The sequence below is a fragment of the Phalacrocorax aristotelis genome, chromosome 4, assembly GCF_949628215.1.
Source record: "Phalacrocorax aristotelis chromosome 4, bGulAri2.1, whole genome shotgun sequence".
Taxonomy (NCBI): Eukaryota; Metazoa; Chordata; class Aves; order Suliformes; family Phalacrocoracidae; genus Phalacrocorax; species Phalacrocorax aristotelis.
Genome location: NC_134279.1, coordinates 109,613 through 385,004, shown reverse-complemented (window position 1 = coordinate 385,004; position 275,392 = coordinate 109,613). Strand labels below are relative to the sequence as shown.

The 275,392-nt window shown below is 45.4% G+C and overlaps 3 protein-coding genes across 4 annotated transcripts; all 3 read left to right on the top strand.

Annotated features, from left to right (window-relative positions):
• The first annotated feature begins 22,008 nt into the window (after window positions 1-22,008).
• PRDM8 (PR/SET domain 8) lies at window positions 22,009-33,544 on the top strand. 2 transcript variants are annotated; one of them, XM_075089909.1, is made up of 5 exons: window positions 22,009-22,310; window positions 23,771-23,923; window positions 30,596-30,816; window positions 31,004-31,235; window positions 31,471-33,544. In XM_075089909.1, the coding sequence occupies exons 3-5, from the start codon at window positions 30,598-30,600 to the stop codon at window positions 32,883-32,885; spliced, it is 1,866 nt and encodes a 621-aa protein (XP_074946010.1). In that variant the 5' UTR covers window positions 22,009-22,310; window positions 23,771-23,923; window positions 30,596-30,597; the 3' UTR covers window positions 32,886-33,544. The 2 variants fall into 2 exon arrangements, with proteins under 2 accessions (XP_074946010.1, XP_074946008.1); XM_075089907.1 differs by lacking the exons at window positions 22,009-22,310; window positions 23,771-23,923 and adding an exon at window positions 28,836-29,022.
• Window positions 33,545-42,351: 8,807 nt separating this feature from the next.
• FGF5 (fibroblast growth factor 5) lies at window positions 42,352-51,809 on the top strand. Its single transcript, XM_075092416.1, has 3 exons — window positions 42,352-42,634; window positions 45,264-45,367; window positions 49,971-51,809. Exons 1-3 carry the CDS (start codon window positions 42,352-42,354, stop codon window positions 50,313-50,315), a joined length of 732 nt encoding a protein of 243 aa, XP_074948517.1. The 3' UTR covers window positions 50,316-51,809.
• A 3,946-nt stretch (window positions 51,810-55,755) lies between these two features.
• CFAP299 (cilia and flagella associated protein 299) lies at window positions 55,756-274,136 on the top strand. The gene is made up of 6 exons (XM_075089906.1): window positions 55,756-55,908; window positions 57,480-57,586; window positions 128,104-128,194; window positions 240,557-240,699; window positions 267,195-267,324; window positions 269,699-274,136. The coding sequence occupies exons 1-6, from the start codon at window positions 55,816-55,818 to the stop codon at window positions 269,792-269,794; spliced, it is 660 nt and encodes a 219-aa protein (XP_074946007.1). The 5' UTR covers window positions 55,756-55,815; the 3' UTR covers window positions 269,795-274,136.
• The last annotated feature ends 1,256 nt before the right edge of the window (window positions 274,137-275,392 follow it).

The following is a 275,392-nucleotide window of genomic DNA, read 5'->3' as shown; positions in this document are numbered from 1 at the left end:
CTGGCATACTGCTCAGGAGAGTCCAGACAGCTTGAGCACCATCGAGAGGTGAGAAAAACACATGGCGGGGGGCAGGGGGCTGATATTTGTTGTCTGCACTGAGCCTCCATCTCTCAGGCAGCATCTTTCTTGTTTGTTCATGAAAAAATACAAGAAGGATCCCGTGTTAGTCACACCAGCGGTAAGCTGGCAAAGTTGGTATCTTTAACATCCATCTTCTCCTTGTCACATCTAACAGACAGGTTTCCCATGCTGAATTGCTCGTTGGAACGACAGGACTCCATACAGAACTATCAAGTATTTTCTTGTTAAATTGGGTCACAACGCAGTCCTACCGCTGTGAGATCAAACAAATTATTTCTTTTTTCCCTGCTGCAGACTTTTGAACATCCTTAGTCTTTAAACAAGTACTATTTCTTATAGAAAGAACGACCTGAGGGTTGCAGATTGCTGTCAGCATTCCCCGTGTGCAGTCGTGTGTCATAGATTAGGCCCTGAACAAATTTAATGTTTAATACCTGCTGGGGTTCCAATATATTTTTTTTCCTTTCTATATCATTTCATTTTGCTCTCGGTGCAAATAAAACAGTCAGACAAAGTGGCTCTGTCGGAAAGTTAGAATGGGAGGACTGAAAAGAGCTCTACAAAATGAAGTATGTGAAATAAATACGCAGAGTTACATGCGGCTAGAATTCAGTCCTAGCCTACGCCATAACTGCGCGTCTTAGTCTACCAGCGATTGAAAGTTTTATCTGCACAAACACGACAGAACTGTTTTGTAACTGAGACGATGACCTAACAAGGATCATGTGGTTCTCAGAGGCCATGTAGGTGAATCAGACCCATCAACTGCTCCAAAAAGGATCTTAAGCCTCTTCCTGCTGCAAGAGGAGCTGGGAAAGTCGTAGTCAAAGGCGGCCTGCTGGAGATCTTTCATTTCATGCCATTTCCTGACGTCTTTGGATAATTTCCTGCGGGCACAGGGCTCTGACCTAACAAGTCCATGTCAGAATGCCTTCTCCATGCTGACCCGAATGCAAAGCCAAGCTTCAGTATGATGCAAGTTGGAAATTTCACAAAAGTCCACAGACCAACAGTGATTTACGTTGGCCAAGGATCTGGCTCATGAAGTTCATAATGTCTTTGAGCTAGCAAGGCTAACGGGGAAGTAAGCGGTATTTTATGGTCCCCATGGATGCACGAAACACAGAAGATTAAGGACTGAGCAGCCTGTGCTTTGCCAAAGACCCAACAAAAGCGAAGGCTGATAATCCGTTACACCTCAGAAACGCTGTGCAGTGCCGACCTCTCCCTCCCTCCGCAGAGGCGTGCGATACGGCAGAGCAGGCTTTCTGAGGGTTTCCAAAACACACTGTGCTTCAGCTTTCAGGGCTGCACGAGTCAGCCCCGAGCCCTAGGAGCGCTTGCCTCGCCTGGGAGTACATGTCATGCTATCCAGCTGTTGGAAATTTTACTCCAAGCGCGTGTGACCGACTGTGTTTGGAACGGGCTACCCCTGCCAGCTGGGGATCTGTGGCAGCCAGCGTTTGCTCTTTTCTTGTTTCCAAGTGTGTGAATTCCTTTTTTAACCTGTGGTTTCTGCTGAAGTAGCAGATAAATTGTGCCTGTTTTGCCGGGGTGGTTGGATGAGAGGGGGATAGGCACGGAGATACCGGGCAGTAGCTCGTGGCTATTGACACAGGCTTGGCATCATTTGCACAAGGGCCCAGGGGCCTCCTTTCCCGCTTCTCAGAACTCATTAGATGGTGCTGAGTAAAACGTGGGCTGCAGTGCCCAGCCCCAGCAGGACGGGTGTTTCCCACTATGTACACACAGTCAGAGGAAGCACAGCACAGGGAAGTGTGGCTGCCCTGACAACTGTTTGTATACAAACCGTCAAAAAAACAGATGTGTGGAGCTGAGCGGGTCACTGCTGCAGGATGTTCCCTACATTAGACCCTCGTGCTGCTCCCTCCAGTGCCTGTCAAGATACTTGCTTACACCCAAGGAGCTGGATGGGGTGTCAGTAGCTTGCCAGCACAGCAAAAAAGACCATGTTGCAGCAGAAGGAGGGGACTTCTCATGCTCCTGCCTGTATCGAGGGACCAAGGCCAGCTGCAGATCTCTGCCCCAGTGCCGGGCGAGTCTCCTGCTGGCTCTGGGTATCTGTTCCACGTCCGTAGTAGCATCAGCTTCCCCTCACTTACTGTCCTGTCGGTCTTGAGTGGAGCTCACTCGCACAAGGACCGCCTTTACCCTGGCTTCTCGCACCACAGTATTCGCTGGCGGCTAGGACAGCAGGGAAAACAGAGGGACTTGGGAGAAACCGTCCTCGGGTGCTCTTGGTACTTATAATAAGGCTGACAGCATTTGGAGAGGCCATGTAAAAGAAGCGTCTCCCAAAACATGGGTGTATCTAAAAGTTCTTGAAGTACCTAAGCACAACTGGCTCCTTTCAGACTTTTCCTCCTCCTCAGAAATTATAGTCTTGTTTCGTTTCTGTCCACTGTTCATTCTGGGGAAAAAAAGGTGGGTCTGGCACTATTTATCCCCACACCGCAGAAGATACTGCAGCGCTGAGTCCATGCTCCTGCCACTGCAGGACCCTCAGGTCACGCACATTCTGGCTTTGGATGACCAATCTATGGTCAAGGAAACCTCAGGCAAATACATTCAATCTTTATATCCCCACCCGTCTCTCAGCTGCACAATGTTTCTCAGCTTCGGGACGTGGCCAGCTCGAACCTGGCGGATTACGAGATCCATCACAAGATGTGAGACACTGCTGTATTTATGGGCTTGGATGAGTGAATAGAGAACAACCACTCAGGTGGTGGGTTTTTTTGGTTTTGGGGTTTCTCACCTGATACTAAGGACTCATATTTTAGCTGTGACAGATTCATGAGGCAGAAAAAAGAGTATTTGTACTTCTGAGGATCCTTCTGCATATAGCAAATACAGGCAATGAAAGGAAGGTGTAAGCTGTTCTAGAGCGGGGAAATCTGTGGTCACTTGAAACAAAACTCTTAAATACAGCTTAAAAATAAGCCAGCAACGGAAGCAGAAGTTTTCACATGGAAGATTGATGCGCAGATGAGCTTAAGTTTACTGCCAAGATTTACTGCAGAGAAAGTAGTAAACAGTGCAGTTTATCACATGTCTGGGATTATACAACTCCCTTCTTTTTCTTCAGCACCTGCAGATGATTTCCCCACAGATTGTCCCTTAAGATCCACCCACTCTCACCTTCTTTTTGGCCCAGGCTGGTTAGGAAGACTTTAGGCGAACTGCGTGTGTGCCAAACCGAACTCAGCATGTTTCAGAAGTAAGTAGCCGGAATGAAAAGTTGACCTGCGACTTCAGTGTAACCTGGCTGTAAGCCTGGCCCTGCCCTTGGATACTTGTTAATGCTGCAGCAGAAAGCTGGGGCTTGGTGGTGGGAAATACTTCATTGCTGTGGTGAGGTGACCTTGGCGGGAGGAGGAAGGACCACTCTGCTTAACCAAAGTCAAACAGTGGGTCAGCAACCGCATGGGCTGCCTTTTCTATAGGCTACAAAGGGTTGGTGGGTCTTTGTCGCTCGTTAAGTTCAATTCTGGTCTAGGATTCCTCTGTACAACAACTGTGAGACAGACTGCTTTCCACAAGACGCTCAACGATCGCCAAACTTCTGTCTGGGAAAAATTAAACTTGTGTGTGTGGTTGCAGTTCTGATTAATTAAATATACTTTCTGATTAAGGTTTGGCTTTGTTGTTCTGCCACAAGCTACAGGAGCGGAGTGAAACGGGAGAGCTGAAGGCACCCTGGTCCTTTTCACAGCTCCAGCGATGCCTGCTGTGAGTACAGCATGCTGCCTGCCTGCTCCAAAGCAATGGCTGCTGGTAACGTGGTGGCAGGCACCGGCCGGCGCTTTGAGGCACTCTGAGCTGTATGAACCAAAGGACAGGGGTGATGCTGATATGAACCCTTGAGCCGTTCCAGCTTAAGATCGGATTTGACTCAAGGCAGCTCACAGGAAAATATTTTCCTTCTCTCGTCACAGGATATAAACAACACGTGGAAGCCTCATGCTTTGCAAAAGGAAAGGGAAACCAGAGAGACTCCAGGAGTTATAGAATATGCAGTAGTTGTCCAGGAGCTGCCTCCTGGAGGATTAGCGACACAAATCCTTTTTGCCCTTTACAAATGTAGCCTCGTGGTCTGTGCTCATTCTGTAAATTAGTGTATAAAGGAATGAATAGAAAGGATAGCATTAAGTAACACAGGAACTGTCGTGTTAGCGTGGCGTTGCATGTATCATCCAGATGGTAAGTATCTGTGTCGACAAATCTGAGAATTATGCAAGCTCAGAATTCCTGAATAACCATTCCTTTCCAACATCATTAAACAGTTTGCAATGCCCACTGAAAGTATACTTGAAACCACAGGAAACTCCCTCTCAACTCCGAAAACTGGGAAACCTAAATATTAGCAATATGTTGCAGGAGAGAAGTGATAAATGTGAGAATGCAGAGTGATGTCACCAATATGTGCACATTGGACCATGAGTTGCCCAGACGAGCCAGGGACGATAATTGGTGCTCATTCCTGGTCTCGGCAAAGGTAGAAAAGACTCCATTATCTTTTGGCGTGATTATCGCTGGCTGATTCCCTGCACGGGGCACCGAGCTGTTTGTTTCCACTTTGTCAGAGCTGTTTGTTTCCACTACGCTCAGATGAGCAGAAGGAATGAAAACAAATAAGGAAAGAGGGACTGTCCTGGTGCAAACCATCACAGAATAAAAATAAATCCATCTTGGCCCAGGAGAGTTTTAAAACAAAAAAAAAAAGCACAATAGAAAACATTGAACTGCAGCTCTGCCCCGGGAGCCGCTGCTGACTCAGAGCAGCACTGAGGGATGGCTTAGGCCGGGATTTTAGCACAACTCTAGAGTTGTAGTGACCCTTTTTGGTCTTCCCAGGAAACAACGGCCCAGCTAGAGGAGGCGGAGGAATGAAGTAGGCAGGAACTCTCCCTGAAGAACAGTGCATCCCATAAAAAGGCCACTAATTTCTGAGTAGTATATGAAAAAAAAAGCACGAGGTGGTATTAAGCAGGCCATGATCCTACAGGCAGCCGGTTTGCAACAGTTTTATCATTGATTCTAGGGGAAAAGGATCAAACCCCTTCTATGGTGCACCCAAAGAGAAATGTAACTTTTGTTCTATTCAGGGTTATACTCGTCAAAAAGTGACTGATGTTTATCTACCCAACCTGAGCTCTCTGGGGCTGGGAAGGGGAAAGAAAACATGATGCTGTGAAGTCAGATTTGTCTTCCTAGGCCTGGGAGAGAAAGAAGAAAGAACAACGGGGAGGATAAATGACAAAACTACTGCTTATACTGCTGTTTGGGGGAAATTATGTCAATATTGATGCAAAGACAGCTCTGCAGGGCTGCAGCAGGACTCCCCCTGACAGTGTGCACGAGCCACTGTTGGATCAACAGCCTGAAAAGCAGATGTGCCAATTTCCTGTATTTGATGATGATGGGTCCTAATTACACCAGAGCTGTGGCAATGTCCTTTCTTATGTATGACTCTTAATTTTGTTTCATGAAGTCATCTGTGCAACGTTCTTCCGGCATGCGATCGTGGTCGAGTGACAGTCACCGAGAGCTTTGTGCTTAGCAACAGCAGCAGGCAGCGCCTGAAACCTGTGAGCCTTTTTTGCGCCGGGGGGTCTGGGCACCGCCAGACAGCGTGCAGACTGCACACAGCTCCCATTCGCCATCGGCATCGTAGTCATGGTAGAGTGTGAAATTCATTGCCGTACGAGCCGTATATGCTGCTGAACTCCTGCGTATCTCCTTAAAAATGTGGTTCGGCAGTGTAAGCTTTTGCCAGACCTACAGGCAGGGACACACCGCACTTGCAGCCGGTACCTGCGGCTCCGTGTTGGGATACAGCACGCCGAAACACCTAGCCTATGCTCTGACCAAACATAACTCATTTACAGTCTGACCAAAAGCCCCCTGTGACCGGGGTCTGTTCCTTGCTTTATTTACCTCCTGTAGGTTACAGCGCCCAGTGACAGGGGAGGCATCTGCTGGGGGGACAGTTCAGCAGGGAAGTGGGAGCTCGGCAGGGACTAACACTTTCGCTGTTAGTTTGGCGAGGTGGGGGAGATTTTCCACTGTGTTTTTTGACCAGGTGAGATTTCCTTGGCAGCACTGATGGTGGTGCACTTTTTTTAACAGCTTTGCATTGTTCCCCTGCCTTTCTTGGAGGGCGGTCTCAATCTTTTCCAAGTTTCTTGCCAGTTTATTTGGATTTTTTTCTTTCTCCTTTTTTCCCATCCACAATTTGTGGCATTCCCCCATTTGGAGTTTGCTAGTGGAGTCTTCCTTTAACTTATTTATTTAGATATGGGCTTTTATAAGTTTTGGAGAGGCTTTTTGGGGGGTTGGGTGCAGCTTTTTTCTTGCGTGACATTTTGAGGTAGTGTCTTGCTTCTTTAGCAATATTTTTATTATTATTTTCTCTTCCCTTCCTCCCCCAAGCAGCTCTTTGTGGGATTTGGTCATTCATCTTTTCGCACGAGTTCTGCTTTCTGCAGGTCGGCGTCACTGCTCTGGGTTGCTGCTGGGACCACCTGCAGCCAACAGCAGCTGTTAGGTGTTCCCTGATTGTGGGTCTGTGGTTATAAAGGCTGAACCTGAGGGCTTCTTTTCTTTTTGCTGGGTAGCAGGTGGGAGCCGTGTTGTTGCTGCTGCTGGTGAGAGGGAGTCATACTCCCAGAGCTCAGCACAGAGAGAATTTGGAGATTTGCAGAGCAGGGAAAGGTAGAAATACTGCTTCCAGATCAGGACTGTGTACTGGGGCCATATGGGGGCTTTGTGGCTAGCTGGCACCTGGCTGTCCCTGCTGCTGGAGGGGCTCCCACAGCCCTGATGAAGACACACTGCTGGCACGGTTGGGCTGTGGTCTGGCCTGCAGGAGCCCTGTGGACAGAAAAGGTGGGGGAGGTAGGGATGGGGCTTTGTAGCACCAGGAGGAGCAGAGAAGGAGATGCCAGATGTTTTGTGGAGACCTGCCTGCAGGTAAGAACCAGGGCACATGGGAGGAGGGAGGGCTGGAGGTGGTGCTGCCATGAGAGGTGCATGGAGGCTCCAACGTTGGGCAGGTTGGCAGCATTTGAGACACATTGCAGCTGCGGAAGGGCTTTTCCACTGTTTTCTGGTTTTAATGGCCACTACCCTGATAGCAAGGGAGGGAGAAGTGCTGAGAGTGAGGTTCTGGGTGCTGAGGATGCCGGGCAGGGTGGTGTCCCCTAGAGAGTCCTCAGGAGAAATGAAACAGCTCAAATGGATGCTCGCCTTAAAGCCTCTGAGCAGATCCTCGTGGCACACCAAGAGTGGGAGAAGCAGAGCCTCCCCATGCCTCTGTTGCTCCAGGATGCTGTGTGCGCACTTGAGAGGTGGAGGGAGTGCTGCAGTGGATGGACACGGGCTCTCCAGGAGAGGGACGGGGGGAGGAAGGGGAGCGGGATTGCCCTCCACACGCAGGAGCAGTTGTGAGGTGCAGAGTTACTGGGGGACTGGCTGGCTGTGTGCCTGAGGGTGGGATGGGGGACAGCACAGCGCTGGGCGGTGGCGCCAGGATGCAGGGCAACCTTGTCACCACAAAGCCAGCTGAGCCCTGGGGCAGGGCAACCCAGAGAAATGCAACCTACACCCTGGAGGAGTTTTAAGATCTGGCTATTTAAAGCCTTGAGCTTTGGTCTGGACTTGGCATTTACCTTGCTTTGAGCAGAAGCTTGGACTGAAGTATTTTCCAACCTGAGTGACCAGGGAGTTTATTTCTTTGGCTTAAAAATATGATGTTCTTTAGACATGCAGACCTTGAAGTTGGCTGCGCTGTTGTCTTCTGCTGCCTTGCGTAACTTCAGGTCACTGAAAACTTTTCAACCAAAAGGCAAATGCCGCTCAAACTTTCTAGAGGACGTGCTTTGTGAAATCCCAGTTTACTTTGTAAATTTGAGTTTTCTACTACAGTCAGTCTTGTGCTGTCTGCTGTCAGAGTCTGCTAGGCAGGAAGGGCGCTTGTGGGAGCGTTTGCCAGCTGAGTCACGGCTGTGCCAGGCTATTTACCAGCCATCCTGTGCTGGTAACTCTGACGTGGGCTAGTCTTACTTGCCCTATAATTGTGTGAGCAGTTCTCCCAGCTGCCTGGATGATAAGTATTTTTTTTGTGTATTGATGTGAACGCAATGGCTGTCAGGGTTTAACTCCAGCCAGAAACCAAGCACCGCATAGCTGCTTGCTCACCCTCTATGCCCCCAAAACCTTGTGGCTTGAGGGACGAACAGGTTAATAATTGAAATGAAATACAGCAGTAGTAGTAATAATACTAATAAATTGCAATGAGAAGAAAAACAATGGGGGGGGGGGAGGGGGGGAGAGGAACAAAACCCAGCAAATAAGTGTTGCAACTGCACACCACCCCCAAACAATACCCAGCCATTCCTGCTGCCCCCAGCCAACTCCCCCCCATTTATGTACTGGGCATGATGTCACATGGTGTGGAATATCCCTTTGGTCAGTTGGGGTCAGCTCTCCTGGCTGTGCCCCCTCCCAGCTTCTCATGCACCCGGCAGAGCATGGGGAGCTGGTAAGTCCTTGATTTAATGTAAGCACTATTTAGCAACTACCAACCACCATTGTGTTGTCAATATTATTCTCATACTAAACCCAAAACACAGCACTACACTAGCTGCTAGGAAGAAAAGTAACTCTATCCCAGCCAAAACTAGGACACTGGCCTTCAGACAGGAGCGAGAGTGAGTTGTGATACATCTTAACTGACTGGTATTTAAATTTGCATGACCCTGGATTACCCTTTCCTCAGTTTCTCAGCACTGGAGAAGTTGTTCAACTTGTACTACATAGCGAGCTGCACTGATGTCCTGTTTTCCATAATTCAGGATATAATCCTTTTGTTCTTCCTGCGCTTGGACAGTTATACTAGGGGTGGAGCAGTGTTGTCAGGGATTACAGGTTTTGTTTCAAGCAGTGGTGTTGGCAGAGCAGTGAATACATTTATCTACCATGTTCAGGAAGGGTAGTGTCTCTTGACCCAGAGATGAGGAGGAGGAGCAGCACCTTTGCAAGGGTTTGACAGTTTTGGTGCCTTGGAGATCATAACTATGTTAACTGAGGCTGGTGCGGAATGCACGTCTGTGGATCTACTTCTCGGTACGTAGAAGGTGGCGTACTTAGTGTTGCGGTGTAACCCCAGCGGGTATCTAAGTCCCACACAGCTGCTCCCTCGCTGCCCTGCAGTGGGGTGAGGGAGAGAATCAGAAGAGTAAAAATGAGAAAACTCGTGGATTCAGATAAAGATAGTTGAATAGATAAAGCAAAAGCTGCACATGCAGGCAGAGCAAAACAGGGAATTCATTCACTGCTTCCCATGGGCAGGCAGGTGTTCAGCCATCCCCAGGAAAGCAGGGCTCCGTCACGCCTAATGGTAACTTGGGAAGAAAAAATGGTGTAACTCTGCATGTCCCCTCTTCTTCCCCCCAGCTTTATATGCTGAGTATGATGTCATATGGTGTGGGACATCCCTGGGGTCAGTTGGGGTCAGCTGTCCTGTCTGCGTCCCCTCCTGGCTCCTTTTGCACCCCCAGCCCCCTCACTGGTGGGTTGAGGAGCAGCGAAGGCCGTGGCTTTGTGCAAGTGCTGCTCAGCAGTAACGAAAACATCCCTGGGTTATCAATACTCTTCTCAGCACAAATCCAAAACACCGGCCCATGCTAGCTACTATGGCCAAACCCAGCACAGTTAGAAATGGTTTTGGGAAGCATTTGCAGTTGCCATACAGTAATAGTCACAGGAGAAGAACTAGGTTGCTGAACTGTTATCACGATGTGGCAGTATCTTAGTATTTATGTTGAAGTCTTGAGGTCTGTTGGCTGAAAAAAAAGGCATTATAAAGGCAAAGGTGTTATTCAGCAGTGGTAAAAAAGAAGTGAATTAGCTCATGGTACCCTCTCAGTCTGCCTCTCCACTGTTTTTGGAATTATAGGGCTGACCTTGTGGTTAAGGCTCAAAAGCTGATTGCTGAGGAAGGCGTGATAGTGTGAAACCCACCACTATTTCCTGCATGATACCTAGCAGGTGTCCAATTCCTTGATTTTCAGCTTTCTGCCTGTGAGGGAACGACTTGGTTTCTGCTATCCTTTGCCGTCTGGGATGTTTAGAAAACAGTGCCCTGATCTCTCTAGGTTTTTCTGTAGCACCAGTAGCAGTGTGTCCCTCGCTTGTAGGGGATGGACATTTTGCTTATACCTGTGTTTCCTTGGTGATGTCCTGCACACAATTCCTGTGTGCATTTTGTCTTCTGCAGAACTCTGCAGCATCTCAGCACAAGCATCTCTTCTCAGACTCCAGTGGGCACCTGCCCAAGTCGCCCTCCGACAGCAGAGAAAGCAGGCTTGCGTGCAGTCAGCCAGCACCAGTGGAGGCTTGTGCTCATTGTACCTATTGGCGCGTCCCCTGGCGAGGTTGAGAAGCGCTCCTCAGTTTCTGCATGGAAACAGCATTTTTCCTCTTTGTTACAAGACTGTCATAGCAAAAGATAACTGTTGTGAAGCTCATTCAGAGTGGGAGGTGCTTCAGTCCCTGCGGAGGATGTGCAAATAAGATAAGGTTTAATTGACCAGCTAACTCATTTCCTGAGTCAGGGCGTGATGAGTCAGTGCGTGTTCACCTGGTCAACTCATGGACACCTCACCTAGATGTAAGCAAAGATGCCTTGCGGCACAGACCAGCTAGGGTGCATGTGTCCCTTAGCAGTCCCCTGCTGGTGCTGCCCCACCTCCCTCTGCTCAGTAGCATCTACTTGTTCTATTTGTGTGTTTAGGCTTTCATGCTCCTGAGCTGGTAGGAACCATTGGAACCAGCTGCACCTCAGAGAGCAAGTCAGAGTCATCGTGGGATTGGAAAGGTACTTGGTGCATACAGAGCAAAAGAAATGGGAGATGCTGTCACCTGGGGCAAGAGCAGGCAGATGTTTCAGCTGAACAGGGTTCATCTGGGACCAGTCTACTGCTCTGTATTTAGAGTCGTCCCCTTGCTTTTTCCAGTTGTGCCGTTAGAAATACAGTTTTTACAGGAACTCATTCTCACTTAGATTTGTTCCAGGATTGTGTCTCCCTTCCAGGAATGCACTGCAGTTTCTGTGCATGTTTTTGGCATCTTGTTATCTGCCTAGGACTCAACTACTTGCTAAGGCTGAAGCTATGTTAAAAGATGATCCGTTCTCCGGAGTTCGGCTGGGAGAGGTGAATCATGTGCACCCTTGTGTATGCAGTGGGGACGGAAGTGTGGCTTAAAGGCATCATCTTGTTGAACTTGACTTGTCTGAGATGGTAAACATCCAGTGAGTTAGTCTTTCTGGGTGATGGAGATGATGGAGATGCAGTTCACCTGACAAAATGTAGGTGTCTGCTTTTGGATGGGTTGAATTGCTTCTGCAGACAGTAGTGCCTAAGATGCAGAGCTAGTGTTCAGATGTCAGCAGAAGAGAGATCTGTGCTCAGTGGGATGACTGCTGCTTGCAGAACTCAATCAGCTTGCCATTGGTCCCCACAGCCACAAAACCAGACCCTATGTCCCGCTGCAGCTTTCCTGTCTGCAAAGTGGCTCCACTGAGTGTCCAGGAGCCCTACTGTACCGGGAGTAGCACAGTGATGGAAATAGTTACTGCTGTGTTTGCTATGTACAGCATATTTCAACCCAGTACGTCAGAAGTTGCTTTGCAGGCACAAAGTGGAAGGCTGGCCATCAACAGGAGCTGCAAGGAAAGCGCAGCTACTCTGAGTCTGAAATGTGGAAATCGCTTATCAGCTCTGCACATCGTTATTGGCAGGAAGTAAGGAATAACCCCCATAAAACATGTCCTATAAATCAAACCCTACCCGTCTCTACTCTCATCAGCCATGTGACAGGAACCATGATGAACAGCAGTGAAAGACCCAGCTGAGTCATCAGCAGGGAGTCATCACCTTGCTGTCTACCTCATGGAAAATTATTTGTACACCCTGTAAAAAAAAAAAAAAATCTCAGCCTTCTTCCATCCTTGTTTTCCTGAGATGGGGTGGCTGAGCACATAGTACTCCCTTTTCTAGACAGAGCAAGTGAGAGCAATGCAGGATGTGACTCTGGATGTGCACGTTAGGAGCTAGTTTTAGTGAGGAAGTTGAGGTGGGGCTGCTGCTGTTCTACAGGTTGTCTCATGAATTAAGAGGAACATGGACCTGAGACATCTGAGTCGTCTAGAGATTGCCAGCCAGGGTAGGCATGCATTTGCAGGGCTGTACGATCACAGCTGTGAAACTAGTCCCTTATAGCCAAGGCAGCAAACCTTGCTTGTTAATATGAACTTTTCCAGTTCTGCTAATACCAAAGTCTCTCTGTGTGGGTCATTGGGGGGGAAAAAAGGTGTGTGTCCTGGCAGCATGAGGGAATTAAGTCAGTTCGGCATCCCGAGTACTTAGGGAAATCACCCAAACTAGCCTTAATTTTTAACATGAGGTCAACATAAAAATAATGCTAAGTTTCTCTGAGGCCTTGTCTTACGCTTTTTTCCACTGTCCTACCACCTTACAGAAATGCATGACATCTCTTTGCTGCTGTGCATCAAGAGAAAGCCCCCCATCTTTACGATTTTGAGTGTGCAAAGCAGGCGGGATGAAATCGTTGCCTCCTCTTCTTAAAGTTCCCGGGTTTCCTTGAATAAGGGCGGGGGGGGGAGCTTCTCACCTTTTGTGCTGTGGGACTTGAGAGCATTCAGCATCTTGTAGGAAATGTTTCGTGTCTTGTTGGATGAAACGATTTGTTACTGAATGTAGCTCATCAATGCAGAATGCTGTGATATAATTTAGAAGCTCATTAGAGATCATAATCACAGTGACAGATGTTGGTGAGAAGTAGGAACCAACAAAGAGAAAAATAGGAAGCTGTTTGTCAGAAGGAGGTTGGTTACAAAAATGTTTTGGGATAAGATGTTCTGAAGTATCTAAGGATTTTGATTATGATTTGGAAGCTTATATCTAGGTTTCTTAGTGCATAAATGGCTTGGAAAATATAACTGGAGCACTCTAATATGAAGGGCCTTTTCAAGAAATTACTCTCATAACAGGGGCATAATTTCAAATTTTGTCTGCTAAAATACGTTTGTCGGGCATGGTTTTCTCTTAAACATGTTATCCATAACATAGTAACTTTGTGTGTTGAATGCAGCAGGGGTGGGACCTCTGCTGCGAGGTGGGAGAGCTGTGCTTGTGTGAGGGAGAAATTGGAGCAACTTGATTGCGCACTTAGCTTCAGCGTAGGTTGGTGGCACACATTCTTAACAGCAGAACTATTAATGACTGCCAAAATGATGTTACTTGGCCGCTTACGGGAGTAAGCTTAAAATCATTACAAGACAGATTTGGAGATGTACGCTCTTCCTTTGTATTACCCACTTCCTTTTGGTTGCATCATCAAGATTGAGACAGATTTCACAGAAACACATCCTTGCCTGTGCAGGATTTGGCTCTCGGTTGGTTACTACACCTCTCCCTCAAGCAGCAGATGACTGTGTTAGGGCAGATATCTTGAGGCAGGATACGTCACGCACAGCTGGAGGGAGAAGGAAGAGCAGCACTATTGTAGTGTGAACAGCTATACGGAAGTGTCAAAACCAGCATGAAGCCCTTCAGTCCATTGTAATGCCATGCACAGTGGTGGTAGTGACTGAGCAGACAGAATAAAACCATCAGCTTTTCACCAAGTGTCTAACTCCTCTGCTAACTGACCTGTGCAAATAGCTCTGAAATGGCCACTGAAATAATCTGGTTTTGCTTAGGCTGTTTGAGCATCCTCTGAAGGCTGGTCCCACCTCGCCCTTGCACACAAGTGCAGCACCCTGCTTCCTCTGCAGCTCCACCAGCTGCAGCTGCCTGGGGTGTGGGTGGCCTCCAAGGGAAACCCAGCTGATCCTGCACAAGAGTAACTTGGATTTGAAAGCCAAGATGAGAGGCTGCTCAGGGACAGAGCCGTTGCCTGTAGGAAGACTGTGGGTGACAGAGCTGGGAGTGCTTTGGTTGGCGCTGGAGGTGTGATCCCTGGTCTTCACTGCTCTCAGGTGCTTTCTGTGCCGTGCACTTGGGGAGTGCAGAGACTGACTGTAAAATGACCCGGGGCTGTTGGCCAGGCTTGGGAAGTAAAGCTGTAGGGTTTCCATAATGGAAGTAGGTTAACAAAACCATTGTTAGACTGTCCTGGCATGTGGGCTCGCTGGGATGTGAAGTCACCTGATGAAAACATTGCCCAATAACAATTTCCTTGCAGAAAATGAGCTTTCTCTTGCTGGATTGCTGTTCTTCTGAGGTTTTCCATCTGCTTTACAAACAATATCTGACTGAGCCTAGCAACACTTCTGTGAGAACAGCATCTCTAGTGACAGTTTCCAGCTGTCTAGCAGACAAGAGCACCCAGGTGCCATGGTAAACCAGGGAGTGAATAATAACCATTCCCATTTTATGGAGGGAGGGATGCTGTTGCAAGACAGAAAGGGGCCACCTAGTTGGACTGTTTGACAGCTGAACATCCCTATGTAGGCACCAAAGATGTGAGCAGGCAGTGTGTTATAAGATCATATAGGCAAATAGAAGAGAATAAATGCAGAGAGTTCAATTAACTTAACCTTTGGAAATGTGAGCTAAGTGGTTCTGGCCACTTGCTCCTAATGATCCTTAAGCTTCTCTGTTTTGAAAAGTTAGCAGAGCCTCATAAACAGGAGAGTCCTCCAGGAGCAGGCTCAGGGCTCAGTGTGGCATTTCCAGCTCTGCAACCTCGTGCTGGCTGTCCCAGCTCTTGATAGCCATGCCTTCGCCTTCTGGGAGGGCAAGAGAGGTTGCAATGTGCCACGGGGTGCTGAACGCAGTCAGAGCCTTGAGCTGATACTGTGGCACAGATGATCTCCATAAACTGTGATGACATTAATCTAATGTATGCATTCTCCTACAAATGTGAATACCAACAAATACAAATTCTATGCAAATAAGGCGTTCACGCAGTATGTGCAAATGGCTGAACATCTGAGGACTCAAATATTATATCAGAAGTTTTTCACATACATGCCTGTTCCAAAATTTGCTGTTACAGAGCCCTTCTGTGTTCCCATGGGAACTCTCAGGTAAGGGAGAGAGATGTGCCAGCTGCTCCCCTTCAGCTAAAAGGAGCACCTGAAGCAGAGGCCATCTCCTTGCTGGATTCCTCCTCCTTCCCCAAGCCTGCAGCTCCCGCAGGTGCCTGGCTGCTCAGAAGGACTTGCACCAGCCTCTGTGGCACCCCTCAGTGGGGAGAAAGGTGGATGTTAAGCGTTCCTCAGAAAGGGAAGCGGTACCCTCTGCCAACTGGCAAAGAGCAAGTGCTGGCACTAGCTGCAGAAGGGAAATCACTCGCTCATTCTGCAGGAGCACGTATGGGGAATCCCTCCCTCAGTCCTTATACAGCTCTCCCAGCCGTGCTCACCGCAGCCCGGGCAGCCAAAGGGGTGTGGGTGGCAAAGCTTGTTCTGACATTGCCTCTGAGAAGTAAGGAAGTCTTACCTTTCTTTTTGTGAAAGGGAGAAGGAAGCGGAGGACAGCTCTGCGGTTTGCCAGAGACAGCAGGAAGGGAGGGAGGGTGTGAATGCCGTTCCCCTGTGCTCCCATGCAGTGCCATGGGGAATTTGGTCTGCAGCAGGAAAAGAAAAAGGTAGGAATAAGTGTGAAGCGTGCAAAAACCTTAAGTGTGAAAATGGGATGCAGAGTCCTTTAGTTTTTTTTTTCTTAGCTGTGGGTGAGAGGTCAAGGGTCTAAGGGGGTTTCAAAATTCAGCTGGATCTTGTAAAAGGGAAGTATGCTGGATTCAGCAGGGTTCATAGGAGCCTCCCTTAAAAACAAGTGAGCTTTTGTGGTGGTGATAAGAGGGCAGATGAGAGCTCTGAATCGCCCTCTGGAGGTGTCCGTCTTGCCATCGGCTGTGGGGTGCTTACCTGGCTCAAGAAATAGGGTGCCTGTGGAGAAAGGGAGTACCTGCCATCTTCGTCATTAGCAGTGTTTTGGGTTTCCTCTGATCTAGAGCTCACAGCTGCGATAAAGCAAACAATGCAGATGTGCCAGCAACTAAGTGAAACACCTTCCAGCTTTGCCCTCACTCTCCCTTCCAAGCCCTCAACTGTTCAGACAGTTTCAAGTGAGGAACCCTTCTGCAACTTTTGTGCTTAAAGAAAAAAATAGTCTGATAGGGCAGCAGCAAGCTCTGTGGGACGAGATCACATTGACTCTTAACGTAAGCAAGCAACTATTACATCTATAGCCCCCCTTAATAAAACATAAAGCCTCTGCCAGCGGGTTAAGAGTTAGGGCCAGCAACCCATTGGGATGCTGATAAATCTTCATTCTTAGCCCATTAAATCACCAGCCTGCTCATTCAAGGAGGATCTCACAGAAGGTAATACAGGACTGACCTTTGCTCTGCCATAAATGCCAGTGTACGTGAACCAGTTCATTCACCATGCTCTTTTTTTTTGGCTCCCTTCCCTTCATGTCGTTTGTCTTACCATGTGGCTTCGCGGTTAGTGCAACGTCTTATCAGGCGGTGGCACGGTGCGAGTCGCCCGGCATGTTGCTTCCTTCCGTGCGGCAGCTTGGCAGTGCCCCTGCCTCACAGCGTAGCCCCTTCAGCTTGTTCGGATGGGTTTTTCAGGGTTGCCTGTAGCTTTAGCTTTTTTACTACGTTGGACTGTTGGTTTTCTCCTCTCCTCATAATGTTCTTATCTTTCAAAATATTCTGTAATTCCTGCATTGTTGATTTTTGCTGCAGTAAGGGGGAAATGTGGCGCTTTTGATAGACAGATTGTATGTTTGTCCTTTTAATTTTGGCTTCTTAGGAGCTTTTTGCCACTTTTCACTTTATAATCGTCTCTTTTTCTAATCCATGCACTTTTAGTGCTCAAAGCCAAAATGTCTTATGATGACCTTTAGTCACCTGCTGGCTAGAACAGGATAGAAAAACCAGCTTGTGGTTTAAGGGTATGTGAAAGTAAGAGAGCATACAGGCTAATTTTAAGTTTTTTTTCTGAAATAGAATAGGAAAAAAGAGTGTTCTGAGGTGAGAGACTTGGCTGCACAGAGAGCTTAACTGCTTAGGCACCCAGACTATTTGCAATTCAGGGTAACATACTGGGGACTTGAGGAGATTTTGAGTAAAGAGGATGTTTGTTATATGCATAGGAAGGAAGTGGAGGAGACTGTGGTGGGCATGGGGCCCCAGTGAGGGAGGTTGTGCTTGCTGAAATGGGGTGCTATAGTTCAAGACTGGCAAAGAAAGGAAACGCAGTCCTTGATCTCTTGGGAGAAAGGCATCCATGCGTCTTGGGTAACCTTGTCATGTTTAGAGATGGTGGAAATTTTTCAAGGACTTGCATAGTGACAATATTTCACTGAAAAGGTGTGCAGGGGAGTCATTGTCGTCTTGTTAGGTTTTAACAACGTAAGTAACAAAAGTGATGACTGACAAGGTAAGTGCCTCTCAGAGGCATTGCTGTTTTTTCCCCTCCTCTAATTCCCCAGGCAACTCGAGGTTTGCTGGTGTTGCCCAGAGCCGCAGGGGTGCCGAGCGCTGGCCGTGACAGTGATTTACAACAGCCTTGCTTCAGATGAGGCAGGAGTGAGTCGCAGAACAACTTGCTGATGTTTTTGATCACTCCCATAATTTCATTCTCCATGTACACTGATAAACCGAAAGACAGAGGCAACTGTGGCCACAGGGAATTTTAAAACATTTGTTGTGAATACTGAGGCTGAATGTTAAATAGCAACATATAGAAATGCATCATAGCAAAATCTCAGGTGAAGATGACAGGCTCTCTGCAGATGAGGCGCACCTCGAAGTGGTGCTGCCAGAGATCGTTAATGGGAATCAGGTCTTGATTCCTGTTTACCTGCCTGTGCTGGCTCTGGAAGGAGTGCTCCTGCTGTCGTTGTTGGGGCCTGAACCACCTTTACTGATGCAGGAATGCTCTGTGTGAGTGTTACGACGGACTCTCTGCGAGTTAAGCTCACCCAAACGGGAGAGAGACCATGCACCCCTGTGCTGCCCTATCACTGGTGCTCTGACTTCTCAGGCTGCTGCACAAACGATGCTAGCGTCGCTGCTGCTGGCCCTTTGGGGAAGAAAGCCAAGGCCGCGGAGCTTCTCCTTTGTTCCTCGGCCAGTGATGGAGCCCCGGCTTGCTGGGACCGATCCCAGCCCAGGTCAGAGTTTGGCAGCTGCCATCTACCTTTGACCACGTGTCTGAAATCATCTATTTCTTTCACAACTATTGTTTCCTAGAGAGTATTCCCAGGGGATTAGTCAGCCTACTCGCTTGGCATTTGCCCGTGAGCGGGGCCAACCAACTGGTTTTCCCTGGGAGGTTATTCCTGGCTGAGCAGACTTCACTCTGCACAACTGATCTTGTTAAATGCGGTTTCCATTCTTGCTTTCATTCCGCTAGTTACAACGGGCATTCTCAGACTGCTGAAATAATGTCTGTCTTTGTTCTGATATGAGATCTTTGTGTAGATACGCAGTCCCCTGCAAAAGTGCATCCTTTAAAATAGATAAAACGCCTTTTCTAAATTGCCATTTAAATTCCTTTTAATAGAAAGGATGGAGGAATCATACATAGAAGAAAAAATTCTTTTAAAATGAGAACTGAAGCAAATATAGTTTAGTAGTATACCAGTTACAGAATGAACAGCATATTGTATGTGCTGTGTTAGAGGTATGTTATGAATAACAAAAGCACTGGAGCATTTACATATTTGTTTTCAGAAATCCTGGCAGTTGGATTTCACCATTCTGTGCCTCTTTGCCAGAATCACTAAACAGTGGTACATATGGCTTCTGAAGTACCATATGCCATAGAAAACGTTAGCTGATGTCTATACTGATGCGACACACTATAGTCTTTATTTAGATTTTTTTGCAGTTTTGAACAAAGAATATTAGATCATGCAAAACATTGTGCAAGCAGTATGTAGTAGTACATACAGTAAAACATGATACATTGCACCCGAAGAAAAGCAAACTAAAAAAAGGGGAAGGAACGGTAGTCTTGTGAATTGGAGTGTGCACGTGCCAAGAAATGTATCAAACGGCATGACATGGTTTTGTACGGCTGAGGCAGGAGATTTTTGTGGTGCTTAAAGCAAAGAGTTAGGAGACAGAGCTCCGTGGACGTACAGATTTTGGATCAAGTCCCAGTTCTAAGAGACATTCCCTGTTCCAAAAAGTACTTAGGCTAAAATGTAAGTACATGCTTAAAATCATTTGAGAGTGAAGGAAACACGTGCATGAGTGCTTTTCTGCACAGAGCCCTCATTGTAGGAGCCACAATAACTCTGTGCTCTCCCACATAGCTGTCTGAAAATAGTGGCAATGAAGACAATTGTAATGAGTCATGTGAGAAACACTTTAAAAATAAAATTAAATATGGTTTCAAATGCAATGACCACCCACTCCAACCTGGAATTAAAATAGAAAATCAGGTGTGCTTTTTCGACAATAATTCTTTAAAAAATACCTCTTTCCCCCCTTCATCTTGACAGCCCTAATGATTACTGCATTCGCATAGCTGATGTCAATGGAAAGGGCAAAGCCCGAGGGGACCCTGATGCTGGTGCTGTATCGGTGCAGGAGCAGCTGAAGGAGAGTGTGTCCTTGGGGGGAAGGAGAGCAAGGCCATGCTCCCCACCACCACCACTCCGTGTCGGAGCAGTGCCCCGCTCTCCCCTTCCCCTCTCTTCTGACTCCTCTGCATGGCCACCGCTGCCCCGACAACACTTAATAGGCTTAACTTTAAGCACCACGCTAGATCAAATGGGATTAGTCACATAGTTAAGTGAAGGTATAATGTTTGAAGATGGGGGGAGACGCATCATGTCTCTGCCTCTCGGTTCGGTTTGGTTCCAGCTCTTAAAACGCACCCAATTCCAGTGCCTGAGGATGGTATGTGACAGGATTCACACAGCCCGTGCCAAGAGTACGTTGGTGTGATACAGCGTGTGTTAAACCACGGAAAGTAGGAAACTGGGGAAATAGAATTTGCAGGCACTAAGTTGGTTGAGGCTGACCCACTAAGCAGAACAGAGACAAACCCAGTGCATAAACAGAAGGTGGACACAGCTCAACCCCAAGCACAGCCGGAGCAGAGCGACTTCCTGGGGAGGTGGGAGCAGAAGGCTAAAAGGACAAGGGTGTACAACTGAGCCCGCACCGCAGATGGCCGGGCAGGGGAAATTGGGGAAGCCGCGACCACGGGCTATGGGAAGAGTCGTCCTGTAAGCCTTGGGCAGAGCGCCCATGGAGTTAGGGGTCGGCACCACCGTGGTGCAGCATGCTAGCCTGGTGAGGGAAGCAGGGGCGCAGGGCTGTTGGGGGACTGTGGAAAGGTGTACATGCAGATTTAATAGCTCAGGTAATTGCAGAGAGGCCAACACTGGGGGGAAAAGCCTGCAGTTCCTTGATTGGCTGACAGAAGTACAGAAGGTGCTGTGAGCTACCGGTGGTCTTTCACAGCATGAGCAAAAGCAGTGGAAGATTTAAGATACTGAGGCTGTCATAGAAATTAATCTGTGAGGCAAGTACTGTGTGCTCTTGTGTGTAGGTAGTGCTTTACACATTTTATGAACCACTACTTAAATGAATGGATGTAAACAGAAATAGAAGTAGGAGTGGAAGCAGAAGGAAGGATGGCAGAGGGATGAGGGAAGCTTTCATTGAGCACCTATTTGAGGATGCTTCTTGCGTTCACTGAAAACCAAATAGTGGCTCCAATTCAAACCTCCGTTAGGTGGTTGTGATTTTATGAAAGTAATGAGATTAACATTTCTACATCCATCTCATCCCAAGGTGTTTTAATTCCTTTGTAGGAACACGGACCTTTGCAGGACCTCTGAGTGGAGGGAAATGGAGCCTCTCTTCCAGAGAAAGATGGCAGCTGCAGTGTTGAGCAGGTGCTCCTTCCCTCCATTTCTGGTCTCCACATCACTCAGAGGAGAGCGTGGCGAGTGCCCAGCCTGCCCCAATTAGGCAGCTGCCCTTTCCAGGCTGTGAACCAAAATGTCAAAACCAGCACTGAGCCCGCTAAGTCACCGGCAGGGAGGTTGTCCAGATTGCAGCGCATAGACCTCCAGAGAGGAAGGACAACCTGAGTCGGGCTGACTGGCGAGCAGGTCAGTGCAGCTCGTTCGCCTGTGCAGGCAACAGCAGGTCGTGGCTGGGTTGAGAGGCTTGGTGCACCCAGGCAGTGGAGAAGTGGGTGCTGCAGACCTGACCTGCCTCCCCTTTCATGGGGTTTAGAAGAGCTCACGCACAGGAAATATGCTTCAAAATTGCTTGGATTGATTTCCTCCCAGTCCCCTGCAAGAGGGGGGAAAAAAAAGTAAGAAAGCCTCTGCACAACTTGGTTACAGTGGCATTTCAAAGCCCACCTTGGCTCCTTCACTGTTTGATTTCAAAACCATGCTCATGGGTGCCATGAGGTGTGATGCTAACCCATTTGCAGGCCGGAGTTGCTTTCCAGGCTGTCCTGACATGCAGTCTCCCTTGCTGAAGATGATGTGTATCCTTTATGACCACAAACAGGTGATTTGCTGGATTAGTCTCAATACCTTCCTTTTCAAAAAGCATCCACCGCTGTCTGCCCTGTGGTTTGGAAAGGGGTTAACGCTTTCCCTTCCTAAACCTCGACTTGCCAGTGCATGTCCTGTGTGCTGCAATTATTAAATGACACTTCACAACTTCATCTCTTCTTCCGCTACATCTGCTTGCTGTTCCCGTGTGCAACCTCACTCACATCCCAAACATCTAAATGCATTGTTTCCTCTGTTTCTCCTGCCAGCATGGAAAGAAGCCATCCTTGAAGCAGGATTGCCTTTGAGCTGGCAGCAGACGAGTGATTGGCATTGGGCATTACTGCTGAGACTCTGGCAGGCCGTTTAGCAGAGAACCTTGGCTAATGAATGTCATCCACACCTAGCAGATGTGCCACTAGCTGCCATGCCAGATTTTTGACATAATACAATGCTGCTGGACACAACAGTGCTTGGGAAAAGCCATGGTGTAACTTGTGCCTTCAACACAGCTTTCAGCCTCACTCACAGTTCTGCAAGAGAGAAACGAAACCTGCGCAAGGGAGGGTGATGTATCTATCGGTGCGTCCCGCTCCTCGCCCGTGTTTTTAGTCGGTGCGTAAATGATTTTTGTGCTGGCTTTCCTCAGGTGCCAGAGGACCTTTAAAAAAAAAAAAACCAACCCACTCCACCCCTTTTCCCCGTGCTTTGAGGGCCGGCTTCAGCTGGTCCCCGCAGCCCCCCGGCTCCGCGCTGTGCCCGGGGCTGGACCGGGCGCGGCTGCCGGGGGTGGGGGCGGGCAGGGGAGGGGAGGCGCGGTTCCCCACATCACCCCCAGCCCCCGAGAGCCGGGCCTGCTGCAGGAAGGGGCCTGGGGCGTAAATCTCGCCGCCGGCAACATCTTTGGCTTCGTCTTTCCTCTCCTGCCCTCCATCGGAGGGAAGGTAGCATTTACCCTGCACAACAGCTACCCTTGCGGGCCGCTCATGGCCGCCCCCGAACTCCTCGGAGGTCCCCCCGCCCAAAGCCCCCTCCCATACACGGCAGCGCCGGGGGAGCGGTCCCCGACGCGGCAGGACGGGACCGCCTCCCCGCGCCGCCTCTGCATCCTAATCCCGGGAGTAATCCCGAGCAGCGGCATTAGAGTGGGCAGCCGCTAATCCCGCACCGGCCGTGCGGGGGGCCTCGTGCGTGTCCCCGCGGTGGGGGGGGTCCCCACGCACGGCCGGGGGGCGAGGCCGTGGAGGTTTTCGAGCAAACACTTGCTCTTACGGCATCAGATAACTCGGTCTTAAACCCTCCAATTACCCGGCGGTGCGTGCGGGAGAGGAGGAGGGAGAGGGGCGCAGGACGGGACGGGGGGGCCCTGCTGCACCGGGGTTTCTGCCTTCCCCCTCCAGCGATCCGGTCACCCTCCTGCTGCCCCCTCCCCGCTTCTGCGGCTTCATTCAGGACCGTCTTCCACACACACACCCCTTTATCTATAACCTGCACCGTCGCTTTTATTTCTGTGGCCAAGGAAGCGGTGCAGAGGGGGGAGCGACGAGCTCCCCGCCCCGGAGGAGAGGTATCCTCAAAACACGCCTCTGGGTCCCCCCTTGCGGGGCGCTTGCCGCGGCTGGACCCGGTGTCCCGGGGCCGCCGCCGGCACCCAGTGACTCTGGGGCCGTGTCTTTCAGACACGTTTAGCTCCGAGGTGGGGGGGGTGTTCCCTCTCAGCCGGCTGAAAGTCAAGTTCAGCGCGGCTGGGCTGGCTGGGATGCTTCCAGGGAGGGACGCCGGGGGGTCGATACCGGGGGTATGGTATCAAAATACGAAACACTCGGATTGCGTGAGATCAGGCGCCGATGCACGAGCGTAACACGCATCACTTTGCCGCTTTTCCCGGTTTTTTTTTCCTCGGCCTCTTTATCTTTCAATTGGAAACCAATTAAAGGTTTCTATAAATCTGTTAGCATCCCTTTTACGTGGGGCCCTCTGATGCCTGCTGTATTGCCCTTTAGATGCCTCTTCCTTTTTTTGTTTTACAATTGTTGTATCAATATAATGCTTCCTTTCTTTCTCTGTCTCTATAGATACAGATATACAAGGCAAACTAAAGGTTTCAACTGCTATTCAGTGCCTCCTCATTTGTCCCGGAGCTGTAACAGTGGTGCCCTTTCTCTTCTGGCTGCTTTTCCCTGCTTCTGGAGCAGCAGTTATGGGAGAAGCAGATGGCTACTGATTGGGTGAGCTTTGTGGCTTTAATACTGAATACTTTATGGAAAAGGACTTTATCATGCTTGGTTGGTCAGAGGAACAACGGGATGAGATTTATGACTAGAGAAAATAAATCTTTTTAAGTTTCAGGCTCCTTCACACACCCCACGTCAAGTCGCTGTAGCAGAACTGGAGCTAAAATCCTCCGCATCTTTCTTTTTTTCCTCTCTCTCCCCCTCCCTCCCCCTCTGTCTGTCTGTCCTTTCACTGCTCTCCCCACCCCCTCTCCACCAGGGTTTACCAAACCTCTGCAAACTTCAGGGACTGTCGCTCACTGGAGCAGCGGAGGCCTTCACAGCCCCATCGGCTGCGTGGGGAAAGAAAGGACCATTCCCACATGCAGATCATCTGCCTGACGGGAATATGCTGGGCAGCCAGCTCCTGCCAAGGCTTGTCCACGTGCAGCCCAGAAAGAGGCCACCTGGGGTCCCGGTAGGGAGGTTTGAATGACACCCTCATAAACCCAACAACACCACGGTTGTGGTCCAGCAGAGAGATGCCCAGATGGGGCTGCCCACTGCTTGCTGCAGAGCCCAGATCTCTGGAAGGAGAGGGAGCCCAGCACTGCCAGACTCCAGTGCCCCCCACGCTGGGCAGCCCCCGGGCCGGGGCTTGTGGGACCATTTCTCCAGGGAGCAGCCCTCCACACTGGCTCTTAGCCGCCCCCACGGAGGCTTTGCACTTGCCACCAGCCACAGTGTGTTAGCCATTGAGTCTCGGCTTCCCCACAGTCTCACACGCTGGAGGATGACCAAGAGCTGTGCCGTGGGGTGTGCTCCAGCCTCAGCCCCAGTGGGAGGCTGGGGTTGGCGCACAGGGGTGGAAAGGCCCAATGGCATGAGGAGGCAGAGGCAGATTTCACTCTTCCTGGGGTTCCCCCATTTTGTTTCTCTCTCCCATCCCGTGTAGCCCATAACATTCTCCATCCAGGTGTTAAACACTTTAAGAAAGCTAAAGCTAGGTGAAAGCTTCCCAGATTTTAAACCTTGGTGATATTACCACGTCACGTTAGGAGGAGAAATAGAAAGCTGTTGTTGAGAAAAATAATTTTGAGATAAACAATCAGAAGTGATTTGGGGCTATACATTAACCGTTTAACCAACCCCCCGTATTACATTCAGTAGTCTGTTTTCTGCAGTTATAAAAATTTTCTGTGACGCTTTGGTGAATATACAAATTGATATTTCTAACTAGTTTCTGCATCTGCTTGGAAAGAAGTACGGAGCAGATCAAGCACCATCAGGTTGAAGCTGAAGAAATAGCTGAGGTGCTTATGGCACCTGAGTTGTGAGCAAATGGTAGGGAAGGAATGCGGAGTCCTGCTGTGGCTGCCTGAGGCTGCTGGGGGAGCAGAAGTGTTTGCTCCTTCTTGGGGTGAACCACAGCCAAAGCCGGCGTCTGGCAAAAAGGGCTTTACATTTGTGTAGCGTGGCAGTGACTTGACCTGGAAGCCCCAGGTTCTGCTGCAAACATCAGAGAGAGGCTGCCGAAGGGTCATGGGAAATAGGAAGGGATGGGGACCACAGGCTTGTTTGGTAGCTGAGCTGGAAAAGAGATAGGCACTGCTGGTGTGCCTGGGCCCTGGTGAGGGCCTGGTGGTGGGGAAGTGTCGGGGCTGGCTGTGGGGCTTGAGGAGTCCCAGAAGGACCCATGCGCCTGCTTGGAAGGATTACCGGTGGGTAACCCTTCCCCATGCCGCTGTTTTCTGGTCTGCAGCATGGCAGTGATGCTGTGGACACCCTGGTACAGGACCTCCTGAGGACAGGTGCCATCCACAAGCCTGGTAACAGTTAAATGCAGAAAGGATGATTTGTCATTCAGCTGAGGCCCCGATTTATTTCCACTACAGAGGCCTAGCTGCTGTGTTTGTCTCAGGGGAAGGGAACCATTCTGCCTGCGTTTCTGCAGGCACCAGGAGAGCTTGTGGATCCACATCTTGTTTTGAATCACTTTTCTGTTCCACCTTGTGTGCTCCCCCCCAAGGACCACAGGCCTGCCTTGCCTCTGACAGCAGTGGGCAGACAGGGGAGCAAGGCAGCTTTGGGCCATTCCTTCATCTCTCCACCCCTCCTCCTCGCAGTCCCCTGGCACCACCTGAATGATTGTGGCTGTGCTTGTGTGCTTCTGCGAACTTGCGTATTTTCTCAGTGATTTTTATTTCACGGGTGACTTTATAGCAGAGTCACCTGTGAGCTGACTTTTGGCTGTGTATGTGTCTCCTCAGAGGAGTAACCACGCATTCGTAGGCCTGGTGCCTGTCACAGCTTTGAGGCTGCATTTTGCAGGGGATGCAGGAGTGTTTCTGAGCACAGGTTGTGCAGCCTCACCTGCCCCCTTGGCAGGGAGGAAAAAGAAGGCCCCTCCAGCACAGCCAGGAGGATGCCCTGACATCCTCAGAGAGACAGAGCCTCCATCCTGTGCGGCCATGTCCATGGCAGCTCATCATGGGCAGAAACCTGGACCTTCCCTTTGAGATGTTAAGGGATATTGGTGATCGACCATCACCACGCCACCAGCCCCTTGACCCCCGCAGCAGCCCTATCCCCCCAGCCGGGGAGCTGCAGAGCCTGTGCCGCCCCCCCGGGCCTGGACGGCCGCCAGCCCCTGCGTGTCTATGGGGCTCCGGTTTACCTGCCCGGCTGCCTCCGAGCCCAAGTCCTGCTCCTGCCCCGGCAGCTGCTGGAGACTCCCCTTTCCGGGGAGCCGGTTGTCGGTGGCCCCCCCGTACCGGGCCGGTGCCGTCGGGGGGGCGTCGGTGCTGCGGGGCTGGGGCTGGAGCAGCGGGGAGGCGGCCTTGGGCGGCTGGCTGCCGGGGGCTCCGAGGGAAGGCGGCGGGAGCGCCTCAGCCCGGGTCGCTCTTGGCGCTCCACGGGAGGTTTTCTGGAAGAATAAACGTATGTGGCATGCCTATAGTTAAGGAGGTATTTCGTAGGTGCCTTGCGGAGGTGGCAGGCAGCGTGTGCAAGGCACCGCGGGGGTGGCGGTGCAGCTGCGGGGCGCCCCGAGACCCCGCCAGGCTGCGGCCGGGGCTGGCGACCGGGGAGCTGCTCCCTCCCCGGGCAGGGCCCCCTTCACCCCGGATCGGGCCCCGGAGCACCCTCACCTTCCCGCCTCCTCCCCCCCGCCACTACCCGCAAGATCCTGGTGCGGATGTTCGCTGGGCCCGGGAAAGCGGCTGCTTCCCAAAGCTGCGGACTTCGCTGCGTACTCCTCTTTTCAGGGCGGGCTTCCCCGTGCCGCAGGCACCGGCACCGGGCTCTGCCAGCGAGCCGGGCTCGGCTGCCTTTGCTGTGGGCGCTCCCCGGCCGTGGCGCTCGGAAGCATGAACTTAAAACCAAAGAGTCCGCGTACATAAAAGTGGTGTTCTGCGACGCTGAGGCGACGCCGTTGCCTGGGATTCACTTTTACGGTAGCATCCGAGGCTGAATAAATGCTCATAAATGCCGCTACGGTCCTTTTTAGTATCGGGAATTTCGGTGGCTGAGATAATGCCGAAGCAATTTCGAGATACTTTATGTACCGTGGTGTCCCTTAAAATTCTCGCGAATAAAAATAACGCGTAGGTTTTCTTTCCCCCCTACTAACGACAGTCATTCGGACAATTTATATCACACAGCGAGAGCTGCGGCATTTAAAGAAAAAAAAAAAAACGAGAAAGAAAAAAAAAAAAAAGAAAACAGGAAAAGGGGCAAACCCCCCCCCCTTTGAAGCAGGAATTGAGATCCAATTTTTTACAGACTCCCATATTTTTAATGTTATGACAATCTCCGTTTTAGGAGACGCTGTGTTTTGTCGAATTAATAAGATAAATGTTGAAAGCATATTATGTGCAGCCTTTAATCCTAATGCAAGGAAAATCGTAATTATGTAGAGGATAAGTGAATTCGAAAGCCAAATAGCAGCCCACTCTCTGATTGCAAACAACACTCCGTTCGCCTCTAGAAAACGCTTTGTCTCTTCTTTTGTTTAGTTTAGGGGGTTTTAAATTTTATTTGTCTTCGTTTTTTTTTTTTTAACCTGTTTTGTATCCGAAATTACGGCGATAAGGGAGGAACCGGTAAACACTTTCCCGTGCGGTAAAACGCTTATTTTGGCACAGAACGTCCGCGAATGCTTTCGCTTACCAAATCCGCGCGCGTGTCCGCAAAAAAAGGGGCCCCGCGTGTGCGTGGGTGCGAGCCGGGCGCTGCCCCCGCGCCCCGGGAGAGGCGGGGGCCGCGGCGTGGGGGGCGACCCGACCCGACGCGGCGGCCGCCCTCTCCGCTCCAGACCGTGGGGGGACACCGGCCCGGGGCAGGCTCCGGCGGGGAGTCCCGGGGCTGCCCGCTGCCGCTCTCCGGCCGCACGTCGGGCATCCGCCGGGTGCCCTCCCCGCTCCGAAGGGCCGGGTGTGCGGTCCCCCTCCGCGCGGGCATCCCTGCCCGCCTTCATCCCGGTGGGGAGGGGCGAGGTGGGGGTTTATTCGTGTGCCTGAGGGCTCCCCCCTGCCCGGCAGGTGAGAGGGCAGAGCGGGAAGGCGGCCGCCGGTATCCCGGCGCCGGGCGGGGCAGCCGCTGGGCCCCCCCCGGCCCCCCGCCCGGCCCCCCGCCCAGCACCCCGTGCCAGGCCGGCCCGGAGCGGCGGCCCCCTTACCCCGCACACTGCTACCGACGGGCTGGGGGGTGCGCCCCGTCCTGCCCCGGCCTCCTCCCCCCCCGCAGGTGTCCGGTGGCGGCGGGGCCAGGTGAAGAGCGGGCGGGTGGGCAGGCAGCGAGCGGGCAGCCCCTGAAGGGGTTAAAGGGAGGGGACGTGGGCTGTCACGCGTCATTGGGCAGATTATGTGCAGCAAACAAAAAGTGTGTGTCTGTGTGCCAGTCACTCACTGCATCGGGTCCATCTGCACCGCTCGCCTCGCCGGCCGCCTCCCCGCCTCGCCCGCCCGCTCCCCGCCGCCGCCCGCGCCCCGGCCCCGGCCCGCCGCCTCCCCGGCCATGGAGCGGCTCTGATACAATAGCGCCGGGGGCAGCGCAGGCAGCAGCCCGTCTTTGTGCCACTTGACGGGGCGAGGATTACGTTCCCACTCTCCCCGGTGAGTACCCGCGGCGGGGCCCCGCCATTCCCCCGCGCCGCCGGGCCCGGCGCCCGGCCGGGGGGAGCCTGGCCGCGCCTCGCTCCGCCGCGCCGGCGGGGTAGCCCCGGAGCAGGGAACAATGCCGGGAGGTGGCCGTGCCGGCGCCCGGCCCTGCTCGGGATGCGGTGCCCGGCGGCTCCGGCTGCGGGAGCGGCCCCGGCGCCGCCCGGCCCGGACAAAGGGCGACGAGGGGAAGGCAGCGCTGCGGGGCCGGGGGGGACCCGGGTAGACGCGGGGCCGTGGGGGGCTGTGCGGGGCCCGGCGAGGGCGGGTGGAAAGTTTGGCGGGGGCCGCTCGCCGCCGTTTGTTTCGTTTGGCGAAATAATCCCTTCGGGGAAGGGATGCGCCGGGCAGCACCGTAACGGGGAGGGCGGTGGAGAGGCAGCGAAAGCGCCCTCCCCCCAGCCCCCGTTCCCGGGCGGGGCCCGGGACCCCCCGCCGCCCACGCCGCCGCTCCGGGGGGCGAAGTTCCTGGGGGCGCGGGGGACCCGGTTGTCTCCCGAAAACGGGGGGGTGGGGGGGGGGGAAAGGCGGCTCGCGGGGCCGTGCCCGGTGCGACCGGCTTCGGGTGTCAATAGGCGCACCGCGAGAAACACGGATTTATTCCCGAGCGAACCCCAAATGAATGATTTCGATGCCAGATGGGGTGGGGGGAAGGTAGCCGAACACTAATCGGGTCGGAAAGGGCAAGGGCGCCCGCAGCCCTGCGCGCAGCATCCTCCGGCCTCAGCACGGCGCAGCGCGGCGGGAGGCGCGGGCAGACCGGCGGCCGCTGTCCCGCACCCTGCCCTCACCCTGCCCGCACCCTGCCTGCTGCCAGCCTCGCCTCCGCCTGCATCCGTCCCCAAGTACAGCACGGGAGCCGCGGCTCACGCTCCTCCATAAATAAGCGTGTCGAGGTAAAAATAATTACCTCTGCTTGCTGCTTTTAATTAAAGTCTCGGAGGGAAAGTGCTGGATTATGGTAATGAGCAGACATACGTTCCCTCTTGTCGAGCGGAGCGGGAGGTGAGCTGACATGCAATCAGCGACAATGACAAGCCACTTGAAACCCATTCGCTCTGCTCCTCTGTCACAGCCCGGGAACCGGCCCGGCTCCTCTCTCGCCTGGTCCCGCAGCCCGGCGCAGGGACCGGCCGCTCCGCTCTGTGCTTCGGCCGGAGGCCCGCAGACGGCGGCCCCGTTTTTGGCCGGCTCCTGCCCGTGAGCGGGTCTGGCCGCGGGTTCCCCCCCGCGCCTGCCCGGCTGCTGCCCGGAGCCGGCTCCCGTCGCGCTCGCAGCCGGGCTCGCTGATAAATAAATCATCGCGACAGCTTCCCCGCACCTCGCCTCCCGGTCGCCAAGCTCATCGCCGTCTTTAATTTTATTTTTTCCACGCCGGTGAAAGCGCTCGCCTGCCTCTCTTTTTCCTATTTTTTTCTTTCAATTTTTATTTATATTTTTTTACATTTTTTTTCCTCCCCGGCGTGTCGCGGCCGCACCTCCGCGCCGCGCTGTAACGGCTCTACTCTGCCCCTCTCTCTGCCCGCAGGCATGGAGGACGCCGGGGTCCAGAGGGGAATATGGGACGGGGACGCCAAGACGGTCCAGCAGTGCTTGACTGACATTTTCACCAGCGTTTACACCACCTGCGACATTCCAGAAAATGCCATTTTCGGCCCCTGCGTCCTGAGCCACACGTCCCTGTACGACAGTATCGCCTTCATCGCTCTCAAGTCCACCGACAAGCGCACCGTCCCCTACATATTCCGGGTAAGAGCCGCTCGCCCCGACGGCCGGTGCCCGAGCGCCGCCCCGCCGCGGAGCGCAGCCCCGCCGGGCCGCCCGCCAGGGACCCCCGCCGCCGCGATGCTTGCCCCCGCCGCCCGCCCGGCCCCATCCCGTCGGTCGGTCGGTGCGTCCGGCTGTCCGTGCGCGTTTATTAAAGCAGGGTTTGCAGGTGGACACGTCTGCGGCCAACGGCTCGTCGGAGGGGCTGATGTGGCTGCGGCTGGTGCAGTCGGCGCGGGAGCGGGAGGAGCAGAATCTGGAGGCCTACATCAAGAGCGGGCAGCTCTTCTACCGCTCCCTGCGCCGCATCGCCAAGGACGAGGAGCTGCTGGTGTGGTACGGCAAGGAGCTCACGGAGCTGCTGCTGCTCAGCCCCGCCCGGGCCCCCGCCCGCAGCAACGGTGGGTGACACGCGCGGCCGCCCCGCGCCCCTTTCCCACGGCCCCGGGTGACCAGGGGCCGCCGTGGCGGGCTGGGGAGGGGGTAGGCTGGGCGGGGTGACGGGGGTGCGGTGGCCGGCGGCGGGACACCCCGCCCCGTCCCTAATCCCCGGGGGAAGCGTCGTTGCCGGCCCCAGCTGACGGTGCACCCCCGTCCCCGTGTGACCCATCCCGCCCGTGGGGTGCCCGGCCGCAGGCTCGCCGCCCTTCGCCTGCCCCGAGTGTAGCCAGCGCTTCCAGTTCGAGCTGCCATTCGCCGCCCACCTTCGGTTCCGCTGCCCCAAGAGGCTGCACGGCCCGGACACCGGCCCCGCCGCCGAGGCCCCCGGCGGCAAGGACGGCGCCGGCAAGGAGCAGGAGACCGGCAAGTACTGCAAGCCCGGCGGGCCGCTCCACCATCCCTTCCCCGGGGCCGACGGCGGCAGCGCCGCCGCCAGCACCAAGCCCTCCACGGACTTCCACAACCTGGCGCGGGAGCTGGAAAACTCCCGCGGCGGCCACGGCGGGTCCCCGGGGCGGCCGGCGCCCCCCGAGGGCGTCCCCGAGGCGTCGGCCGGGAAGGCCAAGCGGCGGTATCCCGACGAGGAGGAGCGGGGCCCCGGCGGGGCGGCTCGGGGCCGCTTTCCGGCAGAGCGGCCGGGGCTGCCCTCGGCGCCCAAGGAGGAGCCGGTGTGCGCTCCGCAGCAGCAGTACCGGGCGGCCGGCTCCTACTGCGGCCTGGAGGAGGGCGGCCGCCTCTTCGCGCCGCCAAGCCCGGAGACGGGAGAGGCCAAGCGCAGCGCCTTCGTGGAGGTGAAAAAGGCGGCCCGCGGCCCCGAGCCCGACGGCGGCGGCCCCGAGGAGGGCCCGGAGCGCGCCTCCCCCGGCGCCCCGGGAGCGGGCGGAGGGGAGCCGGGGCTGTGCCCCCGCGGCGGCCCCGGGGGTCCGCTGGCCGCCCGCCTGGAGGGGGGCAGCCCGGCGCGGGGCAGCGCCTTCACCACCGTCCCGCAGCTGGGGGGTGGCCCCGGCGGCGGCCCCGGCGGCGGGGCGGAGGAGCGGAAGAGCGCCTTCTCGCAGCCCGCCCGCTCCTTCCCGCACGTCCCGCCACTGGTGCTGGGCCAGAAGCTGGGCGGGCTGGGCGAGCCCTGCCCCGACGGCGCTGCCGCCCCCGCCCGCCTCTACGCCGCCGAGGCGCTGGCAGTCAAGCTGCCGGGCGGCGGGGAGGCGGCGGGCGGCGGCGGCGGTGGCGGTGGGGGCGGCGGCGGCGGTGGGGGGCTTCCCAAGCAGAGCCCCTTCCTCTACGCCACCGCCTTCTGGCCCAAGAGCTCGGCGGCGGCGGCGGTGGCGGCGGCGGCGGGGCCGCTGCAGCTGCAGCTGCCGTCGGCGCTGACGCTGCTGCCGCCGTCGTTCACCTCGCTGTGCCTGCCGGCCCAGAACTGGTGCGCCAAGTGCAACGCGTCCTTCCGCATGACCTCGGACCTGGTCTACCACATGCGCTCCCACCACAAGAAGGAGTACGCGCTGGAGCCCCTCGTCAAGCGGCGCCGCGAGGAGAAGCTCAAGTGCCCCATCTGCAACGAGTCCTTCCGCGAGCGCCACCACCTCTCCCGCCACATGACCTCTCACAACTAGCGGGACACCCCCCCACCACACGCCTCGCACCCCAGGGACCCCCCCGCCCATGGCAGCGGCCGCCCGCCGCTTTCTTTCCTTTCCTTTCGATGCACGCATTTTCACTTTCCGGGGAGGGGCGGGGAGGGCAGCAGGGGAGAAGAGGAGAAGAAGAAAAGAGAAGGAGGAAGAAGAAAAAAAAAAAAAACGAATAAAAGCACCGGGAAAAAAAGCAGAAAAAAAGCGCAAATGACTTAAAAATACATTTTTTAAAATGTCATATATTGCAACATATTGATGCATTTGTCATACGTTTCTACTTAAATTATTAAGCACTTATGGTTTAGATGTAATAATAATTATATGTCAGGGTAAATTTTTATTTTAGATATAAAGCTAAAGGCGGGGAGGAGCGCGGCGGGGCCGGCGGGGGCGGCGGGCCGGGGGTCCTGCATGCACCGGGCGCCTCCCGCCCGCCCGGCCCCCGCCGCCCGCGTCCCTTTTACTACAGAGTGTCACTTGGTGCCCGTGAAATGGAGTCTCGATAGTTCCGTGTTACCTTTCCTTTTCGGTTTGGGTTCTTTTTTTCCCTCCCCCGCTCTCGAAAAGGTTTATTAAACTTTATAGTTTATCTGGGTATGTTGGATGCTTTGACAATAAATGACTTTATTTTCTTCAAAGCACCTGGACGTTAATCGATGGCGGGGGGGACGGGGGGAGCGGGGCGGCCCACGGCTGCGGGCCGGGACGGGGAAGGGGACAGGGCGGGGAAGGGGACAGGGAGAGACCTCCCCTGCCGCTCCCCTCTGCTGTCCTTCTCTTCCGCCTTCCTTCGGCCTCTCTTACCTCCGTCCGTCCTTCCGTCTGTTCATTCCGGCTTTCGCCCTGCGTTTTATTGACCTTTTATTTCCCTCTCTTTCTTTCCTTCTGTCCTTCCCTTCCTTTTTGTGTTTTTGGTTTCGTTTCATTTCTTTCTTTTTGCCTTTCTGTCTTTCCTTGTCTTTCTTTTTGCCTTTCAGTTCTTGCTTTCTTTTTTCTTTCTTTTTTTGTCTCTTCCTCTCTTTTCTCAGTCTATTTTTCCCTTTTCCTTTTCCTTTTCTTCCTCAGCCCCTCTGCTTCATGCCACTTCACCCCTGCCAGGAGCCTTTCTTGCCCCCCGCCGTCACCAGGGCTTCACGTAGTCCCCACCTTGCAGCGTGGGGGGAGCACGGGCCCTGACTGTGAGCAGAGCCCCCGGGGGTTGCACAGGGCCTGGAGTGACAGGGCCCAGAGGAGCCCCCAGCCCCGGCTGTCCTGGGGCAGGGAGTGCTTGTAGGGGGTGGGGGTGGGTCCCGTCTGCCCCGGTGATGGGGCCACAGCCATGGACACAGGGGAGGGCTCAGGAAGGGGGGAGGCTCTCTGGGCACAGGGGGACACAGGGACGGAATGGGACAGTCTAGCCCTACAGGCACCACCTGCAGCAGCTGCATTTTGTGTCAGACCCGTGTATTTCTGGGTGCAAGGGAGAGCGCTAGCCGACGCAGCAGCTTGGTGACATATTGAAAGCCCATTTCCATGCCCAGGCTGATGTAACTGTTGTGAGCATTGCATGGACAAGGCTATGTGCGACTTGGTGGGTTGCCGGCAGGGAAAATACCCAAAAGCAGGGTGTGTGCAAGGCAGGAGCCCAAGCTGGAGCCTGGGAGCCCCACAGCTTTGTGCAAATGGAGTGCAGGGTTTTGGAGATTGCCATGAAGTACCCGGATCTGCTGCAAAGCTTTTACAGCTCCGGGGGAAGTTGCCTGGAGCTTCAAATAGGACACACTTAAGAACTCTGCATACTTTGAGCCTTCTTGCCTGTTCCTGAGAGGAGCTGAAACTGATAACCAGCACTGGCCCTCCCATACCTCAGAAAGGCACAGGTGGGTCCCTGGTATGAAACTGGTGTTAAGCGTCTGGAAGGTTTTGGCCCCGTACAATCTATTTTCCATCCTGACTACTCTCCCCCCACACTCGTAGGCTGTTCTGGAATCACTTCCCACCAGCATCCCTCTGGTGCTGTTCTCTCCATCAGCGCACTTGCCCTTGAAAGCCAAAAGCTTCCCGGCCCCGGGACTGTACGAATAACCCCCAAACCACTCAACATGCTAAAACGGTACCTCCTCACTGCCCTTCACTGCTGTCAGGAGCACGCGTGGCTCCACCTGTCTGCGATTAATTGCGGGGGCGAGGCCCTAATTGCTCCCCAGGAGTTTTCCTCAAAAGCAGTAGCACAGGCGCAGCTCGTCGTTTAAGGAGGGTGTGTGGGGTGTCCTGGGTGGCTGTGGTGCGGCGGTGGGTGCTTTGCCCGTGGGCGGGCAGGGGCTGCCGGGGGCGGGCGGGCACCGCCATCTAGCGGGGCCGCCGCCGGCCCGAGCAATGCGGGGGATGCTCGGCTGCCTCGCTGGGTTTGTGCTTGGGGGTGCGCCGTGCTCCGGGCTCCTCTCGGGGCAGCGCTGCTTTCCCAGCAGCCCTGGGAGTGCGCTCAGGGCTCAGCACCTTCCTGGTAGAGGAAGTAAAAATTATGCTTTCCGTGACTCTGTGTGCTTGCTTTGGTTTTTGGGTTCTGGTGCTGCTGGCCACCTGCTGCTTAATTTGCTTTGGTCTCTAGGTCTTGCTCGTTGGTGAGTACTGCAGGAGCTGGCTCACAGCTGTGGGGACTCAGGCACCTCGGCACATACACCATGTCTCAAATGCGGTCCAAGTACTTTTTAGCCTCTCACAGCCAAGTGGTTGTGTGTGCTTCTGCAGTGGGCTGGGGCCCTGTCCTGCTCTGGCACTGCCCTGCAGCGCCCTGGACTTCCACCCTTTCATTTCAACCCTGTCTGTAGGCACAGTGCTAAGCACCAGGGCTTTGCCTGTGGGGTCTGCCTGGGTAAGGGGTGCCTGCCTGCAGAGTGAGTCCCTTAAAATTACTGCCTCGCAAAGCACGTATGGTGCAGCAGGCACCCTCTGCCGTTACTGGTATGCAAAGCTCCCACTGTTCCTCTATGTAAGTACCAAAAACGTACAGGACTTCCAGGCAGAAAATTTATTCTTAGATGTTAGACTTCATTTTGGCAAAATCTACCCAGACTTTGGCCAGAACTTTTTGGCCAGGGTCAGAAGGGATGAGTAAACCCCAACTGATGCTAGGTGCTCAAGCAGGTCATCTCATAGTAAGGGCAGGCAGGGCCCTTGGTCCTGTACGGTTGGGTATCCTATGAAGGAGGATGACGAGAGTTTCCCTTGGGCTATTGGGGCTCAGGACATGGCCATAGCAGGTCCTTCACTCTGAAGAGCTGTGCTGGCTTTCTTCAGGATGGATGTGAGTGCCACCGCCCAAGCAGTGCTCTTTTGTGAATTAACAGTACTGCTGTAGGTGAAGTAGGAAGGAAAGCTTTTTTTTTTTTTCCTGTAAATGTCTTTCTCTGTCTGTGGGCTGACACTGTGCCGCAGCTCTGTGTGGCAGCGAGTGTGAGTAGCCGCTGCTGCCTGTGGCAGGGCAGAGGCTAGCCGGGCTGCAGCACCAGCTGCCTTTCCCCAGCACAGGCTCCTCTCCCAGCATCGCGCAGCCCAGGAAAGGCAGTGCTGAGGCACGACTCGGGCATTTTTTTGGGAGAGAGCTGCCCCTGCAAGCACATGCCGGAGCACACAGCTGCATCTGCCTCTGAAACCCATCCCATGAGGTGCATCTTCAACATGCTGCAGAGGAGCGGGGTGCCTTGGGAGTGAAGAAGGGCAGCCTTCAGCCTCAGCCTGTCCCAGCCCCAGTGCTGCCAGGGGAGCCCCTTGACTGATCCTCGCAGAGCTCAAGGTAAGGCTGCTCCATCTGTGGCCAGGCCTCACCGCAAATAATAATTCCAACAGATGCTGATATTAATGCTGTTACCGGGGCGCAGTGGGCAGGCTTGCACCCGCGGTAATGACTGTTTGAAAGCAGATCTGAACTGCATTTATTATAGTGCATGTTAGTGATATGCATGGGCAAAACTGTCATTTGGGTTTTTTTTTGTTGTTGTTGTTTTTAATACAACAAGCAGTGGGCCAGGCAGCTGGGCAGCAGACCTGCAGCTCGTGAATCCCCAGGATGAAGCCAAGAGCAGCTGCCTGCCTTGGGGCCTGATCCTGCCCCCACTGAAACCAGTGGGAGCTTTGCGTCCGGCTCCATGTGGTAGCAGGTTCAGCTGTGGATTAGCACCTGTGCAGTCAGACACAGGCAACGGAACTCCCCAGCTGCACAGACGCAGGCTGAACAGGGCTGCTTTCACCCAGGTTTTTTTTTGCCTGGACAAAGGTGTGAGAGTGAGGCGTTTGTGGGATTCAGCGCCCCACCCCCCACCCCCACCCCAGCTGCCCGCAATCATCCCCCGGGCTCACAGTGAGTACTCAGTGCAGTGCCTGCACGCTGCATCACAGCCTGCGGAAGTTGCCCAAAAATCTCTCAGCTAAGCATGAAGATGCAAAGCTGCTTGCTGGCATGATGGAGGGATAGAAGTCTGCTGCCGGGTTGGTAACGCTATTTGCTGCAGCTGCTCCTGATTAGGCTGGGCTCCTCTTTGCAAGGTGTGTATTGCTAGCTAACCTGTAACTGGGCCAGTTGTTAAAAAAAAACAGCTATTAGGATTTCATTGTAATACCCAACTCTTAAAGATGAGGTATTCAGCTGTAGACATCTAAGAAAATACTAAAATAGTTTACTTGCTTTGAAAATAATACAAACTATACAGTATTTATTCTCTACTTCGGAGCCAAAATTTAAAACAAATGTATTTTGCTTTTTTGCAAAATGTATGGGTGAACTTTCTGTCAAATATGATGCTGTTCTACAAAACTCTGGCAAATATTAGGCTTGTTTTAGATTTTTTTTTTTTGAGATAGGTTCTTTTTCACTTGTCAATATTTCCTTTTTTCCTTACCTATTTTCATGTGCAAAAGCTGGGTGTTGTGCCCATGAAGGTTTAAGCACGAACAGGTTGCTTTCTCTGCCCTGTCCCATGGGCAGGAGGAGGGTGGCCAGCAGCAGCATCGGGGCACTGTGGGCAGGCTGAGGCTGGTCTCTCACTGCAGCGTGGGCACAGCCATTTGGGAGCGCAGCACAGCCCTTGTCTGTAGCGATGGCTTCAGAGCTTCGTTTACCCTGGGAATGAGTTGCAGCCCTGGGCAGGGACAGCCTGCAGGGTTCTGGGAGGCCTTGCTGTGCATCAGAGATGCTGGCTGTGTGTGGACATGCACTGACGTGCAAACACACCCGCGCTGCCAGCGCAGTTCCCCTGTCCATACCAGCTGCCTGTCAGAAAACCCTCTGCATTGCTTCGGGGAGGGCTGTGGGTTTGCCTTCTTTTAAGGGGGTCTCCACTGGTGTCAGGGGTGACTGCACGTGCCTCGGGATGCGCCAGTGTTTTCTGTGTTGATGGTAAGACTGGGTAAGCTCTTGAGCTGCTCAAGGTAGTGTGTGAAGGCTGTGGCACACTGGGGACCAGCCTGTGCCGACCACATATTGCATGCAGTGGAAGGTCTATCTTCCAGTCACACTGTTTATGCTGCATTTTGTCTTGATAGACCAAACTAATCCATTAGGGCAGCAGCTGTTTGTCATCGTCCCGCAAGCATGCTGCCAGCCCTTGCCGGCAGAAATGCAGCGGGGGTGGCAGATAGTCCGTGGGGATCTGCTGCTGTGCCCAGGTGCTGCAGGGGAAGCTGTGCTCAGGCTCTTCTTAAGTGAAGCATCTTGTGGCCCTGGGTCAGCCTGCAGCCACAGCCTCTCAGGGCCAGCTGTGTGCCAGGTGGGTGTTTTCCAGTGGTGAGGCAGCTTCTGAGTGACCACAGTGGCCTTTGTGCCCACGGGGAAGGAGTGCGTGTCATCCAGGAACACCTGGGTTTCCCACAGCACCTGGGTGATCTTAGTCAAATGAAACTGTCTTAATGCATGTCCTCCTAGTAACAAATTCAGCTTTCAGCTCTGCACGGAGCTGCTCCGGCTCACATCTTCCCCCAGGAGCAGGGACACCTCCCCAAAGGATGTGCAGTGCTGTCCTCACAGAGTGACACCCCCCCCCCCCCCCCATCATGCTGCAGGTGAGTCTTCTTCAGGCCACATGTCCTTATTGCAAAGGCTTTTCTGCAAGGTCTGGGGGTGGGGTGTTCCCCCAGGGAGCAGCTGGCTGCAGGGCATTCAGTGCCTGCCCGAGCACAGGAACACTGTGCCGCTCAGCAGTCTCTGGAGAGGTTGAATCCAGCATGCTATTGCTCTGCTAATACTGTGCAATATACCTTCCTATGAGTGTAAAAACAAGTGATGTTGAAAGCCTGGCATGCTTTCCCTGTGAGGCCGTCTGGTAGGGTGCTGCTGTAGCCTGGCACGGCTTGGCTCGGGGCTGTCATACCCATACACGTCCATCCCGTGGGAACCAGGGGTGGTCCTATAAACACAGGGCTGGCAGAGTGTGCAGCAGCTCAGATACGGCCAGGGCTACAGCTTCACACACAAGCTCCCTGAACAGAGCTTCGCTGGCTTGTCTTATGCCTTGTCACATTTTACTTAGCATATTTTTAAGGGGCAATTAAATAGCACCGGGCTCATGTTTGGAGGAGGGAGCATTCCTGCTGTGCAAAGCATGGCCCTATGTTATGCAGCAGATCAAACAGGCTCAGGAGAGTCCTTCTCCTCTTCAGACAAGAAATCTTACACTTGAAACCCAACTTACCCTCTCCGTTTGCTAAAAGTTTTCTCTGTAACCAAGCCTTGAATAATTTAAGTAACATAACATCAGCAGTAGACTTCAGAAGCTGCTGGTGTGTATGTAAGGGTTGCTGCTGCCAAAGGCAATTACACTGGATTATTCCAGGAAGTTGACTGTTACATCTACTTATTTAGATTTAAGCCTCATCTTTTTTTCTTTTACTGAGTTACGCTACATCGGCACTTGGACTATTTGAAATCAGTGTGTTGTTTTAATGAATAGATTCAAATGAAAGCAACCAGGGCAATATCATTTATGCTGAAAGGGCCGCTTGGGAGTTTTCTTTCTTAGGGTTTCACCGTGAGGATGAAAATATGCCACGTGCCATAAGGTCAATATCTTGAGTGAGTAATTTCTCGGCAAGCGTAGCTGGCTGGGTTATGGGCCTGATGGGGGCACGGGAGTCCCCAGAGGATGACGATGGCATTCTGCATATGTGCAGGAGCCCCCATCTCAGGCAGGACCCCACCTCTCAGGCAGGGTGTTTGTCCTATCTGTCAGCAGGGCATGCAGCAGATGAGACCCAGAAGGCCTTGGCTGTCTCACAGTGCCCCCAGAAAGGGTCATGGACGTGCGTCACAGTGGGGTTGGCACTGGCAGCAGGTCTAGAGGAACAGCTTTGCCAAGCCCACCCAGCCCCGGTCACCTTCCTGGTACCCTTTCCAACAGCCTCACATCATGGGCATTTGGGTTTGCAGGGATTTCTTCACTGGGGGGAGGGGGAAATTGGTCCAGAAGCATGTGTGAGCAAGAGGATGACTGGCAGCCAGGGCGGCACCAGAAAAGCTGGTGGAATCTATGGAGATGGATACTAGGGTGAAAATTTGGGTGGCTGGGCTGCTGGCGAGCCTCTGGGCATGGCAGCTTTGGGTAGGCATCTCCCCCTGGGCTTGCACGTGCCTCCTTCCCACTCCTGGGCTGCTGCTGTGCCCAGTCACCCTCATGATGAAGACTTTACACGTTTTTACATTCACCTTAATTTACAGTGGCAGAAATGGTTTATGGTTTCCTCAACCTGGATGGAGAACAGAGATTTCCCGGGGGCTGGTCCTTTGGCAACTGCAGCCTTTAAAGCAAGATGCAAAGGAGAAATCCTCCTCAAGCAAGGTGGCTGTGCCTCCATATGTGCCTTGCCTGTTCTTATATATATAGTCCATTACAAATATCACAGAAAAGGTTCATAACCCCTTTAGGACCTTCTCTTGCCTGTGGATCTGGATTTAGAGTCAGTGCATGCATTTAAGTAAATAAACAAGATGAGGTGGGTAAGTGGAAGATTTCACCAGGCCAACCACTACAGCTGTAAGAAGTAAACAAGCTTTTGAGTGCCCTGACCCTCCTTCAGGTATGTGTATATAGGGCTATCTATATATAGACATTTATATATAAATGTGTGTGCATATATTTCTGTGTGTGTATATATATATGTGCTGATAAAGAGTTTGAAATTGCAGTAATGTTGTTGTGAGATCATTTCTGTTCACACCAGACTGTGCCAGGTGTCAGTCAGGCTGGATATGGCCCCTTAAGTGCGTGTCCCTCCCTGCGCCCCTGACTTTCAGCTTCCTCTGGAGGCGAAGGTCACCCTCCTGCGTGCCACCCGCTCTGCCTCCTTCCTGCTGAACCTGATCCCTGGGCGCCTAGCCCGGCTGAGCCCCCTGGCCAGAGCTGACCCTGGTGATGGCTGCAGAGTGTTTTCTTGGTAGCGTTTAGGGGGAAAACACAGGTGAGCAAGGAGCAGTAAGGGCATGTAGGTGCAGAATTTGGGCTGTGTGCTGGGCAGGGAGAGTTTGGCTGATGCTGCTTTTTGTAGAGGTGAGGTTTTCACAGTGGCTTTGGGAGATGTGTAGGGAGCCTTGAGCAGCCCCAGGAGCCAAGAAAGTGCAGAATGTGCTTGCTGCTGTACCGGGGTGATGGATGGGCTGACACCGCAGGGTATCCTTCTGCACCACGGTGCTGTGTGGCAGTTGTCTTTGTAATTGGGAAGAAATACGACCTCCGGTGCTGGCGGGGCAGCAGGCACGTGTCAGGGCTACTGTGTGGCAGCGGGAGGCTGTGGGACAGCCATCCCCCTGCCCAGGAACCGTGGTGGATATTGCGCACAGACAAGGGCCAGAGCTTCCGCACACCTCAAGATGCTGTCAGGGGATTTGTGGGGGTGGTGGCACTGGCAACCCCCTGCTGAGCTCCAGGGACTGACCTCTGGGGCCAAGCATGCCATGGCCACCCCATGCAGGAGGCCAAGAGGTTTTCTTGCTAGGGGTGCTGCCTCCAGCCCTAAATTTGCTCCCATGCCCCTTGCCCGGGGCTGAGGCTGGGCTGGCTGTGCAGCTGCCGGCTGTCATCCCCCCGCACCCCCGGCCTGGGGGGCTGCAACCCAATCCCTTCCCCTTCCCGAGGGTTCCGCCGGCCCCACCGAGCCCCGTTGCCCGGCCATGGGTGAAGCCGCTGACAAGGTATTTCTCGGCGGTAACCCGAGGCGCAGCCCCAGCGCCTCCGTCTCGGCGGGGCGGACAAGTTAATTCCCCAGATTTATGCGCCCCCCGAGCCCCAGCATCTGCTGCGGAGGGCGGCGCAGGCGGTGCGGTGCGGGGGGTGCTCGGCGCTGCCGGGGCCGGGCACAGGTGCGGGGCCGCCGCCCGCTTATAAATATCCCGGTGGCGGTGGGGAGGGGCGTCCCGGTCCCCCCCGCCGGGGCTCCGCGGCGGAGCGGGATGCGGCGCGGCGCCCTCCCTCCCGCCGGCAGCATGAGCCCGTTCTTTCTCCTCCTCCTCCTCCTCGCCCTGCCCGCCCGCGCCCGGCGGGAGCAGGTGCCCGGCGGGGCGCAGCCTGGACCGGCGGGCCGCAACGCCCCCGTGCCTTCCTCCTCCTCCTCCTCCTCCGTTGCGGCGGCGGCGGGGCCGAGCCGCTTCCCGCGGAGCCGCCCGGGGCGGCGGCGGGGCCGGCTGTACTGCCGGGTGGGCATCGGCTTCCACCTCCAGCTGCACCCCGACGGCCGGGTGGACGGAGCCCACGACGCGAGCCCGCTCAGTGAGTGCCCGGGGGGTCGTGGGGGGGCCGGGCAGCGTCTGGTCGTGCCCCAGCGTAGGGGCAGCGGGGCATCCCCGCGGGGCGGCCCCGGGGCTGCGACACCCCGGACCCTGGGGGTGGCTGCGCTGCGGTGGTGGAGTCCCTCGCTCCCTGCAGCCTTCACCTGGGGCGAGCTGCAGCCCAGGTGACCTCGGGAAAGGTGAATCTGGGGTCTGCCGGGACCGGGGGGTGCTGGGGGTGCTGTGCCCAGCGGGCTCGGTGGGACGCTGCCCCGGGGAGTGGAGCAAGCTCAGCCCTGCTCACTTGGGGAAGTGCTACCCCATGGGGTTTGCCCGTCTTGAGGAAGCGGGAGCGTGGGGCTGGATGTGAAGGCGCGAGGTTTGTGTTCCCACCACAGCACCTTGCTGTGGTATCTGGGGGGAGGATGCTGCACCGGCCTCTCCCTCATGCCCCTTTTCTGTCCTTTCCCCGTGCAACTTTTCCATCCTTCCCTTTGCATTCTAATTCTTACAGAACAGCAATAGGATACATTCAGTTTAAAAATAGGACTAAGGCTGACGTTCTCCTGAGAGAAAGCTGTGCTAACTCATGGCTTATCCTTTGGGTTGGAGTTGCCGTGATATCCTGTTAGAGGGAATGGAATGGCAGGCAGGGATGAAAAATCACTTAAAGAGCCTGAGGGCTTGGGTCTGAGATGACCCTGGCAGCACGAGTGGCTGCAGCTGTTCAGCGTGCTCATGGAGCAATGGCCACATCTGGCCCGGACCAAATAACTTGGGCCCTGCTCTGTGCTGTGGCCCTGCGAAGCAGAGCAGCCCATGGGCAGGCATGCTGGGAGGCCAGAAACCCTACCTGGGTTTTTGAGGAGTTCTGCAGGTGCGTGGCCAGGAGGGGATTAGGGGCTCCAAAGGGGGTGGATAGGAAAATGGGGCATCCATGCCTGGGCTGTTTTGGGAGGTGTGAGTTTGGAGAGGCTGCCTGCGCCGTGCCCTTGCAGACCCTGTCGCACAGGGGCATAGCTGAGGGGCTCTTCCTCATGAGATGTGTGCAGCCTTTGATGCCACAGCTATCTCACAGGGACTTGGATTATGTGAAGGTCCTTCCTCTTTAATCTGAGACTCTCTCCCTGGAGAGGTGACAGTGGCACCAGCTTTGCACTTCAGAGTGGAGCCATCCCCAGCGGGGGCACGTGGTGGCAGTGGGGCAGGGGGCAAGCCAGTGTGTTGCCCCGAGGAGCCGCCCCCTGTGGGCAAGTAGTCTGCTTTTGTCAGAGAAATCCCAGCTTTGGCCCCTGGGAAACTGGCCTTAATCCTGGGCACCCTAATAACCAGAAGTATGTCTCCCAGCTAGCGCGGCCACCCACCCTGCCCCGCAAAGGCCAGCAGGTTTTGGGGTGCCCTCGAGGACAGGGAGTGTGCTGCAGAGGGTACGTGCCTTGTTGCAGTTGGGCTGCATAACCCGATGTCTCTTGACAGTCGCTACCATTGGGGCATGTAGGGTGAGAAGGGGCAGCCCCCCAGGGTGCTCCCCAGGCCCTCAGTGCCAGGACACGGGTGCCTCAGGGAGTTGCGCTTCCTCCTTAAAATAAACATGGGAAGTGGTGATCTGATCCCTCTGCCTCAGGGATTTAACAGTGGCTTCATGTTTGCTCTTGGCATGTTAATCCACGTGGCCCTTCGCTGGGGCTGGTTGAGATGCTCTCATGGGCTCTCTTCACGGGATCTGGGGCCACCAAGACCCCCACCTCGGCCACCAAGTCCCAGCAGGGCCGGTCCAGGGCTGCAGCTGGGGGCAGCAATGTTTTTTTCTCAGGGTGGGAAGGGCATGTTGAGGACGTGTTGCCTACCCCAGCTCCCCCCAGCTGGCGGGGGCATCGGTCGGGCGCCTGACCCCTGCTGCCACCCTTCCTCTGCCCAGGGGAACACTGTGCTGTGTGGGAAAGCAAAACGTGTTGGTGCTGTTCCTGAGCGATGCTTGGAGGTCAAAGCTCTTTGGTAAGATGAGTTACAGGTCGCACACACCCTGCTGGGGTTCAGAGCCCCTTCCTGCTCAGAAAATATCAATTTGAGGGGGAAACGGCTTGTTTTCTCATGGCTGGGATGTGTAGCGCCCTGCTCCCCAAGTCCTGCTGTGAGGAGAGGCCTAAGAAACTATTATTGTTATTATTGTAAGAAACTTTTAGGCCCAACTGGTGTGTGTGCCACCTGTATTTCCAGAGTGCGGTGTGTATGGGAGGAGGATGGGCGAGGCTGATCTCAACAGGCTGGCTGTAGATACAAGGGGCTTTTCCCACCCTTGAGAGGGATTCCCCAGGGGTCAACTTGCTCTGTCGCAGCTGAGTGAGTCAGAAATTGTCCTCTAAAAGGCAGCTTTTTTTTTTAAAACAAACAAACCAAAAAGCAAAACCACCACCCCATAGCCATCCCGGATTCAATGCAGGTCTCTCAGCAGGGTGGAGGGACGAGCAGGAGCGCTGCAGGGATCCAGGCAGCCGAGGAGCAGGGTTGCTGTGTGGAGTGGAAATGCAAACCTATGAGACTGATTTTTTTTTCTTCTTTTTTCTTCTTTCTCTCTTTGTCACACGATGTGAAAAGAACTGTGATTTATTTTGGGATTTCTGTCATCCTAGGTATTTTGGAAATATTTGCTGTGTCTCAGGGGATTGTAGGAATACGAGGAGTTTTCAGCAACAAATTTTTAGCGATGTCAAAAAAAGGAAAACTCCATGCAAGTGTAAGTAAACCCCCGCTTATCAGTGTGTATTGTTTATTAAAGGCCTTGTGACACCTTCATGTGCACGCAGCAGCGATGCTCCCGGGCAGGGCCCCAGCGTGCCGAGCCCCTTTGGCTGCCGGAAGGGCTCCGCGTTGAGTGCCATTGGCACTGCACAGACTGATAGTGGACAGGTGGAGCCAAAAACGCTGAAGCCTATATCCCTACTTAACGCTTTTAGCCAAGAAAAGTCCTTTTGTTTTTTTTTTTGCAGTTGGGTATTTGCATCAAAAGGACTTGTTCTTTGAGCATTGCCGGTTTATTTTTAGCAACTTGTGCAGCAGATCGCGCAGACGGTTTTAGCCAAATGTCTCCTGGAGAGCGGCACGCGTGGTGCCGGGAGCCCGCCTGCGCCTGTGCACGCATAGGGAAGGGGCTGCAGCCTCGGAGGCTTGGCTGGGTTCGCCCGTGGGGGAGAGATGTACTTCGGTGAGAGCATGCAGCTGCATGCAGGGTTTCGGGCAGGTGAGGTCGAGCCCGTGCAGGAGCATTGCAGCTAGAGTGGAAAAAATCCCAGTAACTCTTGTTTCTGCAGGCTGTTTTCCTGAAGGTTGGGCTTTCTACAGGTCTAAGTGTGCTTTTTCCAGGTTTTTTGCATTACACAAATCGTATAAGTTGATTTAACCTATTTTTTTTCAACTTCAAGGTGCTTCTTCCTAATTTTTTCCTGCTAGTTCTACAGATCATTTAAACAAACAAAACTAACTACTGTGGTCACGGGAAGGCTGTCATCTTTTAAGGGTGTGTATAAATGCAACACCCAGAGAGGGCATTTTTAAGGCAGCATCTTGGATGACCTGTCACCCAAGCTTGTTCCCAGGGAGTCTGTTCAGGGCTGATTTCCTGGAAGAGGGAAAAGCCAATGGCCTGCCCCGCAGTTATGAGCCAAACCTCACGGTCACAAAGTGGGTGTTACTGATGTGCTTATGCTGCCCAAGCCCACAGACTGCCTTCAAGTGAGATTTATGAACTAGCCTCTCTCTCCCTTGAGTCTTACTGGAGTGTTGCTCCTGGAACCTAATGATGCTTAAAGGGTGAGCACATGGTTGATTATCTTAGGAGAGTAAGGGCCGAAACAGCATCTAGGGGAAAGGGGGAATGGCTATGTGGAGGAAAATATGAGGGAAGGAGGTGGTGCAGGAAACGGGCAGAGCAGGAGGAGAGCAGTGGAAAGGTAAAGCATGGAGAGGAGAGGGAAGCAGGCGAACCGTGATCCCCGGACCCTCCAGAGCTTCTCCTCCCTCGCAGTGTACAATGGGCCTCTTATTTGAGTTGAAGCCTTGATTTATGCCCTGGCGCAGGCAGAAATTAAATCAAACCTCTTTGGTGTATGGTTAATTGTCGGCACACAAAGGGCACTGCCGGAGAGGATGTCAATTAGGCGGGTCAGAGCGGGGGGTGAGGACACACGATGCCCCACTCGGATGAAAGCCGCGAATTTGTAGAAACTTGACCCAAATGTCTAAAGATTGCTGGGCTAAATAATGCCAATAATGTAAACCCGGCATCTGTTGTTCTTTCCTGCCTTGGCAGGATAAAGTTATTTCATGGCCTAATGAATTTTGAGCAGTACAAAGCGCGTCCTGCGCCCGTCACTCAGGGCAGCGCTTTGATATGGGAGTCATGCCGGTGACTTTGTGCTGAACTGCAGATAAAAGTCATTCCTGTAGGGATTCAGGCTCCTTCAAAACCGGTTCTCAGGGCCCAGCTTTATCCCAGCTCGGTGCTTTACAGCAGCCCTCCTTCCTTTTTTTTTTTTTTTTTTTTTTTGTGATGGCAACTTAATTAAATTACCAAGCAGTTCATTTGTAGAGGCACCGGTTTCAGAAAATGACAGTAATCCTGGCAATTATCAGTTGCGCGCACAGATGGCTTTTTCCTTGTCGTTAAATTCTCAGTCCCCTCTTTGTACATTTTTAGCATGGAACGGGCAGGAGGGGGTTTGGTGTCAGTCTCGACAGGGGCCATCACGAACCCCAGAGGAGAGACTTGCCTGCAGAGGGCTCAGGTAATTTTCCTTTCTCAGGAGTTGTTCAAAGCTGACCAAAAGCTGCGGTCCTTACTGGGGCAAATCTCTGTTATGCTGGATTTTGAAATTTAATTGACTTTAGGATTGTTATTCATGATTGTCTTTGGAGCTGCTGCAGAGCAAATCTGATGGCCAGCCGGCACGCCATGAATGTGTGCCGCCCGTCCTATGCTGGGAAAAATGCCTTTTCCCCAGCTGAAACGGTGTGGTTGCAGAGCTGAGAGGCTGGGACGTGGGGAAGCCTGTCAGAGTGATGGCGCAGCAGCAGCTGATGTGCTTCCCGGGGCGGTTTCCCATCTGGGGCTGAAGGCTTCCTTCTGTGCGCGCTGGCTGCGGGTCTTCTCCTTCCCCACACCACTGTGGGAAGCAGCCCAAGGCATCCCGCCCTGTCGAGGGCTGGGGGCCCCCCACACTTCCCCAAACCCCACTTTGGAGAGGATGCTACTCTGACGTTAAGGGAGCAGTTCCCCTAAACCCACTTTAAGCAGGAACTTTTCCTGTGATGCTCCAGACGGCAGCTGAGCGGCCCTCTTACTGCCATCTCCCTTTGCGAAGTGGTATTGCCCCAGAAATGCTGGGCCAGATTGGAAATGCTGATTTCATAGAACCATAGAATGTTGTGAGTTGGAAGGGACCCACAAGGACCATCGAGCCCAGCTCCCGTCCCTGCACAAGACAGCCCAAAATTCACACCGTGTCTCTGAGGGCCTTGTCCAAGTGCTTCTGGAACATCGCCAGGATGGTGCCGTGATGCCTCCCTGGGGAGCCTGTGCCAGGGCTCCACCACCCTCTGGGGGAAGGACCTTCTCCTAATGCCCAGCCTAACCCTCCCCTGGCACATCTGCCTGCCATTCCCTTGGGTTTGGCTTAGCTATGAGCAAAGCAGCAGCACGCTGACCTGTCTGTATGGGGGTATGTGTGAGCTGGGGCACAAGCATCTGCTCTATTCACAGCAGCGCTTGCAACACCCACTGGAGCCAATTTCAATATCGGATCCTCAGCCATGGCCAGCTTTGATGCCTGGGGCAGGGCAACCCACTTCATCTCCTACTCCAAAAAAGTCTGCTCTTGCCAAATGCCCGAATGCCATGGGGAAAGGCAAGGCATGTTTCAGGGTCCCGGCAGGGTCTCCTCTGTGTTCAGCACCCTTTCAGGCATGCATCGGCGCCTCGGTCAATCCTAAAACCTCCCTGTGCAAAGGCTGATGTGGGTGTGCCTTGCCCGAGCACCGCTGTCCTTGTCCAGGCTTCAGAGTGCCCAAGCCTTACCTTGGGAAGATGAACACTCGTGCATGGGTAATGCAGCATTGAGGATGTATGGAAGATGGAGAGCAAAAATGAGTCATCAAGGTGATGTTTCTTTCAAGCAAAGAGCAAGAGGAGACTTAATTCAAAGTGGTATGACAGAAAAAATGCATTGCAGGTTGGCGACTCTGTCACTTATATTATAGGGCTCAACTCCTCTGGTTAAATTAGGAGTTTAAAAATAATCCCAGCTAGCTGGGCCTTCTGCGTGGTTATGAAACACTGCTTGGGGGTTTTGTCTTGTTCTCCACTGCTGGGGGTTTTGAAGCTAAAAAGCTCCACACCCCTTTCACGTCAGTAGTTTTGAAGTGCCATTTTGCAGTCAGGCTGCGGTGCCCCACACACCACTGGACAAGCTATCAGGGCACCAGGTACCGTGCCTGTGGTCAGATTAAAGCATGGCAAAGGATTTCAGAAGGGTGGCTGGAGGCTGCAGCTAGATGTACCCACAGCCCTGGGGCATAGCTGGGTTGTTACGGCTCTATTTTTGTATTTCTGCGTGCTTTTGTTTTCCTCCCCCTCCTTGACAAGAAGGAGCTGTTATGGGGAGCATTCATCCTGAGCCTGACCTCTTGGGCAATGTGAAGCCTTTCCTCTTGGCTGTCTGGGAGCCAGTGTGGCCACCCTGTTTATAAAAGGCGATGCTCTTGGGCTGCAACTAATTTCTTCAGGTTATCAAGGGACAAAACACCCTGAATTCATTTAATAGGAAGAAGACAAAAAAAGATCCGATACAACCAAAGCCATGTTCAGTGAAGCAATGAAAATCTGCATGCAAATTGCCTTTCCATATTATTAAGTGGTGATTCACTGTCCACGCGAGGGGTGTGAGGGTGGGAACGGAGATGAAGTGGGGGCTCAACCCCAGGGTCCTCAGGCAGGCTGCAGCAACGGGGGTTAGGGAGCCATGTCCTCTCTCCTGTCAGCAGGAAGGGCAGGAGGAGGGCTGGGGCGGGAGGGAAGGAAAGGTGCTGCTGGGGCAGATCAAGCCCATTTTTTCCAAGAAAGTCCAAAACTGGGTGGCAAGCAGCTACTGAAAGTATCTGTGCTGGGGTTTTCCAAATTTCTGGGTGTCCAGTGGCCTCAGAGTGGGTTTCCCAGGTGCCCTGTATTGCTGCTTGCCTCTTTGGACCTGGTTTTGGGATGCTTAAAAACTCAGTAAGTGTCATGGGGCAGGGGAATGGGTAAAACCAGCCCTTTGCTAACGGTGCCCCTGGCTTTGTCCCCGCAGGCCCGGTTCACGGCAGACTGCCAGTTTCGGGAGCGCTTCCAGGAGAACAGCTACAACACCTACGCCTCGGCCATCCACCGCAGCCCACGCTCGGGCCGCCAGTGGTACGTGGCGCTCAACAAGCGGGGCAAAGCCAAGCGGGGCTGCAGCCCCCGCGCCCGGCCCCAGCACGTCTCCACGCACTTCCTTCCCCGCTTCCGCCAGCCGCAGGCCCCCGAGCTCGCCTTCACTGTCACCCTCCCCGAAAAGAAGCCCCCGCCACCACCAAAACCAAAGGTTGCCCCATCCCCACCTCGGAAAAACCCTGGCCCTGTCAAGTACCGGCTGAAGTTTCGCTTCGGGTAGCACGGCATGGTGGGGATGCCGGGGCAGGAGAGACCGGGCGCCTGGACAGCTTTTGGGGGTGACGCCACAGGAGACCTGTGTCCCCCTTCCCTGGACGGATGTGGGGAGGCTCCGGGGAGCTGTGTTGGGCTTGGGGTCTTCACCCAACAATCCGGACAGCATCTTTGGTGGCATGCGCTGGAGCGACATAACTTGGACTTTCCAAAGAGTATTCCTGTGGTGAGCAGGAAACACTTGATGGACCTCGGGTTAATTTTCTGTTGTTGAAAGAAGTGGAAAGGTACTTCTATGGCGAACGTATTTTCTTACCTTATTTTCACTAGTGACTCTTTTGACAATCATTTTCATACAAGAGATATGTTCAGAGCCAATCTATTATGTTGGTTTTTTTCCTTTTATTTTTTGTTTTTTTAATTCCTTTTTGCTGCACTTTTTTCCTCCAACTGTACCTCAGACACCGTGTATCCAGGTCTGCCCTTTCACCATCTCTTAAAAACTAGCTCCTCCCTTCTACTTTTGAACAACGAGACCGCGCCAAACAAATTCATTCACCTTACCTGTGGTGCAAGGGGGTCTTAAAACTCTTTGTTGGCAATAATGTAAATATATATATGTATTTTTTAAGGGTTGCTGGCTTGGGGAGGGTGGCTGTTTGCAGCCCTGTTCCTGGTGGTCTCTCCCGTTCTTCTCTGGACAGCTGGAGGAGCGAGTCTCCTCCTGCCCATCTAAGTATGTCTTCAATGTCTGTGTTGTTTAAAATACCTCTGCCCCGGCCCCGTGGCATTCCTGCTTGCACGGGGAGGGACCCACGCTGAGACCACTCCCTGTGGGGTGGCCAGGGGGAGCCCCTCTGCACCCCTGCTCCCCCAGGACAGGGATGCCTTTGGCCCCTGGGTGCCTATCGGTTTCTTCCAACAGTTTGCGCTGCTGATTTATTTTATCATTCACACAACACTTCCAGAGGGAGGGGAAAGGGTTTTATTTTATAGCAAGCATGGCAACGTGGCAATAAATGCCGTTACAGCTACCCGTACCTTTGGAAGTGGTTCTTTCCTGCCCAGGTTGCCCAATGACCCTGGCTGTTGAGCTGTTTCTCCATTGTGGTGTTATCTGTGGAGTAATTGTGTGTATGGAGTCTTAATTGGCATTTAGCTATGTTGCGTACGTACAGAAAAATGGTAGCATTGAACCTCACCAGTTAAGCCTTAAAAGGAGCCCAGGTGGGCTCGTGTTAGCAAAACCCCTCCCAAGCTCAGCCCTGCTAGTTTCGAGCAGCAATAATGAGGGCAGGCGGCACCGCCGACCCTTTTCTCCAAATCTGATTGCGGTACAAATGGCTATTTCTGTTAAAGTCGTGGTTCTTCGCCCGTCATGCTTCTGGGCAGGCCCTGGCCAGATGCATCCGCTCCGCGTGGCAGGAAATGCTTTTGCAGAAGGGCGTGCGTTCCACGTGCGGGGATGGATGGGGATGCCGGAATAAAATATAGTTGTGCTTCATTTTATAACCTGGTTATGTAATCTCTTGCCTGTCTGCTGTCTGTGTGTTTTTTTTCTTTTCTTCCCCTGAAAGAAAAAAAAAATGACCGTTGCAAAGTTAGCCACTACACATGCTTTTCTCGGAGGGTTGGGCCAGTGTGGTATCGACGACAGGGTGGAGTGGAGCAGAATCGGTGCACGTGCTTCCTTTGTATACCGTGCCCCGCATACTGTGTGCCGAGACAATCCTCCTGATGGCTCCTCTGGGGCAGTTGTTTGGGCCTGAGTCGCAGCAGGGGAGCGCAAGCCAAACACAGGTACGTTGCGCACCCCAGCCATTTCCAGCGAAACAGCCTCACTGTGAATTTACAGAATTCACATAATGCTGCCTATCTGTTGTTCAGCAGCCAGGCACAATTAGCTGTAATTAATGCTCAGTGAAGCATGGGGCCACATAAATGAACTAAGTGAATGAAAACATTTGCAGGAGCCCCGTAGGACAAGGGTGCCATCCCCAGCCTCAACCTGGGGTGGGTGCCTGGAGCTCCCCCGGCAGGTAGGAAAGGAGTGGATGTGCTGGTCCCTTGCTGCCACTGCTTTCCTTCAGAGGGAAAAGGTATTTTTTTAATTCTAATTTAAGGAAAATTCTCATCAGTAACTAGCCTGTATGACAAAAAAAAATTTTGATCTGTGTGTTTGTGGGCAAAAACTGATGCCAAACTGAGCTGCGATGGCAGCATCCAGTCTTTGCCATAGCAACTACCAGGAAGCGCAGCTTGCTCTGTTGCGGTTGCCGGGAGGGACGGGAGTGCGGGTGGCCACAGTTCGAGCACGTCACCCTTGGGACCCACCCAAGGAAGGAGGGGTGCTGCCAGCGGTCGGGTTCCCCCTTGAGCCAGCCCTCCCGCAGCCCCCGTGCTCACATGGGATGAGCACCACCGTCACCCTGTGCTTGTTGGTTTGGGTGAACCACTGCTCCCACCGAGGAGAAAAGGAGCATTTATCGCATTTCAGAGCTGTCAGGTAAAATTTGGCTGAGGAAGCTGCCCGGTTGTCTCCTCCCTCTGGGGGCTGGTGAAACCTGTGCTCTCCTGCCCGGGGTGGGTGAGGATTTGGGCGAGCTAAGGGGGTGCAGGTGCTTTTCTCCCTCGCACCCCATTTCCCAAGGGGCATGGGGGTGCTGCGCTGCATGTCACCCGCTGTTGCTGAAGCCCTGATGTTTTACTTGGGGTTTCATCAGGAAGCAGGAGCAGCCCCACAGCATGCAGCTAAGGGGTGCTAGCAGGTGTGGGAAGCTGCAGGGGGAGGCTGGTGATTTAATATGAGAGTGATTATTAAGATGCAGTCACCCTATTGCAGTGAAGAGGTCTGTGCCACAGCAGACAGCAGCCCGCTAAGGCCTCAGCAGAGAGCGTAATGCAAGTTAACCTAAGTGGCGTGGACTGACAAACCTTCCTTTCCTGCCACTCTTCTGGAAGGGAATTAACAGGTTTGCTTATCAAGAGGAGACTGAAGGTGTTTAAAAAATGGGTAAATATCCCTGTTTAAATTTAAAAATGGTCTGAGAGACTTTTAAGGCATAAAGGTAACTTTTTCAGCGTGATACATTTCTTGCATTTCAAAAGTGGTTTTGCTGTTGGCTTGCTTTTATTTACAGCTGTTGATTGCATTGTTGACTGAACCTTTCTGGCTAGTGCTTCCTCAAGCACAGAGGAGGTCATGTTGCTGCCCGAGCGGGATGAGAAGCCCAAAACATGCAGCAGAAGCCCAGAGCCTCCCGTGGTCCTGCTCCAAAGGCAAGGGGGAGCCTCCTCTGCCCTTCAGCCGGTGGGGATTTACTGGGAGAAAAGACACGAGACCAAAACACTTCTCTTCCTCTTCCCTGCTCATTGGCAGCACTTGGTCTCCCATGGTGGTGGCAGTCCCGCTCCTGCGGAATCAATGGGAGCAAGAATAAGCTCAGTATGGTGACTTGAGGGAGGGAAAATGGCAGTGACAGTCCAGGAAAAGAAGAAAGGCTCCGGCTCCTGCTTTGCAGCTCCAACTGTGACACGAACTATCCTGCCAGCTGCTTCTGTTTCATCCCAGTGGATGTATTGTCTTGGCTTCAACAGCAACAGCAGTAATTGTTGGACTTTTATAGAGATTTTTGTACTTTTTTTTGGATAAAAGCTCTTCATGTTGCCTTTAAATCTTATTGCACACAGAAGAAAAAACTTCCGGGGAAACCAAGGGCAAGGGGGCTTTCCTACGCATCTTTTTGGGGTGGCTGCTGAGGGCAGCGGGGCATGCCGGGGAAGGGGTTCTGCTTTTGGGGACCATGGGGAGGTCTGGCTGCTGGAAGCAAGCAGGGAGGAGGGTTGTGCATGAGCCGGCAGGCTGGCCTTTCATGAGGGACCAGCGGGCTCTCGGGCAATTTCAATCATGAAGCAGGGCTGGTACAAGCCTGGCAGTGTGTGACATCAGGGAGCCAGGATGTATAGAAGGTAGCATGGATAAGTGCAGCTAACCATCTTAGGACACCAGCACGATGCCTCCAAGCTCTTTGTCAGCAAGGCTAAAAATGGCACGATTGCACAATGCGGACCGATAACTTCAATTCGCCCTTTCTTTCCCTCCCATTTGCTTTCTGAGTCATCTTTTCCTGCAGGCTTTGCAGATATAAAAAGTGTCAGATGTTGATTAGGCGCAGTACTGCATGGGGAGAGACACAGCGCCTCTGGAAGCTCAGCTCAAAGCACAACGTTAGCAAGCGTTGGAACAAACGTGAAGTCTCCTGGGAGCTCCTGACTTCCTTTTTGCTCTGCAGAGCTGGCGTTCCACCCCAGCCGTCTCGCTTTGCCGCGAGCTTTGCCCCTGCAGGCCGGGCCGGTGGCCACCATGGCCTGCACTGTCGGTGTGTTCCCCTGCACGGGAGCAACTCCACTCTGAACTTACCGCCATATGGGGGAAACATTGGCTTAAACCCTACGCCGTTTGGGACGTTGGGGGCTGGCATAGGGTTTCATTTTATGATTTGTGGGTTTTTTTCTTTCCCTTCTACCATGTGGTGCTGGGTGAGGAAGCTGGAGACGAAACAAAGGGGATTCCTGAACTCCTTACCAAACAACTGCTGCCTTCAAAGGAGGTCCAGGTCCATGTGGAGCTGAGAAAGGGGCCACATGGAGCCTGGCAGAGCACACTGAGCTGCCAGCTGTGGCCCAGCTCCTTGGGTTTGGGTGTATTTGTTAAAAATCAGAAATTAAAAAACCTGCCCACATTCTCCTTCTCCCGATTGCATCTTGTTTTTAACCCCTACAGACATCCCTGCAGAGGCGTATCATTTTCCAAATCTCCAGAGATATTTGCTTAGGTCCTACACTCCCGCACTGCAGCATGTTGCAGTGCAGGACCCTTCGGCACAGCCCATTGACGTGGGCACAGGAGCTGCCGGGGCGTTGGCTCCAGATGCGCCGTGCTGTCCCCTGCCTTCCCACAGAGCCCCCGTTACGCTTTCATTTCCACTTCTCCCAAGTAGGACGGCCAAAAACTGGGCAATCACGTCTTAAAAAATCAGTGTGTGGGGTGCAGCGTGCTGGGCCTGTGGCGGTTTCCAGCAGAGGCTGCGGGCGTTCGTGTTAACGGGTCGGCGGTAAAACGGGGGTGCAGGGTAAGTTGTTTTCCCCCCTGGGGTTGCTTTTGCAGTCGCGGTGGCTGGGGCCCTGTCCCCTGCGGCCCGGCGCAGCAGGGGCTGCGGCAGGCGCTCCCCCTCACGCCCAGCAGCAGGTGCCCCGACTGCGCCGCCCTGATGAGCGCCCCCCGAAACAACCCCGAGAGCAACCCACGCCCCGCGGAGCAAAGAAGCGGGCAGCGTCCCTGCCCGCGCCGGGGAGTACGGGGCTGCGGCGCGCCGCCCTCGCTCGGCGGGTGCTCGTGGGGGCCGCGGCGCGTGCCCTGATTGGGCGGGACGGGGCGGCACGTGCCGCCGCAGCCGTTGGGCCGTCGCTCGCGCCACCGCCCCGCCGTTACCACAGCGGAGGGCGGGATGGCGGCGGGGGGCCTCCCGCCGCTGCCGACCCGCACTTACGAGGAGTACCTGGAGTGCCAGGTGACGGCGCGGGACCTGCGGTACCTGGAGGTCAGTGGGGGGCGGGACACCGGCCCGCTGCGCCCCAGGAAGCCCCCTCAGCTGGAAAGCCCCCGCTGAGGGCCTCCGGGCCGTGCGCCGGGAGAGGCCTGAGCCGCTCCCGCGGGGAGCTCCGCGCGGCTGCGGGTGTCCGCGGGCTGTCGTCAGCCAAGCCCGCGTCCGCCGGGGACGGAGCGGCCGCTCTCCCCGCGCAAGCTTTCCCCGCCCGAGGAGGTGTCGCGCGTGTCGCGGACGGGCAGGCCAGGCAGAGGTCAGTCAGCAGCGGGGCCGGGCCGGGCCATGCGTGACGTGTTTGGGTCGTGGTCGGCCGCGGGGCTAGCCGAAAGATGGGGCTGCTCGCCCGCAAGCTTCCGAGTGCGGGTCTGGGCCAGGAAGCCTTTCGTCTGAGCTGCTGTTTGTTTTGTAGCGTTCGCTGTCCGTCTGTCTGGGGGTGTGGGGTGAGATGAAGACAGTGGGGCTGGCTTTGATGTGCAAAGGCAGCTTCAAGCTAGTGCTGGCCCGCTTCTTAACCAAAACTGGCAAGGTTATCTTGTCCAGGGCTTACGAAGCACAATTTTTAGGCTGAATCATTCCAAGGGATGCGCCTGGTCGAAAATGTCGTATCACAGATACTCGAAGGGTGCTGACTGCTGAAACGTTAATCTCTAAAAATGATCGCGCCCATTGCTTGGAGGAAAACACTTTGAGGAAGGTTGCAAAAGGTGTTCTGTGTCACGATTAGAAGGCAGGTGGGATTGCTTACGAGATTGCTCTCAGAAAGCAGCTACTTCTCCCCGTTTGGCTTTAAGAGACTGAGTTATGCAGCCGGGGAAGAGCTGGCCGAGCTGCCTGGCTCGGGTGGAAGCGGCAGGGGTACGGCCTGGGGTGCTTTGCCTGCCAGGGCTTATCAGGTGTCCCGGCTTCAGCTGGAGGAAATATCTCATCCCCAGCTCCGCTGCTTCCTGCCCCAGTACTCTGTTCGGCAGCGCGACTCTCCTGCGGGGATGTTAAGTCTGAACTCGGGAACTGGTCCCAGCGGGAGGCATAAAAAGAGGACCAGACGTCCTTTCCCCGGGCGTAGCTGTGGCGCAGGTAGAGGCAGGTGGGCAAGGAACTGCAGGGCTGAAACGGCAGCCTAGGCTGTCGTGGGGACGGCAGGGGCCCCGGTACCACCGAGCCCCCCGAGACCACCTCCGGGGCGGTGCTGGGAGCTTCTCCACCGCGGCCGCGCTCGGGCGTCCGTGTTGGGCCAGGTCAGGGCAGAGCCCGTCGGAGCCTGCAGCCCCCGGCTGCCGAGCGGTGCGGTGCGCAGGTTCCCTTCCTGGGGCGCCTCTGGTCGCTGAGCACCGGAGGTGCCGCCGCGGCCGGCGGCGCGGGGGAGGGGTGGTGGGGCGCTGCCCCGGCGGCGGGGCGAGGAGGGGGGGGTGTGGGTTGCCCCGGCGGCGGGCTGCCGGAGCGCGGCCGGGCCGGGGCAGCCGCGGGGGCGAACCGGCGCCTCCAGGTGGTGTCCTCAGCCGGTGGCGGGGGGGCACGTTCCCGGTGTGCCGGCGGTAACCGGCGCCCTTTCCCTTCCGTTCCCGCAGAGCGAGGCGGTGGGGCGGCAGCTGGTGGAGCTGGGCTTCTGCGGCTCCGGAGACGTGCTGCGGCGAGAGGAGTTCGAGGCCCGGGCGGCGGCGGCGCCCCCCCCGAAGTAAGTGTCTGCCTGCCCGAGACACTCCGCGCCCGGCACCCGCTGCCTTCGGGAACGGGGACGGCGCCTGCACGGCGGCCTGGCAGCTTCCGCCCGTTTCCTCCGGTTGTAGTTGTTGTAACACCAGCTACCGGCCCCTGAAAGCTGCGTTCTGGCTGGCGGGGCGGCTTCGTGGATTCGGGGTGTGCGTGCTCTTCCTTCTTGTCACCCTTTCCCTAGGCTCAAATGCCGGCGTAAGAGAACTGAGGCAACGATGTTTCTTAGGGGGAAGATGTGCTTGAGACACCTAAACGCTGCTACTTGGCTACAAAATAATGTACTTCAATACCTGGATCATCCTTTCAAAGCTGTAGCCAAGAAACGCGTATTTTCTAACACTCCAGACTTCTGGGGCTGATGGTTACAAGACGGGTAACACACTCATGGAAAGGGGCAGTGTATGAGAAGGGAAAATATTTTTCCTTTGTTGGTTAGTTGTTAGGCTTCGAGGAGCGACTTTACTGAGTAATGTAGTCTAGAGTTCTTTTCCTGCCAACAGCAGCAGCTAAGCTTGTCTTGGTTCTTTGCAAGTGTTTTTTTCCCCTGGGTTAGGGACTGGGATTGCTGTGGGAGTGCTCCCCTCACATAGGGTAGCTGGAGCAAATCATGCAAAGGTCTAAGCGAGCTAGTGCTTGGGAAGAGATTTAAATAGCTCAGACTGGTTGAGGGGCTCTTTGGATACTGTTATAATCTATCTGCTCCTTCATTAGTGGACCATTTTACTTCTGTTTCCAAACGCCTTTGCAGGAAAAGCCGATTCACTCTGTGCAAGTCCCTGACAAGTTCAAGCAGTGTATATGTTGTTTGGTTTTTTTTTTTTTTAGGGTTTTGACTTTTGCTGTCTCACTCTTGTTACAGCGCATGTATAGCTATGGCATGGACTTGCCATAAAAACTCATATTGCACTGAGAACTCAGTGCTTTGCAATCCAGCTTTATATCGTACCTTGTGGCTGGTTCCCCCTACCTTCTTATTTTTGCACCTTCTCCGCTCTGTTAAACTGGCCTACAAATCTTAAAATGTTTTGATGTTAACTTCTCTGTTTTCTTCCTTTCTTTGCCTCTTGAGAAAAATAAATGAACAACCCCTGTAAATAGTTAACTTTTTTTTTTGCTGCTTTACTGCAAGAAGCTAAACGCCATTATTACAATACTTATTTTGTCAGCATGCTTGGTGATTAGAAGAGCCACTGAGCAGTCTTACTCTCTTGTGGTGCGTTTCCCTTTCCGTGCTATAGTGAAATTGTCATTGGATAATTTCAAAGCATGTATCGAATGCCTGTCATACTACATGTGGGCCGAGAACACGTGTGCTGTGTAGTTAAGCTATTGCCATACTTGGTGTATGATCCTGTATCAAACTTTCATTCCAGGCATAAGGTGACTTTTCTTTAAATTAAAAGAATTAACTGTTCATGTCACTATATGGAGAAATTAATTTTGCAAAACCAAAGTCATAATTATTTGAATAAAGACAAAAAGGATTGATTTTTTTCATACACGTTTAGACTTCTAACTTTCTGTGACTCATGCCCAGGTGTACTCTGCAGCCAGATAAAGCTGATGGCGGCAGTGCTGGTGTCATCAGGAGAGAAGGAACTGAACTCAAATGGCTGACCAGTTGGTCTTGTAATGTTCTCGTAAAGTATGTTTCTAAACCACTGATCATTTTCAATTACTCTTCGGGTGGTCCCGTGTGCAGAGATGAGTGAAAATGAGCTAAAGCCAGAGCTCTCAGTGCAGTGGTGTCTCTTCCTTGATGTCCTGAGTGCATGTTCTGTCCTACTGTCCATTTTTGTTCAGTTATTCTTTGGTTAGTTCCTCATTAGATTGTAGGTAGAGATGTCAGGAATGACTCACAGTGTTAAGTGACTTATTTTAACCATGTTTGGTTGAGCAGATTATCCAGAAGTCTGTGTCAGGAGTTGGTGTTGTCAGGGGTTCTGAAGCATCTGCTTGCAAAAATATATTTCTGGCTTGCTTGTGAGCAGAAACAAATTTCCTGGAGTTGGACTTGGCGGCACAGGTCTCAGAAATTCAGACTGCCCAATGGTTTTTGCATACGAGAACAAACCCTTTAGGCAGGTGTCTCTTTCTGCTTTGATGCTCCCCTCCACCCCCACCTACTGCCAGGGCTCTCCTGTCCCTTACAAAAGGGTTGACAGGGCTATTTCCCATCCACTATCATTTCCTCCATCAAAGAAAAACAATGTGAGTCTTTTAAGGTAAAACGTGGGAGATGCATATGGTGAGGGATTATTTGGATCAAAACACAGAGGAGTTAGCTGGTAAGTGACTTCTTGTGTTCTCTCTCGGAAACAAACTTGTGTTTAATGGTTTTGGAAATATATGCAAGTGGCTGGTACTCATAGCGATGGGCTCCCACAGCCGGAGTGCCTCCTGTGTACCGTACTGATGTAAACTCACTGGGCCCTAAGGAACTGTGTACACCACTGGCATTGCACAACAATGGCTTCAAGCTACAGGTGCTAAAAAGTACTAAAATAAGTCAACAGCCAAAATACATATTGCCTCTGCTGCTTTTTGGCTCCATGGTGTGCCACTGCATATTATGCGTAGCTGCTGTGTTCGCTGTAGGCTTCCATAATTCCCATTTTACTTTTAAGGTTCACCTGTCGGTGGTCAGAAACACTTAATTTACGCAGGCTGTGTTAGTTGGCAACGTTTTTGTGCCACACCTTCTACTGCTGCAGCTGTATTGCAGAACAATCATGGAAACCTGTAATTTATTGGAAATGTTAAGCCTTATGTGAAGATCAGTTAGCAGGAGATGTCCTCTTAGCTGCAACAGAATACTTCCAAGCGTCATTCGTTTGGAGTAGCAACAAATCAGCAAGACAGAAGTCAGTAGATGAGGTAGAGCAGTAGTAAAAGTGAATGCAAACAAGGTGGACATTCTTAGGATGCTTCTCTCTTCTTTCAGTTGTTGCTTAAATGTAATGGTCAGGGTTTGCTCAAGAACTAAGTTGTCTTCACGTGTGGGAAGGCTTATCTTGACTAATATTTGAAAAATTAGCTTCGGAGTAACTATGTATTACATCATATCTCGAAGCTGCTTCTGGTAAGAAGGGCCTATATTTTCCCTCGAATGTCTAGAATGGTAGTGTGGTTTTCCTCTGAATCCTTATGTCCACCTTCCGAATGCCTCTTGCTCAGTTAAATAGCATTATCACTAAAGGCATGCAGTTGGTAGGACTTGCTTAACAAATGGTAAAAGTAAGTTGAGTACATGTTGCAGAACACGGATTTGGGTCGGCTGGAGGCAGTGCATTTATTTCCTTTTTTGGACTCTTTGTGAAGCAGTCTTAAACTTTTCTGGTCTCAGCGTCACATCTGAAGTCTAGTGAAAAATGGTAGGGGAAAGCAAGTAGAAGAAAGACTAGTTCCTTTAAAACACATTGTGCTTATCCACAAAAAACGGGCACCATCAGAGGGGTGGGTTTTGGCTTTTTCTGGTAAGAACAGAGGAGGGGGACAATAAGAAACAGTGAACCACAGACACTGAGGGGCAGATAGAAACACAACATGCCACCTGTTCCTTGTGGCGGCCAAGTATGTGTGTTTCTTTGGGATCTGAAATGAAGGGGCTTGAGCCCAGGGTTGTGTTTTGTTTTTTAACACAGGCAAATTGCAAGTAAAGATTTTTTCTTTATTATTAGGCCATCTCTAAATGAGTGCAAGATCGTTTATTGTTTCTGTTGTCCGGAGTGACAGAGCGGGAAAAATCTCATGTTTCTCAAAAGTGTCCTGTAACTTGCATAGCATTGAAGTTTAAGACCACCTGTGTTTTTTCAGCCAACCATGCACAGAATAAATTAAACTCTGGTTGACGTGAGGACAGGAAACAACTTACTGTCAGATGTCTCAACTGGAAATACAGAATTGCCTTATGATGCTTTAAGCTCCTCTTGTGATAAAACAATCTGAGGCAGCAGCAGTTTGTAACTGCTTTGTATTTCAAAGTGTGGACCTGGGCTGTGTGGACTTCCTGACATCTATTTGGCACCTATACCCGCGTTTCACTGTGGGATTGTTGTGGTGTCCACTCACAAGGGAACTGCACTGCTCTGACATGGGTTGGAAGTGACTTTGGAACGGCACGTGAGTATTCGCTCCCCCTAAGATTTAGTACTAAGCAACACCAATAAAACTGCAAATCACTTCCATTTCAACTTTTGCTCTGCTGATGTCCACATCGAACAGGTTTCTTTGGTACTGCCCCGGTCATTGGTATGGTTTCTGTATCTGTGGGTTGTCTCTGACCCTGTGCAGGCAGACTTGCTGTAATTCTGATATAGATGATATGATATATGGAATGATAAAATTGCGAAAGCCTGCAGTTGAAGGACCAGTGACTGAAATGGGGAGAATGTTTAGGACAGGGATCTTGTATCTCTCTGTGCTTCAGGATTTTGGTGTCTTACCTGGTGTAACCAGGAGAGGCCTCCCTCTGCTTAAGATTCACAGCCCTTGAGCTCTCATCTGACTGCTTAGTGGTAGGAGTAGACTATGATAAGGGGGGAGTGGAAAAAAAGCCCAAACAAGAGGACAGGAACCATCCTTGTCACGGCTTTCCTCTGGTGGAAAGGCTGCTGCCTCCATTTAGATTATCAGGGCTTATCACTCGTGCAGGTGTTAAAAATACTGCGTAGCTTCTTCTATGCTAGAATATTTACTGGCATGTCCTGGGAAATGCAAGAATAACGTCCAGCTACATGCTGCTCTGAAATGGAGTGCTGGATCTTTGTCCTCTGAAATGGGTCCATTTAATGTGTAAAATACCCTTGGTGGTATTGTTTCATTGGTGGGTTTTTTTTTTTTTTCCTCAGAGGAGTGTGAGAGTGACTAGTTAGCCCATCAGTCAGGATGCCTGCCTGAGCAGGGGAGGGTGTCCTTGATTCCAGCATGAATCCCAGGGTTGCTTTTCTGTGGCTTAATATACCAGCGCTGGCCTTTGGAACATGGACAGGAACCCAGAAAGATTTCCTGTGTGTAAATGGGAGTGGGAGTTGAACAGCAGATGGCAGAGCTGGGCTTTGCTCCTGCGTGGTAGAAAACCTGGATTTAAGTTTCATCGGCCTGAGGAAGGAATGAAATCCTGGTGCCAGCCATCCTTGAAGTGTGTGTTAAGCCATGGGACAGAAGTTACCATCTTCTCTTATATCTTTTGCATAATGTGATTCAGAGATACCTTCCAGTCTGGTCCTTTATCAGAGAAAGCAGCGAATGAAGCAGAAGGGGGAGCTAGTTTCATTTCTGCAAACTCTAGGCTCAGGACAGTTGCAGAGCAGTTTGCTTTCAAATGTTCTGTGACTGTCCTACCAAACACAGTTACCTTTAACCTGTCTGTCTTTGGCACCTGATCCCTTTTTGCTACTCCTTTGATCCTTGACGCAGGAGGTGTGGTCTCAGAAACACCTCTCTCTGCTGAGAGTGGTTTTATGTGTACAAATGTTTCTCATAGAAAAGCAATTGGATTTAAATAAAATGTATTCCTTTTACAAACCATGTGGAAAACAGGTATTTTGGTACATGGGTCAAGAGTGGGTTTTTGGCTGCCCTCTCTCTTTAACATGTTCTTAAGGAAGCTGCTAAAATGAAGCATTAAAGGTTAGGGAGGGAATGTTGCTTTTCTTTTTTTTTTTTTTTAAGAATTGCTTTGGATTTTGGTATTGCAAGTGATCCCACTGAAATATAATGGAAGGAGTTAAACTTCAGGACTCTGCACTTAACGGTAGCCTCATTGTTTTAATGTATTTCAGTGACTGGAGATTCAGGAAATGCCAAATTCCAGAGCAATTATATGTCTATAATGTTAAGTGCAATGTCTTCAAAACTAAATGACTGGTTAGGGCTTTTTACATGTGTATGCATATGGTCTAAAGGCTTTTCTCCTGTACAGAAAGAAAAAAAAGGAATCTGCCAAAAGCAGGCCTTCATGCAATATCTAGGATTTGAATTTGCAGTTTGATTCTTCCTTCAAGTCTTCTCTGGGTCTTGTGCTAGAGCAGCTCTGTACCCAGCATGCACCTCACGGACTATGCTGTGACTGCAGGGGAGACTCTAAGCAGTTAAATGACAACCTATGGACTGAAATTTCTTGGAGAGTACTTGCTTTGTACGAATCAAGTTGTGGCTGAGTGTTACTTGGGTACTCCTTCAGAGGGAGGATGCAGTAAGGGATCAATCTGTTAACCCTTGAAGGAGCGTCGGAAGTGACCTTCTCTGAATGTACCCAAGGACCTTAGAGAAAAGTGGCATGGCTTTAGTCGTTGCCTTTCCCATTTTAGCTCACAAATTAATTTCAACTTTGGCCTGGACTATACCTTCACGGAGTAGAGAAGGGGAGAGGTACAGTCTGTACTAGCTAGTGCGTCAAACTGCTTCACAGGAAGGATGTGGGGAGTGCGTGATGCTCTCCATTTGCTGGGTGGGCCAGTGTCTTACAGCCAAGGATGGATTGAGGGATAGCCGTTTTAAACACTTCAGGCTTTTTAGGTAGCATTAAAAATACGGAGTGAACCTACTCATTCCTAGGCTGAAATGCTGAAAGGCATTGAAGGTAGCTGGGTGCCTGGTTTGCAGTCAATTAACCAGCTGACTTCCTCCATGGCTTTGAAGAGTCAAGTCCCTGTGGATGTGGTAGAGCGCTCCTGGTTTTGTCCCCTGCCAAATCTCCCCCCGAGCTCTCATAGAGTTTGTTTTTCTGTGATGTTATGGAAAAAGTATGGTTAACTATATTTCACGTCAATGCGCCTCTGCAGTCTTAGCACTTGCTGCGACTAGAGGCCAAACAGCTTCCGTCATGTGTCTGACAGTCTGCTTTTTGGCTTAACCAGAATGAGTGAGAATTGGAGAATGTGCAAGAAAATCCATGGCAGGAATATCTTAGAGCTTTTCTTCCCCCCCCCCTTTTTTTTTTTTTTAATAAGCCCATAATATACAGATAACAATTAGATTGATATCAATGTTGGAAGGCTTCTCTGAGCTAAATTTTTTTGAAGCTTGCTCATGTGTCGGTAATTCAGGATTGGGTGAAAGAGCAAACTGGAACAGCCTTAAGAATGTTTCGTGGTGGCCCTTGTGGCCCAGCAAAATAGCTTTTTGGACGTCTTCCTGTTGTCTTGGTGTTTCTCTCCTCCTCCTCTACGCCCTCCCTGGGAGTCTTTAAAACCAGTACCTTAGTGGGAAGGGGAGGATGACCCGTTCCTGACCCTAAACTGAACACCAGGGTTGAGACCAGGTTTTTCCTATCCCTGAATTTTCATTGCTGGTTCTATTGTTGAAATAGCAGCATGTTTTTCTCAACCATTCAGTGTGAAGTGGTGGTTTCTCAGACTAATGAAGGAAGGATTAAAATGCAACCCCCCTCTTGTTGGAAGACTGATTGTTTGACAGTCATTTGCTGATGATAGAGAGATCTGGTATTTCTTTCTGATTCTGTCATGATTTGCGTCTCCTGAGATGCAGATATAGGAAGGAGCTGGCTTGACACTCGCTTCTTATCCGCAAAGCAATATTTTGCAGAAAATACTAGGAGACTAATTAGTTGGTTAAGTTTTAGAGTTGTACTAGTTGTTAGCGTCAGCACTAGGTGCTGATAATCCTGGAGTCATGCCCTTCTGATACTTAAAAATTCTCTGCGTTTCCTATTACATCTTGCCACCTACGTCTGTCTCTCCGTTAGCGTTTTAGCACGCTCTTAGCAACTCAGCCTTTCTTCAGGAAAACAAAACCTCTTTCACTTACCTCCAGTCTTTGCTTTTGCGCTAAGAGCAATTCTAAGTCTGTAAGTGGTCATGTAACCTAAATGCCACCTTTTCCTTTTCTTATATGTTTTGGTAAGGAAAGAAATAATTGCTGATGCTTTATGGGACTGTCCTTATTTTGTTTTAATGAGCCCCAGGTTGAGTGGGATAGGGTAGGTATCCATAAGCTCCTTAAGAATTCCACAGACATAAGCAGACACTTAAATTAGCTCCAGTCATTTTTTCTGGGTTTTACCCAAACTTGTGATGGCTACGTACTCAAATGTAAAAGACACAGAAGGCAATCTGAGACTGCAGAGATCAGTTTAGCGACCAGTTACTTTGTGCTTCCCCTTGTGTCTCTAACACCATAGGAAGTCTCTGTGCCAAGTGGTGTCTTAAGTGTAAGCCTCTTGAACAGATAAAGCAATAACTTCCTTTCTAGAGCGTGGGCCTAGGAGACAGTTGGGTCATCATGAGCAAGAAAACGATGGATTATTCTTTCCCACAACAGACCTCTCCTGGTTGTGTACGATGTGTCAGGTCAGATGCCTTGAGAAATGTGCATGAAACTTCCTAAACCTTACAGGGAAACAAAAACACCTACCTGGATATGTTTGGCTGAAGATATAACATTAAGGTGTACATACTAACACTTGGTGCCTGAGTACTAAAAGTTTTGGGTTGAGTAGGGCCTTTGGTGCTTCAGAAGTCGGCCGGCAAGGCTCAGGGAAGCCTTGATGGCTGCAGGTGAGGACAGTGTTTTCTGTTTCAGTTGTCTAGTCCAGAATTGGGCAAACTGGAAGAACAAGAGTTTTCCATCTTTCTGTCCATCACTGAGCAGAATTTTAAGATGGTGCTGTAATAAGCTCTTTATTTTGTGGTTTAGTTTTTCCTGTGTTTTTAATATAAGTGGTACAATGAGGAACAAGTTGATAGGTCACATGATTTCCAACTGGTAATTCATAGAAATAAGTGTATATACATGCTTTCCAGCGAATGAAAATATAATGTGGGAAGAGTAAGTAAGGATTTCCAGCCTTGCCTATGCAGGCTGTGACATAGGCTTCTGTCATGGTTTCAGCTGGGATAGAGTTAATTTTCTTCACTCTAGCTGGTATAGTGCTGTGCTTTGAAATTAGCATGGAAAAAAAAACCTGTTGAGATAACACACAGATGTTTAGGCTGTTGCTGGGTAGCGCTTATACTAGTCAAGGACATGTCCAGCCTCCCATGCTCTGCTGGGTGCACAAGAAGCTGGGAGGGGAGGGGGCACAGCTAAGAGAGTGGATTCAAACTGACCAAAGGGATATTCCATATCATGTAACGTCATGCCCAGTATGCTACCTGGGAGGGGCTGGCCGGGGGAGGGAGGGAGCTATCGCGGCTCGGGGACGGGCAGCGTCGGTCGGCGGGTGGTGAGCGGTTGTATCGTTTGTGTTTCTGCGGTTTTTTTTCCCCTGTTTTCCCTTTCCTTCCTTTTCCCTTTTATTATATTAACATTATTGTCACTATTATCATAACCATTTATCATCATCATTTTATTGTAATCATTAAACTGTGCTTATCTCAACCCACAAGTTCTTTTGCTCGTCTGATTCTCTTCCCCATCCTATAGAGGTGGGGGGGGGGTGAGCGAGCAGCTGCGTGGTGTTCAGTTGCCAGCTGAGGCTGAACCACGACAGATTCTGAAAAAGCTATGTTGCTGAACAAATACCTAATACAAATCTCGAGTGGTGTATATTTGTATCTGGGGACCATTCATTTCACTGTATGTGAAGGTTGTCCCCCAAGTAGCATACAAACCCAAGCATTTTTTGGTAATTCCGAGTGTTATGTCCTTAATGTTCTTAATACAATCTTAAATATTTTTTGAAGAGGTCCAGGTGTGTTTGGATAGCTTTCAACTCTAGCCAGTGAAGTTGTTACACTAGCAGAATTGTTTTTTCACCTGTAAGTGTGTTGCAATAATCAACATTCTTTACTTAAGATGATGATGACCTATTTATTCTTAGTTTTTTTCTTTATAAATTGTGGATAGTTTGGGAAAAACACTCGGAATAGGTGAATGAAATGTGTTTAAGTAGGTGCTGAAAAGTGTTTCCTTTCTAGAGGGATGGTTTGTTATTTTGCTAGTAATCTTCAAGCCAATGAAACAGGAGTCAGGCAAATGGATTTGCCCGTGGATTCCTACAGTTCATAATCTGCTGCTTCAGATAGCTTTTGGACAAGATAGATATTCTAAAAAGTGCAAACTCTAGCTAAGAGGAGCTAAATACCTAGAGAAGAAAAATGGTTTAAAAAGAATTTGATACCTGTTTCCTTTTGGTAGAACTTTGCCTAAGGCAGGGAGGCTCCAACGTCTGCACCTTATTCCAGCTTCTCCTGCTGATGTGCCATACGAACATGCATCTTCAAAGCGCCGAAATTCGGTTGTTCTGTAGTAAATGAAAAACAAAGCAGCTTTCCTCCTCTGAAGTATATCAGGGTTTGCAATCTCTTGCAAAACAGTAGTTCTGAGGTAAAATATTTCTCTGCACCAAAGTAAATTAAGAACCGCAGGCCCACACTAAGGAATACACAGAACTTTCTGCCTGGCCACCTCCAACGCAGTGGAGAGCGAGTTGTGAAAAAGGTCTTGTCAGGAGCTCTGTTGTGGTAAGGAAGCAGCTTTCACAAATACATGTACAGAAGCTAAATGTCTGCCAAGGCTGTTTGCTTAAATGTTTCAATGTCTGGCTGTCTTGGCTGCGCAACCCCCACATTGCTTTGGAGTGCCAATCTGCTTAAGGATAGCAGGAACCTCAGTGTTTCATGCTGAGAGCTTTTGATGCATGAAGTTCGATGCTATGTCTGCATACTCCTTGTGTGGGAGCCGGCACCCGTTTGTGGCACATTCTTGTGAAGTTATGGTAGCCAGCATCACTCGGTTGGTACTGAGCAGATGTAGCACTCGGGATGAACAGTGCTTCCTCACCTGAGAGCTCAAGTCTGTTGGTTAGTGCTGCCTACTGGAAGAGGAATTACATCACATTTTTGTCTTCCACACATAGAAACATCTTTTAATGTAGCGTTGGAAATACTTGCAACATAGTTTTCTAGTTCATCTTCTAGTATCTGGTTCTGCTCCAAGACATTCTGGTGCATTTCTTAAACTGTGTGTGTGTGAGTGGTGTGCTAACAAGGCCAAATTTTTCTATGGCTTACACCCTTGTAGAGAATTGCAAAACTGGTGGGAACAGCACGAGCTGTCAGCTTGGACTGGCTTTTGTGCGGAAGATGTGCGCATGAAATTATACAGTAACATCAAAATGGAGACAATTTGTGCTGGTCTCTGTAGGAACTTGAGACGCGTTGTGCTCCGCAAATACACCCTATTTTCGCATAGTATTGTTCTCTACGCTCCAACTGAAGTACCTGAATCATCACAGATTTCAGTGTGTTAATTTCTAAAAGGCAAATGATAAAAATTGGCTGCATATCCAAGATTCAGCTGTATGCAAGCTTCTCTAAGCAAGCATCAGGTTTGGCACCAGCATGTGGATTCATATCTTTAACCTTAGTAAAAGAATAAGGATGCTATGATGAACGGTTTTAAAAAGAAACCCAAAACTTACTGTTAAAGCTGTTTGGAATAAAAACAAACAAGAGCAGCGCAACTAGGGTATGTGTGCGAAACCATTGAATTGTGGTAGACAAGAGCTGGTAGTAGGTGATTTAGGAGCTCTATTGATCTTGATCTTTGTGTGGTTTTCCACACAGAAGGGTGTGAAGAGGATCTCTCTTTAATGCTTCAGTGGCTAGATTTTCTCTTCCCTTTTAAACTGCACTGTAGAGATTCTCCGTAATGCTCTTGCAGGGTATTAGATGCTGTTCACTAACATTCATATCATCTCATGCTGAATGGTGGTAGGGGCCATCAGCTTCCTCCAGAGTCAGGGGAGAGGGCTCGGCAGCAGGGTGTTTGTTACAGCTGGGTTCTTCCTCCTCACACATTCCCGTGTCCCAGCTGAATTCTGCCTAGTCATGTTGCTTTCAATTGTCTTGTCACTACTGTTGTTCTTCTCTTTGGATCCTGGCAAGGATTGTATTATGAAGATAGTTCCTGTCTGATGTTGTATTAAAAACTTGGGATTTTACTATGTCCTTGTCAATGAAGACAGGAGGTAACTGAAGGATATACGTCTTTGGGATTTAGGGAGTAAATTCAGCATTTCCAAACACTTGACATTTTCCTTTGAATCATGTCACAAAAGATTGCTATAGAAAATCTGTGTTCCCTGCTACCTTTTTTTCCTAAAGATAGGAACCTGGCTGTAGCATTATGCTGTCATTCCCTGCTAGCAAGACAAATTCCAAAACCTTTTTAGCCTATTTCTTCTGTGTTCAGAATATTTTTTTAGTGATGGTATTTGCAGGCTAAAGTCGTACTTTTTTTTTGGAATTGCAGTTCAGTTTAGTAACTGGAGAGCAATGAGGTGTGAATGTCCACATTTCCTCAGGGTAATAAATATGTAGATAGCAGAGTTGCACATTCTTTGGACTCTTAAGGATGTGGTACTACCCAGTGACCAGTGAGTTCTTTGTTTTACGTTGGCTTTGAAATAACAATCTGAAACTTGTATGAAAACAATTAAAACAGGACTGACTTGCAAGTAGTTGCTACAGCCCAGACTGTGTATCATAATCTACAGATCTCACTCCTGAATGATAATAGCCAGTTTCAAGCTTATTTTATCTGTGCAGGTAGGTTTTTTTTTTTCACTGTAGACATCTGTATATATTTTTCTGCATCGATTGTCCTTTGGCCTTTTATTACCCAGTCACAAAGCTTCACGAGGTCATTCTGTAACTTGTTGTTAGGGTGTTGGACTCATCCCTACCCTGAATCATTTCCAATCATCATCATGCTTTCTCTCCTAGTTGCTCTTCCCTTCTCCCAAGGTTTAAGAGCACACTACCAGCCAGTACTCTACTGCAGTCCCTTTGTCCGCAAAATAGAAAATAGAGGGTAGAAGTAAATGATGAAGTTCTGCAACATTTATCCTAGAAAATGCTTTTCAGTATGCTTTCCATGTGATGTGGAGTCAGGGACACTAGCAAGAAGTCTTTCCTGTGGTTCAGTGTTTGCATGCTCTGATTTCTGTTGTATGTAGGTAACATGGAAGATTTTTCCTTCTTTCTCTTAGTTCTTGATGGTATTTCTTAGCGAGTGCTAGATGATCACACGAGCTCTATGTATAATGACTATGGGAGGCGCTATGCAAAAGTCAGAGCGATATAGTCATATTATGGCTAACTTCCATGAAAGCCTATTCATGGATCTCACCTTTTCCTGTTGGGAAAAGCCATCATCTATTGCTGTTTAAGATTGCTTCTCATGGAGAGTTATGTCAGTCTGTGTATATATCACTATATGCTGTCCACTGTCCATGAGCAGTAATGTGAGTTTTGCTTTCTACTTGGAATTCTCTTATGTTGCTCCTGTTCTGTGATCGAAACAGATGTGTTTTGAAATGTTTGCCTGAGGGAACTAGTCAGTGACTAGCTAGGTGGAGGAGATCTTGGTTTTTTTTTTAATTTCCTGCTCTCCCCCGCCAACCTAAAATTTAGATTTGAGTCCCACAGACTACAACATGAACAGACGACATGCAGCGCTGGCTGTCTTTCCCAGTGATCTGGGACCCAACAGTTGACACATTGCTGTTATTAAAGAAATATTTAATTTTAAACAGCAGGAGCATTGTTGTGGCAATGTTGGTTAATATCCATGTACATTCTCGGTCCAGGAAGTTTATATTTTATGCCATCTAGTCAAGCATTTCAGGAGCTTGCTGGGTATATGTCTTTGTATTACATGCCACGAGAAGGCTTTTGAGTGTTTCTACAAGAACAGTTAATTTGTAATGTAACATCAGCCTTAGAAATGAGTACTTATGCATTTACATGCCTTTACTCTCCAGCAGGTGTCAGAAGAATTTGCTTTGTAATTGGCCTTTTTGCCAAGGAGAAGTCTGCTGCTCCAGTTACCTGCAGTAACTTACCTTTGGAATGCACTGAGAAGCAAGAAGTTACACGAGCCTGTAACATTGTAGTAGTTCGATGTTTCAGAGGAAGGCTGATACAACTAAAAGAGACTGGCCAAAAGCAAAGGTGAAGACCATGTCTTCTATTAGTATGTGTAAAAAGAGTAAGCCTACAGAACAGTACACCTTGAATAAGAAATTAAACTAGTAACTTTCAGTGCCATCTGATGCTTTTTCATTCATGTTTCAGTACAGAATACAATGGGAAAGATGTGTTCTTTTTCTGGCAGTGAAATACGGGCAATGGTATTGAAAAAAGTGCTGGAAACAAGTGATAAATATTTTGATAATGTTTGATTAAATTGATAAAAGCAGTATCGGGAATTCCAATCCATGTACTCCCTGGAGTCCAAGAGTAGGCAGTAATGAAGTGACTAAATTTATGGCATTCATCATTAAAACCTGCTCCTATCTTGCCTCCGTGGAGGAATAGTAAACGCTGTGGCTTTTAGAAATGCTTAAAGGGAGAGGCAGAGAATTGTAGATCAGTGAGTGTTTCCATAGGAATGTGTTTAATTGGTCACAGAATAAATAATAAAACACCTGGAAAACCATGATAATGTGGTTCTGGCAAAGGACAAGTTGGATTTCCTTAATCTCTTGCCACTCTTCAAACACATTGCTAAGAGGGAAAGAAGAGAAACGGTCTGACACGATGCGCTTAAACTTTCTGAACGTCTTTGACAATATTTCTCCCTGGGGTTAGTAAAGCAAAGAGACTGCCTTGGTATGCATTAAACCAGCTTAAAAACCCCAGGGTGTAAGAATCTTTAATCTTGGTGGAAGAGATCCTTCCTCAGATCAATCTTATGTATGTCTATTAACTCCTGTGAAGGTTAAAATGCTCCTGAGGAACTTAGCTAGGCTACATGGATTGGGACTACAGTGACTGGTGAAATTCAGTGCTGAAAAATGCCAAGTTGCAGGCAGCAGGAGAAGTATTTCTCAAGTCTTGAAAGGAAAAGGAGGAGGCTAGAAATGTTAAAGGTAATGTTAATTGCCATACGTGTCCTTCGGCCCTTGCCCGAGGAGCAAGTTTTCACTAGATCTACTGGGTGGTGCCATCAACTCTATTGTGTGAGGTACACATATTATTTACAGGCTTAAGTTCCTTAATATGTCTTCCAGGCATGGACTGAACTTAATGAATGATGTGATGTTGCCGTGGAAATGACAAGAGTAAAAAGACATCATTTGGGAGAGTGTTGATGCTCTTAAGATAACGTTTTCCTGTATTATAGAGTAACATGATTCGACATTTGTTCCATGCCCTTAAAAGGAGTAAGTTCTGGATGATTGATTAAAAATAATGATAGTAACAATAAAAAGTTACAGCCTTTGTTGGTCAAGTGACTACCCTGTGTCAAAGTTAACCTTAAAGGTTCTAGAGTGTAGTTTGATCTAAAGAGTGTGTGCAGAACAGCATTAAGCCTTCTGTTTGAAGGGAAGGGTGTCTCTAGTAGCTAACTTATAGTTGTTGTAGGAGATGTATATGAAAAGATTGGATCAAGTCTGGAAGTAAAGAAAGCAATAGTCATGTGCATGCTGGCCCAGAAAATAAGTAGAGAAACCCAGTAACTGTAAGGGCAAGAGCAATGGTGAAAATGAAGAACTTGGTTGGACTTATTTAATATTAAATTTTGTGATCCCTCTTAGCATGTTGGGCTGATCGCTCGTCAGTGTTACTGATGGAGGGGTCCTCACCATTATGTGGCCTTGCATCATATCCAGAGTGAACTGAACCAAGGGATGAACAGGCCTTCCACTTGCTGTGATGAAGTATTATGCATTATAGCTATCTAGTGAAACCTTAAAATTGGAGAAGTTTCCCATTTTCTGATGAATGCTATGTTGTGATTTATTTTTAGCAGCTATTTCTCCACCACCATTAGAATTATCAGGAGATTTCTGTTGGGAGCTCCCGTCCCTCCCAGTTCAGTGCTGATAAAGCAGGCTGCTAGTTTGCAAGTACCTTTTTATCTTTTTTTGTTCCTCTTTTCTCTCCAAGTTGCTATTGCGCTGTAGAAGTAGTTAAGCAAGTTGCTTCTGAGAAAGGCCTTCTTGAGCATCTTTCATCATGATTGCCTGAGAAATTGAGTTGGGAATGAATGCATTTGCTTTGACTTGACACCTGGATTATGTGGTTTTCTCTCTGCCAATTTTTATCTCTTCCTATTTTGTCTGCTGTTTCCCGAAGTATTTGCTTTCATCTCTGCCAGTATTTGTTGTTCTTCTTCACTTATGTGCTCATTTTTAACGTGCTTTCCTAGTTGTTAATTTGGTTTTGCTTCTTCTGAAGTCCCTAATGGAGGAAATAAGGTACACTATAAATCCAAGAGCTTTTTTCTTAGTAATTTTTACCTGGTGACTTGTGTTTTGGCAACACTGTAAGGGAGTGGATGGCAATGGCTCATTTTCATATCTGTCCCCATGGATGGGGGTAGAAGCACATGCCTGTGAACATGCCTCTCTGCTTACCAGACTTTGTAATAAGTGGCATCCGTGGGTCAAGAATTGGTGTCTAGGTAGATTGTTCTGATTAAAAATCTTGGATTTTTGCATTTATGACTCACAATATTGAAGGAAAAGCCTTTTCAAGGATTGTTGTAGGCTTAGGAGTGACATTACATTTAGCAATTACATTACAGTGGAGGACGATATGAGATGTGGGGACCTTACTGGAGTTGTGTTCCACTTGGCACTGTAATAGTTGAAGAGGGCGCCGATTCTTGTAAAATTCAGCTGCTCTTCATGGCATTCTAGTCTCATGAGTGTTAAGAGTATCTTTCACTTGGATGTTTCGATCTTTATTTTTTGTTATTGCATATGTAAATTTTTGTGAGGATCCATTTGCACATTAACAACCTGTACCTGTTCACCACATAGCTGCAGGAAAGCAAGAGGAGCGCAGTGAGTTTCATTTTACACTCTGATTTGCACGTTAACTGGACAGAAGAGCAGTATGTAAAGGTTCTCATTTTGTGGCACTGAAAGAGTGAAATGGGGTGGAGGGATTTTACTCTTTAGTGAGTATCTTCTGCACAGGCTGTGAGCAATAGCATTTCCTATTGCTGTGTGGAGCTAGTGCTAGATCTGCTGCAATCCCAAGGCCCTATTCCTGTCAGCAAAGTTGTCAAACCATGACAAAATCGGCTGTACTGTTCCTTGGGGTGCACTGGGGTTTCCCAAGTCAACCAAGAAACTGACAGGATGTGTGGAGCTTGGGACCTTGCTTATATATGGCCAGATGCTAAAGAGCGTTCTTTGGTCCTTCTATACTTTATTTTCAGTGAAGGCCTTTAGTGCACACTCACATTCCCTTAAATTCAGTCCATGTACTTGGTGTTGATAGGAAAGAGGTGTTTGGCAGAAATGGGGTGGTGTTTTAGAAGAAATGCCTTTAAAGCCTGCGCATCGTTTTCCCCTTGACACGTTCTTTCAGGTTGCGTGTCTGGTGCAGTGGCACAGGCTGTCTCCCTGAATGTACAGAGAAGCAGGACTGAAATTTCTCCTTGTCACTAGTGTGTATCTTATTTTTGTTTTCCCTTTAGCTTCTACATTGAACTGTGAATCATTTTGGCCTACACAATAGTATCATATTACAATGCGGCAAGAGTTTTTAAACCACCCCAACTCCCTTCCCTTTGCAAAGGCTCATGAAAAAATGTCTTATTATTATGTTAGCCATTTAAGAAAAATGATAGCTGCTATCAAGCTGCTTTTCTCCACTTAGTCACTATAACAAAATTCTGTGAATTGTAGTACTGCTCCCCCGGCTGTTCGTGCTTAATTGGTGACACCCTTTTACAAACAGCTCAGGAGCAAAGGAAATATCTCTAAACAGCGTAATATGTAACACGGCAATGTGTGATTAAAATTCACTACATTATCTCTCTTGGTATTTTATTGCTGCAGGTGCATAACAGCCACTGATCACACACATGCTACAGGCAGCATTGCAATTAATTGAAGCTATTCTATTTATACACCTGCATTCACAAAACATCCTGCATGTAAATAGAAGATTTCAGAGAAAAGAATCAAGGAAAAAGCTCTGACTGAGCCGACATCATTGTAAATTAATCACTTGCTTAGGGGAAATATTGCAGAAGGCTACAAGCAGTTCTTTAAACAACTTGATTTTCACCCCAAGGCTGCAGGTGTTCAAGGCATTTTGAAGGATGTTTACAGATAAACTTCCACAGCAGCAGAGGCTGATTCAGCTCTTACTGAACTCAGGGGGCTGTTCCGATTGTAGTGATCAGGCAATTCTTCGAAATGAAGAGAGAGCACAGGTATTGCATGTGGCATTACTGTTGATGGGTTAGCAAATCTTGCTGTCAGGCACGAGAAGATTCTCCTGTCACCTCCGTGGTGGAGATGCACTAGAGCCACAGCAATACCCTGCGTGCAGGAGAGACTAGTCATACTCCTGGTGAGCGTGGTTGGATATCATGTTGGTGCTGAGGCGCCGAAGTTGCTGAAGGCTGCTTGCCTGGCCAGACTTTTCCAGGGTGTGTTAGAGGGAAATGTGGTGAGTCACACTTCGCTGTTTGTCAGGAGCAAGCAGTGCGGCGTACAGTTGCACTCTGCTACGTGCACTTGTTCGCGGAGATGGCATTGGCTGTGTTTACCCGGTCTGAACACTCTGCTCTTTTTAGGGCTGTGATGTGTGGGTTTGGGCAAGAGCTGTATTGTGCCCTCACTAACTTCCCTCGTGCATTCCAAGGAAAGGGTGTTTTGTCGTGTTTCCAAGAACGACTCCAACAGCTGTAGACATTCTAATTTTTTTTTCCTGGAAAGGTTAAAGATGTGGTGAGAGAACATGGATAATTAATGGGATTTGAGGTAACTTGCTGCATTTGTGTCAGATGTGTAACTGGTGTAACGGGTGGGTTTCTAGAAGAAAACATTTCATATGGTTTCTGTAGTCAGAGTGAGATACTGTATGTGTACCACATTACAGATAAGACTTCAACCCTGTAAGTACTTCCACAGACTTAAGAGTCAATGAAGTGCTTAAATTAAGCATGTGTCTGAGAAGTAGCAGCACTGCATGCTGAGTGTCTGTGTTTAGAGAGAAGGTCTCGTCTCAGTGATACAAGATAGATGACAGTATAGCCGCCACATTTTGCACTGATAGCCGCAAAAATCTACAACTGCTGTTCTTGGAAGACTGGTAGTTCGTGGCTTAAACAGTTTCATTTGTGAGGGCCGTCATGATGTGGTGATATCCACAGTCAGGCAAGTGCCTGTGAGTGGGTTAGATCGAGGAAGGGCCATAGGTGACATGAGCAGGCCTTTGGCAGATGCTGTTTGCGAGAGCCACCGAGAGACATTCATTAGCTTCTGTGCAAAGGAGGAAGACAGTGTGACTAGCCATGTGGCATTTGCTTAAAACTTCAAACATTCGTTATGTTTCCTCATGTGACTTTGAGTAGGTTTCATAACTACAATGTTCTGGAGTCGAAAACAATAGTGGATCTGTGTGTGGGAAATTTAAGGTAGCTAAGCGATAGATTACGCTACTTCTGCTTAGTGTGTACGTGATTGAAGGTTCTGGTCAGCTATTTTAATATAAAATTATTTTTAAGCAACATTTGGAATAACTCCTTGGTGGTGTCTTAAAATGTTGCTGATCTTCTGTGTAAAACCTATCCTGAAAGTGATACTGTGTGTTCCGCCTCCTTAATACAGTGTTCTCTGTATCACAGAATGTAGACTTGATTCATTTTCCAGAGAAACTAGAAAATAACTAATTTGAATTACAGAAACATGTTTCAGATAGTTGAGGTTTTTTTTAAAGAAAAAAAACCCAAACCCAACTAAAACCCAGGCTTGTTATCTGTGAGCTTTATTGGTTTTGCTTTATATTTGAGCCTCCCCTTAAAATAATGGTTTTGAAGCCTTCTAGAAACAGTGTTGAGTAGATTTTGCACTCTTTTAGTAAGATCTTCAGGCCACATTTTTTGATTGCTGTGTTAATATAATGCCAGAAATGGAGTTAATTGCAGGTACAAGGTGACAGCAGTCCATGTATCTGTTTTTCATCCTTGGGCACAAAGTTACTCTTTCTGGACAGACAATGCACCTCAAACCAGGAGGCTTGTTTGAAACTTTACGTTGTAGTTCATAAACATACACAGTGGTTAAACAATTTGTCTTGTGATTGCACTACAGAAAGAAATAAAGAAGGTTAATACAGTATTTGCTTTGAAGATAGACTGTTCAAAGGTATTGGTGTGACAGTTCTTATGGATGACTCTTGAGGAGCACGTAACTCTGGAGTACTGTAGTGCAGGACTTAATAAAGCAGTATCTGAGAAACAGTGACCGATTTCATTTGGAGTACTTCTAACCATAGAGCTGTATAACTAAGTTACCTGTGTTGCTCAGGGCTGCCGCCTCCTTCTAGTGGAACAAAACTATCTTGTTCAAGTTTTTGCCGTATTAACCAACTCACTGTGGCTGCAGAAGGATCCTTTCTGTCGTGGTCCACACTTCTGGAGCGGTGCACCAGGGGAAGAGTTCATGTTCATCTTGAATCTGAGTTGAGTGGGAAATGGAAGTTTCCATTTGTGTACTATGGGAGCCCTAAGATTTAAAAGCAGTTTAATGCTTAATGAGGCAGAAACTTTGTGAGACTTATGAAAAAAGGCTTTGAAAATCGTACAGGCAGTGACTGATGTGTATCAATGGGAATTTTTCAGTTGTGTTCAGAACTTTTCAGAACTCCCTCTTACCTGTCTTTTCACAAAATGGCTTGTGGATGTACAAGCTTGGAGTTCTCAACTGTCTTACCTCCAAACGTGTAGCCCTTGCTCATCCATGTACGTTATGAGGCAGAGGAGTCAGTTGTAAAAGGAATCACGAGACTGTATGTTAGTGCAGGATGGCCCTACAGCTTCCAAGACCGAAGGCCAATGTCCCATGACATTGGCATGTGACCAAGCTATCTGAAGTGCGGGTGTTTGTGCAAAGATAGGATATGCTGCACCTTGTCTGTGCAGGCATAATGCTGCGTTGTGGAAAGGACCTTGTATTCTGCTTCAGAGGGGTGTATGGACAGGTTGTTGCACACTGGCAGCTTGGTTTGTGTGTTGCTGGTGTTCTAGTTCAGAGCCAAAACAGACGGATTGAGTGTGCAGGTTTATAGGCATGACCTATTATGACAAAGACAGGCATGTCAGAGGGTTAAAGGATTTCCAGTTCCACGGCCCAAAACCATTCCTGATGTGCTAGAATATGACCTAAACCTTAAAAGATTTGTATTTTATCCTTAGCCTGAAAAATATTCCTGTGCTGTACTTGACTTGTTCCCTTGCACCTGCATTTCACTGTGGAAAATATTTATTTTAGTGAGAAAATGTTGTCATGACTAATGTACTGAAAAGCAGAACAGTTTTTTTATAAAATGTGCCTTGAGACTGTGAGTTCAAGCCAAAATCTTGATGTGTTATAATGCAATACCACTGCAACAGGAAAACGGCATTAGGTGCAAAGTCCTGAAGAGCTGTGGAAAACGGGAGGTAGGAGGTGAATAAGAGTAAGGATAAGCACTGATTTAAACTGTGATGGGAATCAATGCAGGAACAAATATTTCTCATTACAACTTCCCAAAATAAGACCTGTAAAATCTTAGCTCTCTCTTCAGTGGATTCTATTTAGTTAGCATTTGGTTTTCATGATTACATAAATATTGAGTAAAACAATTAACTACACTGTTTCCTGCTTTTGGGACGTGATGGATTTTTGAATGCTTATGTATCTATATTGTTCTGTTTGATCCACTGCAAGCTGGTTTTTTTTTTTTCTTGTTTTTTTTCAAATGACTCCCGCATTAGGTGCCACTAGAAGGACGTGATTCTTCACAAGGGATCTTCTCAGGAATTTATCTGAAGGAGTATCAAGCTAAGCCACCAAAATTACTATTTTCTACCCTAAAAAGCTTTCCCTCGAGGACTGTCAATACATGTATTTATTTTAATCATGTAGCCAGATGTACTAAGATCTTTATTTTAAAAGAAAACACTTGTAGTAGATTTCTGCCAAGTATGTTTCACATCTCCTTCAGTGTGATAGCTGTGGGGTTTTTGTCGTTCAGTGACTTGAGACAGTCTGTAGACAGGACTGTGTTCTTGTATTGCAAGTGACTTGTTCTTGCAGGTGGATTTGCAATTAGAAAAGTCTAGTGTGACACTTGTAAAAACTAATCTTTCCTAAAACCTTTTTTAATACATAAAGGGGTATGCATAAATTTCTAAGAACTTAAGATTACTGAGGAGAAATTCTGTCATATGTTCTTAGAGGTATATTTTTCTAAACCACAGAATTTAAAATTATGTTCTTACAAAGTATTAATGGAATTATATTTTGAATTACTCTTCAGGGTATGTCATGCTAGTGTTTTCCATAGTTTTCCTCCTTTGAGGAAGACAGCTCCATCTGTTGGATAGAAAGGAAGTATCCCTGTTGTAATTTAAAAATTATGATGTAAATAAGCACACGAACCAGTTGAATTTCACAAATAGGTCTAAAAAGAAAGAGCTAGTAGAAATCATCTTGAAATACTTTACTTTGAATTTCTACACTGAAAATACCACTTAGATGTTTGCTTCGGCACATACTTGGTTGAGGGTTGAACAGGAACAGCTGTATCAAACTGTGCAGGGAGAAGAAAACAACAAAAAAAACCCCACCTGTTTTTAGCTTTTCTGAAGTACGTATTGCGCCTGAACTGAGAACTGAAGCTTTCGGTCTGCATGGGACAGGAGGAAAGACTGAAATGTGTGAAGTGGGTCATCTCACTGAGACCATCTCACTTGGGTTCCAGGCTTCGCATTGGCCGTCTCATCATTTCCAGGTGGTTACTAAAATCTGGTATGGTGCTCTTGAAGGAATGCCAGTGAAGATGGTACAGCAATACTGGAGATGCAGAGTAAGAAAGAAGTGGTCAAGGAATAATATCCTGAAGAAACTAACAAGTCCAGCTGGGAACACCTGGAGGAAGCAGAGATGTGAACTTGATTTGTTCATGACGGGAAGTGAGGTAGAACACAAACACCAAGCAGCTATTTTGACTATTGCAGGAACTGAAGCACTTTACTTGTTTCAAGTGTGGAATTAAGTGAGAAAGACCAAGTTGATTACCAGAAGGGGTAATGAATGATAAATTTTGAGTCCTGGAAAGTGCAAAGCATTTGAAAAACACCAACTTGGTTAAGAATGGGGAGCATGAGAAGCTGTTGAACAAATTCTGCAGAAAGAAATCTGTCCAGTTGTGTCAAACCAAATGTTTATCTAGGCCTCTGGATCCTTAATGAAAGAGGAGACTTTAATTAGGAATGAAATCTCCAACTTCAGGCTTTGGAAAGATCATTGGTAGACCCTTTTTTTAACTAAAGAAGGGGAAAAAGGAGACCTAGCCAAGGTGCAGGATAAATCAGAGCACGTGACAAATGCTGGTGGAGAAACGAGACAGTCTTGTAGTCTGTTTGGCTAGCAAACTTCTGGACCGTGGGGACATGTGGTCTGCACATCTACGCTTGGAAAAGAGAGTAATAGATGTCCTTTCTAGAACTAAATTGAAACAAGCAGCAAAATCTGTTACTCCTGTAGCTTTTGAAGCAAGCAGTATGAAACTATTTCCATGAAGATCTCTAGCAACTGGAATATACAGGAAGTGACCTACAAATGATTTATGTTGGTCTTCAAATAACACAGACACCAGAGGAAAATAACTCAGGATTGTGAAACTTGGCAACTTGGAGGTTGTTGGGCAGTTATAGAAACTTAAGATAATGATTCAAAGTTGGCCTGGATCTATTCTAGATATGCTGAAAAGATGTGCTTCTAGACTTGGGGTGGTTGTCTTCTGTCTTGAAATAACAGCATTAGCGAATACCACTGTGGGAAAATTGCTCCTTATGTGTGAAATCAGTATTTGCTAGTGTCATGGTTCTAGCTGGGATAGAGTTAGTTTTCTTCACTGTAGCTGGTGCAGTGCTGTCTTTTGGACTTAGTATGAAAATAATATTAATAGCACACTGATGGTTTAGTGGTTGCTTGGTAGTGCTTATGCTAGCCAAGGACTTCTCCAGCCTCCCATGCTCTGCCGGCTTCACAAGAAGCTGGGGGCAGAGGGGGCACAGCCAGAACAGCTGACCCCACCTGGCCAGTGGGATATTCCGTCCCATATGACGACATGCCCAGTATATGAACTGGAGGGAGTTGGCCGGGGGGCAGTGACTGCGGCTGGGGGACCGGTGGTGTTGGTCGGTAGGTAGTGAGCAGTTGCAGTACTTTGTTATTTGGGTTTTTTTAATCTTCCTGAGGTTTCACCTGTCTCTTTCTCTCTCGTTATTTTCCTTTTCATTTTATTATTATTATTACTACTACTATTTTAGTTATTAAACTGTTCTTATCTCAGCCCATGGGTTTTCTTACTTTGGCCCTTCCGATTCTCTCCCCCATCCCACAGGGGTGGGGGGAGTGAGTGAGCGGCTGTGCTGTGCTTAGTTGCCAACTGGGACTAAATCACGACAGCTAGCAGTAGCACGCAGAGCTGTGGGTAGAACTTGGAATCTTTAGCAATAGTATTGGCGTTTTTTTAATTGAGTACAGTGAATCAAGTGTCCGATATCTGCAGTCCTGTGCTGTTACAGAAAACAATTCCAGAAATCGCTAGTGGCACACATCAAGACTCCTGGCCCCTGAATTACACCTCGAAGGGGTTGAGTTGTTTAATAGGAAGCTTCATTATGATTGTGTGTGAAATAGGTATAGCTTATTGCCATGAGTGGCATGAAAGCAAACAAAAAGATGGGGACAGGACAGGTAAAGCTTTTTGTAATAGGAAGACAGTTCACATGTGCAATAACAAAAGAAGACTGCAGGAGGCAGTTGTTTGTCAGGAAGTTGGTAGTTTGTCAGTGGAGGTGATCACTGAAGATGCAAAAGGGTTGTGGGCAAAATAGTGTCCAGCACTTTATATCCCCCCCCCCCTTTTTTTTTTTCTTCCAAAATTAAGGGGAAAAAGAGAGGGTTTCCAGCTTCTAAGATTAGACGCTTGTGGAAGAGTTTGTGCAAGGGTTCAGATGTACGACGTAGAGACTAAAGCACAGGAGATTGTGTAGGTGTCTAAGATAAATTTTCTTCAATTAGGCAGTATTGATAATGTATCCAAGAGGCTTCAGTGCTTGGAAGTTACTTTCTGCGTGCGTGTGTGTGCGTGTGTGTGCGTGTGTGTGCGTGTGTGTGCGTGTGTGTGCGTGTGTGTGCGTGTGCGTGTGCGTGTGCGTGCGTGTGTGTGCGTGTGCGTGCGTGTGCGTGTGCGTGCGTGTGCGTGCGTGTGTGTGTGTGTGTGACACTTGTCAAAAGAGATCTATTCAGGGACTGGACTGCCTCTTCAGGCTCGAGGACTTGACGTTTGAAAATACAGGATTAAATTCGACTCCTAAGGGACTACTTCCTTTAAAAGCAACAAAAGTTTGAATTGAATCATGCTTCTGACTCCTCTAACTAAAAACAGTAACCTAAATGAATTATCTCCTCCTGCCCTTCCAATAAATGTCACAGTAAAGTTACTTTTAAAAAAAAAACCAACCATATTTTTTTATTACAATGCATGGAAAGAGAGTGTATTGTTCATCCATTACCATAACCTTTCCAGAGGTTGTGTTCTGCACCTTCGTTTTCAAATTCTTTTTGAAAGTCCTGCAGAATTTGAAAGAGGCTGCACTTCTGCCTGCGTGTGTTTCTAGGGGTAAGGTAATAAAGTGGCTAACTTTATGCATCTTTGCTTAAAACGAATTTTGGTGGAAGTCCATAGATGTAGTAGCTTCTTTTCTTCTGCTTGAGGACATCTTAGGGAATATACCTGAATAAATAATCTTGTCACAAGATTAGACACAGGAGGTACATGGTACCTTGAAAAGCAGGAGTCTTCAGGGGGACACAGGGAAAGGAAGTACGTGCAGAATTTCTGTAGTGATGAGTTAAATATTTGAACACTAAAAGAAATTCACATATATGGAAAAGATGCTGATTTTCTCAGGTTTACAAATGAATCTATGGGTTAAAAGCTAAAGTGTAAAATAGGAAACTAGGACTAAGCATGTGGTCCCTTACAGCAGGAAGGTACCAGTTCATTTTGTGGCAAGAAATGCAATAATACTCGATTAAAACCTCCCAGGTCTCCAGGTTTCTTTGTGGTTTTGTTTTTATATTTTGTTCATAATTATATTGGTGTAATATGCGAGCTGAGAAACATAGCTTTCAAAAATGTAACTGGAGAACAATTGGGTAACATCTACATACTTTTAATCTTTAAATTTGAAAGCTTCTAATGGAAGGAAGCAGGATTTTTCTGTTAAACAAAAAAAAAAAGGGATTTGAGCCTTATAACCAAAAAATCAAACTTGACCAAGGTTAAAAGGTGCTGTCAGCTATGCCTATGCAATGTGTAACATCAAGTCTTACTTTTGCAGCGATTGCTCAAAACTGTTGTGGATATGAGGCGAAGGCTGTGTGTACATTATCTAATGCCAGAGTATGGCAATTATAAAAAATAAGTAACAATTACTTGGGGTGGGGTGAGACTCTAAAGTATAGTTTGGAAGGGAACTGATCCTTATTGGGCGGTAAGATGGTTTACATTAATCTGTCAGAATCACTCTTCAGTGGGAGCTGAGTGAGCTGGTATTAGAGAGAACAAAAAGTGTGGATCAGCTGGGGCTGTTGGGTGGCAGAATGAGCTCCCTGCTCCCCTTGCATCTCAAGCTCTGTGGGCCATGCAGGTGGACACAGAGCACTACCTTGGAAGAGATCGCAGAGACAAGTCTTGACAGAAGAAAAAAATAGAGAATACGGCTTGGATGTGGTTGGTCTTGATATTAATATGCAAAAGCAAGTATGCAAGAATACGAAGATTCCAGGCCTGAATCAGGAAGATAAAAATTAAACGAAAAAGTTTATTCACGACAAAAATAGAGCAGGGGAAAAAAGATAAGCTTAGCAGAACAGCAAAACAGCAAAAAGGGTGATGGGCACATATATCTATCTTTATTTATCTCTCTGCTTCAGTCCTGTACCAAAGACAAATGTATTTTCAAATGCTGGTTTTCTTAAGGATAATTGCACTTCAAGTCCAGTTCATAGATTCTGTAGGATTAAATTCTGCGAGCCAGAGTCGTTAACAATTCTGTATGGAACTACAAGGAATAACCTTTCTCCTCTTGTACTGGTATAACAAAGATATTTTTCTGAAGAAAATACTTGAAAAACCACCTACTCCAGCCAAAACGATGACTACAAATGGATTTGCCTCTTAGAGACCAAGGAAGTACACAAGAAAATTTTTTGTTTCTCAGGGAGACATCCAGCCTAGGCAGACTAAATAGAAAATCCCTTCAACACCACAGCAGAAAGCCTTGACAGAAACAAAGGCTCTACTGCTTTTCCGCTTTTTCTAAATTTATCAAACCTACTCCAACACACTTCCTTTGCTTTGTCTTTCTTTGCCCTTCCAGATTCAGCTGTTATGCTGCTTCAGCTGGTACAACACTTGGTTATGTCTCCTCTTTTTCCTTTGTGTCGTCGTGTGTCTGTTCTTCCCCCCCCCCCCCCCAGTTTTGCAGGCAAAGGGTAAATAGTAGAGGCACTTTGTTGTTGAAGTTGCTGCTGTTAATGTTCGTTCTTATTTCTATTGTTGTAACTTTCTGGGTTTTTCACCTTTTCTTTCCTACCGTCAGTTCAACGGGTTGATTGTTACCTGTTTTTAAGGGGTTGACCCAGCACTGCTCTATTGAATCAGTCTCCATTTAGGTAACTACTTCAGCGTTGTTGTTCTTCCATCCTGAAGTAGTAGCATTAAGAATAAGGTCCATTATCCCTTAAGAAGCTTATACAACACAGGAGGAGATGGATTCAAATTGTCTGTTAGTCTTTGTCTTAAATATATAACAATATTGAAGTTAGGTCCAGCTTTTCTCTCTCTTCTTGGTATTACCTCTTATGATGTTTCTTCTACCTATTACACTTTTTAATCGCTGCTAGATGAAAGAATTAATGAATCAAAACATTCACCCTCCCTGTCCAAAATTTATGCAGGTGGCCACTCTGCTGCATCTTGTAGGGCTGACCCTAGAGGAGCAAGGGACAGTGGGAATGGAGTTAACGGTGTGTCACTTCAACCTTGTAGATGGGCTTTCCTGGGGACTTAAACCTTAGCCGTGCAATTCTCTCAAACCTCTAACTTAGCATGTATTTTCAGGCTTTAGCGATCATATGCATAAACACGCACACCTCTTGCACAGATATAGTAGGTTCGTGTCACTCAATTTGCTTGCAATATAAAAGCAGCTGAAATCGACTGTAATCTGGCTGGAATTGGGTTCTTTTTTGTGTGCTTTTCTACTTAATAGTGTTGCTCGCAATGATTTTTTTTTTTTTTAGTATCAGTTGTGTGTAATAAAGCCTGGAGTTCCTTTGACATCTTTGTCTATTAATGGAATAGGGTTTATAGGTTTGTAACCTAATGAAAGCTCTGTTCAAATACTAAGGTAACCACAGTAGTCCACTGCTTGTAACTCTGGATGCAAAGGGAGAAATAAAATAACTGCTCAAAGTGCAGGAGTAGTAAACAGACCACCTTTTTCCTTCTTCCTTTCCTTTTAGTTAAATCCATTCAGAAAGAGGTCAGTGGAACTTAGGTTGTTTTTGTGGTTCAGGACTTCATTTGAATCCAGGCAGGGATGTCTGTCACAGGAAAGGGAGGCTCAAGGTTGACACTTTGGAGACAGTAAGCAACCCCACAGCCCAGGTTTTCCCAGGTTTTATTTCTGATGTTTGGATCACTTTTTTTTTTCTGGATTTGTGACCTGTTTTTTAAAGCTAATAGCGGTGCAAGCTTTTGCCTACATAGGTTTATCTTCTAATAGAAAGAAACAGGGCTTGGCAGTAGCTGTCAGCTACAGCCTATTTCAGCTGTATTTACTTATTGAATAGCACCACATTGGCCTAAGGTCCGATCCTTATCCTTGGAGATCCAAGAGAAGTATTCACCCCTTTTACCAACAAGGTGGGCAGGCCTGCTGCTTGGAGAGCATGTTCTTCATCAGGGCTTGCAAAGCTGTAGCCAGCACTTGGTGTAGGGGGAGAGCTGCACATAGCAAGCTGCCATGACCCCCAAAACTTCAGTCCAATAACATAGATTTTACACCTGCTGAAGGTCTGCAGTACGTTGGAGTAAGAACCGTAAACCGTAATCTGTGCACACAACCTAGTAATAAAATTCACAGCTGCTCATTGATGTTCTAATTGGTTAAGGTGTGTAGAATCTGCCCCACAGGTTCTTGGAAGTTACAAGTGTAAGGTCTGTCTGTATGTATTTAAAGTAGGCCTTTTTTCTCTCTTGACTGTACCTTTTGCCTCCTCTCCTATTCATGAACACTCAAAAACTTAAATACAGTACATGAACAAACTGCTACGACAATAAAAGATCGTTAAATGATTTGTATTGAATCTATTTAAAAACAGGGCTCTTTATCAGGGTTTCCCCATGCTCCCTTAGTCTCCCTGCTTCTAGCTGCATGTAGGAAGCACAGTCGACTACCTTAAATTAGCTGCAAGGGAGTAGAGCGTGGTCTGCTCCTTCCTGTGACTCCTGTGTTTACCTGGAACCCTTGGCAGAGCGTGACCTTGCAGCCGTCCTTCACACAGGCTACTTGGTTTGCTTTCAGCCATTGCAAGGAATGCTTTTCCCACATGTTCACTAGCAAGCACAGTTAAACTAGCGATTTAGGGGTTTTTGGTTTGGAAAATAATGTAAATTAACTTTCTGAATACTCACTTATAGGGCATGTTTGGTACAACTGTCTCTTGAATTCATGACCTGGAATCGGTTATGCCTTGGGACAAGCGTTTAATTTTTTTTTTCTTTTCAAATGGGACTTTCTGTTACAATAAGGCACTGAAAGAGATATAGATGGGTCAAATCTTCTTCCTTATCAGTAAAAAAAAGTGGAATAAAGAAAAAATAACTGAAACTGGGGACTGCAGTGGACAAGCTGCTCTGAGTTGCTGCCCTCCTTGCTTTCGTGTGTTTTGGGGGGTACTGGTTTCATCACAGGAGTAGGATGGCTTGGGGTTTTCAGACCCGGTAGGCTGTAAGGCTCTGAGAAGGGAAGCTGTACTTCCTTGCTTGTGGACTTGCTCTGAAGAATGTAGCTACCGTTGCCACTCCGCAGGCTCCTTTACTTCACAGAAAGGGGAATTGGAAGGCATGGGTCAAAAGTCCCTGTTTCTCCAACATGGATGAGGCATTCCAACCTGACAGATTTAGAGTGAGAACATCAAGAAAGAAACTACCTTTAGGTAAAACAAGTAGCGGTCATATCTATCCCCGGCTTCTATAGCCTATGGTTTTATTTTACTATTTGTACTATTTTGGGGTCCGTTTCCTTTGGCATTCTAAAGTCTTTGGAGATGGCACATGTCTTTGATTTTTGACTTGGCTGTCAGGCTGTGATGTTTTAATATTTTTAGTCCCTGGTTTTGCGTTGCTGCCACATTGAGCTTGATAGATAAGACAAACCATACAAAAATTACTTTGTATACCTATTCGGTGAGCTGCATAGCTTTTTCATTTCACTTGGTCACCAGCAGAGTAGGGGTTTAAGACTTCAACAATCTGCGTTCTTCCGTCACAAATACAGTGCTACGAACGAGCTTCAGTATGCTTAGATGGCACTGGTTTGCTGTTGCTGCAGGGTGTTGTGTGAGTAGACAGTCAGACAGATGTTCAGGAGCCTGGATCTCTACAGATGTTTTGGCAGAACGGATCAGAATTGAAGTGCGCAGCTCATCATTGCAGAACCTAGCAGTGCTTCTTGTAGAACTAGGCCCTCCACTGGCCTCCTTTGAAGGTCAGCAGGATGCACACCACTGAACTGAGCAAACTGGGAAGGGCCACAGGCAGTGGTGGGCAGCCTGTAAGCAGAAGCCCATGTGGGCTGTGGGTCCTTGCCAGCCATCTGTCAGTGGTCATTTCCAGGTTCTTTCCTATTGCAGCTCCAGCCAGCTGTGCCAGTCCATTTGTATTTATGGTCTACCCGCAGATGGAAAGCAGCTGCGTTTTTTCTAACTATTGTCCCTTAGGGACAAGCTTGCAGGCAAAACAAACACACAGAGAATGGGTGTGCATTATATTTTCCCCCTGTTCTCTCTTAGATTTCTACATTTCTCTTACTCTTGAGAGAAGCAAACTATTTCTTTATCAACCTGCAGTTTAATTGGATTTTAGATGGACTTGCATGTGGGTGTCCTTGGTCAACCCACAGCTGGGTCCTGCTGTGGTGTCACAAAGAGCTCCAGTGGACTGGTAATACTGAGAATGATTCCCACCCCCTAAACACGTGTGCTGAGCTGGTAAGCAGGTGGTGAGCCTGCACCAAACTGAAGCGGGAGCTACTTAACTTGTTATTGCTGAACAATGCCAGGCGCACGCCCATGTGTGAACGCAGTCAGCCAAAGGCATAATTACATTCTGTGGTGTCCACCAAACGTAGCTCTTGTGGCTACAGAAAGTCCGGACAGGAATACAAAACCGTTGTCCCAGCTGTCCTGTGGTTACATAGAATGAGCTGTTGTAGATCCAGTTCTTTGCGCTTGAGTAGTTTCCAAAAATAGTGCAAACATCCTTTCTGAGGGCACAGATGGTGGTGTTGTGGCTATATGCACAGTTGCACTGTATCAGTTGCAGAGGAGTGGTATAGGTATGTAGCTATATATCTAGGATGTAGAGGTATGAGCCTTTGTCACATGTAAAGTCAACACTATACAGATACTTTTAAGCTTAAAATTACCTGCATCTTTTTTGAAGAAGTGTTTGCAAATTCCTATTACTTGATTTTTTTTTTCTGTACAGTAAGATCCTGATAATAGCAGATGTGACGGTTCAGTAAGCAGTCCTTTTTTCTGCAGTAAGTGAACACTTTTGTTACTTTTAACTGTCCACATTGTCTCTTGAAGTCTGCTTGTATATTTTCATTGCTGTTGTCACTAACTTTTTCCTCATGTGACCTTGACACAGCTTTCAGGAAAGAATCCTGGAACTAGTTTGAAGTTTCTGGAGTGAAATGATGACCTTGATTTTCACTGGGGTTGGATTTCACATGATGATGTGAACTTCACATTCACCTCAGGTGAATCCTGTTTTGTTTACTCCCCATACACAAGGCTGTGAGTTGAGACATTTTAGGCGACTGTTGAAGAAAAGCCCACTAAGCCAAACAAACCCAGAAGTGACAGAGGTGGAGTGGTGTTGTGGGGTCCTGTGCCGAAGAGAAGGTCTTCCAGTAATCTTGAGAGAAGCTGACTACAAGAAAGCTGGTTCCCACTGCTATTGGGGTAAACTAGGGCACTGATACAAAATGGTAACACCCTTGGCAATGCATGGAACAGTAGCCCAGTGTAGAGGTCTGTTTATGCAGTTTGTGTGTCTTAGGCCATAGTTAAGAAGGGTAGCGAGGTGCACGGAAGTGTAAGAAATACCTGAATCTAAGAAATGACTAGGTTTCCTTACTCCTGAGTTGGGCAACTCTCTTGTGTATGGGACATTCTGTGGAGCTCTGAATCTCCTTATATAATTCGCCTGTATAAATGATTTTCTAATGATGTACATGTGAAATAAGATAGTATGGCTGAAGAACAGGTCCCACATTACTTTACATCTAATGTGTAAGGGCAACAATGAAAAAACAAGGGAAAAATGATAGTTACTGCCAATTGCATAAGAGCTTTTCTGTCAATTCACTTTTTATGAAATCATGTGAAAAATGAAAATGATGTTGTTATGGGGATTTTTTGCTGTTTCAGTGACATTATCACAGAAAAAATTCAGAATTTAAAAAAATTAAGTTCTTGCCACAGCACTTCAGTTAAAGGCAGGCTGAAGTGGATCCAGTATTGTCTGCAGCTGAGATTGGCACCTAATGAGGCTCTTGACGTTGCATGAACTGCGAATTAAACTTTGCTATGAATGGTAGTTCCTAAACTTTGCTATGAATGGTGGTGTTAGGGTTTTAAATGCACGTTGTGTTACCACAGCCTTAAGGTTCTTCCAGTCTTCACTGGCTGTTTATACTTTGAGAGCTGCAAATATGAAAAGACTTTTTAAATCTCATCAACCTCTAGCTTAGTCAAGGTCAAAGGTTCATCTCAGGGCATTTGAAGTTAGATCTCTGTAGCTTTTCTCTTTGGTATCTATTTTTAGAGAATGAATGTGTATGTGAGTGTGTTTTTAAAAAAATACCTGAAGCGTAGATATACTGGCGTTATTGCCAAAAAAAAAAAGTGCTGCACTCTGAATAATATATTAAAAAAAAAAGAAAAACCAAACCAAAAACCAACCCCAAACCAAAAGAACAAAAAAACCCCGGCTGTACTTCTATCAATCAATTATAAAGGATTATTTTAAAAATTGTCGTGATTTTACTTACACCAACTTTTAACACAAGGCCTCATACATTTGATGATTCTTTGAGTGTGCATTAGTGATTTAAGGAACCTTTTGATCTCTAGCGAAAACATTACTCTGCACTTCAGCGTACTAAATTGCTTAAGCTGCTGTTTCATTGTCTGCCTCTTTTTCTACCAATATAAAAACCTTTTGGCCAGACTGGACTTGATGTTTTTCTTAAATGCTAGATGGTAACTGTAAGAGCATCGTTTGCACTTACGGTGTTAGATGAGACCTGGCTTATTACAGTACCGCAAATTATGGTAACCTGACAGGTATAAAATCCCTTCTATGGATCAAGACGTTTTGTTCCACTGAGCAATTTCCTCTCCAGCACCAGGTATTAGCTCCTGTTGCATTTTTGAAGTGCTTATTTGCCGTTTGCAGTAGCATCCTTTTTGTAGGAGCAGATTGCAGAATTGACCCATTTTGTTTTTTCAAACATACTCAGATGAAATTGAGAGAGTACCAAATGCACGTAAAACATGGAAACAATAATGTGTTTAGGTAACTCTTAATACAATCTTAGCTTGGCTTCAGGAAGAATTCTTGTTTGTTATTGTATGATGTGGTTACATAAAGGGGAGCTCCTCTTGGAACATGTCTGGAACATTCACCCAAGGGTGCAAAAAGTACTAAAAGATTCATTGCCCTTAGGCATGTGTAATGTGGAAGACAGCCACCTGGGAGTTCACAAATTAAATTCCTGGATTATCTTCTATCATAGGAAAGGAAGTGTTTGGTGTTTGAATAGCATATTGCAACACATTAGCCCCAAGTTTTGCTCTGGAGATAATTGTGTGGGGCACCAGAATTCTGTAATGCTTCTCAGATTGTTTTAATTGTTCTGTTTGAAGCTCAAGTAACTTACACTGTACAGCGAACAACTGAAGAAAATATAAACATCTAGTAGCTTCTGTTTGTTCAGATACCTGGTTCGCTTTGTTAACCCTTTTTCTGAACTGTTGGTTTTTTCCCACTGTTTTAGCTGCCTTGGAGCTGGTTCTTGCCTCTGTTTCTTGGACGGAGATGGCCTGTCATGGTTGCTTCTGATAGCAATTTTAATCAGACACATTTGGTGAATTTGGGCCAAGTGTGGTTTCTGTAGCTTTTGTTGTCCTAGGGCAGTAAGAAGTGACTGCCCATCTGCAATGCCTTGTTATGGCGGTCGCTCTAAAAATGGTTCTCAGCTTATCATGGCAAACTGGTTAAGCCTGATAACTCCAAGTTCCTGCTAAGTGAATTTTTACATCATGTTTGTATCAAAGCTGGGCTAGATGCTGTATTAAAATTTAGCACAAGTTGGTAGCTGCTTTGAAGAGCTCAGAGTTGAGCAGGTGAGGCCAAGCGAGGGATGTGAAGGCTGTCCGAAGTTCTGTGGCTGGGTGTGTGGCTTGTGGATTTTTTTGGTGTGGGTTTTTTGATTATTCCCCCTCCGCCTTGTCTGAGCCTGACAACCCTCTTTTACTTTTTTATTCTTTACTTTCTGGAGCTATGGCCATCACTGTTCACAGGCAGTCATGCAGAGGTTTCGGTGCAACTGAGTTTAGAACATTTTAGGCTCTTAGGCGTGGGTGGCTGGATTTGCAGATGGGTAGACCTGCGCTGAAGCTGACTACACCAGGTACCTCAGCTGAGGTGCGATCTACAGATTTCACTTAGATCCTCTGCCGGTAGATTTTTTTTTTTTCCTGGCTTGCGTTGGAAATTGGAAACACAACTTCAGTTGAGAGACACAAAATCTGTATGCCTGTGCCACGCTGAGCAGATTTCCTTTGGAGTAAGACTAGTCCAGAATTGTTTTATTGATGCAGGATAATACTAAATGTGTGCAAGTTCAATGGCAACATATATTAAAACCTACCAGCGTAGTTAAAAGATCCTGCTAAGGTGACTATCGGGAACAGTGGTGGAGAAGTGATGCAATGCGAAAGCCAAGCTAGTCAAAGAAGGATGAAATTATAAATGCAGACATGAGGTGTTTTCCTCTGAGACTGCATGTTGTGAAGAGAAGGACAGAGTGGGTGTTCAAAGGGAGCTTTTATGATTATTTTCATTTGCAGTCAAAAGCTCTACAGAGACCCCAGGAACATCAGCTTCCTGAGAAGCTTATGCAAAAAGGCCCAGGGCTGGGTATTTTGCTTGGGACTTGCAAAAGCCTAAACTTGAATTTCATTTAAAATATAATGGATGGCACCAAAGGAATATTTCAGATTGTGTTCTGGAGTTTGTTGTAGGCCATCAGTTGGAAAACAAAGACCAACACACTTCCTGATGCATATTAATGTAAATCAAAAAGTGAAAACTGTGGCACTGTAGCTGTTTGTTTTAAATAATCAGAAAACTATGATTCATCATAGAGCAACAGGCAGGTAGTATCAGAAGCATTGTTTTGAGTCTTGCATATTTATGGGAAAATACATAGAGGTTTTATAAGCAAGGATATCTGGTAAGAGGCATGAGCCCAGGATTTTTATCTCCAGCACCTCTAAGAGTTAAGTAATATAACAAATTAACTGTATTTGTGAAATGGAAGCAGTTGCATCTGCTTTGGAGAGTGTTTCAAGATTTCCTGTAGGTTGGGGTTTTTTTATATCAAGATATACACACACACACATATATGTATGTATATAACTTTTTCCCCTTCTGTATTCCCAGTATTACCTGGGATTGTTTGCTTTTATGATTGCCTTGGTTTCTGTGGCAGAAATCCATACATTAACATTAAGCAAACCACAAAAATTCCTATAATTACATCTTCGAAGATGACATCTTTTCTCTTTTGAAAAATTGACCAATATGTAGTTGGATGTCGTTAGCTTTAAAGCCTTTCAGCCACAATCAAGAAGTACATAAAAACTGGTGTAAGATGCAAACTGGTAAGTGGGTGCAAGGTGCAATAAGTGGATTGTGCTCAAACTTTGGCAGGGTTTTAGAGCACAGGGTGTACCATGAAATGCAACTGCGAGGAGGGCATAAGATCAGATGGGTCATTGGTCTGCAGCTCTTGCTTTATGATGTGCATGCTTGTTGAAAGAAAAGAATATGGACGATATTGTAATGCAGTACAAGTTGATGGTATCGTCATCGGGAACCCTTGGAAGATGTTGCCGGTTACAATTACATTTAGGACGATCTGCGTGAGAAGAGCGAATGACATGCAAGCAAAACTACCTGAACACTGTTCTACCCCTTGACTTAAAGATTTCATAATTTAATAATTTAATTTAATTTCATCGTTTTCTTCTAGCAGCTGCATTTTCTTTATAAGAAAGCTTTTGAAAATGTTAATAAGAATCACAGAAATAGTGTAGTCCTTATTAAGTACAAATTAATAAGATGGAGCCATAAAGAAAAAAGTAGTGAGGTGCAGTCTTGAGATCTGGGGCATTGATCCCTTTTCATTTGTATTCCTTAGGCAAAAATGATTGAAGGAAACATGTGGAAGATGCTCTTTGCAAGGCAGAGGGCAGACATTAGCGAGATGTGTCTGGGGGAGGACGGGGATTTTGAGTTTTATTTGGGGTTAGAATTGATCATAAAATGCATTTGTGACTCTCCTGGCTACTGACTTGGGAATTCCTTGCTACACTTGGAGTGTTTGATGCTTACTCTTGAAGGAGTGAATAGGTACCGATGTGTGCACATCACTTGAATGCCAGGCCCTAAGCTTATGAAGGCAGAAATTTGCCAGCAGGTGTCCTATCCTGCTCTCACATCCCTGCCCTCGGTCATCTGTGTTAGTAAAAAGGAGATGATACAAATACAAATACAAAGTATTCTGGTTGTGCATGATGTCACTTTGTCAACTGTAAGAGACCAGTGTGATGCAAACTTACTGGTGAAATTCTGAGTCTGTGAGCACTACTATAGCTTATACAAACCTATGACTACTGTGCGGGTTTGGTTTTTTTTGGGCTTGTTTTTTGGGGTGGTGGGTGGTGTGTTTTCGGTTTTTCTTATGTTTTGGTTGTTTTCGGTTGTGTTTTTTCCTCTCAGAGTTGGCCACAGGCATCAGAAGTATCTTCCATTTGTCCTTGTGCAAATGACAGGGCCAGCACAAGATTTGACCATCAAAGAAGGTGAAGGACTCTCCTTCAGTGAGGTCACTTTTGCTTCCTGTTACTGACTAGTCTGCGAAGGGTCAGTGTCTGTCTGTCTGCTGTTGGCTCTCACCTCCTGTTGAAATTGAATGCCTTGCCTGGTAATGTCAGATACGCAATTTTCTTAGTCATAATGTTCAGTCTTCTTCCCTTTTCCTTCTTAGGGAACTGTTGAATAATTTCTTCTTTTAGCTTATCCCTAGAATGTCCCTTCCTAATTTCTCAGTTAAGTTGCATGGTGCATGTAGCTAGCTGGCTGTGGGAAGAGACAAGTTACTGATCGTGCTACTTGAAAAGATGAGAATATAAAATATTTTTTCGGAAGATTTCACAGTAATAATAACAAAGTGATGGTTGAGCATTCCTTAAGCATTTATATTGTATTTATTAGGAGACAAAGATTAAATATTTGAATGTCAGGAGGTTTGCACTTGTACTTCATAGCCAGGTGGCTTGGATTTGAATTCTTGTGGTGGCAAATCTCCAAAATGGGATAGATACAGTATACTGTGTGTAACTACAGCCGCTCAGTGTTGCAGTGTAACCCCCAAATGGCTTCCGTTAATCAGAGATTTGACTCTTTCTGTCACAGATGCTTAAAGGTAACGTAAAAATACTAAATTTTTATTCACATTGTAACATTTGCTTTTAATAGGTGTCAGCTCTGATAAAAAGCCACAGTTCCTCTCTACCAAGAAGTCTTACTTCATGACCACAACACCTGATACCTTGTTTAAAGCATTAGTGTTATTGGGTTTGGCCTGATTTTTCAAAGCAGGCTGAGCATACAAGACAATTTTTGTATAAAGCTAAGTTAAGATGTTCCACATGCTTTTTTCAAGTTCAGTTTTAATGGCAGAATGATACCTTCAAAGGTACGTATTGCGCTATACTTGCGTTCTTAGGGAATAACTTGATCTTCCAGGGTGAGAAGGACCATTAAACATAGGAACAGTTAACAGGATGATGAGGTTATTTTAATTATAGACAGCATCTTGGGGGTTGGACTATCTACGCGCTCTACGGCTTTCACACTGTTTTCCCGGTGCAACTGGTATAAGATTCCATCCATGCAGCACTCACGTACGTGGAACATGACGTTTAGTCCATTGATGAAGGCACCAGCACGTAACAAGGCACCTGTAGGTGCCCAGAGTGCCAGTCGGCATCCTTGCACGCAGGCAAAAACCAAAACCGAGCGCTCTCGGCAGACTCCCTCTTCGTGGGCCAGGCCTGGGGGTTCCTCTGAGTGCTCTTTCTGAATCTACTGTTCTGGGAGACGTATCCATGAGACGCAAATAAGATGGAAGCAGAGATAACATGCAGTGAGACGAAGGGTCAAAGCGCCAAACAAGCCATGTTATCATTAGTCTTGTGTTACCCCCCACCCTACCGCCCAATGGTTTAATCTGATGTGAGCAGATGACTGGATCTGCTTTCATCTCTCCCTGATTCTGAATTGAGCCATCTAAGTAAACATCATCTTAAGTTTTGCAAGAAACCTTTGAGTGTTTCCAAGTGACAGTGGTTTGGATTTCAATTTTTACCCTTGCACACTTAGGAAAACTCCTCGCTCGACTACTGGTGCCCTATTTGTGAGGTTTTTCCCCACCTACTGTTCACATTGCTCCATGTGACTGCCTTTCCTTCATGCCTTTGCTAAAGGAATCTTACTTTTTTAATAGCAGTCTGCTTTGTTGTGATGTAGTGCCATGAGGAGGGTGTATTCATTTAGCTTTCAAGTGTTCAGTTAGCACTTACAGTTGAAAAGTTACTTTTAAAAAGTGAAAAAAATAACACTCCATGCAGTGTTACTTGGCCTTTTAAACTTTTCCCCATTCTTTTACTAGGGGGAAATAATTAGGTTTTAAAAAAACAAAGAGAGAAAAGAAATTGAGGGAAATATGGGCCTTTTGCCAGTCTTTCTGCATGGAAGAAGGAGTCCCACTGAAAATGTATATTAAGAAAGATTTCTTTCTTTTTTTCATGAAATGTTTCAGCTTGGTTTCTAAACAAAACAGTGACAAAATAAACAGGTTTACTTTCATGTAGAATTCCGGTCCGTAAACTTGTTGTTTTGATAATTAGACTTGAAACATTATTTCTTTCTGCCTGGTCCTACAGAGAAGTCTGCAGGTCACTCTAGCAGAATAAAGCACAACTGATCTAAAGACAAGCCGTAAGACTGAGGGATGTTTGGACCCTGGGTTTTCAACATGTCCCTTTTCTTGCGTTAGGAATATATTTTGCCTTTTCAGTGATTCAGCAAGTTGCTTTTTAAAGTTTTTAGTTGCATTCAGAGCCTGGAGGGTACTAGTATTTTCAAGGCTGACAAACATAAATTTGGATTCACACCTGCCTGAGTACAAATAATAATTCTTATTCACTCATCAGCCTGAGTAATTTGTCATTTAATAGCAATGCAGTTGTGTAGTAATAGTCTTTCTCACAAGGTGCTTCAGTTATTGTTGTACCAAATGCGGTATGAATGTAACACTGATGTCTAGGTAACGGAATGACATTTTCATCAAGGCTGGAGAAACGGAATCTCTCTATACTTGATAAGTTCAGGAATTCTTTTCTCTGCTGGTAAAAAATGCTCTGTCAGCTGTCTGCTGTCTTCTTGCATTTGAACCCTGTCCTTCATAGAAGAAATCTGAGTTTTTTTCTATGGGAAAATGTCAGTTTACCTTGTAAAAAAACATAGCTAAATATACTGCGTTAAAACAGCTGTCTCTGTGTCTCAGTTCATAAATTGAAGGGACATGAGCGGCTTTGGTGGGATGTTGTGCTGTACTGTTGAAACTCTGTTGGCTTTGTCTGGCTTCAGCTGCTAGCTTTTGGTTTTGGCTAGGTTGTTCCCTGCTGAATTAATGAGCTTGGTAATATCCGGTATTTTCTCCACATGAAGATATTTATAATGCTGTCACCTCTTCATCTTTCTGATAAGCGATTCCAACCATACCCATTTACCAGGCTTTGAAGTACATCTTTGAGGCATATGCTTCCTCGTTTGGCAGTGCAGTGAAATGTTCTTGACCATCACTAACTTGTGGGTTTATATCGAGGGAGGAAGCACGGAGGGTATTGGGGTCCTTCAGCACTCCTCCAGTACTCACCAGCATCATGTAATTAACATCGAGTTCCTGTGCTCTTTCATGTGCTTGTAGAGGTCTGCTTACCCCCCTAAGTTCAGATGTTCTCCACAAGATGTGGAATGAAAGGTGATATATACAATAATATCTGTCCGTTGTAATGGTGAGTGATTCTCTGTCGTATCATGGTGTTATATTCTTGTCTCCAGTTGTGGTCTCTATCAGTCTTCCTCCCTGTCTAAAATCTGAATGAAGCGGCATTTACAGTATGTTTAGCAAGTTGGGTTCTAGCAGAAAGGATGCTTTTGCTCAGAAGATGCTGCCAGCACAGTCTCCCCCGCTGTAAGTCAGGTTCCTTAAGTCAGGCTTATTCCCTGCCTAAGTACCTCAGTGAGGACAGTGGTGACCTGACAAGATACCTACATATGGTTGCACAGGAACACGGAAGAGAGTGCTTTTTTCCCTTTCACAAGTGGTAGGCTTTTCTTTTTCTCTGCAGTGATGTGCTTGGCTGCTATGGACTTATATTTGTGCCACAAAAAACATTTGTTTTACTGTCTTTTTTTCCACAGCTCTCATTAATATCTCATTGCATTGTATTACATGAAGCATTTATAATTAAGGAATAACCTTAGTTTTCTCTAGGTCCTCTCAGTGGGTGTTGATTTTATTCTGTTCGTATTTACAAGAAATAGCTAAAGTCTTCCTTTTCAGTGCAGACTGCATTATATTTGACCATTTTCATTGGTGTCGGGTAGTATGACTGAGGAAGGATACGAACAACGTAAAAAGCCATGAGACAAAGTCTGATAAAGAATGAGAAATGAAAAAAGCCAAGATTAATGTGTTTATTGCATCATAAGGCCAGATGTGGAATACCTGACCGTGACAGTAATCCTGGCTGATGTGTGCCCACTGAACAGGTATACGGGGCAGAGTCAGTGTGCAGGTCAGACCATCCAGCTTGAGTATATTCTGTTTTTAACTGTTCGTTAAAGGAAGAATGTGTGGAAGTGTTTAAAGAAGCCTTAATTCTGGCTTAGTGTCTACCCAATTAGTGCTATATCTGCCCTAAAGTAGTTGGAATAAATGGATGTCTGATTGTAAAAAGAAGGTATTAATGACTTGAGTAAGAGAAATATCTCTGTGGATAAGTGGAATGCCTTCAGTTTGTTAGCATAGCCTGTAATTTTGTTGGAAAGTGCTGTCACTGCAACGGCAAATTCTGTTCTTCTGGAAACTGTTTAGTTTTTGTGGTATCTGGCAGCATCTTCAATATGAGCCTTCAGTTGTATTTGATGGAAATAGAACCGAGTTCCATCTGTTTAACACGTGCTTTTTACCGAAATTGGGGCACACATGCAAGTTTATTTCCGATGTTCATAAATAATATACCAGCAAAACCCACAGTATCAAGGCAGACTCTTCTAGAATGGATTTTAACATCTTAACCACAGGAAGCAATTGAGCCCCCTCCTTACCCCCCTTTATTTTGCCCCGCCAAGCCGCCCGCATGCTCATTGTGGTGCATTAGGATTTTGAGCTCCATTTTAAAGCCTTCTTCAATTTTCCTGAAAAACCAAATGAAAATGGATCACGGTGACTTTAAAGAAAACAGGAAAATTGCTAATGATACTGCAGCTGTCCAATTCTGTTTACAGTACACATGGGAGTATTGAAAATGGTCTGCTGAAGAAATGTAGATGCTTAGCCCACAGAAATATGGAAGGCAGAAGTAAAAGGCTTGGAACAGCAGCGGACTTAAGTAGAGCGCTAGCAGATTTGGCCCCATCAGGGTAACGCAGCTTCAACATGCATCAGTGGCTTCAGAGGAACCTGGCCTCCGAGATCTCCTGGCATACTCCTGCTGATCTCCGTGCCAGGGAACATGCCAACTGCCTCTCTGTGGCTCTCCGCTGGAGGATTGCATCTCCCGCCTATTCTCAGGTTTTCTGGGCCCTCTGCTCTCCTTGGACTGCCTGCTTTGTACAAACCCCTCAGTCTTGAGGAAAATCTGACTGCCTCTGGAACATGAAGGATCTGTGGCGCATGTTTCAAGTAAATGCTCCCAAGAGTTAAAAAAGCATAGAGTAAGTGGTTCATAGCAGTTGTAGAAAAATTTTAGCACCCCATATAGCAATCATCATTGAAGCTTAAGTAAATAAAATCAGCCCCTTTTTTATTCGGTGTCTTTCTTTGTTGGGCCTGGAATGGCCTCTTTAATCAAGTTGTTCAGGTAGGCAGAAGGCAGAACTCAAGTTTGTTACTGGTACGGAAATAACAGGCATTAACTTCCACAGTGGTTTTCTGTTGTTTTCAGTGGCTGTCTTAGTTATTGTGTACTCATATTGTGTAATAATAATAATAATTCTAGGAAATGCTTCTAACGTGAGGCTGGTGGAAAAAGCGTGTTTTGTACAAACTAAAACGGGCCTGCACCCAGTTTGTGACAAAGAAAGTGCCACTTCACCTGCAAGCTCCTTGCTGTCAAAGGGATGCTCAGAACTTCCCAGGGCTCCAGCAGTTTTGCATAATTCACACGCTTTGAAGAAATGGAATTTTTTCTTATCATACAAGTATTTGGATTGCTCTGTGAAGCAAATAGGCAGTATTTTGCCAATGTTTTCATGCTGGGTGATAAGTAGTTGTGTAATATAGCAAGTTCCCACCACCATGTCTGCTAATTGATTAGTCCCTGCCTGGATCCTGGATTTGAGCTGCTGCTCTAGGCAGGTTGAAATTTCTGGGAGGTTTGTGTCATATCTCACAGCCTCATGTCTCTTAAATGCTCCAGGATGTCTAAAATGGCATTGTATGCCTGCGTTTAGATAGCATCAAATTTCAAACTGTGAAACGTTAAGTCTAGCGCAGCAAAGCAGGCCAAGACTGTGGAGTCTGCCAGAGCTTTTGTGGTTACGAGAAGTCTCATGTGTGAGGTATTCACATGTTGCCATCATGAGTATCGGGGTAATATAGAAACACCGAGGTGAAAGATGAGTAGTTTGTGTTTCCAGGGAAGAACGGAGGTGCTGTTAAACCCCGAATACAGACTTTGAAAACATGTTTTTTTTTCTGTGACGTAGTTCTCATTGTAAAATGATTCCTAAACCTTGGTTTTGATTTGTCATGCTGTACCCTTTATTTAGTAAAATGGGTTACTGAATTTGTGCGTGTGGGTATTCAGCATTATGATCTTGGAGTCTATAGTTAAATGACCCAAGATCAGCTTTGGAGTCCTTCCTTGCTAAAGGAACCAAGGCTTGCAAAGCCATGGAGCTTTACTAGTCAAAACATGAAACTGACTGTCAGCTGGACAGAATCTAGAATGATTAATTTTATTTATTTATGATAAAATTAGATCTCTCTCGGTAATCATTCGATGCACTCAAAAGGAATGTCACATTATAACCATATGGGCTAAAGTATATATGCACAAATACTCTGATAGAGGCACTAATAAATTTTTTATTAATACAAATATTGAGATAGTAAATTTTTAGCTGTCAGCAATTGCAGAGTAAGTTGGATCAGAAACATCTATTTCATTGTGCCAAAGAGTCGGGTGAATGATATCACAAAGCAGCTGGCCTGTGCTTTATGCCAAAGCTATTCGTTAACCTTTAACTTGAAAAAATAGAGGGGAGGACGGGGGCGGAATGTTGAGGTTTATCTTTGTGGCTGATTTACCATTGAACTTGTTGCATAAAATTTCTGTGAAAGCCAGAATCAAGTCCTTAAGGGGAGTTAAGGGGAAGTAGAGGCATCTTCTGGGAACTGTGAATTATTTCGTCAAATTTAAACTTGCATAATCTGAAGGCATTCAGGCAGTCACAGGTTACATGTTTTATATGTCTTCGGACTATCAGCATCTTTCTACTAGGTGGTCCCCTCCAGCAAATTAAAATAGAGTTCCCCAAATTAAAAGGTTTGTTGGGAATTCCTTTGGCTGCAGTGGGCTGAAATATGAGGAAGCCGATACGCTTGGCTCCTTCATTGCTGTCTGTGGAGAACTTGTAAAAAATTTACACTGTTTTCTTACATTTTTTTGGAAAACAAGCTGACAAAATTGGTTTCACAATGTGTGGAGAAAAATGTGAACCAGGATCTTGTTGTTGTCAATAACATCATTCTTTAAATGATAACTTCATTTTTTAAATGAAGTAAAGCTTCTGTGGAGCTTAACGTTGGAGAATTTCATCACATCTGGCAGAGAATTACCTGTAAGATGAGGTTCGCTTATTCAGTCCCCATTTTCAAGAGAGAATGGTAAGTTTTTATGAGTTATTGTTAGGACTTGAGGTCCTTATTTAACGTTTTAATCCCTAGCTGCTCTGGGCCTTTACAGAAGTTTTGTGCAGTATAATAAGTCTCTCACTTTCTGGGAGGGTGTTTGCTTTGCTAAGTCCCTTAATGTTTTTTTGGATGCTGACTTAAAATTATTTCCTTCCGCTCTTGTAATTCTTGGTGATTAATGCAATTCCTCCAGTTGTACCAGCTGTGTCCATTCACACGCATCCAGCTCGTGCTTTGGGCCTGGGTTAGAGCCACATAACAATTAGCAAGCCCGGACTGCTTGTGAGTGGCGTGTAGTGGTTGAACCTGATTCTTGGCCTATGTTTGAAGGGGTGGGAGGAGACAAAAGGCAACTCGGTAGTGTGTTGAGCCCCGAGTCCCAAAGCCATTTTAAGGGCACTGTATTTCACCATAGTATTGCTTGGGAGGCTGCCGCATTATCCTTGCTTGGTTTGTAAGCATCGTTCCTCAACGGTACTGAGCCTCTTGGTGACGATGTAGTCCTATTCTCCTTTCTTTGAGGCAGTGACTTGGTTGTTTAATTTGGAGGAAACATTTCTTGAAGAAGGGCCTTTGCCAGTCCTTATTCAGTTCGGTTTTTTCTCCCTGGTTCCTTATGTTTGCTCTGTGAAGGTGATTAACTGTAGCTTTCAGTAGCCAACACCCTTGAAGCTACCACCCCTGTTTTTTGCAGATTTTATTTAATTGCTCACTTTTTGAACTGGTGATGATAGACTTCTACAAGAACAGAGTTTTCTGATCCCACGCTGCTGTCTGTCGGGGGTTGCTGATGGTTGGTATTATCTAAGTCCTGATCCTTTTTAGCAGTAGGGAAATGGAGAGAGGATTTTGTCATCTCCCGTGTGCTGCTCAAAGGTGAGAACAGCTGCTTACACAGAGAGCAACTGCTTCCTGAGGGAGGAGTGCTAGGGAGGGGACTGCATGCAAATGGCTGCTGCTTGGTGTGCCGCCGCAACTCCAACTTGTTTTGGACTCTTCAGCCAGTTCATTGAGTAAGATGGCTCTTAGTTCATAAGGTTCCTGCTCTGGAATTTTCTTCATAGTTTCGGCTCAGAGAAATGTTGGTGGAAAAGATACATTCATTGATACCCTCAGAATGTGTCCAGTGCCAAAGCTTTATTGTGTTTGCCTTTTTTCCCCCGTCTGTAACTTTTACAGGCACTGGACCCTAGCTGACGCTCTTTTTTCCATATGCCTGGGATTCACAGATCCCTGCAGTCGGAGCCTGACTAAAGATGTTGCAGCAGTGATCATAATTAGTTCCGTTTGTGGTAGGAAGGGACGCAACTCAGCTGATAGAAGCAATGATTGTGTCTGTAGCTAATGTAATACAGAAGCTTCAGAGCCTTTCCTCTCATACCTGGGGTCTGCTTTTATTTTTAGCTTCTCTGACAGCTTTATTGGACTCGTCAGCCTTGACTTTTTAGCCCCATGACTACACGTAAGACATAGCTGTGTGTGATGGTAAGACCTCTGGGAAAATGGCAGTAAGAGGGTAAATGGAAACAGTGGGAAATGCCCTTTGGAGTTTGGTGCTTCTTCAGCTGCTGAGAAATAGGATGGTCTCTGTGAATTTGCTACTGTATGGTACAGATCAAGGAAGTTTAATAAAAGTTCAGTTCAGTCTAAGTGGTAGATGACAGTATGCTATGTAAAGCATATTATAAGTAACCATTATTGATATGCTTCTGAGCATTTTATCTGAGTGACCAGGATATGTAAGGAATCTATTTTAATCTGGAAATAAAGCACAAGTCTTTAACAAGGATCATTGACCTTTCAGTGGCTTAATATTGTATGCGCAGTTAACTCTCATAATTTAAATTAAGCCTGGGTGTCTCACTGATACATGAACTTTCAGTAAACCAACATATTTTATTTAGTAGTAATTTTTTATTACCCATGCTGAGGAGGATGTTCTATTTGTTATGAAAAGGGTAGGTCTTGTTCAGAAATCTCTGAAGGTAATAATTGGGTTCATGAAGTCTGTACCACATCTCTGGTCACCAGTTGGGTGCAGGTGAAGAGGATTGCCCCTGAATAGGCCTCATGGTTTAGAGATGAATCTCACCTGCTGTTAGAGGATCAGGTGAGGTCAGGGATCAGAGCAGGAAGTCACTTGTTTTTCTTTCTGCTGTGTTCAAGGCTGCTGTGGTAATTTCTTCCGTAAGTTTTAGATAAAAGTTCTGCTTGTGGGCTTGTGTTTTAATCTTACAGTATCGTTAGTTTGGAATGTGGCAATTTCAGGGATATGTTACCAGAAATATTTGTAGTTGATGCTGTCTTGTCTGTCATCTTGTTGTATCATTAGAGATAGGGATTTTTTTTGTTGTTGTTGATTTTTCTTTTTAATCCATGGTGGCACAAATTACTTAGGCCCAGCCTAAATAAGACTTCCAATGTAGTTTCAGTGATAGCTGTTGTTGGATTTCCCGGAGCTGGTTTGTTTGATTTTGGTTTTGTGTGATAAACAGTTGAAAATTATGTTTTCCCAGAATTTTTCAACAAAATCCTTAACATAACTGTTAGCTTGCTTATACTGCTAGGAATGTTGTTGCTTAAGCTCCCTTAGTACCTGAGCATTCCCAGGTTTTAAATATGACAACGGTTTTAAAAACATATTTTAGGGGACAGTCAGTAAACTATTCACTAGTAAGGCTGTGACAACTCTGCAAGGCAAATGGCTGAAATGGTAATGAGGAATGGAATTAGAGGGTATGGAGAAGTGCGGTGTACTGGGGAACAGCAAGCACGGTGTTTGTGTGGGGAAATGCTGCCTCACGAGTGTGTCAGTTATTTAAAGAAAACGGCAACTGTGTAAATTAAGGTGATTGGTCTGATGTAGTATCTATATAGTGTTTTTCAAAAAGTGGGGAACAAAAACTGTTTCTATTTACTAGCTGAAGCTATACATGAATTTTCGCCCTCAGAGCTGTTGAGTTCTGTTGACATACTGAATGAAGATACTGGGGGGAAGAGGATTTCTGGCTTGTGTTGTGCTTTTGGTTTTTTTTTTTTTACTCCTGCTCAGAATTTTAAAATGTTTCGAGTACTGAAAACATGAGAGATGTTAAATTCAGTGCTTATTAATCTGAGAACTCTATTTTTTATCCTATTTTTTAGGAAAGGTTTTCAGTTGTGTGCAGAGTGTTGCAAATGGTTTTATGCAGAAAGCATTGTGTAAAAAGCAGTGAATAGTGAGCACTTGCAGGGGGATTAAGGTTGTTCAGCCAGGGTGAGTAAATCTGGTCCAGAAACACTGCTTTTTGGTCAAGTGAGCAAAATAGAAAATGAATTATGCTCTTCCCCACCAAAGCTGTGTGCTGCCCTGTGGTCCATTATGGCATTTCTAGTGGCGCTGTTTCACTTTAGGGAAACAGTTAATTTAGTACGCACTTTAATCCAAATACTTTGAGCTGCGTTTCTGATAGTAGTTTCTTAATGGTTTTCAGGCTTTCTGTTTTATACATCTCATTACATGAAACTTCAGAATGTGAGGCAGAGCAAAATTCTGGCTTTTTTACTGTAAATGTAGTTCAGCCAGAACTCGGTCTTCACCACCTCTAGAAGTTGTCCCAAAACCATCGTGCGTGTCTTGGCACAGTTTGATACAACTGGCAGTCTCTAAGGCAGTTAACGGAGCTGTTGCGCGGGATGAAGTGTTTTTCACCTTGAGGTGCAGTGAGGTGTTTGCGAGTTAGCGTGGAGGCCACTGGTAGACCCTTTTGCATTGCATCTGTCTGTGCTGGAGTTGCCACATATTGCAATTCGGGTTGAAAATTTCCTTGTATTGGTTCTGGTTCCTGCAGTCCGTTTCAGACTTATTCCTGGCCTAAGTTTTACATGAGGAACCTGAACAATTGTTAACTGGAGGGAATGGGTGTAATGCAAGGCCCTTCTCATGTAGCTAGGGAACACTGTGTTAAACAGGCTCTGTTTACCTCACCAGGGAGAAGTGGGGAGGGCTCCTTCACCGATATGAAGTTTGAGATTATCATTAGAAGCAGCCAAATATTGCAAGTCAGTGCATGTGCTATGGGGGAAGGCAAACAGCAGGAGAAGAAAGAAGCTAATTCGGACTTGATATTGCTCATCTGCATATGTCTAGTGTCTTTAGTCACTGAGCAAATGCTAATCCAAAATTTATCACTTGCCAGTCTGTAGGAAGCAAACAGTTTCTCGGTAATGATGACGACTTGTTGGGTTTAGCATTCAGTGGCTATATTACTATCAAGCCCCTCTTCTTTTGCTATTAAATTGTAAGACAGCTGCTGAAAACCATAGCAATGGGTAGGAGTGGGGGGAGTCCTCTCCCTGACCAAATACATGGGTCTGCATAATCTAGGCATGTTTCAAACTCTTCTTCAACTACAGATATGTAAAGGCTGTGTGGACATGCATTGCACAGCAGTGATACCTCTCTGCCTCTCCCTTTTTTGGTGCAGCTTTTTAATATTTGAGCATTTGTCAGTTGGTCTTAAATTGCAGGGATTTAAAGGGCTTCGGCCTGGAATTCTCTTTCAGAAGCTTATGATAGGACATCTCATAGTATCTTTCGTGCCATACACCTCAAAGTAATAATTATCTGAGTGTCGAATACTGTACAAAGCAATTATTTTGATAGCGTTTCCCCTGCCTTGGAACCCTGTCAGCTTTTGTTTTGTTTTAAATAAGCAAGAGCCCAACCCAGAAAAGCTTTTGTCCTTCTCACTAACTGCTCTCATGAAAACAGCTGTATCCCTTCAAATCAGACATGCCCAAAAGTTAATATCGAGGGGAAAAAGCATATACAGCTACCAATGTTGTTTGCGTTGCTGCTGAAAAGAAGGCACACGTTAGAAAGGGTTAGGCATAACTAAATACTCTAGGCAGTCAATACAACACAATAAAACACTGAATGTATAAAAATATTAGGAGCCCTTGGGAAATATTATTATTCATTTCTGTTTATTTGTATTTGTAAAGTTTGATTTATGTATCTAATGATGCTGTACAGTTCAAGAGTTCTTACTCTTATAATGCTGCTTCTAATCGTGCAAGGTATAACCCACGTGATGAAAAGAAAAGAAAAATGGCGGGGAGGGGGAATTAAATGCACAGAAACTCCTGTACTGAAACACATAACACTTAAAACCAGTCCTTTCTGTGGTGTAAGCACCTAGAAGACTGAGTCTGAAAGCTAGAGATGGGCTACAGAAACGTGAACTCAGATATTCTCACTTGTTCACATTTGGCCTCAGGGCGATATTAAAATCCAAACTTACACCTAGCTTATAATTTATTAGACAAATTTTAAAAATTTTGGAAGGTCCTGGAGTTCACGGGGGTTTCATTCTAGTTCGGATTTCAAGCCATCTTCTGTTGTAAAGTAACCAAACTGTACATGCTACAACTGGCAGATTTTTTAAAAATTTTCTTCAAAATATTTTGAGTGCTCTACAGCTGTTTTGCTGATATTAACATCTGCAACAGTACTTTTCTAAGGAATGTAATTAATATTATTCCGCACAGAATTAGATGTCCCTCCAATTATTTATGACGTGATGAAATGTTTTCTGAACCAGTACTCACACTCAGGGGTCAAGGTTCAAAACTAGAATTATGTTAGTAACTCCAGTTGCAATGCAGACTCTGTAGTCATGCCCTTCTAGCTGTGTAGCATGTTTTATAAATAAAATACTTGCAATTCTCTTTGGCCTTACCTCTCATATAAGTAAATAAATTAATGGATATGACCTTGCAACATCAGTTGTGGTATTAATTTTTTTAAACAAGAATGATTTCACCATTAAATACATCTTTTCTCTCTTTTGTTGATATTTTCCAGATTTTCATTTACTTCTTACTATAGACTCAAACTTACTTTAAAATACATGGAGGAAAAAGCAGCACATGACTAAAGCACTTATGCACTTATGAAGAGCAAATAAGAGGATTATTTCAAAAGCTCTTCAAAGGAAAATCTTAACTGAATTACTTGGAAGCTTCAAAAATCATTAATCTTTTCTTCATAATTAATGCCATAATGAAAGGAAGCAAAATGAATGGATTTCGATACAGTTTTCAAAAGCAGTTTAGGAAGTACAAACTGCACACAATTTTATCAGCAAGATGTAAGAAATTACTTCTTTGCCTTCAAATTCCATCTTTTATTTAGGTGATTTTTGTGGACAGTTCTTCAACTTAAAAGGGAATGAGAGTTTCTAAGATATGTTGAGATCTAGCGTGAAACTTTCTAGCTCAAACCACCAGTAAAATAACAAGCTGATGTCTATGTTTTCACTTTGTTTTTCTCAGGTATAAAAAATGAACTAATGCTGTTCTCATCTCTGGAAGTTGCAGGGCAGATGACATTTCCTGCTTCAGATGTTATGGCGTATCGGACTGTTAGTTTGCACGTATTTGATAAAGTAATGGGCAGGATTCCACCCTCTTTTCAACAGGTAATCCAGTTGAAGAACAGGTAATTCAGCTAAGCCTGTAGTTCCTAACCCCAAATATAACTTCCATCTACTGTTTTTTTTGGCTAACACAGTTAAACTCTCCGTTTAAAAATCCCTGCCTATGCACATCCAAAGTGCCCAGATGCCGTGAGGAGACATCGGTGTACACCTCGTGCTACAGAACTCCCATGAGTGCAGGAGTTGCATCGTGTTAGGAGCACTCTGTCATGCTTTGCAGGGATTGGCGAGGCTGTGGGAGCCTCCTTGGTTCCTCCTCTAGTTCTGTCGCAGTGGAAACCTGTCTGTCTTTTTCAACCAGCCCTTTGAAAAGCTCATAGAAATTACATGGATGGACAGTGGCTACATTTGGATTGGTATGGGCTCCCAGAGCATGAATTTCCCTGATTTCATCATAAAATTGTGCAACTCCCAGAGTCAGGTTAGGTTTTGAAAGAAAGAGTAACCCAAGGGTAAAACAAAGCAGAACAATGCCTGTCTGGGCAATGCTTATCGGTTTGTTTTCTGCTTAAATATTTTAACATCATTATGATTCTTGTAAATGGATTCAGGAAGGCTGAAGAACTGTAAACAGGAACCATATGCTTCAAACCCTTAACTTCTAACTTTTTTCCCCCCCTTCTTAAACATGCTGCAGATTTTCTAAGTTACAGAGCCCTTCTCATTACTATTTAGCAATTCCGAACTATGGTCATGGTAAGATGGATGAGGTATGAGGCAAGATTTACTTCTTGGCAAAAAATCAGTTTCTTGGATTAACCAATTGCCAGTGAGCTTGTTTGGGGATATGTATGGAAGCTGAGCACTGTGCTACCTTTCATCAAACATAATAAAACTACTATTTTATACTCGCAAGCACACATATTAGCAGCATGTAGACTCCTAATAATAGAAGTTGAGTTTAATGTAGTCTTTTTTTATTGTTTAGGATGTTGCTCCACACCCACAACTGTTGTCAGCTGTGTAGCTCTACTGAAGGTAATGAAGCTTTACTGAGATGTGTGACATGTCTATGTGTGTGTTTGAGTGGGAAATGTGGTTCACTCGTTGTGTGTGGTTAGGACTAAAAGCATTTTAATAATTTTAAATCGCAACATGGGTGTTTTCTATTATCGACATAGTTACTGTATCTTGAGTTAAACAAACTCAAGTGCCAAAGGTTGAGGAGTTGATTATCCTAGGATAAATATATTACCGTATTTAAGAGAACACTGGTAGTTTATTTAAAAGATTATAGTAACGCTTTCCATCTTCCTCTGTTAGCTACTAAAAATTTCCCTCAGTATGTGCGGACACGTTTTCAAAATGTCTTCATCTGTATTTCCTCAAACACGGCCATTGCAATGTTTACCTTGTCTTCCTACCTTATCAGTTCAGCTAATATATTTATTTTCATACCGTTAAATCCATTTTTTTCCCATGGAGCAAAACCCCCCAGTCTTTCTTCACTCTGAAAACCTAAATTCAACACAGGATTCAATGGCTTTTGTATATCAAGAAAGCTACCTTCCATAGGCTCTCATACGGATAAGACACCCGCTTATTCATTATCTTTGACAGGTCAGTTGGTTGTATGAAGCTTTAGTGCAATGATTGTGACTTGGTCTAACTTCAGTATGCTTTTCAGGTAATGAGATTATCTTTAGGGAACGTAGCGGAGTTAACGGAAAGAAGTCATTTTGTAGCTCGTCAGAAGAGAAAATACAAAGCCTTATTTCACTGTAAGCAAAGCATCCTCTGGCAATCAGAGGAAACTCTTTTCTGCAATAGCTAAGTAACTATAATTGGGCAAAAACTTACTCTCTTAAATACACACACAGAAATACTTTCTTCAGTCGATTTGTTCCAAAATCTTTTTTTTTTGTACCTTGGAATTCAGATCTAAAAAAAAAAAAGATTAAGAAAAAACCTCAAGCTGCTCTGAATTCCCTTGTAATGATAGGTATCCTGCTTGGAAATCCACTCTCGAGCCTTGCAGTGTATGGCATTTGCTTTGGCAGCAGTCTCAAAGCTTTTGGAAATTTCTGGAACATTTTGGGCAGCCGCTGTGAGCCTCGAGTAGTGGTGGTAATTATATCAAGTCATAGCTTGCAATTTTCAATTCCTTCAAAGTCCACTCCCCCAGCAGAAAAGCAGGGAGCTTTTTCCTTTTCTCTTCTTTCCTTTCTTGTGTGTTTTTTTTTTTTTTTTTTCCCTTTAGCTGTTAACTGATACACTGCTTAAAAAAATCTCTTGTTGCTCAGAGCCCTAAAATGTGAATGTATTATGGAATTATTTGTATACGGGGCCAGGATTCAGCCAACTATCTGAAATAATCTATTTTGCTGGTAAGGTGTTAAGTCCATGTGCTGAGGGCGACTGCACTTTTCCCACTTGGCAGATGGCAAATAGCTGTAATGTTCTCTCTCAAAAGTCTCAGGCACATACCCCACCCTTCGTAGTGGTCCCAAGAAATTTCTAGACTAACTCCAGATGCTTTGCTTGCCACCACCTGACTACCATAACTTATCTATGTCAGCGTGTCCACTGGCCTTATAAGAAGTTTGGGTAGGCCAGTATTCATCAAATAAACTGTTGTCCTTGAAAGTATCCAAATAGGGAGCCAAGGCTTTCAGACCCCGTTGGGACTCCCCGAGCAGCTTTGGCATTTTGAGGTGGTGCCATTGTAGCTCATTAGAGAGGTTAGAGTGTGTTTTGGGGACATGGGACCTCTTGGCAAGGGGTATGGATCCTTCTGCTTTGATCTAGCTCAGCTGCATTTTCGCAACCCAAACTTGTGTTAGCATCGTTGTGCCTCTCTTTGTATTCTGTTTGGCCCAGTCTCTCTTGGGTTATCTCTGTGCTAAGCAATCGAGCGGTGCCAAAGCCCGCCCGCTGGCACAGAAATATGGTCATCCTGTAGTGAAAATGTTGGGCTGGTCCTTGACACTGGTACTTTGGTCCTTGGGCCAAAAGACCTGTCAGTTGCAGTTCTGGAGTTAGGCTGATCCTGGAACAAGTCCCGGTAGGCAGCTTGGATGCAGCAACCCACTCATTAAAGCCCTGTGGATTCAGTGCTCGTGTGTGTTTCTCCACCAGTTGACTATTGCAACTATTTTGTTTTCTACTATGCGTATCACCTGTTGGTCTTTTTTTCCCTTTTTTGTCTCCCCTCCCACCTCTGGGTGAGAACTCTGGACAAGGTCCTGGGGCCTGTTCTGCTGGTGCCCCAACATGCTGCTATCGGGCTCTTTATGTTGTGTTTTTGGCTTGCTGATTTGAGCAGCCTTCTTCACAGCTTGTTACAGTGCTTGAGCCTATTTCAGCTGTGTGTCGTTCTGGGTCACAACTTTTATATTTAAACCTCTTGATGACTAGGCCGTTGCACTTCCCATCTGCCTTAGGGACTTGGAATGAAAATGTGATGCCTTTTTTAAAAATCTGAAACCTTGTCTTTTCCAAGAGGACAAAAAACCCCAAATCCAGACGTGGGGAAGAAGAGAAAGAAGCTAGGAGTGGCTCCAGCCCTTTCATATGTTGTCAGCAGTCTCTTAGTTTGCTTATATAGACAAGGCTACTGATGTCCGGAAGCAGACTCGGTGAACACTTCTGCTTTGTATGTGGAAGAGATAGTCCCTAGAGACTGTATTTTATTGCTAAGCTATTAGCAAATATGTTGGTTACTGACCCAAATAATAAAAGATAAGATTTTCTTTTTCTGTCACTTTGGTGGAGAACCAGTTTCCAAATAGCAAATTATTTTGATGTGGTACAAAGGAGATTTGGTGCCTTCTGACCATTTTCAGTATGTAAGACAGATTTCTTGCAGTGTTGATGGATTAGAGAAATAAGACCACAGAAGCACAGCATTTCAGTGCTCGAGTCCAGATATTACCCAGTAATCTGTGCAAACCCCATCCTAAATACCCATTTTGTGAAATAATGAGGATTGGCCTGCTTGGAAGATATTAGCAGCTGTATGTTACCTTTTGGCTATGCTAGCTAGGTTGTGTGGAACTTGGCTTTGAGAAACTGTGGAGATGGATGTGTTGAATGCAGTCTTGTGAACAGGCGTGGTAACCTAAACTCTTCAAAAGAATGACCAATTTTTTTTTTCTATCGCTTGGGCCATGGGTTTTGATTTTTATAAGGTGGATGCTCAGCACTTGTTTCCTTTCAAGTGACCCTGATTTCCAACAGCTCGAGTTAACTATCTGTAGTTGCTTCAAGAAATACATGCTGCTATGTTGTCTGCTGTAGCTTTAAATCCAAGCATGTTGCCAAAAGATAACTAGATTTGTTGTTTTGAAGTGCAATGTTATTTAGGTTTTTAAAGTCAGCTTATGTAATGAGTAATGTTCGTTCACAGCTCACCTGCCTGCTGCATAGCAGACTTGGTACATGAAAACATCTTCTTGTGCACAGGGATTTCCATTTTCTCAATTGCTGTTATCAGAAACATCTCTGTGCTGGCCCAGGGGGACTTCCTGCAATTGGGTCTTTGAGTCATAGTTGAGTTGCAGGGAGCTGAAACAAAGGCTAGATTATCCAAAGCAAAATAATGTATTTTGCTCTAGGCGTGTAGGCTGCTGATGGCTGCTGTGTTAGTGAGATTTCTCCTCTCGCTTCTGTCTTACTTCCTATTGTTAGGTCAGAAATGAAGGGTGTGAAAAGTGCCCCCTTGTTCCTGTAGCCTCTGAGAGTGTTCATTTTTAATCTTTGCTTGAGGAATAGCTTGGACATTTGGAAAGAATGTGCAAAATTAGCTTATTAATTGGCTGTGACAGTTTCTGTGGTCATTTTTCTTGGAGGCAATAAGTCTCTGAAAGGATAATGAAATAAAATCGGTTTAAAGCTTGCATAAAAAGTTTATATAGATCTTTCATAATAAAAATAATAGTACAGCATAATACTGGGGAAAAAATAGTGGCATATTTTAATGGTTACGAAGGGAGGTAGTAAAAATAGCAAAAGTACTATCAATTAGATAAGAGCCTGTAGTCTCATTGCAAATCCCACTGGATTTAAAGAAACGGAACTTTAGCCCAAGTAAATAATAATTGTATCAGTTATCGTTTTAGAAAATTGGAATGGAATATCTTACTTTCAGACTTTTTTTCAGTCTCTCTCTAATGGTATACTTGTTAAGACTTCACAAATAATGGACTGTGTCAGTGTAATCCAGGGAAAGTATGCTGTAGTGCCTTCTGTCCCTGGAACATACAGGGTTTGCTTGCTTTTACTTGCCTCCCTTTATGCAGGTCCATTTAAAGGTATTATTTCTGTTATTGTTTATTTTCACTTCTGTAAATTGCATTTGCTAGAGAGAGATACCTATAGTGAGGTAATAAGTCTGAATATTTTCATAGGACTTGTTTTCGTTTAATTAACATGAGTATCAGCATTTCAAAATGAAACTGTGTTCTTTTTACTCAAAGGCAAATTCTAACCCAGCTGCTGACTCCACTCCAAAATGGACGCCCCGTGCCCCATCTCTGTCAAGATAACTTTACTCCCAAGAAAAGCACAGGCCAATTCATATAGACACATAATCTTTGAAAATCCTGAGCAAAACATGATGTAAGTTCATTACGTAGGGGGGATTTATTTGATAGATGATGGTATCCACTTCTGTCTGTTATCTTGGGGATGTGATCGTGGGGATGTGGCTCGGGAGGGGAAGAGCATGTACAAGCACTGCAGAACATTATTTCAAACTATAAATTCCTGTGCGAGGTCCAAGCACGCGAGGTTCACCATAGGGGCAGTGTCTTCCTTCCCCGGAGGGTTTGCAAGTGCTGCTGGTGGTTGTGGGGAGGGGGCTGTGCTGCTGCAGACAAGGTGCCCACTGACCTGTCTTCTCCCAGAACACTTTGCTGCCTCTCTGTGGAAATGCAGAAGGGTGCCCTAGAACAAGAGAGCTGGTGAAGCACCAGGTATGCTTGGTGCACAGGTGACTTCCTTACATAATCTTTTAGGCTTCTTGATACTATCTCGGTTGTCCTTTCTTAGTGCTTACGGTTTCAGTGGCTTTAACAGAGCCCCATCAGTGTTTGCAGAGAGCTGAAAACAAATTCTGTCAAGCTTTGTTATTGCTTCAGGCATCTCGGTTTGAAATCTTGCAGAAGCCATGGAAGAACAGGGTGGTAGCTTTGTACGGTAGGTCAGGGTGGAGGCAGGCCCTCGGGGACACGCAGAGGGGTGAGTTACAGCTAGAGGAGATCCCCAAACTGCTTTCATGTTGGACAGACATACACAGAAGGTGCTTGGTGTTATCACTTACTGACGTAAGAGTGCTGATAAAAATGTAAGCATAATGCAATCTTAAAAGCATTTTTTTCCTAAGAGTGTCTCTGGAAAAATTCATGTTGTAAATAATAAAGCCTTCAGTGGGCCGGTTCCAGCATCGCCCTTGCTCATTCGTTAAAATCTGTATAAGAAATGGAGAATGCTTTGTAAAGGAAAAGGGTTTCCATCTATGGCATGTGGTTAAGGTTGAGCGAGGCACTAAGATAAATGCAGGAGTCGGTGGGTAATCCTGCGTTACACAGAAGGATGAGGAACATGAGGCACAGCGCAGATGTTGCTCGTTCTGTCTGGCCTCAAACCTATGACACTCGCGGTGCAGGTGACTGCATCTCTCAAAGTCAGGAGTCAGAGTGGTTTCAACCTTGTCTGGTGTCTCCTCTCCTGAGCAGTTCCCCTGGGGTTTTTTAATCTCCTTTGATGACCTGGAAGGTCTGTCTTTTTTATCAGCTAGTAAGTCCTTTTAAAAATTCATTATGGTAGCGTAGAACAGAATAAACTTCTTTATCTGTAAAGAAACACACCTGTGCCTTTCTTCACCCAGCTTCAAGTCAGTCGGTTAGGTGTTTTTCAGGGGAACAACTAGACGAATGCTTGCAAACAAACACACCATTCTTTAGGGAACAACTTTCTTGCCTTGGCATCGCCGTGGTCTGAGCTTGACTCTGAAATTGGGCAGCTGCATTTCACCCCGTTGGTAATGCGTGTTGCACTAGTGATAACCTCTATGGGTGTTAAATATCTGTGGTTAAATACCACTGTATGTTGCGTGCATTGCTGTCACTTGGCGTTAATTACACTCTCACCCTCATGCTTACGCTGCGATCCTATATATGTGTTAGGACAAGAGAGGCTTTGGTATTGTCTGGCAACTTAATTTTGGCTAACCAAGGTGGTTTGAGTAATTTCCCATCATTTCCTGCTGGTTGTGTGGCCCGTAGAGCACAGGCAGCCAGTGGCATGCGCTGTTTTCAGCATAGGTTGTGTGCCAAGGTTAGATGACAGCAGAGAGCTTCTCATTTGTTGGAGCCACCCAGCCTTTGCTGGCTGTGACCCGCTGCCTGCTGTGGAGCAGCTGGGCACCCCTCCATGTGGGCTGTGGGAAGCCCAGGGCAGGTGGCTGGCTGGAGACTCTGGGCACGTGTGGGAGGCTGCCGTGGGGCAGCGTCCTAGTCAGCCACCACCATGGCTGCCCGCTGGAGCCCCAGCGGCCACCAGCTAGCCTCCGGTGGAGGTGACAGAGCCTTGATGCCCCAGAGGAAAGGACGATGTGCAGGTTGTTACAGCTAATGTGCATGCTTTTTGAGAAGTATTGCAAGGAAGCTGTGATTGGGAGCCCTTGGCACAGTAATACCCGAAACGGCTTTCTCTGTTTGGCCAGTATTGGCAATAGTCTGTATAAGAAAGGCCAAAGAGCGAAACAGCGAAGGTGTTTAAGTGTTGCCTATAAAACATAGAGTAGAGGTTGCTAGGAAATGTTGTGTAGCACCTGTCTGCAAAGGATTTAGTTTAAGCCAGCTCTGTCAGTTCCTCATGCTGAGGGTTAAAATACCTCTAAAAGTATTCCTGTCTGAAGTGAGGAGGAAAAGGAGGGAATCAAGATCTGTTGTTATTACCAATTTGCATTTTTCATTGGGTTTTCCCTACCATAAACATGATGATACACTATCCCTTCCCAAGTCCCACACCTAAAATACATAGTAATTGCAGTTTCGTGGAGTATTTTTTTTTGGCAGAAACATTGAAAAACTGTGTTCTATTATATGAAGAAGGACAGAAGACAAGAAAGGGATGGCTTCCAGCTCTCCTGACAAAATTCATAACAAATTTGCTGCTTCATTTAACATCAAATTGACAAACCCTTAGCTGCTGGTGAGGGAGTTTCTGTGCATCAAGGACCTTAGCTGGACTTGAACAAGTGACTTAGACTGAGTCTAGAAACTGTTTGCTTTTCTTGGCAAATAAGAACTGAGGAGGAGGGTGGAAGCTTCTTGAAAAGGTAATTTTTTTTGGTAGGTTCCCCCCGCCCCCGTACACAGCAGTGTTCCACTACTGTGTTTATTTTTTATCCCATGTGTTAGTGGTTTATTTTTTCTTAATAGTACCAATAACAAAATATCAATTCACCAGTAAATCTGTGGAAGGGTATGTATAATATTAATTAGTGCTGACAGCTTAAATCTTCTCCACTGAAATGATTATCAAAGCTGGTCATCTTGACAAAAGCATCAGTGAGCTCCTGGGAAGTAAAATTGTTCAGAGCAATGGAAGTTTGATTCTGCAAGAAAATAAGGTCCTGTGGAATGCTCACAACACTTGGTTGATGCTCAGCCTGGTCTTGTTTTGGAGACACTTGCTGATGTTAGTGAAGGTTTCCTGAAGTTTGGGCTAAAGCCCATTTATTTCTTGCTCTCCACAGAGACCTTATCATCTCCTTCTCCATTGCTAGACTTCAAGAAATCTGATAATCATGGGATTTGTGGGCAGAGACTTGCACATAGGTTAAAGTTGAGGCAACATATTAGTAATTGAGAGGTAAGAATTCCTCCAGAGACAAAATGTGTATTTAATGAAGCTCAAAGGAAAACAAACATCTAAAGGAATGTCAGCTACTAGGAAAAGGAGCACAACTTTTACAATCAAGCATATCTCCCAAAATGCAAGAAGAAAGTTCCTCTTGACGCTGTGAACCATACTAGAAAATGTGTAAAGCCTTGATACTGCAAACCATACCGTACATAGCTTAGTTTAACGTCTGAGTTGGATGTGTTTGTTGTTTGACAGTAGGCCTGCTGGGTTTGGACCTTGCTTCTTTTATCACATGTCAAGTATCTGGGTGCGCAGTAGCAGCTGTAACAAATGCTACGTTTTCAGTAATATCCAATGTTTTTGTTGTTCTCAGCTGTGAGACCATGTCTAACCATTGTGTTGTCATGAATTCTTTGTAACTATTGTTTGAGCTGGAAAAGCCCTTCACCTGCCCTACTGTAACTCAAGTTGAGCAATCCCACATGCCTGTTTACCACATAATAGGGCTTTAGGACTTAATAGGAATATTAAATACAGGGACAAACACAGGTGCATAACTTCTGGCTTCCTTCTCATTTGCATAATAGCAGCAAAGTAATTGAAGTGGAGAAGGGTCAGGCAGCCAGGCATGAAGAAGATAAGAGCACCTCATTTACGTGTGCTGCCTTAAATCTTTTTGCTTTAAGACTTTTTTTTTTCCCCTCAGAAAAAATTGGACATCTAAAATGGAGCATTTGTGAGGTGGAGCATGCAGGTGTATGCTGGCTCTCCCTGTTTCACTTGAACCTGCGTTTGCAAAGTATTTGTCTGTCATCCACTGCTCCAGCCTTACTCCCAGCAGTAGACTCTGGTTTTATCAGTCATATTGAGGAAACTGGGAGCAGCCTGTGGCCATTGCTCATGTTTCTCAACTCCTCCTCCTCCCTCCTGCAATGTCCTCCTTACTGTAACATCTCTTTGTCTAAAGCTGCTATTTTTTGGTAAGAAAACGAAGGGAGAAGGGGAGCGACAAGGAGCCTTCAACCTGTGTTACATTAGAGCACTGGCTGGGACTGGGGGAAGCTGATTGAACCTGCAAGGCTATTCACATCTATTCAAAAGTGGCAAATACAGAATATCTTATTTAGTCTATGGGAAAAGCTAGGAGTGATAATTTAGTTCTGGGTTACTAGAGTAGGCATGGAGAATGGGTCCAGTGAAAGAGCATAAATCAGATGAGAGTCGTGTCTGATGTTTGGGTAATGGTAATGGGATGGTAGTCAGCAGCACATGTTGGACAGACACTGGGGCTGGGTGTGGAGTGAAAGCAGTTTATTTAAAGATTATTCCTCTGTTGTTGCTTCATCCAAAAGCAGATTTTTGATTTGGTGGTTATAGCAAATTCTGTGTTGTACTGGAAATAGAGATTTTCTGACTTTGAACCGTGCTGTTGCACCTGATAGTAAAATGTTGATATATTCTCATGAAATCAGTTTTAAAAGCCATCTCTTCTGGGCAAATGGCTAGCAAATCTTGACTGCTATGACCCTGATCCATCTGTGCACTTAAGCAACTGTTTTTCCCACACCTGGAAGCATCCCAGGAGATTCCCTGTCCTGTGGAAGCACCGTCATCAAAGAAAGTAAGTGGTGTGCATGAGCCAGGAGGTGAGGGAATTTGGTGACTGTCGCTTGGGTGCTGCGTGGCTCCTGCAGAGTGGCAGTAGCTCTTCATAGCTCACTTTCTCACTTTCCCCAGTCAGAAATGAAGGGTTGGACTGGGTACAGCGTAGAAAGGGTTAAGAAGTGGATGTTTTTCAGAGTTGGAAGTAAAAGTTGAGTTGAAGAACTGCAACTTTGGGGCACAGTTTTCACAGTTCGGTAGTTAAATCATAGTGTTACCTTGTCTAGACGGTGAACTATGACAGCAGCACAAGGGAAAATCTCTGAATGTCCTCCATTCGTTGTTTTAAACAGGCTGTTTTAAACAGGTGTGTGTATTCTAGGGCCTTACCCTGAGCTGATAAAGGAACGTTTAAATTTTTTTTCTTAAAGTTTGTGAATACTGGATGAGTGACAGGACCATGTTACTGGTTGCTCAGACCATCTGAAACATTGGTGCCAGTGTTTTGTCAGGTGTGGGCTTCTCAACATAAGCTAAATCTGCAATAGCACTGGACAGTGTTCGAGAAGTGCATGAGCAACTCACATGTGGGTTGTTGTTTTTTTTCTTTTTTAAATTATTCCATGGAGTTTCAAATACCATGTAGTAAATGTAGTTGCTGCAGATCCTTGTTCATTTTACTAAATGCTGCAAGGTATGGTATTAAGGTCCTTAGGCAGGTGTTCCCTGTAAGTTCAGTTATGTAACCAGCAATCAGAAGTTTTATAGCAGGTTTTATAAATGCCCCAAAATGTCCAAATAGTTGAAAGTTCAATCTCTTTCTGTATAATTCCGAATAGGATTCCTTGATGTCAGGAACGGTTCTTTTTTAACACACGCACTCGTGCCATAAAACCATTTCTAAAATGAAGTTCCACAAGTAACAGAAGAGTCCATACTGTGCATGTCAATGTCAGTATGCCCTGAGCTGCTCATATCAAGGCCTTGGGGTTAGGAAGCTCAGTGGGAGCTTTGCAGAGGGCTTTTATGGGAGTACATTTAGGATGCAGAGACTTCTCAAACTGTGAGAAGGGCTTTGTGAAACGGGGCACAGTCACACTGGATCCAGTTCTGCCCATGGATACACTCCCTTCTCTTGAGGTCAGCATTAAGCTCCTCTCTTACTGTGCCCTTACAGCCAGAGCTTGGTTTTTGCTGTAATTGAGAAGTTTTGACACTATTTTAGAGATTGACTCTTCTACAATACACAAGGTCATCAACAGAGACACACAGATTTTAAGTTTGTATGTATTTTAGTCTTAGCCATGCCTTCTCGTATAGGTGGTCTGCTCTGGTCATGCTACACATCTTATGTAATAAAATCGCAAACTGATGGACAGAGGCTCTTCATACAAATGCTGATGCCTAGTGCCTTTTGATGCTGTGATTTTAGGTTCAAAGAAATTTAAATAACTGTCTTTCCTTGCATCATTGTCTTTGTAAAATATAAGAAAGATCACGTGATGGTTTTAGCTTTTGGTGTTGCTTATAGAAGCTCCATTTAACTCAATAGGCCAAATAGGGTAGTAGGATCAGCAGGCTTTATTTTACAACGCTGAACCAAAAAAAAAAAGTGTGGGTTGGTGTTTTGTGTCTTTTTAAATCTAGACCTCCTGTTTAAGCAGCCCCCCATCATGTTTATTTATAAATGAAGTGCTTTCCCTTTTATCTCTAGTTAGACATTTGTGTGTGCAGTAATCCAAATCCAGCTTGTGGTTTCAGCTGATGTTTTAGGTGCCTTTTTTTTGCCTTACCACTCAAATACGGTGGAAATACTGCTGGAGAGTAGAGGACTGGACTCTGAGGGTTAGACTTGGAAAGCTTATTGTACATCACTGGGGGGTTTCTTGTTTTGTTTGTAGAAGGTTTTTTTTCTTCCCTTCCTTTTTTTAGATTTTTCTTCTTTTTTAAATGGAGACAAACTTGTAGATGGAAACTTGTAGGTGGATTGAGGTAATAATGATTTAAAGGATTATGGTTCTTACTATCCGGTGTCATTGCAGTTTGAAGGCATTCTGTGTATTGTTTCAATAAAATTACAAGAAGATGGCACGATGCAGTAAAAATCAGCCATACATATCTCCTTGCATATCGGTCTTGGCAATGCTGATATACTGCCTTCATTCTTCCTTTATATTGCCCTGGCTGTGTGTGGTAGGTCAGCCAGAGACTGCTTTCTTACTTTGCTAATCTTTACTAGGATTTTGATGGATGTTGGCTACCCTTGCATAAGTTTGGGTTTTGGGGTTTTTTTTTTGAACCTCGCATCCTGTTTGAGGCGAGTTAGTTGAAAGGGGCAAGGGGGCAAGTATGCTTGCAGTGTTAGGTCTGTTGGAAAGGAAGGAGGGCCTAAGAACATGAATTAACAGGTCTCGAGAGCCGGTCTGATACTTCCACAAGGCAGCCTGCAGAACCACACCAAGGTTTGAATGTAATATTCTACTGTGGAGGCGGTGCGCTTTGTCATCCTTGCAGAGGCGGCTTGCTAATGAGAAGTGGTTTGACCAAGCTTACAATTCATGTGACTGAACATGAACGAATAAGTATCTGTCCCCATTACTGCAGCGCCTGAGATCTTCCCAAGGCCTTTTAAAGTGTTGTGCCTTAGTGGAGCCCCAGGCAGCCGTACTGTGTCTGGCCGTATTGAGCTGGAGAAGGAGAGTCAGCCCCGCTTTTCCGACTGGAAACTAAGGCGCGAGAAAATGGAGCAAGGTGCCAAGCTTGCACCATGTATTTGTGAGAGAGCGAGGTGAGGAACTTGGATCTTTCCAGTCCCAGCCTTACGCCCTGGTCTCTGAGGTATAATTTTGTACTGTAGTCTCTCACTCCTTTTTAAAGCATGCATACCTCACGTAGAGAAAACAAGTACACATCTGATGTCTTGGAACATTGCTCAAGTAATAGTCCTGCCTCAGGACACAGTGCTCTAAGTGCATGGCACTGGGAGGTTGAAACTTGAAATGTTTTAAAATAAAAATTACATGTCTCGAGATGAGGGAGAAACTTTGGGACTGAGTTCTTAAGCCTGTCTCCCTGCTAATCCTGGGGCAGGTGTTTGCAAAACACAGCTGCTTTGCAGAAGTTAGGCGAGAATGCGCATTCCAGTCTGGCTTTCTGCTGAACTGGAACATGGAGTGTACTTTTGAAAGAATAACAGTGTCTCTGTTAGATGTTCTGCCCATTATCTCAGTTTGATAAAAAGCATTCTTCAGGTCAACAGGGCTCTCTAAAAGTTAAACTACGTTGTTCTGTTTCCAACTGTGACTCCAGTGCTCTCAGGAAAAGCCCACATGGTAGAAGATGTAGGAAAATAAAATAAATGAAGCCCTAGGGAACCATAACAAAATGGGGGGGGGGGCGCCGAGAAGCAGTGTAGCCTGTCAAAATAAGAATCAAGGAGTCCTAACCCAAGTTCAAAAAGAGCTTTCCTTCTTTCTGCTTCACTAACACCTGTCAGTGAAGACCAAAAAAGTATGCTGCAAGCAAAAGGTGCCTGAACTGGGCAGGTGAGAAGGGTGTGTGGGCTGGTGGAAGATGCTAGCAGCTCTTGGAAAGAGGAGAGCAGCTTGCGAGGACAGTGTGGAAATGTACAGTTTCATAAGTGAAACTTTGAGTGTTATAAAGTAAGAATTGTATTTACCGAATTAAAAATGGCAGCCAGCAATTAGTGTTAACGTCACTAGGAGTTTCTGTACCCAAACAAGTTCCTCTAGAGAAGTATCCCTTCTAATTTTGCTAAATTATAATACTACTTTTCATTATTGTTTCCATTGAAGGACGCTGTAGCGAGGAGTGTTACTCATTGTTGATGCTTCCTCTTTTGTATGTGCAGGAAAAGAGTGTTTTCAGAAGGGGAGAAATTAATATAGGAATTAATATTTAACCCAAGTAGTTACTGAGGATTTGCCACCAGGGTGGTGACAATAACAGTGTGTGTGAAAAGGCATTCTGTGTTATCTTTGGATAGGTTGCTTGATCTTTGCCTGTCTGTTTCCTGTTTGAAAAATAAGAACAGTAACCTTCTCCTGTATGTTGCTTCTTCCACCAGGCTGTTCTGTGTCTGGGAGTTTGGTTTCAAAGCTCACCACGACAGGAGGGTTGTACAGCACCTACCACAGTAAGATCCTGCTCTCGCTGTGAGCCTCCACCCATGTGGTGCAGACGGAAACTGAAAATATCATCAGTCCGAAATGTGCAGTGAGGAGGTGACTGTAGTTAACATTAGAGTGCCTTGTAAAGAGAGAGTGCTGCCTCACAAATGGGGCTTTCACTCTAAAGCATCCTTCAGTAACTACGCTGAGGCGTGAAATGAATGGTAGGAGTAGTTAGGGGCAGCGTGTGAACGTTAGTTACATGCGTGATGCTGGAGATGCCGAAGTCTATGCTAATAATGAAATATTTTCTGTTCTTCTCTTCAAGGACTCTAGTAACCTGCAAGCATGTTTTCTATACTAGTATGTAATTTGTAATCCTCTAGCTTTGTGAAGAACCTAATACAGATTTAAGAAGTAACTTTTTTTTTTTAAATAAAATTCATTTAAACAGCAGTTTTTAGGTCATGGCAAGTCAAGTAACCCTCATTAGAGAGTAGTAGTGTTCAATGGGTGCTAGAGAATTCCTCGCCACTCATTGTGCTCAGAATTCCCTCATCTTGCCTAGCCAGAAGCTGGAACAAACATTTTTGTGGCCTTCATGAATTCCTAACTAGTCACACCCCAAAATTTTGGCCTGTTTATGTGTGCGGGAACTTCTGCAGATTGGAATGCCTTGATTTTTTTTTTTTCTCTTTCTCAGCCTTCGTTGTGATGGTAAACTAGAGTGCAGGAAACCAATTTGGTGCACTCTTTTGTCTCCAGAAGCTTGCAATTCTTCACGTACGGTTTATTAAAGTCAAGCTGATTTTTAAACCAGTTCAGTGCCATTATAGGCCTGCAGAAGCTTGTAATTCCTTGTGGACAGTTCAAGTCAGGCCAGTCACTAACTGATCATGCTGGGTACTGAAACGAGCCTGGTTTAAACCAGTCTTAAGAATATTCATGTGACCTTTTGTACTGTTTTAACTACCTTAGTTGAAAATCTCCCTTGAGGTAAAGGAGTGCGCGTTTCCTGCGTGGGCAAGCCCCAAGGGGAAGGACAGATCTCTGAGATGCTCTAGTGAGATAGGGGATGCACATCCTGAGAGGCAAAGAAGTGAAAAAGACCAAGACTCGAAGAAATAATCTACACTTTCATGAAGAAAATGAAGGAATAAATCTTTACCACTTAAAAAAAGTGGGGAAGGTCTGCCAAATAGCTCTTTGTCATTACCTCGGAAAATGCTTGTTTGGGTACTGGGCCATGCTTCCAGATCCTGGAGTTTTAGAATTCAGGCTTTAAGTGTTAAGCTCTTCATTCTCTCTAACACTCGTTTCCTAATTTTATAAAGTTTTACCTCAGAATGACCTGAGCCTATTTCTGCTTTCTTCATGATTCAAATATAACAGTGATACCTTCTGTTGTTCTTTATCCGGGAATAGCGTATATATAATAATAGTGTGTATTTGAAATGGGATTTCAAAGGGGTTAAGAGTCTGATACAGAGGACATGTCTCATGTTTTGTTTCTGCACTCACTGGTCCCATGGCTTTTTTTTTTTAAATACTTTTAGGCTATTAGGGACATTGTTGTGAGGGTAGAATGATGTTGATATATTTCTAAAAACATTTCTCTAAGTGAACAAATGTTTAATACGTTTCTCAGATATGACTCAAGAATAATTTCTCTTGATTTATTGCTTTTTTCCTTCTCCCCTTCCTGGGTGTCATCTTTCCCACCCCCCTCGTCATTACAAAAAAGCAGCCAGTTAGTGCTAAGCTCTGCTCCAAGTGATCTTGCTTCTCTGTCACTTCAACCATGATGTGTTGCATTCCTGATGTTTTATTTAGTCATGGTATTGTTGATGGTTTTTCTCATGGGCCATGGGAGAATGAATTTATTTTAGTCTGATCCAGACCTTTTGGTTTTTTCCCATTTCGTAGATGTTGAAGCATATTCTACAGAGCAAGGGGGGATTTGACACTGACAGTAGTGTATAGAAAATACATATGTATCAGATCATGCCTTTCCTTATCTTGCATCTTTCAGAAGTTAGACTTGCTGAATTAGACCCCAAGTAGTGAACACAGTACATCAGGCACAACAATGCCCTTTTGGAATTATCTCAAGGATTGTGAGAAGTTGCTGCCTTACACCTGTGATGCATTGGCGATGTTTTAGTTTGGTGTTTTAACACTCCATGATTTTTAACCTAGGCAGGGCCACCCAGTAATAACTCGTATTTTTCAGAGACAGTGCAGCTTGATTTTTGGGCACGGCTCAGTGGGTTCTAATGCTGAAGTAGTGATATTTACTCAAAAAAAAGTTTTATACATCTTTGTGTTCTGCAAGTGGGGCAGTGATTATTTGCTGGTGATTGGCGAGGAAGACAAGGTTGTTAAGGAAAGGTGAAGTCTCGTATTGGAACCCAAGATTTAAGTGGATAAAGGTGCGTAGTCTTTCAGGTGCCAACACCCTTCTTCTGGTTCAAAATAGCAGCCACAAACTTCAAGTGAAGTTGGCTAGCGCAGTTGTTAAACATGGATTTGTTAGTGATTCAGTATTAACCTCTGCCAGAAGAAGGAAGACTCTGAGAATCTAGAGTTCGTAACAGGACAGGAGAAGGAAAATTTTATACTCAATTAGATGTAGAAGACGGATAAGAAATGAATTGAGGTGTTTTAATCCATATGTTAGTCTTTCCTTCATTTTTCTTATTTTTATGGTGCAGCAGATGCACTTCTGAAACAGCTTCGAACTAATGTACTTCTGGATAACAGCTGGTAAAGTGGCCAGAGATTGACCTGATAGCTCTGCATCAGAGTTTTGAAGCTTAGATACAGGCTTTTCACTCAGTTTAAGGACATTAGTATGCACGTCTGTATTAAAAATTTAGAAAAGGGAATTTTTCAGGTTTTGTGGTACTCTTTTATTGGAAACTTGATAATGCGTGCACTTGGTAGAAATACCTTTTTCTGATCCTCTATTGCGTCTACTTGGATTGACAAATGCCACTGCTTTTTAGTGAAATATTCCCATTGAGATAGCTGTGGGACATAATAATCCCTCTCCTTTCAGGTAGATCTGTGGTGAACTCGAAGGCTCTAGTTTGCCTTGGATTGCCTGAGAGAGCGCTTTTCGGTCAGCGTTCACTTCTTTAGACTTGAAAAGGAGAAAAGTTCCCACTGAAGCCACTTAACGTGGGGCTTAAGAAGTCTCGGCTTACTTCTCAGGTGTGTGAAGTACACTGGAGTCAGTGCAATGACCCCTGCAGAAGGAGAAGGTCTTTAGGTTAGGTTAAGAGACTTGTAGAAACCATTTTTAAGAATCTCATTTATGTTGAAGGGTTTTGTGGTTTAACGACAGCTGCCAACTAAGCCCCATACAGCCCCTTGCTCGCTCCCTGCCCCGGTGGGGTGGGGGAGAGAATCGGAAGAGTGAAAGTGAGGAAACTCCTGGGTTGAGATAAAGACAGTTTAACATGTAAAGCAAAATCTCTGTGCACAAGCAGAGTAAAACAGGGAATTCCCTCACTTCTTCCCAGGGGCAGGCAGGTGTTCAGCCGTCCCCAGGAAAGCAGGGCTACATCATATGTAAGGGTGACTTGGGAAGGCAAATGCCATCACTGTGAATGTGTGTTCATCCCCATCCCCCATCCCCCCACCCTGTTCCCCCTTTTTCCCCCAGCTTTATATGGTGAGTGTGATGTCACGCGGTGTGTGACATCCTTGGGGTCAGCTGGGGTCACTGTCCCGGCCTGTTCCCTCCTGGCTCCTTTTGCACCCCCAGCCCCCTCGCTGGGGGGTTGAGGAGCAGCGAAGGCCGTGGCTCTGTGCAAACCCTGCTCAGCAGTAATGAAAACATCCCTGCGTTATCAATGCTCTTCTCAGCACAAATCCAAAACACCGGCCCATGCTAGCTACTATGGAGAAAATTTACTCTATCCCAGACAAACCCAGCACAAAGGATTTGTTCAGTGTTTTTGTTCATCTGATGCGTGTTTTCTATTGTCAATGACTCTGAATTCTAGGGCACGAGGTTCAAAGGCTAACAAGTAACTTCTAGCATATGGTATTCTTTCTTGTGATAGCTTTTTTTTTTTGCCGGTTTTTGTGGAACAAAATTGGTTTTTCTTTTCATAGTTTGTACTTAAGGATACATAAACTTTATTGACCCTACCGCACCAAACAGTCCAGGTATGTACTAGTTCATTTGATAAGTTGCTGGCTGAGAATAAAGTATTAGGTCCGTTTAAGTTTATATTGGTACACTGTGAAAACTTGCTATTCTTATGCAAACATGACTTTGGCTGTAATTCTGGAGACATAAAGTAAGTGCTTAGATTACTCTGGATATATAATTGAAAAATGTGTGTTAGTGCAAGTCACCTTCTGATTAGCTATTATTATATCATACATGTGTGGTATTCATGTTTTTTGAAGAGTGGTTTAGGGCTTTGTAAAAGCAGAACAGACAATAGACAAATTAGCTACAACAGGGTGAGGACTGTCTGTGTATATTTACAGCACACTTAACCCAACGATGAACCCAGAGTCTTTGGCAATAATAAATAGTAATAATAGTCCTGTTTTTTTCTTCCTAGGTCACTAGCAAGTGTACGAAAAGAACTAAAAGATAACTTTTTGCAGGCCCTGGCAGACAGAGAGGAAGCCAATCGCACTGGAAACATTTCTGTGAGTATTTGTGAGATCACATTTCCCTTAACAGCTTTCAAAAGAATCTGAATAGGAAACCAAGGTACGTTTCAGGAATCATTGAGGTGGAATGTTTGAAAAAGATTATTTGATTTAGGAGAGATTTCTTGAAACATTGAAGTTTGTTGATGGTGGGTTTGTTTGCTTGGGGTTGTTTTTTTTGTTGTTGTGGGTTTCCTTTGTTTTTTTTTAAATAAGCAAAGCGTATGAAAACACTGCTCAAAAGTCTACAAAAGGTAAGTGATGAGCTGAAGGATACAAGAAGAAAATAATCCAGTGAAGTGTAGTTTGATTTCCTAAGAAGTTGTAGAATCCTGCCGTGCAAATTTCATTCCCGTGTGTGCCTCAAATAGAGGAACGTGCAGCCTGATTGTTGGGAGAATCACTTTGAAACTCATTACCACTGGTGCTGTTGGAGTTCCCCTGCTGAGTTTTGGTGGGGTGCTGGGTATATTGGGCCTAACACAGGCCCGCCTTACAAATATGGCCATGGACCTCCTGACTCAGCCAGCTCGCATACACTAGCAAAGCTGTCTGTGTGCTGTGCTTGCCGGTGCTTTACTTGACCGGGATAATGATGGCAGAGGCCACTTGGGAATATGTCCTGCTTTGCCTGTCACTCCCCCATGTTTGCGTAGGTATGCTCGGGGGACAGTGTTGCTGAAGTTCAGATTGCCACTTGTAAATGTAGCTAGATCAATATCCTTCAATTTAGAGGGTGGAGGGTCCTATATTCTTGGCTTTTTAATAGCTTTAGTTTTGCGCAATGAAGGGTTTGTACCCACATGCTGTACAGAGAAGGAGGTTTTGAGTTTCCTGATTTAAGTCAATCTGCTTCCATTTAAACTTCATAACGCAACGGAAAATGAGCCCAGAATTGTCATCCTAGTCTTATTGCCGTGTTTAGGGAGAACGGTGCGGGAGCCTGATTTCTGTCTGTTAGATCGCTTCTCATGTCAAAGAAAAATAATAGAAGAGACTGCAAAGGCAGTGCTGGGTGTTCTGGAAGTCAGAAGTGATCATGATCTTATTTCCTGCTTCTGCTTGCTTAGGAAGTTGAGCAGGCATGTACTAATGATATATTTGCTTTCTTTGTAGTCTCCTAATGGAAGTAAAAGCATAACATTCCTCCCTTCTGGAATTCTAGGGTTGATATTCATTCTTTTATGGCTAGCTAATTAATCTCTAAAATTTGCAGAGAAAATGCTGCCTGAAGTGTGGTTCCACAACATATGTGGAACGATGTTGTGGTGGTTTAGCCTTGAAAATGGAATCACTCTGGGGCTTCTACCATGTATTTACCATAATGTTAAAAAGAAGAAAACCCAATTGCTAATGGTAGCACCTTACTCTTGTAGTTCACTACTTCTAGCTGTGGTCTTCAGAGCATCCTAAAAAGGAAATGTAATGTCTTCATTTTACAGAGCGGGGCAGAACCCTTTCAGTGCAGGAAAGGTCCGTCACTTCATACTAACAGGTATTCCTGACTTCATGTAAAGGCAGCAGGGGTTAGGCCAGCACTTCGGACTAGCTGAGACCTCCCTACAGACTGATTTGGGTCCCCTCGCTGTGCTGACAGGGTACTGTGTGGATCTAGGGGTGGGAAGTGAAACATGCTTTTCTGTTACCACAGAGTGCCTAGGGAGGGCACTGGAAAGAGCTGAGGTCAGTGATAGGCTTCTCAGTCTTCTGGACAGGGTGCAGTAGCACTCACTGGGATCCAGTGCAGTCTGGGAACTCAGGGAAACTTCTGCTAGAGATTCCCCTCCCTGGGTGAAACTCAACCCTCAGTAACCCGGACAGAAAGAGGTACAATAGCTTCATATGCCTAATATTTATTTTTTTTTAAAATATATTTTACTCATTTGGTTTACTAAACCAAAAGAGTTATGAGGGGCTTTTTTTTTGTTTCCTTTTTTCTGATGCTCTGAAGCATGTCTTTATATGTTGGAGCTGGTTTATTTCCCCTCTTTGTTCTTGCGCTGTTCATCCTTATACTGCTGTGGCCGAGGATATTGAAACGAGAAGGCGGGAGCCACCACAGCTGTGTTAAGCAGAGCTTGGATTTGGAAAGCACTGTAAGGTTTTAGCACTCTGCCTGGCAAGTTAAATGCGGGGCTCTAAAAAATGAAGGTAGATAAATTATGGGATAGCCTTTAAAATTAAAGTAAAAAATAAGTAGTAAGCTTTCTATCAAAATAAAGACAGCTGTTCTTAGTTCCCTGGCCTTCTGCAGTGATATAATTTCTAGGCCCCCAAAACAGCCTCTGGTTATGTATCAAAGGTTTTTGGAACCGTGAGTATTATTACAAGCTATTCAGTAGATACCTAGATAAAATGAAGTGTATCAAGTGTGCAATTTCAGCATCAACTCTGACTCTCCTGCAGTTAGCTAGTTTAGAGGAGACCCCATAATGTTTCCGTAATACATTTCAGTGTGGGAATGCATTTCAAACAGTGATTCAGAACATAAACCTGTTGGCGGCAATCATAGATCTACACAAAAGACACATTTGGTTTTTCACTATTGTGTACCTGATGAACCAGCAGAGACAAGGTATTCCCTTATGAAACCGTGTTTGTTCATTTGTTTTTATCTTGATAGTGCCGCCTGTATTATTACTAGGGCTCTAGACAATCCTGTACGGTTTTTTAGAGATTGCACTTGGGCTCCAAGACCACGTACACTGGCTGTTGAGAAAAGCAGCCTACCTAAAGAATCCACTGCCTATTTGGAAAGCTAAAACTCCTGCCAAGCAATGCTTACATTGCAGGATCCTGTCTGTTCTCAGGAAGTGAGATACCTACATGGTTTCTGTGCTTCTCTGTCCAGTATGTGGTATCTAGAACCTGCTCATTCTTTTGAGGTGAAGGCAGTGCAAGCCGTGGGACTGGCTTCCAAGTCGTACAAGTTAGACTAATAACAATGGGAGACGCAGCAGGGAGTCGTCATGTGACTTACCATCCTCATTTGAATGGGACCGTGTGACAAAAGCAAGTCGGGTCTCTCTGAGCCAACGGGCAATTTAATTAAATCCTTGGGATTCCTTACAAAACACTGGTCAATGTAAGACTAGCTTTTCTTAGTCCGTCCAGGTAAGGCTGAGTAAGGCTTTGTCGTCTACCTCAAAAATGACTGCGCACACATGACAACATTCTTGGGATGAGATTCAGGATTACTGCAGAAATGGGAGATGAAAAAGCAAGGGATCTAAAAAACTTCTCAGGAGCTGAGTGAGTGTGATCTTGACAAAGCTTTTTGTAATACTTGCTTTGCTGTAGCATTATCTGCAGCAAGGCTCAGCCTGTTATTTAAGGGTGAGCAGAACTACTTCTGTGTGACACAGTGCTAGGAGATGTACTGAACAGTGCCAGAGCTCTCACCTGTTGTTGCTGGTGGGAGCTCTGCTGGTGTGTCTGGAGCCTTAGAAAACTACTTCTGCCAGAGGATGATTTCTCTGTTTGTCTTTTCTGGATATACAGCCAGCCTATGCTATTTGTACAAGCCTACCCCCACCCCCAACAACAAAACCCCAGAAGGCCAAATAAAAAGCCACCACTCAACACCAAAACCCACAAAACCAGAACAACACCAACCAAACAAAAAAACAACAAAAAACCCTAACCCAACAAAAGCAACAAAAAAATAGGGTGAAATATCTCCTTTTTCTCTCACAGAGAGCAGGAGGGAGAGGATTTAAAAAATCCAGTCTCGAAAACTGCACTTTACTGGAAAAAAACACAAAATCTCTCAGCTGTGATGGGTGACACTGTGTGCCTTGACTAGCTGAGGTTCCTATTTCCTCTCTGTTTCATATTGGCTTTTGCAGGTCATCCATATGTCAAGTTCATCTGGGAGGTTAATCCTCTAAAATGAGCCTGCATTACCAAAGTGTTGCACTATTTGCTTATTAACCAGTTCCATGCAAAAACTGGACCCAGAAAAGGTTCTGAGAAATAAGGTGCCTGAGGCAGAAGAGTGTTTTAAAAAATGAGCGGGGGCTGCACTGAAAAGTAACAAGGGGCTGCTGGTGGATTTCGGCAGTACTGGTGAATTCTCTATGTTCTCATAAATAAGAATTCACCTGAAATCCAATGCAGGTCTTAGGATCAGATGAACTCAGCAGGCAGACAGGTCTTGACTTCTTTACACAGGTGTATGTTTACCCTGTCTAGCCCTCACCTATACTCTGGTATGCATTAAATATTACTTGTTTATTCAAGGTGATAAAAGACTCCATGGATATCATAGTTTGTATTTACAAAAGCCTTAGGAGATTTTGCAATACTCAGGTGCTCCTTATTGTGTTCCAGAGCAAATGTCTCGGGTACCGTGTGAATATCTTGGGGCTGATCATTTGGAAGAGGTTTGGGATGATGGGGCAGAGAGGAAGACTACAGCTACACTGGTGTATCTGAAGGCATAGGTACCCTGCAAGCTTGGATTTGGATTTCAGGGCAGTTGGAACCAAGTTAGAGTTATGTTCTTGCGGGCATCAGTGCCAGCATCGAAAGTGCTCAGGCACTTCCAGTACTTAGGTGGAATCTGTTGATGGACATTAAGGACATTAGCAAGCTAAGGATTCATCCTTCCTCCCCCGTTCCACTGACTGGGGGGTGCAGAAAGAAGGTTTCTACACACACCAGCACCCCCCCCCCCCCCCCCCCCCCCAAAAAAAAAAAAAACAACAAACCAAAACCGAACAAACCAAACCAAAAAACCAACAAAACCAACAAAACAAAAAACAAAGCAACCAACCCCCAGAAAAACCCAACCCAATGTTCCTGTTCTCAGTTGTGTGACAGCTGCAACCAGGAGATCAGATGAAATTCATACCTAGTAACAGGCAACTTGTTCAGCTTTTTCTGCACTGAGTATTGGCTGTGAACGGAGCTAGATGGCAGGGCCTCTCTGGCTTTGAAATGTGTATTATTGAAGCTGTATAGACGCAGTGGTTACAGCTTGTTCCTTTAGAGCCATACAAAGCAAGCACTGTCGCTGACTTAGAAAAACTTGGTCATTAGGCACGTTCTAATATACCTGTTTCCTCTGTTAGAAACTCGATGAAGTGTAAGATTGCACTGTATATGACTAAAAATATTGTGCTGACATGATCTTTTTTCCCTTTACTGTTTCCCAACATCTATGAAGGGTTACCGCTCAAGAAAAAGAGGGTATTATAGACATGTTTATTTCCGTTTTAACTCAGCCTATGTTTGCCTGTTTAATAAATTGCTATGGCAATTGTATGAGTCATGCAGGTGATCATAACTTAATTTCAAACAAATCACTTTTGTCCTTGAAATAGAAAATATATCAAATTTCCTGTCATCGAAAAGAGTGTAGCATGAAAGAAATGAGGCTGTGTTTCCTGGATGTAGATGTGATGGATTTATTTCATCTCTTGAAGGCTCAGTTTGCGTTTTTCCCCGATAAAATGGGCTAGGGATGTGTGGAAATCGTGTTACTTGTTGGGACTTCTTATGCGTATGACAAATGGAACCTTTGTTCCTTATACTTTATCTCCAGAAATCGGAGGCGTGATAGTCTGCTACTATTAGTGTACTATATGATGATGCATGTCTGGCAACATGTGTAACAGAGTATAAAAGCACTTGCAAAGCTTGGAAATGGGGCCGTTGGATCCAGAGTCCCGTGAACCTTAAAAAACAGGAGCTGGCTGTACATTTATGGTGTAGTTATGTTTGTTATTTCACTTGTAGGATCATGAAGTGTTGGCAACAGAAAGGGCATGAGAAAGCGAGCAAAGAACATTACTTCAAATGTTATACAGCACACTAAGGGAGCTCTTAAGTTCAGTATGAATTTTTTCTTAGTGTTTATCAGATCTGTTCTGGAGAAATATATCTTAAAAAGGACCAGTTAAATTTTTTCCCCCAAGATTCTGCCTCGCTAAGTTGTAGGTGCAGCATCATGAAAAAGTTTCTAGTTTAATTGTAATACGTGGATTGCAGATTATTTTAAATGCCTTAAAATTGCATGATTGGATGTAGTGTGTGTTTTCTGTTGGAGGGCTGCAAAACTGATACTCCCATAGAAAAGCACATGGAAAAGAGAAGAAATATAGAGCATCTGTCATTTCTTCCTCCTTTTCTGTAATTTACCAAAAGTGAAGCAAAAGTTAGGAAAGCTAAGTATATTTTATAAAGTACGTGAATTAGATTATTTTAGTGACGTAACAGCTATGAATAACTGCAGATTACTTGTGCACATGGTCATGTTTCAGATGAGCTGACAGCAAGGCACGTGGCATAGTATTTGAATGGTTTTAGTTGTCATCAGAAGACCTCAAAGTTCACTTAGGATTCCGATCAAAATACGTAATTTTATTAACTTCTATTAATTCAAGACCAATTAAGGTCCCTTTTAAAGACCTTGTAGTTGGTTTTATTTGTCTCAGCAGCAGTTTTCGGTTCTTCGAAAAGACAGCTCAAGAGGGACTGATGAGCGATTGCATACATGTATGTGAGGCTGGGTCTATATTAGCATTTGAGTTGGGGTGAGGAGAGTAGCTCTCTTACACACAGCCAGCCCGGTAAAGAACACTGATCTGAGTGGGGATGTAGGGTAGCATTGCAAATGCAACTGTAGATACATACAGCAAATGAACGTTGCAGCTGAGCTTATTGTATTTGTGACAGTAGGACGTGTTAAACGCTAGCTAATGGAAAACTTCCTTTGTGGCCTATCAGCTTGAAGAAATAAAACTCTCAACAGGAAGAGAACTCCTTGAAGTGGGTAATGCTTCGCTGAATCATCAAAGAGCGTCGCTAAAAAACAGACAAACAGGTGATCACAGCCTAGAAATGAATTAAACCAAACGTACTATTATGTTTTCCTAAAGTAGCCGTAGTTGGCCAATTCAGAAGTCTGATTCTCAATGTCAGGGTACGAGGCTGAATATAATTTAACCACCCATATAAGAAACAGTTGAAAAGACTTCCTTTTGTTTTCCAAGCGTGTCAGAGTTGTGTGCATAAGTTGTTGATGGGGACGAGTTTGTCGTGTGTTCGTTCACATTCTTATCCCTCCTTTTTTTAAATTCACAATTCGAGAGGAATGTAAATATAAGTGACTATATAAATGCTTTAGCTAGAAAATATATGTTTTTTGAGACACCACATACTGGGGTTAAATCACTGGCTGAAATACATGGTGGGGGAAAGGAAGAGCTAAATGTCTTTCCTGCTAATGGAAGAACTCTGTTTTTCAGTCTTGAAGCACACTCCTGTGGGACTCACACTTTCCAAAGTGATTGAAAAGGGTTATTGATAAGTTTTGGGACAGGGCCTTCCCTCTAGCAAAGACATCAAGAATTGGAGGGTTCAGGTAGTGTTGTAGGATTTTGTTGTTAGACGTTCTCTAGGCGCATGGAAAAAAAAGCCGGAGTCTCTGATGTATTGTGTTGGCCGACTCCAGATGGGGACTGTCTGTAATTTCCTCTTCCCACGGGAAAGGCAGTTGAGTCACCATTTTATCCTTTCCAGGAAAAGCAGCAGAACTTGGAGGTAGCACTTTCCTGAGGGATGCCTTGTAGGGTCTCTCTTCTCCGACTGACTCATTTCTTGGATGTGTTTTATTTATTCCCTGGAGTTTATTTTGCTTTTGGGGAGATTCTGATTGGACACCAGAGGGAAATTTTTCACAGTGAGGACAGTCACCATTGGAATAATCTCCCCAGGGAAGTGGTTGACTCAGCCACGTTGGACACATTCAAGAGCCGTCTGGACAGGGTGCTGGGCCATCTTGTCTAGACTGCTCTTCTTAGAGAGGTTGAACTAGATGATCCCTGAGGTCCCCTCCAACCTGGGATTCTGTGATTCTCTGATTCTGAACACTCAAGTGGCTGTCTAGTGATTCAAATGTGCAATAAGCACTCCATGGTGGTCCCAGGATCTACAGAGTCACAGCATGGCAGGGGTTGGAAGGGACCTCTGGAGATCATCCTGTCCAACCCCCTGCTTGAGCAGGCACACCCAGAGCAGGGGCACAGGGCTGCGTCCAGGCAGGGTGTGAATGTCTCCAGGGAAAAGGGCCTCCACAGCCTCCCTGGGCAAACTGAATTTGCTTTCTGGTGTAGCCCTTTGCTTCATAAGTATTCTGAAAAAATTGCTGTGTTTCAAGTTAGATAATAGCAGTTTGGAAACTTTAACTCAGATCATAAAAGGGCAAGTTTACCTTAAGGATGTGTGTTTGTTTTCTGGGATATTTTTCTGTGGGATCCTTGTAGAAAGCAGAGAACATCTACTAGCTGGCTCTCACCACATCTGCCTTGCAGTGCGTTGCCTACTTGGATAGGGAGGTTGAGGTCACGCCCTTGCAGAAGTCAGCGGCTATTTTGATGTTCTTGAGCTGACTGGAGCCAGGACCCCTACCTCCTTGTATGTGTACTGCTAAGTTCCAGTCCTCCTTGAGACAGCACTATACTATGGGGTGGGGGGAAAAATTCTTCAGTGTGAATGAGCTCCTCCTGTATTGAACTGGAATCTGAATTTCATCTTTAGTTTGCTCATGTTCTCAGCAGTTGCTCTTTGCAGGTGTAGATGTAAGCCAAGTGGGCATTACAGAAGTTAAAATGGGTCACACAACAGATCCCAACTGGAAGGTGGTACATGTAACTCAGGAGATATTTTCCTATCGCTCCTGGGCACGCACGAAATGAACCTTAATGAATGCCTTTGTGAAACACGTTGTCAGTTCTCATTAAATAAGTAATAATGAGATGTAACCGGGAAACCTGTTTTGTGAAATAGTGTGCAAATGTTTTAAGAGCCTTTCAGTGTTTGTTCATAGGCATCATATTTCAGATGTTATATGTTTTATGTTAGCTTAAAAAAATAAGCACTGGGGTGAAAAGATATCTGGGTAAGCTCAGTGAAATATGATCGTACTGATAGCAAAATGGCAATATTTTAAAAAAAACCAACCAACAATTTTATTTTTTCTTTTCGGTCACTGAGTTTTTCAAAATCGTTACGCCTACAGGTATTTATCAGCATTTTCAGCTCTTGAACCTTTACAATAGGAGCATTTCTCTTTCTCTAGCTATAGAAAGCAAAACCCAACCATCTGGCTGCCTAATGTTACCAAACACAATGACTTTCACGTTATAAATTATTGCCTCTAAAGGAAGCAACAGAAAAAGGCGGAAAGAGCTGATGCATGAAAGCTTTTAGTGCAAATGAATGAAATAAACAGCTATTCTGTCAACAGATCATTTAATTGGCTCAAATTAACTAATGGTCTGATAAGTAAGACTCGGTGAAAGCCAGCTGTAAGAAGAGACATTCAAAGCATTACTGAAGGATGCATAAGACGACAGCTGGAATGAGAACTAATGGACTTTAAGGGGGTTCTGTGTGTTACGCACAATATTCCTAAATATTTCCCTTCTTAGTGTTTGAGTGATGTTCTAGGCCGCCTTGCCTGTTAATATGAGCAACTTCATAGCTGTACTTTCTACGTGCTTGTGGGCTGTTGGATGTAACTGAGAACAGAGTTTGTTACGAGGGAAAACTGTTGGTTTTTGACAAAGTGATTTGCTGTGACGAATGTTTACTGAGAGAGCCACCTGATACTGTGACATAGAATCAACAAGTCATCAGATGGTCATACAGATTCTTGCCAAGTACCCAGTGACCTCCTAATTCAAACCATTACAGAACTAATCGATACAGCATATGCTTTCATTATGATATATACGTTATGACTTGGACAGTAATACATGACGCTAGTACATGCATGAAGTACACTTACAGGTCACTTCTTGTAGACCTAGAAAACAACTAACGTCAACCACGTGCATCAGTTGAAACCTTCCGTGAGTGACAAAGACAATATACGTTGGTTTTATGTCGCAGGAACTTGTAATGTGGTGACACCGCAACACATGGGAGATGTTCCCTTTCATGTGGAAGTTGCATTGATGCAGTTGAAATAGAACATGTTGTAAATAATATGCTGTACTTATTCGAGAACTCGCTTTGAATATGAGAGCGCTACATTGTACGGTAGCTGACCTTTCTACTACTTTCTACTGAAATCTCGGTACAGAGAGGGTTCCTGGCAGAGGGTGTTCTAGTGTGGCAGAGCTACTTTTCTAGCAGATATGCTAACTCTGAAGGTTTTGCAACCCCTGAATAACTTGTAAGGAGCATTTTCTAGCTAGCTGGCTGTCTTTGAAGAGCTTGGGACTGTCGCTGTGCTTGTTTGGTTCCAGCCGCTCTTCTCTCTGAAGGAGGCTCTTGCCCCTGGGGTTGCTCTGAGGGTTGACTCACAAGGTCAGGGAATGTGCATTAGGACAAAAGCCAGTCATGGTGGGGCCGTGGCATGGGCGGTTTTTGATGTGGAGTGTCGGGGGTGAAGCGTAGATAGGTGTTTCGTGACATCTACGTTCTGTGTGTGTTTTTCCTGAAACTGAAAGCTCATATTAAAGCAAGCAGTTCAGAAAATTCTTTCCAGCAGGGAGGGTGCTCCTCTGTGAAAGTTAAATGCTTTCTCTTCAATAATTTTGGAGAGTACCAAATACATATGTCAGAGCAAAAAAAGCAAGGCTGAGAAAGAGATTAGTGTGTTGGGGTATTTTAAAAGTTTATATTAATTCATGTTTGTTTTGCAACAAATTTTGAGTTTCTTGTAGATAAATAGTGCTAGATTGGTGTGTTAGATGTAAGTATGTCAAAAGTGGTTAAGTTAGAAGTTTCATTGCAGCTATTTGAAAATTAATTATACTGCAGTTCTCGCTAGACAGCAGAGCCTGCTTGTTCACTACTATGTAAGTTCCGAACAGCTCCCCCGGGGGGCGAAAAAAGTGTGTGTGTGTGTGTGTGTGTGTAGGATAGTTTTCACATCTCCAATCTGGTGTCTTTATCTGGGAAGCAATTTTTACTGTGAACAGCAAAATCCTAGAACCACATAGTGTAATGAGCTGTCTGGGAGACAAGTATTAGAAAAGTAATCATTTGTGCTTCAAGTTCTAAAGGAAGCTAATCTAAATTTCATCAAATAATGCTTGTAAATATCTGCCCATTTGTACTTAAAATAGCATTGCAGAATGCAAACAGAAGGTCTTTTTAGCAGGTATTGCACAGTTAGAAGAGATCATAATGGCTCTTGACCAGCATCCTGTAAGTAAGGAGAAGGGTTGCTTTTTTCCCTTTAAGAGACAGAGTAACCTAAGTTCATGCCATAAGCCCTTTGCAGCAGTGCTGGCAATGAACTTGTCTTCAGACATTTTGATCGTGGGATCACTGTGTTTCTGCAGTGCTCGAGTAATGGCTTTTGACAGCATATGAGAAACTGTCCTCTACTTTGCTTCCATAAAACTTGTAGACTAATTCTTAAATAGATGTAGGCCTCTCATGCTTAATTAATTTATTATATTCTGTTTTTATGATGTTCAGTCAGCACTGTTGTTCTAATAACCTTTTTCGGTTTGGCCGTCCTGGACCATAAACTGCAACGTACAAAAACAAACACTTGAGAGTGAGGTCTGCCGTACTGAAATTATTCTAAGCGTATTTGTTGGCGTATGTACTCCTAACAGCTATGTAAGTGTCCCACAAATGCCAAATAAAACAATATGAGAGAAAACAGATTGTTAACCTAAAATCCACCAAAATACCAAAGGTTAAACAGTCATCACCCCTCCTCCTTGGCTTGAAAATAAGTCAAAGGAGAGAACCAGATATCAGATCCTTTTCATTAAGTTGGCTGTTTTTCTTGCATGGTATATGAACATTCTTTGATGTTTAAGTTAACTATTTTTCACATCACTGCAAACTGAAGGGTCACACTTCGCACTGTGAAAATACTGTGAGAATTTACTTCTCTGGAAAATGTATGTTAGTGTTTAATGAATATCAGCTTGTGGGCTCATAAACATTTGAGCACTTACAGGGCCTTCGATCCAGTCATTGCAGAAAGGGGTGTTCCAGAAACTTTACTGTTGATGACCTTGGTTTAGTCTATCACATCTTTGTATTTTGTAAACAGAAATTGTATTTTAGTGCTTCCCGTAATACTTACATTCTTAAAATCAAGGATCAGCTGCTCATTTGTGTTCTGTAATCACCTATGCAAGGCGACAACTGGCTGTTAACTCAAGTTCTCTAACGTGAGAATGGGCTTTCTCCAGAAGGCTGAAAAACCGGCCTGGAAGCTGGGTCGCACAAATGTCTCCAGCAAAGATTCTTGCTGTGGTAATCTACAGCAGTGAGGTGCTATCTGCAATGTAATATTACAGCAGTAGATGATCAAATAAACAACTGCAGTCAAATACCACCATCTCAACTAATGGAGATAATGGTTCTGTTATTCAGGAATACAAAAAATAGTTCCATAGGTCAAAGTGGTTTTGCTGTTGAAGTGGAGCTCGAAGGAGTCATTCTTGCTTTTATCCCATGTCAAAGCAGTGACAGCCTGATGTTATGAAACTTCTACCTTTCCTCTAGAAAGCTGTTTCCCTGCCCTGCCCCCCCTTGCCCCCCCCCCCCTTTTTTTTTTTTAAATTTTTCCTAATCAGTCCCTGGGTGCTTTGACTGATGGTCATGATGGTCATGACATGCTCCAGCCCTTGGGCTTTGTCTGGTAGGGAAGGAAGAAGACACAGCTTGTATTGGGTAGCCTTTCTGCTTTCCCCTCTCCCGCCCTTGCATGTTACTATTACCTGATACACTGTTTTTTTCCTTCCTCCAGGTTCTCCCCTTGGTCCTTTTCTCCCCTCTTTCGCTAACCCAGGCTGCCTTCCGTTCCAGAGTGGAAACCCGCCCACCTATGTTTGATTTCTGCCCTCCCCTTCAAATTGGGCATTGACTTTGCTGTGTAACTGTGTAACACCTGTTGTGGCAGGGCCTTGGCAGGAGCTGGCTGTCACTGCTAAATAACAATAGTCAATGACATTCAGAGGCTGTGTTTGTGGACAGTTGAATTGTGGTGCTGTAGGAGCTGGTTGTGAAACTGCTGCTGACCACAGCGGGATCTGGGTTAGGCTTGTTAGAATCTGGTAAACTAAAAGGAGTTTTTTAGTAATAGTTACTGCTGCCGATGTGAGGGGGCACGCTGTTGCTGTGGAGTTCTCTAGAAGGACATGCCCCTGCTAGAGTTTATAAATGCCCCAATGTGTTCTAGGAGCCATCCAGAGGCAGGTGAAAACAATTTTGATCAGGTCGTGTCAGAGCACATTGTAAATCAGTGTGACTCCCTAGCCAAATGGAAAACCGCATGAACCACATGAGTCAGCTCCCCTGAGACACAAATGTTATTTCTGTCCAATTTTTTTTTCATCCCCGTTCATCAGTTTGAGGCTTTCATCTCCTATTTAAGCAATGGCCTTTCAAGCAGGGGTGAAATTACACCTGTCGGTAATGCATGCTCTTGGTACTCCATCATTCTGTCCTTTTTACAAAAGGAATTACCTGGAGGTATGTCCTGCCATGCAAACAGCCAACACTCTCACTTTCCAGTCAAGTTCAATGTCTTCCTTTTTGTTATCCATGGTAAAAATAAGAGACGTGACCCATATTGGAAGAGCAGGCAGGAGTGATGCATGCATACCTGTGTGATTTGGTGCACAGTAATATCTTATCCCTCTGCCAGTGCTCAGACATAAAGACTAAATTTTGCATCTGACGTGCGGTCAGATGTGGGTTTAGGCACAAACAAGGTTACAGCATTCCTGTCAGTCCCAGACTGCCCTTTGCTTGTTTTCTGCCTCTATAGAACTCTTAAGTGTTGTCCTTTTAAAGAGTGTGGAATAGAGACACTTAGATGTTTAGTCCTTTTATTTTCTCCTCTTTTTTCTTCCCCCTTTTTCCCCCCCTTTTCCATACATTGCACTGATTGTCTAGGAGCACTTCTGAGAAGGATCTGGCCTAACATTTTAAGGGCAACTAGTCCAACTTCCCTGCAACGAGCAGGGACATCTTCTATAACATTTCTTAAAATCTTTCTGAACTGTTCTTTCTTCATGTGCGTGATAACGAGATAGATGAATTCCAGCGCTTGAGGTGGGAGTTGTTAATTTCCCCTTCACATCTGGTTTGCAAGAATGTTGAATTGCCTCTCTTTGCGATACCAAACATGCTTCTGGACTGGACGTGTACGTTGTCTGCGTGGTCATGTAGCCGAACTATGTCCTTGGCAGTATGTGGCTGTTGCATCTGCTGCTGTTCAGCCATGTGCTAGGTGGGTCTGTCTCTCACCCGCAGGTCACGATGGAGAGGCCACCGAAAACACTAGGAGGAACAGTCACCTTTTTTTGACTGCAGTCTCTGTGTTACAGTGTTTGTTCAGATTTGTTTCAAGTTGAGCTGAAATGTTAGGCAGGTTTTGCTTCATAAAGAATATAGAGGTAGCCATAAAGTAAAATCTAGCTTTCCACAAGGAGTCAGCAGGTATTGCACTGACTTCTCAGGTAGTCACTGAAACTGAGATGGATTCCTGAGGACTTAAGAATGCACGGAAGATGGGGCCATGGTTTGTGTATAAGAGGACATAAGACAAAACCCAGAAAAGCTTCAAAAGCATTAGAAAAATAAATTTTAAAAGTCTAATAGATAACACATTACGTCAGGGACTGCAAATTGAACTGAGCAAGAGACCTCAGGTGTTGCAAGACGAAATCCACCACAAAAAAGGCTAATTGACATGAGAAAATTGGGATCTCTATTATTTCTCTCAACTGCAATACCAGCTGAGAATTTGCCCCTTGGCATGGTTGGTCTTTTCCTTAGGTGTACTTGGATAGCCTTGTGGTACCAGTAACCTCACACAAACAGGTGCACCTGAGCGGCTCTTGTTTTGTTAACACAGAGAACAAAGTTAATGCTTTACCAGGTGCAGTTCACACCTGTGCTGGGAGTGAGGAAGATGGTCAAGGTTCAGAGGGGAGCAGTGGGAGGGCAGCAGTCTGAGAGCTGGGCTGTGGCCAGATGGACCTGCTTTGGGCTGGCTGCTTGCCTCCCCTCTCTGTCACCTGCCAGCCTGTGGGAGCACAGGTGCCCGGACACTTCAGCGAGTCCTGTTTAGCCCCACTCTAAGTCTGAAATCTAACACTCAGCAGTACAGGGACTGATCAAGTCAAGCCCCTGTTGCTGGGAAGGTGCAAAATGTCTCAGTTGGCACTGATGCGTTTAAAGTACTAGGCCTATTCTGAAATGTTTGCTGTAATAAACCGAGCTGCCAAGGTAGAAAGGAGAACACAGGAAACCTGATGTAAATTTACAGGTGTCCATAGGCGTACCTATCAGATATCCTGCTGTATCACTGTTTAGCAGAGTCACGTTACATGGCTTTTAAGTTGGTTTACAAACCAGGCGTGCATGAGGAGAGTTTAACTAAATCTGCAGGCCTGGCAAGTAGATTTTCTAATCTCCATTTCAGGAAGTTTGTGGTAATGTGTATTTATAAGGTGTTTTCTGAAAGAATATGTAGCACCCATACTCCAGAATGGAAGTAAATGCTGTGTTATTGTTGCATTGTGGAAAGCAAATCAGCTGGGAGATCGAGCACTGGCACTCCTAAATTAAAAAGGAAACATACCCCGTAGCTCTGAGGCAAACCAAAAGCTTGACGTCATAATCACTGCTTCAGTTATCTTGTAGGGATGCATTTGTTCCTTTCTCCATAAATTAGTACGCCTGATGACCTACGTTATCTTACTTGTAACAGTGTCTGCTAATAAACACTTTTGTAAGTGGCTGACCGAAAGACAGTAACATCAGAGCGTTTTCAATACTCTTTTCAGTTCAGTAGCAAAATAAATTAGTAAAAAAGGAAAAGGTACCTTGTGAAAATACTAATTTCCCCCTGAAATCTGTAGGCAAGCTTCAGTGCAGACGTAGCAGAGAACACATAAATAGGCACATTGCCTTTACCTCAAGGCTATGCTGGTGTCAGCTGGGTCTGCAGTCATGTACTCCTGAAGGACTGGCTGACAGGTTTTTTGGTGTGTGTACAATCATAGTTTTCTGGGTTGGTTAGAAACCTTTTTTTTTCCTTGCCAGTTTTAGCAGAGTGCTCGTAATTACAGGGACTGCAGAGGACTCTTGCTTCCCTGTGTGTGAGGTCTGTGTTGGGAAAATATGTAATCCATGTGACTTAATAACTGTACATTGATTTTTGTAGGGAAGAGGGTGACAGAATGGAGAAAACAGTTAATAGATTACGTACGGATTAAGAAGCCCTTTCTTCTTAAACAGGAGAACCTCTTCCTTCTGCCCCCAGCCCTCTCCTTGATTTCCCCCTCCCCCTTTCATATTGTATCTGGATAGGGCTCAGGCCTTGGTCTCCTCATGAGTGGATATGAAGCTGTGTTAAAAATGTCTGGTGAAGAGACTGTTGTGTCATCAGAAAGCACCTCCGGGATGCTTTCTTCCATGTGTCCATCTCACCTTCTCTTTACTTGCCTGCTGAGTGTGGAAGTCGTCTGAGACGAGGAGTGCCTCTTGGCTCTGCTCATACATGCGCAAAACAGTTACTCATGGAAGGCTGGGGATGCACCACAAATCAAAATACTTTGTATTTAGCTACGTTTTCCTATGGTCAGCACAATTCCTTAGAAAAGGGCAGTGGTGGAGAAACAGTGAGCCAAGTTTTAAATTCACCAATGGTCTTGGCAACTTTCAGCAGTCTTGCATCTTGCCGTATTATCTAATGGGTCTCATTTCCTCCTGTGTTACACTTCCCCGTGAAGGCTCTGACTTGCCTCAACAGTCACCGGTCTTGTGGTTTCCAGGCTAGTGACTGCTTTGGTTTTTGCTTTTCACTTTATTTATCTCTCAATCATATCTGTAGCATTTCAGTATGTTTCAAGACGCTACTTCTCTTTCTGAAAGTTCGTCTATTTTCCTTCAGAGAATTTTTGAAGTCATAGAAGTATGGTGCATAACACCTGTTCTCAAATAGAGTGTTATAACACTTGGCATTTATTGAAGTTAGAATTTTAAACCATAGCTTCTGCTTAATTTTGTGGAGAAAAATGCTGTTGGACCTACCTGTAAATAGCTTAGCGGAGGGGATTTTGAATTTTGCTAGAACAACTTCTCTGTTGAAGTAGCTTCTCTATTTAGTCTCTGCTAAATTGCAGTAGTGTGTATTACTGTTCAAACTAATTACAAAAACGGTGAAAAATGAAATTGAGATCAAAACAGTCTTTGTCACGCTTCTCTGCCACAGCTGAATGGGGAACCATCATGGTGCTGTTACCGGAGCAAGTGAAATTCTGGTCACTGAAGAGATTTCTTTGGATATGCAGCCTGTTATGGGGCCGGTATTTGTTGGATTTAACCCCAAGACACTTTCTCAGTGTTGGCGCTAGTAGAAATATCGAGCTGAATAAAGGGTTGGCTGAGATGAAATTTTTTTCTTAAGATTTCAGTTGTTTAGAAATCTTATCTCCCTCCTTTTTTTCTTGCCTGCTTTTTCTCCCATTTTCTTTGTCTCTTTTGTAAATATTTAAGTCTTTTTTTTTTTTTTTTTTTTGTGGCAATTGCTGAAGCCAAGAGCCTCCATCATGTCTGCTGTTGCTTTGCCAGTGAGCTTGTGCTGAGTCAGCACACCCCAAGGCATCTCCAATCCAAGCAGGCTCACCGATGGTGCTGTTTCTGGCAGGGCAGCTCAGCTCCTGGCAGGGCGTCGGATGCAGATGCAACAATTACAGAGCTAAAAAACAAGGACTAGTTCTCTTGAATTGTTTGGTAGGAAGTTAAACGCTGTATCACCAGGCTCGGGAAGTGTGACTTGGAGGAAGAAGGACATACTAGTCCTGACCTGCTTTACATCAGCTTGCTTTTGGCTGCATTGTTGTGTCTTTTAAGAGTTGTCTTAAAATGCACCGTTTGCACGAAAATGGGTTCCGTAAGTAGAAGAAAATGAGCAGCAGTGCCTCCTATGAATTTACGTAACCATTAGATCCACTAATTTCAGGCTGTCTGCTGAAAGTAAGTTCAAGAAAATGCTCAGGCGTTCTGTTGCCTGGTCTATGCGACTCCACTCCTGTTTAAAATCATCGATCGAGTATTAGACAGCTCTTGTCGGCAAGAGCTAATGAAGTGATGACTCTGAAGTACCTAAGAATTTTGGTAGTAGAGGGAGATTTGTCAGGAGCTGTTCAAACATCTCCTGCACTATGTGTGGAATACGTTGGCAGGTAGGGGCAAACACGGTTCAGGCAGAGCATGCAAGATTCCAGATTACTGTAGGGCAAACCCCATTTCTTACAGTCTCTCCTGCAAAGAGCAGCACCGTTTTCAGCTGCTTTACATCAGCCACAAGTTCTTACTCTCTGTTTTTGTTTTCTGTTGCATTTCTCATCTCAAATGCAAGAAGCTGATCCATGGGGTGCATTTAAAGTAACTGATTTGCTGAGTTAGCTAATGTGTCTGAATGAAGAAGGTGAAGTTTATGTTACGAAAATGTGCTACAATCCTTTCTTGTTCTCTCATGAGGGTTGCCCTTAAAGAACATTGGTCACTTTGAGAAATAGTTTGCAAACTTAGTATGACTTGCTAATAATAATAAACAGCATGGGAAGGTCTGCTATGTTTTTAAGACTGCATACCATATTTAAGCAAAATAAAATGGTCGTCTTGTTGCTTTTTGACCAGTACCTATTGTGTAAGTGTTTTCTATTAGCAGAAGAAAGTAGAATACAAGATATAAACATTTATAAAATAAACCTTATAACTCAAAGACCTAGGGGTAGGATTACTGGGATCGCTAGTGGATGCAAAAGAAACTTTCCATCTTTATCAGAATGATGGCCTGGCTTCTATCGCACAGAACATGACAGGAAAAAGTTCCCCTTCCTTTGATTTAACTCTGAGGGATGTTGGCTTTTTCTTACATTTTTCCTTCAGAAGTGATCCATTAATTTCAGAGCGATGAAGCTTGTTTTTTTGTGGAAGATACTGATGCACAAAGGAGAAAGGATGAAACCTGAATACACAAAAAGAGTACTGGAAATTCTATGAACAGTAACATTTATCAAAGCATGCTGAATGTCTCTGGTTTTATTTGAACAAAGCTTTTGCATGTTTAACTTGAAGCACAAGTTCAGCAGAGCACCTAGAAGGATGCTTAACTTAAGCACGTGCAGATCTTGGTTTGCATCTGGCTCTGTATGTGTGCTTAAAGATAGGCATGTGCACGACCATCACGCTGATTTGTAGGTAGGTGATGCATATATATCAAAGTTTTATCCTGTCCCGGTCTCTGGCTGGCAGTGGTGCTTATCTCCAAGATCACCTGTGCTGTCCCTTGGTCAAAGAGGACCCAGAAAGTGGTACGATGATAACTCACTGCCTCCTAGTTCCTGATGGCTGAAACATCGTAAAAGAGAAATGGAATGGAGTATGAGAAGTGTTCTAGTACTTAAATAGAAAGAGAATGGATTTGTTCTGGTTGGACAAAGTCAAGTCTGCAGCGGGTTCCTGCCCATGTGGTGGGATTGTCATTGGGAATTATAGTGAGCATGGCTCTTATTAGCGAGGATTATGTAGGACGGTTAATTTCTGTGATGCGTTGGTTGCTGTTCTCGGGTCCCTTCAGTTGATCCAACTTAGTTTCATTTAAATTCTCCCTTTTCTTCTGTAGTCTTCAGCATAGTCTTGAAAAAAATTGAAACATTTTATCTTTCTGTGTCATAAGTTGTGCTTGTCAGGTATGGCGCTTGTCAGGCCACACCTGGAGTACTGGTCCCCGCTATACAAAAACCATGTGGACAGGCTGGAAGGGGCCCAGAGAAGGGCCACCAAGAGATGATCCAAGGACTGGGAAGCTGGCATACGAGGACAGGCTGGGAGAACTGGGTTTGTTCAGCCTTGAGGAAAGGAGGCTCAGAGGGGATCTCATCCCCATGTACCAGTACTTAAGGGCAGCTACAAAGAAGATGGAGACTCCCTTTTTACACGGAGTCACGTGGAGAGGACAAGGGGGGATGGACACAAGTTGCTCTTGGGGAGATTCCGATTGGACATGAGAGGGAAATTTTTCACAGTGAGGACAGTCACCGTTGGAATAATCTCCCCAGGGAAGGGGTTGACTCAGCCACATTGGACACCTTCAGGAGTCGTCTGGACAGGGTGCTGGGCCGTCTTGTCTAGACTGGGCTCTTCCTAGAGAGGTTGAACTAGATGATCCCTGAGGTCCCCTCCAACCTGGGGTTCTGTGATAAGTTGTTTCTTATTCTCTCTTTAAAAGATGAGCGCGCTCTCTCTCTCTCTCACTCTCTCTCTCTTCTCTTCCCCCCCCCCCCCCCCCCTTATTTTTTTTGAAATGGAGATGTCATTGATACTCTGATTAATTTCCCCTTCCTGAAGACTGATGCTGAGGACAGAACAAATGAACAGTATCACAGGCTTTTGAGTTTAGTATATGGGGAGATATTATCAGGCATATCGATTGTTTCCTTCCTACATTTCCTTTCTCTGTAATTAAGAGCAAGTTTCTGTTTGTGGAATAATTCTTTATGTTCCTTGGAACAATCACTGACTCGAAATCTGAATGCTAGGTAAACTAAGGAGGGACTTAATTGTAACAGGGAACAAAGATGTTCTTTTGGGTGTTATTAATACTTTCCTTAGTAAATAGGAAACTGTATATCCATTGGTTACAGAAGTGTAGGCTCAGGTTTTGGCCTAGCTCACGAACTTGCCCAGAGGAGTAAAGGGGGGAATATGCCTCTCGTGGGCCATTCAGATTAGATGTAACATGGAATAAGAACATAGGACGTGGCTTCACGCTGTCTCTCCTGTGTCTTGAAGAGGGCCACAAGGGGACTCTTGCCTGGGCTTCCTGAGCCAGTGTGTCAGCACTTGTGGCATGGCCCCATGCACGGGGAGCAGCAGTTGGAGGAGAAAGGACGTACTGGGTTGGGCAGTGGTGTGGATGAAGAGGACGTAGTTTCTGCAGGACAGCTGGATGTTAGCAGAAGTTGGTTGAGACAAATCAGGTTGCTCTGTAGTTGAGGGAGAGGGCAGGTAGATGTAGAGGAATGAAGTTACGTTTGTGTGAGAAATGCAGGAAACAGGTGCAATGTCTGAAGAATTGCAGGTCGTTTCATTTTTGGTAAGGGAGTTTGGCTTCTCTTCTAGCTTGCTTCTGTGATGAAGCCGCTTTTCTGAGTTGAAAGTGAGGGTTTTGATATCGGTACGGTTGTGGTGCCGCAGGTTCTGTACAGCACTGGGACATGTCAAAATAGATGTATTTTAAGGGTGAAAAAACCCCATAGTCTTGCATAAATAATGATGAATGAAAGCGATCTCATGCTCTCCAAGATAGAAATGCCATAGTAGACATCAGGAGAATAAGAATGAACTCTTACCTGCTTTTTATTTCACCTAATCAAACTGGAAATGTTAAAAAGTCATTGTCAGCAGCTGGTAATGGATACAGTGTAATGTACAGTAACAAGCGGAATTGATAGATAAGCATTTTCTTTTCTCGGCCTTGGAAAGCAATGGTTGTCAGTGCCTCTCCGTTTCCTGGACGCACCGCACAATGGATGTGTTTGTCTCTGGCTTGTAGATCCAGAATGTTCAGCACTGAGCAGAACTTGCTCAGCAGAGGTAATAATCTGGTCTGCCATGCAGCTGAAAGATCAAGTTTAAAGTAGGATTTCAGAAGGATTCCCAGCACTATTGTGTTTCAGCCTCATGATGAGACTTACACTGCCCAGCCATTTGCTGTTGATGTGAGCACTGAAGGCAGGAGGGGAGGTTGATGTGCACTTACTTAAATCTTGTAAGTTGCCTTTGAAAACAAAGAGAGTGTGTATTTGCCTTTCAGGTGACCTAAAACTAAATGTCACATAACTAAAGATCTGATCCTTCATATTCTCCCCCCTACCCCCCGCCTTTTCTTTGTCAAAGTTTCATCCTAAAGCTGACGTCTGTGGTGAACTTGAATTAATCTTCAGTTCTAATTGCTACAGGCTGCAAGGATGTCTTTAGAAAACAGGCTTAATAGAGCATCTTGGGCACTGCTGTTTTTTCTTGAGATATGTTTTTCACCTTATCCCTTACCAAAATTTGCATTTCTATTCTTAAAGGTATGAAGGAAAGCCTCAGTTTAGGTCTGACCTGTATTACATTGGGTGATGGGAGTTTTGTAACTGACTGAGGTGGGAGAAGTCCCTTTGCGAAGGAAGCTTCACGGCACTAACCCTAAATGCAACGCACGTGGAAACAGCTTCATCACGCTGAGTGTTTGCTTTGCAGTGGACAGTGGAGCCTTGTCTGCATCGACAGCCAGCACATCTGAGCTGTGCTGCCCACTAGAGATGACTGACCAGGCAGGCACAGGCTGGAGGGCAGGGGCTTCCCACGCTGCAAAGTGCTGGGAGCCTGCAGTGGCGCTTGCCTGGCAGTTCCTCATGTCCATCACAGGGCCTCGGGAACGTTCCTGGTTTTGCTGCTGGCTGGAACGGAGCAGGAATGCATTTCTTGATTCAGTGCCCGGATAGAGGTTTTCGTTACAACATCTTGGGTGAAAGAAGGGGATGTAGCAGATTTTATACCTTGATTCAGGTGCTTTTCAAGTCAATTAAGTCAACTGGAATATTTTCCTTATTTTAATGTAACCTTAGCATGTATTTCAGCCGTGGTGTTGAAATCAAGCTCTTGGGGTTCTGGTGGTGAGGTGAAGCTGGAACTAGTTAAGTTGCCCTGGAGGTGCCCTGGGGCCTTAGAACACATCCAATGTATTGGGAGGAGAGAAGCGAGCATCTTTGTGTCTGGGAATTGCCATGACTTAATATCTTGTTCTGATGAATGACAGAAGGGTGATGAAGAAGACAGAACTTCACATTCTAGTTCTTGTTCTGAGTAGGAGCTTCACTGTCAGTAAAGTTCTTGTGCAGAAATAGCCATATCCAGAGCAGACAACTTTTTCAGAAGGACTTTTATGAGTAACATTACTTGAAAAAGTGACATCAGAGCAGGGAACAGACTTGAGATTTAAAGAAAGGTACTGTTTCATGGGTAGTGACAAGAAATTTTTCCAACCCCAAAGATGTGCACAGAGAAGCTTTTTGAACTAGAAAGTAAAGAAACTGTCAAAAAAAGGCAGAAAAATAATTTAAAAAACCCAAACAAAAAACAGGAAAAAACTAAACAATAAAGGAAAAAACTAGCACCAGCAGGAAAGAGAGTTTGGGAAGATGTCCGTGTATTTCATTATCCTGAAGGGTACAGGAAGCTGCCAGGATTGTTGGAGCTTCAGTTGATTAGGTTGTACTTGAAAGTTAATAGTAGCCTTGCATATGAGAACAGAAAAGGAGGCCAAGAAGCCTTTCAGCAGGGTTGTACACAAAGGGCCTTTGAAGAGATCCAGAGATTGTGCAAGAGAGGCACAGGACAGGAAGGGCATTGAAAGGCGTTACTGTCTTGTGGTCATACGTGGTCTGAGTCCCTCTGCCACAGCCTTGTTTTACATCTTTCGGCAAGTGGAGTTGCAATCAGATGCTTTTGGAAAATCACATCCTCAGTCTGCCTGTTTCCCTGTTGATAAGGCAGAGGTAGGGTATTTCCCACTGCAAAGGGAAACATACTGAAAATTGCTAAGCTTTCATACACAAAGTGTAACGGGTACAATGCAGTGGAAAAGTATGTGTGGCAGGTAGAAATAAATTACTGCATCCAGGTCTTTCAGGTCTTTCTTCTGAGGCATGACAATATCGATTCTAATAAATTACTAACTGAAAGGGGATGTGTGCAGTCCATACTTGTCACTGAGAAACAGAAGTCTTGCCTGCTTCTTGCTTTTTATTCTGCTTTAGCTTGAACGGCTGCAGCCACCTTCCCCTGTGCAGGCCTTTTTTTCCCTGGCAAGTTTGTGCTCTTAGTTCCATCAGAGCCTGCGTAGGTTTAGACATGTTTGCTAGTATGTTGTCCGAGCTGAATCCCTTCTGCCATGTTGTCTCTTTCCCCACAGTCGGCTCTGGGCAGTGCCACGTAGCACACCAGGCTGTCTCTGAGCAAGGTGGCATGCCTGGAGCGGCTCAGCATGCCGCTGCATCAGGCAGAGCTGCGAGGGCTGGTGCTGAGACCAGAGCATGTCGTGGTGCCGATGCCCTGCTGGGGAGAGAAGCCTGGTTTGAAGGTCGTGCTAACTGGGGAGCGTTTGAATGGCTTTGCACTGAAGGGTACAGATTTCCTGACAGCGTCGCGCAGGTTCGAGGAGTACCTGCTGTTAGAGAGAGAAGAGGCACCTGAATTACCAAGAGCATAAACAACAGTTATAAAAGTCTCATCTTCTCTTTCTTCAGAACTGTGCGTTGATCTGAAGCGCATGGGAACAGCAGACAGACTGCATGAAATATTATGAGCTGAAAACTAAAAATGGATGTCCGCATTAAAAATACGATGTCTAGGAAGAAGAGGATCTGTAAGAAAGATGAGAGGGCCAAGCAGTTACAGTTTCTAGGGTAAAGCCAGGCAGGCTATCAGTTAGAGATAAAATTACCTTTGGAAGTAGAAATGTGGTGTGGTAGTAATGGAGCTGTGACAAGAGGGGGCAGGAATGCTCCACAGCGTTCAAGGTTGAGGTTTGCTTAATGCAGGGAAGTGGAAAAACCATCAGCCAGAGAGAAGGGGAGACGATGCAGTGTGTGAAAAACAGCGTTGCAGGACTTGTGCTGACATTAACTTGGGATATTTGTATAGCAGACATGATTTAAATGCACTATGTTCTTTCCATCAGGCTTGTGACAACCCTAAGTATCCCTGTCTCCTGCAAATGCATCTTTCTGTGGCTGGAGACTGGAGATAAACTGAGTTTTTCAGAAGTTCGGAACTGTATGTTTTTAGTGTATTCTCTGCTCTTTTGTGGATTGTGGAAGAGCTGCTAGCATTTGCAGCAGCTGATATTTAAGGAAAAATTAAACTTGCTTTAAAAGGTTGTCTGGCATCCTTGGACTGCATTGTATGGTTTATTTTGATTATTCACTTAATCCTGTCAGAGTGATCTTGTAGCTTAGTCTACTTATTAAAAAAAAAAAAGGGGGGGGTGGGGGAATGTAGAATTTAAAAAACGATGACACCATATTGTAGCCCACTGTCATGCATCATTAAATGTGTTCAGGTTAAGATTATGGTTTTTTCTATTAACTTAGAGTACAGATTTTACCAGGCTTTAAGACTTTATTCATATGAAGTTTGCATAACTGAGTGCAATTAATGGAATGGAAAATGTCCCAGTAGCAAAATAACAGGCCACAGTATTTATTTCAGCTTGCATTTTATGTATGTTTTATCTATGATTATGTATGTTTCACTGTATCGAGTGTGACCTAATAGGTATTGGAAGTGCAGTATTCCCACTGAAGTTTTTAGGATTACTTAATAGCGATTGTTTATGTGCAATTAAAACGCACCCAAAACTCCTCCATTTTTTCCTATTCCTGTACTGTTTACATATGTTTGAGAGCTATACTCGCCCGAGCTGGGTGGACTTTCTGCCCATGTCTGGGTTATTCCTGAGGAGCACTTCATGGTGAGTTTGTAGGCTGTGTTGAACTATTCCTACATCTTTCCATTCTTAGGTTTGGTATTTAGGAAAAAACAAAAACAAAAACCAAACCACCAAACAATCAAAAAAACTGCAACAAACCCCAAACTTGAAATGACAGATTTAAAAATCCAGCAATCAAATTGCATTTTAGCAGTAAATTATCAGTGTTTTAAATACAATACACAAGCTTTCATGTATTGGGTAGCTCTCTATTTCTTACTTGAATTATTCTTTCTTTTTTGTCTTCTAATCCAGAATTGAGCAAAATATCACCTATCTAGAAACTCAGCTTGTTAACCATGTCTTTAACCGTTGTGGTGTAGGAGCATTCATAGGCAGAAAAAATTCTTTGGAATAGGGATTTACTAAAAATACAGTATTTATGAAATGGAAATAATTCTACGTTCTTAATATTGAAAGCTTAATCAATACAAGTTTCAGCAATAGAGTAACCTGGTTATCAACTTCAATGCAGACAACAGTCTGCTGCTGTTAGTCAGACAAAGCAAGCCGGACTTTGTGTGGTCTTATTTCCAGCAGCATGGTCACGGATTTGATCTTAAGGATGAATCGTTCAGCGTCTTTAAGGATTCAATCCCAAGACCCTTAAAAATTGAGTTAGTTGGCAGCTTCTTTTCCTGCCCAAGTAGCCCTGTCCAAGAGCCAGGTATTGGAGTAAAATCCTTTACTATTGACTGATGATGATCCTGATGAGAGAGGTAATGGAACAATTGCTCATTAACTGAGTTGATCCCTCCTTGACTCTATTCCTCTTGAGCTCAGCTAGGAAGAAAGCCACAAGATAGGAGACGAATCAGGAAACCTGAAAGGTATGGAAAGATTCCTTCGAAGCACACCTGATGGTGGCCTGTGTGTGGTGGGTAACTTACTGTGGGCTTCAGTCACACACATAGCTTTGAGATCATTCCTGGCATAACCTGTGGAACTTGCTGAACTTGCTTATGTGTGAGTTGATTCGTTGTCTTACACTGCATTTGTTGGGTTCAAGTAACTATTTTTCATAGTTTTACCCCATGAAAATTTGTTTGGTAAACCTGTCCTGATAAAAGTAATCCTCTCCTGCAAAGTGAGGAAGACTTTCTAGAAATCATATGGAACGTAAGTTAATTGAAATGGAAGATTTCTAGTGCCAAACCACAACTGCTTTCTTAGTGTCTGTAGTCTTGCTTTAAACTGATGCAAATACATGTGTTCTACATCTGTACTGGAGAGTTTAGCCCTGACATTCCTTCATCCCAAGCAATATTTGTGAAAGAAAAAAGAGAGGATTGGATATGCTTCATACAGATGGGATATTTAGTCAGCTTGGAAATGCTTCCACCGTAGTTTCAGTACTCAGTAACTATTCCTGACCACCTGTGTTCAATTTAAATTGATAACTAGTTGTGACTTATTCTACTGTCACATCAGTTAATTACTCTAGGTCTACTGTGGAGAACAAGCTGGAGGGAGAAGATACTAGGAACCACAGAGAGCAGTAATTGTGCAGCCCCTTATCCTTGCCTTTGAAAAGCCCTGCACTTAGTCCAGTCACAGGACTGACATTCGTGATCAGTGCTTGCCTTCAGGTGCCTCCCCCTGAGGGCTTTCCCCTTGAGTTTGCTCAAAGGAGATTTCCATAACATATTCTGTGCTTCCTGGCAACTGGTCCTCTTCTCTTTAACAACAGGGACTGCTAAACATGGTAAACATGTCGGGAACGGACTCTTGCTTTCAGTGATCAGCAGTAGTGAAATGATGCGATTGCAAACAAGCAACTTCTGCTTTCCATGCAGAATTGTGGCAGTTGTAGGATATATGTTGTTGTTGTTCAACTGGAACTTGCAGGCAGTCAATATAAAAACATTGGTTATCATACAACTCTGAACTAGTGTTGACAACTAGAGTTATCAAAATAAGGTTGGGTAAAAGTTAATTTTATCTTTTGACACAGGAAATGAGATGGATCTGTTCATAAGATTTCTTGGGTTGCTCATGTTTCATCTTAATGGCCGATTGCCCTTCTTTTGGCTCTGTACGTAGCCGAAACCTAGCAGCTATAAATATGAATAGTAGCTGTTGCCAAAGTTAAACGGTATTGACTTGGGTTTTAAGGAAAGACTATTAAGCAGTGTCCCTTGAATTACGTTACACTTGTTCCTTGACCCTGTATGCCCTGTTCCCTTCTTCTCTATCCAGTGTGTATAAACCTAGCACCCAGCGCAGACTGAAGTCAAATACTTGGCAGAGACGCTGCTTGGTCAAGTATTTAGCGCTAGTGTTGGGCAACCACACTTCAGGAGTGTTGCCCGTGGCAATCGCCACCTAGTTCAGGTCATGTGTTGCAAAACGTTGAAGACTTAATCTCAATACCTCAGGTAACAGAAACTATAAACCCAACGTGATGTTCCAGGCAGATCAGCCCGTTCCATTGCATGGAAAAGCAAGTCAGAGCTGGATGCCGCATGGATCAAAACACAGGTCAGGAGCATTAGCATTAGGGTTCAAAATGCACCCTTGGGTGCTAAGACTTGCTTGTTGCATTTAGCAAATATTTCTGACGTATCAGGCTTGGTGGCTGCCTTTTCCCAGGAAAAACCTTGGAAGCTGCCAACAGAAGGGAGAATAAGCTGACATACTTAGAGGAGCAGTTTCAAATTCCAGTTCTGAAATAATTTGTACAAGTTGCCAGGTTTTGCTTTAATTTTTTTCTTTTTTTTTTTTTTAAACACATCACAGGCATAGACATTACTGTCACACCAAAATTCACAGAGTATATTTATAGCAACTGTTGTCTAAGATGGGGACCAAATCGGGTAAGAATAGAAGAACAGCCAGTGAAATGACAAATTGCCTTTCACTACAGATCCTAAATATCAGCAGGTTAAGTAAATCACAGTTAGAAGATTATGAGCTCCTCCTTCACCGCAAACATCCCAAATGGCTGCAATCAAGAAGTAATTTGAGAAGGCAGATGCTGTTCTGCATTGCTCCCTGCAAGGGTGTATAGCCTCAAACCTGGGTGGCGAGAATGTAGGCAAGTGATGACCGCGTGCTTTTTTTAGGAAAACAAATCCAAATGTTTTGGTCAAATGTGAAGAGGAGGTAACATGAAACCTTTAATGCTCTTTCTTTTTTTTTCTTAATAAATAAACCCCAAACCCTAGCCTAGGCTTACCTGGGGTCGCAAAGATATATTAGTGATGCCGTAAAGCCGCAAAGTGGCTTTTGTAAGGGAAAGACTTTACAGTAGCGCTGTGACTATATAAAATGAAAACAAACGGTCTAGACCAGTCTCGACTGTCTGTGAATTATTTTTTGGGCACCGAATGCAGGAGAAAGTTTGTCTCGCAACTGAACCTGCATCAGTTGTCTGACTAATGCCTAGCTATTTATTTGAGGTGGTCGGGTGTCCGTGTGTTCTGTGTTGTTAAGGATATGCTGTGAATGCTCTGTGGTTTTGTGTTTTTTCTTTCTGTTCATACGGTAGCGTTTAAGTATCAGCAAAATACAAGTACTGATCTGCCTCTGATGCAAAAACAAAACCCTCTGAAGAGCTCAAAATCTGTGCTAGGTATCTTAGACCTGAGGTGCCAGTTGCTTGTGTATGTTCTTGTAGGATGCATCCCCAAGGACCTGGGTGCTTTTTCTATATTTTGCAACAGCTATTCAACCGTAGCATCACTATGTGTGAAAGCAATAGGGAAACTTTATTTTAGAAGGGTACTTCTAATACTGTGAAGCAAAGCTGTCCGAGGAGGAAGAAATGCCAGAATTAACATCAGTTTCTGTCCATCTTAAACTCCTTGTTACGTACGATCCGTGGTCTCTTTCTTCCTTGCATCTTTACATGAACGTGTGCTCCAGTCTTGGGAATTGGAGCTCCTCTCCATCCTTGTTGGGTTCATGCGTATGCTTTCACTGTGTAACTTGGAGGTTGTAGAGTTCAGGAGCAGCCATTATTAACTGGGCTTTGCATGGGAGGGTGTATTTTCATGTAGTTTTCTCATGCTGTTTTAACCACAATGGTGTAAAGATGTAGGCGCAGCGAGATGCACTGTCCTTTATTAGACTGAACGATGTATTTAGCATAAGCAAGAAGCTTTCAGGAACACAAACTGTTCTCTTTCCTTCTGCTGTTTCACGGGATATTCGTTATCCAGTTTGCCCTGTAACAAATTCCAGAGCGGCTTTGCTGGTACGACCAAGTGAGGGTGGTAAAGGAGCAGGCCGTGGTGTTTGACGCTGTCTGAGCACTGCGCCGCGGTGCTCCCAGGCTTCCTCTGGCTTCTGGGACCAGACACTGACACGCTCTGAGCAATGTCCTAGGCTCTCCTCCGTGCCAGCTTTCCAGTGGCTGCGAATAATGTCAGAGGGCCTCGTGAACGGCCGAGTCTAGAGAGTCTGCTTGTATTGCCTGTATCTGTTCCCCTGCAGAGAGGGTGGCTGTTATGGAAGGAAGTCTATATAATTGTTAAAAGAACAAGCGCTGTGTGAGGAAATGATATCAGTGGGTTGGAATGGATTGTGTATGCAGGCCGGGAGATCTTATACTTATTAGCTTAAAACAATAATATTTACTTTATAACAACTTCTAGAGCTCCTTCCTGAGGCTGCAGAGGTGGAGAGCAGGAGCAGCCTGGAGCAAATAAAGAGGAAAATGAGCTATAAAGTTATCTGCCCAGGAATTTACTGTAGGAAGGAGAGAAATTTAGGAAAAGACCCTCTGAGCCCCTATGTGTGTTCTATATATTGGATCGTGCGCTTTCTCCAGTGTGGGGTGTGCTAGTTCTCAGTGAGCTATGTATGGAGATGCCTGTGCCGGCCTGGGCTCGTAGACCATGAAGACTGAGGCAGGTAAAATACAGCACCGAAGAGCAGCTGAAGCGGGAACAATGAAGGAAGCTGGGAGGGGACGAAGTTAACACAATGTAAATGCATAACTCCACATTCTTGGGAGAGTTTTGCTGAAACACTGACTTTTAAAGAAAATATTTGGGGATCGTTATTACAGGAAATAAATTTCATGGTGTTTTTAAGTTGTATCTATAAAAAGCTAGAAAGGATACTGAGTAGACAGTACGGGTCTGGTGAGCGGGCCCTGCAGCTGCGTTGGCTTCACAAATGTTTTGCATGTGCTGTTGTTAAAGAGCAAAGGAGAAGGGAAGGGGGGAAAAAATCAGACACAAAAACCTTTAGTTCCCTCATCTTCCAAACCATGAGAATTTTGCCTCTTTTTTGTGTAATAATTGTATCAATTATGGTTTGCATTTTTCCATTAAATGTTTGAAATAATTAGTGAAGACTTCAAGTCCAAGAAGCAGCTGTTAGGAAAATCAGGCATAAAAAGAGTCCAGCAATATTGGCAAAGTGAAATTGCAATTATGTAAATTCCAGCTACTGGATTTCTAAGCATGGGAGCCCAGGAGAACAGAACTGGAAAGCTCTCAATTACATTGGAGAAAAATACTTGTTTGCATTATAAGGTAAGGCCATGCTTGTCAATTTGCTCGTGAGCGTGCAAATTGGGTCATGGACGTGTTCACTTGCCTCTTCTATTTTGGTGTGGAAGTCGAGTGGCTGGAAGTTCCTATCTTTAATGATTTCCTCTTGTCTGTTCTAACAAACAGCTGCACAAAGTTGTCCAACACCATTTAGAGTATTTACTGGCCAGTGTTCAGCTGAGATGAAAAGGGAGACACTTAATCTAATCTTCTTGGATGTCGTGGTGTTTGCACTTGAAAGTTTTCTTTCAGGCAGTCTTTGAGCCAGTGCAGAACAAATTAATGTTATGGTTTGACACTGACTGACCTTTTGAGAAGGATTATTGCTAGGGAACTCTTAAGGCATGTTTTAAAGAGCTGTTTGCCGTAGACTACAGTAAGTAGGAAAAAAAATCGTTATTCAGAATGGCATTTAAGTATCAATCTGAGCAGTATCTGAGGAAACTCACTCCTGTGAATTAAGTGCTGAGCTGCTTCAACTTGTAGTTAAACAGTGGTTTAGACCAGACCTAGATTCAAAGTTTTTAAGTTAGGTGAATTTTGGTAACTCAAGCCTGCATCAAGGCATGAAGGAAGCTCAGATGTGAGTGGATGTGAGTTCACAACTCAGCGTGGGTGCACAAGTCTAGCTTGTGTCAGCTGGAGACATTCAGGTTCCTGAAAGTTGTTACGACACAGTTCTTTTTAATCTGCTCAATTACGTTCCGCTTGGAGCGGTCACTGCAAGGTCTTCAGAAAGGCAAGGAGGTGTCTCTGTGCTTGAAATGTACTTTCACAGCTCTCTTTTTGAGAAACAGAGTTGGTCTTTAGGGAAATGTGTCCGGTAGTAGCCTACAGCAGCTTATTGAAAGATAGGAGAAATGTATGAAAATGAACTATTGACAGGACTAAGATTGCTTTAATGGTCAACTAAATGTATAAAAATATACTATGATGCAATCCTGTACATTATTACCCCAATGTTTTGTGCTATACTGAATGAAAAATAGCCTTTAGTAAAGCGTGTTTTCAGTGAAGGTCATTTTCTTATGGACCAACTAGTTTTTGAGTGATATTTAAAGGACTGCAGAAGGCTTGAGCTGTGCGGTACCCAGAGGCAGTAATGGGAGTGTCAGGGTGCTGGTGACGGGTGAATCACCTGAAGAAGCTTCCAAGTTCTTGGATCTGCTGACAGTTGTGAGTGAATATGGCTGAACGTTATCAAGCCAAGTATTGTTTGTATACAAGAGCAGTTATGAAATCAACAGTTTTAACCTCAGCTGGTGAAAGTCCACTGTTTTCATGAGCACCAGTATGCAAGGTTAGGGATGAAATCTAGAGACAGTAGAATAGTAATTGTGTTGGCTCACGTGGTACGCTGGGGAGAGTCAGAAATAGAAACTGTCTCCTGTACACCAAGATACATGCTTCAACAGTAAAACGATTTGTTTTCCACTATCCAAATCACCAAGCTCTGTCTTCAGAGAGATATCTAGAACAGAAACTTTTTATTTGAAATCCTGCTCACACAGCAGACAACTTATGTGCAACAAATCAAGATAGAAATTGCTGGTTCATAACTCTCGATTCAGCCATATGCTGCAAGCGGTGGTCTTGACATATGCACTTTTCCCTAGAGATTAAATTTAGTTCATCAAACTTAGGTTAAATATGAAGGATCTGAGGTAAAATTCCAGAGCTCCATCCATTAGCCACTGAGCCCATAGCGTCCGCTTTAAAAAAACGCAATGGGAAATGTGACCCAATGCTTGGGAATTGAACTAGTGCCAGTTGCGCTGCATTCATTATGTCATACCACACACATCTGATAAGGGAAGACATAATGCTGTTGGATAAGTTCTTGTATACAAGAACTCTACAGGTCATAGATAGCGAGCTGTTTTTTATTTAATAACTGAGGTATGCAGGTGCTAATTTGAACCATATGTACATGAGGCCAAAGCCAAAGTTTGTTACACCACAGAGAAATGATGGCCTAGCATTTCTGTGGGGCTGGAAGGAAGCTAGTTTTAGATTAATTTTTATTTACTGACGTATTTAGGCAGCCATGTGTTATATTGCTTGAATTATTTATCTCAGTTTTGCTCTATTTCCTTCATCAGTCAGAAGCCCTTTTGATACTATTTCACTTGAGAAAACATTTCTGGGAGAGGTAGAATTGGTACTGAAGTAACAGCAGGTTGTTTGGCTGAACCAGATCCTGCTCCCCCTTGAGTCTATGGCATTTGCCTTGCGTGTCTCATCCTTGAGGTGAGGGATACAATGTAGAGAGGCTCTCACACAGGGTGCCCGTGTGTGGACTGAGATGGTCCTGACTGCTGCTCTTAGTCCCTTCAGTGACAGAGGAGTTGCTGAGCTGTGGTGCGGTGCAGGCATGAGCTGGGGAGTTAGTGCAAAGCAGGTGGTGCTACATTACGGATATACCTTTTGTGTACTTTGAATTTAATTTTACATGGAGAGAGCTACCTGATCTGAAATGTAGCTCCTTTATGAACAGCACTATCATAGTACCTGATTAGGGGATTTATATATATATATATATAAAGAGTTTTCTCTTGCCTCCCTTTTCCTCCTCTTCAGACAGCAGGAAATAAACCTTGACTATTTGTGTGACTTGCTGTATTTCAGGTGAATGCATGCAATAGAAGGCTGCATCAGAAAGCTGCACATAGCTTTTGGTCCATAAGGGTGGTCAGTCCAGGGAGTGCATTCCAGGTTCGCTGAGACCAACTTCCACACATTGAAGTTACGCCACGCTCAGGGTTGTATTTCTTACCAGTGCTGTAACATAAAATGGCATCGAATGATCCATTACCTCTGGTGAACCTGGGCAACATGGACATCAGAGCTTCAAAGGTGTGAGGCCTGGCGTCGTGATAACAATTGTGCCAGAGGAGCAGATGAGGTTGCAGGCGTCACAATTAAAATGCTTCTCGGTGGCCTGTGAGGGAGGCCTTACGCAGCTTGGGATTTTTGTTTTGAGTCAGGTTTATGTTTTATTGTGTTTGGCCAATTCCATCCTTCCCTGGTGCAATGGGAGGATTGAAGTGTTCAGCCTGCAGTTTGATTATTGGCAGAAATTCTGGAGCCAGACTTCAACATGACTGTTCTGAACAATGTTTTCACACATGGAGTCTCAGTGGACAGTGTTATTGTTTGACTTAATGACAGGTTAAGAGGTTTTTCATATTCATGAGTTAAAACCCCAGTAAGAGGTTTTTGTACTCTTTAACAAATGTTAATCTATCAAAATCAATAGAGTGCTTGGCTTGTCCTGGGTTTGTGCTCATCTTTTCTTTTTCTTCTACTTCATAATATTCATGCATTCTAGGAACTTTTTTCTGCTGTTGCTGCATAGCATAATAGCAAGAACAACACTAATGGTTGCACAAAACTTTGTAGATCTCTTCTGAGTGCTCATTTGTGAGTCTCTTATGGGGCTTGGAATCAATAAAAATAGCAAGGTTGCTTTCCAAAATGGGCCTGAATTGACCAAATCAGCAGAGTTACAGCAGTTAATACAGTTTGGAACTGAGCTGCTGTTAGTGTGTTTAGCAAAATCATAGATGTATGTAAAGGGCTTGTTTAAAATAGTTGTGGTTTTACTGTATGGTATGAAAATCAGTTTCACTAGGAGATAGCAGTAGCCTTACTGTAATAATATAAAAATAAGCAACTTGGAGCTAAACCGTTGCCATGCAAAATAGGCTTGCAGAAATGCGTAGCCAGAGTGAAATGTATCCTTCAAAATATGCACTGGGCGAATTCAACCTAAAGTGTATGTGAGCGGATCTGAAGGCAGTGTATTATATAAAAAATTAATGAACCTAGTAGTTGAAAGGAAAAAAAAAAAAGGCCGGGGGAGAAGTACCACACGGGTATTTTGTCTGAAATAAATAGTTACTTCTAATACAAAATGAATACCACAGTATGAATTACTATATCGGTGATTACGTGGATGGGAAAGCTCTTCTGCTTTTATTTTTTAAAAGTTGATTAAGTTTCTACCATATTCGTATGCCAGTTTTCAGCATAAGTACAATTTTCACCTGTGTGAATGCACTTTACCTGTCTCTGCTCCAAGCTCATTTTTACCTTCTAGAGGTTGTTTTATTGTCTGTCTGAGCTCTGAGTCACTCGCTGTGCAGTGTCTCGCTTCCTTTCTGAGTTTGGGATCGCAGACCATAATTTGTAGCTGATCTAACAGCACACCTGTGTTCAAGCCTTTAATTTCCGGGTTGTCTTGCTCAGGCTGTGCCTGGATGGGTCATGTTCCATGATTTCTTCTCGCTCTCTTTCCTCTCTTTCTGTCTCTGACTCTTCCTCCTCCAACATATTTCCCCCCCCCGCCCCATTAAAGGCAGAGGCAGCTGCTGTGGTTCTGGTGATATTGTAGCTATCAAGTGAGAATCCATTCTGCTTTCCTGCCTGTTAGTCCTTTGTTTGCCTTGCGTGCTACGCTTCTACCAGCTCTCCCGTAATAACTACAGGATTGCCATCTCGGGTTGTCCCCTCATCCCTCTGCAGAGGCACAGTTGGGTCTTCTGTCAGGACCAGAAACTGTCATTCCTGCAGAACTGATGCTGAGTATACTTTTTTTGCATAAGAATAGGCGAAAGAAGCATTGAAATCCCAGTTAATGTATTACCCAAGAGGTGGTTTTTAATCATTTTCCAGAGATGTGCCAGTCACCAGCAGGTAGATATAAGACCATGAGCTTGAAATGCAAGTTGTGTTCTCCTGTGATTTTTTGGAATCAGACTTTCTGCCAAGTCACCTAAAATTACGAGAAGGCTAAGGAAAGTAGTGAAGGTTATTCTGCTAAGAGTAGTTTGCCCTTCTTGTTTTCTTTTGGTGAAGATGATACACTTTATAGAAGCTGTCATTTCCGTAGGCAAAAGGAAGTATTTTTAATAGGGTGGGATCTCTAGTTTTCTGTCAAAGAAGCTCAGTGTGATTACTGAAAGAACTAAAAGCTGAATGATGAGGTGAGAGCTGGCAATGCAAGTGCTTTTAATTTACTCTAATTGTTAACTTATACATAGGTCAATGAACTTAATGAAGACAGAATATGTGTTCGACTCAACGTTAGTTGCTCTGATTCAAACCATCAATGGGAAGGTATTTTAGTTTTGTGATTTACCTCTCCTCATATATCCAGATGTAGAGAAAGCACCTTCCACATGGGCCAATAGTGCTATGAAGCTATAATGTCAAGTCTTCAAATTCTGCCAGATCTATTGCTTTCTTCATCCGTATATTTTTCCTCCTAAACACACTAGAGTCAAAAGAAACAAAGTCTAAACCTATGTAGTCGGTAAGGGAAACTTTTACCAAACAGCGTTATTAAAATGTCTGTATCTTGCATTCGTATCAAACAACTCTACTCATTTTTCCCAGTGTCAGTTTGATTTACAGTTTCTTCTCTTTCAAAATCTACTTTATTGTGGGCTTTTTTAGTGGAGTTTATCTTGAAGAATGCTCTCAGGTGCATATACGCATTTGGGGTCTGAACAATGATTTGATAATGAATGTATTTCACATACAGTTGACCATTCAGTCTTAAATGAGAAAGAGAGAGGGTTATGTTTCAGTCTCGTTTCTGTTGGGTTTTTTGACCACTACAGAATTGGAGTTTGGGCCTCTCTTTCTTCTTACCCAATGAAAAAAAGCAATTGAATCGAGTGCTTTGTGTTCTCAAGAGAGGTTTTATTTTATTAGAAGGAATTAATTCAAATTGGTCAAAATGCAAGTGTATTCTGAAACTTGCTGTATCGGTTCCCTGTTACCTCTGATTTTTTGTTTTAATCTTTTAGGCAAGGACGTACTGTATTTGATGGCTTAATTCAGGTTCCAGCAGGAACACCATAGGTGTAATTTTCCGAACCTTTGTTGTGTCTGAGGAACACCTCAGGAATGTTTGTCACAGAATGCTACCTCGCAAGCCCCGTGCTGATGTTACTCTCCCATGTTAGAGTTCATGATCTAAACTGATAGTGAAGTAAAATTAGAAAACTTCCTGATGGAAGAGAAATATTGATTCCTTGACAAATTCCTTATAGTGCATTTGAGCAGTATAAGGGCTTTTCTTCAAATGCCCTTAATTCTAACAGCCATCAAGATGAGGCAGGAGAAAGCTTAAGTTTTCTTAAAAACTTCCAGCTGGGAACATGTGTTCCTAGTACTGAGGCCTCTCAGCTTTGACAAAGGAACACACAGTTTATCTGATAGCTTTTCTAGAAGCTCCGTCTCAAAAACAGGATCACAGTGTCCTGCTCTGTCTGATCCTGCTGCAATTTTCCTTCACATTAGGATAGATGGATGTGCCTCAACTCCACTGTTAGTCAGAAATGCAACAGATCTGTTGCTGAGAGGTGAAAGGCAGGATCACATAGACAAACAGGAAAATGCCTTTTATGACTACTTTTACATAGATTTTATGCCAGTGTTTCTTTAACTTTTTTCTTCAGGATGCCACTTGACTTGATTTTAATGTAGTCCAGGACCATACGTTTAGGACCCTGTTCAAGAAACAGCTGTGTTCAAAATTATGCTGCTTTGCTTTTATTTCATGTATTCTAACTTTACCTTGAAACTTTTTAGGCTTTGCCCTGGTTCTAAGCAAGCTCCCGGAGTCCCTTGCTGACCTTTGGGGAGCCTCTGACTGCAAACCCTTCTCCCTAGCAGCAGAAGGCTGGGAGAGCCAGGGACCAACACTTGCTCTTCTCTAACAGCAGCTATCCTCAAATGTACAGTTTACCAAGATGCCTTACTGTGTGCAAACTGTGTTTATAAGACAACTCCAAACTGTTGCCAAAATACCAGTGCATGTTATGAAAACATGGCAGATACTTTGTATATGGCATTTGTTTTTAAATCTAAAGGGTGGGACAGTCCCATCTATGCAAAAACCTTCTATGGCACTCCACAGAGAGATATGAAGGAACCCAGTCCTTTTCCAGCCGAGCCACTGGGATGGCTTCATTAGGTGGTACATCAGCAGGGGGTGAAACTGGAACCATGTAGCTTGCCTCCATATTGTCTTTACAAACAAATCGCACTGATCCTTTCCTCCCAGGTACTGTCATCAAAGGCCATTCAAATTTGCAAGCATGTGTATATGGTGGGCTTATAGTTCTCTTTTCACATGGCTACTCAGAAGAATGACAGTTTTAATAAACAGATATGTCTGTTGCTGTAGTGTTCTCTGAATTAAGTGTAGTGATCTCGATCTGATCCCTAGTTAACAAGTTACTCAAGACAAAGCGTTAGACTCTGAGAGTTTACATTAGTTGCTGTCTCTGTCATGTCCTCAGCAATTTTTGAGGGGACCCTCCCCAAAACAACAACCAAAAAGCCCCCAGTGCCTCACCATACTTAAAGGCATATTAATTTTATTTTTGTTGAAGTTTATGGCAAAGAACTGATGAAAAAGCAAACGTTAAGGGATTGTGTCTATTCACGTCTCCAAGCTCAAACTTGGGGAAAAAAAACTGTAAGGAAAACAGCTTCCTGTTGTACTTTCTGTGGAGACAACACAACCAGAGTTTGGAAAGGAAAAACTAGAGATGGGCCTCCATTTAAAGGAAAAAAAAAAAAAAAAAACGAACCAAAAAACCAAACCCCAACAAAAAAACCCACACCATAAACCCCGGAGGTCTGCAGAAGTGAGCTGAAATGTCTGGGGTAAATACATAGCAGAACGAAGATATGCACAACTTACTACCTCACTCGAGCGTTTCTAGAAAAACAGATGTTGGCCAAGTAGCACTTCGTCCAAAAGATCTCGGCTCAGGGTGTTGATGCGTTGCTTCTGCGTTCCCCCAGAGCTGGTTGGTGGATCTGTGCTTTCAGCTGCCTTGTCAGCCTTACTGTTAAACTCAAATGGGCCGAATCATTCCACAGTCTTGAGAAGCAGTTTTCTGTTTTGCAGATCTCCTGCATGTTACAAAACACAAACCCTACAAAGCAATAACTAAGAGAGTTTAAGAAAATGTCTTTGGCTGGTTGGTTGTTTTTTTCTCCTTTCCCCAGGACTACTTGTTCACTTCCAAAATACTGATGCATCGTCCAAGTAGGGATAGCATCCTTCCCTGCCATCACGTTGCTTTCTGAGGGAAGTGTGCTTACTCATTCAGGAGCCGAGTTTGGTGCTGCGCTTAGTTGGGGAGGATGCGCAGGGAATCGCAGGATCGGCTCTTCTTTTGCTTCCTGTTTGCCTTCTGTTGTAGGAAGTAAAGCCAGAGTTGGAACGACCTCTTTTCATGAAGAGAAGAAAAAGGAGACGCCTCTCTCAGCTGGATCTTTATGCACTGTACTTCAGGCACACAGCTGGAAAAGATGTGGTATAAAGGATGAGACTGTTCTCTGTTCTTGGAGGGCAGAAGGAGGGTGGATAGTTAACTAGTATTCATTACAGTTGAAAATGGGTAAATACTTATTCAGTTGTAGTCTTTGAGGAGTCTGTTCTGACTAAAAGCTAGCTTGGGATGCCTTTGGCCTGAATTTCTCCCTCTGCTGAAAGAGAAGTTGATGGCAGAAAATAATTTTATCGGGTTTTTTTTTTCTCCTTTGATCCTCAAACTTCTGAGGATCACAGGCATTTGCTTCTAACCCTTTAAATGAACCAGAAAAGGCTCCCAGTTCAACTTTCCTTTTTCACTTGGAAGAAATGCTCTCTGATCTTTTCTTCACCTGAGGCTGTCTCGCCATCCTATCCTTAGCAGGATTGTGAATAGCTGAGATGTAGATATTTCTTTGCTTTGTGTGGTTGGACTGAAGAAGCGATTGAAGTGACCTCTCAGTTAGGACATGTGTGTGCCTCCAGAAGAGAAACGGAGCACAAAATATGCAACTCCCCTTTTTCACTCTGTAAGTAGTGAATGTCTCCAAGTAATGAATGTCTTAGGTTGACAAAGAGTCTTTTCTGCTCATCTTAAAGATGTTCACTGCGGCCGAGCATGTTATGTAGGGTCTTGTGAGTAGAGATCTTGAAAGCAGGTGACAAATATTGACCAGGAAGTCGAAGATACCTGCTGAGGCAGAGGTGTACACTGGTGCTGGTGGGGGATGCTGTGACAGGAGGGGGACAACTGTCCTGCGGAGAAGAGAGTCAGAAGGAGAGAAGAATGTGTAGAGAAGCACCTGGCTCCTGTGGGAAAAGCTGTGACCCGAAGGAGTCGGGTGTCACCAGCAGCCTATCAGAGTTATGGTTAACTGAATCCTTAAGAAAAGTGCTAATCTGCCAGATGGCATCCAAAACTCTCAGGGTCAGGAAATGGCAGTGACAATATTTACTGTCAGTATCAGTCTTGGCTAGTTTTAGATGCATAGCTGTGAAAGTAGAAGAATCCTGGCATTGCAGAACAGTTGGCGTGCTCTGAGTAGGTTCCGATTCGCTCACTGCAGGGCTGCAGAAGGTGGGAGCCCTTTACTGTCTACCTTTAACGTACACTGTTTACCCAGTTCATATCTCCTTTTTCTGTGAGTTACACAGGTTCTGGTTGGTACCTGGCTCGGGCGGTTTCTCTGAACAATCTGTTACTGCCTTTTCAATGCCACAACGGGTCTGGTGCGAGGGGTACGTGAAGGTCATGACATAGGCGGAAAGAGCAGAAGTGCCACACTTGTGGAAACCAGTGATGGCCAGTTTCCGAGACCGGGAACCAAAGTGGAAGCACCCGGAGAGTCACTGTCTCCCACCCCCAGGTGGGCATGGGTGGCAATACCCAGACTTGTCTTGCATTCACCTCATCTCTCTCCGTGCTCTTGGAATATGCCACGTGTAGTACAACAGCTTAGCTGCATCCGGCGTATGTCTCTGATCTATTGACGGAAAAACTGCCTAAGATTACTGAATATAATTTTTCTCTGAAAATTATCAGTGATGATTCAGTTTACGTATTCTTTATGAAACAACCACTGTGGTGTTTGGGAACCACAGGTCCTTTAGGTATTTTCTTTTCAAAACGCTGGGACAAGAATGTTATTCAACACGTGGATGAGGTTTAAATAACCTCATAGCACTGTAAACTGCAGTCATTTGGCCATGTCAGGAATGGAAGAATGATCAGTTACTTAGAGGTAGCATCAGGGGTGTGTGTGTGGTGAGGCCTCTGTGCGTTAATCTTATGTTTAGACTAATTTTCAGATGTAGGGTATTATTGAGGCTGAGGTGTCTGCCCTGGTTTCTGTTGTTCGTGATGAGAAATATATTTCCATAAATTACTAGAATTCTAACTCCCACGTGTTCTAGTGGTGTTTCATATTGGGCATAAATTCTCAGATCTTAAACAAGAATAGTAATCAATGACACAAGCTACAGTCACTGACTCTGCTTGGATGCACCCGGTCCCCCTATGCTCTAATAGTGCAGCTGGATCACATAGACAAAAGTAGTACACATAAATTGCCTTTTATTACTAGCTTGTCGTGTTTATTTTCACGTGAAAAAGTTAGGACTGCTGAAATAAGTACCTGGGGGAGAAAAAGCCTTTCTCCTTTGGGTCCATGTATTATTCCCCACATCCCAGTTAGACTCTGCAGCACCATAAAACTTTTCCATTTCGAATAGCTGCTCAAGGTCTGCGCTGGGCGGCCCCAAGCGACAATAATTTTGCTTCTGGCTGTCACTTGATATTGAAAATACAGTGAGCTTACAGTGGAGCTGGGGAAGTCACACATGGAGCGCATTCTTTGGAATCTTCTTTGTTTTATCCTTTCAGAACAACCCACAAAGATTTGTATTATTGCACCTGAATAAATACTGCTCTGCACTTCACTCATTGAGGTCAGTGCACGTGGCTTGCAAGGGGGGCATTCTTCGGCTCTTTCCCTGCTGCTCTTGTGGAATAACAGGAGCCTTGGCACCCGTGCCATCTGACCAAATGTCACAAAGTGCATGTTCTTGATACTTATCCTGAAAGGCCAGCTGCTGGCCACCAGGAGTATTTTTATGCAGCAATATTTTTCTAGCGAGCAGGAACAGCGTTCAGCTACGCAGTTCAGTTACAACTACAGCGTAGTTTTAGCAGCGTAGATGTGCCAAATTCTCTAAATATTTTCATTTCATTGTAATGCATAATAACAGGTGTACAGCGTAGTTGCCAGTTCCTGCTTGCTGGCTGGGAGAGTGAAGTGTTCTTCGCAAAACAAGAATGGTATTTAATTGATATTTAAAGATAGAAATGGCTAATAGCAAGCGCACAAGCTTCGCCTCCTAACAGTTATAGTGCGGTTGCTGTCATTTCCGTGTGGCCGCTACATATATGAAAATGCCTTCCTTGGAAGTTATTCTCAGATGCCTGGAATGATAAGAAATATGTTGTTTCAGAAATATACTTTCCATATCATTCCTAATGTTTTGCCTACAGGTCTATTTTTTAAAAGATTTCCCCCCCCCCCATTCTTCAGTAACTGCTAATATTTGGGTGAAAAACTCTCCTTGTGCAGTTCCACCATGGCTGCTCTGCAAATATGTTCTTTAATTTAGAAGTCTGAGCAGATACGAAAGCCAGATTTCCATGGTCTTGGCTGCAGAGCCTTTTGGGGCTTACATGATTTGACTACTGCTGAGCTGAAGTCTGATTTAAGAGCCAAACTGTTCTTTTCTACATTGTTCTCATGGAGACCAGACATTTGTACTAGGCAGGATATATTGCCAAAATATGAAATTGTTCCTCCTGCACACTGGTATTACGGAAGAAGACTGAAAATTTCTGCCTTCAGCCAGGTCAAATGCTTGCACGTAGGCAGTAAGAGGTTACTGTAAACGTGTTCTCAGACCTGTACGTTACTGTCTGTAGGTTCAGTCTAGCAGAGGAATCTATGGTAGCTACAAGCAGAAGGGGAGGCATCGTCCCTCACCTCAGGTCTGTCCGGTTCCTCTGAGACAAACCGATTTCTTGAGGCATGTCTGTGGGATAAAAACATCCTGCATAATGCTCCTTCAAAGGAACAGTATGGTTTTCCTTGGGCACCTGCTGCACAGTGCCAAGGGCTGGAAATGGCCTCCTGCGCCTTAACAAGCCTGTAGCTAAGTGGCAATATCAGTTCGTCTGGGCTTCTTCTTAAATGACTGCACAAAGTCCGGTCCCAGAGAACCTAAACTTAAACTCTGACCGCTTCTCACAGGGTGATCACAGGGCATACGTGTTAGGACTTTTCCTTACCGCCTGCATGTCTTCCTGGTTCTGCCTCACTCTTGTGATGCAGCGTTTGGGTTTGTTTAAGAATTGATGAACATCATAAGTTGGTTTTATTTATTTGTTTGTTTAAGACTTGTTGAGTATCACAAGCTTAATAGGCATAAGCAAAGTCCCAGAGGGTTTCATGTTCACCAAGTAAAGAGCAGAGAGCTTGTTAACATGGAAAAATTTGTTCAGCAGAGCTCAGAATTCTGGCAAACAGATTGCTGCAGCCCAGCAGCAGAATGATTTATCTTCCTGCATTGATCGTCAACGGCAAGACTTGGTACGTGCAGCCCCGTTGTTTTCAGTGATGATCTCACTAATGTGGAACCTCTTACGGAGAGCCATGTAGCCTACAAATCTGGACTAGCAATCGTGACTGCTTATACACAATGAAGACCTTTTATAGTACCAGATGAAGCTGTTACACTGCAAGGTACAGGAGACTGTTCCCATACTGTGGGACAGATGTTGAATTTGTGAGCCCAGGGTGAGCTCTCACTGAAGTTACTGCTGCTTTTGCTGGAGGGGAGAAATCATTTTGGTCCTGCGTTTCTTTGTGAGAGTTGTCTTTGAAGCCTGTTTCTTTCTGGGATGCTTTAGGTTAGCTCCTTTAGCCCCACGCTAGAAGTAGAATTGATCTTCAAGGACAGCAGACTTTTCCCAGTCTCTTTTGATCAGCAGCTCTTTCAAGCTGCCTCACAGTCTAGATAAAAGTTACATGTTACCTCACTATTAGCACAGGTTAAACCCACTAGCACAGGCGTAGCTGCCTGTCTGATCTGTGCATTCACTATTGGGGGTGGACGTAGCTGTTGGGCAGTGCTGCTGGGCAGCTGGATGTTACCGACAGCTTCTGAGAATGATTTCCAGCCAGGAAAACTGCACACATTGTTTTGGAGTTCAGGTTGTATGCACATTCCTCTCAGCCACATATCAGGAAATCAGGTTAAAATCTGCAGATACACATAAAACTGGAAGCTGTTGCCCAGAAGCTATGCAGCTTTATATTCTCTGAGGGTATGGTCCCCTTATCCTGTTATCTGCCAAGATCTGAGCTTCAGATTACATTTTTTTTAGCCTGAAGACATTGCTGGTTTACGCTTTGGAGCAGTATGAACATGCGAGTTACCTCGATTAGTGGTGCAGTTTAAACAGTTTTCAGCAATTCTTTCTCTCGAGGGAGAATCCATTATTTCTCTCTTGCATGCTCTGCAGTGTTTGTATTTGGGGGAGTATTTGGGGACTTTATGCTCAGTTTCTGAGGGCTCTTTCAGGTTTCCTGAATAATCCCTTTTATATGCAGCATTTCAGAATGACTGTACTGGGAGCTGCAGCCAGGGTTGGCTTCTAAGCGGTCTTAAACAGACGCCTGTAAAATAGATGTGGTCAGCATTGCTGTCTCCAGCAGGTGGGTAGCACTGAGATAAGTGATGTGACTTCTCTAAGGCTAAAGCGCAATTTATTATCCTGGCTTCTAACCTGCACGTGTCTCAGAACAGACGCAGAGCTCCACTCCTGCAGGTGAGAATAGCCTGTCAATATTGCCAGAACATCTGAAGAAATGCTTGGAGAAAATGTGGCTGATCCATCTTGGAGGTCAGGGAAGTCTGGCAAAGGGGTTAATTGCTTTGAATATCCTGCAGGCGTATCTAGGGACTTTGTACTTGGCTTTGGTATTTCTTTAACAAAACAAGGGGGACTTTACCTTTAATAGCTAGGGATAATTCTTTTGTTTACATAGCATAGTATTTCATCAAATGCTAAATTCCTTAAAATAAAAAAGTAAAAACTACAGGTTTAAAAGGTGCTTATGCCGGAATTCCTAGCTGAGGGGGAGCGAGAAGGGAGATTAATTTTTAGCAGGATGGCTGCCATCAGCTGTAAATTAAAGAAGGGCTTGGACTGTTTGGTCTTGTCACTTGCTTAGGAACCCAGAGAGGCAGTGAGTTCTTCCAGAGGGTCTGAAATGCTCTCTATCTGCAGGGTAGCCTCGCTGAGGGGGCACCATGCTGTGAGCTCCGTGAGGTCATTCACTCCACTGTCCAACGTGTATCCCTGTCTTGTAGCCCTTGGGATTTCTCATCCAGCAGGTTACCGCTTCGTGTCATGGTCTGGCGTGAAGGGAAAGGAAGAAAGGCTCATCTAGCATTAGCAACACTTAGTTCCCCTGGAAGCAGAAGGAGCGTGTTGCGCAGAGCCCCGAGTGTTATGTGGTGGTTCGCTGAGCTCCCCTTTCCTTTGTCCACCTGCTTTTGGCAGCGCACAGACCCACATGCACGGTACTGTTGGCTCGCCTCAGCGAGAGCAATCAGGGTGTTATAGTGAGTGGCCGAAGGTCAGATAATATGAAGCTTACTGAAAGGAATGATGCGCCACACTTAGCGTCACCTCTGAACAGTTCTTGTGGATTTTTCTCATTACAGCCCAAAGGGGAGGGGAGAAAACTTGCTGTATAGTGGCTAACATGTCTGTATACTTGGAGGAAACTTCCCCCGGGTGTGAATTTGGGTGCAGGTTGTGAACTAGACTTGTTGGTTCTGGCGTGCCCATCTGAATATGTAGCGTGCTTCTGCTGGCTGCCGGTTTTTCAGCTTTATTTAGTTTTCGAGAGGTTTAAGTGGCAGGATTCATAGGTGTGCAGATGGAAGCTTACCATTTACCTTCAATTACTGACAAGTTTCCTGTTGCAATCCTTTCTGTCAAAGTAGTATATAAACTGCTGCTGCAAGAATTAAGTGGTATCAGATCGAATGATACTTACTGTGCGAAACACACGATTCAAACAATTGCTACAAGAAATTGCAAACTAAACTGTGTTTATACATCATGCATAGATAACTCCATACCAAAAAAAGGAAAGACAAAAAGCACAAAATACACAGATCATGTTCCAATCCACAATCTCAAATCAAATGTAACTTTTTGTAATCGAGTAATTATCCCTAGTGAGTTTGCAGCCGTGAAGCCTGCTGTGGTTTTGAACATCTGGCAGCTCTGTAGGCTTCAGGGTGACAGCAGGAAGAGCAGAGAGTTGGAGGGTGGGAATGTGAGGCTGGGAGGGCAGACAGGATGTGTTTAGAGCTTGAGATGTAAAAGCTCAGATTTGCTTTTCCTGTTCGGCCACAGATATCACCTATTATCTTGGGTGAATCACTTAAAGCTTAGTAGATTCCTCTTTATGATTTGCCATAGGTGTCAGGGAGCAGCAGGAGTTAAGAGCATCTCTGCCAAGGCAGGGAGCCTGGAGCTGAGGGTGGCAGCGCAGCAGGCAGGGGATAGACCTCACCGGCTGGGCACTCCCACAATGCCTAAGCAAAAACAGCAGAGCAGGTCTGGTGACAATAACCAGGGTCAGCCACAACCCTGTGGTCACCAGAGCAGCTTGCAGGGACGAGGCAGGTTAGAGGTTCAAGTCAGAAGGTCAGTAGGGTGCGTGGCCAAGCACCGTGCAAATCCAACATAGCCTGGGCCAGGGCATGGCCTGAACTTGTGGGTCTCTTGGGCAGAGGGTGCGTGGGGGGGAGCCAGGCATCTCCGTTCAGGGTGATGAGGGTCTGTGGGTACCCTGACACTGGGCTCTTGGCTCACAAAGGTGGCTGTGTTCTGGGGATTTTCTGTTTTCATGTTAGTTTGGTTTCTACTACAATTTTTTTGGTCAGAGTTCGGTGTAGAGTTCTTTGTTTTGAACTGTGTCAGTGCTTAGTCTCCCAGCAGGCGAACAGGTTCAGCAACGTGAATGAAATAACAAGGAGAAACAGTCCTCGTTGGTGGGGTTCCCAGGAAGGGGTGCAAAGGAGGGAGCCTCCAAAGGAGGAACACCCTGTCAGGGCTCTGTAAGCAGGAGGGAGATGCCGTGGCCGAGATGGGCCACAGGTACTTGCAGAGCATGTCCAAGCACTCGGCTGCTGAAGTCTGTGATATGGAGCTGTGAAACTCAGCAGTCTTCCATCCTTACTGAAGGAGGTGATCTTTGTGGGAGTAAACGTAAATTCACCTTTTGATCGAGACAGCACGAGAACTCAGGTTCTACATGTGTTGGCAGCACGTGCTGGGGAACCTGTGATGGAGCTGGCTGCAGGCTCAATGTCAGCTGTGTCCCTGTGCCCAGGGCAAGTGCTCCGGATTCACAAGAGCCATAGCAAGTCAGGGAACAATTTGTAGTTTTTCAGATGCATTCCATCAATGGTGCCTCAGGTGGCACCAGGGGACATTTAGATTGATGTTAGGAAAAACTTCTTTACTGAAAGGGTTGTCAAGCACTGGAGCAGGCTGCCTGGGGAAGTGGTTGAGTCACTGTCCCTGGAGGCTCTTGAAAGACATGTAGACAGGGTGCTTACAGGGACATGGGTTAGCGGTGGACTTGGCAGTGCTAGGTTAGAGGTCGGACTTAATGATCTTAAAGGTCTTTCCCAACCTAATGATTCTATGATTCCATATGTATAGAAACGTGGGTATTGAGCGCATGTTCTTGAGAGGGAACCAATATTTAGAACTATTAGTAGATATGTGATTTATTACTTGTTCCTGTGTGCATGTATGTGTCTGTCCTGTACATAAAACCCCCCTGAAGGTTTGCTGAGAGAACTTTTCTTTCCCCTTGGTTACAATGGAGCACGTTTATTCAGTGGCCTGTGCTTTGTCTTGGACTTTGGCCCTGTTTCAAAGTCTTTGCATCAGTGTGCTCTGCAGATTCTTTTCACTTGACATACTTGAGCTGTGGCTTTCCCTGTGTGTTCATACAGGTAAAATTCTCCCTCTAATTCATGTATCGTGCGTCCGTCCTCCAGCATCCTTTCCCCCGCACCGACGTTCAGTGACAGATCTGTGCAAGAGCCTGTCGGCTTGCATCTGCCCTTATATCCCGCCTTCCTCTGGTGATGGACACTGGTGAGACTTTTTTTGACTTTCAGGATCATCACACCTCCAGTCATGTCAAATAAACTTTACCAAGTTTCTGATAGGTGCCACCTTTCTGACATCTCTTGGTTCCTTACGAAGTGCAATGACTTCTGTTGGTTAGGACCTCTCCATAGACACTGTTACAATACAAAGACCTAATGGGAGGCGAATTTTCGCTCTCTGATATATCTAATAACAGATGTATAAAAACTTAAGACGTTGGCCCGAAAGGGGGCCAAATGGACACAAACATGCTATGTTTCCACCTGACTGTTCCCTGTACTCACACAGGACTAGTCTGCATTTCTTTGACTGACGGTCAGTGGCTTCAGTACTAATTTAACCGTATACCTTATCCACGTGTTCGTAAGCTTCAGCGTTGGCTCTTGATCTAGGACAGAAAAGCAACCCATCCCTCAAGCCAGCAGTAATGCCCAGTCTTTGTCTAGAAGGAGCAATGTAAATATTGCAGCCCACAGACCACGTGGTTTAAAGTACACAGGAGCTTTCCCAGAGAGCTGCGGTTCCTGTGTTGCTCGTGCCTTTTGCAGAAAGGTTTTCTATGATCCCACAGGCCGTGTTGAACTTCCCCTTGAGATGTCGTCAGAGCATGCCTGGTATTGCCATTCCCAGCTGATAGCTGTGTGAATTTCTGTTTTGCATCATCATGAATCTAAAACTCACTTAGAATAAAAGGCACTAATGTTACTTGCCCTACTGGTGAGCAGCTTCCCTGGCACAGCAGATGCTCTTTTCTCCTCCTGAGACGCCTTGTTTTTATTTGAATTAATGTGAAAGCACTTGATACTGCTAAACCGTCTTCACCAAAAAAAAGTTTTTATTTTGAGTGAGTTCTGGTGTAGCTGTATTTTTACCCCTGATCTGCCTGTAGACTGCAAAAAGGCTGCAAAACCCTGACCCTCAAGCAGGTGTCCTGCGGTGAGCCAGGGCAGAGAGGGAATGAGAGGCCAGGTCTGACAATCAATGACATGATGTGCTTTGAAGATTGGTTTTTAGCATCAGCATTACCGAGTGAAGAGAGTATCGTGTTGAAATGCACTGTATGGGAGATGTTTTGTTAGAGGCATCTGCCAGTGTTGATTTAAAAGCATGTCTAGGGAAAACTTGCCAGAAAATGTGCACTTCCCAAAAGCAGCAAGGGCAGCTGAACAGAAAACAAGGACAGCTGTGTCAGGTTCGCTTCTGGAACCAAAGACCAAGAGCAAAAAGTGACTGCTGTCACTGAAATCAGATGTGCATAGTAAGAAAAACAGTAGTTTCTTGAGACTGAAGGTGCCCCTGATCAACATTTCTAGAACTTCAGCCTGAAGAATTGATTTGGCTTGAAAATTGCTACACTTAAAGCAAATTATATGTCTTAAAATGCTTGTGTTATTTTAGAGTTACAGACTGTTAAAAATAATCACCCAACTTTCAAACGTTGACTTTGATGTAATGCTGCTTTGTCTCTCCTTATCTAAAGACAAGGGCTTGTTATTCTGAGTTTGCATCCTTAAAAGCTTGCAAATCTGCTGTCTATTTTAAGAAGAACCTGCTGAAGTTGATGAGAGTTGCATATTTATTTCTTGTGTATATGTGAGCTTCAGCTCTGCTGTCACTGATCGCAATAATTCAGCGATCCATCTTGATCCTATTAATGCCAATTGAAGATCGGGTTTCTATGTTGATCTTTTTTTCTTTTAACCAGAAATAGGGCTAGGAAATTTTTGGAAATTGCTTTTAGTTGGCTGGATGTGCTTTGGAAAGAATGTTGCTGCGCTTTGGAGAAGCAGAGCTTTTCCTTTAGCCCCAGCCGTTACAGACCCTAGTGTTTGGGTCAGGGAGATCTCAGCATCAGTCTCCTGTGTATAAATGTGCATTGCGTTATGATCGTGCCTTCTCTGTTGATGGTGGCAGACGTTGATCACTATAGAGGAAACGCTACCTGGTGTTTACAAGTCTCCGTGCGACCAGCATGTGCTCTGAACGCGTTGGAAATACCCTCGGTCTCCCCTGGTGTCCTTGGGCGTTACACTGCGGGTGTTACGAGGCACTGATCTTTTGAACTAGGCACCTTGATGGCTGCATTAAAAATGGAGGACCTGGGGTTGCATCTGAAGTCCCTGTCTAGGTCAGTTCCCAGGTACATGTAGCCTCTGCTTCGGGGTGTGGCCCCAGCGCTCCCCAGCCCATCTCCACAGTTTGTAACGGGGAGGCATGGGTGGGAGAGCAGGCATGCTGTGCTCAGCCCGGGGCCCTGAGCTGCACTGTCTGGGCACAGAACAGTAGGATTCCCAGTGTCCGCCCCTCTGCTCTGTCAGTCAGGCTGGACACGGTCAGACTCGGTGAGATGGTGCAGGAGGTGGTGGCGGCATAGGGAACGGGAATGTACTTCCCAGCGCATTCCTGCATGCACGTAGCAGGTGTTGCCAGCCCTCCTGGGTCTGCCAGGTGCAGGACGAGATCTTCGCAGAGCCTGCAGCCAGGAAACTCAGTGCCGCTGGGAGCTGGTGGATGAGCGAGCGTGTGGCGGTTTCGCTGGTGAGGACGTGACTCAACAGGGGAGAGACTGTCCTGGAGCTCAATCCCAGGGCAGCCTGGCAGGTCAGATGCTGCAGCCTCTGCCGGCTTGATTCCCCGTGCAGCTGGAGATGGATATTTCCCTGCAGAAACCAAGAGATTTAGTGGGCAGCCAATGTGTCCCAGCTTCAGCAAGGCAGCTGCCCTGGAAGCGCTCTTGGGCTGTTTGACTCTGCCACAGGTCAGCCCGTCTTACCACTGTGTGTTTGTGTCTGATCCAGAGGGGCACCTGGTGGCCAAGTGATTTCCCCCTGGTCCTTTTCTCAGTTTTTTGGTCGTCGTTCTTGGGCTCAAGAAGAATTTCAACAGCTAAGAACTTCAAAGGACTTAAAAATAGCAGTATGCCTGTAAATCCAAGGCTACTTAAAATTACCACACAAATATTATTTTCCTTTTATCACCCTTGGGCACAGCGATGCACAGAAAGCTCAACTGATTGCACAGCCTGAAGTCGATGAAAAAGATGAGAATATAAACAGTCTGCTGCCTGTTAGATAACACTGTAATTGGACAGGAGTACTGGTCAGTGGAAAAGAAGCTCCGGAGTCTATCCTCAAAAAAAAAAAAAAAAAAAAGCCACTTTTCATTAAACAAAAATTACACAGCCTGTCATACCTTCTGCACATTTCTAATGGTAAATAAGCTCGTTGGTGCATGGGTGCAGATAGTGTTTCCATACAAGTGGAAGCAGTATGGCCTAGCAGATAGGATATTTGGCTGGGAATCAGGAGACCAAGGTTTTGTTACGGACTTGTTTGCTGAGCTGCTTGGTGATTTTTTTTAAATTTTTTTTTTGGGGGGAGGGGGGAATGTCGCTTCACAGGTTTGTGCTTCTGCTCCCCCTCTACCCTTCGTCTGTCTTATTGATGTAGTTAGTAAGTTCCTTGGGGGAAAAAACATCTCTTGGGATGTATTTTTGCATCCCCACACACAATATGCCTCAAATAACATAGATGCTGCTTTCAGTACCACCTATTCAGAATGGTTTGGTTTTTAAAAAGTTGCCACTTGCCAAAAACTATTGCAGAATGGTTCCCAGGATAGTTCAGGTATTCTTGCCTAATAACCACAATGTCTGTAGAAATTGGTAATTTTGGAAGCGAACTCTTCTATTTAGGCTGTACATCTGAAAGCCCTGGATCCCTGAGCAGCTTCGCTGGGAGCATGGTGGGAGGGAGAACCCCTGGAGCTCCCCATTAGCATCGCTCAGTAGTAATCGGCTTGTTCACATGGGAGAATATCTAATGAGGAGTGCAGCTACGTCCTCCTCCTTTTCTCCCCGTTCCCCACAGCATCACATCGCTGCCGCTGCCAGCCCTGAAGCTGTCATTTGAATGTACTCTCTGTCACCGCACTGGGGGATTTCTAATCTGTTTAGAGGAATAAGACGAGGTACTTAGCTCTTGAAGCTGTGTGAGCTGTGTCTTCTGTCAGCTTCAGGAGAAGGAACCTTGCTGCCGGTCATAAAATGCCAAGTGGTATGCTATTACTTGTGGGCCTGTTTGATCAGCACAGAGTTAAGCCAGGAAACAGGAGATTTGCTGATATGGCTTTCTTGTGTCCACAAAAAACAATCTGGTTAATGGAGTGAATAATTGTTAGCAGAAACCTCTTATTTGTAGCGGTGTTGGTGGGCTCGAAAGCCTCTGTAATTCCAGTATATGCTGCCTCTCTCCCGCCTTCTTTTTGGCTAGGCTGTGTTTTGGTGGGGCGTACGTGTTAAGTCCTGCGGTGTTCCCCATGCACCGAGCCTGGGCTGCAGCTTTTACAAGTCCATGATATACAGTCACAGTCAAGGGCCTACTTGTCTGTAGGATACTGCTCTAATCAGAGTGTTTAAGCAGGGCCGTAAGTTAGTGTGCCTGATACCTGCTGTCGTGGGGGAGAAAATCTCTTCCCCTCTTTGTGTATGACCGCAATCTGTTTCCTTAAAGATGGACTGTTCTGCAGCTGGAACGTAGTCACACAGAGCTGGACTGAGATGTGCTGTGATAGAAGTGCATCTAAGCAGATGGGAAAGGGAGATAAGGATGGAAATGGTTGTCTGTCTTCCTTACTCCTTATCATGCTCAGAACAAACAGCTTGCCTCCAGGAGAAGCACCATCGTGCGTAACTCATGAACTGTTTCTTTTTACTACATCTATCATTTTCCTAGCCTAAGTCTTATTCTATCTTGCTAGCCCTTTTAATCTTTTCCAGATTTTTCAGTCTAAGAGATAGATTCTCTTCTCAGTCTCTTCTCCAAACTGCTCTGGGTTGCCAGTCAGAGCCGTCCATCTTCACAAGGGGAAATCGTGCTTCCTTGTGCTTGTGTCGAGAGTCTGCAATTGTGAGTCCTCCCTCCAACATTAGAAACCCTTTTTTCCTGTATCGGCCGCTGCCTTCTTGGTTGCTTCAGATAGCCCTTGCAAGGCAGGGCTAGGTTCATTTGGGGTTTGGATGTGTTCCTGACCACCAGCAGTGAGTCTATGTAAGCTGGGAACCTGTAGCAGAGCACAGCCTGAGCACTGTAGTAGAGCTGGAGATGCTTTAGCTTTCTTTTGCCTTGCTATGGTTCTTGGCATGTTTACGTAGCAAATGTGAAGTGGAGATTTGGTGACTGACACCGTAGCGTTCCTTCTTTGCTGAGCAGATGTCCACGGCTCCCAGAACAACTGGGCTGAAGCACCAGAGAATATGGCCAGTGAGGCTTAATCAAGTGCAGGGAGTGGTTATTGCTGCCAAGTGCCATTCATTTTCAGATAGCGGTTTACCTGTGGTTTTGGTAGTGTTCTGTACATAAACCAAAAGATCATTTGTATTTATTCTGTTGCAGTTACAAGTGCAAGTAACCAGTTTCCTCACTATGTTCTCTTTCAGCTTTGTCTTATGAAAAATTAAATGTAAAGTTTAGCCTCTTAGAGAAAATGTTTACCCAGGCTCCCGCGGCTGAGCGTGGAGCTTTCCCGGGAACCTGCCCCAGGGCTGTGACTGCTGGGTACAGGGCACTTGTGGCTTCTTGAAAAATCCAGCCTCAGGTGATGTATATGCCCAAGATGGCATGCTTGGTGTGTCACTGCACTGGGATCCCCCTCCCCGTGCCAGGTGTCGATTCAGAAAGTATTGTATGTTTAATAACAATGTAAACTAATTGAAATGATCCCAGGCAGAGAATCTCTGTAGGTTGTTACACCAACTCAGAGCCAGCTGTGACATTTGATTACTTCTACTGAAGTCTTTTATCTTCAGCTTTCCTCAGATTCCAATGCTTTGCATTCTGGGGGGGTGGGTGGGAAGGGAAATTAATTGGAAACAGGATATATCAAGAATTTAACAGTTTGACAACCCAAAGACTTCATACTTTTTCAAAACACCATATTTGCAAATACATAGAAGGCTTTTGCAGATGTTTTTCTTCCCTTTAATTTATAATTGAAAAAAATGTTTTCATCTAGCCCATATAATTGGCATGCATTAATTCTATGCCTCAACTACTCTGCAAGGTAGGCCTCAACTACTCTGCAGGTCAAGGTGTAGGTTTATTGCTTCACATCCCAGCATATCGCTGTACATGTGGCAGTGGGACAGATTGAGATGGATGGGCATAGATTTTCAGGAGAGGGCTCCCTGAAGTTTTAGCCCACGGTTGAAATTGCAGGTGGGAATTTCAGCAAGCAAATGTCAGTCAAACTACAGGTTTGTATTATAAAGATGGACAGGTACTCGGTTCTGCATCTGGAATTAATTTTCTATATGGAAAATTGCACCGGCAGAAGAGGAACCCAGTTCTCCCCTGACCCACTGTGCTGCAAGCTTTAGGAGTTTAATAAAATGAGTGACAAGTCTTTGAAAAGTTGCTGGGCCCCCACTGGAAATTACACTCTTTCAGAGCTCTTAATTTTTTTACCTCCCCTCTCCACTGAGAGCTGTCGTGGAACAAGCATTGTTTTGCACTGTGATACATTCTTTTTTTGGGGGGTGGGGGTGGTGCCGGGGTGATTTCCTCTGCCCTCGCTCTGGTTGACAACTTAAAATGTTTTCCTGGCAGCTGATTTACTTTTAGTAGAATTTATGGCTGGGGCAGCAGGGGCCCTAACTTTTTCTTGCTCTTCCTCCAGTTTCTACCTGTTTGTTTGCTGACATCCACAACTAAAAATCTCAGATTTGCTTTGCCCCTTCACCTCCCACCCCAGAAAGTTCCTGTGAATCACTCTGTTCAGTTAGAAAAATGAAATGCTCAAAGATTTTTTTTTTTGTTCACATGATATTTTGATGCAGGCTTGAAAAACTTGGAAACCTGCAGAATCAAAATTATTTCCAAAAATGCCCGTTTGCTTCTATCCTGTTTGTTTCAGAAATGTCCCCTCGGATCAGGAACTGACAGCGATTCCCACTCTGCAAAGGCACCGAAGCAGAGGAAAGGCGGTCCAACAGAAATAAGACTTAGAAAGCTAGCTGAGGAGAGGGGGGCATCTCAGAAGGGTGCTGTGGGGCCTGCTCCTACTGTCTCTCTGCCTCATGTGTTTCCAGCCTTTTGGCTGTCACAGAATTTTTTGGCAGCCATTTGAATCAAGTAATAACAATCCCTCCTTCACTAGTGTGTTATCAGAGAAAAGAACCAGGGATCTGTATCGCTTGGGAGAGGTGCTTCAAGCTGCCTTTTATGCAGTGCCGGCTTTTTAGGGGTGCCTCATTTTGAGGTGGCCCCTTCAGAGCTTGCAGCTCAGTAGCGCCCATCTCCGCAGCTCGCCCTGGCGTGGAGCAGCTGTGTGTGTTCCTGGCACTTGAAAGTCAGTCAACCGGGGTACCAAACAGGCAATGCTTTTGCAAAAGGATAGTCGTGTTTCTCCAGCAGCTGCCTCTTCTCTGAAAGAGCTTCTAGGTTTTGTTTGGGTGGTGTTTTGTTTTTTGTTGTGTTGTTGCATTGTTGGATGACTACATTAATGTCTTTGAAATAATTTTCAAACGTCACAAAAACCCCATGATTTGGGGGCAGGTCTGTATCTCCCTCCAGTACTGTCTGTAACTTATTTCCTTCTAATTGTTTGTTTCTAAAGACTCGTCTTGCCTCCTGTGTGCAACGGCGTTCAGGACCGATGTAGCCACTAATGAGCAGAGTTAGGTAACTTGGTGCTACGGTTGGATACGAATCAAACATTCCTGAAATGGCGAAAGCAGCGTGCCTCTTCCCAAGCCTCTAATTATCGGGGAAAAGTAATTGTCGGTTACTAAAATGTTTTAGTGGATTGCTACCTCGGTGTTTTATGCGGTGTTTTCTAAAGGCATCGAACCTTGCTGGAGACTTTAATTAATCTTGGACTAATGCTGTTACGACCATGTTTGTTGTCACATACCCATGGAAATTGAGGTCGATGACTTTCTCTTCAGAATAATTGTTCTTCACTAATCGGTGTTGACAGCTACTTGCAGGCAGTAAATGTTAGACTTCTCTATATAATTAACTAATTACCGTTTTCTAATTGCTTAAGTTCATAGACTCAGAACATAAAAATATTAGAAATTCCTGCCTGGCTTTATAAACAGTCTCAGTAGGACAGCATTTTATAATCGAATGAGGAGGGTAGTAATGCTATCTGTTTCTCTGGTTTTAGGAAAAGCCTTGTAGATAAAACTGTGTGGTTTCTTTCAGCTCTTAGACATGTTGCTTGGCCCCCCCCCGCTCAGTGATCCACTCCCTCAGTGTTTATGAGGCAGGCTTGGAGTCAGAGGGTGTATTTTTAGGGAACAGGTGACAAAAAACGGTAGTGTGGGAACAGATGAGTATGTGGGCAAATTGTCTGGGATCTCTCTCCAGTGGGAGGACCAATCTAAAAAAAAAACCAAAAGGTGTTCCTGTAGAGCAAACTCCCTGCCTTGGCATCCCATACTGCCACTGGGCATCAGTAAATCTGCTTGTTTTTGTGACAACGGGAAGGGAATAATTTCAGTTGTGATGGATAGAAAAAGGACTGGCCTGTGAGAGCTATAGTTGACGCTTACGCCTGGCTGAAAGGCACCAAAAACTGGGTAGACAGGTATAGGGAGTGTTGAGATACTTGTGAATAATTGTGATCCATGCTGACCTACTCAGTCATAAAAAAGGAAACAAGAAATGGATGATGAGATGCTTCTGTTGGTTAAAATAGGCGCACTTTGTTTTGAAAGCATTCAATGGCACTAGGAAATGCAGTGACCTCCAAATAACACTGCTGCACGTGCACCTACTGAAGAGTGTGCGCTTGTGCCTGTACCATCAAGCGTAGAGGTTAGTGTGCTGCATAAATAGATACGTGTTAGAAACTAACTTGAAAGCAGATCAGTTTCAAAACATAATGATCTTTCTCACTGAAAATTTGAGACAGTTTCCCCAGTGATTTTGTATGACACTGTTTTAACTCTAAAAAGATGTGTATGTAGGGACATTAAGCCATCTGATAGAACAGCGACCTCCCAGCCACAAAGCGTTACCGCTAGGCAAGGTGCAGCCTTTATATCTGTGGAGTGAAATACTTCAAAAATTAGGCTTGAGGTAGGAACTTAAGGGCGGTGCAGAAGTGCTACTACGGAAAGTAAGGTGTGTGAGGAGCCTAACTGAGTCCAGAGGTCAAGGAGAAACAGAGTTCCTGAAGCACTCTAAAAAGAGCGAATCTGCTTGTTATAGTTCAGAGGAAGAAACTCAGGGTCCCATCTGTTTCATGTCATAACTAAAGTAAGTTTTAAATAGCATTTATTTGTAATTCTCCAAAGGCATTATGGAGAAAATTATTTGGAAAATATTCCGTATCTTGGATCTCCAGCTGAACTGTTAACTAAATTACATTTGCAAGACCAACTTCTGCTTTTAATCCCAGCTATCCATTCAAAACGGGTGAAATTGCACAGAGCAAAGATTGGTTTCTTTATTTTTGTTGCTGGTGATGATTGAAATAGGCCCAGTTTGATATTCAGATCCCACTAGACACACACAGGGTTGGCAGTTAGGAAATGTGTTATACAAGTGCCCACTGAAAAACGGAAGACATTGCATGTGAGAGAAAGAATTCACTTCAAAGTTGCAAGAACTGTTGCTGTATGATAAAGGATTTGCTTTTATTATTAAGTTTATTTTCATTGGACAAATCGTTAACAGGCAGGGATTTAGCAGAAGACAAGTGTGATCCTTTCTGCAGTACTTATATTAGCAGATAAATATTTGGAAGATTTGTATTCCTGATTTTTTTTTTTTTTTTAATTTAAAGAGCAGTATAGGAGAGATTATCCTCATTAAACTGGAGGGATGCTTTGTGTTTAGAATTCAGTCGTGTTTCTCTTGAAGCTGGAACAAAAATACAAATGCAAAGGAACTCCACAAATAATCAGATTGCAACTTTATCAAATTACCAGTTGTACCAGTTTCCAAGCACATAATCATGAAGCGTATTTAAAAATGACTCTCAAATGCTTATCTGCATGTATCACATGTTCTGTCTTTCTGGCTTCCAGTGTCATATGCCGCTAGCAAGTTGGATAGACTGACTATCCCCTGCAAGCATATAGCCCTTTGGCTGTATCCCCGTTAGGCTCTAGAACTTGAGATCAGGACTTCATGCAAACAACACCGCCTAGCTATTTGGCAGGAATACCAAGTGCCACAACCACATCTGTCAAGGCTTTTATTGAAATATATTTGTTAAATGCGAAGAATAAGTATTTATGTTCTAATAGCATAAACGGGGCAGAGTGAATAGGAGGCTCGTTGTTACGATATCCGTATGTGCCGTTGGCAAAGACAAGGCCCTGGCTCCTGGGCTGAGAGTCTCTCTTCTGGTGAGAAGGTTGAGAGTCCTGTTGCCACTGCTCTCAGTTCAGCTATCGGGAGGCATATTTGTCACCGTTGCGCGCCAGCAATGGAGCTGGGGGGAACAGCTTGCAGACGTGAGGCCTCGTGCTGGTAACAGGACTGATCGCACCAGTCACCTTGGTCTTCATCTTGGCCGAGACCTCGGGGTGGTATCTGCAAACTGCGTAATGGGAATGAAAACTAGTTTGTGAGTGTAAGTGGATTTTCCATCTCTTCTGGAGAAATTTTTAGGTGCTCAGAAGCAAAACCGTTGAAAAGTAGTGCCTCGGACACCACGGGTCTAAGTTTCTGAATTGTGTAACGGCGTAAAATAGTGGTAGTATAGGGCTGATTGACACTCGTAGATAAGAGCGATGGGAGCAGTATTGCATTTGGGTGGCATGGTGCAGGACCACTGTAAATAACCCTGAGCTCTGCAACCCACAAACAGGTACAGTTTTGTTCACCGTAACACCAGCTCCTTGCACGCGCTGCTCTGAGCCTGAATAGATATATTGCCTCCAGAGAAGGACAGAGCCATCACGCTTGCTGTACACAGAGCAGCAGTTTTATTGTGAGGCCTCTGTGCTCGCTGTGGGGGGGTTTATTCCCCCCAGCTTCAGGCAGAAAGCCTGCGTGTGGAAGCACATTCCTTCACACAGTACATTTTGGAGCGAGTATGTAGCAGGCTAAGCACGTGTTCCCAGTCACCAGATGTGGAGATCTAGTACCTACTGTGCTTCAGCAGCCAATTACTCAAGCCAATAATATTTTTGCTTCTGAAATTAACCACTTTATGAATTACACAAAAGGAAATGATCAGTGTTGACAGCTGATTCTTTTAAATAGAGTGTAATCAAAAACATCATTAAAAATATGCCTGGAGTTCACCATTCCACAGTGCTGACTCTCATCAAGTTTTTAAATGCTATTAGCAATAGCATATCTTTCCTAAGATTCATAATTTTCCAGGTATTGCCCTGTCTTACTCAATAAATCTCAATTTCTCCTCCTCAGAAATAATTATGATTCCTGGGCACTGCACCAAAATTTGCAGATGTTTTGAAGATGTCTCGATCAGCCGAGATTAGGACATGAGTGTTTTAAACTGCATTCTATAGATCTGGCATACTTGATACTTGACTGTTAACTGTTTAGACAGTCCAGTACAAGGAAGCACAAATTACTGCCTGTTAATGAACAACTCTGTTTCAGTGGTGACTGGGTGGGGGTGGGGAAGGGGGGGATCAATGTCGATCTCTTCAGAGAAATCTGTGCATTGCTGCTGGAGGCCGAACGTAAAAGAGGTATTATTTACCTCTGTTTTTAGACATCTCTGGTTTTAGCTTTATGGTGATGAGAATTTTTCCTTTGTGGAAGTGAAAAGAAGTTTTTTAAAGCTTTGGTAAGGGTGACCCAGCTCACTTTGATATTAACCTTGCTTTTTCTGTGTTTACTTGCTACCTGAGAAGATTACTAGAGCCGATGTACATGCTTCTGAGGCTGTTGTTTAGTCAGTCCCTTGCCGTGCTTTTCAGTTGCAAAGATGTACTGCACGTGCTACCCTTGCCTTCAACTTTTTCAGAGCTTTCCTCAAGCTTTCATTTTCCTTGAGGATGGTGTGGATGTAATTGAAGTAATAGTATTGGCACTGTTTGAAGGAGTCTGTGGAAATGAACTCTGCATCATCTTTTTGAGAGCTCCTTCCCCTCTCTCTGTCTTTAAATGTTTACTCTCAGCATTTGTCAAGTCATTTTTTTATTTGTTTGGCTTTCCATAAAGCCTACTGACGGCAAAGAGTCTGTTTTTCCTCAAGAATACAGAAAAATCAGTCCCTTTCTCAACAAAACCTTGCAAGCGTAGAAAAGGTCTATAAACTGGATGAACGCTGGAAGATGGGGAGTGCCTGGAAAGTTGGAAGGCATCGCCAGCCCGGCATTAGCAGCATCAAAGTAGCTTCCACTTTTTGAAACATTGTAAGCACAGCAAAATATTGAGTTTTGTAAGGGGATATGGGAGAACAGAGGGAGTTTCTCCCAGGGATGAGGAAGAGCTCAGGGGAAACATGGCGGGCTCCCAGGCAGGGATAGAGGCACAAAGGGATGACTGGCTGAGGCTTAGTTCTACTCCTACAAGTAATGTGGACCTCGTTGGCTTGCCCGCTCGTTTGTCTGAGTTTAAGCGCAGATACCTAGGAAGAACAGACAGAATTATGGATGTCCTTGAGACACTTCATTCAGACCCACTTGCTTAGGGCTCTGCCTGCTTGCGCCTTGCAAACCTCCAAGGACGGAGACTGCACAAAGTTTTTGGGCTGCTTCTTCCAGTGCTTGGCCAGCTGGTGAAATACAGTGAATTGCAACCACTGGCCCACAAGTGTTCTACAAAAAATGTTGAGAGGTGCATAAAGTTTTATTAGTGGGTCTGTAGTTGATGCTGAACATCGACTTCTGAGTTACCTTATTTAGAAAAAAAAAGAGAAGGGTGGTGGAGAGAGAAACTTGAGCATAAAAGAAAATACGAGAGAGGTTTAACAGTAAAACTCTAAGGTGCAGGTCTTGCATGCAGACTAGTTATTAAGCTTTTGGGGTTGTGTATTGTCAGGTACACCTATTGGATATTTAAAAGACCTTTACCTTTGTTATGCACTACGTTAAGTAAAACCTATAGAATAAGGGGCAGAAAGAGGTGATGGGTTTCCTGTAAGAACCATTCACAGCAAAAATGTCTGGCCTTAAAGATGTAAGGCCGTGAGAATAATAACCCAAGAGGAGCACAGACCAGCAGTGCTGCCACAGAGGCTTGGGAAAAGCCACCGCAGCAGTGCAGGGGAGAGGCTGCAGTGCTGCAAGTGGGAGGCTCTGGCCGTGACCCAGGTTAAGGCGCACCAGAGGTGGTGCAGCGTGTCTTCCCACCACGTGTGTCCGGAGGGGATCTGGCTTTGTCTTCTCCGCGTGTTGAGGACACAACATAGCCAATGGCATAGAGATGCCTGAGCTTCTGCCACCCAAGTGGGTGTATCCACCATGTGCAGTGCCATACACACAGAAATACTAGTGGGGCTCTGGGAGCAGTAAGACAGTGTTGCTGCTGCAGAAGGGTATTGCTGTACCCAGGATAACAGCTCTGTCCGTGGACGTCCAAGTGCCGCTGTTGCAAGACAGCCATCCGTATCGGGTTCTGGAGCAGGTTCAGTGCATTCAGACCATGCTCTCTTGCACAGTGTAGATGTGCTGTAGGGATATGGCTGTTGTATACTTTTCCAGCATCTGCAGTTTTGTTTTAAGTCACTTGTAATGATGTACGTACATACAGACCTCTCCCTCTCCCTTTGTTAAATTTCTCTTTAATATAAACATCTTGCAAAAACATTGATCCTCATCCTTCCCACACTTGTAGTGGGCTAAATTAGGGGGCAGCTGGCCTGAAATGAAGAGCTTTAAGACCAGTATTGAATATGTACCTACTAACTGACTAACCTAGGACAAGTCTCCTGCTGCTGGGGTGTTACCAACAGGGAAGGCCCGCGCAAACCCATCGGCCTGCAGACCTTGCCACCGAGGTCCCGTTACCTTCGGCAGAGCGGGTCGGTGCCAAGCGCTTCTGGAAATATCATCCTTGACCCAGTGCTTTGGCTGGGCCCGCTTTGTCCTTGCCTGTGGAACTTGTACTGGTGACCAGTGGCAGTCAGCTCCCTGGAAACTACACGTGATGGTTTTCTGCTTAAAGCTGGGCCATATTGTGTTTTACAATGTTTGGCAGTAATAATATGATTAATCACGCTCAACATGAAAAATGCCTTCCCTTACATAAAACAACCTGTATGAGGTTAACTGTAAAATATTCATTGCAGCCTGCAGAACAGTTCTCTAACTTCATAATTTCTTTCTCTTTTTATCTTAGTTGGATCTAATTTTGACTTTACAATCTGCCAGCCTTTCCCCACAACTGTTTGCTCTTTAAAGAGATGCACCCATTTTTATATGTGTGGAAAAATACCTGAGTTACTTTACTCATGAAAGTCAATGTTTGTTGTAGCCCTCGGTTTAATAATTAAACTGTTTACTGTTCAGTACTTTAAGTAATATTTAATAGCTCTGGTTGTTAAAGCTTATATCACACAGTGAAATGCAGGTAGGGCAAGTGATTAAATGAACATGACTAATATAAATTCTTAAAAATGTAAACAAAGAAAAAGTAAACATAAACTGAATGTTCAATGGCACTTGAATATGCCCCAGGGCATGAAGACGTGTATAAGACTTACACAAGGGTGGCTTGTAAAAAATGTCTTTCAAACTCCAGTGATCCCAGTTCAGTAACCTGTGTAGCATTGCTAAACTCGAAGGCCTTCAGGCTTGAGGTTTTTTCTGATTAGTCTTTGTTTGAGTTGAAATGTTCAGTACTGGCTTTTCCAGATGCCAGCTCCCTTCTTCTGCTCTACCTCATCCTCCCATTCTTTTTAAGCTGCTGTGATAAAACCAATAGTCACTGGATCTGCAATAAGGGATTGGTGATAGGTCATTACACGATATTTTTAGGTTCCTTTGCCTGGTGATTCAAAAGATACAACTAAGCATAATAATTTTTTTTTTTTTTTGATGTAGCATTTCTGGTGCTTTTTTTTCCCTTTGGTGGTTGTTTTGGGGTTTGTTTTTTGGTGGGTTTTTTTTTTTGTTCTTGGTTGGGGTTTTTTTGTATTTTGTTCTTTTTGGGTTGTTTTTTTTTTAGTGCTGTCAACCAAATTTTTGTTTGTGAGCCAACATACTTGTGGGTGATGTGCATGCTAGTGCAATTGATAACATCCAGTTGATTTCACTTTATTGTTACACTTCTAAATCTCCCATTTGCAAACATCTTGCTATATTTATCATAAAGAAGTTCCACGTCGTTTGTAGTTCTCGTAACGTACTCATTAAAAATGCTTTGATTATCCAGAAATGTCCATGTGTCAGCCCGTTACAGCCCTGTGTGTGTCTGTGGTGTGTGGCGCACAGACGCTCAGAGCAGGAAGTTGTGAAGCAGGCGTATTTGTTTGGAAAAGGGCCAAAAGAGGCAGAAGACTTGAAGGAAATTATTCAGTTTGAGGATTTTTCCATATAAATGTTAATGCTTCTTTGAAGAACTGCCATAGGTGCTCAGAGGACTTGGTTAAAGAACAAGGCATTTCAGCTGTACCGCCCTTAAGAGAAGCGGTACATCTCCTGCCATTTATTCCCTTGGAGCCATAAACCAAGCAGTTCTTCCTCACGGATTCAGGTAGATGATGATTGCCAGGCCGTTTGCTGGCAGTTAAATGGCAGTGTCGAGAGCTGAAATGGTTGCACTTGGTCCCTGGGATGTTCTGTTGATGTTTTAAGAGGACTTAACATCGCAGTTGTCGTGAGCACTTTATTTGTGAATCTGTGTTACAGTTCTTTATACGGAAAATTTTGGGTTTGGTTTCTTTTGTGGAATTTTTTTTGTTGAGTTGTTTTTATGATTTCAAAAATTCAAATCCTTGCAGGGAAATACGCAAGTATAAAAATGTCAGAAGGGAAGATAGGAAGGGAGGTATCACTGGTGGGACTTGTCTCACAAACATTGCATCAAAGGAAGGTTGTGATGCACTCAGATATAGAAAGGCGAGATAATGTCTATCGCACGCAAATAATCAGGGCCGCAGGTGAAATAATTTGAGACTCTCGAATTATTTGTAGTTGACGAGGAGGGAAAAAAAGTTACGATAATTATTGTTATTCAGTATCTGCATGGCTTTTCTTGGCATTTCCTTCTTTTTTTTGCCTTTGTTTGTCAGCTTCTGGATGATACCATGCATCTTCCCAGGTGGCACTTCTCAGGGGCCTGAGGCAGCAAGGGCTGGTGCTCACTGAAGGCTGGGGAGCAGCCTGGAGGGCAGGGGCTTTAGCAGCTAGGGCCTGGCCTGGCTTTGGGCTGCTTATCCTCCTGTCCTTGCCCATCCAGCGTCTCTGCCTAAGCTGACTGCTTCAGCCAGTGAGTGATGGTGGTCCCCACACAGCCTATGTGAGGAGAAGAGCTTCCTCCGATTTCCAGCCTCCATCCACCCAGAGACTGGTCCTTGCCCCCCAGGATGCATGCTGGCGTGGGATCTGATTTTGGACTGTCATGCGTTACACAGGCTTGCCGGGTGGGAATAGGGCCAAGCCTTCCCACTGGAAAGGTGGCAAAGCAGACACTTTTTTATCAAGTTCTTATCATCTGTGTAAGTTTTATATTATCAATACTTCATTAGATTCTGCAATAGCAAACAAGAAAGTGCTTGGAGAAAAGTGCTTATCACCTTGTGTGTTGTGTTGTGTTGTAGCAACTGATTTGCCTACCACAATGAGAACTAAGCAGCACTTTGTGTCCCATAAAGTTTATGGTTTGATACGAATGTTTGTGTTAGATATTGCACTTCAAAATCATTGAAAAGTGTGTCTGGGAGAGTTTATCTAGTTTCTTTTCCAAAACGTTCTTGCGTTTTTCGGATGGAGGTTGCCAAGACTTCTCGTTGTAGAGAAATTGCTTTAACTGGAAGCTGTATCCTCACGAAAATCTGATGATGGCAACACTTCCTAAAGCGAGGACCCCGGTCCATGTGGGGAAAGTGGCTGGGGGGTGTCAGGAGGAAAGTTTGTTCCTCCACCAGCCTTGGGATCTCGTGCAGCGCTCAACACAAAGCTTGACTTCCCTGGCTTTCATGCATATTTAATTAAATTCTCAACAGTTACACCAGAGGATGGATGCTGTTGATTGAATGCAGCTGAGCAGGATACAGTGAAGCTCGGTGAGGCCGTGGAAGAGAAGTGCCAGACCATGTGCTACCATAACCTCAGTAATTTCTTTCCAATGGATAAGGTACAAGGATAGGTAGTGACCTGCAGCGTCAGTTTTATCGCTGTCTGATCACTCGTTAGATGGCTTTTGATGATAAAACAAAGAAGTGCTTTGTATAAGTGATAGAGCTACTCGATGAAGTGGTGAAATATTTACTTAGCTGCAAGCTGTGGACTGCGTTGTAAATTAATAGGTCCTTCCTATGTAAGATTATTGCTTGTCGTGAGCAGTGAAGTAGATAATAGCTTGTAATAACATAATAGGACAGTAAGCAAGTTGTTTTGTCTATCACACAAAGAGAAGCATTTAACCTTGCTTTTACTGTTACTTTGAGTGACAGGAGCATTGCTACTTGGATGATTATTTTAAATGCAGTCTCAGAGTACAGCTTTGTCTCAGAGGGCTGAGGTCCACCTGTGGCACGATATGGCATGTTTTCACTGCGATTGCTTTGAGAATGAGAGAAGACCTGAGCTATATTAAACAGCTTTTCAAGACTATCTGCAGAATATTGCCATAATTGTGATCAGCTTCTGCAGGACAAAGCTTTGAGACGGGTTTTTTGAAAATAGGATCGCAGCTGCTTTCTTGACACAGAGCTCTTTGTCCGTGAAGAGAGACCATAGTCACAGAATCACAGAATCCCAGGATGGTGGGGGTTGGAAGGGCCCTCTGGAGATCATCCCGTCCCACCCCCTGCTTGAGCAGGCACACCCAGAGCAGGGGGCACAGGACCGCGTCCAGGCGGCGTGTGAATGTCTCCAGGGTGTGAATGTCTCTGACCCCACAGCCTCTCTGGGCAGCCTGTGCCCCTGCTCTGGCGCCCTCAGTCTCCTCAATCACTATAGCCTACTGAAAAAAAAATTGACAACACATTTTGCTGTGCATAAATGCCACTTGTTGGAGCCAAACCGATTTACAGAAGCACTCAGATATTCAAACCAGTAAGTTGACACAGAGCAGCTCAGAGCAGCCCAGCCCCAGGTAGGCTCACCTGTAGAGTCACGGTTTCCTCCCAGTCCAGCCCCAGTGGTAACCAGAGCTGCTATTGCCTCAGACTTGCTTGCATTTCAGATTTGGGGTTATAAACCAAGTGACAATCAACTCTGACCTGTCTGTTTGCAGCCTTGCCTCAGTCCCACACACTCTCATTACCTGTCATGTCGTGGCACTTTCAACATGTCCAAAGGTCTCCCCGTCACCCTGCGGTGCTGTAAAGGAAACAACCGGGGAAGCTCAGGATGCCTTCTAGCAGCAAGCTGCTTTCTTGACAACCTTGTTGACTGTACACGTGAAGGGAATGGGCTTGAGGGGAACCAGGAGCTGCCTGCTCTGACTTGTGGGGCTGAGCTTTCGCGTGGCAGCCTTCAGAAAGTGCTTTTGTGCCTTTCGAGGCAGGTTTAGATGTGGAAGGCATGTTTTCCATCAGGTTTCTGTTCAGCAGCTGCATCTGTAATGTTTGCTTCTCCCTTCTGCACAGTCCTGTCTCTTTCTCCTTTAGCAGCTGCTACTTTGTCTGGAAAGCACTGATGGAATAATTTACTGACACATCCTTAATATTTTAAGTTACTCTGGGGTATAAATTTGATCTGTGAGTTCTTCAGATCTTATTACAGCCTCTCCACGTGTGTATTACGAAGTAAACAAGTACCACAAGTGTAGCAAGGTTTCTTATTTGTGGAGGAAAAGAAATCGGTGTTTTGAGATGTAAATTTACAGGTCAAAGGTTATGAATCAATGTCTTCAGGAAAAACAAAAACCTACTGTGTCAGAAAAATGGCTGGCTAGTCCAGTGTGGCAGATTGTGTACTGTTTGGTCCAATTACCTTGAAACCTAGAGGCCACCTTTCCATTATGGGCAGCATTACAGAATATATATCTTGAACAAATGGTGAATGTGTAACATGTGCTTATATACATAGGAAAAACTATTTGCTGTAACAGATTTTAAGACAGCTATCAAGTATGTTCCATGTGTGTAATTTATACCAGAAAGTTATTTTTTAACTTGATGTAATGAATGGATAAAATCAGAAGTCAATAATAATGTGTTTTAAGATATTATTAAAACAATTAAAATTCAAAGTTGATGTGAAAAATAATTTCTGAATAAATAAAGAGATGGTTGGGGTTCAGGTTTGAAATCCCTAAGGCAAAAAAAGGGTTTAGATATCATTAATGAGCTTACATTGCGGTGAAAGCAAATGCTGAAGGCATGCCTAAACAGTATTGCTTTTCTTCAGTCGAAAAAAATCTGAATGATCATAATAAACACGCTGTCATAATTCATTTACTCAGTTGTTTGCTCCTGCACCAGGTAGATAACTTCAATTAAACATCATCTTGCAATGTCATATAACAATAGCATATCAAGGAGCTATCGCTCAGAGGATCTTTGTCTGTGAGAGCCCGTGTTTCTGAGAGGGTGGATTTGAAATACTAATGTGACATGGCGTGATGAGTTTTTGCATAACGTTGTGCATATTTGGCATTTCTGAGGTGCCTGACGTGGTTCCTAGGTGACGTAATGGACATTTAGGAACATTTGAGGATGTTGAAGTGATCAAGAAAGTAGAAGATACTTCCAAAATTAGACTTCCAGTGCTTGGCAGCTCGCTCACAACCTGTATAAACTTGCAGTGGTGAAAAGCTTCAGTTTAATTAAAGTTCCACCCTGCTCAATTATGACTCAAGGACGTCAGCCAGTTCAGTAAATATGCTAGTATGGAACCAAAGCTTCCAGTAAGTCAATGGGAGTTTGCCTGATTAAGCAGTTAAGATCAGTCCCGTACTAGAACTGTCATGTTTCTTTACAACTAGTGGATTTTTATATTTTTTTTTTTTTAAACACAAGCATGACAGATAGAACTGTTTCAGGATCATGTAGATTAATTCAAATATGAGACACTTAGAATGCCGATAAACAGAAAAACAAGGGAAGACAAACTTGCATACGTTCACTTGAAGGCTTGTTCGAGGCTTATTTCAGCTGTGAGACAAAAAAATTCTGGGAGTTACACACCGTTCAGCTGCATGGAAGAAATAAACAGAACTCAAACCGAGTCTAGAATCATGTAGAATAACATTTGCTTAAGTGTTTCCAGGTGGATCAGACTCTCTGGCTTCTCCTAGGGAAAATCATGCCTCATAAACCCTTCAGTTAATAGAATTGTAGATAATGTTGACACAGAACGAGGAATTTATTTTGATTTTTCGGCGCTATTTTTTAAAGTTGCATGGCATAATGTTCAGGAAAATAGACATATGATCAGAAGCCAAGGTTTTTTTATTGAAAATGAGGTGAGTGTGCTGCTGGTTACAGAGCAAGCAGAAGGGCACACTACCTCCAGCACGATGTTTTCAAATCCAGAGAGATGAACAACCCTCTTAGGAAGAAGGTTGATTTTTCAGAGCTGTTGTGTATAAGAGGACAAGCTGACTTGATGGCAAATGTCAGTATTGCTCTTTGAGTCTTTTTCTTTGATTCCCTTGCAGTTAAATGGGAGCAAGACCTCAAGGCCGAGCATTCGGTGTTTTTGGAGGAACCGTGGATGGTGTTGCACTTAGAAGCCTCCCTGTGTTATTTGAGGTTGTGAAAAGGAGGGAGTTAGTCTGCCAAGCGTTTTTGCTGAATGATATTTTAGATTGGATATCAGGAAAAATGTCCTTACTGCAAGAGTGTTCAGGCACTGGCCCAGGCTGCCCACAGAGGTGGTGGAGTCGCCATCCCTGGGGGTATTTAAAACACGTGCAGACGTGGCACTTCAGGGCATGGTTTAGGAAACACGGTGATGTTGGGTTGACGGTTGGACTTGATGATCCTAGAGTTCTTTTCCAACCTTAATGATTCTGTGATACCAAGGTAATTGAGAGATTAATTAATAACTTGAGGGTGGGTAACCACATGCTGTGCTAGACTGGGGAGAACCAGGGTCCCGTGCCATGGCCTTCGAAGTCTTGTTCGTCTCCTTGTATCTGAGCCAAGGGGGAGTACATGCAGTCAATCCCAGTCTTTCAGATGAGGAATCAGTTCTTCACTATTTCTTTTTTTCTTCAACTTCGTGGGCTGTCTTTTGTGTATGAAGGAGTACCGAAATTGCTGTGTGTTTTCTGAGTAGCGTCTCAGGATTTTCAGGTGATTGCTTGGATTTTTGTGAAACAGGTGGTACACAAACCAACAAACCGGCACAGATCCTCTTGCTTCTTAGAGGTGTGTTTGAGATTCCTTAAACTTTGTCAGCCTCTAGCAACAAGAGTCAGAGTAATTTTTTGGGGGGTACATTGCTTGGGGTTTCTTAAGCTGTGAAAGTTACGGTACATGTCTTTTTCTTGGGCAGAAATCTGCTCGCTGCAGAGAGGATAAGCACAGGAGATGTGAACTTTTCATAGAGATCTGATGAAATCAGCTCATTTTGTATCTGGTGTAAGGACTTACTTAGTTCCTGGGTGGAAAAAGGTATTTCACTAGAGAACTTTGTCATGTTGTGGGCAGTGAAACCAGGATGCGAGACATTGTGGGTCTGAGCATCAAAACAGGACGAAGTTATTCCACCTTGTGTAGGCAACAGAATCTCTGGCTCCTTCATTAACTCCGTGATGAGTTCTTTTTGCAGGGATAGCTGCCTCAAGAGCCACGTGTTATTTGACCAGTTATTACAGTAGCTGTATTCTGTAGTTCCGTTGCTGTCCTCTTGGTCCCCGGCTGTTTTAAGGTGCTGTCTCCGAGTTAAGTTGTATGCAGGTGTTGATGCACCTGGCTTACTCAGAGCTCGGGTAGACGGAGTGTACTGCTTGCCCTCTGAACATGCCCTTTGTATTGTTTAGTGTCATTTAGTTACTGGTACAACATTCGGCTGCAGACTGATCAGTATTGGCGTCACCAGTCAAATTGCATTAACGACACACACTGATTGTGTTATTGGGATTCGTAAGCTGTGAATTAGTTGGATTCTACCTGTGGCTTTGTGCACTTGGCATCCAGCCACAATTAGTAGGCGTCAGAAAGGGAGCACCTGTCCCGTAAGATTAAAAAAACCTTAGTAAACATTAATTATATTCTTTGTTTTCTGCATTCTGTGGGTTTGGAACTGTTACGCCTAATACAGCTGACTTGCTGCTTCGCCTGTGATTTGTTTGGTCATGTTAAATAGCTGAGGCTCCTCTGTGAATGACATTGGCAAGAGGTTGCGGTTTCATCACTCAGTGGAGCCAAGTGGTGCTAGCACGGTACCAGTAGGTTGGAGAAAACACCAGAGGATGTCTAAACAATAGCTCTGCTAAGGCTAATTCTTCAGATAGCCTGATGATAGCTGCCTTGGGTGTGCTGACAGCGCAGAGTTGTGTACCAGCTATGTAAGAAACGCCAAACAGTGATCAAGCCAATAAAATGCTCCTTTGATCATGCTGGCAATATAAAAGACAGAGCAGACTGTCGACACCACCATTTGAAAAACAAAGCCTTAGACGTGCCAGAATGACGGTGCTTGTCAAGACTGGCTTATCCTAAACGTCGTGTTTTGCGAAAACGATCATGAGCGCTCTGTACCTACAAAGGACACGCACAATTAACCTACAAGGTGTCACGACATCTCAGCAAAGCAACTGATACGCACTTAGCATAGTTTCATTATAGTTTTCATCACTGGTGCCTTGGTGACTCTGTGTGTTTTATGGTTTTGAGGTAGACAGCTTTGTGCTGTGAAGTATACAGAGTATAGTTTGCTTTCTTGATGAAGATTTTGGTACTAGGCACTTCGTTTCCTGGGATGACCCCCTACTGCCTCTTTATTCTCACTTACGCTTTGTTTCCCCCTCTTTGCAAGGGAAAAAAAGACAGTGGCTTTGTGTTATTTTTATACTTCCTTTGTATTTAAAAGAAAAAATGTGGTAACAACTTATTTACTTCAGTCACGTTTCACTGACTGGAGCACCAGTCTCTGTTTTATCAACCCACTCAAGAAAGTGCCTGTTTCCCTTCTGGCTTGCAAATGAGCTGTGCTGTGATTCTGCGTGGCAAACGGGCTCTTTCTGTGCTTCTGAGAAATGCTGAACCTGTGCTGCATTTATGTCAAAAGTCTGCCTGTGTCACAGGCCAAGTTCTGGTTTTCTATGCAGGGAGGTGTGAGGGCGGGTTGTATATTCCTTCCCTGTACCTCTTATGTGCCCTCTGAAAAGTTGTCTTGACTCTTGGAATATCTGTCTGCGATCTCCCCTGTACGGCTACGCCCTCTCAAATGCTAGCAAACGTACCAAACTGAAATGTGGGGAGCAGGAAGCTAAAAGGGAACTGATCCATTGAAATCGATCAGAGAGTTCTTACGAAAAGTAAAAAGAAAGATCAAAGTATTTACTGACTATTAATTTCAAACTGTGTAAGGAACACCCCTGCAGTGGCAGAACGTCTCTCCAGTAGGCTACTTTTTAGACGGATCTCATGGGATTGACGTGCTTTTCGTGCTCCTGTTGAAAAGCATGAACTCCTTCAACTTATCGTGCAAGCTGGTTTCATAGGGCATGTTCCTTCTGATTTCACAAAACACAAAGTTTAAAATGTTTTCTTTGCTTTATCCTTGGGGAGGGGGGGAAGTTACATTAATGTTCCGGTGGTTTTTTTTGTGTCATATTAATTGATTGTGTTGCCAAAGAGGAAAAATGCTGTAGTTGAGCATAGTGAAAGCAGCGAAGAATTGAGCTGGGGGCAGGGGCTGGGGAGAAGGGGAGAAGTCTTTTCAACTCCTGCAAAAGGCTTGTTATTTAGCTTATTCGTTTCAACCTTTCACCTTCCAGGATAAGTGAATAACGTAAAATGCCAGTTGATTTGGGTGGGAAGTGGGAAGCCGCTATAATCCGATTAACCAGAGTAGTGGATGCCTCTTTGTCAGTGTGAAACCAACTCCAACACATGCTCAGCTGTTACTCTTTCACAATGAGTAGTACAGTTGTCACTCCTAGTCTCACGCCAGCAAAAACATCCACTGGGTTCACTTTACCACCAAATATTTTTACACTTCTGCACTAATAAATATAAACTACCCTGGCTGGAACAGACATGTGCAGTCCCACCACCACTTGCGTTGCGTCAGAGACAGAAGTTGAGCTATGCCGCAGCCCTGATCAGCGCATCGGCTCAGCAGTGGTGCTTCCGGCTGTAATGGAAGAGCTCCTTCTCTGGTATTGATTTTTACCCATGAAAATAGGAACGAGCCGAGGGAAAATAATATAAAATGACCCCTTAAAATTGTACATTGTTGACAGTCGATACTGACTTCTCCTAAAGGAGCCTGGAAGTATTTTTTTTCTAGTTGGCTGCTGTGACAGGCATGTCCACGCACATGCGGAGCGCAGGACGTGGTAGAGGTGCAGGCTCTGCTCACGCACAATGCATTGGCCCTGCCTTAAGAGTCTGCCACGTTCTGTGGCTTACGGGGCAACGTGGCAGATGTGTATTTTTGTTTACAATTGCGTTTTATTCTCCAACATGTAAAAGCATGTAACAATTAATGCAATCAACGGCAGAGAAGCAGGTGATCATGTCTTCTGTGGAGCACGTAGGGATAACTCATTAGGTAGCACCCAGAATCTTACAATACTGTACCTGCAGTGCCTTTGCATGCAGTTAGTGCTCCTCTGTGCACCATAGAGATAACAGCTGAGATAGGGCAGCTGGCTAGAGAAGGATTACGCGACTGGTGAGGTGCTTGTTGTACTGTGCCTTGGCCTGATGCTCCGATGTCTTGACATAGGCAGGAACGTTGTTCAGCTGAAGGGTTGCTACAGCGGTGAGTTCTTGTTCAGAAGGACCTGCCTTTGAGGCTTCATCTGAACGCTCTTTAAGAACATGCATTTTAGTACTGAAAATATACTTGTTTTCAACACTGTAGAAGGCTTACACAGCTGAACTCTCCAATATTTACGTTTGACGTCAATGGGAACATTGCCTGAGTGTGGGATTAGAACCACCGTGTTGTTTTCTGCTCCAAGCGTCAGTGAGAAGTTGTGTCCACACCCGCCGACCCTCCATGGTCTCACGCAGGCCTGATGCCGTGGCTGCCGTATTGCCATTACAGCAGCATTTGATAAGCTCTGCTGCAAAACAAAGTCTCTTTCATGTGTTCTCATGACAGTACCTTTTTTTTAGGTAAAGGCTGTTTCTGCTGACATGGAACAAGTGCCTGAATGTTAGGGCAGTGTCACAGGTTGGGTTTCTTCTGTTTACGGTCAGTACTGCTGGTGTCTTATTTCCTGTTTGTATTATTACGGCACCCCGTCAAGGGCCGGGCCTCTAGAGAGCTGTGTGTTGTAAAAACATGGGTTTGTGCGGCCGAGAGGAAGAAACCGTGCTAAAACCAAGCAGGGCTGTTAATGCACTAGGCTGAATAAAATAGCTGACAGGCTTACTTTTTAAGACAAGCAGGATAGAAGTGTCTGAGGGATTGATGAGGGGAGAGGAGCTGAGTGGAAGAGGGAGGATGCTGAGGCCAAGCTGAGTGTCCACAGGTAATTCCAGAAAAGCACCTGAAGAGTGAATGAAACCTGCTTTCACTACTAGTCTTCTGGTGCTCTGAGAATTGCTGACGCAGTCCTCTGTTATGACTCCATCACCGTAATCTTGGGTAGTACTGAAAAGATAATGTAGTATTCACCAAAGCAGCATTTCAGAGGAGCTTGTGTGTTCCTTCAGAACTGATCAGTACAGTCGTTAGGTCGTTTTGTTCTTAATGTCCTAGCTTGTAAAAGCACTGAGCTCCCTCTCCAGTATTTTGTGTCAGAAAATGACACAGTGGGTAAAAGGATTAGGCATGGTCATCTGGGTTATATTCTCTTCTCCTGATCTGGAAAATGAGACATTAATAACCTGTCTCTGTCTTTGGTGAGTTTTTACCAGGGTGATATTAACAGTAAAGAAGTTAAGGAATAGAAGTTGTCAGGGTCTCTGATGACAGGATAAACAAAGGTTTCCACAATAGCTCATTTCCAGAAAAGTGCAGGGGGTTCAAGGACATACGAAATTCAGATGCTGGGGTTTTTTTTTCTTTTGTTGCTTAACCAAGTGATTGATAGATAAAAATGTGGGCATCGTCTTATTCTGTGCCGTTAGAAGACATACTGGACCAAAATAGGATTAAAAATATGGTCTTGATGTCTGCTTCAATCCTCTCACCGCAGGATGGCTGGCTTCATCCATTAGTTTCTGACAGCATACTACAATTTTCTGCTGCTCTCGTGGTGAGCTGCTGAAGGTGATTTTCTCAGTGGTATGACTTGAAATCACTGCACTTAACCAGTGGATTTCTGCCAGTTTGTAGCTATTTCAGTTTAACAGCTATTCACCTGCAACTGCTGTTATCTGTGAAATGGCACGAGCTATATTTATCTTCTCAGTTGTTCGTACGAGATTTTAAAAAACATATGTGTATAAGAGGTCTTTTCAATACACCACTGTGCTACAAACAATAGGGAATAACTGTTCCTCCTCAGACAAGGGGAAATATGTTGTCTTCAATGGAGTAATGGTAATGGACGTGCAGGCTGCTGTAAGGAGATTAGACTAAGTTACTCTGTAGTTTTGGTTTACTTAAAAGCAGTACATTTTACTTCTGTAACACATCTTGTAGGACTTTCCTCTTTGGAGGGGGGGGGTTGGGAAATCTTCTTTCTGTTTAAATCTGACTACTGTAATTGTAGCTTAATCCGGTGCTGTGATTAGCATGATTCTATTTCTCCAACACACAGATGTTCTGGAAATTTGCATTTTGTTGACATCAATATTTAATTTTATTTTCTTAAAGCTCAATTGAATTTTGTTAAAGAATTATATAAACACGAACACGTGTGTAACTAAGCTGCGTTCCCCCCTACAACCTCTTGGAATTCAGTCCTTCGCTTCTGGGTGGTCACTATACTTACTGGGTGTTTTTTATACAGTGGGGTATATAGTGAGAGCTGCCTTATATCAATGAGAATACAATGGAATACTGTTTACAATTAAGACATTTGATCTGTCTTACTGCAATTGTCCATCTCTTCCTGTGGTCAGCAGAAGAAAATTGGTCTTTTGTTAGTGGCAGCTTGGGATGTGTTTCAAAACGGGGGTGGGGGGAGCTTTGAGGAAGGAAGAAACATTCATCTTGTGAGGGCTAAGGACTCTGAGTTTGAGCAAGGATGGAAAATATGAGGCATTAAATCCTTTAATACCAAAAGGAAATCCATAAAAAGCTGCATTATGCCTTTTATTTCTTATCAGTCCCTACCCACAGTAATTCATTTCTGTCAAGATTAGCAGAGTCAAACTTTGTTTCAGGGTACAACAGCCAAGGCTGTTCCTTGAACCGTCAGTGTTACTGTCCTAAAAGATGCTGCTGCCACATCCCTCTTTGTTTGCTTCACCTCAAGCATCCCTGTGAATGCAGTACAAATTTTAATGTGAAATAACTCTTGCATTCCAAAAAGATGGAAGTTGCTGGACAGATAAGTGCTGCTCCTTCTGAGGTAGTTCTTAGGAAAATCTTGGCTGTTTTAAGAGTGAATCTACTATGGCAGTGCCCCCAAACTCAGCCACCGGTTTGGATCAGTGCCATGTGAGTGGTTCTAATAATAAACCCAACCTGCCTAAATATTGGTGCCTGAAGTTTGCCAAACCACATAGCATAATGGCATTTACTGTTTGGTTTTGAAATAGCAGAAGTGTTGATGAGTCCTTCCAGATCCACTGTTACTAGCGTCCCTTGAGTGTGATAGTGTGAACCCCCTGCCCTTGTCCCTATTTTGGTTTCGGGCCTCTGAATCTCAGAGCTGGACCCAGTGCGATCCAATCTGCTTTTGGAGGTGCCACTCTGCTTTGAGATGCAGCGGGTCCTGGTAACGTACTGGGATAAAGGAACATCTGTGGGAGCTATCAGTGTTACGTACTTGTGGATTTCAGAGATGGAGATCAGTTTGGTCTTATGCCTAGTTTGTAGCATCCAATATACCTTATAAGTTGTGATCGTCTCATTACAGGGCATGATTTTAGTTAATGTCTTTCATATCTTCAAACACGAGGGCTTTAACTAATTGCAGTTATTAACCAACTCTATTTTTATACCGCTTCTTCTTTATCTCTGCTGCAGCCCTAGACTGAATTACACAGTGTCTGTGAGGAAAGAAGACTGACTGCAGCTGACGTAACGCTCCATCCTGAATGGGTTCAGGCTGGGGAAGCTGAGGAAAGAATGGGTTAGGATTAAACCTCTTCGCTTGACAGAGGATGTGCATTACCACTTTTGATGTGTGTGCACGATCTGAGCTCTTGCTCAGCACCAAGTTGCTTATAAAAGAGATCTGCTGAAGCGCTTCTCTCCATCTGCTCTCATTGGGAAGACTGCAAATTTTTTTCTTTTGATGTGATCTTTCAGCATTCATTCATTCCTCTCCTCCAAAGTAGAGGACTGTAACGTCCTGTGCACATCCGTTAAGTATAAGCATTCACAATATCTAATTGTGCGCCATATAGTTAGGCATTTAGAAACATAAATTACTGTGGGGCGTAGCTACTCATATGTTTAACACTGACCCTCTCACCAATAACAAAGCATATCATAGTTCCCCGTGGCAGATGCTCCTGCCCAGCAGCTGTGCTATGAGCTGTAGGTATAGCCTCTCCGCGGCTGGCACAAACGCTGCCTTAAACCTGTGGACTTTTTACCTTCTCCCAGGAGGATTAATCAAAAGACATGGAATAAATAACCACATCTACGTGAAAAAGTTTAAATGCAAAGTTCTGCTCTGCTTGCATGCCACCTACGTTTGAATCAAAAATGGACAGAGAAGACAAACGCAGGGAAGGGATGTACCAGTGTGAGGCACAGCACTGAGGTCAGTACAGTTTGTTGCATTATATAATTCGTTACCACTTCTGTGACTTGCACTGCCGTTCAGGAGTTGTGGCGTTGAGTTGTGTGTCGTGCTCACGCCTGCTATGAGATGCCACTCTGGAAAAATTACTTGTTGGGTAATTAAAAAAAACAAAACATTGGGAAGCTGGTTTTGTACAGTAAGTGAAAGTGCAAAAGTGTGCCAGCAGAAAAATGTCCCAGCTTCATGGGAAAATGGTGGTTATTAGAAAAAGACATGAGAATCAGTTCTGGATTGATAGCTTTTATAACTTTGTAGAATGTAAAGGATAGGTCTGGTAATAGGTGACTTTGTGAATAAACAGGTAATTCCTTGAAAGATAAACCTGCCCTAATGCAGTAAGATGCCTACCTCAAGACTTAATTGAAATCCTGCATGTAGCAACAAAGTTAGAGCTCTCATTTGCTTGCAGCCCAGTTGTGCAGACCCGTTCCTGCCAAGCTCACTTGGGTCAGCTTCATTCAGGACTGATTGCTGTGGTGTAGGCATGACTTTTTACCTTTGCTTTACCCTGAATACGCACAATGCAGATATGGAGGACAAAGGAGAGTTTTTATGAAAAAACAGGAGCAGTTTTGGTTGTTTTTGAGTCAAGGAGGGACAACTGTTGTAGTCCTCTTTGATGCCCTCTTCCATAACAGAAGGGAATAATCTCCTGTGGGATTTCCTTTTCCAAGTCCGGTACCTGTGCCTTTTTTGTGTGTATGTGATTGTTTCCAGGGGAGGGGCAGAAACCAACCCTTTGTGAGTGAGTTTAATGCCTTTCAAAATAAGCACTCGTGTAGTAATAGCAGGTATGGTTGTTCCCTTCTTTTTAAGAACAGAATCACATGCTCAGCTTGTGTAAGGTGATTTTCTGTTGCCTTTGGTAAGCTGATCTACACTGCCTCAGATTTGATGTCTGTGGTTTGTTTTTTTTAAAAAGAAGAATAGAGGACTTCTGCTTATTCACCTATTCCTTATGCTTATGATGAATAACAATGTGTTAAACTTGTCAAGTTCGTTCCTGGTGATGCTGTACCAAAACTGCAATGTGGTATTATCTGACATACCAAAAGTGATCCGTTCTGGCAGACAAGAAGCAAACAGATGAGCAAAAATCCCCCCTGAAACATCAAATGCCACCTCTGTTTCTTCGGTGTGGATGGAAAACTGAGTGTCACTCGCACACGGATACTTTAATTTTGTAGCTACTAAGTTTTGTGTTTTTCCATTTAGTTTGGTTTGTGATTTTTGGAGGCAGGCAACCCACTAACCAGCCGTTTTACAACATGTTTGATTTTCTTGAGTGTTAGGAGTCTGGTTTTTCTAACAAACCTGGAATACTAACCTATTTGAAAAGTACGTGAGATAGAGTAATGGTGAACAGAGAAGGTTTGAGCTGGATCACTTTTGATTCCCGGTAAAGAGGGTGGCCAAGAACATATTGCTCAAGCCATCTTTTTCCTATCCTGCTTCGACTCAGCCAGATAAGAGGTATTCCTTCCATAAAGAGTATCCTGCCTGCCGCCATTTCCGTTCTTGCCGTCCACTCCTTTCAAGTGCACGTGTCAGTCTGCAAGCCCAACGAGCACCTGCGTTTTATCCCTGTTCTATGATATTCCTTAGTCTCTCAGTATCAGCGGATTTTGAAGCCAGGTCTAAACCAAATATATTTATTTAGACTGTTCTCTTGAAAACTCTGCTCTGGTTGTGATCATTAGGACAGAAGCACATTAGTATGCTGTGAGTTTTCCTCTTTTGCCTCCAGGAAATCACTGCTCTCTACTCTCTCTCTCTCTCTCAATCCCCATTTCAAAGCAGCTGCTGCCCATGGTATCTCCTCCAGGATAGACTTAGGTTTAAAAGTTACCTTGTATGTTTTCATATAACTCACTGAAAAAGGTTACCATCAAGTCTGCTGACATTTAGAAACAGCTTTCCGGTCTCTGAGAACATATGTCCCATGAAAATATACTGTACATAGATACAGGCTGGAGAGTGGAGAAGCAGCCCCTGTAAGGCTAAGTAGCTGTGCTCCATTCAGGCTAAGAGGACTTCCGAAATCAGTGTGAAGCTCAAAAGCAAGTTGTTCTGCTCAGGCCTCTGAAGACCTCTGCTTGGCTAGTTGGCGGGGAAAGACTCTGCCTTGTTTTCCTTTTCCTCCAGCCGCTTAATGCTTTGGCACCACATTCTGCGAGAGATTCTTGGCTTGCCCGTAAGCGGGGGTAGAAGCTATGGTGAATTCTAGTGTCTGCTTCTGATAATTAAGCAGGCTTGTGTAACTTAAAAATAAACGTAGGAGAGTGAGAGGAGGTTTGAATGTGCAGTTTTATTATTGGAACACACCAAAATATTCCGGTACGTGAGCTGACAGCGAGTTTACGAACGCACTGACTCAACACCATAAATACTACAGTTTATGCCATTTGAGCATGTTGTCACTCTGTGAAAGAATCTGTGTCTTGTACACGTAGGTGATGGTTCTGGATGGGGATGCTTTTCTTTGTATCGTAATGTTGCAGTCAAAACCATTTCTTCCAGCCCCAAGTTACTTTTGCCAGCTGTAATACTCCATGACAACATAGTAGAAATTCAGATGGATGAGAAATGCTGCAACATACCTGGAGCTGAGACCTCAGCATTTCCAAAATCACGTGAAGTTAGTTATTTGGAATGAGAAGGATGTGTTTGACTTGTAGAGTTAATGTAAGACCGCCGTAGTGCGTACATCTATAACTCATCAGGGATTCCTTGGCTTGGGTTCATATAAGGAAGTCCTCTGATGCGTGCATATGTAGGAGCTGCTAAAGGTGTCTCAATACTTGGTCCGCAGGAAGGTAAGGGACCTGCTACTGATGTCCTGGAGAGAGGGCATTTTATTCCTGTTATTGGGCCTAGTGGAGAAAAGGTGCCGTCCCAGCTTCTGATGTGTGGTTTTTACCCTGTAGTCATTGCATCAAATAATTCCCACCACGGTGCCTTGGCAGGCACTGGCGTGGGAATGGTAAGGGCAGGTATCTTGCAGAGGAGAGAGAGACAATTCTCCTTTTTTGACACTTTCTGCTCTGACAGCACTTAGTTCTCCCTTGTGGTTGCAGAAGCAGAGCTGGGCTAGTGCTTCTCGGCTGGACGGAGGTGAAGTTGAGGGGGTTATCCTCCGCACGTTGACCAGCTGCTGCTTGCGTAGTGCAAGCACCCCCTTTCCTATGGCATTTGCTGAGCTGCCTGCTAGCCCCCACACCCTGCTGGGCCCAACTCCTCATGGGGTTGCCGAGCATGTGGTTATGCAAGCAGGAGAGAGAACTAAGAGATCTGGGAAGACACTGAGGTATGTTAATGAGAACAACGGCGGCGGCTCCCCGTGCTCCCTGGAGGGGGATTGGTGGGGAGTGGATGGATGTTCCTGCCCACGCTCGTGGTGCAACAAGTGATTTGGGAGGGAGGTTGAAATGATGCTATCGATGATGTGCGATTCACTTCCCCTTAACAAGCAGAAATAGCTGCCAGCAGGGAAGCCATTACCCCAGCAGCCTCTGTTGCCTCCTTCTTTTGAGCTTCCGGGGCTCCGTTTTCTGCTCTCGCTCTGGGCAGATGAGAACTGGCGAGGGGTTCTGCCACAGGCATGATTAGCAGTGCTCCTTGCAGACTTTGTGATGTCTTCCTGGCCTTCCAGACTTGGAAAATGCTCAGAGACAGACACGGGGCATGATTGCCATCATTTGCATAAAACCCCTTTTTATTTCACGCATCTGTGGACTTCACTGAACGTAAGTCATCTCTGGTGTAGCTACAGTAAAGTCATTGGAATGATAACAAGGGTGAATTTGGCCCTGCAAATGGCACGTGAAGCTCATCGTTACCATTCCTGCCTTTTCAGCGTTCCCTTCCTGAAACCCGACTGGAACCCTTGTAATAGCCCAAGCGTGAAGACGCAATTTCATGCTCAGTAATTGCAGATTCTCAAGTCATTTAAATTTTAAGCATCTCTGAAAACAACAGCTGATCCTGGTGTGACAGGGCTCTCCTAACCCCAAGCAGACCCATGCCCGCTCCTCCGGCTGCCTGTTCTGTACCATACACCCACGTCGGGCGTTGTGCTGAGTCACCCCCAAGTCACCAAGCTGAAGGGCTGGCCACAATGCCTATGTACGGTGAGGTGGGGGACATCAGTTTGAGCTTTTCTTAGTGAAATCGACATGTCACATCAATTGGGTTTCATTCTTATTCAGGAAAATTTCTCTTTATGTTCAGTGGAACTTGATTAAAACTCTAGTACTCAATCCTTAATTATTTTGCAAACTAAGCTGTAGCAGGAATATTGACACATCTATATGTACAAGAGCTGCAAATTACTGAAGTTAATGAATATGTTTTAGTGGCAGAGAAAAAAAGCCAGGTTTGTTCCAGTGAAAGATGTGGACCGTGGTGTAGGTTTTGTTCACCCTGAAAACAGGCTAAGAAATGTCTTGACTGGATCCTGGAGTACTCGGTGCTCTACTCCAGGGTGTCCTGGCTGTGCTGTGGGTGCCCCGCTTCCTCAGGGGACGCAGCCTTCATGCTGTCAGTTGTAGGGATGAGATACTGAATGAGGCAAATCCCTTAATTTTCATGCTTTGCTCATCTGCTATATTCACCTGTGGAATGAGGCCCGAGGTCTTAGCTAGGAGCAGGTGCTGGTTTCTCAGTAGTGTTCACAGAAAGGGTCAAAATCCATCAAGTGCTTTAAACTTTGCATAAGCTTAAAATATCTGTAGCTTGAGGGCTATGCTTGTAAAAGCCCAAGATAAATTTTGATCTTCCTCACAGAGGCCCCAGGAATTTCCACTTACAATGATGTCCAAGAGCTCCAGGGCTGATCCTGGGAAATGAGTGCCTTCTGCCTTCTCCCTTCCCTCACCACAGGGCAGCTGGGTGCCAGGATTGCAAACACCACGGTTGATCCCCACCAAATACCGCTTTGGTTTCCCTCGCTGGTGTGGGGCCACCTGGCCAACCCGGCTGGGATTTAGGATAGGACTAACTGAGGGAGCTGAAGAAAAAATGTTAAATCTTTGAGCTGGTCTAGTAAAACAGGAGTTAATTATGAAGTGGATGTTTCTGTCAGTACTGCTGTGCTGCGAGGCCCTCCTCTCAGTTTATCGTACCTTTCTGGGCCACAAGAATGGTTGATAGTCTGCTCGATACTGTCTTGGGTTGGGGCTCCCCATGCTGAATGGGAAGCCAGCACCATTTTTTTTCCCCTTGTTGATACCAGTGAGTGAGTATTTCTTGTCTTCTCCTCACCCCCAAAAGAAAATGTCTAATGGAAAAGAAAATTACATGAGCAGTAATAGAAATGTAGCATAATTATCAGGCCACAGACAGAGCACATGTTAATTTGTTACGAGGCTCCAGTTAAAAATCTCTGTTGTAAAAACATTGTCGTTTCTTGCTTGCTGGTTTTGGTTCTTACAAATAAATGGTTGAATTAAGCCCGTTCATAGAAAAGCTGCAAAGGTATATTTTGCCATTTTGAGTGTTTTGCAGTTATGTGTATATCTATGTTTTAAAAGTAAAGACGCAAAACTGACTAGCCACAATTAGTTGTCTGAACACATTCCATGTGGAATTGAAAATATCAGAAATGCCCAGTGTCTCCACCAGTACGTGGTAGTAAATGGATCTTATTCCAAAGAAAAGGCATGAGCCATAGATTTAGTTGAGGATTTTTGAAGGGCTTTTCCAGGTTGGTGATAAACAGCATTGACTGTTTTGGTGCCCGTCTGCTGCAGCCGATGGGATGCAGACTAGGTACGGTTGCTGTCCCCTGGCCCATGTCCACTGACGTGGGCAGCATTGCGTCCGTGTGCACCAACCGCGGGGATGGGCTTGGACCTGCGGATGGTGCGTGAGTGACACACACGCAGCCGTACAGGTGATGAACAAGTAGATATGACTAATGGGAACAGGCATGTACTTTATCCAAAGGATAGTGGGTTGTACCTGACACATCTTATTTGCGAGTCTGATGGTTCTGCGGTGTTGTACACTAGACAGATCCTTACTAGACTGCAAGACATCCTGTCGATTTGTAGTGCTTTTGGACTTCCAGAACTACCCCATGTGAATGATAACTTGCAGAAGAGGTATAGAAGTGAGTCAACTGGTAAAAAGTGGTGCTTTGCTTTTGAGGCAGCTTTACTCACGCTTTCTGCCGTTGCTGTGTAGGCAGCAGCAGTGTCAAAATGATGAGTGGCGGCTCAAGAGTTGATGTTGCGATGCCGGAAGTTTTGAACTGGAAATCCTTCTGGCAGCACTGAGGAAAGTGCCCGTGGCTGCAGGTGTACATGCTCTTCCTAATGCCTCAGAGCAGCTCATAATGTCGCAGCCTCGAGCTTCTACAAACTGTCCGAGTGATGAGATGGCACAAGTACGAGGCTTCTGTAAGGAAGCTGCCATTGTTGGCATTTATCTGCTGTGAAAAATGAGAGCTGAATTGTATCTCTTGAGATAAGCCTGGCCATGTTGTAGGTGGGCTTGGAATGCAGGGGTCTGTTTATGATGCTCCTGTGACACTTTGCCACGAGATGACCTCTCACGATATACGACACAGATACTTAGGCTGAGGCTTAGGCTGTCATTTAAATAAACTAACAGAAAAAACCCAAAACCAAAACAAAACACAACCCCAAAGCCCCAAGATCCCCAAAAAAGAGTTAAGGTCCCCATATTCCCTGAAGCAACAGGCTGTCTGCCTTTTTTAATCACCTGAAAATTCCCTATTTCTCTACTGAAATACTTTATTGTTGATTTTGTATGTTCAAGTACTAGAGCAAGACATAAAGGTTAATGTATCTGCTTACTGTTGAGGACTTTGGAATTACTTTTGAAGCTGCCTAACTCAAAACTATATCAGATTTCAAAATATAAGAAGTGAGGATATGGAATACTATTGACAGAAGGAAATGACTAAGCATGAGATGAATCCAACTGAAGATTAAAGCCACGTCTACTTCACAACGTATCAGTGATAAATAGGACTGCATTTTTGAGTGGGTAGCAGAGGTATTGGGAATCTTGGCTTAGGAGGGATTCACGCTTGCTCCCAAGAAGAAAGCAGCGGTGTATAACAAGTTTTGACTTGACGCATGTCTCATGTCACGGTCGCTAGCTCTTCCTTGGAGGAGTGAAACGTAAATCCCTTTCTAGGACATTCTGTCGTACTGGTCCACATCATTTTAGTCTGCTCATACAGTCTTTGTACAGGAAGCCATTTTGTATCTGTGATTTATCTCCTGATGTTTGACTGTGGGGAGGTGGAGTGACTGCAGCTAGAGCCCCCATTAACCTCAAGCACTTGGTCTCATCAGCAGCTTTACACTGCTTCACATCACCCCTTCTTCCAGGGCATCTACATGCTTGTTTAACCACACAGATCCTAGCACAGAGCTCTGCAAAACTCCCAAAGTTTCCTCTATTACAAGAACCATTTACTTTTGCCCTGTTTCTTCTATCCTAACCAAACAGTCACTCCTTTTCTGGATAAAAAGTCAGTATCTACAACAGCAACCTTACCCACCCTCCTTCGCCAACGTAAAATAGCCTGTCAAGGACCAGGTTTTCTTCTTGTTTCCGACTCCTTTGTCTTGTTCTGTTGTGTTGCTAGAAGAACTAATGCAGACAGCAGACATCACCGCTTTGGTGCAGCTCCCTAAGAGAGTGCGTTGTTGGTAAGTGGGAGGGTGGAAGCATTGTTCATCCGCTTGTCTCCTTTTAATAGAAAAAGCCAGGAGTAATCAGTCTCTGCATAAGCACTGCCATCAAGTCTGACCCTTTTTTAGCTTGTTAAAAGGTGGGAGAAAGGTATCTGAACTCAGAGCCTATTGCTATATCATGTTGAAGGCTTCCTGCAGAATTTAACATCTTGCACGTTCTCTTTGGCAATGAAACGAGGGGTCTGCTATCAGAGGTGCTTACGTCCTCAAACCACTCTCAGCTTTTGCTATTCTAACATTTTGGTGAAACTGTTCCGTGTCCTCTTCGCAGTGTCGATGATCTGGCACCTGGCCTTTCGTGGGCTTTTCTGCAGCGTAAGGTTTTCTTCTGGTCTGGAAATGTACACTTAAAGTGTGTGTGGGTCCTCATTGAGCGCTTACGATAAATGATGTTAAGCAAATGTAAATCACAAACCCTTTGTTTGGCAGTCTGAGTAATCAAAGGAAGTATTCTGGGATGGCAGCAGCAGTGGCTGGGATCATTCAGCAAATGGCAGGCTCTGTCCAAAGTAAGTGAAGACCTACACCGATGTTGTGGCATGAGCGCTGCCGTTTGGGGTTGAGCTGTCGCACGAACTTTGCTGTTCCCCACGTGAGGAGGAGTCAGTGGAGGAGCCAGTCAAAGCTGCACAGAGACTTGGCACTGAGGAGCTAATCAGTGACATGAACAGCTCTGATGCTGGAGAAATAAACCTAGCAAAAACCAGACCGTAAGGGTGTAAAAATCAACAGTTAGGAAATTATGATTTGGTGGACCGAGCTGGAGGAAGAGAAGACAAAGAGGAGAGCCTGGGTGGAGAAAGGTCCTCGCAATTTGTCACGCGGCTCCTGTCTCTGATAAATGACTGCAAAAGAAGGTCACCTTCAGTTTGCAAACACAGTTCTTTGGAGGCTTGCACTGAGAAGCTCCAAAAAGGAGAGCAGAGGGATTAAAAAAAAGGCAAACCCTAGCCAAAAACAAGCCACAAGTGGAAAAATAAGAGGTTTTTGAATTTTAAAAGATGAATTATTTTCAATTACTTTCATTTTTTAAAGCATGAAATTGTGAACAGGAAGTAGAAAGGAACTAGTGTGTTTTTGGCAACGTAAAAATAGCAACGGTCTGAACATAAGAGAAACTTGAGAGAATACAGGAGGAGAAAAGGGAAAGAGAGCGGGAGATGAGGAGGTAGGGTAGGGCTGGTAAAAGCAGCGACCCTTCAGGGTTAGAGACTGGGGAAATGACTGAGAAAAGGGACAAATATTAAGAAAAACACAACAATAGCAAAACCTTGTGGCTGCTTCTTCTGGGTGAAGGTGGGAGAAATTGTGACTTTGATTCAGAGGGTAGTTCTTGTCCTGATCCTGGTAAGGCTCAGCTGTATGTTGCACCGAAAGAACTACTGAAAAACCAAATGCCCTTTGAAACTCTTGTTGTGCTTCAAGTACAACTTTTTGGGACGCTGGTGGGCATTTGGCCTAAGAACAGGCTGCAAGACCATGCAGCGCAGGGTCAGATTGGCTCCTGTACGACCCTTGGCTTCAGCGTGCTTGGATCAGGGCGTGTTTGGCCAACGCTTTTGAAAAAAGAAGCCCCATTAAATAGAGCTCTCCAAAAATGCACTCACCTGTGTTTTTGGAGCTGGGGCTCCCAGTAACCTCTGGCTCTTCTGCGTACTTGCATCGACAAAGAGCGTCCGTGAAGGCAGTTAAGCCTTGTTTATTGGTATTTCGTGTTACAAGAGCACTGCAAACAGGCAGACCCTAACAGGACATGTGCCCTTTTCCCTGTAATTTGTCGGGGCCTTTGAGGTGGGGAGTTGAGCTCTCTGTTTCACTGAAGTCGAGAAAGTGTCAGAAGAGAGTTGGAGGGTAAAAGCTTCAGAGCTTCCACCTATGAAGTGCTGCCCTGAAAGGGACATGTGGATGCTGAGCTCGCTTCGGAAGGAGGTCCCAAATTCCTGCATATGTTGTGAACTGTAGTTGCTCTGACGGTCTGGCTTTCAGAAGCTGTGAAAGGCAAAACAAATTACCCTCAACTCTGCTGCTTGCTGGCTTTTAAACTGAACACGTTCTTTTCAAACTGAAATATAAGTATGGACCTGGTGTGCTCTGAACATTTTATTTAGTCAAACTGAAAATTACATTCTTTGCAAGTTGCTTTAAAGCCAAAATGAAAAAAAAAAAAACAAACCAGAAAAACAAAAACCCCACACCTAATTATAGCAGCAGTGTGGAGGAGGTCTGCTAGTATATTGTACGATACATTTTGACAGCTGCTTTTTACTGGAAGATTGTCAAGACCCGCACAAAAATGTTTTCAAGTGCTTAAAACGGGTGAGTACAAAATCTGTAGCTGTCGCGTAGGCAGCAAAGACAAAAGGAGTTGTGCGTTTGGTTGGGCCAGGGTAATAGCAATGGATGAGAGCATATTATCCTCTGATCTGGGCTTTTAAGCTACTTTCAGAAGCTCTGCTGAAGTTGTAAAGGGTGAAACCGCACCACTATTTTGCACATAGGGAAACTCTCCAAAAACATTCAGTGAGTGAGAGGCATTTCAGATGTTTCTAATTTTAAGCGTTTGGCATGGTAGGGCCATTGTTATGCTTATGGTCAATAGGCGGATGGCAGATGGGCGATTAGAATAGTGAACAAAAATCATCCTTAACCCCTTCCTTCCTTCCAAAGCTATTGCCATGTTTATGCAGAGTCCACAAACTTTACTCTTGAAGGGACTAAGGAATGAAGTTCTAGGTACGTGGGCTGCATGACCGCCACAAATACAAAGACACGCTTTGCTGAGAGGGCACGTGGCAGAAGAAAAGGGCAGGAGGGACAAGAGGGAGAGAGTTCTCTTCACTGGGTTTTCAGACGCGAAGTCAAAAATGGGCACAGGCGGTTGCTGCAGCTAGTTGGAAATGCTGAGCGTTTTGGCTCTGCAGTAACTGGTTCTCTATGTAAATGCTGTGCGTGTGGAGGAAAATCTAGTCCATCTCTCCCTCAGCCCTGCCATTTTGTACCAGTTCTTTTTCTTGTGTCCTTGTTGAATAGTGACACAGTGTCTGATAGCTGCTGCCTCTCACTCCGTTGGCTGCGCAGTCGGGAACACTCGCGCTGCTGCCCCTCACCCAGGAGGGCCACGCTGGCTACGGGCCCTGAGAGAAGCTGGCTCCAAGCGGGGCTGGGCATGGGCTCCCTCCTCCTCAGGCAGCAGCAAACCAAGGCAAAGCATTCCTATGGGATGCCTCAGTCTCCTCGCCTTATCGTTTGGGTAGGGCGCCAGGCCTCCAACTTGCTGGCTCTTGTATGCTTTCTTGGGGTAAGTGGTGGGAATGGAGGGCTGTGGCAGACAGCGCATCTGCAGCTGGGTCAGCCGATGAATTGCGTGCTGTCGAGAGAGCAGAAACTGTCAGGACCACTATCACTTTATCTCTGGAGTGAATGACTTGAGGCGCAGCGGCGTGCGTGCGGCTGCCCCTGGTGGGGGAGAGAGAAGAAACACCTGGCTGCTGGGCGGTTCGGTCGCCGCCTCTCCGTGCGTAGGAGTGCCTGTGCGCAGAGGCAGTGCCAGCGCCAGCTTCAGAGATGCTTATCAAGGTATCCTGTTATAATCCTAGGGGCGGCATTAGACTAGTCAAAAGATAAGGTGAATTTCTGGAATATTAAGGAACTCTGTGTACATTCAGTGACTGGAGCTTTCTAATTGTTTCCAGTGAGGAAAGCACATGGCTTTGGTTTCTTGGGGAATCACGGGGCAAATGGTGCTTGATTCCCATGCTGGAAAGGCATGTTTTCGACTCTTTTAAAAAAAAAAAAAAAAAAAGGAGACAGAAAGGAAAGAAAGGGGAAAAAAGAAATTACAAGTTCTGTCCATCACGTGGAGATGCCAATCTATCCTTAGGGTGCCTTGGAACATTTGCTTATTCAACAGGTTTGAGAGCACACTGAAAAGAAACAAGCTTCCCTGAAGTACAGGTTAAAGGAAAATTGGAGTTTATCAAGGTAGCCAAATATCGCCTTTCTTTAGAGCTGCGAAAGCAAAAGGTGGAGCCGGCTGAGGACTAGAGTTCAAAAGGAGTAAAAGATGTTCCTGACAATGCAACTGTGAACGGTGGATCTGATTTTCACCTTAATAAGTTGCAGCCTTTCCCAGAATATCTTTGGTGCTAGATCTTTTGTCTAACAGCGACATGTCTGGATAAGGAAATTGGAATGAACTAAATTCTGTAGAGTAGCTATCATTGTTCAGTAGATAGCTTTTCCTGGGAGATTAATAACCGGTGTTATTCTTACAAAGAGCAGAAAATACTTTCTTGATGACCCATATAAGCAAATTCATCAGCAAGTTATACCATGTGTGATTTTGGCACCCAGGCTGAATGCACTTAGGTATTGACTCATTCAGCTAATGCTCGTTTGCATCGACTGACATTGAGTCAGAGTTCAGGGGAATAACATTTGCTTTGATTTAGCTGAGTTGTGAAGTACGTTCAGGATAACTCTCCTCCCCCCGCCCTTCTTTCTTTAAAAAACTGCACTGGTATGAATTCCAGAAGCTTGTACTAGAATTTCAACACATGATAGAACTATCCCACTATTGAACTTTCTTATTTGTTATTTTTATTAACATCATTATTCAAAGAGGATAATTACTTGGAAAATACTCCTAGTTAGGATTACCACATTGCTTCGTAGGGACTGAGGAACCCGCTTCTTATTTTGATTAAGTAGTTCGGTCATGTCTGTCCTTGCAATGCGTCTTTGGTTTCAAGGTCGAGAATGGTGTTTTGCAAACGGGGCTTAGGGCTTGTCTGCCTGAGGAGTTAGTATGTGAGAAATGAGCGTGAAGCCTTTGATGTGAAAATGCATCCTATCGCATGGCGGGGTATCATCAAAGTAAATCATCGTGTTTAATTTGACAGTAGGCACTTCCTGATGGTGTTTAGGAGATTACACCTCTCTGTCATATTGGTGCGAATGACTGAGTACAGCAGCTAACGAACTTTCAAAGAGATAATGAGGTTTTTATAAGGAAAGTATCAGCTGATGCTGGACAAAGCTATGAATGTAGATGACACTTGTGTTCCTGCAGTGACTTTCCAAACTGTTCCTGGCAAAGGCAGCAGCAGTCCCTGGGGGTTAGGATGCTGCACTGTGAAAACAGACTGCTTGCCGGGAGAGCCCACCCGAAGAAGCAGCTTGCGTGCCTGGGGTGGGAAATGCGTTCTCCTTCGTTTTTCCTCATAGCCACCCCCCAGGGTCCTTAATTTCACTGGAAAAAACTAAAGCGAAATAAAACAGCAAACACCACCTCTGTTGTTGTGGGTTGTTTTTTTTTCGGTTGGAATACTTCCAGTTCAAGCTGATTGTTCTTGTGTCAACACGTAGGGAATGTCCTTATCTGTTGTTTATGGGCTCTGTCAATATGCAAGAAAACTCCACTTTGATGGTAAAACTGATCTTTTTCTTGACTGATGTTTGCCTTCCAGTTACGCAGCTCCTGTGGATCAGTCTGAGGCATGGTGCTTGCCTGCACTACAGCCTTAGCTTTGCCACTATAGCTGCAGGAAACATTTTGCAGGTTTTCTTCTACCCAACAAAATAGTTTCCTGCGCTTACTTCACCTGACCTTCTCGAGTGGGAGCATCGCTCCACCTTCCCCTGATGGCTCCTTGTAGGGTTTTCCAGTAGACTCACCATCTGAGCAGCGCCCAGGAAGTGTGCTGGCACCATCAGACATTTCCACAGTTCTTTCTGCTTAAGCTGTCTTTTTTTCAGTTTGTGATTGCTTTTAAGATGCTTTTGGCTGTAACTTGAAGTGTAGTTTTTTGTAGACAGGGTTGCTTTATGGTTGCTTTATATTTGCTGGATGACCAGTGGCTTTGATGCTTGGTGACAGCCTAATGATTTTGGCTCCTCTGAAAAATTAATCTTGAAACAAGGGAGCATGGCTAATAGAGTTAGCTTAAAAGGAAACCCCCACACTTCTATTTGAACTGCGTTTAATATTTCCTGTGGGCCCGTGTACACGTGTGCTCAGGTGTACAAGGGCCTTCTTGATCGTGAGCCACCCTTGACTTGACTTCAAAGTAAAATGAGGAGGGGAGAAAAGTAATCTGTCTGTCAGTGTTTATACTTTTGTGAATTTGAGGGCAGTAATTCAATTACGTATAGCACTTCACTTACCTATTATGCTACCTAAGTAAAAATAATATATGATTTATTACCACAGTAATATGAAATTTATACTATGGATGGGCCTGATGAGCATGCCCTATTTAGATGTGGATTAAGAGTGAGTTCAAAATATGTTTGTATGTCTAAAACCAGGTGGCCAGTAGGTAAGAAAGCAAGAGGGCAGATGACCTGTCGGTGAGGCCTTTTTGCTTGTTCTTTTTCTCTTTGTGTTTGCTTTGTCTGAAGGGAGATCTTAACAAGAACTGTGGTAGGTGAGTTTGATGGGCTCTTGCTTTTGGACAAGGAGTCATTTTTAACCATGCTTCATGTTCTGATTGTAACTTTTTTGCATAATAGCCTGATCTCCAGAACCAAAACGCTCTTCCCTGAGCTGAGGGTGTGCGCATTTATATGATGGGCTGGGGATGCCATTCTGGCATGCCTGACCAAGGAAGAAGTGTATGTAGTGCCTTGTAGTGCCATAGCATTCAGGAACAAAATCAGTCATGGGATATATCACTTAATGGTGGCAGGCCCTCTGTTCCCCAACCTTCTTGTGTGTGTCTGTGCTGTATGTGCCGTATGTTGCTCACTATATATTAAGCGATCGTGACCCAGATTATATCACGACTCTGATAGATTCAGTTCCTCCCCCAGAGGTGGTGACGTTCTGTTCCCTACTGTTACTACTCTGCCTACAGCCTTCCAGCAAACTACCTTGCGTCAACACAAGCAACCACAACATCAAAAGCTATCAGAATAATAGTTGAGGAAGTAAATGGCTATGTTGGGTCAGAATGCGTGGGCTATAACATATAGTAGTTATCATGGAGAGGGGGAAGCACAGGTATCAGCTTCATTTCCTTATTTTTGTAGTTGTGTTCCGGAACATTATGTGTTCTTACCCTAGCTGTACTGCAATGCTTTTTTCTTATTAATATGTGACTTAGTTAAACATCAGTATTTTAAAATCAAATGCACTAGACGGTGAGGATCTTGTTCGAAGTGGAAGGGCTATTTCATCTAGTTCTACTCTACAGGACTTAAAGGAGAGGTGAACTGCTGGGCATTTTCCTCCCTAAAATCTTGTTAAAGCTATCATAGAACTCTCTTTAAAAACTTCAGTAGTGCATCAGGTGGAGCATTACATTGATTTAAGAGTTAGCGATCTAACTAGAATCAGAGACTGAGTCTTGAACTCTGAACTTGGAATCCGGATGGGTTAGAAGTTGCAGAAGTTGTCCTGATCAGTGATTTATAGATGTTTAGATGATGATGAACAATGATTTTAAAGAAGCAATGTAAACAAAGTCCATTTATATTGGTGATTCTTTGATGTGAAAACCTACTCAGAAGGTGCCAGGGCACCATCAGGGAACGTCATCACAAATGTCCCGATGTGTAATTCCACAGTAGGCATTTCCTGCTCTTACTCCACGAGATCACACCTTGTCTGTTGTACTGCTGGGAATGCCTGTCGCAGTACAGGGGTTAATGAACTATTCGAAGAGATGAAGAGGTTCTTGCAAGAATGGAAACTAGGAAATGAGTTGCTCTGAGCTAGCTGTTCAGATGAACGTGGGGCAAATTTTCAGTCAGTCAGAAGTGGTGCTTAAGAAAATTTAACTTATACCTAAATAAGATAGTTTTTGGAAGTGCTCCTCAGGATCCGATAGCGCCGTGTTGGTATCTCTTTGTTTCAGTCCGGCCATTTGTTTTGATGACTCCTGCACTCCCCACAGTACTTGTGTTGCGATGGCTCCTCAGTTTTGAACAACTGCCCTTTACGCTGGCACCAAGCCGCTTCACAACTTGAGCGCGTGCTCGTGCCCGGCATGAAGCACCATAAAGGTCCGAATGTACAGTTATGAGTGTGTGGGGAAAAAAAATCAGAAAGAAAGCTTACTCAGGTATTTGCTGTTCAGTTTCAGCTCTGTCCAGGTGGACTTTTTTTTGTATATGGCAAATCTGAGAAACTCGCTTCGCTCCCGTGAAGGTGCAGGTACCTCCCATTCCCTGCAGTTTCTGTCAAGCAGTTCCCACCCTGGACAGGCACACCCTGCCTCGCTTGCTCATTTAGCCTCCAGGGACATCGTATCATTGCCACTTGCTGCATCAGCCTCCATCGAGCCTGCAGTGCAGTAGCCTGTGAGGAGTAGGAATTTGTCAGTGAACTATCTGTGCGCAGAGGCGTCCTCCCGGGGAATGGAGGACTCCTGGGGGGATGAGCCATGCTGCCCAGCTTCCCTCAGGAAACAACCCCCTGGAACACCACCGCCTTCTGCAGCGGCCAGCAGTGTTTAGGAACTGCTGGGGCACCTGTGGCAGAGTGGCCCCCAACCCTGTTTGGTTCGAACCAAACAGATTTCTGACCCATCTTGCTACTTCAGCATTTCTTTTGAATATGTATGCTTAAGTATCAGGCAACTTGAACCTCAAAAAAAAAAAAAAAAAAAATTCTTTTTTAACAGAATAACTGCCCTTCTGAAAAGTATCAGGCTCAATATCAGGTGATACATGCCCGATTTCCACTTCGTCTTAATTCGTTCATTTTATAATCTCTCATATCTCTTGGCTTGCTCTGTGGGGCTCCTGACATAAAAAGCAGTGCCAAAAAATTGTAGTGTTTTGTATGCTCCTGCTGATTCTTCCGATGAGACTTCAAACGCTCTGTTTCTTGCATGGAATAACAGCCTGCACTGATCAACAAGTGGATTATGATTTCAGATGAGAAATAAAAGCAAGGTCAAAATAATCCATCAGGAACAAATGCTGTTAGTGACATGAGAGGAGAGGGACATGTGGAAAGTGAACTATATGGTTTCGGATGTGTTTTTTATAAGCTATTGAACATTTGGAAACATTTCTGATTAAATCAACTACTTTCTAAACTGGAGCTTTCCTAGGATGCTTAGGATATCTTTTGTCTGCTTGTCTTCTCAGAGGTATAGTTTTTATTTTAAACTGTATTTCATGCTGAAGTGATTGAGTGAGGAATTTTACTGATATAAGGAAGCAGGGTGTGCCTTAAGTGGAGTTACCAGTCAGATTTCATCAGAAATGCAGATAGATAATTTTATCAAGAGGATTTCTGGTCTACTTACGCCTTTCCCCTTATGAGAGATAGGCCGCACAAGGCAATTTAGGAAGATGCCAAATGTGTGGAGTTCATGCAGGCTGAATGCGTTTTTTTCATTCATGCGAGCAGTGCGGGGATGAGGCACGTTGATGGAGCTTGGTCAGGACAGGTTTGTAATAATAATTTAGCTGTGACCGCTGAGCCCCTAACGTTAGTTCAAGTTTCCAAGCTGTCCATTCCTGGGCTGGAGGTTATTGGCTTTGTTGGATGAAATCTGAGTTTTATTAATCAGTGCTGTAGGTGCTGGGGCAACACAAAGTACCACAGACCTCACCACAAAACTGTGAAGTCTGGCATCGCGCTATCTCCTTCCCAGTCTCCAGTGGACTGTAAAAAGAGCCCGGGAAATTAATAAAAGTAAACAGTCAGAAAATGGGAACAGCGCTATGCAAATATCACTATTGGTCCAGGATGCAATTTCCTGTACTGTAGATTAAGCGGCTAACTAGGAAATGCGAATAAGAGCTACCAACAGAGAAAGGGAGCCACTGTGCAACAGAGGAGAAAGGGGAGAGCGAAGGATTTTTGAATGAGACAGAGGCATGGAAGAGAGGGCCAGATCTGTGAATTAGCTCGGAATGAGTTGTCGGAGGGCCACTCTCTTCTGCAACTGTGCACGTACATACACAGGCCCATCCTTGTTTTGCACCGAGGCAGTGCAGCCATGCGTGTGGTGATCAGTAACAGAGCCTGAAAAATCGGCATATTTGACTGAATCCTAAAATGGATCAGAAAGGAAGGCTGTGGAATAATTTGTGAGAGGGTGAGGTGTGAGTCTGTTTCTTTGTGTATTTGAAAGCCTGTTTTCCCCCAAGAAGCCTGTCTCTTCACAGCTAATAGAGGCTAGGCGCTAGATGGGGAGACTTAATCTATTTAAGATGTGTTTCTCTGTATTTAAAGAACTAATACAGGGTAATGTCCTTCTCTTCTCCTTCTCTTCTTTCTCCCCTCTCCAGTCATGCGTCTTTTCTGTGGAGAAACAGCAGCATTTCCATAAATAGAGTCTTAAGTCATGATTCCTGTCCTAGTGATCACCGATGTTTAATTAATGCAAGGCTTTGCGTATTCTGCAGCGCTCTGCTGCTCTGATAAAGGAGCCTAACAGAAGCACAGCAGTGTGGTTTCCTCCAGCTTTGATGTTGGAGTACTGCCGTCTTTGGAAGAACCTCTGAGGAAGTCATTGAGATGTGAAGGGGAAGCCCTCAGAACCAAGTCCTCTGGAGAGGACTTGCCACTGCCTTCCTCGCTGCCCTCCCAGAGAGGAATTCGCTTTCCATTTCTTTCTCCATTTCTTCAACCATTTCCATGGTTGACAGTACAATACACGCTGCAGTTTTTGATGGTAGCTTGCCTAGAAGTACATGTTCTGTGCTGAAATTTGGATGGGGGCAGGAAATATTTGTTGAAGATACCTGAAAGTAAATAAGGTATAACATTGAGCGATGGATATGACAGTTTTTGGTTGCGGTGCCTCCGCTGGGACAAGCGAGGGGACAGTTCAGCAGTGCCAGTCGCACAGCCTCAGCTGAGCTGCAGCACGAGGCTTGGGGCGAGTTGTGGTGCACGTGTTTCCTAGGGAAAACTCATTTTCCCTTCCAAGGGCAGCAAGGTGCGGTTCTGCTGTCAGCAGATTTGGCTCCACGTTGCCCCCCTGGGCTTTCGCGGCCCAGTGGCAGGAACGGTCAGCCAGCAGGGCTCGCGAAGGAGCTGGTCTGCCACAGGACGGAAAGTCCAGCTGGGGCCTTTGGATGGAAAGGCTGGACTTTGATCTCTTGAGCCCCGCGCAAGTCCCACGTGGTCTGTGGTCTCTAGAAGAGCCGGCACTGCATCGCGTAGGCCATGGCATGCCAACTGTGGGTTATGCCTGTTGGGCTTACTGACTTGTGCGTGGGAAATAATCCCAGCAGCACGCTTCTCCTGTGGGTTATTGAGGAGCTGTGATGACGCACATGAGGCTGCAAGGCCTGCATTTAAACAGTGACTGTCCGCCACTTGGTCAGTTGGCAGATGGCCTGAATAGAGGCTTACAATGGTAGGAAGAATGGTACGCAGGTCACCTTCGTATGGTTTGACAGGCGCGAGGGTGTTGGCATGCTGTAGAAGTAACAGGCCAAAGTGTTTGCTTGAAACTTGCCTTCAGTGTAACTTTGGCCCTCCTTCAGGGCACAAAGTCGCCAGAAGTCTTGCCAAAGATGTTTAAGCCTCTCTCTCGTTTCCCGTGTTCCACCTTTAGCTTCAAGTGTGATAAAAGTCACCTCTCCCATGTCGGCACCCTTCATGATGCCAGTGTTCAGTTTTCTCTATTTTTCTCTGGTCAAGTAAATAACTGTTGAGGGGGAGAAAAGCCCCATGAGCTGCAAATGTAAGTCATTAGTAAGAAAGACGTGACTGTCAAGCATCTCCTTTGTGTGACAGATCTGGGACCGAACGCGCGTGAGTCCATGGAACCAAAATTATAGGCTAGCCATAGTTTTGCCTTTTTTTATTGATGGCAGAGTTCTAATGTGGTCACAGTACAGAGTCACATGATTTACAATCAAATGGATTAACCGCTGACTTATGCTTCTTATAAACCTTATAAATCCACATACATACCTTCCAGATGCTAGGCAGAGAGCAGTGAGACATCTTTAAAATGTATTAGCGAGGCTATTTTCCGATAGAAAACATACACATGGGACTAAATCCCACTGACATGAAATTTTAGGAGAAATTACAGCAAAGATGTGCCTGACAAGGCGCTATAGCTATTTATAGGCAGTTCTGTCAAATTTAGGGTAAACTTGTCTTCCCTCCCCGCCCCCTTTTCTTTCCAACCACATTTGCTGCAGGATTCTTCTGGTTAATTGTGGGCTGCCAAAGCTTTGCATGAAGATATCTGCACAGTGGCACCACCCTGTAATTACATGGGAAGGGATCTCCGTCTTGTGATTTTGCTGGTGGATATCATTGCCTGGCATTCTTCTGAGCCTGGTGGGAAGGGCATGGCGTTTGCACCAGCCCAGGCTGGAGCGGGGGTTTGGTGAAACAAATCTACAAACTGAGAACTGGGGGGATGCTTGCTGCTGGGCTGCAAGGAAGGGCTGCTCAATGAGAGCTTTCCCTGGCCCCTGAGGCCTCTGTAGGTTACACTATGCTAGCTAGATTTTTTTGCTACAGAGACATTCTTTTAAATTAACCGCTGCCGTTGCCAACGTCACCCACTTCACTCCTGCCATAAGTTAACCTAGCTCTTGGCAGCACGTTTTCAGTGTGTAGGCATCGATCCAATCTCTGCTGCTGTTTGCTCTACACTTCTCAAGGATTTATCACGTTTATGGACCTTGTCCGCATTGCATGACTGTGCCACGTCTCAGCTTGTGGTGTTAACCGGGCACGCGGATTTGCCACACTGGCATAGTGCTGGCTGAAGTAAAGTGTGCGTTTAAAGTGGAAGTAATGGCCCTGTACCAGTCGGAAAGCGCTTCATGAGGAAGCCTGGTTTCCTTTCACTGTATGAGGAGTTGTTCCTAGAGCAATTAAGTCCCCCATCAAAAAAAACACAGGTGTAAAACACAAGGGTGGGTAAACATGGAGTTCCTGAGGTGCCATTTCTGCACTTGGCTAGAAGAGCCGTGAGTGTCTGAGTTCGGCTCGACTACTGCAGTGGAAGAGCATCTTTCTGGTGTTTTCACAAGCCTTGCATCAAACTCAGAGAAGATTGGGGTGTGAGGTTTTGCTTGTGATATTATTTTCATGCTATGTAGTATTTAGATACCACAGGTTCGTATATAGCAAAGGTATATATGGTATATATATGGTATATTTGGTATATAGCCAAAATGAAGACTTAACCTAAGTGCGTGGAACAGTTCAACCCCAAAATGAAGACTTAACCTAAGTGCTAAACATGCTGAGACACTTCTACATGTCTGGTGCACTTTTAATGCCAGCTCCCAAATAGTTAGTGTCGTGTGCTGTCCTACTGATGTGGTAAAGGGCATCCGCAGAGTTCAGCTCAGGCAGGTTCGATTAAGTAGTCAGATGGTCAGCTTCCGAAGTCAGTACTTAGTTTGTGTTCAGGTTTTTTTCTTGGGTTTGGGGTTTTTGTTTGTTTTCAGCATGAGCTTTTGGGGTGTTTGGTGAGTTTAGGCTGCTTTTTTCAATCCCAGTTGTGTCTTCCCTTTTTGTTTATTATTCATACTGTGATTGCGCTCTCTGCAAAGGATTCTCCCTTTTGACCATTTCCCAGTGCTCGTTTGGACTGATGGGTGGGTTTCTCTACTCCCATAACAGAACCAGGTGAAACTCATTAGTGTTGAACGTAATTAAAGTATATTTTTTAAATAGAGGCTTCACATAACTAAAAATCTTATGAGCAGGAATGTTAAGAGAGAAATTAACCTGCCTGAAGGCCAGCTTTGCTTGCAGATGCCTTTCTTAGAATGTGTCAGCAATTGCTGAGAGCAAGGGTGAATCAGGGTGCTCTACCCAAGGGAAGCAGCGGGAAAAATATGCCGGATGCAGAGTGTACCATTTCTCGGGGCGGTAGATTTGGTATTTATTAATAAAAATCCATTAACAACTTCTGCAACTTGCCAATAGGCGTTAGTAAAAGCTCCCTACCCTGAAGATACTGCAGACTTGAGTCCTTTCAGAGCCTACCGCTGCCCCACGTCTGTGCTGAACCACGAGCTCGTGGACCCTGGACTGTCCTCCTCCCTTCAAGTCGGGTAATGAATCTGTAACCGATCCCATGCGAAAGTGAAAAATTCTCCCTGGTCTCTTCCAGCAGTGCCAGTGTTAAGTACACACAGGGTATACAGCTGAGGCTAAAGCCCTGAGGCTGCCAAGCAGATTTTATGAACGTTTCAGTAAACAGCATTTTAGAAAAGAAGAAAAAAGGAAGTCTGGGAACGACTAGTTCAGCTTAACAGTTGGAGGCATGACATTCATTACAGTCAAATATGTTCAAATATCCTTGACAAATACCGGGAAAGAGTGTTCTTTAGACAGGTGGGTTGTTTTAAAAGGTCACTCCTTAACAAACAAAAAAAACAAAAAAAAAAAAGGGTGGTGTTGGGGGAGAAAGCTGTTAGGATTGCAAATCCTTCCCTTCTCTGAGGCAGCATGGTTGGAAGGGAGGCACTGCAGGTGGGTGTGCAGGAGGGGGCCCGGGAGCCAGCTGCATGGGTCGGGCTTGACCTGCCCTCGAGTTGGACGTGTCTTACACCCTGAGCAGATCAGGTAGAGTTAGGCAGATGTACGTCAAAGCCTGTTTTTAATTAGGATTTCAAAATCAGCAGCCCAACTGACTTCTGTGCCCAGTGACAGGAAGAAAGGTGTATGCTTTTATGTGGTCAAAATAATCTAAACACTTGCTTTGCTTTTATTTTATTCCTTTTTCTGCCTTTCTCCTTTTAGTTCATTTTGGGTCCGTCCCGTCCTGTCCCCACATCCTCCCCCCATCCCTTTGTGGAGGCTTGAGGACTTTGGTGGATGCTTCAGCTGCTTTTTAAGTTTCGTGCAGCTCTCTAGGGCCAGGGATCCTAGTTTTGTTTTGACTGACCTCAGTAAAGCCGTTTTTTAACCGTATCGTATAAACCTTGAGCCATCAGTGAATGCTTGTTCTGTGGCAGGAATTTTTGCAGGGGTCCTCCTTCAGGTCTCACAACTTAAGGAGAGTTGAAGTGTGTACGTGATCGCATAGCGAGTGTTCATGAACCTCACAGCTGCTACTAGGAGCTGCTGTCATCACACCTGGAGTTCAACCCTCTAGGGTTTTGTATCGCAGTATGTTCCTCCTGCAGTTTTTGATTTCTGCTTCCTCTCTCCTCTGCCTTTCTTGTCTCTCCTAGGTTTCATCAGAACTGGCATCAAGAGAAGTGACATTTTATCAGTTTTAGTAAACTGTGCCCATTTGTGCCTTGGTGTGAATAAATTCAGGAACGAGCGTATTCTGCTTCTTTTGGAGAAGAAAGTGGCTGTAGATGTTAGCGCTGGTCGGCCCCTCTGCACCTGCCAAACGCTGCAGGTTTTCCAGCTGCCCAAAAGGCCAAGGAGTAGTAAGGGGAGGCTTCAGAAAAGCAAACTCTTGCTTGTGTCAGCAGGATCACTGCCTTGAAGTTGTTGTTCTGGGAGTAAAGATGACCCCAGAGCACAGGGGGTGATGTATTCATTTCGGTCCTTGTCCTTCAAGTGGAAGGCTATTAAATTCTATGCAACTTGTTGCTTTTTTAAGGTGTTTGTTGATTCCCATGTAGCTAGGTAGTCTGGCACAAAATAAGGACGTTCTGGTATCGTAGTGAGTTGTGTATATGTATCTCCTTAGGAGAGGACTGATCTAGATAACAGAATCTCTTAATGTAAATCACTCTGGGGGGTTGTTGCTGAAGAGCGGAAGAGTCCAGCATAGCCCTGGCTCTGTGGTTTGCCTCAATGACTGGAGCGGTAGGTTGTCAAAACATCATGTTTGCCAAGGCAGTGGGACGTCCTGGGGTGAGCACAGGTTATGTCTGTTGAGAACAAAATAATGCTGAGTTGTGTCGATTTGCTGGCCAAGATGGACTCTGCGTCTTGTGAGACGAAGCCCTGATCCAGGGTCGGATGCTCGGGTTGCTCCGCTGGGTCATGCGCGCCCAGCCCGAGTCCCGTGTGGCGCCCGGGCTGGGGTGCCTGCGCCCATCCGGCGCTGCAAGCAGGGAGATCTGTTTTCCTCATTGAACTTCCCAGCTGTTTTTGACAGCCTATCTGTGTGACCTTCCCTCGGCTGCAGTCCCCAGGCCTGCGACCAGCGTGCCAGTGCTCTGTTCACGCTGCCGGCAGGCTCCCTCGGCTGTGTCTTAAGCAGTGGCTTCGGAGACAGCTGGTTTGCTGAAGTTGAGCTACTCATCTAATCCCAAAGCTAAGTGAGAGCCCTGTTTTATAATCCCCCACCCCCTCCCCCCCCAAAGAAAAAATGTAATTGCAAGAGGTTCTGCAACCGTTACCGGCACCGAAGGGGCGGCATGTGTCATGTTTTACTCTTAGGTCAGTGGAAAATAGGAAAAGATTGGGGAAGTTATTTGCTTATATTTTTCCATCTAAGAGGTCTCTTCCCTTTTTCTTTTTTTTTTTTTCCTGTGAAAAGAAAACGAAAACACAAAAACAAAACAAAACCACCGAGTTCAAAGACATGCAAATGAATCCTTTACTATTTTTACAGTAATTTTTCTCCACTGGAAAACAAATTATATAAACAGACTTCTAAAAAGAAAACCCCTCAGAACTGGGCAGAGGAAGTGTTCCTCCGGTACGACTTGAAATAAAAAAGCAGCACACCTGCCTCCAGCTGGTTTCCCTGCGATGCATGTCTCGCACAGCCCCAGCTATGTGAAGTTGCTTCCAAGTCAAACAAGTAGCAATTTTTAAGTAGCACCTAAAGAGGAACGAGGCCAGGCCTTGCCAGCAAAACCCCAGCCCCTAAAGGTTCCCGCTGCACAGCCTTTATTTTCCTTTCCCTGACCCATTTGCACAGAGTTGTTAGTGATGGCCTGGCCTGGCTCCCCGTACACAGCAAACCAATAATAAATAGCAGGCAGCTGACACCCCAAGACACCTGCAGCATGCCGAACACTGGGGGATTGTTCATCCAGCAGGACCCGCGGGGCCGGGTGCCGTGGGGAGATTCCTCCTGGCTGGGTGTCCACCCAGACACACGCGGTCAGAGAGAAACTCAAGCAGGACAGGTCTGGGGCCCCGAAAGGTTTCTCGGCCAGTTAATAGAAAATTTTTTTTTTTTTTTCTTTCCATCAGAGGAAGAACAAGGATGACCAGGATGTGAATACAGGAGCCCTCTGTGCGTCGCTGCCGTTGTCTTGGGGGCAGGCTCACCTGCGGAAAGCCAGTTGGTACAATATTTGGGCAGGCTTTGAGCAGTCCCTTTCACTGACTTTAAGCCATACCCTTATTATTCTAGTTTCTCATGACTCACTACTCTTTTTGTTCATAAATTAGGTGTTTGCCAGGGAAAATACTTTGATGCCCTTCTGATGGAGCAGGTATAGGAGAGTGAGCTGAAAAAAAACCAACCCCCAAAACCAAAATCCACCCCAAAACCCTTAAGCAATATTTATGGACTTTTGAAAGTTGAGATTCTTGGAAACCAAAGGCTGCATTTCTTCTCACAGACTTCCCAGGCTAAAACCTTTTGCTAGTTTATCTAATGATTTGCCTGCCTAATAATTGCACATCTTTTACACGTTTCAGCAGGATAAATAGAAATATATGTTTTCAGTGAATCACCTAGGAAAGTGACTTGAATTTCTACATTTCTTCCTGCATGTTTCATTTTCTACAGTACCGTGGGTGAGTGGCAAACCCATAATTACTTTTGCAAACTCAGAACTGACTGTATGTTGAGCTACGCTTGCAATTGTTTCTGCTGTCTGACCCACAACGCATTCTTTAGCTCACAGGTAAGCGTTAATTAAAAAAACCAAACCTAACAGCATAGTTTTAAAAATCCCCGGTTTCGGAAGTGCATGAGCTGCAGGTTGATGGGGTTCAGGGTACTGCATTGAGATGGCAGCATTACACACCTGCCCTGTCGTTCTGTATTTTCCCAGTTATGTATTGTTGGTCCCTTCAGGGACAGGAACACATTCTGTTAGACTTCAGTCTGCCAGTTTTCTGTTTTTGTGTCCCAAGGACAGAGCTTTCCTGGGATCAGACCACTGCTGTTACCATCAGCCAGCAAATCCCCTTGAACAAGTGGTGTTTTGCCTTGGTGTGTTCCTGTTACAGATGGACCATAGAACTGGAGCTTGTAAAGACGTGGTAGGATGCACTTATTGTTAGCATACAGTTCTCTGGGTTTTTATATAGACAGGGTACAGAACAAGATCATCTCTCTTGTGTCAGTGAACGTGCCCTGTGGCCAGGGTAGTCTTGATCCAGGAAAGATGCCTTTCCTGCCTGATTCAGCCAGACTTGGCTATCACTGTTCACTTACAAGCTGCAGAAGTTGGCCTCAGTGTCAAAAACAAGTAGCCGAGGAGCCCTTGCCAAACCTGTCGCTTGTGCGTAATTTTGTAAGTTGGGGTTATCTCAGCCTCTCTAGCTCTTGCCTTTGACGGGCTCCTGCACAGCCTCGTGTCCTAACCTCTTCCTGCCCCTCGGCACACAGCAGGGCTGAAGCGGTCCAGGCTTTTACTGGCTGCTGTCACTGTGTCTTTGGGGGGATTTCTGTCTGGGTTTCTTTGAGGCACAGGAAGTAAGGACACTTCTCACACATCTTTGAGAAAACTTGGAAGATATGAGTCAGTCGGCTTTCCTTCCAGTGATTCTTTCTGTTAGGGATGCTTGAGGGTTCCTATCAAAGTTACTATTATGATAGCACATCAGCTGTAATGATGATGTGGAATATATGTATATACAATGTCTGCTGACGTGTGAGAATCAGTGACTTGCTACTGACAGTAAAATATGTGGCTATCAAACACTTGAAGCTGATGTATTTGAAGCAAAATGAGAGCAGAAGCTAGCAGTGCTTTTTTTCCTTCTGGTTTGTTTCACTGCTAAACTGATGTTGGCACTGAAATGCCAAAAAAAAAAAAAAAAAAGGAAAAAGAGAAGCATTTAGCTGAGGAAAACAACAACTGGTGAAAGTTGAGTACCAGCAGAGCTCAAAGAGCTCAGCAATGGAGCCGTTAATAAAAAAAGAGAAAACTAGGGACTTAGCTGCAAGGCAGTTTGTTTTACCAAAATAAGTGTCAAGGATGCTATTTTAAAAGAATGAAATGTCATGGAAGGTTTTGATTGACAAAGGATCCTTTCTGTGAAGTTTTCCCTGCTCTTTAAAGTCTCACAGCAAGGCTCAGCGGAGTTGCACTCTCAGCCAGCGTGGTTCAAGATTACTTTGTTCGTTCCAGAGAGCGTAAACAGCTTGAGATGGCAGCTCTTCTGGGTGTTCTTGGGTGTTCATCCCTCAGCTTTCTTTCTCCATGTACTGAGTTGGTGTTTTCTTTTTCGCTTTGCGTTTCTGAATTTCTAAAAGGCTTGTAGTTCTTCAGTAGCTTTCAAGTAAAGCTGGCTTTGTATAAAGGTTTCAGGAAGCATCTGCAGTTCTACTTTTTTGCTAGGTCTTAAAAAGCAATCCCCCTCTCCCCAGACCTATGCTTAAATTCAGGTGGGGTGAGGGGTCCCACACTGGCTTTTGTTTTTTGTTTTGGCTTTTTTTCTCCTCTTCCTTGTTTGGTTTTTTCCTTTCCCTCCCCCTCCCTTACGTATAGACGACTCTATACTTCTGCTTCTTTCCTCCTTATGTCTATTCATTCTGCTCAGAGCACTACCTGCCCTAACTGCCCCTCATTGACCTGGAGAGCAAATGCTCTTCTGCCAGGAAAACATGCCTTGATCTGCGCTAGCTGAACCCAAAGGCTGTGGCTACCTTCTTGCTGCAAACACTGACTTCTTTTGTCTGTCTGAGCAAATTTTAGGTTCTGTGTGCATTTCTGTTTTTAATAAGCTCCTTTATTTTAATGCTAACAGAATTAATCTAAACTCACACTCTCAGCAGGCTGTTCTCAGCCAGAATATTGTTTTCAAACTGAGGCAACACCCTGTTTACACAGATAAGCAAATTCACAGTCCGCCGAGCTTCTTCCAGTCAGAGCAGCTGCCGAACATTTAACAGTAAGGGACTGGGAAGCACATGTTTCACATACATAGCAAATATTTCTTCTTCTGAAGGGTAACCATATTTTTTTTGTTTTTTATTTTTTTTTCTTGAAGAGTTGAAAGCTAGAACATCTGCTTCTTGGCCAGCCATTCTTTCCCACAAAAGCTGCTTCCCAGGTTCAAAAAAGGTTGGTTAGGTTATTGTGTGTGTATGCGTCTCACGGCCTCTGTTACCGAAATATGCCCAGAACCACACCGGGGGAACACAGGGAACTGTTAAACAAGGCAAACCCTGTTGCGGACCCGTGACTCGCACGGCAGCTGCTGCTGCGGAGTGGTACCCCCTGGCCAGCCCCGAGGACCGTCACCACAGCAGGACTGCGCTTCCTCTGCCGGTCCTGCAGTGCTGCTGTGCCGGCCGGAGGCTGGCGGTCTGTGGCACAGGGCGCCTACCCTTTTGTGCAAAGGCTCTGCAGTCCGCAGAGTCAGGGGGCTCTCGGGGCACAAATGCAAAGGTGCCAGGCTGGATGGATGAAAACAGTGCGCGCTCACAGTTGACTTCTCAAAGAATTTGGCCCCGGTGACAGAGAAACATGTTTTCTGTATCTCGGTTGCTTATTTAAATTATTGTAAAAAGTGGTCTGCTTTTCTTACATCCTCAAACTGCAAAGGTCTTTTTGGGGAGAGAAAAAAGAAGGTACAGGCTGTGCCCAGCAGAGCTAGGGTTGAACTTAGGCTTGAGTACCTGGCAGGTGAGATCAGCACTGCTCTCGGGACCCTTCCGAGGTGCCTCTGCCTCAAAAATGTCCCCTGAATGCAGCATCGGATGCCCTTTGCCTGGTGCATAAATGCACAGAATGCTGGCGACTGCTAACAAAAGCCTCGAGTCCTTCAGTACGGCAGTCTTCTGCTTATCACCGTGAAAGCTGTACCTTATCTGACAACGGGGGTCTTGGGCCTTGAGTAATATTTTCAGCAGCTGTGTGGTCTGCTCTCGGTGTTATTCCTGCAACACCAGCATGAACTAGGTTTCTGTGAACCACAGAAGAGTTGTACCCTTTGGTACAAGGTACAGCACATACTGCTTTATATTACGGCACAGTTTTTGTCTCTGTTTCTGCTAACTAAATAAAATATTCAAGAATACTTCTGCGTGCTCTGGTGTCCTAGATTAGCCCCAGCCAGTTCTCTCTGGGGCTAGAATTCAGCATTTAGGCGCTGATCAGGCAAAGGGTATAGAGATGCTATCTAACTCGTATGGTCAGAGCTTGAAGATACCTTAAGCAAGGAAAAAAACATAGGCAAACAAAAATTTTATATTTGTGTGACCATGTGGAAGGATCGCTTCTTTTCTCTCTTTTTTTTTCTTTTTTCTTTTTTTTTTTTAATTTGCATTTACCTTTAGACCACATCCTGCTTATTTTGGATAGATGAGAAGAAAGCAGACTAAAGGCTGCTGTGATCCTGTGCTTACTCTCAAAGTCCTTGTTTTTTCTTCTTTTGTACAGTAATAGGCAGGTAAAAGATGTGTGTTTTCCAAAAGCCCGCTTGGCATTTTTGAGCATAGGAGAAGGAAGCCAAAGTAGTTTCAGACATATTACAAGTGTTAGAAACGTTTCAAAGTTAGTGTAAGAGAACGGTATTTCCAGATGAATGTCTGGGAATGTGCGCAGAGCGTGTTCTTGGCTTGCTTTGGTGGTGCTTCAGTCTCTCTACTAAAAGGACACCATGTTTCTGCTGTACCCCACCCCCTTCACCCAAAATGAAATTGTGCAGAAGGTAAAATCCCAACCTGTAAGCCTATGCTTTATGCTATTTTCACTCCCAGCTAGCCAAAAGAATAGGTCAGCAATTTATTTCTACTTGCAAAGCAGAAATGGTAATAGCATCTGTTTTAAAGATACAGCGGTGAGGTCCTTTCTCTGACTACTGTTGCTCACTGGTATTTCTATTAGATGTAACATGATCTGCAGGTGGCAAATAAGGCCAAACACTATGCAACAAAAATAAATTGCTACTCATTAAAAATATATTTCAACTGGTAATGTATTTTACGCCTGTCCCTTTCAGCCTAATTGTGCTTGATCCCCTGGGTCCCCACCTGTGGTACTGACCGCATGAAGAGAGCGTCCTCAGTGAGTTACTGACCGACTCCTAGGTATTGTCTGTCTCTACTTTTCCTGCCATCTACGTTGTTTGGCATGCTATTAAAGGGCTTGCATTACAAGACTGTTTCAGCAGAGCACAGGGCTGGTCTCTTTATATTCCCATATATTCCCGCTCCTCAGCTATACTGCCCTTGAACACGTCTGCACTGCAATAATTTCAAAGAAAGCTGAATCATGGCGCGCTCCAGTTCATCTGCCATCTTGTAGGTCCCAGTCCAGCCAAGCCCTTGGATGCAGTTAAAAATAAGCTGCAATTAGTGTGTAGGATGTGCCCACAAACTGTGCTGAGGAGGTGCTGAAAGAAAAACCTGTATTAAAATGTTTTCTTTTGGAGTAGCAGTATTCTACTCTAAGGGTAGAGGCCAGACAAGGGTTTCAGGAGAGCTAAAAGTTTTCATTAGATAATTGCCACCCATACCTTTTAATCCCTAATAAGTAGTTGTTGTTTTTCCCCTTCCCAGGGATATTAATTGGTCTTACAGACAACGTTAGCTCTCACTATACTCTTTGCTAGCATAGAAGAAAAAGCCTGAGCTCTGGTGAGCTCATTTGCAGTATCACCTTATGAAAAAATGTAGACAGCCTTCTGGTATGTGGGTAGTTATCACAAATTTGAGGTCTCTCTCGGAAGGCTTGTCTGCATCAATAGCTTTCCTTCCGTAAGCAGCATTACTTGGCACCAGACTAAGGTCATGGGTCGGACTAACCCCACAGTATGGCTATGCAGGGCAGATACTCATACTAACTCTTCCAAGAGAAGGGTGGGGCACTGAGTAGCGACGTGTTTGGCAGGTCTGTTGGTTCCACCCTAGTGCGCTGACCAGAGAGAAATGATCCTTCCAGTGTGGAATACTTCAGAGCGCCAGATTTAGCTTAATGTGACGAATGTAATTCTGGTAATGTTAACACGATAGGAAAAAACACAGACGAGTTGTCCTCTAAGCCAGCAAATCCGATTAGCGCTCGCCAGCGTCAGTGGAAGCAGGTCTTCTGTCTTTGATGAACGTTGAACCTGTCTCACCATGCATACCGATATATCCAAATGATGGGCAAGTGGTGGCGTTTAGGTGTCTGTGGTAAGGTCTTGCTGGGAATCAAAACCAATTTTAGGAAATGTGTTTTAGCGTATGAAGTAACATACACAGGCGTAAATCCATTGGCAGGTGGTGTTTGGGGGTTTTGTTTCTTACAACTTAAAAGTTCACAAATGGAACTAGACCCCAACGCAGACAGCGTTTTCTCATGTGGACTTTGTGCACAGAATAGTTAGTTTCATTAAAAGGTAAAGGTGGAAGGCCTTCATGGTTGCGTAGTCCTGCCTTTTAAGCAGATATTTTTAGTAGCTTTTGAAACACAGCTTGAAGAACGTGCTTCAAAACCTGGGGAAACCCAATACCCATATCAGTCCAGTTACGGGCCAGACGCTTACCCGGTCTAATGCTAGTGATGTATAAGCAAACCATAGGCAGGAGGTAAATGTAATTTGTGCCTCTTGTAAAATCCCTCAGCTGTATGTAATGGCATTAATATATGTGAGAATAGAGTCCACAGTGTTTACAAATGATGGCCAAAGGAAAGCTGCGTTTGTATTTTTCCTGCCTGAACAGCTTTTCTGGCTTTCCTTTTTTTTTCGTGGATTTGCAGCTTGATACAAAGATCACACGCTTACGTTTTGTTGCTTTGAGTGAGCTGGATGAAACAGCCCTCTGGTTGCTATTCAAGTTAGAAGTGCTTGCAGGAGGCTGGAGTGGATCTTCAGAATGGATAGGGTGTGTGCCATGAACAAGAAGGCCCACCGAGTACATACAATATTTGTCAATATATGGATTTATAGGAAGCAGTGTACGACATAGCGTACAACTTGCAAAAGTTTTGTAGTTTAAGTTTGGTTCAGAAAAATTCCCCAAATAGTATCCAAATTAACTGAACCTCCGGGGGGGGAAAGAAGGATGCGGGTATTGACCTCAAAATGAAATGCCTTAGCGCTTCAAGTTTCTACCTGTGCTGGAAGTACTCAGAAGTTTATCTTCTTTCCATGTTTGTCCCCATCCAGCTGGCCTATTCCACTGTTTCTAAGTGGTAGCGTAGGACCTGGTTTTGAGCCAGAAGTCAGTGCAAATTTCGAGTTGATTTGGATGATCACTGGGTGGGAGAAACGCACTTACTGGAATGCTGTGGTAGGGCTGCGCACTACGAGGCAGACAGTGATGGCAGTAGAATTGTACAAATGTTCCATGTAGCTAAGAAGGTTGATAAATGTCTGGATAAATTAGTCATTCACAATTGTTTGTTGGGTGTCTTTAATCCGGTTTGAAATTTGATGGGTTTGTATTAGTCTTTTCCAAGGATCGCACACATAGGTTGCTGAATTAAGTGTCCCCGTATTTAGCATAGCCAGGTGCAGCTCCTTATATGTGTTCTGCTTTTGCCTATAGGAAGCTGCAAATGCAAATGGTTTTGGAATAAGCAGAGCACTGGCGTTCTACAATGTTTGTCTACGGTAAAAACTTATCACTGGAGACGGAAGCGAGAAGGATAAGCACGGAAATGTAGGATCCTGTTCGGTTCCACGTGTCGGTTTCCTGATCTTGAACTTCATCCACTGCCTCAGTGGATAAATAGTGGATAAAGAGATTCATATTTATATAAAAAATAAATAAATAAATAAATGAACATATATGGAGATATTTATATTTATCCCTTATAAATACTGCATCTCCCTTCTCTAGCGTCTGACCAGAAGAGAGGCAAAAGGAACTCTGTGTTGCTAGATGACCATTGTAGGTCCCTTCCAAATGAACTGTTCTCTTCTGTTCTATTCTAATTTGCTCCAGATTGTAGTAATTATAAGTCAGCTTGCCCCAGTTGTAAATAGGTTCGGCTGTCAGGCCCAAAAGCTGTATCTAAGTGTACCTTTCAAACGCCATCTTAAAGTAAAGCCTTTTCACCTTTCACCACATAATAAGTTCCTGAAAACTTGCGGATGGATGTAAAGCACAAACTCTGTGCTTAATAGGGTTTGTTGTGTTAGAGACGAATCAGAAGAGTAACGAAGAGACTTTTAGGAGAAGGTGTTCATGTTCTCGTTCCGTTACTTTTCAGTCAGGAGCTGTATCGTTTTGGGAAGAAAGAGTGCTAATTTGTACAAGCCTTCTCAAGGGCAAAAGGGCACGACAATTAACAAGTTTAGAATAACTTAAGAAAGTTCAAGCTGATTCATAGTTTAATTAATAAATGCTTATAGGTGGTTAGAAATTAATCACGGATGAGGAGAGAAGAGAAACAGTGTTGACAGATGAGAAGGATCAAAAGCCTTTAGTTTTAAGGAGGAAGCCTCAAAAGCGTACCTTTAATATAGAACATTTTTGGTTTGGTATTCTGGTTGCTCTGTCAGAGTTCGTAAAGCAGTTCTGATGGCAGTCTCTGTGCTTGCCTGTAGTCCTGTGTGATTTATAGCTGATAATATGTGAACATCATTTTAGGAGATGAATTTTACAAGCTGAAGAGCCTTGAAAGGTAGCCCTCCGTTTAACCTTGCAGATAACGTCGTAACATCTGCCAGCTCTTTTAAATGATCGGCTGATACTGCGCGAGTCAAGGCGTTCATTTAAAACTAGCTTTTCTGAAGGAGGACGAATCCCTTTTCCAGATGCATGATGTAAACCTAGTCTTGTGTCTAAGCGTGGGTGCGGCGCGCAGTTGCCTTGCTGTGTGCTGGGGACAGTCTTGTTTTTCTCATTGTCTCATACCTTTATCTGGCTTTCCTTTATCTGGCTCGCCAGACATATGAATGAGTTGTTCCAAATGGGGGGTGCTGGGGATAGGGAGGAGACATGTATTTCAAGATGGTCACATGTATTGTAGGAGATTCTTCTGGCTCTTCCTATCGACAACGTCGACGGTACAAAATTGCAAAATCAGCAACACATGTTTTGATGGAATTAAATGTGAAGTTGGAAAAGGAAACTTGTCTCAAGTATAACAAAGGCTTGCCAGAGAAACCATTGCACTCGGGAAATCTGCTGCTGTTAAAATAAAATATGCTTTTTTGAAAGAGTTCCATGTGGTATCGTTTCCATTTCCCCCACATTCAAAAAAGAAATATCACTTGATTTCAGCTGAGTAAAAACAAATATGCGTACAGCTAGCAAATAGCGTTATAGATCACCTGCCTAATGGCCTCTAGGCTCAGCGTTCAGTTTTTCTTACGTGGACCCCAGGATGCAGGAACCCTTCTGCCTTGCAAGTCCACACTCATCATATGGGTTCTTCTTGCTTTGTGTGTTGCGGCAGTGTGTGAGAAAGAATTGCCTTCTACCAACCTGTTTGCAGTTCAGTTGGAAAATAAAGCAAACAGCAGGTAAAGGGACAGAGAAGGAGTAGCAAGTAAACGGGAAGCAGGGTTTCCCGGCAGAAAGCGCTCCTGAAAGCCTTCCCATTAGCGCCTTCGTCTGTGAAGTACGTCTCGGCAGCAGCAGAGATGTCCTTCCAGGTGTTACAGCCTGAGGCAGAGGGTAATCTCTTGCAGCCAGAACCGCCGTTGAACGTGCCGCTGTCCTTCAGGTGCCCCAACGCCACCTTCAATTCAGGTCTGACACATGGAGGTGCAACAGCTGAATGAGTCATTTGCTCCCTCCTTGTAGCCACCCTGCTTTAGTCAGCTTTATTTCTAAGCACAAATCTTGCTTTGCTGTTTGTTTGTTTGTATTTAAATTATCAGATTTTTGCTCTGGAACTCATTAGGTGTTAGGAATGAAACAGTGCAGGGCTTGTCTTGCAAGAGAGAGGGCTGGCAACGTCTGCTCTGTTCTCTGGTCCTAGCACAGAATAGAGGGGGGTGTGGCAGCCAGCTTCCAGTCTGTCATCTTTCTGAACAGCTGAAAACCTGCTGTGAATATTAAGTTTAATAAGTTTTGCTTTGGCTGTAGAGGTGCATCCCAAATAGAATAACATTCTCGCCCTTATTTCATTGGTCCAGTAATTAGTGCATGAAGCCTTCCGAAGTGGCAGCAGGAGACGTGGGGAACACATGAGAGCATGTTGTGTGACACTGCATTTGTATTTCTTTTTTCTGCAATGCTGCCAAGCCTGCGTTAAGAACATGCCGTAATATGCCATAATTTCAGTATCTTAATTCCTAACAGCAGCCTGGCCCAGGTGAAGTTGAAAACGTTTATATACTCTCTAAATATGGGGTTTTTTATATGGAAGTCTGTGCACGTGTGTATGTTTCTGTTCTTCATTTGTGGCAGTTTTTGTGTTTTCCAGTCCATAATCTTCATTCGTGACCGAAATTCTCACTGCCAGGAGGTGTCTGCGTACATCGACTACGCACACAGACTGACAACAGATGATTTTGAAGTCTACTTCAGTGGGAAGAAAAGACTTTTCCCTCGGAACACTGATCTGAGGTATTTATCTTGACCTTGTTTTCATTTATTTGCATTTAGGCAATATACAGAGAAAGATTTAAATGGTTTTGAGAGGAGGATAGCTAGATAGTGTTTTTCACTGAAAGGCAAACCCCACAGATCAGTAGTAGTTGTGGAGAACAGCTTTAAGAAGGGTCCCTGTCAGATTTATTTAGTCGAGAGCAGGAAACTTAACTAGGGCATTACAACCATTCCCTGTCTCCGCATCCCTCGTTATCCTGAGGAGGCTGTAAATAGCGAGATGCTTTGATCAGTAAGAGCACAGTTCTGGAGATGCCGCCGGTCATGTAGCTGTGGTCAGTAATTGCCAGAACATCTCTAGCTTTGCCCACTCTGCGCAGAGTCCACGGGAGGATGTTTTGCTTTGCCTGCAGAGGCCTTCTGGTGGCAAATAAGGTGGTATGTTCCCTCTGACTAATGAGAAACATAATCAGTGAGCTTTTTCACTGAAGAATGTATTTTTCCTTAAAATACATCTTGTGCCTGAGTGCCCAGAGATACACTTCTCGTGCAGTCCAAGCTGAAGAGGCTTGGTGCAGCAAAGCTTGCGGTGTGACTGAGGCCTGGGACCACGCTTAGCACAGGAGCATATGTGACGTGGCAGGCAGGCCCTCTTCACGTGAGGGAAGAGGTGGTAAAAATTTCAGTGGGCTGCGGCTGTGAACCATTATGGGAGTCTCCTCTTCGCACGTGTTAGAAGGTGACAGCTGTCAACAACTAGCTGCGACGTCATGCACGGTTATTGTCTCCTGGTAAAAAGGTGTCCAGTACAAACAAGTTAATGCGTTGTCTCCGTTTTCTGAGAGTGGTTTTCCATGATGCAAATCGCTGCAAATACTGTTCTATGAAATGCTGATACGTGTTAGGGAGCGAGAAAGCAGGAATGAGCATTGCAGGGGACAAGTGTGCTGGTGAAGGCTTTGTGTTATTTGTTCACGGGACGGCAGATGTCAGCAATGAAGCAGAGGTACTCGACTGGAAGAAAAAAATCCTGATTTTGTGCTTTTAAATCATGGGGATGAACAGACAGTTGCTGTTTATGATTGAATTAAGAACAGCAGTGAACATAATTGTGTCTGCTTTACGTACTATGTCCTTTCTACATATTGGGATTTTATTAGTGACTCATAAATAAGCCTTTTAAATCACTGTTATCATATCCAATAAGAAATGTCAGTGTTGTATCCAGCAGGTGTGCTTAGTCCTGGTTAATCTGAGTTGAAAGAGTCTCATTTAATGTATGCTTCAACCTCTTTTTCTGTCCTTTGTGTCAAAACCAGGGTACACTGCAAACTTCATGGACAGCTCAGTATGTTCGTTCCTTCTAGTGGCAGACTGTAGCTTCAGGTGATATTTTATTTTACCTCTCTGTTAAAAAAGAAAAGGGGGTTGGGGATAGGGCATTACTTACATATGGAGTTTTATAACTGTCATGTAACCCATTTGAAACTGCGTTTGAACTTTCCAGCTGAACATAAAGGGGAGTTCAGATAAAGCATATGCAGTGCCAGGAAGGCCAGTTAGTTTTCCTTATATATACGGATGAATGTTTGCACTGTAGTTAATGAGGTCCATATACCTATATATATGCATATAACTATACCTATATATACTGAAGATGTGCTACATTGTACACTGGCTAAAGGAAAAACGTTCACTTTATGGTTAAATTACGTGGTTCTCGATGCATCACATGTACAAACTGGCTTTTCGCAAAAGCCCCATCATATCACGGGAAATCTCTAACCATGTTCATGTATCCCGTGGTCCACTGCAGCTGTTGAGTGCCCCGTTTTGCATCAGTTCGGCATCTTCAGAGCAATGTGTCTCATTCCCGCCGTGTCTCTCACGGTTAACATGGAGAATGTTATTGGACAGGTGGAGGACAGGTATGAAGAAGCCCAGGAAGAAAGACTTGGCCAGTACTGTACTGATTGAAAGATACTTGTTGGCATAGAACTTACCGTGTCCCTTGAAAACCTTTTTACTGAGTAGATAAAAACATCCTGTTTCTTGGTTCGAGTCTTAAATTTGAACTTCACCTGCTGGATCCTGTATTTGTTGTTGCATGCCAGGCTAAATACAGCTTTAGGATTCGTCATGTTGTAATTACGTAGGCTGTCATCAAAACTGTCTTCAGCCATTCTTCAGTAATCTAAAAAGAGTTTTCTTACAGGTAATTGTACATTTCATGGTCATCTCTCGTCTTGGCAGCGTTGTCACTCTGCCTCTTTGTTTTCTTCCCGGCTTCTTCAAAATGTGTCAAGAATGCTGTTTGTGAATGGGCATAATTTGACTGTATGTATAGTTTTTGCCCTCAGTTTTGAATCTCCTGTTGAACTCCGAATCCAAGCCTTTTCATCGCATTTTTCTTCCCTGGATACTAACGCGTTTAGGCAAGTATAAAAATGTCCACCTACAGATGGCACATCTACTTCTCAAGCTGAAAGGCCAGACGAGTACTTGTCAGAAGTGGTTGTTCCTAGAAGTTGTCGTATCAGTCTAAGTTGTTCCAAAATGCTGCCTCCTTAAAGAACGAGTCAGTTTGGGTAACTGCCTTACTCAGAGCTTTACGAAGCCCTTACTCTTGGTCGTATTTACTCTTAGTCCCTTGGGAGGTCATAAATCCTGGGTTTTGCTGGAGAGGTTAGTGTCTTGTGCAGAGCTATCAATTATCTTTTAAATATGGAAATCCATTCTTTGCTGCAACGCGTTTTTTCCTTAGCTGTCTGAGGCTGTCAGAAAATGTTAAATTTGGTCTTAAGTACCTTCTGAATCAGATTCTTGTTCATAATACAAAGCAAAAATACTGTACAATTAAGTTTATGTGATGTTGATACTTAAAATCCGGTGGGTAATATCAGAGGCTCTTGTGTTTGATCTACGTGGTTCCTCTGGGTATTTTTCCCATTTTATTGCATTGCCCTATGGAGGGAGTATTATTTATATGATATAATCCTCATTTGGTTCCAGTTTATTAAATGAAAGGAATGTGTTAGGCAGTAAGTTCTTAAGAGGTCTGGAATCTGGACTGTAATTGGATCCATTCGCTCTCAGCTAATTTATGTAATCTGATGAGAAACAAGTGTAATACAATTTGTTCAAAGAAAACGGAGAATGTTCCCTCTATGGAACCATACCAAAAAGTTCTCTGAAAGAAGCAGCACAGCAAAAGAGTAAGTTTGGGCTTCCTTCTCTCTGATCAGCTGTACTTCAAGTGCCTCTCATAGTGAATGAGGATGACATGAACACCTTGCAGTAGAACAGTACTATTTCGATTTTGCGTGAACTCCTGCCCTGATTTTTCATTAGTTTTCTGTGGCAGCGTGCTAGATATGGTATTTTTGATAGTGTACGCTGTAGTGTTTTATCCTCACGCTTGGCTCGCGGTTGCAGCTTTTTCTTTTCTTCTCACTAGTGTGCACATTCTTCTCTAATCCAGAGCCAGGTAAGGAGCCATTTACATGCGTCCTAGATTTTTCCCCTGAACTAATGGTCTGAAATCGCTATCTCATCAGCAGTGAAACTCGTTTGGTTTTGGCCCTGGCACGCATCAGTCGGAGCATGGGAGGTCCGGCATTCAGGGTTTTGTGGTGCTGTGCCTCGTCTGCGATAGAAGTGCATCATGACACACAGGGTGCTTTCAGACACAGCATGTTGGTTTTTGTTACTGGCAAGAACCACCCCATCAGCTTCTGCCCTTCTCCTCTTGTGGTCTGTTTTGGCTGCAAGTGGGCGCAGCATTTGGCAGTCATTCGTTAACTGGGGTTGGAATTCCCTCCCATTTTATTGTCAGGTATATCGTAAGATACCATCTGTTAATCTGTAAAGACCTGTAGGCCAAATCATGGCCAGCAATACGTTCCCAAGTGTGGGGCATGAGGCAACTTCTCCCTTCCCTGCTCTGCGCCGTACCTCGCAGATTTGAGAGCGATTTACAGAAGAGTGCTGCCTCCCCGCTTAGCCAGGCAAGAGCTGAGAGGGAAGCAATCGCATTTTCATGCTTTGTGGCACAGGGAGTCCCACCGTGCCAGGCAGAAGCTGTGCAGAGAGCTGCTTCTCCTTGAGGAACAGGCGGTGGGAGCCAAACCGAACTCCAGCTGTGCTCCAGCTGCACCCCAGGAGCAGCGAGACAGCAGCAACCCACATGCAGGGGTGGTGGTAATCCCAGAATCCAGCCCAAAGCCTCTGGAAATCGTTTCTCCCCAGCCCCAAGGCATGCTCTGTGGCTGCCTGTAATTTAATTGATTACAGCAGCTAGAGGTAGGAGCGGGTCACCTACAACAGGCAGCGTGAGCCTGTACTTGATGACACCAGTTACTGTGGATCTCTTTCCACCTTTCAGAAAGCAGGATCTTGAGTCGGGTGTTAGAGGAAAACGGGCTGGGCTTGTTTTGGTGTTTTCTGTTTTGTTGATCAGGAGGGGCTTTTTTGCAAATATAAGAGGAGGTTTGTCCGTGCGTTGAAAGATCCACAGGTAGCCGTTTCTCCAGTTGCCGTGGTGGTGTGTTTACTCAGTTGGGAAACCATTTGGTAATTCACTCTCAGTGTACATTTGCGGACCCCATTCATCGTCCTTTTGGCATGTCACTCTCCAGCTACCCCAGCTGATGCAAGAGAAGTCAGCTTCTCCGAGGTTTTGAATGCCTGCAGATCAGAAGCTCATTAGTGTCTGTAATGATTGGATGCTATGGATGTGTAGACCACGAGTTAAGTCCAAACTTCAGGGAAAAGGTGGAAACATCTGAGTTTCCAAAATGTGTAATCTCCAATCTTGGAGAGCATTAGACAGACTCCACCCCCTCATTTGATCACCATAACTGCTAGTAATATTACAGTGTGAAGGAATTCAGGGTTGAGAAAAAAACACCTGTCTCAAGCACTGCAATTTTGTAAGGCCTTTGCCATGACTTGATAAATTTCATTGGATTTCTTACAAAAGAGACTGGTTTCAAAGAGTATGAAGGGGGCAATACTTTGGTTTACAGTTCACAAAAAAACCTAATTTTTTTTCGGTTGTTTGTCATCATGCTTAATGTTTACAAAACCGTCTGGGTCTTTGGTCACAACCGAGTTCTGTGTTTGTTGACGAATATCCCAGTAATACCAAGGCGGTTGCTGTTGAGACTTTGGGGGAAAGAGTAGTAAAGGATGTGAAACTAGGGAGCCCGGATGAGGACGAAGCCAGCAAAGGCTGGTGTCACTCCAGGTGTGCGTTGGCTGGAACCCTTCTCTCGCCATACTGGGGGGAAAAATGTTGTTCTCACTATTTATCTGTGAGTCCTGAGTCCTTTCCTTGTATGATGGTATTCATCATATACAAGACTTAGTGTCCTAACTCACAGATAGAGTGGCCTTATTTTTGAAGATCTTCAGTACCTGCGCTATTGCTGCTTTCAGTGGTGTTTATGGCTTAGTCACCCGTCAGGTTCCTATGGGCATGTTGCTGTCTCACGTCTGCCATCCAGGATTTTTCATCATAGTCTCCAGATGTTTTGGAGATGAAGCGATTCTATTGTGTCGACAGGAGCAGTGGCAGTGCAGAAGTCCAGGGGATAATTCTTAGCTGCTGCCTTAACTGCCATCTTAATGCAAGGCAATGGAGAGCAAGTGGCAGAGAGACGCGTAGGTACAAAGGAGAGTGCGTTCAGACTTGACGTGTGCATGTGTGAGAAGAAAATTCCATTCCTGCCAACTCAGTAAATGTTTAATTTGGAGATGTATGCTTCCACATCTGGCTTGGATTTAAATACAGCAAATATTTTCACTTTTAATTTCTCTCTATTTTTCACTTCAAACTTCTATCTTGTAAGAAAGATTAAGTCTCTAAAGAGGAAAGACTGGCTTTTTACACCTTTGAACAAGCTAACTGTATACATTTGAAATAGGGAAATGGAAACTACAAACTACTAAAATTGTGGGAGGGAAAAAATTGTAACGGAGGAAAGACGATCTCACCCTCCTTGTCATGCAGCCATGCTGTCACCGGAAAGAACGGAACAGTAGGAAAAACCACTTGGAAAACAGAAATTGGCCCAGCGCTTGTCTGGAATGTGATTTGGGTTGAAGATTCTGTGTGCAATTTGAGAATCAGAAATGATTCACGGCTTTTTACGTGTGAAGACAGCGTTAGGATGCACGGACAGATGTATAAGGCAGTTGGACCTAAACACGATAGCTGTTTCTCCTCTTGCTGGTTCCCTGAAAATGAAGAGAACAATTTTGCAGTGCTGCCCTGTGTGTTCGCTCATTCCAAGGGCGCTCTGCAGGCCATGAGATCAAATCCTATACATCTTGCCTCACCAGGTAGCCACGTATCTTCCCATCAGCCTCGGTTCCCTCTTCACGTGGACCAGAAATGATACCGAACCTTCGCAGTGCTGACGATAGGTATGCGCTGGTGCTGTCAAGGCTAGTTTTCATCAAGCTCTTCTAAATCATCCCATTGTTTGCGTGCGACCTGCCAGTCAATGCGCCGCAAACCCAGCCACGTCCCACACACGCAGAATGTGCCTAACCCTCTCAAGTTGCATTTTTAGAGGCCCCTTTAAGGTGCCGACCAGGACCGGCTTCCTGGCACAGCTGCAGTGTGATTAATAACATCAGAAACAATCACAGTTAACGGGCGAGGTCCCAAACAAGGGACCTAATTAGGCACTCACTTAACTGCTTCCGTATTTAGAGAAACACTTAAAGCATGTATTTACTTACTATTCCAAGCAAAAAGAAAAACCGGAATAAGGACCCTGGATCGGGGCTTTAATTACTGCGTGTGTTTGCCCATAAAGCATTAAGAAGTTACAGTGAGGTGCACCGTGATCAGTTGCATTGTTTATTTAAAATCTATGTTAGAAAGAATGGGTGTGTGAGTGTGGAGGGAGAGGAGTCGGGGCAGCACAGAGCCAAGTGCAGCAGGTGTCCCACGCAGGGCAGCAGGCCTGGCCAGCACAGGATAACCTGAACACCTCCGCGCCGACTCTGCGAGCGTAGCTTTAGTTTGCATTGTGGTGGCTGACCTGGCTATCGCTCATTGGTAATGGACATCAATGGGATGCTTATAACGAAGCCGCAGTGTCCCGTAGTTTTGCAAGTACTTTTCTGGAAACTGTGCTCTTGGTTTGCTGTCCGGACATGAAAGTGTCAGCTAGAGCACCGTGTGGCGATCCTGAGGCAGCGTGTGACTTCTGCCACACATGGGTGTCTGAGAAGCCGCTTTTTCATTCTAATTAGACCAGGAAATAGCTGTGGTTGAAGTCGGTATGTCCAGATTTCTTAATGGATGGTTGCATGGAATAACTAGTACTTTTTTCATTTGCCAGCTATATCCTAGTGAAAATGATGGCAAAATTCTCCCACACTGCATTGCTAACTAGTGGTATTGCTTTGGTGCCAGCTGCTGTAAGTGGAGCTGTGCATTTGTGGCCAACAATGTTAAAGCTTAACTGGAGAATCACTACGTCTTGCCGTAAACAGAATTTCTCCCTAACACGTAACAGGGTGAAGCCCCGACTCCTGTGACAGCCTGTGGCCGTGCCTGGCCTAAGAGAGCAGAGACTGTTTCTTGAGGATTAACGTCCAGAAGCCATAGTTAATACCAAGAGAGGGATCTGGTTTAACTCTTTGGAAAAACTTTCCCTAAAACTTCCAAAACTGTTATTTGGAAAAGACCTAGTATCTTTACAATGTTTGGGGGGAGTGGGGAGGGGTTGGGAAGAGAGGGGAAAAGGAGCAGGGAGAGACAGCGAACAACCCCAAAGAGCTCAGCGATTACTGGCTTTTGTGGCTGCGTTTTTCAAGCTCTCCTGTCTGAGCTACGTCAATAATTAAAGATCCAGAGAAGCACGGATATGCAACTGTATTTCCCACATCCTTGGTGAGGTCTGAGCAATCAGGATCTTGAAATAAACATTTGGTTGAAAAATTCCTCAGTATCCCAAACTTGAATCTACTTATCTCCTGTGCTGCAGCAGAGGTCTGCATGTAATTTGATTGTGTACAAAAAAGTATTTCCAGTTAAAAGTTCTTGTTCAGTATCACTGTGTCTTCCCTTATTTTTGGATTATTGTGATGCTACCTATTTGTCTCTTCTCCTGCGCGATGCCAGTTAATCTTCCTTTGTATGGGTATGTTTTACGCTTCTAATCATTTCACTGCTCACCCTTAGATCTCATCAGTGAAAAGTAAGTATTTACATAAAAATCCACAGCATCTTGCAGGATCTTCTTTTCTGGATGCAATAGTCTTGTCACAGCTACTTTATCGAAACCAAGTTAGTGTAATTGCAGTCATTGTCAGTTTGCTTCTACAAGTGTTTTTAAAAAGGAACGCGCCCTTTACAAGCAGTGTACGCTGACTGCATTACTTCATGCCACCGTATCGCAGTATTTAGAAGCTTTAAATCTGCAACTCTTGCATGATATTAGGAAGGTAAAAAAACCCGAACTCCTGCCCTCTAGCAGAGATCTGCGTGGATAAATAATATACTTCTCTGTGCTTTTCCTGATTATTTAAAAAAAAAAAAAGAAAAGCGGGCAGGGTGTGGAGAGACAATCTTTTTTGTTTGTTTGTTTGCACTACAGAGTTCATATTTATGTTGGTGAAAATCTTTATATGATACACAATAGTGATTTTATTTTCTAAATATCCTGAAGGCACCTGTGCTTACAGAGAGCAGCTGGAAGTCTGGTTTGTGAGTCAGTAAGCCTTCAGGAGAAAGCCTGAGGGTCGCTTTTCAGCCTCACCTACCTCGAGACAGGGCAGCTTGCTTAATGCCAGCAGGGGGTATGCCAAGTAGGAATAACGTGTTAAGTTGTAAAATACTGTGAATGTTAAAAAGCATGCCATGTCCTTTTTGACATGTTTTTCCCTGTCATCCAACATACGCTTCTCTCTCTTCCTCCATGAAATAAATATATGACTTTGTTTTCCTCCGCTTCAGTTTTGTTTTCAATCTCTTCCCAGTTTTCTTGGTTTCTGAATTTCCTTAATTCCCCCTGCCTCCTTTTCCCCTCTCCCTCACAGATGCTTACGGAGAACTCACAAAATTGGACATTCCTCTGGGAAGCCTCGTAACAATTCCTGGTGTCTGGGTTTTCCATGGAAACAAGAATCTCTCGCGGTCAAATCCCATCGCGTGCTTCCTGATGCCGGGCTGCGGTGGGAGAGCGGCAGCGACACAGCTCTCGCCCAGGGGTGCCATGGTGTTATTTCGGCAGCGTCGGAGCTGCCCCCTCTGGTTCCAGAGCTTGCTGCTCAGGTCGCGGTGGCCGCTCGTTGCAACTCTCGGAGCTTTTCACTTTCCCTTTAATCCCAGGCTTAACGGTTGAGTGGCAGGGAGTTCCCGTGCTTTTCCAAGTGAGCCCAGTGGGGCTTGTTCAGTGCAATCTGAGTCTCACAGCCCCAGTAAATTATTCTGGTGCTTTTCCCAGGGCTGAAGCATGAGACCAATTTAAGGAAATAATGTAATACACTGCAATAGCAAAGATACCATACATCTGCACGTGATGACAAGTTAACTGCAGGTACTCTATGGGTCCCACAGGTTATTTTTATTATGTCTCTGAAAACGACCACAAGCTAGGAAAGGGACTTAATTCCCTTCACTGATAGGGCATTTTTGAAGGGTATGTTTTTCCTCTGCTATGAGTTTTAAATAGGCTCTCCCCCCTCCTGCTGGCCCCCTTTCTTGATTAATGCCTGGAGAGTATGGATTTAGAATGACATTCCAGGCTGATCTAGTAACAAGGTTTGGATGTGAAAGCTGTGCATGTCGAGCCAAGCTGGAGTCCTCGCTATGCCAGAAATGCATTGTTTCAGCACTCAGTCTGGGCAGTGCACCTGCACCTACGCGCCGGAGCTGCCACTGAGGAAACCTTCCTGCGACCCTGCTTCTCGTTACATCCCCGGATCAAAATGTTCTCTGTAAGGACACGGTATCTGGCCAGCTCCCTCTCCTGCGCTGGCACACCCTGAGGTTTGTGGGATGCTGATACCACGCTCTCAGAGACGTTCGTATAGCTCAGATAAACATTTGGTAATATGGATTTATGGCCTTCTGTGCACAGGCAGATCACACATGTTGTCATCACATGGAAAGTATTTCCTGAAGAACAGCAGGGGAAAGGGTAGGAGAAGCATGGGCTAGCATTGAAGGTGGGGAAGGAAAGGCAATTCTTCTGTTCTTAATGCTCTTTGGAGTTAATGGTACTGTTTAAAACACTTTGTAGAATTAGTGAGGTAAGGAGAGATGGTTTGGGGTTTTTTGGGTTTGGTTTTGTCTTGTTTTTTGATGGAACATTCAAATTATTTCTCACATCATATAATTCCACCTAAATCATATAATGTTACAAAATATAATCCCAACCTTTTCAGCCCAAAACTGATACAGAAGTTCAGACCATTTGACACTTTTAATGGAAAAGGCACAGTTGACCCCTCGCATCTGCTAAAACAGATAAGGAAATAGAAAACATTTCAATAATGGAAGCTGTATTATTTGTTTAAATAATGCTGCCCTGAACACCAAAGCAGGGATGAAGAATGGGAGTGGTAGTTCTGATCTACGAATTCCTGTATGGCTTATGACCTACGGGTCAACGAGGAAGAGACGCAGTCTCCATGTGAGAGCGTGATGTTTGTCTCGCTGATGTTGCTTCAGATGACCCTGTGCGCATGGATGGGAAAGGACGGCGAGGGCGATTCGGTGGAGGCTGTTTGCTGTGAAAGCTCCTTCCCTCGCCTGCAGGGCAGAGGACAGTGACAGCCCCTGGCTGCCAAGCATGCCGGCAGCAGGGATGTGGTGAAAGCTCAGAGCTGTTACAGGCTGTGATTTGCCAGGGTGTCTGCAGTTCTTCCAGAGCATATTTGCATACGTTCAACAGATGAGTGTTGATAGGCTTCCTCTTTTAATTCTACGGTAATTTTCCACTCTGTTCACGTCTCCACTTAAACACTGATGCATGCCTGAAAATGCCTTCTAAGGTATGTTTCTTGCAAAATTGTAGCTTTACATAAAATACTGAACTATAACACAAATTAGGTTGTGTTCTGTACCTGTGAAATTCTGTCTTGAAGATGACAGGTGACAGATATTAAACGTATTGAAGGTGGGGGTTGTGGTAGTGTATAGGTCTAGTTGGATGCATAGGAACTGCAAAGTTTTCTCAACTTTTGGTGGAGAATATCACTTTTTCGTACTGCTGGACATGTGTTGTGGTTTAAGCCCAGCCAGCAACTGTGTGCCACGCAGCCGCTCGCTCACTGCCTCCTCGTGGGGTGGGGGGGAGAATCAGAAGGGTAGAAGTGAGAAAACTCATGGGCTGAGATAAAACAGTTTAATAATTGAAGTATAATAAGATAGTAATAGAAAATACAAAGCAAACTATGCACGATGCAGTTGCTCGCCACCCACCAGTCGATGCCCAGCCAGTTCCTGAGCAGCGGGCCCCCAGCCGGCTTTCCCCCATTTATATAGGGAGCGTGACGTCTCCTGGTGTGGAATATCCCTTTGGCCAGTGTGGGTCAGCTCTCCTGGCTGTGCCCCCTCCCGGCTCCTTCTGCTGGGACATCTCCAGCCTTCTCACTTGGTAATGCATGGGAAGCTTAGAAGTCCTTGATTTAGTGTAAGCACTCCTTAGCCACGACTAAACCATCAATGTGTTGTCAGCAGTACTCTCTTCCTAAATCCGGAACACAGCCCTGTACCAGCTACTAGGGAGAAAATTAACTCTACCCCAGCCAAAACCCAGACAATGTGGCAATATTCGATTCTATATATGACACATACCTCGTATTTCCAGTACCTTAAAGCATTCAACTACATTAAGCAGATGTGGACAAACAATGATTACATCAGTTATAAATGATAATCTTTTGAGCGGGATTCTCAAATATTAGGGAGGGGAACGACTCATCTGTGTTACTTAACTTAAAACTGCTAGAAAGTTATTAATCTGCTACAAGTCAAATTCTCCCATTGTTAAACTGTTGTGCTATTCCAGTGTTTTGGGAAGAGATGAATATTCATTCTTTTCTTGTGTACACCTGACATATGCTGTCTTCAAAGACAGATGTTTCTCGCTTTTTTGTAATTCTTTTTGGTTTAAGTTCTGGTCTCTGTCCATCGGAGTTTGTAACATTGCTGTCTGTGCTGCCTTGTACGTGGATGTTCTCCATCGTTGTCGCATTTTTGCATTTCCCCCTGTCGCTTGATAACGATTGTTGCGTTTTCTTGCAGTCTTACAACTGTCATTACCTACCCGTTAGGTAAAATCAGAATAATCTTACTGTAGCTCTCAAGGAACTTTATGGATATATTCTTTTGCAAAGTATGTGAAAGAATTTGCTATCTCTGTTTTTACAGTGAGAAATGCTACGCGTGCTTAAATGAGAGTTGTTCTTAAATTGCTCCTAAATGAGAACTAACTTCCCGGGATTTGCAAATGATCATTCTGAATATCCTTCATTCAAAAAGAAGCAGTAGCTTTGGCCTAAAAGGGAGTTTTTCCATTCACCTCTCTGGAAAGGGGTTTTCCTCGTGTGTCATGTGCAGATGTGTAAAAGGCACGTGAGGTTGTTCTCACTGGAGCTTTGTCCTGGACGTGACTGAGATCAAGGCTATTGAATTTTTTTCTTTTCTGTCTCTACAATCGCAATCTTCCTCACACATTAAAGCATCTCCGATGATACACAGGAGATGGGATCCATGCCCATTCTCTGAATACTACAAAATCCACTCTTTTCTTTAGAGTATTTCTTAAAACCTGTGAAAGTGATAAACATGGGGCAAAAGTTCGAAACAACAGTTACTTTCTACTATCAAACTGATGAGGGCACTGAATCAGTTTCCAGGAAGCCTTCATCTGCACTTCAGGCTTTATAGGACATTGACTTTTTCTAATTACTGTGTTAATATTTTCCCTAATGATTATTCAGTGGGTTTTTTTCCTTGCTATGGTTCGTATAAGTTAAAACCGTTGGCTTGATACTCCCCACTTAAAATGCTTTCATGTGGAACTACCACTAAAAGTAATATTTTAACCTGTGAAAATCAGCTATATCTTAGTGAACAACTGGGATCGTTCTTTCTGTATTGTTTCCCATCTCTGGCTTTTGACCATTGCACTTGCATCTGAATTCTGTCAAACCTGGGTTTTGCTATGAGCCCTGATGTTTGCCGCTGAGCAGCGTCTCAGCCAGATGCCTCAGACCCCATTTGCCATAGTTGTAGCATCAATGAGATTCTCGGGTTTTATTTCCCTTACCCACCAGTTAGACTGCTTTGGCTGTATTCCTGAGCGTTCGTTACCATCTATGCCAATGATCACCCTTTTATTTTTTAACAAACGCTGCTAAACCTTTCTGTTTCAAGTAACTGTAAACATCCCAGCAGTACGTGAAAGACTATAGGGAAAGAACTTTTCATCATCTTTTGAAATCGTGACAGACCTTCACGTGGAGCACAGCAGCTTTGGGAGGATCTCCCCCTTGATTCCAGCGGGGCTAAACTTAGGGCTTCAACAGGGGCCACACTGGTGGTATCAGGCTTGGTGGGTTTCGAAGCAGATCGCAACATCTATTTGTTTTATATTGTTTGTGATAATCTTCTCTTTTACTGGGAGACGTTGGGAATTGTCAAGCTTCCAAAGTGATGCTCTGTCAGAGAGTTAGTGAAATTAGGAAGCGTAAAATTCTGAAAGTCAGCAAAGTCACACAGGGAAGTCCAATTAAAACTGTAGGATTGGGGCATCTCAGCCATAGTGCCACTGTTCCTCTTTTTGGATAGGGTCTTTTAAGTCATTTCACATTTCCTGTGTTATGATACACTCGATACTACATCTTCATACGTTTTGGTGAACATAAATGCAGAAAGTGCATATAAGCGCACCCCTGTTGCGGCCTGAGGGTAGTAAGCAGAACAGGTTGGTTGATGTAAGCTAGAAAAAAAATTGATTCTAAGTTGTAGCTTTCTGAGGAGGTTGTTGCAATTGTTCTTTATCTACAGAATGCACTAATGTCCTCTTTACATCTGCAGATTGCAGGCAGACGGGGAGAGTGATTTTCTTAAAAACTGTATTGCTGATTCGGCTTGTTCAATAGGTTTGTCCTTTATAGGGCTACAGATTATGCAGTTATCGAAACTGCCGTGTTAAGTGTGCACCCTCTGGGTAGCTGATTCTTCAAATCTTACAGAAAGGTGTAACAATCACGTTGTCAGCTGTTTATCTGAATGGTGTTTTTTGGAACAGTTGCAGTAACTACAGCCCTGGAAGTCCTACATGTCAGTTTATCCTGTTTTGAACAGACTCTATCATTCTGTGTAAGGCTATGTACTTCCTTTGTTTGCTTCCTGAGGTTCAAATAACCTCAGGTGGTTTGGAGCTCGTGTGAGTAACTATTAGCACGGCCAACTCACTCCCTTCGTGACACTTTATTGGCATCCTCCCTCTGTCACATCGGATCTGTGATCCGTGTCCTCACCTGCAAGACCCAGCAAATGCTTTCAAACTGCTTGCCCTGTCTCCTCACATAGTCAGCACCCCTTCAACCACATGAAGTTCTCCTTCAACTTCCGTCTCTCTCTCCTGCCTTTCCTACTGTCTCCTGTTCACATGTACAACCTCATCCTGTTCATACAGGCTCTTCCCGGAATGGCATCTCTGACCCAAGCATGTGCAGAGCTTTCAGTGCACTGCGTAGTCCTGCTGTATTCAGTGTGTTTCATGTAGTTTTAGGAACTGGGGCCTCCATCCTTTCTATCCCTCCAGATTTCTAAGGTGTTCTGGTTATAGACTGTTTCTCTTTCTAATGTGCAAGTAGATGACAGAGTTTGACTATCTATTTATACCTGTTTGTCTCATGTGCATAAGCTCTGCACTCAGAGAACAAGCTATGAATCTGTCGTAGAGGAGAGAGAAGGAATGTGAATACTCTGTATGCCATGTTGCTTCGTTACTATCACAGCTCTGCTGCCTGGTTTGGATTGAAATAGAGAAGTTGCCTGCCTGATGCGCTGTCATCCCTTTGCTCCGTAGCTAAATGTGAGTTTAAATGAGATATGTTGGTCTCCCAGATTGATTTGAAAGCATAAAAAAAACCCAATCTGTTTTCAGTAATTGTGTTGAGTTGAGCCATTCAAGCTCTATGTTGCTGTGCGGCACAACGGTAGTTGAAAAGTGTGTGCTAATGGATTGTATCAAATTTTTAGCAGCAAAGAGAATAGGCACTGCCTTTTCCTGTACCAAACATTTAACTCTAAGAAACTAATGGATCATACCAAGGCCAGTGTTTGCAAGATGTGGTGCCTGAAGTTAAATCTACTGTTCTTTAAGTAACTAAGTAAGTTGCTTTTTAAGATGTTACTTTTACACTACTAGCTAGCAGTAATTCTCCCCAGACTTAGCAGTCCCGTGGGCGCTCTGGTCCTGCCAAATCCTAGCAAAACACATCTTTTTCTTAACTAGTATTGGCAAGCTGGAAACTGCAAAGCCCATTTTCCAGCAATTTTTACACCCTGAACCCAGAGTTTGTAATCAAGAGGTTTTCTAAGGATGTGTTTTACAACAGCCCTTAGGATCTAGTAAGCTTAAGAGTGACTCTACCAAAGATCTTTTTCCTCACGACAGGGTAGTCCTTTCCTGAAAAGCTGACCTTTTGGCCACTAGGAAGGGAAGTTACGTCGCTGGAGATGGAAACTCCTGATGCATTCTCATTTCTTGTATTTGTGTGTATTTAAAAGCTGAGGTCACTGTGATACAGATAAAATCCCGAGTGTTTTGCAGAAAGGAGGTGGGGAGGCGTGAGTGGGATGAAGGGAGCTGTGGAGCAGTATTTTGAAAATGTGCCCGAATATTTAAAATTTGTCTTCCGAATAGTTGTATAGTTGATGAAGTTTGATGGATATGAGACTTGTTATGCAAAAGCTTGCAGAAAACAGCAAGGCAGGCCAGTGCCGCGCCTCCGCGGTGCCTGATGTGGCATCCAGCAATTTCACAGTCTTGTAGACTAAGGTGCGAGGGAAACTGAGCACTTCTCAGGGACTGAGATATTCCTTGTACTGTTTTCCAGATCCAGTGGGAAAGATATATCTAAATGTCCCCAGGCCGCTTGGAAATTGGAGCCTTGGTCATTCAGCAGACCGGTTGCCCTGAGGATTCCCTCAGTGCCCAAGCCATTCAGATTTCAAAGGATTTGCATTAGTGAGGTCTGGGAAGGAGGAAAGAATCCTTTCCAAGCCTTGAAGGTTGGCTGTCTCCCCTGGATTTACCTCACACCACTAAAGTAAAATACTGGGAAAAAGAAATGTTCATCTTTCATAAAAGTATTATTTTTCATCAGTTCAGCTGCTAATTAGAAGTTTTAGCACATGGTTTTATAGATGAATTCTTTCTGGGCTCGACTCTTTCCCTAAGGAGATTACAGTTGGAAAGGAAGACGACCCTTTGAAAGAAACCACAGGAAGAAAGACAGAGAGGTACATGCATACATGAAGCATGCTTTTAATACATGCCTTCAGAAAAATCCATCATTTCATCTTAGATGCTTAATCCAACTTTGATCAAGACGCTGATTTATTCACGGATGTTAACCCTGCTTCCTTCAGAAGGGAGGACGTCGGAGAGGCTGGCCCACCTCCACAAATACGCGTATCCAAATCTATAGGCAGCAATGCTTTGACATTTCCTTTACCGGCTCCCCTACCTGTCTGGCTGCCATTTAGTTCCTCCAGGTCTTCCTGCTCATCGTGCCTTATTATGACTCTGATCCAACAAAGCACCTAAGCATTGTTTTGAGTGCAGCTTTGGCACACATCTGAAGGTCATGTTTTTAAAGGTGTTAAAGGTGTACTCAGGTGCCCCGGGAGGGATTTTGAAAAACCAGTGGAAGCTCCCTGCAATGCATCCCGCCTACTACGAGAAACCGTCAGGCTTTGGAAATCTCTCTTGGCACATACCTGCATCTTTGGCACCTGAGGCAATTAGTTGAATGATAGCACAAGGCTGCAATTGTTCATCTTGCTGGTGTTTCGTTAATGGAAGATAAAAGCTAATAAGTGAACCTATGTAACAACCAGACAGACAGATGCTGTCCTGTGATGCCTTTCTTAATTTCTAGGTCGGCCTTTGCTAGAAATTCCCCTCAGATAATCAGGTAATAAATCTTTCCCTAAGATTCGATTCTCCTCTGAGGAAGGCTCAGTGATCTTTTCTCCCGTCTCTGTGCTGATCATTATATACTCCCTTGTCTGCCGTGGTGAGGAACTCGTTTCGGTAAAACAGTAGTGAAAGACTTGTGGTCCCCTGTTCTCCAGAGGCTGTTGTTTAGAGCCTTAGCTGGCCACATCGCTTGGTGTGGAACAGGGACGTACGTGTGTGCGTGCTTTTGTAAATGGCGCTCGCTTTATTTGGTTGGTTTGGTTTTGTTTTAACACTCGAGGCCTGGGTAGGAGGGAAACTTTGACTGAGGTTTTTATTTTTATAGGGTGGATTTTTTTGGCTCCCATCTGAAGATGCTTTGAGAAGGCGTATTAGGAAAAAAATAAATTACTCGATTGGCTGACTGCTATCACAGTCACCGTGTACTGGTACACAAAAGAACAGGGACTCTGGTTTTGTTCGTTGATCTATCGGCTATGTGCAACTTCCAGCAGGCCTTCGGTGATTATTAATTGCATGATATGTATAAACTATTCGTCCTGTTGTTCCTTCAGCAATTACATGCCTCTCTCTTTATCTTCTTTGTTGTAGCTTCAAGGTAAAAGTTCTTGTTGGCCGTAAATCCTAATGTGTTGGGTGGTTTTATTCTTTAAAGATGGAGAGACCTAATAAGATAATACATTTGAGTGATTACTGCACAACTTCTGGAGCCTGACGGTAGTTTCATAATTTCTTGGGATTGGGCCGATAACCCTGAGGACTTGAGTTTATTTTCCTTTTATTGCTTTTATTTCTTCTCTTTTTCTTATTAATCTTAGCCTTCATCCTGAAATGCAAAAGGTGTACCCAGCTGAAGTTCAAACAACGCTGGGAGCGCTGAGCAGATTACACAAAAAACATCTTGTCTACGAGAAACATTTCTAAACGCTCCGGCGCTGACGGTGTCTGCTAACACCCCCTGAAAGCAAAAGCAGATGGATCTCCTAGTTGGAGCTCTTAGACTATGGCCTGCACTGAAACGTTTTTCTATTTCGTTATCTGTTTTAGCAGATGTGAGAGGTCAATTGCACGTTTTTCATTAAAAGTGTCAAATGTGAATTGCAGAAGGGAAGGCCCAAGCTCGGCTCAGGTGCCGGCGGGTTGGGCGTGACATTTGCACCGCCCAGCCTGCAGCCACCCGCGCCTTCCTGCGGGCCCCGGGCACAGCCCGGCGGCGACGGGGCATTGCACGCCACGACGCAGGGCAGGTAAAAGCCCCCTCGGCAGTGGTTAAGAAAACGACGTCAGCTGGTTTGTGGGACACCAGTCGCGATTCTCTGTCTGGCAGTGCCTGGGCTTCCAGGATACACAACTCTCAGAAGTGGGAGCGCGTTTAAGAGTTGGAGCGACACAGGTAATGGTTTCGCTTTCGCCTTGTGTTTTCTGTCTGATGCAAGACTCATTTTGTTGTGTAACTATTTGCACAGAAGCACATAGCAGTGTACAGCAGAGGCAAATCAGTTCTGTAAACTCCAGTGTATGGCAGCAGTCCTATGTCTGGAGATATAGTATAAATATATGCAGCAAGAGCTGTCATAGAAAGTTCTGCTAGAGTTTGAGGAAACGGCTCAATTTCCAAATGCTGAAACCAGCTGAATTACACGGGTCATCCCAGACAGGCAGTAACAAAGTCTCTCCGTGATGATGTTTTGCAGAAGCATTTTGCAGGTTATACTAAGTATTTTTTTAAAATGGGTAGCGGTTCTCTTTGTTTAATCTCCCATTTGTAGTTCTCGGTCCAAACTCAGTGAAGGAAAGGAAATCTTTTGCACTCAAAGGTACATTCAGTCAGCGATATGCAGCGTCGTGTCAATGATGGTACACTGTTAAAATCTGTGCCTTGCTGTCCTGGAAGCCAGGGTAGGTAGTGTCCGTTCTTTCCCTGCTTATTTTTTAAATACTTCTTTCTACTTGTTAAGGACCCACAGAGAACTGTTCTGCCCAGAAGTGAGGAGAGTTTGGAAAGAAGGAAGAATCCTAAATGTTGTAAATTAAAAGGGAAGCGTAATGTAGCAGTTAAAGGTTTGTTTTAATTGCATCCTCCTGAGGCAGCAAACTTGAGGCACGCACCTAGATTATGAGGACTGAAATATGTGGCCTGATGGAAGTCCTTGGGTTTTGATTGAAGGTGAAGCGCAATGGCTTGTGAGGTAACAGGATGATGGGCGTATCATGTGTTCTTTGTGTTACGCTTATTTGAAGTCATCTTTGATAGATAATTCATGACCAGAAGAAAACTTATCTGATGAGTTAAGCTCTGTGCAACAAATCATTCAACAGCTCTGTGCATGTACGTGTGAAGCAGAGGAAGAAAATCTAACCATTTTAGATGCTGTTAGACCAACAAGATGAGCTATACAGCAGCTGTTAAAGGGGATAGGCAGGAGAGGTGTGCACTGGCAGCAGTTGAGAACATGGATAGGACTGTGTTTTTCAATATAAGAATGACTATTTTATACGAAGATTAGAGGGTTTTATTATTCTGTCAAGAAAGAGGCTGAAAACCAGAATCGCAGGATGATAGCATCTTTTGGCTGTGGGAATTCCAACTCTCTTGTGTAACAAAATTGCTTTCCAAGGCCTCTTTTTGTTGCTGCTGTTCTGACTGAGAAATATGCCGAGCCGTGATAAACTCAAAATGCACCATTTAGTTACTGCGTCAGCAAGAGCTGCGTGCAGTAGGAAAGCGTCGGACACACAGCATCCTTGAGGCACTTCTAGCCTACATCATAGGGCTCATATATTTGTGTTATACTCTTGTCCACTCTAGCTGTACGTTTCCCAGGCACTGTGGGTTTATAGTTCAGTGAAGCTCGTTGCTGTTGTACTGCTCCCATTAGCCACCTTGCGTTCATCTTCACCCCCTTTCAGCGCATTGCCCTTCATGGTATGCCCAGGAACTCATAAGAGCTGACGTGAGGCTTGCTGAGCAGGCATACAGTTTTACATCAGGTCAACGGAAGCTGCATGTGCTCATCATTTTTGCATATCGTACTGCTTTTTCCTCCTTGATGTAGGGAAAAATGGGCAATCCTAGAGGCAGATCCCAGGCAGGAGGTGAAGCAGCCATGTGGTTTGTGGGGGTTATCAGGAGGAGAGGGTAAGATCAAAGGGTTCCAGTGCCGAGAGGAGCTCTGCAAGCCTTCTGATCTCAGAGTGGCTCCAGCTTGCCGGTGATGATGTTATATGAAAGCAGGCCTAAAGCCAGTCCCTGCGCCCCACTGGACACTCCCCTGCACTCACCGTGCGTGGCATTCACCGTCGGTCTTCATGGCAGGGTCTCTCGTGCAGAGGGCTTGGCTGTCTGCCAGTCCTCGCAGCGCTGGTCCTCTGGTGCCAGGTCAGGATCTCAGCCCTTCCACGGCGTGTTGAGTTTTTCACCCTTTAGCTGTGAAATCACAAGTGAACGGCAATCAGCATGGATGTGCTCCTTTCAGAGCTCTTCTTGCCAAGTGTCACCTATGTTTTTTTTAAAAAAAAAAAAAGGGAAAGGAAGGGAAAAGGGAAAAAAATGCTTCTAAACCATAGAAAATAGGAGGTGTCAACAGCTCAGGGAGGTATTTTCAAACTCTTGATATTCATAAGCTTCATCACCATGAAGTAGCTGTAGTCCCAATGACGAGCAGTGATATGTTAGTTCCTGTCCTATGCTTGCTGAACGTACGGGGTGAGCATCAGCCCTTCTGCAGCCAGTGGCAGCTTTGCTGCTATTCTCTCCTGAGCTGAATTTCAGGGTTCCTATGGTCGCTTGGGAGAGATGCAAAGGAAAGGCTGCGTTCGGGAACCGCAGAGAGGAGGGTTTGGTGCTGGCTGCCGAGTGCTGCTGCAGGAGCTGTCCAGATTTGAGCAAGAGGGCGAAGCTGCGTCTCTGCTAGGTTCAGCCATGTCCAGTGCGAGCTGGCACAGCGGTCTTCTGTAGAACTGCCTTGCAGCCACGAAATGTCATTGCTGACCCGGTGCCGATGGGGCCGTTTCCCAAGTTCAGTAATGAAATGCAGCGTGCTACGTATTAGCTAAATGGCAAAGGCAAGGCCAAAACAGTCTTAAAGATGATTTCTGTCTGGAGTGCTAACATCCTGTCACCATGCCAGTTCTGAGCAGGGAAGCTTGGCCACAGATTAGAGGCAGAGATCCCCATTACTCCCTGTGCCAGCAGGATAAAGAGGACGTGTCAGACACTCGCTATCTACTGTGGTGACTCCTGCTTTGTAACTGCACGTGCAGCAGGCGGTACTGTGCTTTTCCACTGCCTCTAGGAAACGCAGGCATGAATTGGTCATATGGGCCACATGCTCATTCCTACCAATTTTATACAAGAGTTCGCTGGAGTTACTCCTGATCTACAACCAGTTTGCAAGATAATGAGCCACTTGAGTTCAGCTAAATGCTACAGGGTTTTAATTCAATAGTGACAATATAGCACAGGTAAGCAGGGAAAAACATCACCAAAATGGGTACTGCGCACAATAGCTGTGGACAAATCGAACTGCCTTGGTTTTCCAAAGCACCGCAACGTCTCACCCTACCCTGGCAGTCATTCGATCAACGCAATTATTTCAGTCAAAGCTGCTTCAAGATGAAAAGCAAAACTCAGCATTTTTAAATTTCTTAGGTAGAAAAAGTAGCTTGTTCTTGTTTAACCAGAGGTCTGTGACATGCATCTTGTTATGAAACAGCGGTTGGCATGGAGTCAGTCACATGTGCTGTATTACATCGTGTCACGTCCCGTTGAGGCATTGACCTTGTTTGCACCAGGAGGCTGTGGAAGGACTGATGGGCCAAATCCCATCCAAGTATGTTTCTACTTTGTCGTATTTGGCAAGTGCATGCAGAATGCCAGCTTCCCCCCATTAGAATGATTACCAGTGCGCTCCTACCGGAGGGCAGAAAGAAAGAGAATGCCAGGATAAAGAAACTGGTGCTTCTTTTTATTCCCGGTTCTCGTCTCCTTTGTTGTCCTGCATCCCACTATCTCCCTTGTCTGCACCCTTCTGCCGCTGCCCAGCTAAAGCAAGCTGGTCTGTAAATTACCAGGAGGTGGTCTGAAGCCAGATAGTTTGCATCACAAATTCACAGAACCACAAACTGAAGAAGGCTGTTGAGCCATCATTGTTTATAATTAGTTTTTGACTGAAGTCCCAGTCTGCTATAGGGAATGGTTTTATCTTTGTGTATGTGTGGGTGGGAAGAGAAAAGCAGAGAACTGAATCAAGGAACCAATCCTTATCCGGAGGGGAAGAAAGAATAGGGTTAGTATAATCTAACCCCATGGGATCAAAGGTGGGGCCAACACAGACATAAACACCTTTACACTGTGTTCTGTCTCCCTGATTTTGCTGATCTAAATAGTAAATAGTAAGTTGGGACAACAAAGCCCTTACCCTGCAGATGCACACCTTCTTTTCTCTTGGTCAGACGGTGATGGGCAACCCTCAGTTCGTTCAGCGTCTGAGGCGCTCTCTGTTCTGTCCAGCCCCAATGCACTGTGGCATTTCAACCCCTGGAACAAGCTGTGTAAGTTTTTCCGTCACAGCTCGTTTCCCACTGCGGAATAAGGGAAAAAGGGGGACAATCACACACTGAGGCATCAAAATCCAGTTTGTAATCTTGCCAAGGATTTGCCTCTAGGAAAACGATTCTTCAGCTCCCTGAATGTGAACAGCCACAGGACTCCAACCAAAGCACCCATCTCCTGGCTGGAGCTGGCAGTTGGGACCCTTCGCCGCGCTGCCGTCGGCCCACGTGTCCCAGGGGAAAATCTCCAACGTTTTTTGTGCCCTGGTTCCCCCAGCCACTGCAATAAAGCCTGCCTTACATCTCACAAGAATGTCAAGCGGTTTAATGTGTGTTTACAAAAGGACCCAGAGATTTTTGGATTAAAGACATTCTGTAAGCACCATGTGTTTTGATGTGCTGCCATCTTGGTACCCAAAGGATAACTTTAAGGGTACAAAAACCTCTATTCAGACTCCTGTGTTCTGGGAGGGCACCTGCCTGCCTGCAGAATGAAAATCTGCTCAGACCAGAATTAGCTGATGAATGGGAAAAAAACCCCGCCTCACATACTTTAGTCTGTATTCTCAAAGTCAGGGTGCTACTTGTTATATACCTCTGCACGAACAAGTCAATTTCTAAAACAAAACAAAAAACATAGAAACAAAGAAACAAACAAAAAAAATTTTTAAAAAACCCAAGGTGTATTCTTCCTGCAGCTGGACTATGGGCACTGCTAAGTCTCTCATACTCCACGTACTTAAGTGCCGTGCTGGAAATAGCTACATTTGTTCCAAAACACATGGTAATCAAACAAAATAATAGAAAAAAATGTATGCTGAATTTTTTTTCATTGGCCACGTTCTAGGTCATGTTCATCTGTTAGCATGTTTTCATCTCAGGGTAATTTAAATATTTAAAGCCACGTGGGATTCTGCTAACAGAAATCAGTTTGATTAGATTGGGATTATAGTAACTCCTAAAAAGCACTTACTGCTGAAGTTTAGTTTACTATTTATTGTAGAGAAAGCAGCACAGATGAGATGGGATTCCCTAGGTCGTGATTTCCAGCCCCGTCTCTTGCAGCAGCCTCGTGGCAGAATACACTGATGACAGTGAGCAGGTTTCACCTTAACAGTAACTGGCAGGGGAGAGGTGGCTCCAGAGGAGCCTTCTCCAACCCCTTGCTCCTCTGATCAAAATGTTCTTCTGACCTCCTGCCTCTTTAGGCAGTAAAAGGAGCGTTAGTAGTATTTTCTGCTAGCATGTGTTACTTTGTCCTCCCAGTACCACTGTCCTCTAGATGGAGCAGCCCTTCTCCTCCTACCTGCCGAAGGTGGGTGTGAGGCTTACTCTAATCTCTTGATGTTGTCAGTTTTCCGTGAAGAACACGAATAAAGGTATGCAGGGGAAATGTCCTTCTGTGGCCAGACATCTAGGCTTCGTTAAAGCCGCCGCCGTCTTGCTGTCTGCGCTGGTCTTTGTTTTAGAGAACATGGGAATGCCAAGAAGCTCGGGGCTTGTACGGGGGGGCAGGCAGCTGGAGAGTTGCGCAGGCCACTGCCCCGTTCTCGTAGCCCTCGCTACAGGCTTCAGAGAGATTCGCTTTGTTTGGCGGTGGACTTGGGATTTATGCCTGACATCTGAGCACATGATGGGAACTTATCTGTCACGGAGTGAAAGAGTCCATAACAAAACTGTTTGCACCAGACATTGATTTCCCAGCAGAAAGGCTGTCTGAGCTCTGATCTTGTCTTCACTGGCTTAAATGGGGAAGTATCGGAGAAGTGGGGTTGGAAACTTGGCAAAATGCAGGAAGTTATTATCCGACAGCTAATTGACAATTTCTGCCTTCAGATGTGTAATTTCTTTTTAATGAATGTGGGGAAGTCTTTGCAGAGAGACACATCTCCCCACGCCCCGCGATAATGTAGAGCAATCCCTTCCTAATCTGGTAGTGGTTTTCTAGCAGAAACAATATCTATTTGTGCAATTGGATTCATTAACCAGGTTGTGTCCTCGGAGAGAGGGAAAAGCTGTAAGAACGAAATCTGGTAACCGAGTAGAGAGTTAAAGGATATGTGTATTTAATTTGTATATGAGTTTGTGCATATTCTTATTCTTAGATTTAAAGTGTGAATGAAAAAATCTTCCGTTTTCCACTTAATGTGGGTACTCAGGAACATTAAATAATCTTATAGATGACAAATTAACGTGACCAATTAGCATATCAAAGCAAAACAGTTATTACTACTAGGCTAAATGAATTGTGTCCACCCACCTTCCGCTCATTTTCTGTAGGCATCTAAGCATTCAGCTGCCCAGAGTTCCAGAGGGCAGCTTCTACTCGCACTCACTCGCTTGCTCAAGGACATAACTTTGTGCTGAGCACACCATTTTACGTTATCTGGCTATAATCCAAGGCTGTCGACTTCAGTGGCAAATCACCTGCCGACTTCCGTGATGCCGGGACGAACTCTGTAGGGGCATTGTAAATTCATCTCCTAGTCATTACACATTGCTCCGCTCCTACCAGAGGTGTTCAGGCTATAAAAAGGTTTGGTATACATAACAGCGAGGCCTGTCGTTTTGCCCTCTTTCAAACTGAGAAAGAAACCAAGGCGCTCTGAAAACCAGAACCGTGTATCTAGTTGGAATGGAGCATCTTTGCAGAAGGCAGGAAAATGAAAAGGTGTTCTCTATGTTTCTTGAATCCTCCTTAGACGCAGGGTGATTTCCTGACTTCCTTCCATCTCCTCCGTCCTTTGCAAAAGACACACTCATCTGATCAGCAGCAGAAATGCAGTGTGCCACTTCAGGGATCAAATGAGTGTCCCAGCGAGGTGCGCACGGCAGCGCCACGGCATTGTCCAATTTGTAGGTACGTCTGAGCTGAGAAGATTTCTAAACAAATCCGAACAATGAGCGTGCCAATGACAGACTGCTCGTTGGCCCCGTGGCAAGTACAAGGGCCACAAGGCCTGAGGTCAGGTGATAAACAGTTTGAGAAGTCCGAAAGCAGAAATGTAAGACGACTCGGGAAATTCCAGCACCTCTGACCTGAGAGAAAGGCAGATGAACTGCTGAAACCCTCCTGTGTCCATTTTGTATTTGACGTGGCCGACTGATTCCTTTTGAATTTTGTTCAGCGCCAGACGTTTTGGAAACTCGCGAGCGCAGTCAGCCTGATTGAGCGGTTTGCTCCAGGACTAATCCCAGGCTGACACATACAGATCTCTGGGGAGCTGGGATTTTCCTTGGGGAGCTGGAGTTCAGCCCATGAGGAGCCTTGCAAAAACTCCTTACTACCAGAATTATATTAAAAACAAGAGAAAGGAAAGCAGTAAGGTAGCAAGAGACTCCCAGTGAGATCCTAGGGGGAAACCATCAGTTCCCACATCTGGTCTGCAGACCTGTGGTGGTCCAGGAAGCACTTTCAGGTGGTTTCCAGAGCTGTTTCTGTCACAGTAGTAGTTCTCAAGCACTACCACTTCCCACTAGTTATAACCCAGGCTCCAAGTCTTTTAGTAACACTAGTGCTGAGTGAATGAGGAGACAGCAAGGGGCCTCAGTTACGGTTTGCCAGAGATCAGATACGTAGGGCCGCATTTGGACAGGTTTTCAAATATTTAGTAGACTTCTGCTCCTTGGTGAATCTGTCTGGCTTTCAGAGGGGCTGTTATGGAATCAGGAACTACTCAGCATGAATGAGGAGGTCAGAATCTGCCCTTTAAGCTGGAAGAATGACATCCATTAAAAGTACAGCATTTCTGTTTCCCATTTTCACAGCTTTTACAACTGGGATAGAAATGTCAGCACTTCAAATTCCAGCCCAAATTACGAAGTGATTGCAGAAAACGCCTGTGGACTACTCTTCAAGAACAGAAGTGATAGGAAGATAGTAAATGTGGATCCCAAGGTAAATGTCTCTTCCCCCACCCTGCCCCACCCCACCCTGCCCAATATTCTAAGCTTTCTTTATGCGATGGAGTTTGACTGCTAAACTGTTGAGTCCGATGGCAAATAGTGTCTTTATCAATACACACCTAATATTTCAGGCTTACTCAGACGTGCTGTTCTCCTTGTTAACACAGCTGCTCTGGTCCGTGTCAGGGTAAAGTTAGCCTACCTCGGGTACGACTGAGTGTGTCTAAGCCTTTCCCTTGTGATGACAAAAATCAGAAGTTGAACTAACTGATAAAACCAAAAGGTTTCGGACGCAGGGTTTCTCTTATACCCTGCCCGTGATCCTTCCAACCAGAATGAGAAACTGATGCCATTCCTGCCAGGATAAGCTGCAGGCTGAGGCTATGTCATATTGATTGAATTGCTGAGAAGTGCTAAGGAGAGGGAGGCATGGCAGAGGGAACGGGCTGAGGAGGAAAGTGGAGCTGACTGGGAGATGGGAAGAGTGAAGTATGGGAGAGTATAAGCAGGTACCTCTGGTGTGGAAAGACACTGCGTTTTACTCAGAGGACGACACGTGCGCCTCTAGCTAAAAGGAAAAATTGCTAAAATATTGGCAACACATCCTGGGGCTGGTGGTCCCTGTACCTATCTCCTCTTAAAAATCAAGTGTCTATTGCGAGACATGCCTGCAGGTGGATAAAAATAAATATTGGATAAAATTAAATAAATATTAGGCTACTTTGACACAAAAAAGCTGCAATTTGCAGGAACTGTAGTACCCCAAATCCTAGCAGTGCCTGCTGAACACAAACAAGTCCAAAAAGCAGAATCAGTTCCTGCATCCTGAAGTGTGGGCCATCCTCTACCCCAGCACTTTTGCAGTGGTGAACCAAAACTGGCAGAATTCCCTTCCCAACCACACACAGTCCTTATTCTTCCTCCTTAATACAAAAGATTGCAGAAGTCGTGAGGAAAGCGGCCCTGTTAAGGTCATTTAGTTCTCGTTGCAGATTGAGATTGTCACTGGCGTAAGGGTCAAACGTGGATTTTAAACCCTGTCCCTCACAAAAGCGAAATTTGACACTAGGTGCATCTTCTTGGGGAGAGGTGTCTTTCTCCAGCACGGAGTAAATGGTTCAGAATGATTTGCAACTGCATAAAAGAAAGGATACTTGTGCCTCGGTACCACTATAAACTGGACGAAGGTTGTGGACTCTGTGTCTGATTGACAGCATAGATGTATGCTTTGCTTTCACCTAAAAATGGCTCTGATTCTGTTATTGCTGAAGTTGATTGGTCTTTCCTGTTTATTTACATAGCAGTTGGATCCAAACAAAGCCAATGCTCGAGTCATACCCAGACGTCCCATTTTCGGCTGTAGTTGAAAGCTGGATTAAATTGCCGTGGGTATTTTAACTTTCATGTTGAAAGTTGAATGGCTAATAACGTTATAGGCAGCTTCCCTCTGTAAGAAACCGACTGTGTTCCTCTGATGCCAGCTGCGCTTTTTTAAACTTTACAACTGAAGTCCCTAGAATTTAGATTGGATGTGACAAACACACCCAGGCTTTGGTTACTCTCAAAACCAACATGAACTAAGCTGGGCAATAATTTGTTTGGGTTTCTGCTGAACTGATCTAGGATGATGGTTTCTTTGATGTGCTTCCCCTGAAAGATGGTCGCATATGAATAGTAACAGTACCAAATATCAAATTATGTGCATTTCAAAATAAGTGCATTGGTTTGTTAGAAATTCAAAAATGCATACCTAAAAATGTGTTTGGTTGCATTGAAAGTGGGCCACCAATCCAACTTCCTGCAGCTGCAGAACATCTGTAACAAATAACGAGCTCTTTAGTGTCTATGTGAAAGATCCTTGCGTGCCAGGAGCCACTTTAAGAAGCGTTTGTGCTTGTGCATTGTGTCTCCCCACAGGTTGCAGGGCACAGCGCTGTGAGTCCCCATGACATCCATCTGGCTTTGGCTTTTCTGTAACACTCACTGATGGAGAACGAGATTTTGAGGAGTGCTTGCTACGGGCCAAACTGAAATTGGCACGAGTTCTCTCTCACAGGGTTCAGCTTGAACAGACTTAGTGCCAGCTGCCTGATCTTTGCAAGCGGGCCTTCTCCTTGACCAGTCGATGGTCCACTTGTTCCTAATTGTATTTAGCTAAAAGAGCTCTATCGCTGTCTTTGCACCTGCTAAAAGCATTGCAGGAGGAACGAACTGCCTGGTGCCGGGACATGGATCTTCACTAAGAAATCGCCACCCTCAGAGTTAGTTGCATCTATGTAACAAGGGAAGAAGAAGAAAACTCACTACATTAAAATCCCTGTGTTTTCCCTCTCCTGACTGGGTCTCTGTCATCTTTTGTGTTTCAGGCCTACCCAGGAGACAACACAACACGGACGCCTGTTAAAACCGATCTCTATCTCCATGTTGTTATCTATGACCATATCGTCAGAAGAGGGACCTGAGGTCCATCTATGTGGCTCTTCTCGCAATTATTTGTCATCTGGAAGAAAAATAAACAGTTGAAAGATCTTTGTCTTGCGTTCAGGGGTAGGAAGCGGGATTTTTATACTGGTTTAGAGCTGGTTTGTGCTTCGCTCCTTGAGGAAAGTGGAAGGAAGATTCCATAGTGTCTGTACAGTCCATGTATCTGGGCCCCTTGTTTGTCTTGTGTGAAGTCCATGGGGTATGTCAGTCACAAAAGCACCTAAAGGGAAGACAGAAGGTTTGGACCCAACTTTTCCCACTACTCCTAAGGCAGCAGGGCAGATGGGACACAGGTGCTGAATTCTTTCCTGGGGTAAAGCAACGAAACTACTGTCCCGTAGTTCCCCAGCAACAGGATGTTTTAAATTCTTCCTGGGAGACTCTTTTTTTTTAGGTAGGCCTGGACTTCTGTTGAGCAGCTAACACCATGTAACACGGACCAAGCCATTCACAGGGTAGCAGGGAGAAGTGATACCAAATTGACTGGTAATTGTAGAGTGATCTGCAGCATTTTGATGGCATTAGTGGTTCCTTGAAAGCCGCCTCTTATCCGTTCCTGCTCGCGCTGCTGTTCTAGTACCGACTTGCCAGAAGTTCGGGCAGCAACGCAATGGCCCAAGGGACTCTTTTCCATTCCCAGGGCAACTGGAGAAGTTGCCCGTGCTTACGTGACCCAGCTGGCATAACCACCAACGTAGCTGTCTCCTTGCTGGAGAAGTGGAAAATGGCATAAAGGTAAGCAGCAGGGAGGCCTAGCAGGAAACAAAAGCAATAATTACAGATAAAAGAAAAAGGATGTGGAGGCGAAGGCAGAGGAAACAAAGGCAGAAGGTGGCTGAAGAAAATCCCCCGGACCTTATTCTTTAGGGGACTGGATTATTTTAATGGTATTCTCTGGCCTCAGTACTGTGCATTTCTGAAAAGGACAAGCGAGGCAACTCAGACAAGAAAAAAAGATGGTAGCAGCGCTGCTGGGCTTACCGTAGGGTGGGGTTTATCTGCCAGCCTCATCACGAGCACGTTCCCTTTGGAAAAGGCTGAGCGCCTCGGTCTTAGCAGTTGGCGCATTAAAGATCCCTTTACTGCAAGGAGAGGGAGTGTTCCAACAATTACAAAGTGAAAGTTGTTACTTCAAAGCTTCAGTAATTTGGGAGAGACTTAGAAGCCTTGTTTCCTCTCCCGTAAAACCTTCCATGTTATGAAGTTCTGCCATTTCTGAAATACCATAAAATCTTTTACTGTAACACCTTGCTTTTATATAGAGCGCTTCACCCATAGCACCCTGAAGCTTTTGCAGCAGAGGCGCAAGCTGGAGGTGAGGTCTCTCGCCCCTGAGCCGCAGCCAGGTTGCGGAGGGAGCGCCCCGAGCGCGGCAGGGCTGCTCGCCGTGTCAGGCCGAGCCTCCGCGGCCCAGCCCCGGCCGCTGCCTCCATAGCCGGGTCGGCAGAGCCCCCTAGTGTAGACGGAGCAAAGGCCGGCAGCAGGAGCCTCCCTGCCCGCTGCGGGCAGCGAAACCCAGCGCTCGCTGGAGCCCTGCACATCAAAGCGGATGGAAATACCGAGGTAAAAGCCTGCTCGGAGAACAAACGGGCAGAGACGAACGATGCCTCTTCCCAGGGCTATTAACGGGAAGAACAAAAGCCCAAGGCTGTGGTAACGCTTTGATTTTGCAGAGGGCTGTAGGTACGTCTCCAGAGGGAAGACCTTGCACGGTTAGGGCAGGCTCCTCCTGACCTTGGTGCTTCTGGGTGTTTCCCTCATTTGCCAGTACCACACATAAAGATTTCCATCGTTCCTTGCATCTCACCTGAAAACCAGGCTTCTGTCATTGACTCAGCTTTGCTTTGCTGCCCCAGTGTCTTGAGGCAGCTCAAGGGAAGGGCTCGATATTGACTCACAAATATTTTTATAGCATTGAAACAAAATGGCCTTTATAGTACAGCTTAGCATTTGGGATATTTTTTTTTACCCCAAGAAAAGAAAATGAATACTCCTGAGCCATTTTGAAAACATTAGGTTTTGCCTCTCGAACACTGGAGAGGGAGAAATCCTCACCACGAAGGCTGGTAGAAGGAACAAGTGGTGGAAAGGGTATGAGGTTTTTTTTATTGACGAATGAATTGTCATTTTTCCTTCTCAGTCTAATCGGATTTTAAAGTAACGTTACAAAACCTAAGTTGGAAAGTGGTCCCTGGAGTTTGGAGAACATTATCTCAGAATCATAACAAATAAATAAGTAACATGAAGTAGAACTTAAGAGAAATAGATTTTCAACTTTAGAAGTTATTTCCACGAATTAATCTTTGTTTTCATGTTATTAATCAATACTCTTGATTCAGAAGAACAGCAGGAAGTCTAGGACAATCCACTGTCTACACGTGCAGGAAAATGGAAGGAAGTTTGGATCTGAGTGAGCTTTATGTATTTCCAGGTCAGTGAGCACACCAATGCACTGTATATCTCTAAGGATAGGTAATGGAAGACCGTAGATGTAGGAAGCCTCATCTTTTGCAGTCGGCGCTGACCTCCTACGCAGTTGTAATTTCATGCTATTTCTGACTTGGTCAGTAAACCTCGCTTGTGACAAAAAGTAAACTGTAATATCTGCAACGAAAGGATGGTATTCACAGAATTTTGGGCTGTTTGGTAAACTAACGTGATTTCTTCCCACCCGTCCTTGCGTATGAGCTAATCTCCTGGTGTTCTGTCTCTCTGACGTTCAAAACCTAGGACCCCAGAGTGTTATCGTAAACGAAAGCTCCCGAGTTACATGTTGTAGTCCTTTGCCTGTCCTAACTGGAAGAAACTCTAGCCTCTGCTGTAAGTGAAAATCTGTCCCCAAACGCTTCTGTAATAATCTGACTTGCATTTTAAAGAAGAGGCCAATTTTCTTAGACAAACAGGATAGTGCCTAAAAGCAATGAAGTGCTGTTGGAGACTCCGTTTCCCTAGAAAGTCAGCAGTGGTTTTTCCCAACATCTTGTCACTGTTCAGCCCTGGGTAGACAGACGGCGAAGTGGACTTGCAAAACATATGGTAATCAAGAGAGAAGCTTTCAAGGACTGATAACCACATGAAAGCTTCCTGTATATGTTCTTGTGCTCTGTGACTTTTTAGCAGAAACAAATGCAAACTGTCCAGCCCGGAACTATTGCCTGCCATAAACGTACGGTGAATGGAAATTTCCCCATTCTGTTCTGAAAAGGGACTCTGGTATTGTCGCTGATCGTGACGTTTACTGCAGGTACAGAGTTCGCACGCTGCCGTAAGATCTCTGATTTTAGGCATTGATGGGAAAGGGCACCCTTGCAAGGGATCCCCAGAACCTTAGATTTTATACCAGTAGTGGCGGGGTTTGTGTGTTGTTTTTTTTTTTCAAGCATGTCTAAACTGCATGCATGAGTTTACGGTCTACAGATTTTTATTAGCTTGTATGTGTTTTGGATTCTTCTATGTTTCTTTACCTCCTCTGCCAAAATCATAGTTCTTTTTATGTGGAGTCTGGATCTTTGGTCTAGCAACAACGTTCGGAACTGTTGCTGCTGTTGTTGTTTTGCATAATAGAGTGAAGCTCAAATGTAGTGTGAGATTGGTGCCGAACAGCTCCGTCCTGAGCTGTAAGCAGAATCACAAGAAGAGTTATTGTTTAATACAAAATATAGTGCGTTGAAAAGAAAAGTAATTTTCCGCCACAATCTGAAGTTCTTTATTCTTAACTGTCACAATGGGATGCTTTGGTGGAGTTAGAAACTTCTCATATTCTGTGAAATGAAATAATGATGAGTTAGGTGTGGTTTTATGGAGAGGCATCGGCAGCCTTGCATTCTCTGACTGGAAGTGGTTTCGTGGAAGGCCAGGTGTCTGAGAACCCCAGCAATGGCGGTAACTGAGCCCCACTTGTGAATTTGGTAGCTGTACGGTAAAGTATCGGCTCGTGAACACAACAACGCTTCGTGAACTCTTAAGTTGGTGACTCCAGCAGCAGCCTTGCCAATCTAGCTGCATCTTCAAAGCTGAAAGAAGGAAATGGGGGATGGTACCGCCACCTTAATAGCTGACCCCTATCTCGTGTATAAAACAGGATCCCCAAGCAGCATACAGCTTGGTCATTAGGTGTTCTTCTTTTGGCCATCAGTGAAAGAGGTTGTAGGGAAAAATTCTCCATTAACTCTAACGCCCTACATACAGAAAAGAAATCAGATTAAAAATTAAGAAAACCTTTGGGCAATTCTCTGCAAGGCAGGCAGGGACAAGCAGTGCAGGCCAAGCCACTGTTCCCACTGCAAAGAAAACAAAAACACAGGTGCTGAATGTACTGAAGCCATGCAGATTAGCCCCGTGTGCAGTATACGCTCTTTACAAGAACAAAAAACATCACTCTCGTTATTTGGCTATTGTTTGCTAGAGGCATGTTTTATTTCAGCTCAACTCCAAGCAGAGTTATTACAGATCCCACAGCAGAAGTTCTCTGTGATGAGAGAAACATGTGATCTCCGGGCCCTAGAGGAAAAATTATGCTGGGAAGGCACCTTCATCAGGAAGGCTGATGCTGGCCACCTGAGCAAACACCCAGTCTAAGTGAGCGTAAAAAAGCGAGCATAATGGATATATGTAGTGGCTGTGCACAGGAGCGGCTTGGTACAAGTTTCTCACCGTGACCTTGCCTAGCAAAAGGAAGGTTTTCTGTACACATCTCTAAGACCAAGGGCAAGGATGTTCGAAGAGAGCAAGCACCGCTTGGTTCCCCAGTAAAAGCGGAGAGTGATTTTCGGTTTGCGTAGTGCGATTCCAAGCGCTGCTGGCTGATGTGCTGTTTAGTGTTCTCCTGTGCTGGTTATGAACTTCACGGTGTTGTACGTGGGAATGTGTGTGTATAAGGGATGTAGAGGAATGATTTGGCTTAGGATAAGTGGGTCATTCGGAGTTGACTGTGGAGGCTTCTGCTGACTGTGTCACAAGAGCGAATCCAGTGAGACTAGACAAGGTTTCTCTGGAGTGATGGCTTCTGGGGGGCAGGATGACACACCTTAGCCAGAGATTATGGGTCTACTAAGAGTCAGGGTGACTATGTGGGGTTGGAGACATGCTGCTGGGAACAAAGCTGGTGTCATTGACCCGAAGGCTAGGTGGCGGGAGCCCTGCCAGAGCAGAATACACAGAAGCCCATCTGAGACGGGCAAACAGATGGTGCGGAGGGCTGGTGTGAGCCAGCCGAGGTGGAGCTGCAGGAGGGTATTTGCCAGATGACAGCGAGGAGAGCTGGATGGAGGAGCTGCAGCAGCAGAGATTGCTTTTGTAAGTAAATTCTGGAAAGCCTGAAAGCCAGGCAGCTAATCAGCGCAAGTGTGGGACTGGCCTTCACATGCTGAACAGATTTGGCTAATATCTCTTTGTTATGCAAATACGTAATTATTTCATTTCCCCCAGAAGGAGTATTTGCGGTTTCCTCTTCCCCAGGACTTCCGAATGCTTGTGTGGAGGGAACAAATAACTGTGAAGTTACCAGGTATGTGCATTGCATGGCAAGCTCTGAAAAAGTGGAAACCTGGAAGTTTTTGGTGGAGGTTTTAAATAGC

Excerpts from the sequence above, each read along its gene's own strand:
- PRDM8 (XM_075089909.1), top strand. The coding sequence starts at position 30,598 with ATGGAGGACGCCGGGGTCCAGAGGGGAATATGGGACGGGGACGCCAAG. Across the intron at positions 30,817-31,003 it reads CCGTCCCCTACATATTCCGG|GTGGACACGTCTGCGGCCAA; the intron begins GTAAGAGCCGCT and ends CAGGGTTTGCAG. Across the intron at positions 31,236-31,470 it reads GGCCCCCGCCCGCAGCAACG|GCTCGCCGCCCTTCGCCTGC; the intron begins GTGGGTGACACG and ends GCCCGGCCGCAG.
- FGF5 (XM_075092416.1), top strand. The coding sequence starts at position 42,352 with ATGAGCCCGTTCTTTCTCCTCCTCCTCCTCCTCGCCCTGCCCGCCCGC. Across the intron at positions 42,635-45,263 it reads CCACGACGCGAGCCCGCTCA|GTATTTTGGAAATATTTGCT; the intron begins GTGAGTGCCCGG and ends CTGTCATCCTAG. Across the intron at positions 45,368-49,970 it reads AAGGAAAACTCCATGCAAGT|GCCCGGTTCACGGCAGACTG; the intron begins GTAAGTAAACCC and ends TTGTCCCCGCAG.
- CFAP299 (XM_075089906.1), top strand. The coding sequence starts at position 55,816 with ATGGCGGCGGGGGGCCTCCCGCCGCTGCCGACCCGCACTTACGAGGAG. Across the intron at positions 128,195-240,556 it reads ATCGCACTGGAAACATTTCT|TCCATAATCTTCATTCGTGA; the intron begins GTGAGTATTTGT and ends TGTGTTTTCCAG. Across the intron at positions 240,700-267,194 it reads CCTCGGAACACTGATCTGAG|CTTTTACAACTGGGATAGAA; the intron begins GTATTTATCTTG and ends CCATTTTCACAG.